Source organism: Dromaius novaehollandiae, chromosome 3, assembly GCF_036370855.1.
Source record: "Dromaius novaehollandiae isolate bDroNov1 chromosome 3, bDroNov1.hap1, whole genome shotgun sequence".
Lineage (NCBI taxonomy): Eukaryota > Metazoa > Chordata > Aves > Casuariiformes > Dromaiidae > Dromaius > Dromaius novaehollandiae.
This window is the reverse complement of record NC_088100.1, coordinates 49,677,516-49,965,873: the sequence shown is the minus strand read 5'-3', so window position 1 is coordinate 49,965,873 and position 288,358 is coordinate 49,677,516. Positions and strand designations below refer to the sequence as shown.

Below are 288,358 nucleotides of genomic sequence, written 5' to 3'. Positions count from 1 at the left end.
AAAGTTTTTAGTAGATAATCTGCATTCAAGAAACAGCAGCTACACACTTAAGCATGCGTTAAAGAACTGAACAATACCATCTTGTTCAGGCATTTAAATTACTGAATAACAAACCCATAAAACTGATAACAGTAATTTTTATTATATTGCAGTATATTAGTTAAGATAATGATTCATCTTAATTTGTACTTATAATACACTTCTGTTGTGAAAATAGAATTGTACTCTACATGCAGCATGTATGCACTTCTGTACTTTTAAAAGTATACAAATATATGTATACTTATATATAATAGTCATATATAAGTAGGTATATATGTATATAAATAGTCGTAACCTGAAAACGATCAATCGGACTTTCTTAAAGAATGATTGCGAGGGCAGAGAATTGCCTTGAGCACAAGATTATTATTATGTATCATCAGCAAGACGTTTCCTCTTTGTATTGTGTTTTTTGCAATGGTCACAATCATAAGACAGGTAGAAAAACATGCTGCTTTGAACAGCTCTAAGGTCAGTAAATGAGCAATTGTTAGGTAATAAATATGAGGAGATGCACATCATGGGATGATTTAAGTTAGGCTTATGATTTAATTCCTTTATATATATCAATTAACTAGATGCATTTTTGAATAGCTGCTTGTCTATTATTATAACATAGTTGATGGTATGAGACTGAAACACATTTAGAATATGCTTTGTAATTTGCTCCTTTATTCATAATATCTTTGCACCTAATTGTTTTAAATATTTAAGGTTTCTGTGCATATTTCAGGCACACTTTTGATAAATGGATTTTGCTTTACATTCAAAAGTAGCACCATATAGCACTAAATGCACAAAAGAACATAAGCATTCCACAGCTTCTCTTTTATTAAGGTATCTCTTTTTATAAGATATTCTTCCACAATGTGGAACCAGCAGGTTTGAGCTATGTGTCCAACTTCCTGCTTATTTAACTTATTTGAAATAGTTTAGCTTAAAATGGAATGACACAATGCCGTATTTCTGGTCAGTTGTCTGCAAATAAGCTGTCTGCAAATACGTTAGTTTGAAAAGAATCGTATCACCATTTACATGTCTCTGATTGCAAATCTAGGTAATTTCATTCACTTCTCTTAGATGAACAAAACTTTAATCATCTTAAGAAATCTGTTCTGTTTTTGTTCATCTTTTTTAACTCTTTCGAAAGTCTAAGGATATATGGTTGAGTCTAGAGGACTGAACCAAAAGGTATGTTTGAGTCTTTACAAGTGACGTGCTGGCATCACACCACCCTGTTTCATGACTCCTAGTAATTGCTCAGTACATGGATCTGTACAATACCAGTCTCAGCACTGGTAGCTATCAAGGCAGTTTAGATTTTTGAGACATTGATTACACTGAAGTTATGAACTACAAATTGTTTTCAAGAAGACAGTTCTCAGTAGATAAAAGTGGCAATAGAATTTAATGATTTATTGTTTCCATTCCACGGATAGGGCCCTTTTTCAAGTACAGAGGCTGCTTTACCTCTTTGATTGTTAGATTTGTCCAAGTGCTACACATCTTCCTGTTTGTCTTACGTTAGATAGGTTTAGCTAATGGCTGTACTAGAAACAAACTGCCTTTAATCAAAGTCACAGTCTCTTTTGAAGATGTGTGAGTATTAGACATTCAGTTCATTTTCAGCATTCAAAGCTGTAGGATCCATAATCAGGGTTATTTTTTCTGAATATTTTTCTCTATGCTAAAGCATGGGCAAGAATGTATTAGATTACCTATCGTAGGCCTGTTTTGTTAGACATTCCTAAACTGTTCACATATTCTTTGGAGTCAAGCTTTGTGCACAAGATAGAAACCAAAGAATTTAACCTAGAGAAAATGCTTCTAAAAGCACTTGCTTCACAAATTAAACTATTTACAAGCAAAGCACTAAAACTTGAAGTTTAAGGAAAACACCATTTTTTATGTTGATAATTTGTAAAACATGAAGTTGTTTTTAGTCAGTTGAGGTGGAAATACAAGACATTTCAGCTAAAATTTAGACTTACTGGTGTTTAGGCTACAGCTCCGATGGACTTCATTAGGTTCCCGATGTGGCTGTTAATGTAGCTGTTGTAGATATTTGGTACATCTGGGAATCCTCTTCCCAAGACCTGTTTTCATAAGCAACAACTATGTGCTGCAGCATGCACCTGTATCCCAGCCAGGTGAAGCAGCCAAGGATGGTTGTTCCCGAGTCCCTACGCTGGCACTCGGGGCGGCAGACCCAGGTTCCAGCTTCAGTATGAAATGTTCCAGGTTCCCAGCTTCAGTATGAAATGTTCACCCCCGCTAACTGATGTCATGCGGGTATCATTTAGTCAGCACCTGGCTGAGGGAGATAAATACGTTTATCTTCTATATTGGAAAAAGCCATGTAAGGTAATGGTGAAATATGTTTGCACACTCAAAATGACGAGAAACAACTATCAGGTGTTTGCTTTATCAGCTGGATTTCTTACTTGATTGCTTATTGTACTTTTTCCTCCCAAGTCTAGATTTTTTTTCTCCAACTTATTTATTTTCACTGTCTGGGCCAGAATGCTACCTTAAAAGAGGTTTTGATACTGCTGCCTCTTACTGAGGAAATAGATATTTTTCGCAAAGAATGATTCGCCCCAAACAGCATTTTAGATAATCTGAAATGTTTTGTCTTTAATATTTGTTGGTTATTTCAACTTTGCTAATGTTAACCTTACAGAGGCAGGCATACATACATGTATGCGCTCACATACACACACACTTTACCTGTTCTCATAGGCTCCTAATTTCTTATGGAAGTGATGGTACAATCACTCTGTTGGTATCCCTGAGTCGTCCTACTACTCACCTGTGAGCTAGTTGTAAGCCAAGTTTGAAGTGAGGTGGTGTTGTAAAGGAGATCATAGATAAAGTTTTATGCAATGGCACCAAGCCAGTGGCTTGCTAGTAACAAAAAGAGAGATTTTAACTCCTCCTTTTCATTCCCAACCTAGTGTATGTTCCTGGCACTTACTTGCCTTACTTTTTACCTCTCTGAACTAGAAGAAAACTAACCCAGCAACAAAGTAGTGAATTATTTTCTGCTGGCTTAGCAAGCTGAAACAGCTCACTGAAGAGTAAGGTGAGCACCAGTGCTTTCTGTAGGGAGCAGATGGGACTATGTGACAGGAAATTAGAGGGGCAGTGGACACTCCTGTGTCTGATCAGAAGCTGTTATATGTGCTTAATTTTCTCATAATACCTAAGTTCTTACAAATCTCACAAAGAATATAGGCAACCAGCTAAGGAGAAATATCACTAGGTACCCAAAGGGGGAAAGGCTGGAGCTTGTACTTTATTTGACACCAAATATAAAATCTGGTATTTCGAAGCTTCATTAGTTCTGATGCTCATTGAACTATTTGCTTTTGATTGCACTCAGGCAGTTTTCAAATCAGAAACATAATTTCAAAATAATAACTCTTTGTTTCAAAGGTGTGAAACAAAATGTTTTAATTTCATCTGTTTTGACCTGAGTTTGGGATAGCTTTGGTTTTCCTGGTATTACAGTACAGTAAAGTCTAAGATCCAAAAATTGACTATCAGTGTATGTGGGATATCAGGGCAAAATATGACATTTAGTGTTGCATACTTTTCTTAAAGTTTAACATAGCTTTCTGATGATGCAGTAGGAAATACGCTACCTTCTTGAGATTTTTCATAAAGAACTATAATGGCATAACCTAAATTCATAAATAGTACTGAGTTAGTAAGACTGGATGTTGGCCTTACCCAGTACTTATCAGGTGGTTTACAGGTTAGTGTGGGCCATTTATGTTTCGCACTGGTATGTCTTTACAGAGTTTGCGGAAGTTTAAGTGAAGTGATTTTAGAACTGTTAAGTTGCCATAATTTGTATGTGGATCAATTCATAAATGCAAATCCTGAAGGAAGGAGTTATGTTGGATAAAAGGAGTAGATATCTAAGGGGTTTATAGTGGCTCTACATCCAGCTGAAGGAGATTTTTCTGGTGGCAAAATGGTGAAGACAGTCTCATGTTGTCCTCTTAAGGATGCTGTTTACAAGGCTGTGTATTGGGACTGTATTGAAGATGAGCATGTCGGAGGATATTTTGGCTTCTCAAATGGTCCAGTATGAGCAGCTTTTATAACTCCATCCATGTTTTGTTTATATGTGTGTGCTACCCCTTGCAGTGCTATAGTACGAAATCTTATCCTGAATGTGAAAGAAAAAGTCACAGCTACTCAGTATTCAAGTGTTTGCAGAGGTTTTTTAACAATATTTTGAGATTATTTAAAATAATTTTCTATACAACACTATTAGAAAGTAAGGTTAAGACTCAATTTTTTTTTTCCAGTACAGATTCTCTCTCCCTCTTATTTCATTAGAATTCCCATGCATGTGCTGTAAGTACAGTTTTGATAGATTAGTTACTTTATTCTCTAGCTCCAGACAGAACCAGGTAGATTAGTTGCTTTATTCTCTATCTTCAGCCAGAAACAGGCCTGTCTTTTTTAGTAACATTGACAAATTTCAGACCTTGGCTAAAGGATAGGCATGAATAGTTGAACGAAAGCTATTTGGAAAAGGAATGTAACTGTGGAAAACGTAAAATATTCTGGGGCCAAGTAAGCATAATGCTATGTGTAGATGGACATAATCAATGTGTGACAGCTTACCAATTGTGAGTGTCAGCTTGCAGCTGTGTACTCACGATGGCCAGTGAGATCTGATTAGGATGTTTGCATTGTAGATCCCCAAAAGATTTGAAATAACTTTTTATGGACGTGTCCATAGAAGTTTATCCCAAGTAATTTGTAAAATCAGTTTTCAAGAAACAGAAATACAATTCATTCTTTTATATGAGAGGTAAGGTTAAAATCATGCTATAATAAAACAAATATTTGTTTTTCCTTACAAAAAGCGTATTTACATTGTTCAGAGGCTATTGGCTGCCAGTAAGAAAAAAATGAGTATTAATGCAAATCTACAGATTCTTCTGTTTTGAATTAATGCAATCCATATCAAAAGACAGAACTTTTAACTGAAAATTTATTCTGGCATGTATATTGCACTTTACATTGAGTTTTTCTTCTGTGATGACTTTAGATTATGACCCACAATGGCAATATAAAAGCATTTGACTGGAATAAGAAGTAGGCACTTAGTACAGGGTGGAGAATTTAATGCAGATAACTTTTATCTATATATTGCCAAGGTAGTTTTTTATTATAGAGAAGGTTAAAATGACTTTTATTTTTCTCCTTATCAGAAAAAGACATACGGTTTTAAACAAGTTCCTGGCTATCTTACATTGTTTGCAGTATACTTTACATGCTTGATAGGTCTATAGATGGCCAAGAAAGTCATTAAAATAGCTGGTTAGTACAGAAGTTCAGACTGGAAATTACCCATGGGCTGTTAATGGCCATGGCTGTAGATTAAAAATAGTTACAAAATATATGTCCTGATGCCAGAAAGTGCTGATACCACTGTATTTTTGTTTTGTTCTTTAGTGAGATAGAAGATGAACTCAGCTGAAGTCACTGATGATGATGAAGGTAAAGTGTTATATGTTGTGTAATTTATAATCAGGCAAAAATATATGTTGAATGAAAACTTTTGTAACCTGATGAAGAATGCAGCTGGATCAAAGAAAATTATATTAAAGATTTTGAAAAGATATCTAAAACATCCTACTATTTTTTTTGTTCATGGTGTTTTCTTCTCTATTTTCTTCCTCCCACTCCAGAAAACCCTTCTTCCTACTGTAACTTTTATTTGTTTATACTTTCAACTCCTCTTCGGAGAAGAAAATGGCATTTACTAGGTGTTTGTATGGTTCCTTGCATAATAAAAACTTGACTTTGGGGTGGCCTTAACATACACTTATTATCTAACTGATAAAAAATAGTTATGTTGTTCAAAATACATTTTCATAAAAAGAAACAAAACACAAAAGATTGTTTTAAGGGTATCATGGTTTTCTGGAGAGAGTGCTTTATCATTCTAAACCTTCTCTTTTTCCAGTAGAAATTCCTAAAAAAGATATTGTGAAAGTAGAAACAGAAAATGAAGAGGAAGCTCTAGACTGCTCGGTAACATCCAGATCTTCTGAGAAACACTCACTGGATGGCGCAGTTACTTGCCTACAGGAATCCAACAAATGGAAACAGACCTCACTTGGTTGTGATGGTTCAGGGAGCCAGCAAGATGTCTTACCCAGTGTGAAGAAAAGACGCTTTACACAAGAGGTGACTTCTCTATACACAGCTCTGATTTTTCTGTTCACATCTTCTAGGCTAAATTTATTGCTGTTATAGGCAAAACGCAAGTCACTTAACTAGATTTGCATTAGTAATGAGTTTGAGTCAAGTATGGCTAATCTTAACCCAATTTGCACACGTTACTTGCCTGGATATGTCTTTACATGATTTGGGAGCTATCATATTTATGAAACACATAGTTTAATTTACTCATTTGGAGGTTTTTTTTGTTGTTTTTCATAGAACATAGGAACAAGTAGTGGTTTGGATTAACTAAGTTTGACTCCGATTAAAGTCTCTTTCATGTCACACAGTCCTTGGATATTCAGTGGTAGAAATAGGGCTGTAACTTTGCTGTCTGTGAAACGGATTTTGATGTCAGTGAGACAGGTATAAATGTACACATTGATTGAAAGATAAAAATGCAGGGATGCAGAAGATTTCAACAGATCAAGAATGGAAGGTATTGCAGCTTCTGAACTGGTGCAGCATCCCAGTTGTGACAATCCAGACATTTGTCTGGCCAGTGAAGGAAATTCCATAATCTTTTTAGATATCCTGTTCTAGTGTTTCACCTCTCTAGCAATTGGAGATGATTTCATTGATCTTTGTTGAAACTGGGAAGATTTCTCTTTGTCCTGGTTCCTTTCAGTGGGGAAAGCAATGATCATCTTTTCCTGAGAAAAGTCTTCCGCACATGGGAAAATTGCTGTGATATCGTCCACCCTCAGGCCTCCCTTTTCTAGACTAAAATTCCATTTCTTCAGCTTTTCTTCAAAAATCATCATAAACCGTATATTTTGTTGTTCTCTTTGCAACTCCTGAAAGGGTAATGTCCAGTCTTCAACAGTGACATCTCTTCTAACACCCTGTAGAGCAGCATAATGACCTCCTGTTTTTCATGCTCAGCACTTTATTAAAATAACCTAGATTCAAATTCATCCTCTTTCGAATAACTTCAAGCCCTGGGTTATATTTAGTTTATGACCTACTCTAATGCACATATCCTTTTCTGCTGTTCTGCTGCCTAGCCTGTTATTCCGTGCTGTATTTGTGTATTTCATTTCTCCTTTCTAGCTGTAGCTCTTCATACTTGTTTTTCCTGACTTCTGTCTCTCTGACTTCTGGGGGCTCTGGTCTTTATCCCTGAATGCATGTGGTAGGTAGGCTTTAAACTTTTAAGCCTGTTTCTTTCTTCTTTCCTTTCTCTTTTTATAACTGTTTTACTTTAACTGTGATTCCTTTGGATTTTACTGTTTGCCTGTAATGCATTTTTAAATTTATTTGCAATGAATTGTAACCTTTGATATATAAGATCAGAAGGTGAACCAATAACAATGATGAAAATTCCTTCTTGACTGACCCCAGTGAATCAGCATCTTTAAATAACGTGTTTAAATAACCAACCAGAAACAGTCCTCCATAACTTTAAAAAAGTGAACTGTTTTTCTAGTAGCAGTATTTTATTTCAGTTGATGACTTCAAACTATTTCTGTTTGTAAACAAAGGACAAAATATTAATTAGTTTTGACAATATTGTGCTTGTAGTGTATTTTTACTTCATGTCACATAGGCATCCATGTATGCTACCATAAGCACAGCTGTAGTGTTTATTGTATGGTTGTAGCATTAAGCTGGTGATTATATTACTAAGTGATTTCCTATCAGAAAACATTTCACATTTTTTTGTCATTCTGACTGTCACTTAATAACCAGAAATCTGTTTTTCTCTAAATTTCTAAAAACAATGTACCATTTAGAAGATGGTAAGTTTTGAAAATTTCTATGCAAAAGTCACTTCTGAATTGTCATGTGTTTGATTGCAATCTTTTTTTATGTTTCTTGCTCATATAGTTATTCTGCTTTACTTGTATGCTAGGATATTATGTTCTGCATTCTTACAGATACTTCTGCTTTTTTTCTATAAAGTATTTAAAAAAATCTTAAAATACCTGGACTTTAATACTCAGCAGAGCAATGACTAAACAACTTTTTAAAACTTGGCTTAGAATCCTGAGAGATAATGTGAGACATTAGTTCAGAATGAATTCTATTGGTCAATGTTTACCAAATACTGCATTTTGTAAATGTTCAAAAACATTTATAATATAAAAGCTTGTTATGAAAATGTAATATAAAAAGCAGCACTATCTTATGTACATTGAGTCTTATACAACAATCTCTCTGCTAACTTTTGATAGTACATTAAGACTGATCATCTTAAATGAATATAATATTATTTGAAATACATCTTTGTTTAAAGACAATGCCTTTAAAAGTTATCGAAAATTAATGAAAAAAAATAAATATGGTTTCATCTTGGGATATATCAAAAGCCTTTTATGTATGCTTGTTCCCAGCCAGAAACTGTATAGAGACAAAATAATTAGAAGCAAAAGGGAAAGAAAAGGAGAGTGCATCTGAAATAGAAAATGCTTAAATATAGGCCCAGATGTGTTATCATCTGTTAGTCAACCATTGAATATGTATGTATTTCTGAAATGCAGATACCCAGGTCCCTCCCACAACCAGATCCAAACATCGTGAGCTGCATTAGTAAAAGGGCAGAAGTGTTGCTGCCCTTAAAGCAGAGATTTGTCATAATTCTTAGCTTAAGCACTTACTCTCTTTCAGAGAGCTATATCCAAACCTGAGAATAAAAACTTTCAGAATATTCACTTTAAGTGCAATAAGATACTTAAGATGATGAATTCGTGCTGTTTAATACACATTCTGATATTGCTTTGTCCTAGTTCCATGTCTGAGCTGTGCATTAATAGAAGTTACCCTCAGATTGCCATGTTTTATTATATAGTTAAATAGGAAAACATATGACAAAGCCTGAAGAGGACTAAGAGACTGTTGGTGACCTATAGCAAGCTGTTTAATAAGGAATGAACTAAAATCATACTTATATTGCTTTCTTTATTGGCAGTGGAGGTTGTCATGGTCTGCTGTCAGGCAATGACTGTTTAAGAATGCTAAATTTTCACCTGGATGTACCTCTCTTTCTCCACTGATGCATATAGATGGTCTGCAGCAACTACAGTTCCAGTGTAGGAGCCTACAATTAATTCCGAGAAATGTGGATCACAGTCTGTTTACAGCTCAGTAATTTGGTAATTTGTAAGTCACGAACAGCTGATTTAGTTAAGGTGTGTCATACCGCTTGCTGCAGTAAAAGTCACTCTATAATGGTGGTGTTCCAGAATTCAGGTTTCTCACTGTCGTCATATCAATTGTGCTTTAATCTGAGTGGGACTGGAGAGGCAGCTTCCTAAATAGGATCCAAACCTCACGCATCTTAAGCACCACTGTTAGTAAGGGTAGTAAGAATTCTGCAAGATATATTGTCTTTATGTTATGCTCTCATTTATCATCTGTCCATCCACACAGCTTTGAGTGTACACGCAAGTTTTCGTGTGTGGGGTTGTACTGATGTGAATGAGAGTAGAGCTCAGAAACACAGTTTCAATTTATTTGAGTGTGTTGGTCCCTAAACTTGGAGTAGAATCCCACTTGTTCTGTTTCAGCCCCTTTTGGGTCTGTTCTGCTTTGGAAATTTAAAAGTAATTAGATTTAGTTTGTCACTGGAGTAAGCAGGTGCCAAGTGTAGTGACTACGCATAGGGACCAGATTAATTTCATGTGTTACAGTTTTGTTTTTCAGAAAGGAACCTTCTGAAAGGAACCTTTCAGAAAGCTTCTCGTTGTAGGATGTCTTGGGGTCTTCACCGGAATTTCAAATTGCTTATGCCTCTTAGCTGAGACCTTCAGTCTGTGTTTCATTTATTTTAATACTTGAATGCAAATTCTGTTTTTTTTTTTTAATCTAATTAATGTTGTGTGGAACAAGCCAAGAGATATGTTTCAGTATGGTCTCAAAAATCTGTGAGTGTTTTCTCATGTTTGAATTCTGTATGTTGGATTTTGATTTTGTTGCATTTACTTAACTTCCTAGGAATTATTTGCAATATGTGTTTGCAAAAAAAAAAAAAAAAATCCCAAACCCTAAATATTTACTGTAAGTTGATAAAATACTTGCTTCAGATTTCAAACAATGAGGAGGAGTTAGAAAATGATTGGGAACATGAGTTTCTTAAGAACTTAGTACTCTTTTTTGTATAAACCATTTAGAAAATGAGAAATCCAGTGAATCTAAGCTTCTAGCCTTTGAGAAATAAAGAAATCTTAGGCTCCCCTTTTGAAAAAGACAATATCAAGATATATGTTTTTAGATTTTTATTGTTTGATTTGAATAATACATTAATTTTACTCATTCTCAGAAACCTGTTCAGGAGTCGTACAACATTGTAAAGATAAAAATAACTATATAAACCTTTCACATCAGAAAGAATAGAATAGCATAATTTTGGTGTCTGATAGCCTTGGTAGTGTTTTCAAAAGCTAACCTAAAGAGAATGTTGAAACATTAAATGCAGTTGGTGGAGGAGTGGCAAGGTCACAGGACTAGGAGTCAGAAAATCTAGATTCTATTCTTGGCTCTGTTGCTGACTTGTTGCCACCCAAGTTCTCTGCAGCTCAAGATCCTCATATACAAGGTGGAGGAGTAATGATACTTTGTTTGGGAGAGTATTTAGAGCTCTGTGGGGTTAAAGTGTTTAGGATTATAATTGCATTTCTATACTATGGGGAAAGCCATGAACCAAAACATAAAACAATGAAATGAAAGAAAACAAAAAAAAAACCCTGAGTAATACTTTACTGTATTTTAATTGATTTTTTTTTCTAATGCATTTTTTCTTAATGCATTTATTAATTTGATATATGTAACACAATTAAGTCCTCTGGAGAAAATTTGGCAGTGCGTATTTATGTAATGATACCTGCTTAAGAGGCACACATTTATAGCTAATATTTTTAAGGGAGTCTTACTAATACAATATTTATTCATTTGAAGGGCCCCCATTCAAACATGAGGAACAGAGACACTGGCTCACCCACTCAGGTAAATACAGAGCAGCCAAACAAGAACAAGAATCCTAATATAACATGGCTCTGTGAAGAAGAACACTTCAGTGATGTAACCACTCCATCTTATAAAAAACCTCTCTATGGCATCTCACACAAAATTACAGAGAAGAAGAACCCACCAGGAACAGACCAGTTTGCTTCTTACGATTTGTTCGAAAAAATCAGTCCCAGCAGTCCCTCACATGTTCGGACTTTGAATGATCAGCGCAAAAGGGACTCTGCTGCAACCGTTGCTGTAACAGCTGCCACTGCAGATTCTGATCCAAATATATATTCTTTGATACAGAAAATGTTTTACACGCTTAACACCCTCAATTCCAATATGACTCAGCTTCACAGCAAAGTTGACCTGTTGTCTCTGGAGGTTAGCCGAATTAAGAAGCAAGTCAGTCCAGCAGAGTCTGTCGCAGAGTTCAAGCCTCCTCCTGAGTACCAGCTGACTTCTGCAGAGCTCAAACAAATCATGGATCAAAGCACATCAGGTGGAGACTTAGCCTGCCGGTTACTAGTGCAGCTCTTCCCAGAGCTCTTCAACGATGATGAATTCAACAGAAACTGCAGTGCATGCGGCTTTCTCAACAAAAGGAAACTAGAGTCTCTTCATCTGCAGCTTATCCGTAACTATGTGGAAGTTTGTTATCCTTCTGTGAAGAATACAGCTGTGTGGCAGGTGGAGTGTTTGCCTCAAGTCAACGATTTTTTCAATAGATTTTGGGCCCAAAGGGAGATGGAAAATAGTCAACAGAATGTGCAATCATCCAGTTTTTATGAGACCGAACAGCTAGAATCCTCTCATTTTATTGAGGATAAAGAGCAGGAAGAAGCTCTGTCCTTGGACAGGAGTAGTGTCATTGCCTCAGATTATGTTCTGGATGCTCAGGATCTCAACGAATTTTTAGATGAAGCTTCTTCTCCTGGGGAATTTTCTGTTTTTTTGTTACACAGATTGTTTCCAGAGCTCTTTGACCACAGAAAATTAGCTGAAAGGTACAGCTGCTATGGAGACTCTGGGAAGCAACTGCTGGATCCTCATCGGCTTCAGATAATCCGTAGGTACACTGAAATTTACTTTCCAGATGTGCAAGAAGAAGAAGCCTGGTTGCAGCAATGTGTCCAGCGAATAAACGATGAGCTTGAAAATATGTGTATGGATGGAAGTGAATGTGATCAGATGAGAGATGACTGTTATGATTCCTCTAGTTTACCAGATGATGTATCCATCATAAAAGTGGAAGACAGTTTTGAATATGAAAAACCTGGTAGGCGCTCAAAAAAAATCTGGCTTGTACCCATAGACTTTGACAAACTTGACTTTCCCCCTCCAGATTTTGATGTTCCTGTCCCAGATTACCTGTTGAACAAAGAACAGATTAAAAACATATATGAAAGCAGTCTTTCCATAGGCAACTTTGCCTCTCGATTGCTTGTTCTCTTATTCCCTGAACTGTTTACTCATGAAAATTTACGGAAGCAATACAACTGTAGCGGATCTTTAGGCAAGAAGCAGCTAGATCCCACTAGAATTAAATTAATTCGACATTATGTGCAGATACTGTACCCGAGAGCAAAGAACGACAGAGTGTGGACATTGGAATTTGTTGGGAAGCTTGACGAGAGGTGTCGGCGAAGAGACACTGAACAAAGACGCACGTACCAACAGCAACGGAAAGTCCATATGCCAGGGCCCGAGCGGAGAGAATTTCTTAGCTATGCAATAAACCCAGAAAGATTCAGAGAAGAATTTGAAGGGCCGCCTCTACCGCCTGAAAGAAGCAGCAAGGATTTTTGCAAGATACCACTTGATGAACTCGTTGTTCCTAATCCAGACTTCCCTGTGCCTTCTCTGTATTTACTGTCTGATAAAGAGGTAAGAGAGATAGTGCAGCAGAGCCTTTCAGTTGGAAACTTTGCTGCCAGGCTTCTTGTAAGACTCTTTCCAGAACTCTTTACTCCAGAGAATCTCAGACTGCAATATAACCATTCAGGTGCTTGTAACAAAAAACAGCTCGATCCCATCAGACTGAGACTGATCCGTCATTATGTGGAAGCAGTTTACCCCGTGGAGAAAATGGAAGAAGTGTGGCATTATGAATGTATACCGAGCATTGATGAAAGATGCCGGCGTCCTAACAGGAAGAAGTGTGATATACTGAAAAAAGCAAAGAAAGCAAAAAAGTGACAGGCTCTTGAAATTCCTAAGACTTTGACCACTAAATTATTTGTCAGGATTACGCTTTGTTTTAGACTGAGGGGCCTGCCAGGAGCTGAGGGTGCTCAGCGTCTAGGACAGTTAGGCACTAAGATTGTTGCTTTTTAATGTGTGTGTTGCATATACATGGGCACTGCAGCAGTGGGAAGTGGCTTACTACATTTGTACATGAGTGAAGATCATAAGTCATCGGTGACAGAGCTATTAATGACTCATTAAGAACATGAATTTCACTGGTGCAAATACATGTATTAAAACTGTATTATTCCACTCCCCATTTCTGCATCTTCCTTTTTTATCACTTTCTAATAATAAAGATTTTTTTAAAATAAATCGTTGTGCTCTTCAGGGGCAGTTTTTCATTATACCCTTGTAAACAGTCATGTTAGTTAATTGAGAGTTTGAAGTTTAAACTTCATTTAAATTTACAAGTTTCATGGTTTTTGAAAGTGCCATGTTAATTGAAAATCATTGGAATATCAGACTTTGCTTCTACAGTAATTGCAGCTATACACTATTTTTGTTCTTGATGACACTGAGATACTGAAAATAATAATACTGTGTCAAAAATGGGTCAGAATGATATACTTTCCATTTTTAACTGTTACCCATGTTTTATTTCTATAAATAAGAAATGAATTGTAAGAACTGAGACTTGAGAATAGACACAATGTAAATGTTTTTCTACATTGGCACCACAAGCTTAATCCCGCCCCCATGACTTTTATTTTGCTGCGTTCAGCATCACTGCTGGCATGGTTAGGGATGGCTTGTCCGAGTAAAGCTAGCAGAGCCCACCCAAGCCTATAGCCGTGGAATGTAGTGCCATTGCCTGCTGGTCGCTCTATTTGTAGAATAACAGAGACAACAAAAAAAAAGACTTGAAACAAGAACTTAAACAAATATTAGACCTTACTCTCTATCAAAATCATGATTCTAAAGGTTTCCAGTATTAATTGATTATGTAAGAAGTACATGCAAAGATTGTTTTTGTGGTGGAATGAAGTGTTACAGGGTCCCCACTTACGAGCTGCGGTAATGTAATTCATTCTTTGCATAAATGCAGCACTATCTGGATTTTTCAGGTATAGGGATATGTGAACTCCCTCCTTTATCCAAATTGATTTAGTGAAATTAATAGGTATGCGAAGGCGTAATTGCATAACTTAGGTTCACATGATCAAGTTTGCATCATTAATATGTTTGCACGTAACCAAGACCACCAGGAACCCAGTGTGACTTTGCTGTATGGTTTATTCACTGGACAGTACTACTTAAAAATTAGTTTTCCTCTTCTTTTTATACTGATGTATATGGTGAGAGAGAGTCAGGCCTTCACTTTTAGGTCTGTAAAGACAGTGATTGCTTAACACTGTTTCTGGAAAGCCTTGGAGCAATTGTTGATGTTCTCTGTGGTCCTTTTTTTGTTGTTTACTTAGATGGGTCATAGTATGAAATTTTAAGTCAGCTCCAGTGTAATTTTCTATTTTAGCATTTGTAGGAAAGTACAAAATACTTCATATTTTTAATTCCGATTTTTAGAATTTATTGTTCTTAGAATCATATTGATCCCCCCTTTAAAAAAAACAAAAACAAAACATTTTTTCCTAATGACAAGAACTAGCAAAAGTATACTATGTTAAACCAGGAGTAAATCATAATAGTAGCATTTGCTCATTTTCCCCATATTCTAGCAACATTTTCAAAGAATGTATGAAGAAAGTCATGAATGTACTAAATAATATGCTGATACTGTTTAAATCCATTTAAATGTTTCCTGTTGGCTTAAATAATAGCAGACCATGCACAAAATGGATATGAGAGCAAATATGGCTATAGTAAAATGAAAACATGTTACCAAAGATAAAGAACTGATACCACGTCTGCATCTTATCTTTCATTTTAGTGCATAAATTTAGCAACTTGAATGTATCAGAAACACAGACTTTTTTTTGTAATTGTATGCTACCTAGCACCTCTATGAACTTTTCTACATGCACTTTTGTGGGAGATATAAAATGATAGAAAACGGTAACAGCCTCTTAATTTGGTGTTGCAAATGGCTGACCAGAAGGTAACAAATGTGAAGTGCAGGCTTTCTCTATAATTTACTTTTACTTATCTTAATGTCAAATGTGTTTTATGGCTAAGTGATGTTAAAGCTCCCTAATGAATTCAGTATGTATTAAATTTTTGTACAATTGACAGATGTTACTAGCTAGCATGCAAATTTGAGACATACTGGCTTTTACTGTAGATGTTGACATTTTGCAATATTTTGAATCACCCTCTCTTGACAGGTCAAAAAATCAGTCCCTTTGTATTATTAAGTAGTGAAAAAATGATTTTCACCTTTTAAAATGACATTTTCAAAACTGAGTATAGAAAGATCCTCATTGTTTTTTCTCTCTAACTTCTAATAACTATGTACATTCCTTTCATTTCACTCTCCACAATCCTTTCATGATTCTTTTTTGATTGTATGTTTTATAACTGATAGGAGGAAAATACAGACATATGAATAGCGACACAGTTCCTAAAGAAGACTCTTGCAGTGCATCTGAAGTACAGCCACTTCATCCAGTTTGTCAGTCTTGTAAATAAATTAAAGGTATATTATTTTCATACAAGAGGAATGTTGTCTGGTGATTGCTTGAGTAGAGTTACACAAGCAGTAATCTTTTTCCTATAAAGTCTGTTACTGAGATCTGAGATAACCTTAGCCAGGCAGACTGAATACATAAATGAAAATACCCTAGTTTGCTGCAACCATTTAGAAAAATTTTTCTGTCTTTCAGAATATTTTTTTTAAAAGAACAAACTTGCCATTTTGAAAGTGGGGCTAAAATACGAAGATTGCTAGGTACTAACTGAAAATGTCTGGAACATATGTAACCGTACACACACCAGCTCCCTATTAGATGAACGTTACTTTCTACTTACCAGGTCAACAAACCCTGTTAAGGTGAATAACAAGTGTCTATATCTGCTCATTATAATTTAATTATATCATCTTTTGATAAGCATTGAGTAACTCGCTTCTAACAGCATCCTAAAAGAAGCTGTGTAATATATCATAGCTCTGTATTTTTGTCTTGCCCATTTTACATGAACTAAAAGCTTTCTTAGAAGCTCTGTGAAAGATGTATAATTACGCTTCAAAAGGGAGATGAAGTGTGCATTAGAGGGTATTGCAATTGAATAGGAGGCCTGCTAGCTGTATTTAGCAGGCATGAATTCAATGACAAGTTTTCAAACAAGAGAAAAATCTGTATTTGAAGTCAACCACTTTGTTATGCTAACGCATTACAGCTACCAGAGTGTTTCATGTTCTCGGAAGTGTTTGTCGTTTTTTTCTCATCTTCAAAATGCATACAGTTTATTACAGGATACATATTTTTTGAATCTGTCATTTGTCTCTTTTCAATCATTGTTTTATATTTATATTATGTTATGGCAGTGAGAATCAGAGAATTGTGTGCTCAGCACTGTACAAAGGTACACCAGGTCTAATTTTGTACTGAAAGTGGCTAACATTAATTCTACAGTCACAAGCAGCATGGAATATAATACAAAGGTTTTATTGATAATATTTTTATTTAGTTTTTGTTTCACTGATTAAATAAATGTGAAACAGCTGAAAAATTCAGTATGCCTTAAGCTTGCCTGTAATGAGGATGTAGCATGAATTGACAGGTGCTTTTACTTACCATGCACATTTCAGGTGATTGCACTTAAAATCTATGGGAAAACAAGTGGGGCAGGTTCAAGCCTGTTATTTTTTCTTTTTTTTCTTTTTCCTCTTAGTAAATCAAAGAAACTCCATCACTGTTGTTGACACAGTTTCTTGGTTTGCGTTTCTGATTTTTTTCTGTTGTTACTGCTACTCAGGTGGAGTCAATGTAGTTACGCTTCTCCTCATGAAGATTCTGAAAAAAAGTTTTAAATTTTTTAAGTTGTTTGAGTTGTCAAATGCAAAGCTGAAATCATGTTTTTCTTCCCTTTCTTAATTCTCCCTGAGGATCATAGAAATCCTCATCTTTATGTCTTCATTCTTTCCTACCTAATTCCTTGTCATAGTAAATATGAAGATAAATTTCTAATTTTCACAGTGCTTTGGAATCCCTCATTTTTACCCACTCCATTATAAAAGCCATTCATATAAACTTTTTGCCAGTAGTGATAGTCCTAATTTCTTACAAAATAAATTATTTTAATAGTAAAGTACTTATAAGTATCTTTGTCACAACTCTCATAAATCTTATTTTGAGAAGTCAATGAGTAGAGAATTCATCTCTTCTCTCCTGCAGCAGTAAGCTGGCTTGGGATGGCTATCCTGAATTTGCCAGTTCCAGTGCTGGAAGCAAATAACAGCCAAAGTCCTACCGTATTTGGAACATTTTCTTTTCCACCTCATCTAATTGGCAGGAGATTAGCACCTGTGCTGTGGTGTTTTTATCCAGCAAGTTCCTTTTCATTTTTGTCATTTTCTAGATCGTGTCTTTTCTAATTAGTGGTTATAGGAAGAAAATCCTGCGACAGGACTGAAACCTACTTATTCTCTTTGCTGATCCGTTTCGAGATGCAGCTGTTGCCCCCACTGAGTCTTTTGCTTTCATTAACAACAGTTCTGAAGACAATGTTGGGTCTTACAGGGAGGGAAGAGGTGCAAGAGAAGTGAATACTACGTCTTCTTTTCCCATTCCTCTCCCTTGTCCCCCACACACAAAGACAAATGCGAATAAAACAAACCTGTTTGTTTTAACTAGGTTTTCGGGTTTTATTTTCTTTTAAAAAATTTAATGTGACTTCCCAGTTAAAAAATTGGCAAAATCCCCTTTTGTCCAGTCACCCCAAAACTGATATTAATAGATGAAAACAAAGTGTGATTGCCAAAAGCTGGGGAAAAAACAGTTGATTAATATCTTCCCCACACACACAAATGTCAAATAATCATTCCCTATTTATTTCAAAAATTTCATTGTGACGAAACAACTGTTTTTCCATTGTTTCCAGAGGCATTTTGTAGTACTGTATGTTACTGCATTGGTGACTAAACTCACTTCTCTGGAAGGCAAAATGCTCCTTTACTCCTTACACTTTCAGGAATGTATCACTTCAGTTAACTCATAAGGTAGTGTGTTCGCAAGCCCTACAAACATTTCCTAGGGAATGAAAATCCCAAGGTACCTGTCAGCAGCAGGAAAGAGTCCCTTGGTAAGGTCCCATCCTACATTTGAGATTTGAGCCCGTGTATGAAATCTAGGAGTATGTTTTTTATGCTGTGCAATGCTGTCCCTATTCTCTCTGGCTCCCTCTCTGGCTCTGTCTGCCTCTCTGTGTCCTTGTCCCAAAATTTTTAATACTCAGTTTCTCCTCAAAGTGCTTGTCTATATGTGCATTGAATGCACAAGCACTGAAAACTGAAGACTTTTTTAGCTTCAGCAGGACTTAGATTTGTATCTCTGTCCCTGCCACACACATGCACACAGATTTTTCCCACCCCTGTCCTGGTGCATGTCGTTGTAGGCTGTCCATTACAATTGGCCTGCACAGACTGTTGAGCGCTCTGTAATCTGGTAGGAGCTGAAGGTAAGCTGTCCTGCTGATGTTTCCACTATTATTAAAAAAAAAAAAAAAAAAAAAAAAAAACAGGAACACTTTAGTGCTATTCTTCTATGGAAAGGGGGTTGCATATTCTTCAAGAGGGGTGAGAGGTGGAGGAATAAAATCTCTCTCTGTATTGGTCTCTGGACAGCAGAACTCAGCACCTGTTTGGTGGTGTGGGCAAGTGTCTGCTTTAGGACAAACACAGAAACAGGCAGACAGTGTTCTTGGATTCATGAAGAGCATAGCTAGAGCATGCGTGCTGCTCGTCTGCAGCTGAGAAGAGCCCCAGCGTGATGTCAGTTCAGTTCAGTTAAAAAAGTCCTTCTGGACTTGGGAGGTCTGGGAGAATCTGGCTTTTTGTGAAAACTGGTGTCACAAGTGGACAGGAGTTACTAATAGGCCAAGGAAAGGCACTCCTTCTTTTTACGTGTGCTCCATCCTTCATTGCTAATGGTAGCATCAGCACCAGTGTGAATCAGCAAGCTATTCCAGTACTAGAAAAAGTCTGAGTGATTTGGGCAAAACTGTGGAGTTGTCTGGAGCAGTTCAGCTGGCAGGCAGGTATTTCTGAAACGATACAATCATTTTTAGTTGACCAGACTGCCTTTTCTGCCAGACCTTAGGCCTAGTCTTTTGTGAGGATTTCCCCGCTATTCATTTACAGGATCATCGTGTGTCCTGCTCTGTAACGCAGGTTGGCCTCGGTGCAGCAGGTACTGCAGCATGTAACATTGCCCATGCAGTGAGTTAAACATGCAGCGTACGGCTGGATTCACCTGGTTAATGCAGATTTGGCTTTGGGCAGTGCAGTCATCTGGGCATCAGCCAACGAACTTGTCAGTTATTTCTCAAGCAGCCCAAACTTCCTATATGACACCCTCAACAGTATCACCGAGAGGAAGCCCTTCTCTGCTGTCCAGGCCAGCAGATGTGTATGTCCTGGAGCAGGAACCCCACTCCAGCAGTCTCAGCACGCAGCAGCGCTGATCCCTTACGGAAACCCGCTTTGCCCTCCGTAGCCTGGAACTTGAAGCAGGGACAAAAGCACACCTTTGTCTCCCAGCGCTGTGTGCTTGGTGGCACTGGTGACTCCGTACTGGAGCAGTGATAGCCTCTCTAGGGTGGGAAGCGATCGATTATTAGCATTTTTGTTTCACTACTTCATATAATGCTGCCATGTTTTCTGACCAAATACGTGAACGTGGTAGCAGATGGGACTCCATCATCATTCATGGCTAATGAAGGGAAGATAAGCATTTGATTACCAGGTAAGTTCCTGTATGTTTTACCTGTGAGCTTAGCTCATATAAAAGCCCCCTCTGAAGGTCAAGCAAAAGTGTGGCTGTGACATGCTTGTTCCTGCACATCCCAGGACATGTGCACAGTTCTTGGAGCTGCTCAAGTGCACGCAGGTCTGTCATTACCCCAGCCTTGCCCTTCCTCAGCTCACAGGGCAAAATTTAAGGCTCTAGAAACCAGAGCCACCTGCTCAACAGTGCAAGGCCCTATTAGAGCAGCGTGATCAATAGTAGAGAGCCTTACCCGGGCCAGAGCCATGTGGCCGCATAGAAGAGTGGCTTGCCTTCCTGCTGCCAGTGTTTTCCTGAGAGCATCCTGCCTGTGCTTGTCGCTGTTCCTTTTCCTTCCCTGAGGTGAACTGGGGCAGGTCTCCCTTCAGCCATTTCAATCCTGAATCTGCAGTGGGTAGTCTCATCTACCATCATAAGATCCCTTAGGAAGTTTTCTTTTCACTTACTGTGCTGATCTCCCTGGTGGATCAAAACAAAACCTATGGCAGCCTGCTCCCACCTTTGCTTTTCAGTAAAGAGTTGTTTTTGGTGGCTGTTATCACTAGGAGAGAGCTAGGTCTTTATAGGAAGTGCTTGCCTACTTCACTTCCCAATAAGCTTTTCTCTGGCCAAGAATATCAAGAAAAGACCCTGCCTGTGCTCTTTCCTACATCAGCTGCTTTCAGGGATGAGATTCCCCCACCCTGTTCTTACCTTATCCAGAACAGACCCTTTCAGAAGCTTCATTTCTTCAAATCTGTACCTTGGTTGTCCCAAAGCATTCCTGAGGTTTACAAGTGTGGTGGCACTGTAAGCTGTAATGTGTACAGTTACTACTGCTGGAGCACACGTGCACTGTGACGGTACCTACTGATAAGCACTTGACAGGTAAGGAATGGTTATTTACCAGCAACTGGAGCTCACTGATACATTACTTGTGACACATCTTTCTACTTATTTCCCTCAGCATCCCTGGAGATTAATGGAGTAATTTAGAATAGCAAGAGTGAGCGGAATTGGGGAACACAGGCTGCACCTCATCTATTTATTTCCACAGCACTTGGCACATGCACCAACAACTAAAGCTGAGACAGACATGTTCTTCAGAGCCTGGGTGCCTATAGGCCTGCAATGAATGAACCAAGTTCCTCTGATGCCTCCTGGAGTGCTGAATAAGACCACTTCCTTTCACTTCTGCAATTTGAGGATCACCGAAATCCCCTAGGAAATGTTTCCAGGATCATGTCCTCTTAAGAACAAATGTTTTAAAAGGTCACCATGCCTCTAGAACATTACCTAGGTCTCTATCTGCATCTTTTAAACACCTTCATAATCTTACAAAAAAAGAAAACAAAAAAACCCCCACAAAATATAACAGCACAGATTTGTAGCTATGTCTGAAGAAAGTTAGAAATCATTTTAAATAACGTGGTCAGCAGCAGCAGCACTTCAGAGGCAATGGGCAGCAGCAGGTATAGCCTCGTTGAAGACAGTCATAGTGTAGCTATTGGTAGTTTAAAACGATGGTTCCCATAAACTCTTTGCTGAGTGAGTACCATTGCTTCCTCTCATGTCAGGGACATTTATAGAGTGAAAGCCCAGTCATTGTATGTCCAGAGCTTTTATGTACACCTGATAGCTCAATGCTTTACCAGTGTCAGCTTTACTTTATGAGCAATAATTTCTTGCCTAGTTCCCTGCTCACTTAGATTTGAGGAACATGCAAAAACAAGTGGTCTGGAATACGCTGCTGTTGCCTCTTCCAAGCTGTCTTCTTCCCTCTGGGCTCTTCGGGCCAGGTAGGGAACAGCCCATGGACTGGATAAACAGTAGCCATCTGCTCCTGCTGGCCAGCTTTCCTCTATACACACATCTCTCTGTGGCTTTTAAGCACACATGAACAGAATAAAAATGCTGTATAACCACAGTTCATCCCAGAATGTTTTTTGTGTTGGGAGAAGCGCATGTCCAACACTACAAGCATGGGTGATTAATCCCGAGGTGCCTATTCTAAGTGACAGTGTTTTCTTGTAGTAATACAGACAAGAGCTTTTTATGGCAGTATTGCCTGACCTTTGCTCAGATCTCTACAGCCACCAAATATAAATATTAAATATTCTCCTAAATGCCACACTGAAACGAGTATATGACAGAACCTGAGATGTGATTTTGTTCTGCACCCTTAAACAGTAAAAAACAGCAATACTACACACTTGTCCTCACTGATGTGCCTTCTCCACGACAGAAGAAAGTATCTCTGCCTTCATTCTCTGTCACGGTTTCCTACTTAGAAATGCACAGCTGCAACCAATATCTTTTTGTACTTTTGCTACAGCAGCAGTGTATATAAACACAAACTTGGTATTGTTAACCAAGATCAAATCAAAAATTAAAAAAAAGTAATTTTACATAATCATAATTTTACATGAGTCTAGAGATAAAGCTAAGAAATTTATCCTGCTTGTTATGATGTCAACTTTAATGTTAATTAACAAAATCAGACAGCAAATAAACAGTAATCAAATTCGTCTTTATTCATTCATTATATATAACTTCTGTATGGAGAAACTGCCTGAAAATGTAAGAGTTGGGTCTTGTCTCCTGCAATGCCACGAAACAGAACTAGCAGCAAAAAGTGACAGGCTTAGCACAGGAATATTGATGCACACAGCAGAGGGAGATACCATTCTAGCACAAGCCCTTAGAAAGGGTACTGTAATTTTGTTTAACCAAAATTCATATTTAACAACAAATGATATGGTTTTCTTAAAAAAGTCTCATGCTGCCACACGCAAACTCCTGTTACTTAAGTACATCCTGTTTGGGCACTTTTAAGTTTTTCCAACGCCTCAAAATTACTTTGTATTTTTCACTTTCAGTCTTGTTAGATACTTTTTTTAAGACAACACGCATAACTACAGCAGTTCCTGTTTCTTTGTCTTCACCTACTATAAGATCCAGCGTGTCACCAATTTTCACCTGGAAACAGAGAAAGAAGATGAACGATCATAAATATTTTCTGGGGAAAGCAAATTCCCACAGTTTACGTGCGATTTTAATTTTGTTCCTTTCTTTCCATCTATTATTCATATCTCACAGGAGAGGAGGAAGGAAGGCTATACTAGTCCTGTTATGGATCCTCCAGCTACGATCTTCTAAGAAAGCCCAGGCAATAAGCAATAAAATGTCTCATCGTGACCCTCTCTGCCAAGGTCTTTACCCTTCCTCTCTAACAACTGATACTGAGCTCTGCAAAAAAGGTATAATGTAGTATTTTTTAATTACGATAGATAGCACTGACTGATGTTTCCTACCAACCTTTTTGTATCAGCACAGACATAAAACAGCAAAATGCAAAATTCTCCCTCCTTCCTTAAAAACAGTTTAAAATATTTTGAAGAACAGAGTACTGATCAACTATTTATGCTCCTTTCCAAGTTCACAAAAATACCTCTCAAAAACTAGTCCTAACTTTAAGTGCTCAGGCATTAAAACTCCTCTTCCTGCTGCCACCTGATGACAGTAACTGCCACCGAGGATCATCCTCACGGAGGGTGCGTAGAACTGTGCCACCCCTCTGGGAAGCTCCGCTGTGAGAGTATCATCAGCTGGGTCTGTTACCCTCTGACTCCTCTTCTAAATACATTCTTTCCTGCTCTATTACAGATACGATAACCTTTCCTGAGCTAGCCCAGTTTCCCTTTCTATCATGAAACATTCTTTTTCTTCAATCATGTGCCTGCTCCACCAATTTTTTTAAAAGATTTAATGATTTCTGCTCCATCAATTGAAACTGTAACTTCCTTAAGCAACTAATAAAGTTCTGTCCTTGCTGCCATCTCCCTTCTCTCCACTTTCAGACTCATTTTTTACTCTCTAATACTCCATGTCTCCTATCTTAGGGACAGTGTCTTACCCAGGGAATTACTGTCACTCACACACACAGCTGGACACGGTCTTAGCAATGCTATTCACCTTTGAAGAGCGATTTAGTGGCTAGCTCTTCTGACCCAAGTAAAAGGAGCAAGAAGAGGTCATGCCTTAGCTATTTTCTTGCACTGTATTATAAATATTAAAATTTTAAAAAGTCTTACAGTTCTACTTTTCTTCCACAGTTTTTCTCCATTCAGCCTGAGTTCATTATTGTAGAATGCATCTTCTACTTTACTGAAGGAAAACAAGGTTTTATTGCATTTACAGTGTGCAGCAAAACAAGTGAGTTTGTTTCTTTACAGATACACAAGAACACTGTTCATGTGCAAGACACATTTCCCCAAGTCTGATTTGCGCATAAAGGACACATTTATTTTAGAACAGGACAGACCTGAACTGAAAGTAAAGTCTTTCACAGGTATCAAATGAAACAATTTACTATAGTCCCTCTATGCCACAGGTGCAAGCAATAAAAAGCTGTTTCTAAAGACTTGTTTCCTAAATATCTAACAGATAATGTCCCCTTTCCTGCACCAGTCAGTGTAATCATTTTTGATTGTTGATCAAACTTGAGGGATCAAGTTGTACTAATCTTCCGTTACTATGTTGTAATATAAAGTTTATGTAGGCTGCATTACATTATGCATTGTGATATATTTGTAGAGTGCACATATATCTGGTTGAGCTGGTATGTTAAGTTTATACTTACTTTAACCTATTTCTACAACCATTTAATAGCATATTATTTTATCCCTTCACTCTCAGATGAGGTTTTTTGGTACTACTTGCTACAGTAGTTTGTGTTTCTTCATTTTAAATAAATAGTAATTGATAGAAAATGTCTCTACAACAATCTTAGAAATGCTGTGGACAGTGATGATAGTTGAAAGACAGGAAACAGGAAGCTTCAGGTAGAGAAGGTGAAACAAACAAAAACATCCAACACATGCAACTCCTCAAACCATTTTTATGTAGTCAAAAAAGCTAACCCCAGAACACAAGTACTGAGTTATTCCAGCAATAAAAAGAGTATCAAAACTCAGCTTTTAGCTACATGACATTTTTCTCATCCGCAGGTTAACATGTTTCTTCCATACTTACTTTCTTGCAATGTCTAGACCAGCTTTCATGATTACATCGTATCGAAGAGACTGCACTACTTTTTCAAGATCCTTGTAGTCTTTTACTATGTTGGGATCATCGTCAAATTCATCTTCTAAATCACTTTCCTCTTCCCCTTCATCCTCCTCTTCTTCCTCTTCTTGTAATGTTTGTTTATTCCTTCTAGAGCTTTTGTTACTTTTGTTCCTCAGAGAAAGTACTGAGATATACTCTGGAGAAAGTCTTAATGCACAGAGTTTTACTGGGGAAATGTTGAAATACCTTAGGTAGTTTACTGTGCGTCCTTGACAGCTACAGTATATGCTTCTCCTCCAAGAAGGGTACAGTTTATAGGAGGGGAATTTCTCCCACAGTCCAAAACAGACATTTAGTTTTCTAAAAGCAATGATGGGGAGTCTGAAGCCACTCATAGCATACCCTGAAACAAACAAACACTCAGATGTAAAAAAGAGCAACTGCTTTGAGTATTGGTAGCATGTCTCAAGGTGCAGCATAATAGTGACTATAAAAGGGTGATTACTTAGTTCCCCAAACAGCAATACATTGTCTAAAAGCACATGGCTATACAGGCACTGTGATGTGCATTTCTCATACATTGTCCACCCTTACAAATAGCTAAAATATCAGATGGAAAACAAACACGAGAAACCTAAGTGGAATACTTCATTCATAATTCCTTTTCTGTTGTTTACTATTAATTGTCCAAACATATTTGTGGTATTTTCCTCCCTATGTTTGAAATATAGTGCGTAAAGGGAAGAGAAAGGGCTAACTATCGGAAGCCAACTCTTTCATAAAGCGCAAAAGCAGACCTACCTTTATTATGACTCATTCTCAGTAAAAGCAACTTGCTCAATACTGCAGGCAAGTAAAACCAGAAAAGTCAAAAGTTTCTGAACTCCTGTCTCTGTTCAGACCAGAACACGCCTGGATGGTGGAAAGCTGCAAAGCATTGGGAGAAATATCCCTGCTCTCTCTGTCCTGCAACAGGACTGACACCAGCAACAAGTCTCATGTGCAAGTTCCTCAGTAGTATATTCCTTTTTTAACAGTGGGAGTGCAACATGGGAGAAGTGGGTGGGAGCACAAAAAAGTCATCTTTCAAGCCTCTTAGAAACACAATTTGATTTACAATCCCTCCTAGACAGGATGAGGACTGACCTTTATTATGGCCCAGTATATGTGGAAACACCTGTTTATTTTGTGAGACCAAAGTCTGTTTCCCCTACACCCAAGTGAACTCTGCTTAAGTCTGAACAAGGGTGTGCACGTGTGTGCGTGTGCATGTGTATCTATGGCTCGGAAAAAGCCCTGATTAGTGAGGGCAATATTGGACAAGGAAAAACAATCACAGCCCCCCACAAATTTGCTTTTTTTTTTTAAACAGATGATCAACTATAATTTAAAACTTAGGAGGGTACAATCCTCACTGAATACTTATGCCTTTTCTCAGTTCGGGGACAAGTTTCTAAAACAGTTGAGTATGATTTTTTTCTTTTTTACTAGTGCTTTATCTTAACTTGTTCTCTGTTGGTCAGTGGGGTACTAATGGCTGTTGAAATGACCTCTGTGAGAAAGGTCTCAGGTTTCAATATGCCTGAAAAAAACAAGGCTGGTTTCTTCAAGGTCGAACAGAGATTTACTCACCACCCATACACTTTGGGCACAATGCTGAAAGGCAATGAATTACAAAGGCTGAAAGCGTATTACCAAGTAAAAGTGAACTTTACGTGACTTGAAAGTTTTCAAGGTAGCGTACAGCCACCCCCAACGCGCTAGGTGCAGCATGCACGCAGAGAAAGAGAAGGAGTTTTTTTGTGCTACAGAAAATAAGCTAAATTAGCTCAAAACCAGAAAAGTGGGGGAGCATATTATTTGTCCTAGCCAAAATAACTCAGCTGGCAGAGAGATGCTGGAAGATTCTTTTTATTACTTTGCTCTCCGCCCCCCGCCCCCGCCTGCAGACAGGCTCTGCAGCAAGCCCTGCCCGCGGGGCTCCGCGCCGGCCGTTACCGGCCGCCAGGCTCCCAGCGGCCGTTACGCCGCGGGCGAGGCAGCGTGCGCGGGCGCCAACGGCCGCCGCCTCACCGCGGGGGCCGGGCCGCCGCGGGGGCCAAACTTCCTCTCGCCGCGGCACGAGTTGGGAAACGCGACCGCCCCGCGGCCTCGCCGCCGGCCTCCAGGCCAGCCGGCTGGGCCGAAACCCGCCGCCGCGGGCGTCGCGCCGGCCCCCGCAGCGCCCCCGGCCCGGCGGCCCGGCGGCCCCCGCGACCTTGGAGCCGCGGCGCGGCCCGCCGCGCCGCCCGGCCCGGCCCGGCCCGGCCCGGCCCGCGCCCACCCGCCCGTCCGCCGCGCCGCGGGGTGGCTGCGGGGGCCGCCGGCCCGACCAAGCCGCGCTTACCTGCCGCCGCCAGACGCCTCAGGCCCCAGCCCGCCGCTCCCGCCGCCGCGCCGCTACTCGCAGGCCGGAGGCGGAGCCGCCTCAGCCGCGGCGCGGCGACCCCTGCCGGGCCCGGAGCGCGGCGGCCCGGGTGCCGCGGAGGGCGGGCGGGCTCCCTCGGATCCTCCCAAAGATCGAAGATGCTGGTCTTGCCTCCTCTCCCGTCATTTCCACAGCCGCTCCTTGGTGCTGTCAAGCCAAACCCTACAGACCTCAGCGGCCAGGGCACAGCTGTGTTTTCAGCCCCTCAGGCTCTACGCACATGCCTGAACCAGAAAACAGTGGAAATGGAAAGCTCTCACCGGGGCAACTGGTCTCCTCTTGGAAAATTGCCAGCAAATAGGGCAAATGACATATGGAGCCACTGCTGCACGGCAGCTATGCAATTAATATGGACATTATAATTGGTGGCTTAATTTTACATCTGTATAGATTTTGTCATAAAACATATGAATGAGAGGTTTTTATGTCAGGGATATTTTGTAAGAGAGGACTTCCTCTGGAACACTATTTTCTCTCCGTAGAAACCTCACTGGAAAGGAAGCTGTGGACATCTTTATGTCTTTACACATCTTGAATGTTCCAGTTCCCATTTCTGTTAGATTCTGACCAATTTCAGTACAGAATATAGTTGCTATTTTTTTTAGTACTTTTCCTCCATATGTCTTAAAATATACATACATCCCTAGCAGAGAAAAAGTTGGTAAAAGACACTTTCTTGCATTCATATAGGCACAAGACTCAGAAGAGTAAACCTAGATTTGTCAGCTTACTGTTAAGCTCTACTATGAAAGTATTAAATATTAGTGCCTTTCTAGACTAGTCTGGCAGTATTGCTTCTTCATATTGAAGGTGACAGAACCTGCCTAAAGTCTCTCTGTCTTTTATATTCTTAAGATATGCTGATATAATGACACCTCAAAAAATAGAAAATAATCAGTTCACCGTACAGTATCCTTTCCTGCAGGCCTTACAGTTTGCAGAAAGTTAACAGAGTCCAGTGCTGCAAACAGGTCCATCTCCAGTCATAGAGAAAATGTAACTTGGATGTCATGAAGAGGCATCATGCTGTACAACTCCAAACAGAGATATCACCTCTATGACAGTTGCTTCATTTCCTAATCTGTGAGCTACAGTTTTAAATGTACAAGTTAGAAGATACACCACATTACTCTCGTCTCTGTTACAATGCCAGATCCTCCTTTGGGTTTCCACCAGGATTCATTCAGCTTTGGACTGTGGAGGAACTTCAGTGCCACATGGGTCTCCCTGTCACCACGCCTTCCTTCCATGCCACACGGTAAGAATGGCCAGCAAAGCCCTCCTCTGAAAGATTTGTATTCCAGCTGTATGACCTTTTGGCAACTCCCAGCCAGTGCTTTTTTTTAATGACCAAAAAAGGCAAAAATTAAAATAATGTTAATTACTCTTACTTTAATTACAATCAAAATGTTCAGACTGTGTAAAGAGCAAACTCCATCTTAATTTCTCTCTTCTCCCACTTTACCATTAGATGGCAGTGAATAGCTCCCTCTCAAAGCTGCCACAAGCTCAGGCTGGGCTCTCAGAAGTTTTCTCCATAAACATACCAGTGGAGGAATGGGTGTACCTGACAACTACATTCTTTAGGATGCTTTCAGGTGATCTGAAGTTTTGGGGTTATTTTTCAAATCATCTGACACCACAGCAACATATAGCACAAATGTTAGCTTTGCCAACAAAGTAGTGCTCTTTGAATCCTTTTGAAGTTTGAGTGAGAAAGTAGTCTGACCAAGATGTACTCTCCTTCTCATAGTTATTGTCATACAGTTGCTTCATTTTTTTCAGTGGAGTCATCTCCTATCTAAAGAGTGTAATTCCTCTCCTGTTTATGATTTTCATTTTGCATATTTTAGTATACTCCCTATGACATTCACTCTCCTTGTGACTAGTCATAAGGAGACTAGACTTTTTGTTTTTATAGCTCAGAGAGAAAATTCTCAATAGCATTTGTATGTTGGACTCTTTAATCAAGAACTCCTTTCCCCCGCCTATGTTTTTTTGTTACCTCTATTTTTCTGTAAGGTCAGTCAAGTGACAGCAGCAGATCTGTGGCTGCTCACTGCATCTGAAAATCAAGCCACGAGCACCATATTGCCATTCTAGCCCTGTTAGTAGCTATAACTCTAACAATCTAAATTTCACATCTCACCTGTTGCTGGAGATTTAGCTTCAGCATTACCTTTTTAGAACCACTTGCCCTTTAAATTACGCTGCCCATTTCGAGGTGTGCTGATGAGGTGTTTCAACTATGTTCTATGCATGGTTTTACAATCTGGGGAAACAGTGTCCCTGTGTGAGCACCTTCTTTAAGGTTGCCCCTATTCATTCGAATAATGAGCTAAATCTCCCTGACTGCCAGTTCATCTCTTCCAGTATTACATGCCTATTTTTACCTCTTAGATGTTTTCTTTTCTTAGCCTTTAGTCTGAAGGCAATTTGTCTTATTTGTTGCTTACATCCAGTCTGTCCCCACATTTTACTATCTCCTTCTCTAAAGTATATCTCTAAAAACTAATCTTTCCTGCAGCTGAAACTCTTTTTTCTGGTCCTTCCACGGCTGCCTTTTCAGTTGCAAAACTGCTCTAAGCTGTTCTCCCTTTCTCACACACCTACCCATACCAGCTACTGCGCTGCTGTTGCTATAAAACATTGGATTTATTCCCGTTAGGATTCCACTCTCTTCAACTCCCATATATACTGAAACTTGGCTCTGTCTGTCTCTACTTAGCCTGTGGTGCCACTTCATTTCTCTTCCAAGAGCAATGGCATTCTGAACTTCTGTCTACTTTTTCCTGCAGGTAGTTTGGTGCCTTGCACACAGAATCCCTTTCCAGAAGTGAATGAGACCTCACAGAGCCTCTTGCCTACACATTCTGTAAAACCTCATCTTCGACATTACAGATAGATAATCAAGTAATACAAAGGTAAGGTTACAGGTATTGTTTTATATTTCTTGAAGTGATGCAGATACAGCCACTAAAATAACATTTTTTATTTGTACATCTTTTTCAGTATCTTACTAATTTGGCTTATGTCTATCTATCCTCTTTTATAGTAGGAAGCTACATTGAGCCATAACCAGAAAAAAGATGAGGATAGGCAGGGCAAACTGCTCTGACCAGCACTAAAGAAGCTGATAGAGGCCACCCTAATAAGTCAGAGCATAGCAACCCACCTAAACCAAAAATTAATACCTTTCTTGCTAGTGAAAATCAATGCGAGAGCAGATATTAAACAAAAGGTAGTGAAATTGAGAGTAACTTCCCTCGGTCGGCCTGGAGCATATGGAGTCCAGCTATCTAGAGATGAAAGGCTTCACACTTCCACTGCTAGTTCTTAAACTCCCCAATGTGGGGGAGGTTTTCAGTGAGATTTATTATTTTTTCATTCATTTTCTTGTTTGTAAAGTTTTACATAACTTGTCAGTTATGTAAAATACAATGACTTCTTTGTAGGAAAAAGTTAACGTGCTGTTTTCTAAGACAGACTAAAGACTTTCATTCATTCTGTAGTGAACATGCTTAAGTCCTGCTGGCTTTGGTTGCTGCTCTAGAATTTAGCTAGCTATTGCTAGCAGCGAGTGGCAAATACAATAAAAAGGAAAAGCAATCAATTAAGCATTTGTTATTTGAACTTTACTTATTAGCTGTAACAACTACACATTCCATGAACAAATGTTAATTAGTGTGAATTATTTGTTTACTTCTGTGTTTCCTCTGTGTTTATTTCAAATTAATTGCTTTGCTGCTTAGAATATAATGTCCTCTTCTCTAATTGATAGTAACTAATTCAGGATATATGCATGCAAGACTAACATAATTAATTTCCAGTGAAGAAATATAGATTGTTCCTCCATCTGTGTACAATTAAAGTTTTCTTAATACATTGTCTGTCTTCTCAACTGGAAATTTAAACTAATGATTTCTTACATCAGCATGGTGAAACCAAATAATAAATTTATTTGGTTTTTTTAGTTGCTGTGTTTTTAAGAGCAGAAAAGGCTGCTCAAAGCAGTGCAGGGACAAAGCTGTCTTCATAAGCATTTATAAACATTGCTCCATTAGGAAAGAGAAATGTATCTCTAGGCTTCTATACACCTTTGATATAATTAAAGGTGTAATTGGGATGGATGGAATATCAGAATAATCATATTGTTTGGTTTGAGGCCATCTCGTCCTTTCACAATGTCCAGAGGTATACAAGAAAGTGTATGAACACAAAGTAGGAAGGCCTGGATGATCTGTCTTCCATGACTGTGTGCCTTTGCAATACTTGCTATATAAACTCCGGATATTCTCACTGCTAAATGACCAATCCTTCTCTGCACGTTGCCTAATGATATCCTGTAGCAATGAGTTCAGCATCTAAAAGATACATGAAGTCTCAACAGTCTTAATGATACATGATACATGTATTTTAGCAGTCTATCTTTTCAAATGCTTGACTGTTCCTTTTTTCTGATGAATTTCATATGAAGTGGGGAGAAAAGAGCAGCTGACCTACCTTCTAGATCTTGTTCATCTATACATCGTTTAATCATATTTGTTCTTATTTTGTTTTCTCTAATAAAGAGCTCCAACTTTTTCAGTCCCTGTTTATCAGAATTCTCCATGCTTCATATCATTCTCATTATCTCATTATCTCTGCCTCTCCCATAACCAAAACAGAATTTACCCAGAAAAGGTTACGAAACAGTAAGTCTTTCAGGATGCCAAGCAACTAGAGTATTTCAATCAAGAGCAGCAATTAATTTTGAAACTGAGTATTCCTTGAGACAGCTCCCTTTTTATATAGAACACCTTTTTGGTAACTGTGGGTGAAAATCTGCCCTGCCCAGCAGCAAAGAGAAGGCAGTAATTAAAGATAAAAAATAAGCAAACAATAACAAACAAAAAGGCGGAACAGAAGAATATTAGATTCGAATTGCAAGTTACGATTTTCCGTACTGCTTACGAGAAGATAAAGACATCCACTGTTATCAGAAAAAATGCTTGGTAGGCATAGCTAAAGGAGAATAAAAACTTGAAATATGTCATGGATAAAATAAATCCTAAAAAGTCACAAACAAATGATGATGGGTAAAATGATTAATAAGGATGCAGAGATTTTCAGTGAACATTTTTTCATTTGTTTTGAAAGCAGAATGAAATACTAGCATAATATCAGGATAACTGACTACTTTTTCATCCACTGGTAAGTGAGCCAATGCAGAATATCATATCGAAGGCAGAAATCACAGGCTTTCAGAGCTCACGCTCAAGAGATGGTGAGAAGAATTTTGCTCCACTAATTATAATTAGTAATAAATCATATAATGGTAGAAAAATTCAAAGAGACTGTAGAAGTGCTAACATTGCACTCATGTTTAAGAAATGCATCAAGATAATCTCAAAATTGCATCAGACCACAAACATTATGAGGCTGCTGCTGCTAATACGACGAATTTATTTCCAGGCTGCATCAACAGAACTGTTGTAAGCTGAATTCTGAGCTTGAGTAGAGTGTGGACAAAATAGACTATGGACAAAATAATGTAATGAAGACAAAGACAGACTGGAGAGAGTACAAGGAAAAGGAATAAAAATGCAAAGAAGTTTAGAAATCCTACGAAGACAGGTTGAAAGAACTGGACCTGTTCCTCAAAATGAGAAAAAATGTAGTGGCAAATGTCTGAGCTAAGCATCTAGACTCTATTGATAGTCAGTGAAGAGATGTAGGCACCTCCCGGATGAGATTCATCTCTTTCAGATGTCTATGTTAGAGCGAGATGAATGACATCGTAGAAGCACTCATTTCTCTCCATGGTCTATTAAGGGACCCAAGAGAGACTAGTTTGAGTGTAGGTGGCTACTGCAAGGTGAACCTGCCTTCCTCCTCTCAATGCAATGGTTATGTTTTGATATGTTTTCAAAAGGTAAACAGTCTGTTACAAATATGACTGTGATTATTAGCCCTCTGTTTCACCATGCTGATGTAAGAAATCATTAGTTTAAATTTGCAGTTGAGAAGACAGATGATGTATTAAGAAATATATTCTGTAAAGATAGTTTAGCAAAGAAACAGGGGACCTTTGGACTGTGGAATACCCTTCACTGCACATTTCTAAAGAATTATGTTTAAACTTGCCTCAAACCAGAAGATAGAGAAAATGACTTCCTGATCCTTTTTACCCCTTCAAGTCTATAGACCTGTTATCTATCATTAAGCTTCATTAATTAAAGGAAAACCCTGGTGTGGTTTTCACCCATACCATGTTTATTTGGCCAATCCCAAACAATTCCTGGTCATGACTCAGGGGTTGGCCCAGGCCACGGACACTTACCAATAGGAAATTAGATTCAGCTGTCCTTTTCTGGAGGCTAAGAGAGTTTAATAGTATGGATGTGCCTAGACATACTAGTTGGCCTCCAGGCTAAAAACAGGCTCTGCTGCTGTTTATTTGCATTGATTTACCCCAAGAGTTTGTTTGACTTAGGGAGAAAGGTGTGCTTTCCAGCAGATCTGATGCCATACCAAATTGTGTACCCTGACACCATCCCTTAAAGTCTACCTGGAAGTCAGAAGATCTATTGATATTAGGGCGACAATTCTTAAACATTTCTACTTGAGTGTCTACTTCTGGAATCATAATCTCACTTCTGTTTAAACTTCCAGGCTCACAAGCCCAGGACTAGGAATCATGGCTTTGCTTACTTCCATAACTAGGTACCCCTAGTTAAGCAGCCTGATGCTTTTTGCATCAGATAGATAGGAAAGAAACCATTGTGGTGCTAGAATCCCAGTGTAATGTGTGTCTGGATCATGGCAGTAAGGTTCATGTCTGAAGACTTTTATAGCTGAATCCAGTCATTGTTTAATACCAAGTGGAGATTTACAGTTCTAACAATCCTCTCTGCCATTAAAAGCTCTGGTAACAAACATGTAGTATAAACCCTCCACTGAAAGAGGGACTGTAATCCTCAGTATATATTCCGAGTGTTTCCCCAAGACACATGCCAAACAGCATTGTCCAGATATCTAAAATCAATTTCAACCAGCCAGCTCCCATCAGTATTCCAGTTTTGGTCTGCAATGATAGCCAAGGTGCACATGTAAGCAAAGGAGCATTAAAAGAGCTGTGAAGTTTTTATCATATGGCTGGAGCTCTGATGCTCCTGCAGGATGGGTCCTTTTCCACCATGCAGATAGTCAGAAAAGTGCCAATGCAACTCACGAAAAGATAGTGTCCTATGTTTTAGACAACATTAATGTGTAAGTTTCTCAAGGCAAAATCCTCACAGCAGAAGTGGACACCAAAGAAACTTATCACAGATGATGTCAGCATAGGTCAGCATATACAGGCTAGTCAGTACACACTGGAAAACTGGATTTCTCTCTTCAGTCTTCCCCTTTGAAAAAAGATCAGGACCTAGCATTTAAATGCATAACATGATCATAGAGATTAATTAAAATAACTCATAATATGGTGGAATTTTCACAAACCTGTCTAAGAGACTTTAGGAACTTGTTTGCTAATGCATTAGACAAAGCAGCACATGTTTTGCTTCTGATCACTGGATTGAAGGTTACGTCTACTGCAAACTTGAATCAACTTAAAAGTTACCACTGGAATATACAGATAAGCCCATATTTCATCTACAAGACTTAAGTAGTTTCAGCCCTTTTTCCTAAGTTTTTTCATCAAATGTTACATACTTAACTGGGAAAATGGTGCTGAGTACTATTCTGACCTACAAACATAAAGGAAGCAGGACAATGGGGATTTAACAGTAACATTCAACAATTCACAGCATTATGAAAGCTCATATAGCAAGCTAACAGCAAAAGAATGTTTAGTTGTTTTGAGAGAGAATACTTCCCTTTTGATGGACAAAAAAATCAGAAATGCCTTTTGGCCACCAGATAGCAGTGCTTCACTATATACGTCTCTAAACTCAGTTACAGTAATTCTCACCTCTGTAGAAAAATTCACGTAGTGGGCCCTGGTCTCTTGCTCAGACATATCTTTTACAGTCTTCATTGTAGATTTTAGTTGAAAAAACTAAAGATTTTGGAATTAAGTGTATAGATGATTTATGTGTTCAGGAGGAATCAGGACTGTTGCAGCTTTCCTGAATGGGAAGAGTTGGTTGTAGAAATACAATAGAATGTAGGCATGATAATTGTCATTTCCAATGACAGAAATTTCAAAGAAAATCTTGGACTTGAGTATTTTTAGTGCTTCTCCCTTGCTGCCAATGGATGTCCTTATTAGTATTAGTATTTCAGAAATATTTCAGAAAGGCATATTTTTGGCCTAAAAACATAAATCTAACATAGTTATATTATTTCAATAATTTATAATTTCTGCCAGATATTTCAAAATCTCTGCATTTTTCTTCATTTAAAAAGCTGTTAATAGAACAGACTATATAATATTTTTAGTAAAAAAAAGATGTCCCCATTTTTCACTGTAATTAATTAAACTGCCAGTAGTGCAATATATGGTATAATAATGATGAGCAGTTGCTTAATTAAACTGCCAGTAGTGCAATATATGGTATAATAATGATGAGCAGTTGCTTAATGCTATGTAGATTTACATCACCTTACAAGGACCTGGTGTTATCCTCCTTTTTACAGATGTAGCTTCTGACCTCGGGTAAGATACACTGGGCAAAGAGAATGCGAAAAGACCATCTGATTATTATTCCATGATTCTCAACTATCCCAGCTTTGATATTAGAGTATCTCAGATGCTGCTCTAACTTAAAACAGCCAGCCATGATCCCTAGAGGATCATGCAATAGCTGTATCAGTTCCTTTTCTCCCATACAAGATGGGAGATTCTTTAAATCTTTATAACCATGAAAACCCAACTTCTTGTAATCAGCTTTCAGCAGACAAGTTGCAAATACTCAGAGACATATGATCCTCAATTTGATGACTATTCTCATAGTTACTCTATATACTAAATATGACTATGCATCTAATGGTTAGAAACTGGATTCTGCTGTGATCAGGGATTTTTGAAAAAAAAAACAACAGAGAAATGCTACTTCTGGAATGCTTCAGACTTAATGTAGCTCTCAGAAGATCTCTCTTTCATCTTGGTATAAAATAAAGGTTGATATCTTGGGTGATACAGCTTGCAAAAAAAGCCTTTATTCCCTGAAATACAAAACAGTTAGAGCTTTGTCAGGGATTTGGAAATGATAAAGGTGGGGCTGGGTTTAGAATGATATATTTTTGCCTAATATAAGTCCCAGTCTCTGGTTCTGCAGTGTGTCCTGTGCCTCAAGACCCAGCTTGAACAATGTCCACTGGAACTACTGAACAGCAGCCTGCAGTCCTGCTCCTGAAGGCGGTGAGTAAAGTCTGCAGTGCTGAACGTGGATATTTTCTTCTCAGGCTTTGCTCTGTGGGGAAAAAAAAAAAAAAAAAAAAAAAAGATATATCCAGTTTTTGAATCCATTGATTATTCTGAGCTAAAAATAACATGGCATCTGCTTCTTTTTAAATGGAAATAACCACTTTGCCTCAATACAATCAACACATCGGTGCCAGTTTATGTACTTTATAAAGTGGGCACAAACTTGCTGTTAACCTGTCTGTTTCCCGAAATCCTCTGGCTGATTTGGTGCGGCGCGGGCAGGATCTGTTCAGCCAGCTGAGTGACGCTATACAGTATAGCTGCCATATTGGCAGTACTATCAGCTAGAACCGAAATTCCTTCCCCATGCAGAGACCACAGATGTAAGAACCTTCTGTTCCTTCTGTTACACAGGTTTCCTAGCCTTTAAGACATAACGAAATAATAAAATATTTAGATGCCCAGAGCTGCTGGATTGCAACCTGTGGTTTGGCGCCCGAGCGCTAGGCAAGGGGCTCTGAACCAGACACAGATGAAAGAGGGGATCTTAGCGCCTCAGCCCTCGGCCCGTTGCTCCCGTCATTTAGAAATACTCACGGCTCTCTTTAGCCTTCCTTTCCTCCCCGGTGATTCTTTTTTTTTTTAAATAAAAGCCTGGTGTTTTCATAAACGTTTCCCCAGAGTAAGCTGCAACTCCACCTCCCCGGCGCTGCGCCGGTGCCCACTTGCCCGCGCGCGGAACGGGCGCTTGGCAGAGACGGAACCGCCCGCCCGAAGTGCAGTACCGGGGAAGGGTGAGCGCAACGTCCGTCGGCCCGCCGGCCTCGGCGGGGACCATCGCCCCCAGCCGCCGCCGAGAGCAGCGGGGCAGAGGCCCGCGGAGCGGGGGGCGGGCACGGAGTGGGGGCGGCGGGCAGCGGAGGAGGGGGCCGCGCCGGGGGGCGGAGGAGGAGGAGGAGGAGGGGAGGGGAAGGGAAGGCGGTGGCGGGGCGGCACGGCAGCCCGCGCTGCCATAAAAAGCCCGGGCGCGGCTGGGCGGTGTATCCCGCCCGCCCGCAGCCACAGCGGCAGCAGCAGCAGCAGCAGCAGCGGCAGCAGCGGGGGCGGCAGCGGACGGGCGATGGGGACGGCGCTGGCGGCGCGGCTCGGCCTGGGGCTCCTGCTCCTGGCGCTCCTCCTACCCACCCAGGTGAGTCGCGGCGCATCCCCACTGCCGGCCGGGGGGAGACGGAGAGGGGGCGGCCGCGCCGAGACCCTCCTCGGCCTCCCCGACACGGGACGGCGCCTCGCAGCCGCGGCCGTCGCCTCGGGGGAGGGGCGGGGTGCTCCTGAGGGGCCGGTGATCGTTGGGCCAGTGACCGTTGGAGGAGGGGGGTGCGACCGTCATCCCGCGGCGCGGAGCGGAGCCCGTCGGGCGGCCGTGGGTGGCGGGCAGCGCCCCTGCCGCCTCCCCGCCGCTTCCCCCCCTGCGGCGGTGGGGCGAGGGAGACGAGCCCGGGCAGCCCCGGCTGGGGAGGAGCGGCGCCGCCCGCGCGAGGAGCCGGCGGCGGCGGCGGGGGGTTCGGCCAGGAGCCCTGCGGGCGGCGAGGGAGCGCCGGGAGAGGGGAACAAGCCCCGGGGCTGGCGGTGTCCTGAGCTACCCCGATCAATAAAAACGTAAAGCTGGAGTTCGGCTTCTTTCTTTCGGTGGGATCCTCAGGGGCAGCTGCGGAGGAGCGGTGGGAGCGCTGCCGCTCGCCGCCGCAGCGTGTGGCAGAGGAGCGTTAATTCCCCCACTGAAGGGGAGCGGACCGGTTCTCTTAGTCAGCAGCACGAAGAAACAAGCTTTAGGGCAGCGAGACCCGGCCGTGAGGGGCTCGGGGCTTCCCGCCAGCTCCGAGGACCCGGGGTATGGCAGGAGGCTGACACTCGCCCCGGAGCACAGACGTCCGCCCGTGCCGCTGTGCGGGCCGTGTCACCCTGGCGCGGACGGAATGCGGTAGCGCTTGGCCTTTCTGCAAACAGCCCGGCCGCGCTGCACGCCCCATACCCGCCCGTGTGGTCCCGAGAGACCCCCTCTCGAAGAGCGTCGGTAACTCAGCGTCATAAAAATAATAAACGGCAAGGAGCTTTCCAGAAGTTGTTTTAAGCATTCTCCTTTTTTTTTTTTCCTCCTTGTGTATAACGAAAAGGCTGTTATGCCTTCTCCGTTGTATTCAGTGGAGTCTTGCCAGTGGCCGTGATGAGAGCGGGATCAGGCCCTATGAGCACACCAGTATTTGCAATATGTACATTAAGAACCTATGTGGAGTATCCTCTACCACCGAACTTGTCTTTAAGTCTTGCCACCCTCCCAAAAAAAACCCCAAGAATTTCCCCCCACCCCCCCCGAGTGTAGGGTTTGTGTTCAAAACTAAAAAAACTTTAAAAACAAACAACCAAGTCTGAAATACTGCTGGAGACTTGGTATAGAGACTGGCTGGAAAAATTATAGTGTGGGCTGGGACTTAGTCCCTATCCATCCCATAGGATATTAATTCTGCAGTCCGGCATTGGTTGTTTTCTTGCTGGTTTCCACAGAAACTTCCACACAGTGATTTTTATCCCGCAGTCCTTGATTGCTTCCAATATGTTTCCAGCTGCCAAAAACGCTAGCTACCAAAAGCTTTCTTCCTGATGTTTTTCTATTATATGCTTTTTGCAGTAGAAAATGCACAAAGAAAATGCTCATGCAATATTTGAATAAATTTAATGTTGACTTTAGGCTTCAGCATTGAGGGACTGTAATTTTTTCTGTTTTTTTTTCAAAAAAAGCATATTCTTGGTAACGCTGGAAAAATGAGGCAATAAGGACACTTTTTGTGGAGAGTATTATATATTAAATTAGTTGTTCTTTCTTTAAAATACGTCATTTTTATTTTAACTAGCTCTATCACAGTGTATTTAGTTTACCAGAGCTTGTATAATACCAGTTTGTGCCATGGAGTTGAAGTCAAGTTTGCTAAACTGTGCTGACTTCTGTGGAGCAGGTACACGATTCTTTTCTTCCTTTTCATCCTCCCTTTCATCACGTACTCTTTTTTACTGGAAGAAAAGAACACATTAGCTTAGCTTTGAAAGTTTTCCTGTGTGTGCGTAGGAGGTAACTTGATGCAGAAGTTGTGTAGGGATCAAATTGTTCTGTTCTGTCCCGGTTGCCAGAATTACAGGGAAAAATATATTTTTGATTTTTGCTTTCTGACAGCATCAGTCTTTTATTTGCTAATTCTGTATAGACTTTTCATTGCGCTTTTATATTTTTTCATGCTCCAGCAGGCCAAAAATAATAGGCTATGATTTAATCAGTATAGTTACATTGTTTTCTTCAGTTTTACAGTTGAGTTCCACCATAGCGAGATAAGAGACGAGAGAGGCTGAAATATTAAGTCCACTTACATACACCCAACCATAGCTTTAAAGGAATTCAAAACCCACCCAGGAGACAGTCCATCAAGAGATTCTTCCCTGCCGTTTTCTCGTATTTTTGTTTGTGGATTAATCTGCAAAGAGAATGAATTCATGCAGTTAGTTATCTAAAATTTTTTTGTGTTGAAAGGTTTGTAGCATTTATATTTTGCTTCTTTGTATGAGGTTTTGGACTGAAACCTATTTCTCTATTCTACCTTTCATTTTAGTGCAGAGTTTTCATAAAGTGATAGTTATGTAACACCAGTGATAGTTTAGAAATTTTAGATTTTTCTTAACAAGTTCCATCTATGGAACTCACACTGGCTTTAACTGCACACTGAAAGGCATCAGCAATTGCTCATGTGTGTTGTGTCTGAGTAGTGTGACTGAGTGGTGCTGCACATTGTTCATTACTATTAGGTTATTAGTTCTGATAATAATATAACTTTTTTTCCATAATTTTTTCACACATTCTAGATTGACTGTGACCCCAATGGAACAAGTCCAACACCTTCAAACAATTCTTCAGCAAGTTCCACTTCTCTGTCAGCTGTCATAAATTCACTGAACAATACCACCCTTCAGGGACATGGAAATTCCCTTCATTCAACCACAAGTCTCCTTTTCATTCTCTCAATTTCTCTCCTGTATCTTTGCTGTTAAGAGACTCTGGCAGGGAAACAGCTACCACTCCCCACCCAGATTCCTGAACCATCTGAGATGGCTAGCATGAAAATGAGTCAGTCCAAACTCCGCATCGAATCGTCTTGGTTCCACTCCATACTCTGATTAGTACCAGTCTGACCTAGAGAAGCACTCAGTATTCTGACTTTCCAAAGCTGACCAGTGAGAAAAGGATTTGGCCAACTTCAGCAAGGAGGTAAATGATGAGCTCTTTCAGTAAACCAGTTGGAATTTGAAATACAAGATGGAAGCAAAGAGAGACAGTATTGAAAACCCCTGAGTTAAAGCTGAGAAGAAATCCAGTAAGGATGGATGATAGAATTCCAGCAAAAAAGAAAAAGGCTAGAGGGTTTACCTACCATTTAGAATGAGGACTTGAACAGATTATATTTTCCATTTAAATTCATTAAAGTCAACAAGCTCATAGAACCACTAGGAAATACAGAAAAGCTCATAGATTTCTGTTTATCATACAGCCTATATGTTTATAACTTATGGGTAGTAGGAATGTATGCAAAAGAAACAAAGTAACAGTGAAAAGTGTTTCTTCTAGATTTCATTTGTATGACCTTGTTGCAACGATAAGACACCAAATTTTTGTAAGAATTCTCTCATTCAACTTTGAAGTCCTAACTGAATGCCTAGTCAAGCGAGTTTTGAAATGGTAAGAAATCACCGGTTTTCATAAGAGCTGAATTATTTACTGTGGGGATTTGGATTTGACATTTTATTTAAATTGTTTATACATTAAACCATACGTGCCAGAGGAATGAGGTGCGGAAACATTGGGAAAAGTACCAGGAGCTTTTTGTAAGTGAAGTTCAGACAAAATAGAGTCAAGGGATAAACATCTCCTCTCCCCGCTATTTCTCCTTCCAAATTCTACAAGTTGTATAAGTCCTTTTTTTTTGCTCCTGGAACTTTCCTTAATTATGAAGGATTTATGGAATCTCTTGAGTAATGTTCTAGTGCTGCTTTTTTGGCACAAAGTGAATAACTTACTGTTTGTTTTGAAGAGTTTTAATTGTGATGGTTTACTTTAAACACTGGTTAATATTTGCGGTAGGGAGGAGGAATGGGGAGAGGAGAGAAAAACGCCAAAATACAAGAAATTAAATGATCAAGTGTTTGGAATGTAAAGACTAGAATCTTAATTCAATCACTCAATTAAAAAATTACCTTTGTAAATACTACTTTTTAAAAATTTTCTGAATCAAAATTGCTACACTCACACAAATTGTTTTGGTATCATCCAAGAGTTTGGATAATAGCATCTGGTACTTGATCTAGGCAAGCTTTGTTGAGGAAGGTTCAACTACCTTGATGATAATACCTTGTCAGAAATAATAAAAAAAAAATGTTGATGTGATCAAATGTGAGTATATATGATCATATCACTCTCTGTATAGATATATATCTCAGTATAAAATAATGTCAAGCATAAGTGATTTCTCTAAATTTTTTTTTAAATACAAATCTGTCTTTCAGTGACCTTACCACCAACCCAGAGTATCATATATTAATAGCAAACTAACACAAATTCATGTCAGTGAGTATGTATGGACATTTCCTTATGCTTATCTTTTGTATCCAGTACAATGTTGATGATTGTATTTTTGTGTTTGTGTAATTATGCTTTGATTTATTAGCTACTGATTTTCTTTGGATAAAAACTGTAAATAAAACAGTGGACAGGCAATGCATTCTAGAGGCACTTCCAAAAAACTCCTACAAAAACTTGTAACTTGCCTGCATAAAGTGAATGAACTATTAAGCAAGACAGTATATGTGATTAAAAACCTCAAGGTCTAGAAATGCTGAAGTGTAATTAGTTTTATTTCTCTCTGTAAGGTTTAGTGACATTGCAAGTCGGGACTCTGTTCGGAAAGCAATTAATGAGTGAGACTGGATTAACATCTCTAGTAACTGTAACAAGTTTTCCATATTTATTACAGCCTCTTCCCTTTCTAAGTATTATGCTTTCACTTTAGACAAACAGTGTTTAAACAGAGTTTTCCTTTGTTTCTTACTGTGGCAATGAGTTATATCCCTTATAACAGCTAAAGTTGTTTTTCAGCTTCTGGTTATCAAGTAGGTGGATTAACTGCTTGAGGTTTCTGACTCCCACACACTATGTTAATATAATAAGAATATCTTAATAATACTAGTTTGATCATGCTTGCTGAAGGACACAGGCTCGAAGAAGCAGGAATGTGTGAAATATTTTGCCGCAAAGCAAAAACCAGTTGGTTCAAAATTCAAAACCAAATGTTTATAGCTCATGTCATTCCGAAGTTGTGTATTCATTGGTTTTCAGGTATGCTCCTTTTCTGTAACCCTTACAGGCTCAACAATGCTCTAAAGGAGTGATTATCTCTATTCCTTAAATGCAGAGAAATGCTACTAAAAATGCCCAGCTACTTAGACATGCTGTACCACAGTCTGCATTTTGCAGCTGGAGAGGGGCCCCTTGAGAGGCCTCCTGAGGCTCAGGGGGGAATGCAGATCGGCAAGGCCTTTGATTATGTTCCTCTGCTTTTCCAGGAGACTGAACAAACCCAAGCAGCAGAGTGAGTTTATCAAAGCTCACCATTTGCATATATCTTGGACTCTGCTGGGAACATCTGAGCGCATTGTTGCCTTATTTAGCTTCTCTCTGAATGCTCTAGATGAAAACATGAAGATAAAGTATTACATCGATTGCTACCTGGCCGTGTATTTTTTAAAAAAAAACCTCAAACTGAAAATGCAAGCATTCCAAAGAAAGAGAGAACAAGAAAGGCAGCAACAATGGGCCTTAGTTTTATGTTGCACCAGTAAAATAAATTAAGTTTAGGAATATGCTTTGAAGTTAAGCATTTGCTAAATACTTAACTGAATTGGGATGGTTGGCTTATTTGGTGGCATGCTTTTTTGAAGAAAAAAGACCAGATTGCTTTTTAATAGCCTCTAAGCATAATTAAACTCTCTTGAGTTTCTGTCAGCCCAAACAAGTGATTTAGAAAAATGATCTGGTAACCCTTATTCCATCTCGTTCCATCACAGAACAATGGGATCACTGATGAAGAAATCTGCCTGGAGAAAGAACACGATGGATTTATTTAATGAAAGGGGAAGGCGGGAGGGAAGGGAGGAGAACGGAGCCTACGCATTTCGTGACTATTTCATTTTTCAAAAAAGACACCTATAGTAGATGGAACCAGCTCTTACCTATGCCTCTCGCTTTCATGAATCTACCCAGCTGGAGTGTGTCTGGATAATGTATATCGCAATGACTCTGGAACAATTCTGCTTCTGTTTGATGCATGGCACTGCTTTCTTTGTAAACATATGCTAGCCACATACGTCCTGAATAAAGTATAGTGTTATTATTCAAATGAAATAACCTAAAATGAGCACTTACAATCCGTGTGCAGCCTACTGTTCCTTCCTTCACTATATCATAGTCTGAATAGCCACTTTTTTTAAAAAAATGACAGTTTTTAACTGGTTTAGAAATCTGCATTCACTTTGAATGAACATTTAACAAAAATCTCTGCAAGGTAAAGTACTCTGGGCCAGATCCAGTACTGTTACACCAGTAGGCTTTTGCTGGTGGCTTTGCCATCTTCGACAAGGTGAAATCATTTCCAACAAGCCTTGCTCCATGTGTGAAAAGGCAGTGTGTGTGGTGCTGTTGTATGACACCAAGGATACCCCACTTTGTCCACATGGAGACATGGTGTTGCTGTTGCCTGAAAAGACACTTCAAATGAGAATTCAGTGCTATTTTGACAAGCCATTCCCAGCTTTTAGCCTAATCCCTCAAACACTTAGGATATGCCTGTACAATACAAATGCTGTCAAGCTAGCTCAAGGTAGTAGCAAGCTGTCTAATTTCATTGGTACAGCATTTCACATGGAGTAATTTCTCCAGAGAGTAGTTCTTATGTAGCCTGCTGGCCTGTGGAAGGGCTCATGAGAAAAAGCCCGGCCCTGCAAGTATTCATTCTCATGCATTTTTCCAAGTCAGCCTTGTCAACCTGCACTCAGGTTACACCAGGCTCCACAGGAAAGCTTGCAATGACACCTTGTATCTGAAAGCAAGGACACGTATATAAACGTGACTATATTAGAGGCATTTTGGGGTGATTTGCGTTTTGTCTGCATTCAGGCTTCATAGGGATTTGATTACCCATACATGAAATGATTTTGGTAGCAGACGTTATCATTCAGCAACTTTATTGTAATAGATACAGTTGGAAGCGTTTCTTGTTTTTGCATTAAAGATAACTTTGAAATAGGATCTGTCAGCTCTGCCTGTTAGCAGCACAAAGCTCTGTGTTATATAGCCAACACTATATTTTATGCATTGTACGGGTCTCCTATTCCCCAGGAGATGAAGAGGCTGGTTATTTTAAATCCATCATTTTGTCTGCAGTAGTTTAAAGAGCAGCACTAGGCTTTTCACAATATGTGCTTTAAGATGCATTGTTTTCACCATTACGCTGTAGCCTTGGGAAAGACATATGATCCTTACTTTAGTTATCACCCTTCAGTTTTCCAAGTGAAGCCCTCAGCTTCCTGTTCATGAATGCATAATTGCTCTGGTTTTGTCTTCATCAAAATGCCCTTAATGAATGACCTGGAGCTGAAGAAAAAAACATGATTAATTTTATACAGTTCATCCAAAATTCTAGACTAACAAAATCTCCTCATCTAGGAAAGGCCATTCAAGTCTCCTTTGAATCTAGCAATACTCCCTGCAATATATATACTATAAATACATGAATAAAACATTTTCAAGCCTTTCAGAAGTGATCTGAGCCTCTTTCTTTATGCTTTCAGCTTAGCAGGAGCTGTGCTTTAACAACTGATGGGAGTACAATATAAAAATTGAGCAAGCAGCAGAATTAAATCCCGGTGGCTTGGTTTTGCTGCATAAACTGAATGATCGCATTCCACTAAAGTCTCTCTTGAATGACCTACTGTGAAAACTATTCTTTATGTGGCACAAATTATTAAAAGAAACAATGCCTTTGTAAAGCAATTGTTCTGCTTCCTTCTTTTCAATAACTGCCACTGAAAACATATTTTGGACTTTCATCAAATTGCTTATTTTGCGTAATTTGGACTTGAAGTCTGTGTTGATTATGCTGAAATATGTAAACTTGGCATGACAAAACTTGCCTATTTTTTCCACTGAATTATACAAAATGCAAATCTTTTTCGAGGGAGTAAGGTGAAACTTTGAGACTGGGAGGAATATGTATACCAGACTAAAATAAATGCAGGTTGTCTAATTGTTAGACAAGTAGGAATCAAAAATGATTGAATTTGTACAGATAATTATACATTTTGGAGTCACAATAGCAAGGATTAAAACCCAATTTTTAAATGGGTAGAAATATTCCTTTTCAGGACCCTCATAATTATAGGGAGTCAGGAGGAATTTCCTCTGCAAGCAGATTACCCAGTAGCTGTTTAGTGCATTTTCCCTGAAGCAGACAATTTGGGGCATGTTAATAACTTGAAAATGGACTTGATGGAATCACTGCTCTAACATGGCAGTCACAGTGTTTCAATCTGTAAGTGCAAAACAGTTTTTAAATAATCGGCAAGAAGAGAGCTCCAGCCTTTGGCAGGACTGTGAGAGCGGCACAGAGACACGTTAGCATAATTATCCTGAGACATGATGATGACTGCTGTCACGTATCTACTAGAGTAGAAAAGTTATTGATCTGTATTCCCAGACTTGCTGGGTTTTTCATTTAGTGTCTTTTGGTAGGTTTATAATAGAAGAATAACACCTTCAAATTCTTTTTTAGGGCTATTCCTACTACTCTAATTTAGTTTTCCTTTCTGTTGCAGAAAGCTAATAGAAAACTACATGCAAAACAGCAGATTTTTGCCAGTCGTAACTAGTCTTTGCCATCCATCCTGAAATTCTTTAGGCTCCCATAAGGTCTGCACATTTGTAAAGTACAAACAGTAAATCAGCCAGTGCAAAGTATTATTGGGATGGCAGACTTTTTTTTTTTCTGCCAGGCCGCGTTTGTACTGAAATCGAAAGATCAAAGCAACACGCAGTCATTTTCAGGATACATTAATCTAGCCCTATTAATCTAGCATTAATCTAAACCCTCTGCCAGGTTCACAGTAAAAAAAAGGGACCTTGCTAAGGTTGTGGCGGTGCTAAAGGGGAGGGAAAGCATCAACATGAGCTTCTGTGACCTGACCGTCAGGTTAGATCCCTAGAAGTGGGATCTAACATGCTAAGGATTTGTGGTTATTGCCAGGTAGCTGATACGGGTCCGTGACTTTCATTAGCACTCCAGTGAGTTTGTGTTCAGTGTGTTTGTTCTTACTCAGCAGTGCGGGCTGACACCGTTCAGCCTCTGCTTCACCCATTTCTCCCTCCAGTTTTACACCCTGTGTTTCTCAAAGCAGAGGCAGTCACTGATAAGTATCTGCAAAACTCCTACTGGGCATTATCTGTTTGTCAGGACGTTTTACGCTGCTGTCTGTAACAGCAGTAATTAAAGCCCAGGTCTTCAGAGGTAATTTGATGCTTGACTTAGAAATTCAGTAATTCCTACTGAAATCAGTATCCTTGTGTGTTGTAGTCTGAATGCCTTTATGTAAAATCAGCAGCAATACTGCAAGCTTTTACTGACCTTGTGGGAGTGTCAGCTCATCTTTCAGGGAAACAACAGGGAAACAACAACAGCTAGACCCCTTTTTCATTTTCTTACCTGCTTATTTGTTTTATTTTTATAGGACATGGTATTGTTTTGGCAGACAGCGTTTGGAAGCGTCTTTCTATCAAGGTGGCAACTTTTCTTCTTGCTACAGTGGGATGGAAAGTTTTTCCAGAGTTGAGCGCTGCCTGGCCTCCATACCCCGCCTGCAACCTTCAGCAGGGAAAGGTTTGGCCTGGCTCCTGCACGCTGCAACCTGGGCCCTGGGATCAATGCCTGTGCTTTGGTAGATCGGGCTGGGGTTTGGGCTTGACCCAGCTGTTGCACTGAAGACTTGAACCACAGCTTTGTGCCGATTCCCAAAAAAGCTGGGAGCCAAAGGAGGCAATTCAGTGCGGGTCTGATGGATTCATACTAGCCTCAGACATGGAATCTGGAAAGCTGTGCTCTCTTCCAGATGGACCCTTCACATTTGACTTCAGATACACTGAAATACTATATTTACTGCTACTTATCATTTATATTATTGCACCGCATTGGATCGCTTGCCAAGAGCAAGCACTTATAGCAAAGAGCTATAACATGGTCTTGGCCCTGAAAAGTTTGCAGTCTTTGAAAAAAAGACTCAACAGATGGATAGATGGGGAAACACAAGGAAAAATGTGATTCCCTATTATCTCAGCATACCTCCAGTGAATATAGATGCATATTTTGTACGCCTCCCAGCAAAGTTAGTTGCCTCACAGCAAAGTTAGTTTTAAAGTGGGGCTTGAAGGAGAGGAACAGCATGACTATGTGAATATCTATCAGACACTTTGGAAGGAAGCAGTGGTAGAGAGCACCCAGCTGCTTGGTGTATATTATATAACAGAAAACATAACAGTAACCCACCCTGGCAGGGCAAAAACACATAGATCTCTGAAACTGGGAGGGAGGGGCTGCATTCCCTAGCAGACACTGGCCCTGCATGAATGTAAGACAGCAGCAAGAAGAGGAAGTAATGACAGCCATATTCCACTGCAAACTGTTTCACCAGGAAAAACCTGTTCCCTGCTTTGCTGATTTTGGATTCCTGATGGTCCATATCTCAGAAATATTCAGTAAAAGTCATTTCATATCTTTCTGTTTTCCTCCAGGCGACTGCAGTAAGTGCACAGTAACTACGTGGCTGCGGGAGCAGTGCTGTACAGGGGGATGGCGAAGGCAGCTGCTTCATACAGATGCTACGAACCCCCAGCAGCACATTCCCCTGCTCCCCCATGGTGGGTTGGCCACGTCCCACCGCAGCATTGAGCTGGGGAAGGAGGTCCCATGCCGCCCATTGACTCAGTTGCTATAGCAGGACAGAGCTGGAGAAACCAAGAGTTGATAAAAGAGAAGAGCACCCAGTTTCTCAGGCCAGCAACAAACAGGAGGGGTGCCAGACAGAAAAGTAGCTCGCAGCAAAATATGTCGCTTTACCTGGGGCTTATCCCTCCCACAGGGATCCTTGAAGAAGATGGTTTTTAAAGGCTTCCCTTCCATGTCCCCTCCAGCTCCCTCAGGTGAAGGGTCCTGAGGGGCAGCAGGAGATGACTATTGCCTCTGCTGTTAAAAACACCTTGCCATAAATGCAAGTCTGCAAGTACTTGGTAAAGCATTGAGTTACTTGCTTAGGGGATTGAGGCAGTAAGGGGAGTTAGGGAGGCGAGAGATGGGAAAACAAGAAGATTGGAATTAGGATGACAAGGAGAAACAAACAATGACAAGGGCAAAGGAGGCCGCGACAGCACCTGAGGGGCTTTCCTGTCCTCCCCTTACCTACCTGCTGGTGCCTTTAATTGCACTGTTTTTCTCTAAGGGCAGGCGAGTGCAGTGCGGGCGAGAACGCCCACCTTTCCCCATGGAGCTGTGCCTGGTGTTTTTGGAGGAGCTGCTGCCAGGCTAGGTCCAATACGGCAGGACAAGCACAGACCTTGGGGGCGCAGGGGTGCCCCCTCCCCTGCACCTCCTGCTAGGAGCAGGTAAGGCTTCACCGCCCTGCAAACCAGCTCAACGTGAAGGGGAGCTGTTGGCAGCAGGCAACCCCTGGGCTGGGATCAGAGGAACAGGTTTCTCCCCAGGGTGGAAGCAGAAGCCACGGGCAAGGGAGGGCCCCGGCTGTGTGCCTGCAGGGAAGCTGGGCCGTGTGGTGCGGCTGCACTTCTGAGCTCAGCCCAAGAGCGTAGCCAGCAGGCCACGAGAAGGTCGAGGGAAGCAGTTACTCCCCTCAGTTCATCGCTCCTGTGACCACGTTTGCATTTTGGGGTCCCCCCAGTACAAGAGAGACTGGAGAGAGGCCAGAGGAAAGCCCCGGAGATGGTCAGGGCGCTGGAGCACATAACGTAAGAGTATGGCATGAAGCAGACATGTAGTGCGTGCTGGTATGGGGACAGGTCAGCCTTGTGGAGGGATTTAAAAAAGAAGAGAAATACCTCCATGACGCTGACCTTCTGCAGAAAAATGGTGATATCAAACCCTTCAGCAGAAGCCTTGTGAGCCCAAGGAGATGTTCTGTGTCCAGTTTTGGACATTAGTATTCAGAATAGAGCAGTGAAAATCATGAGACAAGTAGAAAGCAGGACCTGTGGAAACAAGTAGAAAGTGGAGCTTGTTTAGTTGTGAAAATAGCAAAACTTGCAGACGAAAGACACTTGCTAAGAAGTAGGGAATAGGCAATTCTTCCTGCATACTTTGACTACAACAAAAAGTCACACTTCAACTGCAGCAAGGAAGACTTCAGTTCAACAGCAAGGTTAAAAAAAAAAACTTCTGAAGAAAGTAGAAGAGATAACAAAGCATTTAGATAGACTGCTGAGAGAGCTTGTGGGTATTTCTGAAAGCAGGTTAGATTAAACATTATTCAGGAATAGTTTAGAGCTGGCTGATCCTAGCCTTGGGCAAGGGCAGGACTCAACGGCCTCTCACAGGCCTTTCTTTTCTCTAAATGTAGGATAATAGTGTTGATGCAATTCTACAACACAAAAAGTAGGTGTTAAGCATCCCTCCATTCCTCTCAACAGAACTTTTCTGCTGTGAAAAATGTCCCTTTAAACCAAAAAATTCTGAATGACTAATTCTGAGTCAGTCCAGTTTCATATTTTTGTGAGTGCTGCCTCCCTAAATCAGTTGCTTGGATATTGAAAGTTCAGATTGATCCTCTGAGGTTTATTAAGGCCTTTTCAGGTGGAGAAAACAAACCAGCTCATATTATGTGCTTGAGCAAGACCATAGCTTTCTGTGTGTTTGTTTAGTGCTCATCATAGACATAGGTTCTTTGTGTCAACTGTAATAACATACTAAATACAGCCACAAATTTCTGCAGGCTTGTTCATTTCTTATGCCATTTAACATAACCTTTGGGGGCTGGTTGTGAGCAATCAAGGGAGGTTTGGAAGTGTATTTCCCTGCCCCCAGTTAGTAAGACTTGTGGATATCTCCAGTTCATACCCATGCCTCCAGTTAGCAAATCCTAAGAGCTGGATTGTCCATGTAGGTTTTGGGGATACTGGTGTACTGGGCATGTTTGAAAAAGGGCTATCACAGCCCCAACCATGGAAAGTTGTGAGGCTGGTGGAAGGCGTGAATCTGTGCCCCAGTGTATCTCTTGGGCAAGTAGACATCAGTCTCCAGAGGCAGGAGGACAAACTTCAACTTGCACAGCTCTCCTTGGAGTGGGAGACCAGCAAAGCATATGCCAAAGACGCTAGTGCCTCAAAAGCACATGATGGTGGGTATTGTCCAGTGAACAGCCCCACAGGAACTGAAGCTAAGGGAATTCCTATGGATTTGTGTCTGGTGATTTCTGGTATCTAATGGACATCTTCCTTGCGAGCTGAACCTTTAGAAAGTCTGACTGTCTCTCTCATGAGACAAGTCTATGTTGTGCCCATTTTCTCAAACAGGGTTTTTAGAAGACGTCTCTTTTCCCCAGCTCTCAGTTTTCACGGGGTGAGTACGAACTTTGACCATCCTGTTAAATTTGGTTGAGATGGGCCAGCGAATTCCAATACATAAAAGAGAGAAATGTGGAGATGTACACAGACAGCATGATCACAAAAGCTAAAAATTCAGTTAGCCAGGCTCAAAATTCAGTGAATTTTAAGTGAGAAAAAAAACCTGTCACCCCCTTGATGGCGTAGGGAAGAGGATAAGAAAGAGAAAAATTAGCTCAAAGGAGATGGCCGTAGATACATGTTCCCTCAAAGTATGCTTCTGTATGTGCTAACACTTAAATAAAATGGTGATAAGACATTTGTTAAATAGCCCAGATTCACTGAGCTTGAAACAGAAAAAGGAGTTACTGAAGTTTCAGTAAACACACAGGAGACCTAGAGCTCATGATATACTATGAAAGGTTTGTTTGTTTGGTCTAACTTACATCTTCAAACCTTTCATTTTATGTAGAAGGAGATATAGCATGAATTACTTTTTTAACACAGCAAAGAGTCTTTAAAGGTTACTATTTCTCTGTAGTCCATTCAGCATATTCAGAATGCAAATTAGTTCTACATCAGAGCGCTTGTGTGAGGCTTTTCATTATAGGGGGACATGCAAAGCACTCAAAAAAACCTTAATTTTAGATAAAGGTGGATCAAAAAGTGGATAGATCTCTTTATTTGTATTTTTAAGAGTCTTTTAAAATACTTTTTCCTGTCAGGCATGAATAGGAAAATGGATCTATTTCTAGGTATTTGGAGACCCCTTTGAAGCAGCGAGCAAAGGAATGCTTAATCCTTTGAAAGTATCTATTATTGAAACTATCAATTATTTTAACATCTTTTCAAAGGCAAAAGAGGATCCTCACCAGACCTGCTTTGTGCCCTGTTTTTCTTGTTCTGACAGATTGTCTATCTGTACGGTAATGAGCAGACAGTCAGACTGGCTTAATACTTAGCACAGGACACTTTTCATCTTCCAAATGTCTTGTGAACATCAAGCGAGCATATAAGCTTATGTTTCTCTAGTGATTAAATGTGTAGTTGAATATGAGCAACAGCTCATGTCTCTCTGTAAAATCTTGTGGGGGTCATTATAAAGTGGTGTTAAGATTAAAACCTTCAAATATTAAGTAGGCCAAAATTAGACTTTTTAGATAAACAGAACTCACACCCATTGGACTCCTAGTGATTAGTAGCATTGTCTGCTGAAGGTTTAGTATTACTAAGGTCTGGTCTTGTAATTTTAACTCTGGTTTTTGTTGAAGTCCAAGACCGCAGCAGTGAATTCTGAACAAGTGATTGTTTTGTTATTTGCAATATACAGAGGTTGACTAGAGCTTTTGGGTCTCTTCTAGTTTTTCTTGTTTTCACTTCCATTTTCCTATCACTTTCAGTACGTCAACTGAGTTGAAAATCTACCTAGAGCATATGCTTGTCCATGACGAGTGGCATGGAATATACCATGAAAACTTTATATCTTATTGGTTTACTGTGAGGACAGTGTATTGGGCAGGCGCTTATTCTCTAAAAAGCTCCAATTTATCAGGGAATATGTAAAAGCTGTGGTGCCAGAAAGGGTGAAGAAGAAATGGAGCAGTTAATTGTTCAGGTCTTGATATCAGTCACTGCCAGATGCTTATTTAATAAGACTTGAACCATGATGTGTCCTGTGGTCAGAAAAATGAAATCGAATGAGGAAAATAACTTGGAAAAGTCAAGGAGCTGGAGGATTTCTAAGGATGAGTGACACTGCTACACATGTTCATACTGTAGATACATGTTCAATATTTACAAATATGCAATGAAGTGCAGAGGAATATAAAACTGAATATAAACTTCTCTAATTATCCGATATTTGGTTTATATACCCTTTTCTGTTGTCTTCTTATTTGCCATCTTGTTTTGCTTTTTCATCCACCTTCTCCTCCAGTGTTCCATTTCTAATGTTCCTGAGAACTTTTTTTAACATTCAGTGCATTAATCTGTGTCTGGTTTTGACTCTTTAGAGGTATTTATAATGCACACACCAAAAAAAAATCTTAAACTGTGACAACTCAGACTGTTTTTTTGGTAGGCATATTTTTAAAGACCTAGAAATTGGCAACATATTTTAAATACTGGTTCCCCTTCCTTTCTTTCCTACTCCCCAAATTTGTGGGATTTTTTTGTTTTTTTTCAGAAAAAAATCTTATTCTTTTAAATAATTGTGTAGAATTGATCCCTTTTATGGATTTCAGTAAAAATTCTGTTAGCTATCCTCTGTTTTAAAATCAGAAATAGATTATAAGATGGTGAAATATTCTGAAGTTGGTGAATCATTACAACAGCCCTGTAATTGCATTTATTATTAATGCTTTTCATTAGTAAATTCCTTGAGTTCACACTGGGCATTTCATCCACATGGCTTATGGTATCATATAATAAAATATCCATTACATCTTAAAATACAGAAAACAAATGAGTCCTCAGACTTGTCTAGAGGTGTGAAAGAGGAACTGAGGCAAGGGCTGCTTACAAAACAGGAGCAGCGAGCCAGCGGCAGGAGCAGTGGGAAGAATGATTCCGAGGCCTGGCTTCTCCCTTTGCGTTTCAGCCATCTGAATGTGTTGTGCAATTTTGAAAGAGCTCTATCTACATCTTGTTGAGCCATAAGCATTGTTTATTACAGCACAGCTATTTAATAGAGGGTTTTCTGGCATATTGTTGGCACCGTGTGAGCAATTTGCTCTTCTCAGATTAAGGGAGGAAGGAAAAGTGATTGAGCAAAACATGAAAGGAAGATTAGGAAAAGAGCAAAGCAAGAACTGCATGCAAAGTGTACTGAGACTGCAAGACTGAGAAGACCGAATAAGCTGATCACCAAACTGGTATAAAAGAAATAAGTGAAATACAACTCATCCATCATGTAACAAAACTGTACATGGCACAAAGGTGAGAGGTCTCCTGCTAAACTTTTTCTGTTCCTCAATCTGTATTTGCCCCTCAAGTTACATCCAGAAGCAATGTAAATTCACTGATCTTCTTTACTTCTACACCATACTCAAGGATTTCCTTCCCCAAAGCTAAGACAGTGAACAAGATGAAGTACCATTTATGTTACAGTTTATGAGCAGCGTTATCAGAGGTGTCCCCAGAGCCCAACACTTCTTCCGTGTGGGCTGTTAATTAGGGAGCAAAAGGCTCCATTTCCAAACACCTCTGAACGGACACGTGCCTGGTGACTGGGCTACTACTGACCTCCCTAGGAATCAGACCAGGCTTCTCCCCTCTCTCCTGCTTTTCCAGGGCCTCTAGGGTAAGCCTCTGACTCCAGCAAATGCAGGTGGTTCCCACAGCAGCTGGTGGCGGTGTGTGTACTGACAGCATGTCCGTCAGAGAGAGAGCAGCTCCCTCAGCCCCGGAGGGAACCCGAGACCACAGGAGAACAGAAAAACGGTGAATTTCTGTTTTCATCAGACCCATAATGATGGGGTTGGAGAGACTCGTGCCAACATGGTGCTGTGGTGTGAACTGTAAAACGCTTCTCCCTTTGCTCAGCTCCTAGCAGAGCTGATTGCCATAAGCTGGAGCGCTTCGTGCAGCTCTACATTTGGCAGCAGCACTTGAACATGCACCTGAACTCCTTTCTGAGTTCAAGCCTGGGATACAGCTCTGCTTTGGCACTACTCTCTCACCCCTTTGGGTAGAGAAACATCCACTGTGGTACTGACATCCAATACCACTAACCTATGACTAGACTAGACTAGACTAGCCAGAAATAAAGCCAGCAGAATGAATTGTGTCAGCTATACTGGATGTGTGGTTTTTTTCATTTAATAGCACAGAAAAAAAGTAGTTCACAAGACCTTATTATTTTTAACCCACCTTTTTACCCACCTTGGCACTGAAAATCTGAATGGCTTCCAGTTAGGCACTAATCTGCTGGAGCTGGAGCAAAAATCAACATCTACCATTTTGGTGAAGTAAAATACTGTTTGTAATGAATGGTTTCTGCTCAGGGCATGATCTATATTCTTACTAATAAACAGGAGTTTATTGATCCAAGTAAGTAAAAGAGAAGGACAAGCTACATATTAGATATTGCACCTCCTTGATGGCTGGCTTAAATTTCTGTCCACAGCGCTTCCTTGCAGTCTCAAGACTTTTTATGAGTAATAACCTGGATGATAGCAAGCAGCCAAGCATTAACACCTGAAGGCAGGATATATATGTAGTTGCTTTTTGTTTGTTCTAGGTTCGGGGCTTCTGTTTCTATTTTCAGTGCAGCATGTCGGAGTATCTTGCTTCTGATGCTGGAGTTTAAGCAGAGAAGATAACACAGCCTTTGACCTGCTTTCCTCTTTGGAATCTGGTTTTGCATCTATTCATGAGGGTGGAGAAATTTCACTGTAGCTAATGGCGTTACCCCACTGCAAGTGAGGGTAGAACTGTTTATCAGCTCCTTCTCCTTGGAAGCAAGGCCCTTTGGTCTGATGAAATAGTAACAACATTTCTCAAGCATGTGTTGGTTCCTCTCAAGGGCTTGGAAGAAATGTCCCTCAGGAACAGGGCCATCTTTTACTGAACCTGACAGTTTCTTTCACTTGCTGGACTTGCAAATATTAGGCTGCACCCTACTTATCCAGTCCAGTTACTTGCGGATAAGAGCACTGCACATGGAGCAGCACCCTGCTGTGCTATGCATTGCATGGACAGCAAACAAAAAGGCCGTGCTGCAAAGAGCTTACACTTGAAGGAGCTGCCAGTTGTTCTTGCTTTATTGGGACAGATACCTGCTCTTTTGGACCTTGCTGTCAGTTTTAGTTTCTTTATTTTTATTCTCAGTACCTCGTATTTGATAGATTTTTTTCTGTCAGAATTCTAAAGAAAATGAGTATTCTTGAATGAATGGTCAGCCCATTAGGCTGAGCGTATTCTACCAAAGAGGTGGTCATGGGAATGGGAAGGGGTTATCCCTTTGCTTTGGAAACTATGACATGTTCAGCTAGCCATCTCAGTTTTGGATAGCTTGAAAAATATAAAGTATTTTCATCACCTTTTTAGTTGCCACCTTCTTCCATGTCACGCCTGGAAACCGTGACATCCACCACCATTTATTTGATTTAATACTCTGCAAACTGAGGGTACTAGAAAGGATGAAGGCTTGATCTGAGAGCTATTCTCAGATGTTTTCTGAGCATCACTCACAGCAGCTCTCTTTGGCCATGTGCACATCCATAAATATGCATAAACAATGCTATTTAAACTGAAGAGGGGTGCAGCAATCATTCCAGCATACTGCTTATGCCCAGTTCTGGAAGCTTCAGGTGTGGGGCAGTAGCATCTACAAGCACCAGAGCTGCTCCTGCAGCTTAGTCGGTGCCTCTGGTGGGTAGACTCGGAGACCTGTCCCACCCATTGTAACAGCATCCAAACTGCGTGACTCCACTCTGTAGATGGACAGTCTTGGCCACAGCACTACTGAGTTACAAGCACTTCCTCTCCGTACATGCTAGAGTACTTATATGTGTCTGACCCTGGAATTGAAAAGCCAGTAAATCTGAACAGTGGCAGAACAAAGGAAAAACTTTATTTTCCCAGAAATCCTCTCCTACCTGCTCCCTGCCTGTCTGAGAGCTCAGAGGACTTCACAGACAAGATCTCAAGGGGAAGAAAAAGGCCATCAAATTGTGCTAATCCATTTAAATCTGACCTTCCTTTTTCCTCAATGAAAATTCTTTAGCATGAATTGTTTTAATAGAGCCATTTCTTATCACTTATTTCCGCTCAATTCCTTTCCCTATCCTCCACACAAAATACCACTAACCCCTTGCTTCAAGTGGAAAATCTTTTTACAATAAATCAACAATATATGAGGTACAAAGTAATCTATTTGGTCATCAACCTTGGCTCAAAATTGTAAATATTTTTCTCTTGGAATCTAGCTTCCTCCTTTTGGGTTGAAATAATCCAATATGTCATTCATTCCCATTGAAGGATCACTTGGATACAAGCAAGCATAAAGCTGTTGATGACTCAGTGGATGAATAAGTTCATGAGACTTGAAATGAAACACTTTCATTATACTGACAGTAATTTCATCTGACCATATGAACTGGCTGCAGTGTAATGAGGAATTGGGAGAGTAACACAAGATTCCACCTGACAGGAATGTAACATGAGATCTGTTTAAAACGAAAAATTGTGCCATCATCCCAAACTGTCTTGATTTCAAATGCAAATTAAACTCCAAAAACGCAAAAGGCCAAAGGGTAGACAGAAAAAGGAAATTCTTTCTGTGTTCTTCAGAGTGCACATCATCAAGGCAAATAATTTATTTTTCAGAAAAGTCTATAGTTCTTGTGACTTATAAACCAGACACCTAAAGGGGTGGAAATCACCATATAACAGAGGGACTGTGACATACTGTTGGTCTGAAAAGTTCCTGGCCTATAACAGATTACATTGTATGTGTTAGATTGACCACAGGGAAAACTGAGTCCTGACAGTAAATATCCTGAAAAGGCATATTAATGTACAGTAATGGAATTAGAAAATAGCCTCTTTTTTTCTTCTATTGCGTCTTGAATAATTATCTGCACAAAATATCTATTAAGTGTCTTTTTAGAAGGTATAAATGAAGGTAGATCATTCGATCATTCCTTATATAGCAGCTTAAACTAAACTGTCTGAAGGTTAATTAGGCACATGCCTGAAGAGAAAACGATACAAAAGGTTCCCAGACATGTTGCAATAGTGAAACATGTTTTAATACAGTGACTATTAATTTATTCTTTTGGCTTTTTAGGAGAACTAGAGGAGATGTTCAGTGAATTCTTACCTTCTTTTATTGCATTTTGTTGAAGGAAAACAAGGAAGAGAACCTGCATCGCGCTTCCAGCCACTCGTTCTTGGATCACCAGCAGGAGTGGCATGAAGGCACCTACCTGAACCCCTCTCCTGTGAAGTGCTAGAGCAGAAGTGAAGGAAGGACAGTCATTTCATCCCATGGCAAGTCCTTGAGGTTTCTGAAGTTTGTCTTTGTCTTTTGTGGGAACAAATTACAAAACAGCCCCTTTCAAATGCCTTTGTGAAAGAGAGCTGCGTTGAAATGCCTCGTTTGAGATGAAAGACCTCAGGGATGCAATTGAGGGGTTTCATTCTGGTCACAAGTGAAAAGGTTGAAGTGTTCATGTTCCTCTGAGATGTTTCAGCTTTGATGTAGGGGGATATTTGACTAAATATCACTCTGAAAATGTTCCAACCAGCTCTATTTGTTTTTGGTACCTTTGTGCTAGTAGGAGAGGAACTTAAGTAGAGAGAGCTGATAGATGAAGAGTTATGAAAGACCTGGAAAGGGAACTCAAACACCTAATGAGGTGTTAGCTCTGTACAGTATCCAGCCTAATTAAATTGAGACTTAGGTGTCTAAAGCCTAAGGCCCAGACAGTAATCCAGTCTGTCTGCTTACTGCACTGTAAGGTGCCTATACTGGGCTTGAAAGTCTCCTGGGCACTTTTTGTAGTCACCTCTTCATGCTTAGAAACACCTGTTAGACAAGAGACAGGTCTCTCTCCCTCCCCAAAGCTGTCACAGCTCAGGCAGGCAGGTATCTGAATTTCCTGACTGCTCTGAGGTGGCCTGAGGACCTGGACATGGTTGGGGCTGATTCCCTCCCTCTCACAGGCTAGTGTGGTGGAGGAACAGGACAACCCGCTCCCATGTACGTGCCAGACTTCTGGGTTCTGCTGCAGTCCTTGTACTGCATTCCTGTGTGCAGTGACCCATAGAAGGAAGTTTGAATGCTCTCCCCCCAATTCTCTCAGGCCCAGGGTTAGAGAGCTGTCTTTGGTGTAGGAAGCTTGAATGCAATCTTCTCTGGGCTAAGAAGGGGTTAGAAATCATGTTTCTTGCCTTTGTAAGTGTCCTAATCATGATGGAAACACCTAACACTTCCCAACAGTGTTGGTGAGTGGTGGAGAGATCCACTTGCAGTGAAAAGGAGCACTTGGGTGCATGAGATGCCTTCTTGCACATCTCTGGAGACCATATTGGGAATTTACGCAGTTAGGGCAGGTGGACTGAACAGTGCCCTGCCGAGGCATCTAAAGCACGTGGAATTTTGGCAAGGCAGTGTGTAAAATGAGTGCTGAAGACAGGTCAGTGTTACAGCTCTGTTTCTATATTCTCTGGCTTCTGGTGTTAGTGGTGGTAAGATCCGGTTTTTAGTACGCTGTTGCCTTGCAAATATGTTGATGCATTTTGGTAACTGTACAATTGTACATGATATGATGTGCAGTGCGAGTGACATCCCATCCTGCTGCAGGTGGTGAATGTGGAAAGCAGTGATTGTTTGAAAAGTTATCTGTATTTATATTGATTAAATCGTTTTTATATTATACAGATAAGTGGAATGGAGAAAGTAGAGTCTCACAGAAGTGGAGTTAAAAATCAAATGAAGTTCTGAGAATTTTCATCATCTGATCTAGTGCAATAATAATACCTGTTCAATGATAGTACACAAATAAGTGCCAAAGCTGGGAAAGTTTGGAAAGTCCTGGCTTTGTTCTCCCAGGTATAGCAACCTGGATCAAAAGTGTCTCTCTGAATCACCTTTGCAGGCACTGATAGGATCGGAAAAGTAGGAACCCAGAAATAAGCTTAAGTTGTTGCACCATACACACACAAAATGAGGCACATGGGTGCGTATGCCAGTGTCTATGGTGCATTCTCCTCCACAGAGTCCAGAAAAATCTTCCTTTTTCGTCACATGGACTAACACGTATAAAAGTTCAATTACTCTTGGAGATTCACATATAATAAACCGGGAAATGAGAAACTGTTCTTCAGAAAGAATTACACATAGAGATGGAATTTGTGGCTCTTGCAGAACATCACGAAATCATTCAATTTTGTCCTAGATCTTATCTTAGAAAGATGGCTTTGTGCCAAAGCTACTGAACAAATATTTATGATAACTCAGTTCCAGCTCTACCTCCCCCCCCCCCCAACACACTCTTTATTACATCTTTGGCTAAATTGCTTTCTTCTGTATCCCATTGCTCATCTGTAGAATAAGTGCTGTATGTCTTTTTCCTCCTAGAATGTGCCTCGGCTCTGGTACTGCCTCTTACGCTGGGTATGGAGGAAGCAATCTTGTTTAGTGCCTCTGAGCTTCCACAATATGCAATTACCAATGTTAATGTCTCCAAATTGAGGGAATGATTGGATCCAGCAGACTGCTTTGTTGTTTGCGTGTTGTATAATCACCAGCATTCATTACAAACAGGTATGTCTAATTTTTCCAGCTCTCAGCAAGCTGACTACAATGATGATATTATGGGTTGGGTTAAGCTTACTGGAACTGCCGAGTGAAATGGTTCACTTTCTGTTATGAGTAGATGCAGCAAACACAGAGCTAGGCAGATAAGAAAACAGCAAGGAAAAAGGACTCTCTCTTGAAAATGTGAACTGTGGGCTTGAACGGCTCACAGATGAGTTGAAAATATGGCACTTTAGAAGGATTTCCCAGCGTACTGGTTAGCTATGGGCATGCAATCTTGCCTCACTAAGCAAAAGGAAAACAGAAGCTGAGAGAGTGCAGAAAAGAGCAAAATCAGAACTGTACTGCAAATATGCTGTAAGAAAACATATGCAAGAGAGAAAGCTTTTAAGCAGAGTTTTTCCTGGAAACCAGCTTAGAGCAAGCAGCAAAGAAACATCTGCTGTACCCAGAAATATCGGTGTTCGCTAGCTGGTATGAACGTGCAGGACTGTATCAAAGACTCAGTCCTCAGTTGAAGTGCTCTAGCAGTTGTATTTCATGAGGAAAAGTGTTCCTGGTGCTCGCACACGCTGCTGTGTACTCTGCGGTGTACAGGAGGCTGATGCTACTCTGACAGTCTGCTGCTGAGATTGCTGCAAACAAGTTTACAATCAGTAAGAAAAAGTACCTAATAAGGAGACTTTTTAAGAAAACATACCCCCTCCCCCACACACCCAGGGGTGTATGTACAGATGCTAATATTTAGACGAGAGGAACCTCCCTGTTCAGTAGGATACCTGGCCTTTGCGTCTCCTTTCCCTTCCTTTTTATGCCCTGCCTTGGCCCAAATGTTATGAGCTGCACGATGTGCTTGCAAGGACAAAATCACAGGCTGCACTTTCGGGCACGCAGGCAAATTACCCAGCTCCAGAAGAGCCTGCCCACGGTCACAGCCTGCCGGGTCACAAAGAAGCCGCCGTTGCGGTGCAGTGGGGGCCCTGCAGGCGCAGGGAGGGAAGTCGCTGGCGGGCCTCTTGGGTGCGGCGTGCGGGACGGGGCCCGAGGCGGCTGGGAAAGGCGCCGGGCACAAGTGCGCCTTTGTCCGCCGCGGGGGCAGGAGGGCAGCTCGGTGCGCAGCGGGCCGCGGCCGGGGCTGCCGGGTGGCAGGCAGAGCCTCCGCAGCGCCTGCCCGGCACTGAGCTGCAGGCATTACCAAGCACAGGGAGAAAAAAAAAATTGAGAAGCTCTATTGAAACAAATTCCCCGGGAAAATGGGCAAAAACAGGAACTGTCACTTTTTTTTGGGGGGGGGGGGAAGCCAAGGAAATGTTTTCCTTGATCTCAAGAGGAACAGGAGAAAGCAGAAAGTGTTCATTCCTCATTCACACGTTGGGAGCGGTTCAGCTAGGGAGGAGGTAAATCTGTGCTCTGCGCAAGTTTTATATGGGTTAGTGTGCCAAGAGAAATTGCAAGGCGTCGCAGAAGGGTAGTTAGGAGAAATGTAATACTTCTGTTAATAAAGGCAGATGTTACTCTTGTGTTACTGTGGGGAATTCTTAGCCACTGCTAATTTTGCAGCTCAGAGAAAAATAACATTCAGCCAGCTAAAGTATACTGGCAATATGCAGAAAGGTAATCTTAGCTTCACAATTACTCATTTGAAATGTGCTTAAGCACTTCACAGAGTAGACACTAATCTTGACAGGTGAACATGTTAAATAAGCAGCTTCTTTTTCACACACTTCCTAAATTCGACATATGAAAGATGATACCACATACTAAGGACTGAGCTTTAGGAAATAGCATAAAACTTTTGGTCGCCCACTGGCGACATATAGCAGCCATCCGAAAGCAGTAGAGAGTACAAATTTCAAAGTTTCCTTGGCTACAAACAGAATAAATAGATGTGTGGAGTTTGAAGAGATATTCGGTGTGGGACTTAGTTTGCCTCACTAACGGGTTAGATCACTGCAGCCTGTTTTCAAGACGCTTGTCCAGGCATGGGGCAGGTTACGTGGAGAAAAACGACCCAGATTGCCCTACGTCAACACTACCAAGGCCATTACCAAGGCTGCTGAGACAGGTGTTTGACAGTGTCAGAACTGGTATTTCCCATGCGACTTTAATTCTGCCCTTTCTTTGTGTTTCTGCATGCCATTAGTGCTAAAAAGCCCTGGCCCCACCACCGTGTTATAAACTCTTTCCCCTTAAGCCCAGTGACTATCTTTAAATCTGAGCAAGACTGGCTGGTTTACACTCTGGAGCCAGCTCCTGGTCTCAGCTGCAATGAAGCAAGCCCAGGAAGCATTTACCAAACCGCCCTGGATTTGCTCCTACAGAAGTAAAAGGAGGGGTGGAAAGAAGAGGGGAGGTGGAAAGAGTCAAATAAACATATACCCGGGGGGGCGGGGGGGGGGGGGGGCGCGGGATTTAAAAAAAGGTATAAGAACATGCACAGACAAACCTTTTTTTAATACTTAGTGTTTTGTTTAAATTCCTTGATTTTTTTGTTGGTGCACTCTTTGCCTCTTATTTTTTAGTCTATTATAATCAGAGCTGGTTGTGTAAGGTTTTCAGGACTCTGTGACACAGGCTGTGCTTGAGAAGATGACCGAATATTTTACCCTGTGCTGCTGTATATTTTGCTTCTCTGCGTATACTTTGCTCTGTGGATAGTAGTTAAAATTCTAGTGGGCTGCCCTCCTATTAAAATACCTTTAATGTTTTATTGGGATACCTCCCACTTGAAAATGGTTCAGCGCATAAAGGTGCTTTGCTCATTTAAGAAAAAATTAAACTATATTTCTGATGCAGAGGCGAGACTGTTAAGGCGGCTTGCCCGTAGATTGCTCTTTATGCAAATAGTGCCTTGGGAACAGGCAGATGAAAGTATTTCAAGGCAGGATGGCAATGCAAATATTCATCTACCTGTCTGGGAGGGCTCTGCTGCAAAAGGGGAGAGGAGCTCTGTGGGGAAACAAGCTCTCCTGCACATCGCTGACTTATTTCTTTCTGTCTGAAAGTTCACTGTCTGCCCTAGAAAATAATTAGTCATTTAAAATAAGGAAGGAGAGGCAAGTTTGCTGCTTCTGAGCACTTCTGAGCTTAAAAAATTGATTCAAAACTTTGAGTTGCTGTCTCAGTAAAGAAAGAGAGAGGAAGAGAAGAAATAAAACTACAAAGGATGATGTGAACTAAAAAGCAGGAGAAATCTGAATGTCAAGAAAACACGTCTACATGGGCTGGTTGTCTTGGATGCCCAGAGCAGCGTTTTCTGTCACTAGAAAAACATATGGCAGAGCTGCTCAATGAGAAGAGTATTTTCCAAGCCAGCCTAAGTGAAAAGAAAGCTCCACTTTGGTGAAGAGAGAACAATTCATCCCAACTGGGAGCAGTGAGGAGGACAGAGCTCAATTCCAAAGTTTCTGATTAAACTTTTTTCTCCAAATCAGCCTGACCTGGGTTTGCTTGGCCCTCACCTTAACAGTTGTTGACTGTCTGCAAAAATCTTTCCTGAAGTTTTTCTGCTTGTTTTATTAAAGCATAACGCGAATAAATGCTTTGTGTCTCCAAAGTGCTGCACACGTGTAATGCTGATACCAGTGCGCAACTGCTGACAGAATTGGGCTACTCCTGCCATGGGCACCCCCAGTGCTGCGGCTCTCCCCCAGCTCCCCAGGCTCCTTCCAGGACTCAGGGCACGGAGCTGCTTTTCTTGGGAGGCAGCTTGGCGCCGGCACGTTTGTCCTCACCCGCTGTCCTCCTCAGAGGGAGATGGAGCCGGTTCCATTACTAGCAATTGCCAAAGAGTTCAGAGAAAAGACGAGCCATTTAAAACCAAAGACCACCTGAAAACTCTGAAGAAACTGAAAGATTTGTTGGGGGAAAAGCAGTTAGGTCCAGCTCTGCTTTCTGCATCACAGGACTCATTCAGCACCAGGTTTCATGACACAATTCAGTGTTTTCTGTTTATGCTCCATGGAGATGCCTGCAAGGGGATGACTGAGCAAGCTGGTGAACCAGGGCTGAATTCAGGCTGGCAAAGGAGGGGATGGCACCTCGTGAGATCTGTGGATAATTCCAATATGTGGATATGCAGGAAAACCTTGCTGTAGCCAGCAGTACCACGGTGTGAATTTTCTGTGTGCCGTCCTTATGCAGCGTTTTCTTTGCTGCTGAATTAGTCTTCACACAACTCCCTGCTGTCCTGATTACCAGCGTACCCCCAGAGTGCCCTGGGAGATTAAGGGAGGCACTGCAAAACGCCCACCACTTGAGACACAACAGGTATTACAAAGAGCTAATGAGATTTTTTTTCATTGGAAAGAAAATCCTTTCACTGCCCCATCGAAATGGCTAATACCTTTTATTCAACCTTTTTTTTGCAAGGAGTAGAATGTTGACAGCATCGCTTCAGAATATATTATCTCAAACGGTGTCTGTAAACCAGACCCCTGCCACTACTATTTCAAAATGTCTGCAGCAATAAATATCTTGCCAGCTAAATAATTAAAATATTATTGCTACTTCTCTCGAGAGCTTACTTAACAGCCTGCTGCAAAATGGAGTAAACTTGCAATCGCAGTGCTGTGGTACAGAACCTGCTATGTTTACCTAATTTAATCAAAATGTCTGGAGTGTCCAGACTGAAAACAGTCGGTGTCTGAAGGACAAAATGCCTTTTGCCATTGTGCAATGACTCTTACTGGAATCTCTTTAAGCACTGCTGAAAGAGAGCAGACATTCACCACTTCCAATCCCCCTCTCTCCCCTCCATCCAGTGAAGGAGAGTCCATTTCCTCCATTGATTCAATTAAGGATTGAAAATGCAATTTGAAAAGGAAGAGTGGAACTGAAGATTTATTTTCATATGCAAAAATCTGGGATTTCGTTTGTTGTTGTTTTTTTTTTTCTTGTGTCTGGATGAGGAGGGTCCTCTGAAGGGTAATGGCTACTTGGGGCAAAATTTGTCAGATGTGCACTGTCCATTTCCTCCCAAGCTAGAGAACTGATAAAGGCAGGCAGGGAGTATGATGCCCTCAGTGCTGTGAAAGAGTAAAAGTAATTATACCTAGAATGAAAACGATGGAAGTCCCAAACTGAAATAGGCCTCTGTATTTTCTTCAAAGCACTATTCAGAGAAGTCTGTGGAAAAAATAAGAGAGAAGGGACTACTGCTTATACTTACAATTGAACTCCACTCTTCAGTGCCCATCTTCTCCCCAAATTAAATTTTAAAGGAAGAAAAAGGGGGCAGGTGACAAAAATCATGGTATTATGGAAGTATGGCATACTGTATTAATTATATAATAAATAATGCATGGTCAGATCTGACCTGTTGAGAAAAGTGAAAGGAAGAAGTTATCAGCACAGCCCCAAAGGAAGCATCTTCAAACAAAAATTTTTAGGCCTTGCTGGAAGGTGTATTTTAGCCAAACAGAAGTTAATGCACTCAATAGGGAAGTCTCAGAATGTAAGTACTTGGGCTGGTAATACTCTGTAGGCCAAATAAGTGACTGCGTCATTCCTTCCCAGCCTTAACATGTCAAGAGGTCAGTTCTTTCATAATCAGAACCAAAGGCAACGAGATGGTGGTTGGTAACTCGCTGTAGTCACGAGGCGGGGAAATAATTCCAAGCCAGCACTAAGGAGGTAGAAAAGAGATCCAGGCGTCTGGCTGGGATGGGCAGACACACTGGTCAGCCTGCTGTTTTGGTGGCATATGAAGTTGCAGCTGTGACTTGCACACTACTTGTCAAAAGCTGTCAAAACTTCTGCAATCCTAGTTCAGCCTCGTATTAGCAGTGTTTCAGAGGGGCTTTCAGGTAGGAAAAAAATATCCCAAATAAATACAAATTCATTGGTGTAGCCAGCAGACACTGCATGCTTAACATGACCTTCTTTCCCTGTGTTGTGTTTGTTTTTTAAGTCCTAATAGCCCAGCAAATAAGCCATACTATTTTCTTACATGTTAGTGACTTCTCCAAATAAGAATAGGTGAAAAGATGAGGCAGTACCTACAGGTCCATCCTGCTAGATCTAGGGGTGCCAAACATCACCGTCAGCATAGATTAGGACAAGGGCTTCTGCACTGGGAATATACAAGCACTCTTGGCTGTCAATATAAAACTAAACACAGTTAAGTTTCTGCCTTTGAGAAGGGCAAGAAGCACATCCTGAAAGGCAGCGATAGAAACCTATTGTTAAAGTTTTGGGGGTTGGGGTTTTTTTTGCTAGTATTGCACAAGAAAATTACCAGAGCAAATTTCTTTCTGATCTCCTTCTTAAAACTCGTTGTGTTGACAACGCTTTTTTCTTTTTCTCAGTACCTACATGGGTAGCCAGAATGAGACTTCATGTGCAGGATGGTTACAAAAATGACTCCAAAGATGTCATACCAAGACACTCCAGAGGTGTCATACTCCAAAAGTATCCTGTAGGCCACAGGAAGAGAAGGTAATGCCTACACCTTCTTTGCGCCTGGCTCATATGTCAGTGATCAAGGAAGCCTGGGACAATGTTTCTTATCAGGTTTCTGTAATATGATGCACACCCAGATAAGCTGGTGACTCATTTTTGTGTCCACGTCTGTTGTGAGAAAGTAAGTGGGGAAGTCTGGGCGAGAACCAGTGGGGTTTCTATGCTCTTCTTTGCTAAGGCTAGAGGCTAACCAGAGAAGACCGTGATGGCTACAGGGAGGTAGTGATGCAAGACAGAGAGCAGTTAAAGGAATATCTGTAAGCAGTAGTTCCACAATGTGCATTATCCTAGAGCGGGTATCTGAGAAGGGCTACTTATTTACGAAGTGCAGCCTTCTAGGTGTCTTGAAAGAGAAGATCAGAGGATTAGGGATGTTGCTGAAGGCAAATGTGGAGTTCAGGTGGGGATGTGTAGATATTCTAAAGAAAAAGGAAGAGGCAGCTGCACAGACTGCTCAAAATTCGCCCAGTAAGAGTACCTAGAGCATAAAGTACTTAATAAGGAGGGTGACCACCTAAGAAAGAGGAAGATAGCACCTTGAGGAGTAGATTGAACTTGAAATGTAGACAGTCACAAAAACAAAGAAGAGGAGGTGGTGGAGGAGGAGGGAAGAGATGATGAAAAGATCTGGAGATCAAAGCTGGGGAGAGATCAAAGAAAACCTAGGGAGGCAGGGTGACCTCCATACAGGAGAAAGAAAAGAGGGCAGGAGACAGGGGTTTCACACCTCCATGAAGGAAAGGTGGGTCTGAACAACTAGTAACAAACTTGCTATGCTCCCTGTCTCAAGATGGGTGTAAAGCTTGCAGGACAAAGATGCATAACACCTAGCACAAAGCTGCAGACCTAAAAGAAAAGAGAGGGGAAGGAAATGGGGGAGCGAAGGAATGACACTATTAGATTCCTACAGCTCATGGATGGCTATGCCTTTTTGGAGAATGTGCTTAAAATAGCAGAGACTTGGAATTCCCATCAAAGGCCCAAAGCTACCTAGCGTTTATGAAGAGAAAAAAGCTAAGAAGGAAGGGTTCCAGATGGAGCTGAACATCTCTCAAAAAATACCCAAGCCCATAGGCAGAAGGTGGAGAGCTTTCACAGACACAGCAGTGTCTGCTCAGCAAAGAGAAGTTACATTTTGCAAGTTGAAAAGTGCAGTTATGAATTAAGACTTGCTGGACATCAAGCCAAAACTCGCAAAGGATATTAAAAATAAACTGTGGAGGATTCTACAGCTCATGCAAATAGAGAGAAAAGAAGAGGTAAAGCTTTCACCTTGGCATAAAATTAAGAATATACTAATGAAACTTTGTAATGTTGTCAAGTGTGGAAATTCTGATAATATGAAGGAGAATGAGAATATCATTCAGAAATTTTAATTTAAAAATAGAAATAGAAATGCAATGAAATTTAATTGAATGAAGTCAAATTCAAGAATGTTATGACCACTAACAACAATTTATATTATAGAGTAGGGCTGCACAAGATGAGAGGAAGAGCAAGATGCCTGTTGATTGCCTCTGTAGCACAGTCATGAGAGAAAGAAGACAGGCATCCCAAATTTGTCAGGGAAAGTTTTTCCCTTCCATGTTGAAAATAGGAGTATTGTTGTAGAAAGTACTTGCAAAGCCACTTTTGTATAGTTTCCGAAGTTCTGGCTGCTCAGAAGCATGAATTCAAGTGGAACAGTTGCCAAAAAGAGCTAAGAGATCAGCTAGAAGCTCTTGGCTAACATGAAAGGAGATCAGAAGAGCCTAATGAAACAGTGGTGGGGATGACTTTGAGTGCACACTCTAAATCTTAGTGGGAAGGAGACCGAGGGCAATGCTAAAATAGCAATTGGAGGAGTAAACAAATCACAAATAAATTTGTTTATTTATAATCAGTAAGTCATTTCTGATTATAAAAACAATAACATTTTTAACACTTATTCAGTGAACAGACGAAGAATGGGATTAAAAGTTCCCAACAATCTGAAGAGGGAAGTTCTGGGATGACTTTTCAATAGGAGCAGTGGGGACAAACTGGAATTAGTTCTGAAGTGGAGCTTAAACATCTTACGAAAGGATATTACATGGTCTCATTTCCTGTGGCAGTTGGGAACTGGATTTAATAGCGGTCTTCTGTTCCTAGGAAATAGATACAAGAGAGGCAGAGGGAAGCAGAATGCAGAGGTTGAAGCACATTCAGGAACTGGTAATCTTGAGGTTAGATATGGGACCAAGGTATAAAAGGTACTAGTCCTTTTCCTTTTCCCCAACTGAGGGTGTGGTCTAGGGCCCAGACTGAAGTGTATGTCTACAGACTGCAGAGAAAAATACAGAAAAGGAGTATTTGCTAGATGAGAATTTTTTTCTGTTTTAGTGCTCGGGAAGCAGTCTTGAATGTGCTGATGGAGGATTTTCTTGGTACCTGATTTTCCCCTTTCATTGCCCTGTGACTACAAAAAGGCTTTCAAGTTGATGACTAGTCCACGTTTTGGTAGCTTGTTATCTCTGCAGAACAACAAATATTGCATCTTGGAGCAGCCTCTGCAAGAGGCGGGCAAAAGACCCCAAGTGGTAATTCTCTTGAATTCCAAACAGCTGTCAGATTTGACCCTGTTTACTTATTAACCAGTTGTTTTATTCACTGCAGAGTGTGAAGAACGACTGTTCTTCACTTGACAGCATGTATTCCTGTGCAAACAAAATTTTTAACTTGTTTTATTTGCCCCAGAGAAATGAGAATGTTTGAGTTTACTCAAACAGGAAAAAAACCTAAACTCATCAGATACACTCTTTGCAGTGAATTGGTTAAAGCACATATGACACTTGTCTTTCTGCCTGTGGTCGTTCAGCCTATCTGCTTCACCAAGCTGAGCACATCCATGACAGTCTGAACTGATTTTATGTCAGATGTAAGTTGGGGTGATAAATTTTCTTTTGGCAATAGACAGAAGATAACTTGTGTTTTTGAGGTGTATCTGCCTTGAGGTGTTGTGTACTGGTGAATGGTATTAGGAAAGCAAAACTGCTGTTGCTGCCCCTCCATTTTATTTTATTCGCCTTTGGAAGTAGATTGAGTTGAAGAGCTGGTGCAATAGGGATTGAGGCGAGTGTTACCTTGGGTTTTCTGGGATTGCCTTCATGGGCCTCACACTTTTTCACGTGCACTTGAGAGAGAAGTTTGTCACCTGCTGTTTTTATTGCTACCATTGCTGGGGCAGTGAGACCTAACCCTGTCCCAGCACCCCTCAGTGCTGCCTGCTCCAAAACACAGGGCAGGAAGGTCTTAGATCTTTGGACTAGCAGGAATGGATGGGGGATTACCTGGGCACCAGTCAGTCAGCCTCATAGACGATGGTTTCAGCACGTCAGCAGTCAATGTGAGTGTTCAGCAGTCTCTGGGGGAAAGGAGGGCTTGACAAAGAAGGAAGGGCTTTATAAGGAGCTGCACCTAATATGAAAGCCAGCAGGATAGAAAAATCTAAGAAAGTCTTGGTTTGAAATTTTAAAGGTGGATAAGGGTGGTATTGGAAATGCAAGTCAAAGTCTCAGTAAGAGGAACAGGAGAGACTTCAGCTGGGCTACTGCACTGACTCAGATGTTCATGGCTGACCTGATAGAGAAAGGGGACCCTGTTGAGAAGTGGGGAGTGTGTGCATGTGCATGCAAGTGTGCGGAGGGGGTTGTTTAAAGGGAAGAAGCCACAAATTGCTCAAAGCAACACACAGGTCACATGATGTTTTCAGAAGCATCTTGAGTCCTTATGAACAGAGCAAAATTGCTTTGGTCAGGATGAGAGATAAAGTCTTCTAGTACCTGACATGCAAGCGTGAGGGCCTGGGTGGGAGTTCTGGTGCACAGAAAGGGGGCTGTACCTTGGGGACTCTGGGAGAGGCAGCATGGTTCGCAGATGGTGGGGTGATCTCTGCTGACTGGGAGATACAGCGACAAGGAGGGGCTGGAGGAGTTCAGGAGGTCTGTATTTTGCCATGTGCTGAGTTTCATCCCTGTGCTGTACGTGGCAGTGCTCTTGAAACTCTCTGTTTCCTGTAATTCTGTATCAGGAAAAGTCAGGAAGCACTCAGTTTTTTACTTTTGCATATGAAAGGTCCATTTGTTACTGCAATTATGAGATCACTGTCTCCTGCTTTATCATAATCCTATTGCCTCCTCAAAATGGTGTTTTGGTGCTGGCCAGAAAGGCTATTGCAGTGCTTGAAAACACCTAGTAGAACTGCAAGGTTTGCAAACTCATAAATAACAGGTTTGTTAGTGTAATTTCTTCCTTCTTTCACTTGAAACATGAACTTGAACTCTTCACTGTGTTCATAACAACACCGATATCAAATTCAGATATGTTAGATTACATGGGAGACACTGTTAACAACTGTGGCTCGTCTCAATTTATTTCAGTCTGTCCCTCTCTGTTATCCCAAGGAACAGGTGGATAAGGGAGAAGTGGAATAACTTGGGTAAAGCAAAATCAAGGATAATGCAAAACTTACATATATTAAGCTAGAAGAAAGTATTTGCTAGGCTCCTGCTGGCTAGGTTCCTGCTCCTTAGATTCATGTTTTGCTTACCTGAATTAGATGAAATTAGGTGCTAAAAATTGCTTCTACTCTGGAACAACTGTTTGGGGCATCCTAGGAATGCTGGATCCCACCTTATGTTTGTACTGCACTTTGCTGCAGCTCTGTCACCATCTGATTAAAGCCTCTAGAATATAGTGTGATAGAGCTGACCGCTGTGGTGTGAGACTCTTGCAGTATGCTTCTGTCCTAGAGAGGAGGCTGTACGGATATGAAAGAAACTCTCCCCTCCCATAACGTACCCTGTGTTCCTCAGGTGTAAAGGTAAAATATTTCCATTTAGAAAATGCAACTTTGCAATTCAAATGGATTTCTTGGATTTCTACAACCAAAGAACAACTTTCTGACAGTTCTGCAGGGATTTAATTTGATTTTGCTGTTGGCTTCACTGCAGTATTCCTATGGCATGCAGCTCTGATTGGCAAAAATGTAGAAACATCAAGAATGAAACCTCTTTTTCCCGAAACCCAACAGTCCAATGAGTGCCGTGTAATCAAATGATATTTAGAAAGACTTAGGTGGAAAGGACAGCCTAGCTGAATGCCTGCCACATTTGCAATCTATGTTTCAGGCCACGTGAAAAAAATTTGAAAAAAAATCAAGACTGCATATTTAGTTTCTTTCTTCTGGTAGAAAATTTGTAGGTGCCAGCTTTTAACATAGACAATGGGGACATTGTTGATACATGCTGAAAGACCAGAACTTTATTTATGCTGTTTCTTGTTTTCTTAATGCCTAGTATTTATGAGGATCAATTGCAACATGTTTTGGACAATTAACTCATAAATAATCAGAACTGTGCTTTCAGATATTACCAAGCATCTGCATACAAACATAATTTGCAGCTGACTGACTACTGCCACTTCCCAAACAATGGAACGGCTTCCTATAACAACAAAAAGAAAATAAATCTGCTGCCTAATAAAATGTTTTTTGTTAAAATTACAAGTGTGAAAATTAGAGATGTAGACATGGGCTCATTTAGGAACATATAGACATTTCCGGCAGTTTAGTAAGTGATGCAATGTTTACTCTTTCAATAAACTATTTTAAACTGGTTGTAAAACTATAGTTGTAATTCACATGAACTGCAGGAAAAATCAGAAAAACAGAGCAAAATTCAGATTAAACTTCAATGAGCACAGCCTCTTCCCAAAGATTTTTGATTCTGTTTTGCTCAGAGAAGGTAGAATTCTGGATTTACAGCAGAAAAAATGATCAGTGGGATGGTATGAAACTGACTTTCCTACTGTTTTTCTTACTCTTGCTGAAGCAATTTTCTTGGTCCCATTTTCTTGGGAGATATTTGTTGCCATGAGTAGCTGCTTTTTTTCCTCTGAATTTGGACTGTGATGTCAAAATGAGTCTTCTTGTCTTACCAAACATGGCTCCATTGGGAAGAGATTGCACCATCCAGTTGCATGGATTGCTCTGACTCTGCTAATTCCTGTGCTCAAAAATTTAAGTGTTTGTCTTTTAATAACTCACAGCTCCCTCAAATAGTTTCAGACACTCCATAAAGGTGTATATAAAAGGGCTAGATTCTTTGTGAAAATCAAAAACCACACAATTTTCCATTTCAGGTGGATGAAAGAGGTACTAATAATAGAGTAACTAGAGGTTCCCTGGTTAAAAAATGGTTAGAAGTGGCCTTCTGGCCATGTCTGCAGCTCACCACCTCAATGAGTGCCACAGCAATAAAAGTCTGTAATTCTGGAGTGCCTTATTTTTCCACAAAACCAAAAGAATAGGGCATCTCTTCCCATGTAACATCAGGAAAAGGAAGTGGCTCTGCCCCCTTTAAATGAGGCAAGCCAAGATACTTCAGGCCCTCTACCAAAAATATATTCCTTCTGCAGCGCTATTCCCTGGATGAACCTTCAGCAGGAGGAGTGTGAACCTTTGGAGTGGGGCTATCACAGGTTGACAGCCGCAGTAGCGCCGATGCGTGCTTGCTATGGGGCCGGCCACCCCACTGCTTCCATGCAGCTCTTGGAGCAGCAAAGAAGAGGGAACTCTATGAAGGGAATAGCCTGGGAAAGAAGTGGAATTGGGCAGCCTGGATCTCACCTTCTTGCTCTGATGTAAGCAATTCCATATTTCCAAAGAGATATGAGGAACTTCTCCAATTCCTTTACCTTGCAACTTATGAGATCTTCCAAAACAGAAAAAACTGTAAACGGGAAATTAAAATAGAAGACTAGGAGAACTATATGTTTTCATGCTGACTCCAAAGACAACCTATGGATAGGAGTTATACATACATACATATACCTATATACACACACACACAGGTGCGTGTGAAGGTATGTTTGTTTAAAACAAGATCCAGTCTTAGAATTCTATAATATTGAAATTCCATACTTGCAAATTTTAAATTAGTTTAGAAAAATAAAATAAAGCACTTTAATGCTTCTTACTGCTGCTCCCAGCTCTGTACTGTAAAGGCATTGTCTAATACATAAGCCAAATTACACACCCAAAAAACAGAGCAACACCACTGTGAGGGGTTGGCTGGTCCAGATGCAGCTATCTGCTCTAGAGTTTACAGGTTTTCTGTGAAATTAGCTTTGCAAAAAAGGTAAACATCCCACAAAAGATACAGAAGAGAGGAGGGTAACCTGGGAGTTTGTCTACTCCAGGGGAGTGGAGCAGAAAACATACAGGAGGGCCTGATTCTTCCCCTCACTAGTGGATGCAAACTAGACTTTTTTTCTTACTAGAGGGCTCAAATTGTACTTTTCAATAATTTGCAGCAGTTCATGAGGTTAGCTGAGGCAAAGCCATCCGAATTCCCAGGCTACACCACCTCTTTAATATGAGGGTTTTCAGTTGTGCCTACTGCATTTTGTGGCACGTACCTGACACGACTGCTTCATGCTGTGGTTGTACCTTGCACAACACAGGTAGGAGAAATGATATGACAGTTTTGAGATCACTGCAACACTTAACTTCAAGTGATTTGCAACTACACCTATTGAGGCCGGCAAATGCCACGTCCCTCTAAATGCTATGGGCCAAAAGCAGCAGATGTTATGTATGGCTAAATGATATTAGCATGATCTTCTTGGCTTGCCATGCTGATCACAGTGGTTCACTCTCACACGGTACCAAACGCAGAGCTGTTGTTGTCCCTTCTAAGGCCTCTTCATGACTTAGGCTGTTTCTAAACTGGGAAGCTGACTGGGACAGCTACTCCAGTCAAACTCTCAGCATGGCCTGCTAACCCCAAATAGAAGCAAATTTTTTTAATCATTAAAAAAGTTGCTTTTTAGAAAGGCACTAATTACAAAATAGCAAAATAGCTGAGGTTGGAAGGCGCCTCTGGAGATCATCTGGTCCAACCCCCTGCTCAAGCAGGGTCAGCTAGAGTAGGTTGCCCAAGACACTGTCTACTCAGGCTTGAATACCTCCAGGGATGGAGACTCCACCACCTCTCTGGGCATCCTGTTCCAGTGTTCAGTCACTCTCACAGTGAAAACGCATTTTTTGTGTTCAAGTGGAACATCCTGTGTTTCAGTTTGTGCCCATTGCCTCTCGTCCTGTCACTGGGTACCACCGAGAGGAGTCTGGCCCCCAAATATTTTGGAATAAAGTGGATGTTTTGTTCAAGAATCTTCTGTCCAGACAAATCCTTGTCACACAGCTTCAGCTAGTGCTCCCAGTTTTCCTCTGCTAATCCGTCTCTCCTCCGTGCTTTTGACTCCTGGGTATTCAAGGACCTGTTTACAACCCAGCGTTTCTAGGCAAGGGCAACGCTGGCCCATGCCCTGATCCAGCCTCCTCCAGGCATGGTCATGTTACCATGCCCCAGCTGCTCTGGGGTAGCAGGCTTTTTTGCTATGGTTTACTCTCTTGCGGAGGGGTAAGCTAGCTTTGCCCATGCAAAAGATAAGAGCCCGTGTGTGGGCAGCCACACAGCTATTGCGGGGCAGCCGTCAGGCAGTAACTTGCTTCTCCACCAGAAACAGGATGGTTGCTGAGCCTTCCCTGCACCTAGACTAGGGCTTGTGAGTGAAAATGGGGGCAGGAGTTAGAGATTTGGGAAATAGGGGGTGCTAGGTGAGAAGGGTAGAGCACACAAAGAAGGATCCGGATTTCGGTTGGGACTGTGGCACTAAGACTGTGCAGGACTGTGGGGATCTTGGGGGAGATCGAGAAAGGGGTGTGTGTGAAAAGATGGTGTGTTGGTTTGGATAAACCCACACAGTGCAGAGAGACTGCAAGAGAGCAGAGGGCAGGCAAACTTCTTATTCTTCAGAATAATTTACAGCCCTGTTCAGGCTCTCCTGCTGCCTAAGGCCAGCACTGCTCCTATAGCTCCTCCAGCCGTAACTGCCTCGTGCTCCCTTGCATCCATCCACCGGAGCTGCAGCAGTGGGGTTAATCACCCTCTCAAGGCAATTGATGGTCTGAAGAAGCCTTCCCCATCCTTTGGCAGCTCATGCTACCTGTTTCCCATCAAAAATGGGAAAACGTTAGAGCCTTCATGTGTTTGTAGGGACAGATGCATGTTTATACCCTTTCTACTGCTGGCCATTAGAGCGGGAGCTTCCCGGGGCTGAAATGGTCTGCCCTCTGCCCACCTGGACTGCACAGTGCCTGGGGAATAAGGTCCCAACTTTATTTTTGAGGCCTTTGTTAGAGTATAACTCTTTTTTTCAACTGCTTGTGGTTGCTGGGAAATCACAGTCCCTGTTATAATCAGCAGGAGCTGCAGATACTCGGTACTTGTCTGGGTTGCCTTGCGGGGTGAGGCGCCAAACTTGGGAACATCTAACGGAGCCAGGCTCCCTCGTCTCCCTTTATAGTCCATGGAGAGAAACGGGACATTCATCACACAGGTATCTGAGACAGCACAGTTCCTCTGACCTGTTTGTCTCCAGTGGCTTAGATTTAGATACATTTTGATATGCATCTTTTATCTCACACTTATTTATGCGTTAGATAAAACTTTAACTTCACACGTTCTGCTGTGGCAGAAATGGTCAGCGCGTTTCAGCTGCTAAGTGATTTAAAATACAGCCACTAATGATTCAAACTCCTCCAGAGTTCATGGATTTAGCAAAATCTATTTTTAATCTTTCATCAGTTTGATAAACTGCCTGTGTGAGGAAGGCCAGCCTTGTAGTCAGGTACCCAGCTGCATGTCGCATTAAGCTGGTTCTATTATTTACTCTACTGACCACAGAAAAGATGTGGTAACCTGTGCTTTGGCTTCCCCAGGTGCACGGCAATGTGCCAGTTCTTTTAGAGTGTAGGAGCTGACTTTTTTGATGATACTACTTGAGGGTTTTGTGGGTTTGGTTCGCCATACCTTTTTCTAACTGTTCTGAAAAGCTCCAGTGAATTTCCATGCAGAATACAAGAGCTGGGATCTCCTCAGCAAACTCCATCTCTCCCCAGGAAATACTCTCCATGGATCCTGCCTTCTTCAGGCAGGAGAGACAATAGATTGACTTGGAAGTGTCTGAATGTTGATCAGGTATTCTGAAATCATTAAATAAAATGGAATGGTGCTTTCAGTGGTATTATTAGCAAGATGAATATAATTTAAGGCTGTAGGAGAGTGCTTTGTTTCCTACCTTTAGCAATAAACTGAAAATAAAATGTAAATGTCAAGCGCTAATGTGGCAGTGTGCTTAGCAACCAGATTCTCAAATGTTATGAAAATGCCAACTGCAGTAAGTCAGAGCCGTGTGTTTGTGTTTGTGCGTTCGCATCTGTAAATAATCTTTCCCTTCCTAGGACCTAACTGTTGGCAAAGGTTATTTTGCTCCTTTTTACTTCTCCACTTGAGTGATAATTAGCTTAATGAAATTAAAAGATAGTGGAGAGCCAATATATCTTTGATAGAAAGAAAGGTCTGAAATCTCCAGGTACAATAATACCCCTTTATATTAGCCTGGCAATCAAAGAGGTATTAGACTGGATAGAAATGTAACACACTTTTCAGAAGCTTCACAATGCTTAATTTGGTATGAAGAGTAGGTGTCTGATAAGCATGACATTATAAGAGGTGCCCTCAGGCTTTGAGATAAAAGTCATCTATGTTTATGGGGATTTAGATAAAAAAGGTATGTAAAGGGACAACCTCCCACCTTAGGATGTGTATGAGCTCTTCATTTCCATTGGAAAGTCTTAAGCAACAAGGAGAAAGTATTCTCAGGCTTTGGAAAAAGCTTATTTGCCCTATTAGGAAGAAATAAAGAAATGATTTCACAGGCTATTCAAGGTATAGTATGGACTCACTGAAAAGAATTTCCCCGTCTTAGTTTTTTCCTGATTACACCATATTACATTTCTTTCTTTTCTCAAATATTTGTAGAATGTTACCAGTTCTTGCTCATATGCCCCTAAGGTTTTTTCTTGCCTTTTCAGTTCAATCAGTCCATCTAGGGCGTTATGCATTTTTGTTGCTTTTCCCTGAACTCGCTGTATTTTATCAATACCTTTTTGGCAATAAGTTACCAGATCTCACTGTGCTACCTGAGGAGTGATCTCATGAGAGCAGTAACCATTACTCCTAGCTCTGGAGCAGAAGTATCATTGCATTTTATAAAGCAAAGAGATGTTTTTTTCCCTTGAAGACATTTCTAGCAGCCTGCAAGCACTGAAGAACGGAGCTGCTCTGCAAAGCAGCTCTCCTTGTGGCATCAGTGGTGCATGGCTTTTATCCATGAGCATGCAGCTGTATGTGGTGTAGGAAACTGCAAACATCGCCGGGCATCGTTAGGAGAAATGGGCTCCGAGATCTTCCCAGATAGCATGTAGATTTTTGGAAAGTGCTTTATGCATGTAACACTGATGGAGCCCTTGCCACTGCACAGAGCTCCCCAGTACAGCCAGTCGCTGGTCTGAAGGGTTTTGCAGTCTTTAGGACCTTCTTTAGTGAAGCAGCTCTTTGTAACTGTTGGATTTACTAAATTTTCCTCAGCGTGCTGTCCCTCACCCTGCTACTTCTTCCACACTGATTTTTTCACATGCAGTAGGCTTTGCTCACCTGCCAGCTGTAATCCTGGCTCCTACTGTCCTGGCTGCCTTGGCTCTCAGTGGCAGTGCTGTTTGTCTCCTTCCTGTGTCTGTCCCCCTATCTGAAGAGAAAGGCTATGAGTCCAAGCAATATTTGGTGTTGTTATTTGTCTCTTTAATCATCAAAATAAAAGAAAAGAAAAGCTCTTGCTGACTTCACTGAAGACTGAATTTCATGATATTTTTGGGGTGGGATTCATGTTTTTTAATAGAAAATATATGATCAGAAACATTGCATCATCTGCATTTTCTGTACATTCAGTTGGATCCAAAGCAAGCTTGTCTTGAAAGTATATTTGTCATCAATTTACCTAAAAGGGAGGCTGAGACCATGAATATCTAATGTCTTTCTTAATCTTTCATTTGCACCGTGTCTGTGCTCAAGGGCTGTACTGTTTGGTAATTACTAGATCTAGGCAGGAGCTTCATTATGAAGTTGATTGGAATTTAAAAAAATCCCTTTTCTGTGGAAAAAAGATTCCGAGAGCAATCAACATAGAACAAAAATGAAGCTGTTCTGATTTTGATGGTTGTCTTAAAAATTTTGAACCTTTGAATTTTAAAAGCTTGAACAAGCTCTCCAAATCTTTTTGCAATGGAAAACGAGAGCTGTGTTCTAAAGGCGTAAACAGAGAACTGGATAAAAAAACCTGAACAGATGCTACTTCCAAAGACTGCATTTACATTCTAACATTTGCTCAAAAAGATTCTCCCTCTCCCTTTAAAAACATTTTCTGAAGGAAAGTCCCTTGCAAAGCAAGTGGCTGCTGTTGGGCCGCTCACTTTTTCCTCCTGTGTTTTGTTTGCTTAGGTCCTCTAAGACACCCTGGGCTGCAGAGTCCGCTAGAAATCTGATGTGCGTGGGCTGCTATATGACATATAGCAAACGTACTTTTTTGTGTTACTTTCATGGAACCACAGATGGGATTTTGTGGGCTGAAAACCAGTCGCACAGCTGGCTTCAGGCTATGTGAACGGCACACTCGGGGCTCGGGTAGCGGCAGGCGCTTTGGCATGCTCCTCACTGAAGAAGCAGTGTGTTGCCTTGCTTGCTAGAAACTAGAGAGGGATTGGTTTATGATCAATGCTACTACTAAAAATATCAGACCTTCAGAGAAAAAGTGGTTTTTGAAATCTAATAAATTTCTTCCACTGAGTTAATGAAGGGAAAGTAACTGTAGCCCTCCTCTTTCACTGTCATTGCTGTTTAATCACACACATTAATTGAAGACTATGACGAAATTCTGCTTTCCTGTGTTGTGACTTCCACTTGAGTTTTTCATATCAACATAATGACCTGAATCTGGATCAGTTTTAGTTACAGAGGTCTGAAAATAGCACATAGCTATATATATTATATATACATATATGAATATCCAAGCAAAAAGTGATCTGTCAGCAGAGCCTGAAAAACTCCTTTCATGCAAAGCTTTTGCAAAACACTAGTTCTGGTTCGGGCAACTGATGAGCTCTATGAACAAAGACACTACATGAACACAGCACCATATTGCATTTGTCAAATGCGTAGTTATGTTATTGTTCATTGTTCACGTGCATCATATCAAATGGATGTGTGCAGCAGCTGTTCTGGTTGAAGGCCTATGTTTTCCGATTTCTGGAGGTTTCATCTGCATAACTGTATACTGTTATTAGCATGCTTTTAGGGTCTCCTAAGAATTGGCACCTGGTCCAGGGTTCAGTTCTACACAGTGTAACAGTACTCCGCTGCCTTATGTTAACCAGATTTTTGGCCCTATTGATACTGACCCAAATCAGATTCTGGTCTGAGTCATGAAGATGCAATTCCATTATCTCCACAGAGTTATGTCGGGCACAGAACTGGATCCGTAGCCCATATAGTTTTATTCTGTGGAGTTGCTTAGTTAAATATCAGCAGGGCATAGATAACTGCATAGTCTCTAATTTGCTGAGAACTTGGATTTGAGGAAGAAAAGGAAGCTAAATATGGAGCCTGGAAAATTTTACACAGACATCAAGTTTGGGGAAGAAGTTAAAGCATCAGAAGATCTGGACAGCTTGTTAAGAGAAAATCCTCGGGGCCTGAACACTGCTGCTTCTTGCAACAATCTAAATTACTTTCGCTGTCATTTTTGCTGCTTTATGCCACTTGCATGCAACTGATAGCGCCTATGTGCATACTACAAGTATAAATGGAGTAGGCAAAAATGTGAGTCTGCTTGCTTTCTTCACTCCCTGCAAAGAGACAATCCAAGCCATCGCTTGCTTCCTGGTGATTTGAAAGCCCAAATAGCACATTTTTACACTATGTGTGTGTGTGTGTATTTGTTGGATGTTTATGAAACTATATTTTAAGGATTCCTGACTAACTGTCATTCTGTCAAAAATCTCTGTGGCTTTGGTTGTTTTCTCTCTGAATATAGGAAGACTTGTTTAGGGATTAGATTCAGCATCACAGCCTGGGGAATTTTTTTTTTAATGTACTTGTTGGCTCACATTTCAGAGCCTTGCTTTTTTGGGTTTTTTTTAAAGAATATTTGAAGCAAATTCAACAGATACCATACTTCTCAGTGGCAACAAATGAGTTCAGAGCAGTTGGTTCCTGTCATTAATTTTAGCTTGTAATACTTTTTCTAAAACCTTTTTTTTCTGCTCTGTAAATTGCAATTACTCTGCTGGTTGGGAACAAACATTGTCTACCCCAATTCTTTTGTATGGTTTTGCATAGACTTAATTTAACATATTGATCTCATCTGACTCCAGGCTAGAAGCAGAGCATCTCACATGTTCTCACATTTTAAAATTGGTTCTGCCAAATTCCTGTGATTAATTTGTCAAGAGAATTTAACTTTAAGAAATAGGGAAACTATGAGAGGGTTTGTCTTAATGAAGTTGTGCTCCATTCTCTCCATGGAGTACTCCTCCATGACTGATAGGTTGTATCTTAACTAGTTAAACAAAGCACTGTGATGGAAAAAGAGACTTTAGAGAGAAATAATCTCTTAAGGTATGCAGTGTAACAGAATTAGCTCTCTTCTCTAGAAGGCTGAGCATATGAATATACACATATACTGTTTTTTCATTTGTCTTATCACAATGTTTTGCACAGAACACTTCAACTGTCACTTAATCAGTTCCATGTAGAATCTTTTAGGAAGATTAATAGATTTACAAAGTTCCTAAGAGGTTGTAGATGCATTGCTAATCACAAAGCTTGGAGACTGGCAGCAGTTAGCCTTTAAAAACCCATTCTAACAATTTAATGAGATTGCAAACATAGTTCACAGGAGTTTTCTCTCTTTTGCATGGACGGGGGGAGGAGGGAATGAAAACGTTTTCCACCAAAAGCTCTGCGAACCACTGCTCACAGTGTGCATGGTATGTGGGCTGCATCTAGGATGTCAAATCCAGTGTCTGGCCTTTCAGTCTTTTTAATGGATTGGAGTATGTATAAGGGGTGCAGTGAACTCAGGACCGGTAATGGACAAGAACAAATGGTAAGTTACAGAATGTTTTCCAGCCTGTTTTGTGAACTCTTTGACAAAAAGCTATCAGCAATATGAAGTAAAAACCTGTTTGATTAAATGCTGAAAAATGTCACTTTCTTCTACTGGTCCTTTTGATAGCAGTCATATCTCTAGCCAGTTGTGTTAGTGGGCTCCTTTGCCGGTGGCCACCTCACAGGTAGGCAGGTAGGCTCCCAGGGAAGCAGGGAGAGAGGGAGTTTTTAGATTCCGGCTGGAGGTGCTCCTGAAGACAAAGACCAAGTTCTCTGACTTAAAAAGAGCTGGGATTTAGTATAGAAAGTCAAATATTTATCAAACACCAAAAAGCCTGTGCATTCGTCTACTCTGATCTTCCCGCTAGCATCAGCCCTGGACTTCTCCTAGTTCCCATTTGAAGTCAAGCATTTTTAGAGGAAAATAGTTGCATCTTGATTTAAAAAAAAAAACTTTGAGTGATAGACAGGCTACCAGAAAGCCTCTTCCAGTATCTAAGAGCATGAACAATTAAAGTCTTGCACCTTTTTATTTTTAGCCTACATTTGTTTACCCTAAGGTTCCTCCCACAATTATACCTCCTGTTACTTGGCTTTCTATCTAGACTCTTCTTCTGTATATAGATAAATGTATATTATATAGATAAGTAGCAAGGCGAGATTTGAGCAAGACACACAACTCCTGATACCTGTGTTTAAAGCTTATTTTCCAGTCTTTCAGTTGTTCTTATGACTCTCCTCTAAATGTTTTCTTGTCTATTAACCTCTATTAACCTCTTTCCACAATTGTGAGCATGAGAATTAGTCAAGGATAATAGGAGAATAGCAGTCCCATCCCACAGAAAATATGGAGGCAAAATAACCTCCTTGCTGCTGCCCTGTATTCCTCTGTTGCTCAGTGTGGGATTATGCTATCTGTTTCAGTTGGTTGCTCTGGAGATCCTGTACAGTTGATGATCCACAGCGATGCCCAGTTTCTCATCAAAGCAGCTCTTTCCTGGAAAACAGGCTCTCAGCCTGCGAGTCTGGTCTGCAGCCTTTCTTTCTAGATGACTGATTTCACATTTTTGCTTCTTTATGCTCAGTTTTGCAAGTATCTCTAGTGTTGTACCCTGGGGACCTCCCTTCTCAAATGCTTCCATTCCCTATTCTTTGGATCATTTGCGTATTTGGATCAGTATAAGTTTTTATACCTCAATTTCACAGATAAAAACATTGCAGAATGAATGTGAATGCCTGCGGGAATCTGTTAGAAACCCACCTGTTTGGTTATGATTTCCTGCTTATAGGACCTGTACTTGTCATTTTGAATCTGGTATTCAGTGTTGATTCTTCTTTCCTCTAATTTTTAACAGTCAAACTTGTAATATCACAAAAAGGTCATCAAATTTGCTGGACAAAATTCATTTTCTGTAACTGTGTTAACTGGCATTAGTTATCTGCTCTACTTTTTAATCCTATTAACTGTTTCCCCTATTACCTATTCAACTACTTTGACTGGGATTGCTGCCCAGATGATGGTTCAATATTTATTTATTTTAACTTTCTTTAAAAAGCATTGGCACAATATTAGGTTTCTTCTCACCCTTTGGAACTTCTCTAATATTCAATGAGTTATTGAAAATTGGCATATTGTCTGATCTGTAGAACTCCTTGACCAACTCTTTTTGATCTTTAGATGCAATTTTTCAGGATTAGATGATTTTAAAGTTTTTATTTTGTTTAGATTTAACTCTTCAACACCATTCTCAGTTATGTTTCAAATGAAAAGCTTCTTAGCAGCCTGTGATTTAACTATACCATCTGGGTTTTTTTGCTAATTGAAACTTAGCAAGGAGCTTTTGGACAGTAACTTAGTAAAGAAAAGATGCAGAAAGTTTCTAGAACCAAGTTAGAAAACTGAGTAGTAAGTCAAATAAAGTTATCTAATTGGAAGCCCTAAACAGAACATTTGGCTAATCCCACTGAGGAATAATCAATCTCCAGAAGCCCTGCACTGCCAGAGTCACCTGATAGAAATCTGCTCGTATGTCCTTGAAGAGACTTAAACATAGCCTCATATTTCAGAAATGCCTTCACCAGGCTTACTGGAAATACAAAATACCAAATTGGTTAATGACAAAGGTAATTTAAGGCAGACAGATGCTTTGCTGTAACATAGCATTTCCAATGTGAGAGAGACAGAAGTGCCAGCAGAAGGGAACAGTGCAGAAGGTTGCACTTGATTTAAAAAAGATCGTGCCCTGCCTTGGAGGGCAGCATGGTCCAGAGATTGCTCTCCAGGAGCGAATGGACAAGCAGAAGATTCAGGAGATACTCTGGCCTCACGGCTAGCTTCCCACAGAGAAGGAGGAGTCACAAATAACCAGGGTTGAAACAAAAGGTGAATGACTCTATTGTCAGCACTGGCAAGCCCTGAGGGTGCATCTGAGCCTGCATTTTTTTGGATTAGTAGGATAGGAACTGCTACAAAGCCACGGGGGCAAATGAGCGTATCTAAAAGTGAAATCATCTGGCAAAGGACTTACCTAGATGGGAAATTCACTCATTGTAACTTTGGTGAATAATTACCCCTCTCCACCAGAGCCAGACTAGCCCCCACATAGATGCTCTGCTCCAGGACAAAAGAGACTCTGTTTCGAGACCGTTTCTGCGTGGGGACAGTGTCGAAAGCTCTCCTGCTGCAGAAGCTCAGGTTGGCCTCACCTCTCAGGGTGCCTGCAGGAGCAGAGCTGGGCCTTCCCAGGACCACCCCACAGTGGTGCTGGCAGTGCTGAAGTCATCGGGGAACTGACACTGGAGGAGTGCTTGGGTTTATTTTGCTGGTGGCTTTCAAGGCTGGGAAAGCCTCTTAAGAGAGAATGTGAGAGCCTCATAAGCCGATTTCTCCCTCTGAAGAAATCTTAGTGGGTTTCCCCACCTTTCCCCCTCTACCAGAGTGTTCCCACTGATCCTCCATCTCTCTAAGCCAAGCAGCTGTACGGCTACCTACAGTAAATGAAAGCGGCTATTAAAAAGCCTGGCAGTGATATCTGTTTTTGTGTTTCGGTGAGAAACAGGTGGAGATAAAGCCTCCAACTCAGACAAGCCGGCCCGGATGAGCGCAGTGGGTTCCCGGGCTGGGTGGTTCCCCGGGCTGGGTGGGTCCCCTCCCGTCCACAACTGTGTGGAGAAGGAAAAGAAATAGAAATGTCCGCAAGCGCAGGAAAACGAGGGCAGGAGCCACTCCAGGGTGCTGCATGGGACCTGTCACCCCGGGGTGCTCTCAGGGGCCCCTCCGGAGAGTTTGCCTCCCTCTGCTGCGGTGACCGAAGGGGAAACACGTCACACCGCCAGGCTCTTTCCCGAGCCCTCTGACATGCTGCTCTTGCCACAGCAAGCGGCAGGCCAGGTGTGTGGTGCAGAGGGGTAAGGAGGTGGCGAGGCAGCAAGGCAGAGCATCCTTTATGGCCGTGCAGCATTACCTCAGCTTCCTCCCCCGGGTCAGACAATGAAGGAAAGGATTTGCTAAAGGCCTTGTTGGCCAGTGCTTCTGTGTTTTCTACCCAGTAACAACACATCAGTGGAATAAAACCCCTGCAGCCTGAGGTAAATTCATTGGTTTTATTTTTTTATATAAAAGGCCTGGTTTTACAGACAAATCAATCTTAGAAAATAAAGAAACTAGGCTCAGTCAGCCCTTTCCTCCTCTTGCCCAGATAACTTTTGCACAGGTTGACCAATCTCATCCATGTCTGACAGAGAGGCAGGAGGTATTAAGCTGACTGACTTTATCAAAAGAGACGTTGTGAAGAGGTGAGGCACCACCCCAGCCTTGGCAGAGACAGCAGCAGGTGCTCAACCCTTACTAGCCATCAGAGAACCCAGAGTGACTCTTTCCTTCAGGACACAAGCCATAGGAAATCCAATTTCAATGGCTCTGCCACACTTGTACAACTACTGCCTTTTTCTTTGTTTGTATGATTCACGTCGCTGCAATTCCTAATGAGAAACATGCGTAATGGAGTCATTTCCTGCTGGTCACCATTATTTTGTGCTATTACTTGGCCCCAAAAGAAATCTACGTTGACCCTTTTTTAATAAAGCAAGACTTTGATGTGATGTTCAATGGTGTTCACATAGACTATAAAACCTGGGCATGTACTGACTGGTAGATGGTAGAAATCCAATATTTAGATTTGCATCCCCCCAAAAAAGAAGGGAAGAGAAAGCTAGGTGCTCAGATCAAAGGTATCACAGTGCCCAACACCCTCATGAAGATCCCTCACCCTCAGGGTGATTCTTCAGGAAAAGGTTTATCCAGGTTTAATTTTCCCCTTCTATAGAAACTCTAATTTGTAAAACATCTCGACAGAGCTGTAAAAGTCCTGTGGACAAACACCAGCTACCCTTTGCCCAGGTGCCTTGTCAAAACACTGGAGGGCTCATGTAGGTGCCGTTTTAGAAAGGCGCTGTGTTGGTGTGAACAACCTACATTGCTCGCCTGCCATCTCCCTCCAGCTGAGGAGGAAAGGGGGGATGAGGCTCTCCGAAGGCACTGTGTGCTTCTCAGGATGGACCTGGCCTGGCTGCGGTCCTGCACCCACCCCACCAGCTGCAGATGCTGCTGTGCCAGAGGAGCATCGCTTCAGTTGCACTGCCTTCGTCTAACCTCCATCATGGCCAATGCTTGTATGCAAATGGCTAAGGTAGTTAAGCAAAAGCACCATTAAAAGTGTTTTCTTGCTCTTTCTATAACTTATTTAAAGGAAACTGACATTTCTTTTTATCTGGGTGTAGCAGATTCACTTTAACCCTGAGGTACATTGCTTCCAATTTACTAAAACTTCTGTGTATGCCTAATGCATTCTTTCAAGGGTAACTTTTTCAAAGTGTACATGTCAGTCCGGTTACCATCAAAGCAATAAAATCCAGTGTTTCAGTTTTCCTATTTAGGTTTTATTAAGTCATTAATTGTGCTGGTGCCAGCAGGGTATCCTTGCAGATTTAAAGAACAAAGGCAGTTATTTTGTAATATGCACATTCCAGGACATTTAAATTATTGACCAAGTATGTAAATAATTGATGGCTCACAAACGTATCAGTGTAAGAGCCCTGGAAAGCATTACATTCATTTGCCAGGGAGATGGTGGGGTCAGGACTTCTGTAAAGAATAATGATTCATTCTTTGCTTCCTGACTTGAATGTCATTATCCTGCTCAGCCGCACGAACAACACATTTAGACCTGAACCAAGGAATAAACCCTTGACACATGCACTAAGCATGAGGAACATTGTGTAAAGGTGCCTTCTAGTCATAACACATAAGTCTGTTTTCATCTACCATCCTGGCCCCAAACTAAACCGGCCATGGAAGTGAGGAAACCCTGTGGATTTCTCAAAGAAGAAAAGTAGGAGTTGGAAAAAAACCCCATTTGTATATAGCAAGGAAAACAGAGCACTACATGTGACCACCTTGCCGACACTGCTCCCATCCATCCCGCGGGCCCACACAGCTCTGCCCGGTGGCGCAGAAACCAGTGGCATTCACAAAATCCGAAAATAGCAGTGGTGGGAGCTGCGGCAGGGAGTTGGCTGCATGCCAGCAGCGTGCAGGGTGATCCTTCTTGAAGGTCTCAGGGGAGACTGTGAGCAAGGTAGCGTTAATGAACTATGAATCCACAGCACGGTAACTCAGCGAAAGTGTTTGTTGCACAGTTTAGCAACAAGCAAGTATTTATGAAGTGCGCTAGCAGGATGGAGTATCCAAAAACATACATGTCACTGGAGGGGTAAAAATCTGCTCTGCCTGGCTTCTGAAGTGGGAAATTCATCTGCTTTACTAATGACTCTTAGCTGCTGTTGTAGCTGTGATTCCAGTTTTGTCCACTTAAGTCATGAAACATATTTTAATTCGGTTTAGACCATCAAACTTTGAGGCTGGTGCTTTTCTTCACCTGGCTTTTGCCACAGGCTTGCTGGCTCTTTTTCCATAAACGAGGTTTAGCCCAATGCCTAAGACATGGGACACGTGAGAGGGAATAGGTGACCAAGAAGCAGAGGTGCTAGAGGATGACTAAAGGTGACCTGAACTCACATGGAAAGTGGAGTGCTCTAGTAAAGAGGCGAGGAAAGGCCAGTGGGAAGCCTGTAAGAGAGAACATCAAACTAGGCTAGAAAGCTTTCATTAGAAGGAAGATACATTTCCTTCCCTGTCAAATAGCCAAAAGGAGTGATTTAAAGGTCAGAAACAGCATGGGGAGGTGAATTCCAAAGAAAGAGCTTAAGGCTCTTGTGGAAGAAGACAGTATCTGCAGAGAACAATAACCAGGAGCTGCCTACGAGGAAGTGTGGTCTGGAGGCTGTTCAGTGCTTGCTCCCAGCAGAGGAGTATGGCCATCCCTCTCCCTCTTTGGTCGTATTTTCTGAGCAATAGTTGTTCTCTTAATTCTCTCCAAATTACCTCCCTCTTTTCTTTTAAGTGCAGCACCCCAAAATGGACATGATGTAGTACCTTGGGGCTGAAAAGAGTGGGATTGTTCCTCCAGTCTCTCACAAACAGTATCCCTCTGACTGTGACCCAGGCTTATACACCTTTATGCTACTGATGCATAAGTGAGTGTGGACCCATTTTAACCAGGTCTTTTGCCAGTCAGGTGCTCCTCATTTTGTACTGGATTTTTTTTTCCTTCTGCACCGTAGCACTAGCACTTGTCTTTACAGAATTTCTTCATAATAATTTTATACCCTCCCTCCAAATTATTACTGATCACTTTCAGTTCTGACCCTGTCTTCCAAAGCATTCACAACTTCTAGTTTGGTGTCATCCCCATCATTTCCCCATCTTTTAGTTGTTAATGAAAATATTCAGTGAAAGAGAACAGATACCACCAGGACTGCACTTGATAGTCTCCCAATCTGACAGTGACTCATCAGTAACTACTGTGCTAAAAGCAGTTTTTCAACTCCTTGTACCCATATACCCACATCTAATGCTAGACCGAGTTTCTAAAGCTTGTTTATGAGAACGTAATGTGAGATGGTTCTACAGTTTTAAGTCAGGTCTGTTGCTTCCCCTTAGTCCACAAGGACGTTAGACTAGTATGACAGAAATTCATTACAAAACCAGACCATTTGGGCTCTTTGTTTAATTCCTTTGTTATCTCCTAGGTACACACAGATCAATTGTTCTGCTCTCTTTCTGGGATCCAGGTCAGTCTGTTCTGTAATTCCCAAGTCCTCCTTTGAATTTGCCTTCTTCAGACCTCTTCCGTATTCAAAATACTTTGTAGTGGTTCAAAGCTTTCATTGACATGTCGTTGTATAATAAAACACACACACACGCACCCACCTGACTTGGGGCATGGTGTGACATCTCTGATTCTTGTGAAAGTCTCAACAATTGTCAAACCTTTCCCAACTTTGGGAAGGTCAGTGATTGCTTGGAGCAAGTAATCCAGTTATAGATGAGAAATAACCTCTGGCAGACAGATGTGAGAAAGAGGGAGAGGAGAACAAGGCCTCTTAATGACAGCAGTGTTTTTGATTAGCTTAGGTTATCATGCTATGTAGGAAAGCCATTAAAGAAAACCCAGCTTTTTTTGAGAAGGTGGGTCTTCTTTGCCAAGAACTGTTTGTACATACAAAATGAGAAGTATGATTTAAACCTTCCTTTCCAGAGATTTTCAGTTCTGGAGGATCTTGAATCTCTCTGTTCTTCAGTGGCTTATTTTCTCAGTCCTGGTTACGGATGATGTCTAGAAATCCTCAAAGTCAAGGAATGTAACTGTGTTTGGGTTCCCTCAGGGAGGCCAATTCCTCCTAGAAGTAGTGTTTCAGCTGGGAGCAGACATTACTGAAGAGAACTGCAAGTGTATCAGAGGTGAAGGTAATAACGTATTTAACCTCTTTAGAGAAACTGAAGTAATAAACAAATTTGCAGCCAGCTAGCTCTGCCATACTTCTGAAGAGCTTTTCTTAATCTGAAGTGCTCTAATACATATATAATAAATATTTTCAGAAAAAAGGAAAATAGATGTCACCAAATGTGTGTCTGAATGTTAACTTGTTAAGTCTAAGCTAGTTGCCCTAGGCTTTATATACATCAGTGGAGAGAAATAGGCCCCTCTAGAAGGTAATTCATCAGACCTACTTTAGTTACATCTCTAGATGAGTCATTTTCTTGAGGTACCTGTTGCTGTCTATTGAGCATAAGTGGAGCTCAGGATTTGGATTACTTTATGATGTTCTTGTTAGATGAGATGAATGCCAACCAGTGTAAGCTGTTCATCAAGAATGTCTCAACTTCTTTTAAGAAAATACTTAAGAGTTTTGGGGTTATTTCAGTCTTTGCTTGAAAAATTACAGTACCAGCATTAATAGAAGAGCCATAGAAAGCCAAGTTAGTACACTCTAGCTAGAGGCTGTTGAGCCTAGAAGGCCTCAGGAATATTCAAATTTCATTCTTCTGAAAGGCCAACTAATTACCATCATCAATTTTAATGCTACAAAGCGTTGAGCAAATGTAAAAGCATTCAAAGTTTAGCCATTTGTGCTTTGCATTCAGTGCAGAAGCAGCTGAACATTTGTTTGCCTAATCTTTTATGCCCATTTTATTGTCATATGTTGTTTGACATTCAGGAAATAACACACTGTTTTAATCAACAGTGCAGGATTGCATTAAAACTTGATGGCCCATGGCTTAATGGCAAAACTAAGCAATTAAAGCTGTGGCGTAAGTAATACTTGGAGGCAAGTTCTAGTAAGATCTGTTCTGCAAACAAGGGAACTTCCAGGACTTATCAACCCAAGCACAGAGGCAGAGGGGCTGGTTGCGTTGTTTTCTTTAGTCTTGAGCTGTGTAGTAAGCCCACCAGTAACTGGACCTCCAAATAGTCATGGATAACATCGCACAGTGCTGCAGGTACAGCCCATGGTGATGACAGCAGTGAGACCGTTGCCTAACTCACAAGACACAACACCTGTTTGGCCCATGGGCCTGTAATTGGAATAAACAACACTGAGGGGACCAATATTGCTAAATATCTAAGCTGCTTCCATTGCAAGCAGAAGAGGAAAACTCTGCTCTGAACAGCCTAACAACAGACTGATAGGTATCTTGTGTCTCTGAGGACTTAGTGGGAGGATTTTGATTACACCTGAGAAGAAAATCCGCATTGAAATAGCCTAGTGTGAGATAGGTTTCCTTTTGTGTTCTGAACCTCTTCTTCTCTCACTGTTATAGGTTATCTAATACATCGAGGTGAAAGCTGTCTTCAACTTTACCTTCACTGTCATGTCTGATATCAAGCATGTTTTAGACTACTTATATTTATATTTTATATTCTATATGCCAGCATATAGAATAAAGTGAAAAAAACATTCTGGTACCTTAAATGGACACTATCTTCCTGGAAATGTGTGTGATCCTCACACTCATACAGTACAGGTCTCTTGGGTTTGCCTGTTGATATGTAGTGGTTAGAAAAGGGATCCTCTTGAGAAGGAAAGCAGTTGTGCCGTTTTCACTCAGCTTTTCATAATTCTATCTTTCAGGTTTGGAAATGTTTGAAAAAACAAGCTTTGAAAAAAACAAAGTCCTTTGATGGAGTCTGGTTGTGAGATGACACAAAGATAGCTCTCTGAGGACAGTGCGTGATAGAGCTATGAAATTTGGCCGGCTCTTAAAAAGAGCAGGGAGAAGTGAGGCTAGATCAGCAATGTGCTGAACGATGCCTAGCACATCTCTGGGGCTACATTTCCACCAGCAAATTGAACAGCACACTTAGAGACCTTCCTTTGTGAAACATTATCATGTTACTTAACAGAAAAGCTCTCTATGTAATGTTTTTAATCCCTCTATAGAATTCCATATATATTCATATTGCTTCTGAAAAAAGGCTTTTAAAGACTGTAAAGATAAGGCATGCTACTGCTTTGTAGCACAGCGGCTGTAGCATGTTCTTGAACCCACTTGTTCTGCCCCTTCATAAGGCACTTCCTCAGGGCCGTCCCTGAAGGAGCTCACTCATTTCTCTTAGTTAGCAAAATGATTTGGACTGGGGAACAGATCACAGGGTATGAGAATTAAGAAAAAAAAATCCGAATTAAAGCGTGCTCTTGTTCATATCTTTCTTCCAGCCATATCTTCCTGACGTAGATGGAACTAAATTTTTGGTTTTCTAAAAGGAATACTGTGACGGCGTTTGCAGTACAAGTGCAAAAGGAAAGCTGTGATCCATACCCCTTTTGTTGTTCACTGTAGAATGACTAGGGGCAGAGGAGCAGATATTTATCACTGCACCCAGATCTGACCCTACTTATATTACTTATATTACTTATGACTCTACTTATATTGGGAATTAGAGAAACATCCTTAAAGTCTTCTTTGAGATATTGTTCTTAGTCTAGGGATAAATTAAGTGAATTTAGTTCTTACATGGTACTTCTCAGCCGTCTTGTGAAAAAAGCATTTTTCTATATTACACTATAATAAATATTACAAGTAGCAACAACAGTCTGGTCATTCTTCCCATTTCATCTCTTCGTGGGATTTTGTCCTCTGCCTGTCTGGCTATTTCTGCTGGCTAATAAATAGGGAAGGAAGAACCATGTCTCTGATGTTTATGGCCTCTCTCTTAGAGGCTCAGCCCTGATCAGCAGGTCCTAGTATATCTGAAGAAAGAAACTTTAATCATCATTTGCCTCCTATCTGAACTAGAGATACTCCATAGTCAGTCTTTAATTTCTGTATTTCATATCAGATGGACAGAAGAGAGACTAGCTGGTGTGATAAAGTAATTATATATTGAAATTTAAAGCACAAAGATTCTTCACGTTGTCACTCTGTAACAGCAGAGATGAGAAGATGGCCATGACAAAGCCAACATTCACCTGGATAGAAAGATTGCCTTGGCCACGGTAGTGTTCATGTGTTATATTGTTCCTTGTACAGAAAACTCATCCAGGAAAGAAACAAATGAATTAGAAAACAAAAATAAATGCATTTACCTAGCAACTAACTGGATGTATTCCAGTACTTGCTGAACCCCTGTGGAGCAATTCATATCGCTTTGTACGGGAATCTATCTAAAGACATTTTCAACGGTAGATGCGTTGTTTGTGAGACTCAAACTGGTGAACCATATCATGCTCTGTTCCTGGAGACCTTTCTGCTTCTGAGATCAAAAGAAAAATTAATGTGTTTTATTATTTTCCTGTCCCTTTTATACGCTGGTATGTCTTTGCTCAAATAATTTAGATGCTTCTCAGGTGAAGCTGGCAAATGCTTCAGAGTGGGAGAAACTATTTACTTGTGTGTGCAGGTTTGTTACCAGGATATATTCCAGAAAATAACCCTGCTAATTATCATCTGAGATAAGGTCCACATAGTCTGGCTTAAGTTAATCATAAGCTGGATTCTACTGAGTTGATTTCTGCATTTCACAATACCATCAAAAAAACAAAAAAAAAACCAAAAAAACCAAACCAACAGCCAAATAGAAAACACTTTTGTAGTTCAGACCAAAGTTTTGATGGGAAACAATTAAAGGTCTCTGTACTGAGAAGGGCTGTAGTGCCAACTGCTTCTGTGAATGTAGGACTGCAGTCAGGCTTTGCCCAATGATCTCAGAAGGCTGCTTTGTAACAGCCTGGTAGCATTGATTTTTGCTTTGAAACATTTTAGATGTCCATCCTGGTAAGTAAGTAGATTCCAAGAAAGGAAAAAAAAAAAAAACAAACCTCACAGTAGTAATTGTAGAGTTATTCAAGCAAAATGGGAAAAACACACTGAAAGCATAGCTAGAAAAATATTGAATGATCTAATTGAGAGAGCATGAGTGAGCAGTAAAGCTGATGTAACAAAAATGATGGGAATAGACATGTCTGAAAATACTTGAAATTTATGACATTCTCACCCTTTTTTTATACTCTAAAGCATCATAATTTACATTCCAAACAGTCTGGCAGGTTTAAATTTTAAATGGAGCTGGCTCAGAATTATGAATAAGGCCATTAAGTATTGCCTTAATAACCTTTTATTGCACAGAACAACTTTTATAATTGCAGAGGGGAAAAGAACCTCAAGCATTTGCATGTGAGCAATTGATGGGCAATTTACAATGTTTGTTTTCTATTTTCCAGGGAGAAATGAAAGGGCTCTAATTTTGCTGTTGACATTTGTTTCTCTAATGGGATTTTCTGAATCCAGTCCCATTGATCGAGAGTGTTGTACAGAGCTTAAAAAGTAGCCAGCCAGGTTGAACCTTGTAGGAAGAAGATCACAGAAATTCTGGGGCAAGAAGCATAGTTTTAGTTTGGGCAAAGGAGGCTGTGTGCACTTTTTGCTGCTCTGTAGGGCTGCCAGCTCCACTGGTCTTACTGGTATTGCATGTTGTGCTTCATTCTAACATTGCAATAACCCACCCACAAAGCCTGAATACCAGATATTTCTGGGCATTAGGAAATGAGAAATAGGCCTGAGAGAGAGTTCTGGAGAAAATATGGCTGCAATTTCTGACTTTTACATGGGGAAATAAAGAGTCCCACTGCCATCAGCCGCTGTTGAATCAGAGTCATCACTACGCAGAACGGGAGGTACTGTTTGATTGGCATCATCTTGGCATTGGAGAGAGGGAAGTTTAAAAGTGGCTGCAATGAGGATTAAAGGAAAAGATAAATTTTAGGGAGGAAGAAAGCACATTTTGTGTTCTTTATTATTATTCTAATTATTCTAATAATAATTATTATGATTACAGGATTACTGTGTAAGAGAATTACTTTAAAAATACATGCTTGTAATTAGTATTTCTTGCCAGTGTGAGATTTTCTTTCTTCCTTAAGGCCCTAAATCAGGAAACAAATAGCTAACTTTAATCACATGAACAGTTCTATAAAGACCCATCTTCCTTGATGGGGAGCAGTAACCCTGTCATTAAAAATCATCCAGATTATCAAAAACAAATGCATAATTCAAGGATTGATTGGAATGAATCAGGAATGCCTTTGACCTGAGTTGTGCTGGAAATCTGATTTGATCCTTATAATGGTCCCTACCGGCTTTAAAATCTCTTGATGGATTTCACTTTCCTCTCCAGGCTCCTTCGGGTTAAGGCTAAGTTGTGCTTTACTGGTGCTGCCCATGTGTCTTTGTGGATAAATATTATGGGTTTTATTAGCCTAGCGGCTTTCACAAGCACTAAATGGTTCTTAATGTTTTAATTGACTTTGGCCAACAAATAAGAAAGCAGAAAAGAAACTAGAAGCATCAGGCAAAGTAAGACAGAGGTACCAGTGTTCAGATTCCCCTAAGGCCGATGGATTTCTTAGAAACAATACTCGAATAGCTTGAAACAGTGCCGTTTGGAGGTGGCAAAAGGTGAAGAGCATCTAATGAAAAGCAGCTATGTTGATAGAAATGATATTTGGAAAGGCACAGAGCAGAAACTTCACATTCTTCTGAAATGTGCAAGTGTCAGGGACTCAGGAGTTTAGTCTGTCCACAGTGCTCTCCAAAGAAGCTCAGCAATGAAGTAAGTGTGATGTATGACCTATGGTTTATAGCCTCATCGGCATTTGGAGGAAGGTTATAAATATGACACCAATTTTTGAAGGCGTTTCAGAGGAGACCTGGTAAACTACAGATAAATAGACCTGCTGTGCCTGTAGCAAGCAAAACAGTAGAAACAGCATAAAAGAAAAGAATTAGTGTACACATGTGTAAATATGATGTATAGGGGAAGAGTAAACACTGCAAAAGCTGATTCCTCATAAACACAGAGCTTTTCTTCTGAAGAGGTCGACAAGCACACTGATATAGGAGATCCAGTTTAGATTGCCAAAGAGGCATGTAACAAGGATCTTAAAGAAACAAAGCTGCTATGGATATTAATTCTCATAGATCTATAACCAGCTAAATGAAGAGGGAAGAGAAATTAGGAGTCATGGCCTGTTTTCACAGTGGAGGAACACCAGCCAGCAGAGGCTTATGTGACTTAGTGCTGGCGAGGGGTGGGATTCAATAATGTCAGTAAAGGGGCTGAACAAGCAAAGTGACCAAACAAGCAGCCAGGTAAAGGTACGGCCTAAATACGAAGGATGTCCTAATACTGGGTGATAAAGCAGCAGGTGAAGTTCAACACAGGTAAACGTAAAGTGAGGGCAAAAAGCCAGTTTTAACTTTACAGTGATGGACTCCGAGCGGCCCTTTTCCATGGAGAAATGAGGCATTGGGGTAATCATAGCCAGTGCTAGGAAACCTGGGAGGGGGGCACTAAGCCCCTTATGCTGTGGTATAGCACTGTAGTGCTCCAGCATCATGAAAAGGTATAACAGAAGCAGAAAAAGCAGAGAAGAGGGAGTGAAGGTGTGAAACCAAAGGGGGAATAACCAAATAGATGAGGACTCTTCAGCCTGGAAACGAGGCAACTCAGGGAGGGTCTGACAGAGATCTATACTATCGCTAGTGGTTATAAAGAAGAGGGTAAAGGAAAAACTCTTTTCTGTAACTTGCAATGCAATAAATAGGAGTCCTCAAAGGATATTAGTGTGTGGCATATTCCAAACAAATGGAACAAGTCACTTTAAAGAAACATGCAGATATGCTGGGGAACCTCTGATACAGGACGCTGCGGAAGTTGGAAGTTTACATCTGCACTTTAGATACGTAAAAATAGTGAGCGTGGTTTGCCTCTGGTTCTCATCGGAGATTCGACCTGATGGGAAACAAACCTGGGACGAGAGTGAGCGCATCCAGACCATGTGACCTCTAGTTAGGACTTGCTGGGACTGGCGTCACCATAACAGACCTTATACCATATGCAGTTAAAAAGGTAATTCCTCTGTGATTGCTGTGGCATTCTATTTGACAGGTACTGCATAGCATGTCTCTAGCACTGATGTTTTAATATATTCACTTTGGTAAGTGAACTGTCCATCAGCTTTCACAGACTGAAGCAAAAAAAAAAAAAAATCTCACCTTTTTTTCTCCTTGCTAAAGCAAAGAGGTTATAGCATATAAATTCTGATGATAAACCACTTCTGGAAAAGTGTGCAAGAAGATAAGATGTGAAGCTGAGTAAAGAAACAGAATTTTAATGGCTTTTGTTTTGCCTCTTGCAAATCTGTGGTGAAATGCCTTTTAGTGTATAAAATAAAATAATAAGATACGGTAGTGCTTTAACAAGATAACCTCAGACATGCGTTCTACACTAAAGCAGTTCTGAGCTACAGCAACAAATACTTGAGCTAGCCTTGATATTTAAGTGCTGTCCCCTTACATTTCTGAATACTTCTGGTGGAGCAGCCTGCAGCAGCTGAAGGAAATTGTTTTGCAGTTTTCTAGCCTGAATATGAATTTCACCAAATGCTTTAATGGAAGTGTATTCTTTGATTCCTTGTCTTCAACTCTATAATCTGCATAGGCAATGGAAAACAGCACTGGAGAAACTCAGGTGCTTTTTTCCTTCCATTCTTTGTAACGTTTTCTGACTTTTGTTTGTCATTAGCTGCTATTATTATGAAGCATGCTTCCACCTAAAAAGGACGACAGATGATGAAGTGGTGACAGCTATAACTAAAAGTCAGATATCTTAGAGCATACACTTACGTTAGACCAGCTAAGTGAGATACCGATAACCATCTAAGTACAACTGCACGAAGTTCAGCCAGGACTGGTTTAGCCTGTGCTTGTAGGTGACTCCTGCACACATCAGCTACACCAAGCTGCACTCTACACCCATACTGCTTCTAGTACCTAAATCACCTCATTTAAAGCTTCCTTGGGTATCGCTGTTTCTTGGAAGACCAACTCATAGCTGTAATCTCAGCTGAAAATACATAACTGGAAGTAAAACCATGTCCCTGGGGAATTCTGTAGCCTTTCTCCTTCAGTGAACTCATATACAGCCAAACTTTGCTGCAGGAATAGCACCCTGGGATTAAAATCCTGGTTCACTGATAGGACCATAATTTCACTGGCTTTGGCAGACAGACCACATGTGTTATGTGAACAGCTGCTACAGAGAGAAAAAGGAGGACGCTTGGTGCTGTAAGGCATGACTGGGTATTGAGAAGGTGCTCATCTTTCTGCTGGAGCGATAACAGAGAAGCAGCCCTGGCTAGGCTTTGAGAACATTTTTTATTGTATAAACAAAATAGCTTTCCCTGTGAATGTTTGCACAACTTCCAGCAGTCCAGGAAGACTGCAGAAAACAACTAAGAATATGGGGTTTGAAGTTTAATACAGAGGTGTTAGCTGCAAATGATAGGCATAGTGCCTTCCCTCCCTTTATCCCCCTACCAGTCTTAGTAATAAATAAGTTCACAAACTGAGCCCTGAAATATTTTCCTGTTGTTCAGCTCCTCTTTGTTCACAGCAGTGCTACTCTGTACACCTCACTCCATGTTGTCCCATGAAAGCTGAAGACTTTTTTCAACAAAATATGCTAAAACAAATAGACAATACATCACGGGCCTTAAAAAATGTAATAGGAACATTAACGGAAGCAAATTGCTTCTCATCACTTACCATCACTTCCTTTGATCTAAATCACATCTTAAGAACACACCATTCATGTTGCTGTTTTTTCAGTGCAGCATTAGCAGATATCGCCAGAATAAATGTCTTGACAGGCAGTTTTCATAACTTTTTTTTCCTCCTGCTTCATGTGGTAACTCACTATAGAAATGTCAGTTTTCCCCACACATAGTGCCTTATATTTAGAATGCACTATGTGTTAACTGATTTTAAAATTGTTGGTGCAAACTATCTGGTATCTCTCTGATAACTCCTGCCAAATATCATATTAATGCACTTCTCAATTATCGACAAGCAGTTCTCTTCTATCCTCAAGAGTGACTGCTCAGCTGTATCACTTCCAATGTATTTTTGTTTGTTAAGGCTTGCACTTAAATGTGAATGCAGAAGTACATGAAAAAATATGAGGAAACTGATGTATAGTGTCAGAATTTCCACAAATTTAAATAGTTTCAGTTTTTATACTTCAGGTAAGAGAATGGAACATGGAGCTAATTAAAGTAATCACAAAAAAATTCTGAAGAATTTCAGAGAGGCATCTAAAGTTTTAAAACTATATTTTCTTGAAAGTCAATGTGAATTCTAACTTTTAATGACTTTGCATTTTGTGACTTTGCTTTTGAGCACTTCTGTTTCTCCATCAACACCCAGAAGTCTTTGTAAGAAAGGAGAAACAGAGAAACTGTCTCCGCAATCAGATCTCTGCTTTCTAATAATGAATTGCCTCTGGGTCCATGAATTGCATTAACAGAAGTTTGTAAGGCTTTCTTGAATCTGAAAATGACACTACTTACTAAATTATTTTCTTATTAAAATGAAACTTAAAAAAGATCTAGGTGAATATTTATGATGAAGCTCGCAGTGAAGTTGGGGAAATACTTTTGCATGAAAGGAAGTTCATAAGATGACCATGTAGGTCAAAGTAAAACTAACAAGGAACCTGAAGAATGGTCATGCAGCCACAGTCCCCACTGATGCGAGTGGACCAGCTGCTGTGCTCATCCAGACATCTGTCAATAGACACATTGCAGGGCAAGTGATTAGGAAACTATCCAAAAGTGATGTCCTCTGGTATGACTGCCACAATCTCCCTTAAAAAAAAGCACTTGAGGGCAGATTCTTTGATAATCATCAAGGCAACTATAGTAGATGCTATATTAATGGGTATTATTCTTTCTACAGAGGTGAAGGAGTCAGGGGTTTGGGAGACACATTGTCAAAGCTACCCCCTGAATAAACTGCAGATTAGCATGATTTAAGATCAAGGGGAAGACCTGAGAAAAGAATTTCATGGGAACTCCAAGAAAGAAGCTGACAATTGAAAAGAAAAGAAAACAGGCTCAAGAAGGACCTTGAAGGATGAAGGAAAACTGCAAATATTCATATTCAGCTCGTCAGATAGATACAGAGAGATTACTTAAGTGGATTAAACTTGGGTTTCTTTCATTTCTGTCTTTAAAAACCTTTTGAACTGCCTTATTATGTTTGGCCTCTGCAAATAAACATAAAAGCAAATGAAAGTATTTATCCTGGCTTGTGCTGAGTGATATTTGGGGTTTTAGTTAACATAAGGTTATTCTATGGATATGATGATCATCTCTGGGCCACACACAGGGACCCTGGCACTTCAGTGCTTTTCCTCAGAACATCCAAACTGGAATGAGGTGCATTCATTGAAGATGTGGCCAAGCCTGTGTGAAAGTTGGTTGCATGGGGTTTGGGTGAAAGATGTCTCTTCAGACAGCAATGTCAGCTTGGAAAGCTCTTTGCCTTGTGGTGAGACAAAGACAACCTGCTGAGCCTCAGGCAAATCCATAATCATGACTTGCAAATTATAACCAATGTGCTGTAAATAACAAGTTGGAAAGCCTGTCTTGGAGTAAGACATAACCTGGTATCTCAGTAGTTGCTCTAAATCAAAATGTTTGTTACCATGAATAGTCCTTATTATAATAACTGCATTTCCATCTAATAACTGCATTTCCATCATACGTAGAATAAAACAGAAAAGTGATTTGTTAATGGGTCTTGGGTACATGTAGAAAAATCCAAATCACTTTGAATAACTAATGTAACACCTTAACGTACATAGACCTAAATCTAAATATTTCTCAACTCTGTGATATGGTAGATGACCTGGTAGATGTTTCACAGCAACTCTGGCTGAGGACCAGGTCCCATAGAGTATTCAGGCTGTGTTTGCAGAAGGGAATCAGGAGCTCCCTCTGCACCCGGGACCTTTGTCAGTCATTTGTGTTCAAGGCTTTCTCCTCTCCTCGCTTCCCCTTCGCCTGTCACTGATCCATACAGGAACAGCTCTGGCTCTCTCCTCACCTGTTGGCGACTGCAACTGTACCACACTCGGGGACCTGGCCCCCTTCAGCATAACCTGTGCTCCAGGTAGAGACACACATTTTTATCCCCCTTTTGTTTCTGTTTATTTGCTTCTACAAAGTGTGCAACTCTGGATTTTGTAAACAGATGCTTTTATTTGCTTTCAGTTTAACCTTGCTTGTCTTAGAGTGGTTTTAAGGTAATTACTGAACTCTTATAATCCTTCTGGCTATTTTAAAAAACAAATACTGGCTGCTTTTCAGGTTGACTAGTCCTGTACTATGTTCCACAGGTTGCCTGAATTTAAGGAGATTGTGTCTCTACCCAGCTATGGAGGCTAGTGTGAGAGCTGGTCTTCCAGGTACTGGGAGGAAGAAATGTCCTCCACTTACCACTGTTAACCAGGAAAGCTCTCTCGCAGGTAGCAAACAAGGAGAAGCCCACCTCATCTCCAAAGTCACGTTAAACTTATTAGTAGGTTTATTTCTCTTCTCAAGTGAATGTCCTGTGTGTTTTGAATACAGGACAACAGTTCCCTCAATAGGAATGGGCTATTGCTGTGGTTTGTAAGAAGTATAGGCACAGTTTCATTCTTTCAGTTCATCATTTCTTCACTTAATCCATCTAAACTGGGAAAAAGAGAAGTGAAGGCTGTGGTAGGAAGGCAGAAATGAGACAAATACAGCTTTAAGCTAGCTGATGGTGTATATCTAGTAGTATAGCTGTGGCAGCATGGCATTGACAGGCATATATCCCTGGCCTGAGGAGGGTTTGCAGTCCAGGCTGTGCTCAGTATGACTGCAGGCATTCTTCATGTAGCACCAGAGCCTGGGCACATCTACTCCAGCTAACTGTCATGGCGTCTTAGCACTCATTTAATGGGTAGCGTTTTGAAATATTTGCATGGAGCTAATTCTGCTTCCTGGAAAGCAAATGGAGTGTGAATTTTGGCTCCAATGACAGGCAGCCACACACCCACCTTAAATATTCAGGATGGTGTTAGGGCTTGGATTATCATATATGACCATTTTAATGCTGTATTTGGTGTGGGGAGGATTTTTTATGATAGCTAAGTAAGCAAAAGGCTGTAGGTAGGGAATGGTAGGGCACTAAAGACTAAGTAAAAGCACAGCTGGTTAGCTTAATTTTTATTCACAGAAAGACTAAACGCATGTGATAGTATGATACAATTAAAATATCACAACATTACATAAATATATTGCAGTAAATCAATCTCCTGCTTAGTTCATAGCAGATGAATGGGCACCAGCTTTAGATGTAGAAACCATTCTCTATTGCAGTTGCACATCCCTTAATCAGATGCTGTGGAAGGAGGAGAGGTAAATGCTCCCTCCGTACACTATATTGAATCTCATTATTTAACCAGCCATGCCTGGGAAAGGATGAACATTTTAAAAAATGCTTCCCTCTTTCTAAGTATCAGCTGAGAAGCCCTAATCCTAGTGTTGCAGATAGCTCTTTCCAGCTAAGTAATTAAGGGTAGCATGTAAGAAGTATGAATTACTTGCAGCAGGTGACTAAACCCTAGTAAGGAGTAGATGAGCAATTTAGTTCCCAGAAGCCAGACTATTGCCTCTGGAGCACTCCACAAAGGCAACTTTATGAACCATAGCCACTCCTGGTAGCGTAGCGGTGGTCACCTGTTAGCGGTGATCTATGTTTTCTTCTTTTGGTTCTTATGGAATGGGAGGAAAGAAACCCTAAGCTGGGTGCACATATGATAGAAATTGTCACTGCTGTGTTGATTCTCAGCATAGCTAGGCCAGTCTTTGCTGCCTGACCAACAGACCTAAACTGCTTTTGGAATTATTACAAACATCTAATTAGAGTGGATTTTCCTGTACCATTGATAGATTTAATTCTGAAAAGAAGATAATAAAAAAAATTCCTTGGAATAGATAGAAAATATCCTGTGTTATGTCATACCCTTGAAAATCCTTTTCATGAAGCTATAAATCATGATGCCATAAAAGCAGTATGTGTATGGAAATTTGATGGTTACTCAAGATCTTGATATTGCAGGTTAAAAAGGAAGTGTAGAGGATTTACTAAATATGACTAAATGTAAATGTCTACATGTGAGCTACTCACCTTCAGCTCTTTTTATAGTTGACAGATACATTGTCAAAGATGAATAAGATGCATGTCATCTTAGAGTAAATTCCTAAATTTAACTCAGAGGAACTGCTCCTTGAAAGCACCTATTTCCCTCCATCAGATATAAAGCACTCCCAGTGTGTCTACACATCCACAGAATAATTAGCTAATGTAAAATGTAACCCATCGTGAGTAACACAACTGGCTGGGAGTCCATATGGCTGGAGACACTTGGTCACTGCCTAAAATGGTACTGCTACTGAGCTGACCTGTGATACTGTCTTGCACTGCAAAAGCAAGAGAAGCAAAATCAGCTTATAAAACCCTGCAACACTCCAGTTTCCTCAAATACTAAGTCAAAGTCAACTATGTGTAAGTGCGAAAGACTCTTCTAGCAGGAAGCTGTGTCAAGCTTTTTGGCTTGGACATGACTTCTGTTTCTTCATCATCCTCTCAAAAAGTCCAAGTTATTTTTTCACAAAATCTCATGTAGAACATGCCTTTTTCTAACCAAAGATACAGCTAGGTATTTCAAATCCTATATTAACCACCTCAGTTTTTGGTGTATGCATTGGTGAATGCTTTGTTTGACACAAGGCTTGTCCTGGAAATGAGGTAATGGTTCATATTTTGGTTTTGTTCTGGATATTTTGTTTGGCTATTGTTGAGCCCAGGTTTGGAGTCATGGTTGGATCTGAGACCAGAGGGGCTGAAGAATTTACTTGATCAGTGGATCCTGCAAGGGCTGAACTTCAAAGTTTTGGTTCCAATAGGCTAGAATGGCTAAGGCTACTTTTGCAGATGGTTGCTGAGATATGGTTTAATCTTAGTGTTTGGATTACAGAGAAGAGAATTTTAAGAGTTAGGTTTATTGATGGCATCAGAAAAGCTTGTGGTGTAAGTGAATACTAGTGGGAAGGCAATTAAGTAATTGCCTCTGGAGGGCAAAACTGTTGCTATGCGTATGGTTAGAGTAGCTGTTCAAGACAACAGCAACTAATGTAGTCAACTTTCTGCATGGTCCTGCAACAGCCATATGGTTGGAATGATGCCTGCAATCAGCACAGGCAAAAGGCATATGTTTGACTTGTTCTGCAATAAATAGCAATATCTGACTACGTTAGCGCTAGTATTGGGTTTGAGGCTTTTAAATATGAACTAGTGAACACTCAGCCTATTGCTCATCCTGCAAGACTCACTGGCTGATGGCTGAAGCTGATGCTGAGATAGAATCACAGATTTATGTTTTGCTTTGGTGCATGTGGGAATGTGTTGGCTACCATAATCTAGACCAATACACCTTCATAATCCAGGGTTACTTTCACTCCATGGCTCTGGGCATCTGGGACTAAATAGTTTGTTTCTATTGGTGGGCTTTACAGGCCTGCAGGGATGCCCCCAGGGTTGGTTCTAGGAGGCAACAAATGTTAAAATAATCTTCTGGAGATGTTAGCAGTCACTGAGCTGTATTTAATGCCAAAGGTGGACCTGAGTGCAGGATTCAGATTTGGGAAAATGAATGATGAAGAGCTAATTTTATTACTGGGTCTTGCCAGGTACTCATGTTTAGAAATGAGGAATGAAAAGACAGATTAATAATTTAGAGTGTGCTGTAGGGTAGGGTTTACTTGCAGCATAGTTAAGGCTGAGCTTTGGCTTCATTTACTGCTCAGATGAGTCAGAGCCAGATATTTCTGGATGGCAGAAATGGCTTAGCTTTTTTCTCAGGGAGGGGGAGCTCCAAGGGCAGTTTCAGTGGTTATAGCTCAATTTGGAGTCAAGAGCTGGGATGAACTGCTAGGCTTTTAGCTACAGCACAGGTGTTGCCCTTGCTCAGGGTACAGGCTGGTTTTGCAAGAGGGGATTATTTTGTACCTTTCTGTGGCCTGTAGGTAAGGCTGGGGTTATGGCTACAGGGCCTGATGGATTGTCGATGTCTACACAGTGGTCTGGGGTCAGGGTTGGTGGCCAGAGGGGAAATAGCTCACTCCTTTTTCTAGCTGTGATAGGTATCTTGGGACTACAACTATGCCTAGACATCAGGTTAGCACTACAGACAGCAGGGCCAGACAAGCAAGGTTTAATGGCGCAATACAGAAGGTGCTGTGGGCTAAGGGAAGGGCTTGGGCCAGGAGGCAAGAATATTTTGTACTTCTTTGCAGCCGGTTTAGGGGTTTCAAAGATACCATCAAACTTGAGGTTGGAAACAACAGAGCCTGAAATACTAGTTTTACCATTTGGTTTCTTAAAGGTGCTATGGTCTAGGAATCAGGCAGGTGTAGATTTTATAACTCATAATCTGGTCTATAACTATACCAGCTGGAGTTTTGGTGTTTTGAGCTCTGTGCCCTTAACGGCTCATTTTATTGCAACATCACAGAGACTCTGCCTAGGATGAAGGGCTTTGCAAGAAGTGGAGAATGCTCTCCATATTACTTCAGCCTTCTCCGTAAGTATTTTGGGGTTCTCTAATTAAACTTGGAATTAGAATAAGTGCTAAGATGGGGGAAATTGCGGGTGCGGGGATGACATTCATGCTCTTTTAAAGGCCTCAGGGTTGTAATTAAATCTAAGGTTAGAGTTTATTTTTTGGATAGTTGAGCTGTAAGACGCGACAGGCTTTTTATGTTGGGAAGAATAGAGTAGTAGAAAGGGAAAAGGATTTTTTTTTTCAGTTAGTTATTTTCCAGGTGAACACTGGAGAAGTATTCTGGCTTGACAGGGGACAGGGGCTAGGGCTGTTTACAGATGGTAGAGACTGAAGAGCTGTGTTTAGTGCTGGCCTGAGGAAAGCACTCTGTGCTAAGATGGGTGCTGGAGTGAGACCAAGAACTCATACATATGTTTTTCCAGCCTAAATGTATTGTCATGCCTAAAACTCAACAGGGTTTAGTGTTAAGACTACAGACTTCACAAGGTGAAAAATGTGGTGTAGTGCTAGATCCTGCCAGTCCCCCCAGGTTAGGAAGGGTGCTAGTGCTAGTGGGAGAACATGCATGTATATTATGTAGATAAATTACACACGTGTGCACACACATGCACACATATACACATTATGCACATATATATGTGTGTGCGTGTGTGTGTCTCATGTAATGTATTTACTTATTTTCTACGTAAGGGCTGATATTGTAGATTTATTAACAGCAGGACCTGAGGAGATATATTCATTGCTATGGCCTTGAAGACTTGATCACCTATAATGAAGACTATTGCCAGAAGGGAAGAATGGCTTACAGTTTGCTCTTGTCCAGCTAGGCCTCTCTGTGTTAAGACTAAAGCCCAATTCTATAGTTGGAGATAAGGTTAAAATTTTAGTGAATGGGACTACCCTAACCCAAAGTCTTGTCAGTGTGTCTTCTAAAACACTCTGATCTGGAATGAATAGTAGAGAAGAATTGCTTCCCAGCCACTGCTGTCTGTTAGCCACATGCTAACCACACTCCTAATGCCAGTCATACCAAGAGGCACCTACCAGTAGCAGAAATATTCATAAGAAATTTGCCTCCTTTTGGCACCAGTCCTCATCCTCATCTGTTAGGCTTGACAAGATCCAAATATAAACTAAGTCCTTCAGTCTCTGCGCTCTGCAACCCATCCCTAACCATCACCATAACCACAGACCTAGCCACAGGCTTAATAATAATAAAGAGCTTACCCAGACAAGGAGACAGAGCACGCCTCCCTATTTGTAGCAGTCCAGTCCACAGGCATGTCAGGATCTGGATAGCAAACTAGCTCTTCAGTTGAATCTTGGCTTGATTATAGCCCAGGGCTACCTCTTTCCTTTAGTTCTCCCTCTCCTCTTTTTTTTTGAAGTAAAAAAGAAATCATTCTCTCACACAGCCCCACAACTCATCCTTTGTCAGTGAACTTTGCATCAATAAATTGAGATCTTCAGCCCCTTTTCTGTAACCCTAACCCCTCTTCAGTCTTAATCTTAGGTGTAAACAGTTGTCCAAGAGACACCAGGGTTGCTGCCCAGCTTCGAGTTTGGTCTTTGGTCAAAGACACCATGGGGTAGAATGATGGGCTTAATCCTGCAAATATGGCAGCTACTCCAGGAAAACACCCCAAATGATCTGACTCCAGACCTCCTGGATTTCCTTCTGTTTCAAGAAGACAATGTGGACAGTGACCTCCTGAGAGTCTTTGGGACCGTGGCTGCCTTGCTGATGGCCAGCTGGAGAATCTGGGCCCATGAAAGGAGCCTGGGCAGGTGGGTGGGATCACATTTTCCTTGACACAGGGCTTGATCAGCAAAGTGTTCAAAACTTTTGCAAAGGGCACGAGCAAGGCTCCTGGCTGGTGTTACAGCTTCATCATTGCCTAATAGAAGTTTGAGACCTGTGTCTGTGCTATTGAGATTGGCTATTTCTCCACAAAACCTCCTAACACCTGGCTTACTGTCCGTCAAGCAGACAGGGTAGGCAAATCCACTCTCAGGAATGTTGCAATAAAGGTCTCTGAGGCTACAGCCCAAACTCTTCATTTTGGGTGGTGAGAGTAGGAAATGGATATGAAATCATCCAGGCCTTTGCTCTCTCCTTGGGAAGAATAGCTAAGTCCTTGGGAAGCCTAGGTGCTATTCGCAGGATGCAGTCTCACACAGCTCCTGGCGCCGGCAGGCACAGCTGCATGAGCCTCCGTGCCTGCTGCAATCTCATTGGCTCATGAGCTGGGTCAGCCAGCAGAGGGGAGAGCCGCCAGCTCTTCAAGCAGGGGGGCAAGCGATTCCCTACAGTGGCGGGATGGCTGTTGTGGTTTACCGTCATACTTCAAAGCGCAAATATGGGGACAGAGTCAGCAGTCAGCTAAGGTTTAACTTAACTATCAACAGCTATAGGATATATTTGATTAAGTCTGCATATATTATAAATAAGCAAAGATGTAGTTAAGTGGGAACTGATCAGACTTTACACATCACCAGAGGGGATCCCACATTCTTGTGTTGCTTCTCAGGTCCTGGCAATGCTCTTCGATGTTGTTGGGTCCTGACTCTCTCTTTTTTTTTTTTTTTTTTTTTCCCTTTTCTTTCTTCTGTCCCCCTTCCCCATCAATCACTCTTTACATGCTCCTATGTGCTATGCAAAACTGATCTTTTCCATCCAGTGACAGGTTTTAATCACATCTGCTATAGACAGCTCTCTCACTTTGCACTTATTTTTACTTGTTATGGTCTTCAAACTGCCTCAGTCCAGTTTATGTTCTTACAGAGCTAGGTTAAATACAAGCAAGGCATTTTCTGTTACAAGGTCAGCTTCTTCTCAGGTCCTTGCATACCAACTTATCTGGCCAGGTTGTTTGGGAACCGCAATGCTATCTGAATAACAATGCCTCCCATTGCAGCTTGTGATGTGCTGCACAAACCTTCTTAGGGATCTCTATGTACAGACTGTTCTGCAGATCTTGGTGCATTAACAGGACAGAGTTACAGACCCATATGTCCCCATGAAGGGTGGGAGGACACTTGGCACACACCTGGAAGGCACCTTTCAAGTTTGTTTTGTCTGAAAGGAGTCTATTTGCATGCACCAAAGCTGCTGTGCAGTACAGCATAGTGCATAGTAAGTAGGAATGATTAGAGGATTAACTTCAAAAGCACGTTAGAGCTCTAAATTAAAAAGCTATTGTAGATCTACTCAATAATATCCAACTCCAGTACCCCCACCTGGACCAATGGGAATATACACCAGTCTTCATGCTGATAATGCTGCTGTTTCAGGCCAGCAGGCAATAAACCTAGCTCCTTTGCTTTCCAGACTCCACATTTGAACCTTTTCTGACTCATTAGCAAGAGGGGAGCAGCAGGCCTCTCGCCCCTTTTGTGAACAGCAACTGTTTTTTTCTGCTTCTCATCCTAGCTGTCCCTTCCCCTTCTGTCCAAAACCCAATCCATTACCTAAACCCACAGGAAAATGAACCCTACTCACACCTGAAATAAGCTTTACCTCTCAGGCACCAGCTCTTACCTTGAGTTTTTCAGGATCTCACTGTAAACCAGAACTCAGGACCCTCCTGCTAGTAACCCTAATCCCAGCTCAACCAAGAAGCTAAACACGAGCCTTCTGCCCCACAGGCAATGCATATCACTCTCTCCTTACCATAAACCAGACTCTTCAGTCTATGCTTTCCTAAATACTAACTCTGATCCCAGCACAAGCAATAATCCTGTTAGCCCAACCTGACCTACTGCTGGCTTTGTGCTGCATAACAGTGAATCTTTTTGGAGCCTGGTCCCTAATTTATTTAAAAATGCACTGTAGCTCATTGTATTCAGTGACATTTCTTTTCTCATCTGTTGCCAATTTTCTTATTGATGCTAATGAGCAAATAAAAAGCACTTGTGGTCTGGGTAATGGTTATAACAGGGACTAAAGTGTTAGGGTGCTTTGTCATGCAAGGTCAATAAAGACAGTATGGGGGGGGGGGAAATTAGGTGTGAAAATAGGGCTGAATGGTTCACCTTTGATGCTGGGTTGCACATGTGTCTCTGGGCTGTGGATGGCATTAAGGGTATTGTGAGATTGGGGTTTGGAGTTAGGCCACCAGCTTGCAGAGAAATAATATGAATGTCTATGCCACGGTGGTGCCACAAGCAAAATGCAGGTTCTGATGGTCCTATTTCCATAAGGGCTGTAGAGAGTTAAGGTACAAATCCCTCCTTCATCGTTCCTGTTAATTTAACCGAGGGCCTGAAACACGCATACTATGCTAATGGACCTGAGCGAGCATAAGAGATTCTGCTTAGAGCTGCTGCAGCTTCTGGCTTACCCTAAAAAACAACAGCACCTGAATTTTTCTTGATCTGGCAAGGGACTGACTTCGCTGAGCCGAAAGGCCCGCGGATAAATGGGGGCCCCGTGGCAAAGATGAAGTGGCATTTGCAGTAGCGGAAGTCTTAAAAATGGTCCATGTCTCTGCTGGGATTATTTGTAAAAAAACCCAAATATATATATATACACATGAGCATATTAACAAGATACCCTTAAAAGCTGAATGTAAGACTGTTCAAACATGCCATACCGGCAAGCCTAGCAAATGAATTCACTGATTATATATGGTGAACAGCGATTTATTTGCTGCGGTTCACAATGTGGGCCTGTGTGATGGCTGAATTCAGTGGTGGGCCTGGAGGGAAACTCCCCCTTGCCGGCAGCGTTTGCTTTTGCTGCGTGATGACGAAATCAAGGGCTTAGAAGGCCTCTTCCGTTCACGTTTTTTATAAGCACGCTTTGGACGGCGTCAGCTGCCGAGGAGCGGGGCCGGGCTGTGTGGCCGTCCCGGCCGCGTGCAGGCGGTGCGGTTGCGCTTCAGCCCGAGACGTTACGTACAGCGTCTAATCCCGTAAGCCGTAAAATCTCACGTGAATGGGGCCATTGATGCAGCCCGCAGGTAAGGGCTGCTCGTGTGAATGCCCGCTTGAAGGACTGAGACCTCTAATTTCAGTCGGTAGGAAACATTTTCCAGTTGTGTTTTGTGTAAAAACACCTGAAAATCGGGTCCTAGTAACATTTCTGGCAGGCGCGTCGCTGTGGTGTAAAAGGTATTGCTGACATTTAGCGGGCTGCTGTGATGGTTAGAAACGATGGACTGATCGAGGAGCTGGCCAGGCTCCCATCCAAGCCAAGGGGTTGCCGTGGGAGCAGAAGTGTCTTCTAGAAATTGGAAATGCTGAACCCAGGGGTGGAAATAGAAGACAGAAACAATCCCTGTGCACCCTGTGAAGCAAAGTGAAGCCGACCTTCTCATTTTAGTTGTATACCCAAAGGGAAAGAAGGTGGGAGGCAGGAAAAAGGGGAAAGACTGTAGCTAATAAGGTTGTCTGTTAACGACGTGAGTCATTCCTCCAGCGTCTGCAAAGAAGCAGTTAATTTATCTGCCAAGAATAAATTAACACTGTAACTGCTTTGCCAGTCTAATTACCTTGCAGGCTAAAAGGAAATGAAGGTTTGTTGTTCCCTAATAGCTTTTTCTTCAATGAACTGTTGCAAACACTTAAACTAAAAATAATAGAGATGAGGGGGTGGGTGGAGTGAGGGCTGTATTTTTGTGTAAGTAGCAGTGTTCGTTCATTCTTCAGGGAAATCAGAGGGAGGAAAGTTTTATCCTCCAAGCTAAACAAATACATGAGATATATGTGGCGGACGACTGTCTCAAGATAAAACACTTGGAGAGGGAGTCTTTTTCCTTGCCAAGCCTGCTCCATTCTGTACAAGGAAGATTCTATTTTCCTGAACATTTTAAATGAATATGAACTATTGATCACTCAGGTCAACAGTCACAACTCTTTTTTTACCATTTAATATCCTTCTCTGTGCAAGGCATAAATGTAGCAGTAACTTACTTCATGGAATCATTTGAACTCATATTCCAAAATAGCACTAAATTTTTAGTCATTAAACACTTTTTTCTAGGGCAGCTAATGAAAAGGACATGAAAAATAATATAGTCTTGGGAAAGTGTGTTTGAAATATCCAGATATCCAGGAGTCAAATTCTTTGTCTATTTGCTTTTCTTGGAAAGTTTCAAATGATGCCTCAAGTGTGGTCATGGCCACTAGCTATGGAAATGTCACTGCCTCTAGAATATGCAACCTGGTTTGAGGAAAGTTCAGAGGTGGTTGGTTATCACACAGTATTTTACTATTGTAGGTTTCTGTAGGCAGAGTCAAACTCTTTACGTTCATTACAAACAGCTACAAACACTCTGCAGGCAAGTATCATGGGATTTCATGTTTTCTGCTGAACACCTCACAGAATTAAAACGTCACAGAATTAAAATGTTACAATGCACATAAAGGAGAGATAAGCTTATTTAGAGACAATAGTTGAAGAAGAAAGAGTTGAGAAATTCACACTGGGAATATTTGTACCTGCAACTCCCCACTCAGAGCTAGTATTTACTGTGAACAGGCTTTCAGAGACTGCCTAATGTGACAGTTGGTTGGATTAAGTGCCAATTACTCATTACTTAGTCACCGAAATGTCTGACAGTACATCAGTTTCTTAGTAATTGTGCAGCTGGTTGGAAAAAAAATCAATAGGACACCTACTCATCAGAATTTATTGATTTTTGTCAAAATGAAAATGTTGTGTGGCAATGGATCTGATTCAATGGAGGCCATAAGCAGACTTCTTCTCCCAGAACCGGCTGCGTTTGGTGAGGGAGGTGGTAGCAGCTCCTCTGCCATGGGCTGCCTCCCCAGCTGATCTCCTGGCCCAGCACTCTCCACTTTCCTTCCTGCATTGAAGGGGTGGCTGGGGACCATGGGCTTGATTGTTTGAATTTGGCTTAAATGACAGAGGGAGCACTCAGGTGAGTGAGCTCTGCGAGAGAGTAACCTCCTCCTCCTGTACATGCTGGCCTGCATGTGCGTGACATTTTGGACTCCCGTGAGCTGGGCTTCCTCTCCTCCCTCCCTTGTCTCAGATGACTTGTTTTCTGGGCTCCTCTGGCATGTGCCTGGTGGTAGGACTCAGAGGTCTGCAAGCTTTACAGCTCTGCCAGGCCAGGCAGATGGTTTTTGGTGGTATTTTGTGGAGATATTTACTATCTCTTTGATATTGGTGGAGACTTTTGAATTCTGATGAGAAACAAACCATTTTGAAAGGCTGAAGTTCTCTGAACAGTGGATTTTTCATCTCTTAGGATAGTACTAAGTGTTTCAGAATTTAGAAGTCATTATTTGGCTTTAAGTAAATGAAAAGATGATAGGCTTAAAAATGCCAAATACTGAGACAGAAAGGTGCAAAATGGGCAATTCTAATAACAGATGCCGGGCTTCTGAGACTGAAAGGGCTGTGAAATGAGTTTGGAAGCTCTCTTCAGGGAGAAATAACTTCAGCAGCCTTTTGAAAATCTCTGGCAGGCATTTAAAGTGGCCTCAGTTACCATCCTTCTTCCCTTGTTACATCTCTGATGTAGAAATAGTAGGGTAGAAGGAGGTCAAGTATGTAGTAGTCTTCACAAATCTTGGGTGAAGAACTTGCACTGAAGGGAAGGATTGGGTGGAAGTTACAGGAGACTAGTCTGCATTGAAATAGCTGGAAATATGTTATGGTGCTTCTCTGAATTGCTTTCTTACTGAAGAGCCTGTTTGAAACATGGAGTCTTCCTCTGTTACTGGAGTAAGGCAATGAGTTCCCCAACTAAGGGCATATAGGGTGGGGAGAAGTGGTTGCTTGGGAAAGCTGCCCAGCTTCTTGTCTGACTGGGAGGTATATGGTTTCTATGTGAAAACAGAAGTATATTAAATAAGGTATTAATACATATAAGGTATTTTATAGACCTTAAATGCTTGTCAGAAAAGGAATAAGGCCAACAGAAGATGAATTTATCCTCAAGTCTTTCATTGGTGGCGCTACTTCAGAAGGTTAGATATTCAGCTTTTGTAAATCAGATTTAACTGACTTGAAACTTTGAGTTTCAGGGTAAAAGTATCTGAATCCTGTTTACTTAAAAAAGGAAAAGCCTGCATAAATGAATCTTTATTTAAGACTGCGTGCTTTCAATCTGTGTTTAAAAACAACACTAAATGTTGAGATCTAGGGAAAAAAGTTAGTCCAGTTGTATATTTTGGCTAAATTAATGGTTTTAAGTATGTTTTGCTTTGATGAAATTATCTTTCCAATTCTTGATTTTATGTTTCTATTGAATATATTTCTATACACTTTCTAAAACAATGACTGTTAATTTTGAATCATCTTACCAGGACAGAGTAAAAAAACACAGGAAAAATAAGCTTTTCTTGATGAAGAATTTTTTTTGTTGGATTTTTTCTGTAAGAAAAGCAAAATTATCTAAGCAAAGAGGGGATAAAAACTTTGCTTTATAGTTAGAATTTCAGTGACAATGTTCTCGTGCATTGGTCTTGTTTCCTGACAAATCCTTGATTGGTTAGATATGACCCAAAGTATCTCCTGTTCATTCTGAGTATGCTAAAGATCTTTATAATCACTCCTAATACAGGAGGTGGGGGGGTGCAAGTGCTTGAGAATTAAATAGTAGCAGAGTATGATTGATTATATATTTATTTTTACTGTCTTTTTGCTTATAATGTCTTTTTCTTTTAGAATAGCTTTTCTTATGTGCCAAGATGCCAGGAAGATGATTGTATAGTAGTTATAAATCTTATTTGAAATCTAGAAAAGATGATGAACAGGTAACATCAAATATATCTCAACTTTCTGTGTACCCTCCCAGTTACTGAGGACTTCCGCACAAGGTTAGATTTCTTTATACTTCAAAGATATATTAGTGTTTTAACATTTTTAACCTTGTTATTTGTCTCTAGTATAGGAGCAGGTGTTCAGTAGCTCAGACAACACATGAACATTTTGAGGAAGCATTAGACCATTCTACCTATCTGTGGAGCTGCTTCTTGTGTGTCTTCAGGACCTTTTTTCTCAACAGATGGGAATATTCAGACACATGAGTGTAGCAGAAGAACCTCAGAACTGACTGCTTCGTAAACCTGAAAACCAGAGTTTCTTGGTCAAATGCTTTGCAGAATAGGCAGGCATGAAAAAACGTATATATATTTTCTAATTACTAGAGTCAGAAGAGCACTGGATACATATGCTGGGTTTATAAAGTAGTACACTTATGAGGGGAATCGTCGATGAAATTTTGGATGCTGGTACAAATACTTTTCTCAGCTGCAACTTCACATGGGGTAATATGAAGACACAGGCCTGCCTGAGGACAGTGACTGACATATTGGTCTCGTTAGACTTGATATAGAAGCAAAAAGCCTCAGGCAAATCATAACCTTGATGGCCATAAGAAGGTCTAGTGCTGAAACTAGAAAAACTATATCAGAAATAAAGTCCATACACCTTTTGGAAATGCTTGCATTGGCATGAGTGTTTATTCAGTTATAAAAAGTCTCTGACTTAGTAAAACATCCACTCTTTAGGCAGGGTTAGAACTCATATAAAGGTTGCTCTGGGACTTAAAATCTATTAAGAAGACTTGTGAATGATTACTTGCAGTAAATGATACTGACCTTCCCTTGTAAGGCCTGAAGTACATCCGTCTAATGTTTCTAATAACAAGTTGTATAAAATAAATCTGAATACTTCTTTTACATTCAAATGTCCATAAGGTTCTGAGAAATAAATTATTGGATCAAGACTTCATTGGATTAATATAATCCCATATATGCTTTAGAATCTGCATGGTTTATAATAAGATCTCCGTTGCTTTTGCAAAAAAGCACTACAGAAAAGAAAAAAAATGACAATAATGTCTTTTGGAAGACTTGAAATAATCTGAAGTCGTGATTTCTCGTGACCTCTAGAAATAGATTGATTCGTCTTCTCTTGGCTCCTTTCTTCTTGTAGCATTGTTGCCTTTGTAGCCCACAGAGCTGATGTCGCTGTGTGAAGATGGGTGTGGGGTGCCTGGTTAGTGCATGTGCATCTTGAGCCCAGGGCACAGCTGGCAGTTGTCCTGCTCTGCTCTGCTCTCTCCCTGCACTGCAACAGCTGGGCTGGAAAGGCTCAGAAATACTTGGGAGAGGGCACTGCCACAGCTAGCCAGACTTGGAGTATGTGGCACCTTCTCTGTAATACACACACGCGCACACACACACGCACACGCGCACACACACACACACACACACTGAAAGAAAACCTGGCAGAAAAACAGACTGTGGTGCTGACTTCTGATATTATTGAGCTGCACATAGAATGATACAAGACAGAGAGGTCCTCAATGCAGTGAGCAGGGGGAGGTCCCTTCACATGAGTGGTAGGTCACAGATCTACAGGCAGGGTATATGTACACCGCTGGTGGGCAAGAAGGCTGCCCAACCCCTGTTGCACATGGCTGAAAAGAGCTCGGTGAGGTGAGGGTTTGCAGAGTTCATTAGGACTAATCTGGGCTCAGTGGGAGAAGGTGCTTCCCTATGTAGTGAGAGCATGTGCCCAGACGCTCTTTATTTTCAGGGTCGTCCCTTATTCCATTTGTTTGTGGCATAAGTGAGAATAGGCCAAATCAGTCAGTTAAACTCCAGCTAAAGAATAATATAAATATGGGGTAAGCACCTGTCTTGAGAGTAACGGTCTTCACTGAAAGTGTTTGTCTTCAGAATGAGGAGCTCTAGTCCTTGGATATAAACAAGGAAACCTGTCTTCGAAAAAAAGGGTTATTAAAACTGTAGCTGAGGATGATGGACTTCACCGATGAAATTATTATATTACCTATGCATCAGGTGTTGTACCTGTACCATGGTTAAAGAAATGTCCTCTAAGAAAGAAAACTTCTGGAAAGTTACTCTAGTGACTTTGTAAACAGCAACTGTAATATGCTTTAGTGCAACAGTCAGCTAAGTATTTCATGAAACATGTTGTACCAGAGCATGATAGTGTGCCAATTCACTCTGGCAAGGCATGGAAACTTCTATGCCTTAGTCATAATAAGGCTCTCTGGAAATGTTCACCTTGCAGCCTATAAATAGAGGAAGCCTCCAGCCCGTAAAGAGTTACTATGTCACTGGCACTTTTCTGAGTTCCTAGGGAAGTTGTAAAACGAAGGTTTCAGAACTTCGTCATGGAACTGGAAAGAGAAATACGTTACTATAGCGCTCAGGACAAGAACTGAGTGAGAGTTTAGGAAAGGTCTGAAGGAATGGACACCTTCAGAAGAACTGGAGCAGAGGTGCTTGCATGTTGTCCGAAGACTCCTAATTGAAGACTGAAGAGCCTGGCTGGCCAAAGGTCTCAGAATGATAGGGAAGGGTTTCCCTTCTCCTGTGACTTTCCTTTCTGTGACTTTCTTTCACAGAAAGTCACAGAAAGCAGGCTGGGTTCCTCTCCTTGTTGCGACATTAAGTCCTTTGAATCTGAACAAACAACAGTATATGTTGCATAGGATTAGAAATTTCATTAATTTTGTACTGAAATATGTTTTAAATTGAGTTTTGTGTCCAAAATAGCTGTAGCCTATGTAAAAGACTAGATTCTGCTTAAATGCTCGAGCTTCCAGGATTTAAAGGTTATTTAACCCTATTTATCATGACTTGCATATCAGCTAAATGGAGTACATCTCTGGAGTGCAGGCTGATTGTGGAACAAGATTAGTTTGAAATATTAGTGATATGTCCTTGGTTTGACTCCATCTCTGTGGACCATGACCATGAGTATGACAGTAACATTCCCCCAAGAAGTCTATCATGTAGGGGAACATAGTCTGCATTGTCTTCATGGGTGGATAAATTGCTTTACATGTACCAGTTCAGATGCAGGGGTATAAGGCTTATCAGCTCATACAGAAAATACTTGTTTGTGCTGATGGGATGTTGCCAGATGTAAGAAAACAGGAAAATGGAGCAGATCAGAAAAAATAATACAGCTTCTCAAAGCAAAGCTCAATGGGTTTTTATAGAGAACAACAAAAATGTGCTCTGCAAAAGCAATGGATGCGATAGTACTCTCTGCAGCCGTTCATATAAATCTCTTGATTATGACAGCAAATGCAATAATGTTGTTTTCCACTCATTGCTGTAGCAACCCATCTTTTTAGAGCAAGAGCTTCATTTACTGCCAATAACATGATCTTCTTTCAATGTAGAAAACAATTAAAGATTGTGGCCACTGATGCTTCAAACCCTGGAAATATCCAGATGTTTCCAATGTTTATTGCTGTGTAGTTAAAGAATAATCTGTTCTCTCCTTGAATATTTTCAAGACCTGAATGAAACAGCATTATGAATATGTGAAATGTAAAAAAAAAAAAAAAAAAAAAAAAAAAGCACTGCAAACAGATGGCTTGGACTTCACTGACGTACCATTGCTTGCAGCTGCTACAGCTAAAGTTAATATTTAGAAAGCACCATTCCGTCTGCAAATTAAAAAAAAATCAGAGTGAATGCATGCTTCCAGCTACTTGCCTATATCATATACAGCTTAAGTCAGGGAGAAATTTACTCCTGAAGTTGTTATAGCAAAACCTTTTTGATTGCTTTTCTGCAGGTCCTAAGAAAAAATTTGAGAATCATTCTGTCAGCTCGTAGTGCATGGAAATGTTGATGTGCACCCTAGTAAGATATTTCTCTCCAACCTGCGGTGAAAAGAATCTTGAAATGTTTTACAGCTCCTAGAAGTTATTTTGTGTATTAGGTAAGGCTATGTAATTAAAGTTTGTTTATTAACAATGATGAGGAGACACTCTCAGTGATTACATAATGCTTCTCTTTAACAGCTTACTAAATGTTTTATGATAGCTTTAAAATTAAAATAATTACATCTTGAGTGTGATAAATTGTAAGAATTTCTTTAAGTACATTAGATCATAAAAAAACTCATAATAAGTATTTTGGTTATAAGTGTATCCATTCAAGAAACAATTCATTGGCCAGCAAGGTATAAACACATTTTAGGTAGTAGTCTCTGCTACCTCTGAAATGCCTGACTTCCCTCTGATTTCAGAAAATAACTGTCTTAGTTTGATTCAATCACTTTTTTGTGAAAACAGTGTAGACTGCAGGAAACTCTACTGCTTAATAATGCTTACAAACATGACAGGAGGTTGGACGTTGTTTGTGTGAGGACTGTTATGCACTGAGAGACTGAGGAGTGCGTGTTTACATGCTGCAGGAATATTGATTTAGGAAATAGGAAAATTAGACTATCTGTAAACCTCATTTTCTTGGTTATTTAATAAAGTCTATAAATCCTATGTTCGTATCTATCCTCATGTAGTAGCTGAAAGAATGTTTCCCTTGGGTAACCTAACTTGGACAGACCGCGGATAAATAACAACTCTGCCGAGGCTAACTTTGAACTAATTTCTTTTGTATGTGTAAGGAATGGATATTTTTTCTAAAGGCAAGAAAAAAAAAACATTAAAATGGATAAATATTACCTTAATACATGATTTTTTTTGCGAGCTTAAACTGTACACTTGCCAGAAAGCTATTCGATCTGTTGAGAAATGTTTTCCTAAAAACTCTCTTAAAAATGAAACTTTGTTCATGAAAGACTTTTGCAAAGAGGAATGAATGGTTTATTCTGTCTGGGGTGGATATGACAAGAAGTGTCTCGTGTTACAACAAGGTTAGGCAACGGGAGAGCTTTCCGGTGGTAAAGGTAGTGAAGTAGTGGAGCAGATTACCTGTGGAGTCTGTCACAGTTTCAGGACTTCCTGCTGTGTAGAGCAAATTAGACAAATATCAGGCAGGATTGAAATACATATGCTTGGTTTTACTCCGGAGGAGGTCTAGAAAGTTATTTCCTAGGATGCTTTTAGCTTTGTTTTTATAACTTCTTTTTTTTTTCCCCTCTCTCTCTCCTTCAGTGGTTACTCTTTAGTTCTTTTCAGAAAAGACCATCATCCTGTACTGTTGGCCTTTATAGAAATCCCTGAAAAGGCTGTGCCACTTTGGTGATAGCCTTGAGGTTTCTCTGTCTCTAGTGAGGAGGGCTGAACCACAAGCTGAAGCACCTCAGGGAGCCAGTGCTCGCTGTGGCCTTTGCATGTAGACCGGCTTTCCTCCGCCCCTTGGACCGAGCGTGGAAATCACAGGAGGTGGGCTTTCCTCCGCGGCCTCCTGCAGAGCACTACAGCAACCCGAAATGGGGCCTCTACCCTCTGGAAGGGAATTAGGCAACCACGAGTGGCTTATATGCAGGCAAAGCAGATGTAGGAAACAAACCAGCCTTTATTGGTCATCTGGATTACTGATGGGTCCAAATGGCCAGGACAAATTCAACCACCTCTTAAATATCAAGAGAAATATGTATGCCACAGAGGTAAGTGGAGTCTCACATGTCCTTCTTAAAGCAACCTGTCTTCATATGATTTTCATTTCAAGCAGGGTGGGGGGTTCATGGTTGAAAGTGAATGTCTCCTGTTGAGTTTTTCACTGTCTTTGGCGAGGTGCCTTTCTTAGGGTTGCTGCCTCTTGTCTCAGGATCCAATTTTAATGCATTTGCTCCTCCTTTTCAAGCGATGTGCAAAAAAGATGCGGTAACTGGGACAAGCACATTAATTAAAAACGCGTTCTGAAGCATTTTTGTGTTCTCCATCAAGAACTTCTGTGCTTAGCGCTTCACCAAGTACCATATAGCTTTAGTGAAGTGTCCTATCAGGTTCTCTTTAGCTTATCATTTGCTGGACACTTCAAATTGTTAGTCCCTATAAATGCATAAGAGAATGTGTCCTGCTCATTAGCTAAGGCCAAATTTTGGCAAAGAGGGTGCAGTTGGGTATCCAGGTTGGTCGCATTCATATAGCTTGCTGTACTTTTGAATCTCTATGCAGGCAGATACACTTGCTATCTGGCTGATAGATCTCCATTTTGAATTACTGCATTTGATAACTGCTTCCAAAGTATTCTGAATCCTTATTCATGTTCTCCTGATTGATTTCATACCATTTCCTCAAGAGACTAATATAACTCTGAATTCCACTAGGCCTTTCAATGCATTTGTGGCCCTTCGAAAACTGATTCATCCCCAAATTTTGTAAGCGTACTCACCCCTTCCACCATTTCAGTTGCTCATGTCTGTATTGGCCATGTCTTTCCATAAAATTATTCTCTATGGGCCTCCAAATTTATTTTTATATATTATATTGTATATTACATTGTATATTCCAGTATCTCTTCAGATTTTGGAATTGAGTGGCCTGTAACTCTCTCAGGTCACACCTGGTAGCTTTCTTGGCAATCCAGTAACTCACTTGCTCTCCATGGGTTTTCTAAAGGTTTTGAGATTGCTTCATGCTTATCTAAACATTGATATCTTGATGTTCCTCATACTTCGTTTTGCTGCTTGGTGCTATCTTGTTGCTTTTCATGTTGCTTTTAACAAGCGATAACTTCCCATGTAAAGTAAAAGACAATCTTGCAGTTCATTCCCAATGACACTACTAAACTTGCAAATACAGAAAAACAACAATCTCTTTGAAAAATGCCAGCATAAGTGAGAATGAATGAAAGTTTCCTAACTGATTTAAAAATGGTTAATTTAAAATTGATTTATAATGGTTTGCTTCATTTCTAACTGAATGTAGGCAGTACCTTTCTAATGAGACAAAATATGCATATTAGTATAAAAGTTAATAAATATATTAAAGGTGTTTAGGGATTTATTGGCCACCCAGTCTGACTTTTCATTGTAGGCTCAAAATGAATAATGAAATAAATATTTTAAACAGTGTTACAGCTATAGGACTATTGATGTTTTCAGTGGAGGGATGAAATGGATAAAGGGAGTACAAGTTGCTTATGCCTTCAGACTGGCTGCAGGCCTTGGCGTGGGTAATGCAAGGCCTTTGGCCACTGCTGCCAATGCAGTCTTAGTGGGAGATTCTACTGAAGCAGCAATTCAATTCAGTTTGGATGTATATTATATTTTCTCTCCCTCCTGAACATCCCCACTGGAATCTGGCACTGCATCTGCGAGAGGACAGACTCCATCCGAAGGACTCAAGATGCATATGGGGATGAATCAGATAAAATATAGAAAGCAGAAACAATTCAATGAAAATTACTTATTTGAACCACAGCCACATCAAGCCTTTCCCCTTCTTACAGGCAGCTGTAAATCTCTAAAACTTAAACTATCCATCCTGAGTTTTGCCAAGAAGTTACAGAAAACTTCCTAATCAGCATTTTTCCCAGTGCTTTTTGCAAGGCCTGGTATTATAAGTCATCTTTATTTAAATCTGGAATACTGCCAAAAATGGGACTGAAGGATTGGACCTCAGTCATTTCAGGAGGCGAGGTCTGATTCTTGCCCAATGGCAAGGAAAGACTTCAAAAAGCAAAAATTGCTTGCAATGACTAGGTAATTCCTTTTGATTGCAGACCTCACATTTGAGGATATGGAGGCTGCTTGCTTTTAGTGCCTCCAGGAGTACGAACTATCCCAGTGGTGCAGAGACTAGATGAAGATGGGGCTGCACTTGCCTCCTCAGCATTAATCCAAAGCATTGGCTGCCCTTTAAGTGAGGGGATAAAGCCTGACTGAAGCAGACAGCAGAGCCCGGCCGCTCCTGCTCCTCTGCTCTACCATCTCCTGCAGGTGCACCGGGATCCTTTGGTCGCCTTGACATCAAAGGGAGCTTTGGAAAAGTCTGTCTAGGACTTTCTAAAGTCCTGACCGGTGGTCTTTGCAGGTCATAGTAGCTAAGATGGATAACCGAGGATTATTCTGGTTTATCTTCTTTGATCGATACATTTGCATCAAAGAGATTTCTGGTGTCAGAAAGTAGGAACCTGGGCACAGTAAAGCACCATGTTCATTAATCTAAATGAGCCGTGTAACCAGAATACAACAGCACGGTGTGTTTGGGATATGTGAGACCTCAGAAACAAAGATGAACGGTGTTGAAAAAGGACCTAATTGTTGTGCAGTACGAGTCCAACAGCTCTGCAGCTTTTTGAAGGTTATATTTTTAAGCCCTGCTATTTTACGAGTGATGCTCAGGCACGGCGAAAGGGGCCAGGATGTGAAAAGAACAAACAGTTCAATGTCAGAGGAAAATCATGTGGCTGCAAGTCAGCCTGCTTGCTGGCTGAACTGAAAGTGCAACCAGGTTACAGCTGGAAATTCCCAATCGGGACATTACCTTGGAAGCTGTTTTGTGCAGAAAATAGGAGGGGGGGGGGAACAGAGCCACCCATTAAAGCAGGGAGGCTCCTGTTTTCTCAAGAGGATTTCGAGATGAGCTTTTGGAGTCCAGGTGAAGCAGCAAAGGCTACCTTGAGATTTTGCTGTAGTCCTCTGAAAAACTTGATTTCTAGCCAGCAATTGACCACTTTGCGCTCTGGCACGCTCCTCAAGCCAGGCTCTTGGTTTCATCTCGGAGCAGCTTCTCCCTCGTTCGGCCCCACAGTCTCCCTGGCCGTGTCCTCACCCTGCAGCAGCCTCCTGGGCCACCACCAGCCCTTGGGGACACGTGCAGCAGGGCCCTGTCTCCTGGGCTCAGCGGTGGTCGAGCTTGCTGCAGGAGTCTGGTTCATATGGGCAAAAGCAGGTAGAAGGCGGCCAAAAAAGACTAGGGCTTTTTTTGTTTTGTTTTTAATAGTATTAGTTCCACTCTTCTTGCTTATTTCTGGCAAAGATACCCCCTGCGCTCTCTTTAGCGGAGGATTGATGATATGTAGCAGTCCCTGTTTGACTTTACACCCGCTGCTCTGGAGGCGGCAGGATTCACTCCTGCTTTCGCTCCCTCTTTAACAGTTAATGATCTGGAAAAAGAAATGAGGGGTAAGGTGACATTGCGGAGCACTGCAGCTCCTGGCGGAGACAGGGTCCCTGCAGGAGCTCGTGCCCCAGCGAGCAGCCCCACGAGCCGGGGGAGGCTTCTCTCGCCCTGGGGCTGCCTTGCGAGGGGTTTGCGCTGCCCCTCAGGCCTTGGCAAGATGAATCATCTCTAAGGAGACCTCGGAGGGACCGAACAAGCCAGCGAGGCACGTCGGGAATGGAGTTCAGATGTGTCAAATGTGGGGAGAGAGGCAAAGGGTAGTTGAACCACGGGTATTGCAAACATAAGACTGCAAGAACAGCTATGCCAAAGTCCATGTAGCCCAACATCCTGCTGCTGGCAGGTGGCAGTGGAGAGCGAGTCACTGGGAAAGGCAAAATTGACATTGCTGTACGCTAGCCCTCCTTCTCATACAAATTCCAGAATATCCACCCAGAAGGTCCTGAGCGAGGGCTGATATCTTTGGTTTAGTTCTGGACAAACTTTTCTTCTGGGAACTTGTCCCACTGCAGTAATGGGTTGGTAAAACCACAGTGCACCATTAGGAGCGCTCTTCCATCTGCCACTGCATGTTCAGAAAAGAAAGTAAAGGCCATTAAATACCATAACTGCCCTCTGAGGAGGCACCAAGAACACTCATACTAGCAAGATGTTGTCTGCTTGGCAGCACTGCTTGAGTTTGCTCTAGCCTGGCCTTTCAACACATTTAGTAGCAGTGGCCAGAGCATCAGTATATACATTCCTCTGTAAGCAGGGTTCACAATTCCTCTTTTTGCTGTAACAAATAATTAAAACCAAAATAAAAATGTTTTCAGTCCTCTTGGCATGCTGAATATTTTTGCGCTCATACATCCGTATGTGGCACAATGCGTGTGCATACACATACGTGTGCATGGGGTGTGCCCTCACCTTGCCGGGAAGAGCTTGGTGGCCCTCCAGAGCAGCAGAGAGGTTGCTTTTCAGCAGGATTTTGGGCGCAGGGTGGTCTGGGAGCCACTCTCCTGGCAGCCCATGGCATGCTGGAGAGTGGGGACTGCCACATGTCCTGGCTGGCACAAGGTGCAGGCTTTAAACCCTGCACTCAGGAGGCGCCATGCAGCAAGCCAGTGACTGCATGGAGGTTTGCAGCAGTTCAACTAAGGCCTAAGCTGTGGAGTGGATTTTACTGTTCTAGTAATGCCATTTACAGCATGATCTATTTTCACGTTGCTATTCCTTTGGCAAAATCCCTAATGTAAATACAGCTGCACTGGCAAAATTTTTTGTATTAGTAGGACTTGATCTGATGAGAGACTTGATAGCAACCTGTTGGTAAGCTGCGCCGTGCCCCTGTAAGCTGTTTTTTCACAGGAAGACGCTTTTGGTATGGCTCCCTCTGGAAGGAATTCCCCTGAAGAGGATTCAAAGTCTTAGACATTTTTTGCAGTCATAAGAAACAACAGTAACGGCAGCAAAGACGAGCAGGGGCTGCCCAGCCTGCTTTCACTGGTGGATGCCTCTGCAGGTCTCTGCAGTCCTTCCTGCATATGCTTTAGCATTTCTTGCCTCGCAGAACTGTCTCTTTGTTCGCTCCTAAAGTAAGGCTTCCCATGAGCAGTGTCTTTGCATGTGCTGGCCTGGTCTCAAGGGTGCAAGAATGTCAGAGGGGACAAAGATTTTGAAGAGGAAAAGAGCAGAGGCTGATGACTGAGGAGCAGCCCCTGTGTGGGAGGCCACAGAGGTGATGCTTCCAGGGAACGGCCTCCTTCTACAGGTGGCACGAGCAAAGTGGGGCATTAAATATTTGTAGGATAAAAAGAAAGCAGCAAATGGTGATTGCTGAACTTGCCACAGTATCTAACAGTCATCAGTAATGTGTTAATTCAAACAAAATTAAGGTTTGCTTGACGTAGTTGCTTGATGATCTTGCTACATACGGAGAGTCAAAGCTACTACAGCACTTGTAGGAAGTGCTGTCATAAACAGACTGGTCAGTTGAAGTTAGGTCAAGTTGTTCAAACTCAGGAGCCTAAAACTGAGTTCCTAACTGCAAGATTTAGCATGTAATAAGGGATCTGAATTCTAAAATAATGTTGAGTAGCTAGTAACTCCTAATGAATCTATTTAATTACTTCTTTTTCACTTTTATACATCTATATTGTCAACTTTCTGGAAGGTTAAAGGCTTTATTTCTTCTTCAATCCAACTAAATGCGCAGTATTGATTTAAAATTAAATAAGCATTAATCCCTTTGGTCATTGTCGCTTCAAAACTCAGAGTGGCAGTGTTACTAGGAGAAGATGAACAACCCATTTTGCTGGCTTTTAAGCTGTACAGCAGCAAAGCTCAAATTCTTGATGCTGCACTGCAAAAGGATATGCTAATTCAAGTGCATCAGGTGCAGGGTCACAGTCAGCAGAAATTTGCAGTGTGCTGTGGGCAGTCAGGGTGCTTGTCCATTTGCCAAGGGGATATGATATTTTGCAAAGCAGTGGGGCTTTGGGACTTTAATCTGGAGATAACCAGAAGATATCTGCAGGGTATTTTCCATTAGACCTTCTCTGTCTGCTCCTGCAGCCAAACCATACAAATATGCCGTCTATGCAAATACTTCTGTTTTGGTCTCAATCCCATTTTTGTTCTCAGTTTCTTTTTGCAAAAAAGCAGTTCTACTGCATTTTTTCAGCAGGATGATCAAAATGCTGGTCCGTCAGCTTGGGATGTGTAAAACTGTAGATGGCTCAGGTGCTTCACTTTAGAAAGGTGAAACCATAGCAATTCAGGCTTCTCAGTTTTCCTGCGCCCCATCATGTGAGACACTTAGGTCAGGTTATTTGAGCTCGAAGGGCGAAACACTAGCACAACCGATGGCATGAGGGAGAGCGAGGTGAGGACTGCCCAGGTGCAAGGACGCACGCTGGTATGTCTGTCCCCCCGCACCCCAGCGAGGGACCTGTGCCTCAGCAAGTAGCAAAGCTGCAGTGAGGCTGGAGTCTGCATCCAGCCCCTGCAGCCATGAAGCAAAAAGAGGCTGTAGCATAGCCCTGCTAATGGGAGTGGTATACATAGATATATGTATATATGTATGCACTGGAAAGCGAATATAAATCTCAAGCCATTGAGCAAGTCTGATGCACTGAACATGAAGCCTGACGGGCCTGAGAGATGCAGTAAAAGCTGTCATGTCAGACTTGGGAAAGAAACTTCCTTACGGCATGTGTGGTACTTGCTAAGCTACAGGCTCTTTGCTTGCCAAGCAGAGTAATTCAAGCCAAATAAACATGATCCCAACTCTGGGACAGCATCCATGGAGGCTACTGTTGACTAGCTTATTCCTCCTGAGCTGTGCTAGCCGCTTTCCTCATGTGAGCATTACCCGGTAACTTTGGCAAAGGATGCGGGAAAGGCAGCCTGATCAGAGCAGCTCTCTCAAAGCCAGTAAAGCTTTAGGAAAGAAATCACCCTGCTTGTGGGCTGGCCCGAAATGTGTTGATGTATTTAAAAAAATAAAAATAAACCACACCAAATAAATTGATAAAACCATTCCCAGCTCAGCTTGGCTTTAAATCAGGTTTTAAAATCTTTTAAGTTTATCCTGTCGCATATTACTAGCCTGTGACTTTCCAAACAAGTCCAGGTTCTCTGTCTCAGTTCCTGCACTGCATGCAAAAGCATAGGCTTTTCCATTTAAATGTGAAGTTGACCATTTCTTTCGCTGATAGACCACTTTACATACGACAAGTACGCGCAGGTCCTTGGGGACAAGCGGGCTCTGCATGTTGCCCGAGGCTCCTGGTTGCTGTGACATGAGGCCAGGGCAGGCTGGAAAGTCCAGGCAGCCTCTTTGAAAATTGATGAGTTTCTGCATGGTTGCGAACAATACGTTTGTATGCTGGCTTTTCCGATGCTTCCGCTATATTCAGTATTTTATGCTGTGTCTGGGTTTCATGCTACACAAGAGGTCCATGTCCCAATTCATCACTGTGCCATAGGAATTGTCAGGGAGGGAGCTGGAGGGTTTTGACCACTGACTAGGAAGGAACTGGCATATAGAGAACAGTAAATTATCTTAATGGTTTTGGCAAAATGATGAGTGATAAAACAGCTAACAACATCATTATTCAAATGAGTATCTGCAGTTACAAGACCGAGCAACCCTTTGAAATGCATGAGGCAGTTCACACTCGAACACCATTGATTTAGTCTGGCTGCCAACCTGTGGAATTAATGCTGTAGCAATTTGCATTTGTTTTATGTTTTCAGAAGGGTTTTCATAGCTGTAGATCTGGAGACATAGATCTGAAAAACAAAAACCAAGCCCTTAAATTCTGGAGCGGCAGCCTCTCCCGAGGCATAGGCTGAATGAGGATTTGGGGATCCCAAGCTCCATGGGGTATCGCTCAAAGAGTACAAAGTCCTAAATGTCATTCAGACATGCTTGTTAAGGCAGCCTGTACTTTTGTTCTGGGTGGCTATTTTCTAGTTCGGGGTTTTTCTTTTTCTTTCTTCCAACTGACTTGTGGAGAAGAAGTATTTCAGAGGACCCTCTTTGCAGTGCTCCCGACTTTGAACTCAATAAACTTTCTCCAGGCTTTTGAAAGAATAAGGAGGCCATTAACTGTGAGTTTTGTATTGGGCTAAACAAACTGAGTAACAAGTGGTTACAGAGAATGCAAAAAACATCTCCTAAGCATGAAAATGCTTCAGATGTGGGGGGGGAAAAGCCTCTACTTTTAAAGTGGCTGTGTAGACAATAGTCCCTTTATGACACTCCATTGAAAAGCTGCTCATTTGGTCTCCCAAGATGATGTAAAATCTCTCAGCGCAAAATGATGAGCCATTAAGAAATTTGGATTAGGAAGAAATAATTTCTCTTCTGAGAGTAAGGGAATACTGCAGCTGAGATTTTTATTCTATGAAGATGTATAAAGGGCTAGAACCAGAATGTTGTGCTGCTCTATGGGCAAGATGACAATATCTGCAAGTGGCAAATACATTAAATAAATAGGTAGAAGTGCAATTACTTTGAATAAATTACTTTTTTTCCTTTCTTTCTCTCTTTTTCTCACTTTCTTTCATTATTGCTGTAAAGTACTAATTACGCTGCAATTTGTGTTACAATCTGTAAGAATAATTGGTCCTGCTTTAGAGCACATCCTTTAAAAGAATCGTTTTGTGAGACATTGACAAAAGATTGCAAAAGTTGTTCAATGTCCAATGCATCTCTGGTAAGACGATTCAAGAGATTTCGCTGATTTCAAGAGATATGCGCCACGTGGAAGTCGACCAGACCTCTGGGGTTTTGATTATCAGTGCAGGATGACCATCCCGAGGAAATTTGTGTAATACTAAAAATCAAAGGGCAGAACTGCAGACATTAATGCCTGAATTTATGCACAGTTGAACTTTATTTAACCCTTTGCTGACTTCTGTTATATTTTTAATGTCACGTGTTTAATGTCACATAAACCAATGAAAGATGATAGCAACAGCAGGGCTGCAGAAACATAAAGAATGATTTTTTGCTTTAGAGGTTCACTCCTGTCTCTATCTCCTGTGAGATGGAAAATTATTCATGTGGCAAAGCTCTTGTTTTTCTTAAGAGAGGGAGAGGCAAAGGAGCATAGCTCTAACCAGAGTCACTACAAAAACCACTTTTGCACACCAAAGGAAGTTTGCCCTTATGAATTCATGTAGGGAAGGGGAAGCATCTATAAAACGGCTTCAAACCGAGATATTTCAACCAGTGTCAGCTGTGTCTTGGATGTAATATTAGGATGGGGTTTTTAACGTATCTCCTGACTTTTCCCGAGTGCGAGAAAGGAGGTGCGTGTTCCCTGAGGGTTTCTAGAAAAGCTGGCAGATCCCGAGCAGACTGGGGGAAATATTCTGCTGCTTTTTCTCTTTGCGGTGAGGGGGTCTACAGCTGTGGCCACAGGGCCTCTGACAGCTCTGGCATTTGAAAAAATTGAAAGGGGAAACAAAATCAGGGCCCTGTTAGCCCAAGCCCATGCAATGGTGAATAAAAATAATCCAAATGCCCAAGGACATGAAGAGGAGAAATTATTTAGCTGCCTAAACCAATGCAAGGATCCTAGATAATAAACAGAAGAATGGGAATTGCTCATTTATGAGCATAAATTCAATAGAGATGGCATTGCTGAAACTCAATGGGAAATTTCTTGTGACTGAAATCTTTAAATCACTGGTTATAACCCATTTAGAAAGGTTTAGTGGGCAGAAGGAGATGAGAAATGGCACCCTGTGACAAGGGAAAGGTATGATTTATTTGCTAGGGAGAAATGACAAAGAAATGATCTCAAGGATTGATTTCCTACCACAAAAAGCACAAAATGGAGTATCAGTTGCTGTCTGTGACAGAGCAGTAGCTTATATGGAGGAACAGATGATTGGCTCCTTGAGCTACTATCTATAATGTATAGGAGGAAAAGAAAGCTGCCTTTTCATGGGAGACTTTAATCCAAATGACATATGCTGGAAGTCTCATGCTGCCAGGACTGAAGCATCTTTAGAATCACGAAATAACATTCTTAATTTTCTTACTCAAAAAGTATTGCACCAGACACCAGGGAAACTCTCGGCTGACTTTTGCCTCAACAGAGGGAGGAATTGCAATACTAAAAATCAGTGGTATAATAAATAAAAATGTCTGTAACTTGATTCCATTTGTTGAAGACAAACAGCATGCAAAGCAGTAGCATATATATCAGTGCTTTAACTGATGTAATTGCACAAAGCTGAAAACAGTTCTGCACTAAGTCAGTTGGGGGAAAGAAAAATGTAAATGATAATTGAAAAATGTCTAAGAATATCTTACAGGGTGCTTAATAAGCCATAACTGGGGGGGAAAAAAAAGACTACAGTAGCTTTAACAAAAGTAACAACATCCTGGCTGAGAGGGAAATGAAACTAACTATTAAAACTCCTCTCTGTGAATATATAATAAATAGAAGAATGGGGAAGGTGGTAGTAAAAGCTATAAATCAGAAACTGTTAACTGGAAAAGCTGATATGGATATTTCCGTAATATAAGATATTAAACACTTGAGATAAGGAAAGATATTAAACACTCGAGCCCTGGACTTTCTTATGAATCAAACTCAACCTTCCCTTCCCAGCCTAACCATGCTCTTTGTTCCCTGTCTGTGCCACTGGTGCAATGCAAGCATCGTCAGTAATAGCGGAGAAAGGATTCAAAAGCACTTACAAATACAAGGCAGAAATGTTATAGCCCTGTGATATGACTATAAACTATCTTCCATTCCAATAATAATTTGGGAGAATGCTAAATAGCAGTGCAACATTTGAAAATGTGTAACTGCTACCCAGAAAACTGAACAGGGCTGAGAGGCTTTTGTGACCCTTAGTGTGTTCAGTGGAGAAGTACCAAGGAAGGAAAGAAGGAAGCTAATGTGTTCATGTTTAAATGGACACACCTAATTATAAACCTGTTGGGCCTTGGTGCCAGGAAAAATGTTGGAAACTGTGATGTGGGGACTGAACTGATAACGACTTAAAGATAATATAATTAGTGCCAACAAAGCCATAGAAAAATGCTTACTGCCAAACTAACTGGAGGGCTTTGTAATCTCATTATAAAAGGTGGCTGATAAAAATAATGTTGCTATAATATAATCAGACTTGTTGAGGGATTTTTTTTTTCTTGGATGCTACTTGACTTTGGACTGGAAATGAGAGTGATATGAAATCAGCACAACACACTCAACTGAGTATGACTGGCTGGTGTGCTTCAGCGGAATAGGCAGCAAGAATTATTTATCAGCGGGTGATGCTAATGCAGTCCCTAAGCACTGGCCTTATCCTTCTGAACATCTTCATCAGGCTCCTGGAAGGCAGCTTCAAGTCTGGTGGCTGATTAGGCTTTTATGGGGTTCAGCTAGGAGGACTGGTTGCTGTTACAAAGGGATTTGGATCACTTGGCAAGGAGGGGTGCAAAAAACCAGTTGTTTTTGTCTGTTTCCTTTTTAATCCAAATAAACATAGGTAGAAATTCATCCTGGGGAACTTTGGTGTCTACAGGTTATGGGGCTACACATGGGCTGGTCACCCCGGACTGCCTTCACAGCAAATAGAGAGGCATCTCTTGCACACCTTCATCACATCTGAAATAGGTGGAAGTCCACTCTCATTGGTTGTTCTTGCTTTCCATTTACTGTAAAGGGGAGTTCTAGCTTAGACTTAGCTTAGATGTAAATGACTTGCCTTTAAGTATCTAAACATAGGTGACATGAATCCCACTCTTGCAGTCATTACAGCTGAACATCAAAGCCTGTCCCTAGGTACAGTAATTTGACCATTTTCTATCATTTTCTATCTCATTGCAAGGGACAGGAATAGAGGGCTTTGGCTGAACAAACTCAGGCATCACAGAGAGAGGTGTAAAGGTGAGGCAGATTTAGGGTAGAAATGAAGCCAGATCTGTAACAGAAAGGCAATAACCATGGGAATAGGAAATCGGGTTTCAGGGAGGGTCTCATTTGCCATTTTTAAACTCAGGAGGGAACTATTGTATCTCTTTTGGCAAAGCATTCAGATAGGTGTCATACTGAGAAGTGCCATGGTCTTTATTATTACGGATGAGACAACACTGGCTGGTCATATAAAGCTTTCTGCCCTTCTAACCCAAGAATCACTGAGAAAACAAAGATATTAAGATCCTTACGTGCTTGCAGTTGGTGCTGTTTATAGTGCATGTATGTAAGTGAATCGACACTTTATTAAATACCTGGAAGGAGACAGAATTGTCCTTGTAGGGTAAAAAATGATCAGATATGCCAGTAAGCTCTGCTTCCTCCTCGTAGGAGAGGATGGGGAACTCATGAATAGAGATGAGCTCCCGAATCAGGGTACCAGATTCAGTCTTTGGTTCCGACACAGACTTTGTAGTTAACCTGGAGTAAATCGCGTATCTACTCTTAAAAATTCTGCCATGAGTACAGAGCTAAGTCCTTCTGAAAAAGGACACTTTGAAAATGATATCTTTGATTTCTGTTCTTCCTCTGTAGAGAAAAACAGTATCCTCTACCTATCGGTAAAGATTAATGTATGGAAAACTGGAGATAGCCAGATGTTGTAAAAGTGATATACAGGTGCACCTGACAGTGTTAGCTAGACATATCCAAAGGCTATTCACAAATGATGAAACTCATTTTCAAATTTCATGCTCTTGTCCTGAGAATTCTAAGTTATGCAATATTATTTCTTGCCAATGCTCCTTAATGGTAATCACAGACAAAGGTTAGTGCTTGCAGGAGGTCTTAGAAAAGGACTTAAAAATAGAATAGATCAACACAATAATTAAATTGTATTGTCCTCCCATCTCCCACTGATTCACTGTGCTAACTGATATTTAAGGCTATGACAGCAGTCTCCGAGACTGTGAGAACCGGAGTTTGAGATGAGTTAGATTCTCATAGCTTAAATAAGATTGAACTGTGTTCTACAATGGCTTCAAACTGTTCTGAACTCATTAGCACACTTGCTCTAATAATACTAGACAACATGGAAATGTGACTTTTTTTTAATGAGTTTGCTCATGAAAGCCACAGGTGATGGTTTAGTGACTGCCTGCGCTTTCAGACACAGGAGGAGGAGAGGAGAATTTTGTTAGGCAAACAGGTAACTTACTAGGGCCTACTGACTGTGAGACATTGCTTTTTGCCAGCAGGACAACCATTCTATTTACAGAAAGTAGAACCAGTTTTCTTCTCACCTTTGAAAGATTTCCTCCATCATCTTCCTCTGTCAATAAATTCTATGTTTATTAGCACAGTTCATTAGGAAATCTTATTTTTAAATGACGTGAATTTAGTGGGAGGGAAGAGTGTCAGACTGGCAGAGCAGGAGTCAGAAGTGGTCTATTTGTAAAGAGCAAATGTTGCACAGACCTGAGCAATCTTTCCATGAAATTCCTTTACGCTATAACTCAGGGTCCTAGGGTCTCACTTTTAAGGAAGAAAAGGAAATAATTTTATCCTTGATATCTTCATTGTTTTTCATTCAGGTGCTGGTTCAGTTCAGATTCAGCTGAACTCTGTAGCCTTTTCACCAATTTTAACGCATGTTAAATCAGGCTTTCACTGGGATGATAGAACGGGGCAACACGACCCGCTTTCATCAAGCTGTTTGCAAGCATAGCTGTGCTTGAAGAATAAATTCATTTGAATTTGAGGCTGTCTTGCCTACAAAAATAATTTTCTCCTTTGGTGTTCTGTTTGGTTTGCCATCATTTTCCAGTGTGCTACAGGTACAAAAAATACTCTTGGGTGCCTACAATGCCTTACTATATATTTTAGGGGCAAAACAAAAGGAAATTTTTTGTCCCAGAGTAGTGGGTTCACTTCATTCCTCCTTCTAGGCGAGATGCTAGGAGGAGTAATCTGCTCCCGCTTCAGCTGCAGACCACTGCAGCCCCTGCCCTGGCTGTGTCAGGAGACCCCAGAACTGCTGCCGGGCTGCCTTCAAGGAACAAAGTCTAATTGCAATCATGTGTGGCAGAACTGGCTACAACATAAAGTGCGTGTTCCTTGGCTTTTTTTCTGGTTGCAGAAATGTCATTTGACACAGTCTTGAAGAGCATCGAGGAAGATCTCTGCTTACCTCTTTTCCTCCTGGCATTACTTTCCGGTGGCTATTTAGCATGTGTAGTTTTCCACAGCAGCCACTTTGGGTATTTGCTCTTGTCGCAGCCTGGACACTTCTGTGGGCAGTTACCAGGCTTTTGTGAGTGATTCTGTCAACTGAATGCCGTAAACCAAACAGACTTGCACAGAACTGGTCGTTTTTTCCTCCCTGAGGATGCATAGGCACATTTCCCGGGGCAGACCTAATGTGTTGGCATGTGTTATATCCTTGATTGCAGAGCCAGTGTTTCACACTAAATAGAAAAGCCCTAGTGGTTTTTATATGTTCCTCACACTCAGTGTATGCGTGCTGGTGTGGGTGCTTTGAATCTTGTGATCAATTCAAGATTCAAGATTACGATGGGAAACAAAGAAATCCAAATTCAGCTCTGAGTCCTTGGAAGCTAGGAAGTCTATTAACTCTAATCATCATTACGCTCAAAAACAGCAAGTACAGATCTACAAAAGCAGTCTGAGAGATGCCCCCCTCCTAAACTTGGTATTAGCCCTGTTACTGGTCAGCACTCCTGGAGAAGCAGCCCACTTGCCTTTGTTTCTGCCCCGAGCCAGCCTTTGCCCTGGTGAGGTGCACAGCCTGCTCAGAGATAGCTTTTCCTCTTAAATGTCTTCTCTGATCTACTGTTGTGTGGACAAGCTGATGAAGTCCAGCACCTTCTCAGGCTTACTCTTTAGCACAGGCAGGCAAATTAGTGTCCTTGGGAACGGGTGGATCGAAGCAGAGCTGGTGTCTCTCTCAGAGTCTTTTTGAGGTACTTCATGCTCCCTCCGAGGCAGGCAGTATCTGCAGTGTGCATAGTCAGCACAGGGCACAGATCCAAAGAAGAACCAAAACGGAAGACCCAAAATGAAGTGTAGTTCACCACTCAGTGCAACACCACAGACATATCCCTCTGTCACATTCCTGATTGGGGTTGTAATAGAAGATTTGCTGCTTGTCTGTTTAAATATCGTGAAATTAAATGTTTTCTTCTATAAAACAAATTACATCATTTTACATGATGTAAAAAAGACCACAGCACAAACTTTTTGCAACACAACTGTGCTTTTCCCCTCTTTTTTTTTGAGTTAATAACTGCCAAAGTGCTATGACTATAGTATCTTTTTGAAGTAGTAACATCTTCTGTATTTAAGTGATGCCATTTTCATTGTGACTCTTCCTCTGTGGTAGACCTGAATTTAAGCATTAAACAACATACTACACTTTCTGTATAAAGTGAGAAGGTAGCATAATGGTCCCTCCTTGTAGCCCTAGTTGCAGTGATCACCTGAAGATTTCCCTGTGCAATTTTGGATGAACATTAGCTGAAGTACAAGACCTGGTTTAGCCTCAATATAAGCTGCTCCAATCCTCTATTGCTATTAGCAGTTGGTCTTAGTGACAAGGCTGGATTTTGCCTATTGAAGGTCTGGTTTTAGAGATTCAGTGCGTTCCCATTGTTAGCAATTGAGAATAGATCATTCCAGCTCTTATGTTGCCAGTGCTGTATATACAAAAGCAAAAAAGCAGTTCTTTTTCACAAAAGCTTATTATCTTGGGGTTTGGAGTTTTGTTGTTGTTATGGGGGTTGGAACACAACAGATGCAAGCTCTTTCCAGGGGCAGGTTCTCTTCTTGATATTCTTGAACAGTGTTGATCACAACGGGGCTCTGTTTGGTTTTAGCCTTCAAAAAACAAGCCATAATTTTATAGAGTATGGACAAAAACTTTTTTTTTAAAGCAAGGGGTTGCAGCTGCTCAGGCTATATCTAGCTGTCATTAGGTGGTGCATTGTCAGGATTCATCAGGGCACAGGGACACCTACAGAGGGCACACAGAAGAAGCTGTTTTTTATTGTCTTCTAAGTCCATTGGCAACAATGGCTTGGAAAATTATTGCAATGAAGTTACAGTGATAAGTAAAAGTTATTTGAAGGACACATTCTTTGTTTCTGATTACATGAACCAGGGAGGTACTGTCAAAACAGTGGAGAATTGGACTCTACAGGAAAAACTGGAAAACACTGATAATTTGAATAGCAGCAAGGAGATGAAGTTTGTACTTCTATACAGTGCAGGGTCACTAACCCAGAGGCTTAATAATGAGCTTTCAGCTCATACCACAAATGCTTATCTATTGACACCAGTGGAGACAGAGAAAGCCCTGAGTGTACTGGTTAACCATAAATTGGCTTTGAGCTACTGGTGTGGTATAATGTGGCTATGTGCAATTCCAGAGGGTTCTGGGGAGGACTTTTTCAAGAGAGATGGGGAAATACTAATGTGGTCACACCTGTAAGACTGCACCTGGAATTGTCTTCACAGTACTAGTAACCCACGTCAGAAGACAGATGAATTCAGCTGGAGCGGGTGCAGAAGATGGCTATCGAGATTAGCAGTGGGCAGTCTATTATATGGGAGTAAACTGGAAGAATTTAACTTACTCATCCTAGTACAGTAAAGGTTAAGAAAGAATGTGACTGTGCTCTAAAAATACAATAGTGAATTAAACACATGGAGTGAGAAGGCATAGCTAAACAAAAGAAAAATATTGCCTGGAGCAATTACGTGTACTTAGCTTGGCTGTGATCAAAATTTCTAACGAAAGGTTCTGGAATACTAACAGGAGAAAGAAATCAAAATACTCTTTAGACCTATCTTGATAAACTTATGAAGCTGATTGCGTGGAATAGTTACCTATAAAGAGAACTGTGGACCACGAGGTCCCTTTCGCAGTGTGGTCCTAGGCTTCCTGAAGTGTATTGTTAATAGTGTGTTTTCATTCTCATTTTTGTTAAGCAGATAGTATGTATCTCTGTCCCAGGTAGTAGCACTTTGGACTAAAAGCTTGCAAGTTCAAGCCTTAAACACTCTGGTGTTGGACTAAATTGAGCAGACTATAGGTACTCTAGGCAGGGATATACAATTCAAAAAGGTAAGTGAGCCTTTGAGGATTTCAACAGCATAAAGTTGGGGCACCTCCTTCACCTTTGCCTCTGCTTCCTCATCCCCCTGTCTTTCATCTCTTCAGTCTTCCTACCCTAGATCTTCAGCTTCTTGAATGAGTTACCAGCTTCTATGACACTTAATACTTCCCCTCTTCCATGTGTTTTCCAACTCCTAGTGTTTCAGAGTCTGCCTAAACAACCTTTCTGTGCTTCTCTGTTCTCTTCTCAAGCTGAAAAGTCTCATCTTGGGTGGCATGATAAACTGCCTAGCGCCTATCATGAATATACTGCAGTGTAGGCGCTTGTCTCCCCATTGGGATGAGTGTTGGCAGACAGCACTTGTAACAGCAACCTGTCAATCATATGCCAAGATCAGTGTGGCAAGGCAGGCCAAATAAATTCTTTCACCAGCCAACAAACTGACGTACTAGTACAGGCCCTTCAGCTAAAACAAATTTCAGTTCCCAGTGCTTTGAAGTGCATTTGTGATTGGGCCACAACATTTCCTTCCAACTCTTGACAGTACTTCCACCATTATTGTAAGGGCATCATACCACAGGCTAAGCTATAAAACTGCACACAGGAATAGGCAAAGCCCCCTGGCAGGGTTCATGCTTGTTTCTCTGAATGCCCTATGCTTCTGAGTTAAAGAATCCTTTTATCAGTGTTCAACAATAAGCATGAGAAGATGCCCATGCTGGCTGGGAGAAAAGCTTCTTCTTTTAAAAAGAAAAAACAAGGTAATAGAAAAGGTTAGCTTGGAATCCTTTAATTGCATCTGGGCATCAATCAACGAACAGTGTAGTAAACTAATTAAGATAATTGTGAGTGTTTCTTGTTTCCTGTCTTTTTCTAACATTTATGAAATTGGATACCTTCCTCTTTATTTTTTATACTGAAAACAACAAACGTACTTAAGCTGCTTTTTTTTTTTTTTTTTTTGCATTTTTTCTGCCCTCTCTTGTGGCATTATGGTTATAATATATTATATATTGTATAACACTACCAGTCTCTTACATTTGTAGACACGCAGTGCACACCTTTTCATTTTCTCGTTGCCCATATCCTGTAAGTACATGAGTCCGAAGTTACTGTTCGTACAGGGAATAGCAGTGTGAGAGGCAGAGTCCAAGGGGAAGCCCTTGGGACAGCCCCGGCAGGGTATGCTGCAAAGCACATTCCCATTGCAACTTTCCAGAACAGATTAGTTCCTAGGTGAACTATAAAAGCAATGGAAAAGTGACTAGCACTAAGTCAAGGGAAAAAAAACAATGAAGTCACAGTAACTATTGAGTGCGTGCACCTGAGAAAATGAGAAACATGTGAATAGCAAAATATCTGCAGTTATGTTAAAACAAGTTTGCTTTGAATTTGTCCTTACTGTGAAAGTTCATTAAGGGTGAGGGGAAAACACATGAATGGAAACTGCAGGAACATACACATCAGATCGTCGTTGTATTTTAAGATGTCTCACAGTGTAAGTTCTTAACAATTTTCTTCTCAAGACAACTTCTCTGCTATGTAATATCCTTACTATTTCCGAGTCCCTGGAGAAAAACATCTCCCACTCCCAAACGTTTAAGCAGATTGCTCATTTGTTAAAGCTCTAGCTTTTGTTTCCTTCAGGAAGCACTGGAATTATCCTTTGGCTGCAAATCTTTTGCAGGGCTCACTGTGTGGTAAGGTTACGCCTAGCCACCTGCTGTGGCTGTGCTACAATGCCATAAAGGTTTCAACTCTATTATATCAGTGAATTGTTTTTTCAAGACAGCTGTACAAAATGTTTGTATAGGCAGATTTCTTTTCCCCAGACCTTCCTGTGTTCTGAAATTCCTCTACTCCTGTAACAAGCGATTTTGAGTTTTTCACTGAACTATAATAAAAATGTTACTGTTTGCAACTCCAGAGCCATGGTTAGGTGCTGGCAGCAGCTGCATAAAGCTCTGCTCAGCAGCACTGCTCACAACCATTATAGCATCTAGCACTAAGCCTGGGTATTAAGCTACTTCAGACCCTGTTAAAATGCAAGCTCAACTACTTTGCGATGGTTTTCTAATAAGTCACCAAGTATCTTAGATAGCACCTAAAACAAACCTGAGGCATTGTTACTTCTATCCTGAGGCTGCCAAACTATGCTGTTTCCTAAGCTCTCACTTCCAGTTTGGTGGAATTTCAGTATTAGATAGGGGACTGCAGCAAGAGCATCTGGTATGGGGTCCCCCAAAAGGCAAGGGGGCAGAAGGCTTGTTGGGGCTGCCTGGAATCTAGTAGCCCAGAAATTTAAGCATCCACTGGAGTTCTGTTTTTCAAGTCCTTACAGCTCTAATTTTAAGACAGGTCTCAATCATTAACAAAGTTTTAAATGACACACTATTCAGAGTTGTAGGACAGACATCTGTCTCGTTTGTACCTTCTCTACTGCATACCTCATTGTGTAAATAATTATTCAGGTGTCTTCACTTTGAAAGCTACCAACAGAAGAAACATCTCAGAACACCAAGAAGATACTGGAGACTGGATTCAGATCCCTGCTTTAAAACAAAGGAAGTGCAGGTGGGGAAACAGTTTCCCTTTTTCTGATATAAACTTCAATCTTTTGCACTTCTGCAATTGTGGAAAATGGAAACAACAACATTCACAGCAGCTTGCTAGTTGTTCAGTAGGTCTTCCAGTCCATTAACACTATAGTCTGAAAATTGGTTTCAAGTTACTATTGTACTGAATAACTGTCCATCAAAGAGTAGTTGGTATAACTCTTCTGGAGAGCTAAACTGCAGAAAATAATTTATTTAGTAAGTATTCATTTTAAGTGCCGATTACAGAGAGCAGCGATGAAGGAAGAAAAAAACACACAGATACACACACACAGACTACTCGAGGACTAGAGGACATCTTCCTCCAGAAGAAATCTGGAATTAATCCTTCTTGCAATGGACGTAATCTGCAAGATTTGTACACCCGGGAGTCATTTCACCTCCTGCATAGTTTTGCTTGAGGAAAGCACTTTTAATGAACTTCCATATGTTATTTTCTCATTTCCTTTTGCATTTACCTGTTGGTGAATGGCTCCTTGATACCTTTGTTCCTTTACAGCTTGGCAGGTTGTTTTGATTACAAAAGTCTATGTTCCAGAAGGAAACCAAGCCCATTGGCAACCATGCAGTTTTCACACAAAAGTTCAGGTTAGTTCTTTAATGGGCCAGATACCTTAGACGCCCTCTAAAGATAGAAAAAGCAGCAGCGCCACAGGCACAAGATGTGTAATTTGAATCTAAGGAAAACAGTGTCAGTTATAAATGGTTCTTAATAACACAAACATGTTTGCTCAGTGATTCACTTCAGCTTAATTACACAGTAACAAGCTGTTATGATTCCATCCTACGTTACTGCATATGGTCTTCTTAAGCTACATTATTATTTCTGCGGAACAGAATTAACTGCAAAACTACATTTTTAGACAATCCCCTCAGCTTTCTTGCTTTAGTTGACTAGCAAGATTTGTGTTACAAAAAAGAAACAGATTTCTGATGCTGAAAGACACTGCAGTCATGCCTCTTCACTTCTTCTAACTGGATCATTGGAAATTTTACTTGTTTTTCAAACCATTTGGCTACAGTGAGAAGCTGCTTCTCCTGGAATGAACGTCCAATGAACTGAAGCCCAACTGGCAAGCCTCTCTTTGAAAGAGCTGTAGGAATACTTATGGCCGGCAGTCCTGAAAGAAAAGAAGTTACATATGCAAAGGTTTACTATTAAACAAATTCCATCGAAATCATTTTTGTAACAATCCTAAGAGAACCAGAACAGAAATTATGTAGAGAAAAAAGACCAGTTAAAACCATGTAAGCCAATGAACTGAAGATACTATCAGGTAATCACAAGGAAATGAATTAGAGAGATTTAAGGAGACAGCATCTTCTCAAATGGGAATTGATCTTCCTCAGAAAGAGATTTCAGCTTCCCAAACCTGAAAGGATTCATCTTATCTGCAGCACCAACTCAGCTCCAAGGAGCCCTATTTTAAATCTGACTTTACATTTTAAAGCATTTTATAAATGAACTACCCTTCCAGCCTCACCTGCTTATCACTGTATGGTTTACAACATAGAGTTGATATATCTTGATACAAAAAGAGGTTAAATGACTGAAGGGAAGAGACATTTAAACTGACTAGTTAGGGAAAAAGTACATGAATTCCTGTCCCTACTCACCAGCCATGTTTGCAGCCTGTGTTAGGATATCATCTTGTGCACTGCGGGTCCTGTTGTCTTCTTTGATGAATTCCACATATGGTACTGCATCGCTCAGAGTGGTAGGAGTGAGCAAAATATCAACACCACTTCCAAAAACCTTCACAAAGTCATCAGCAATGAGGCGTCTGACTTTCTGTGCCTTGATAAAGTAATTCTCATAGTTTCTAGAAAGAAATACGGAGCAGAGGGTTGAATGCTGTAATTCTGAAAATACAGAGCTTAACTTCTTAGTGACCTTAGAAAAGATAAGCTCATTATTCCTCCCGGTTAAAAGATTAATACATGCATTTGAGTTTTTGATATACCACAAGTTTAGTCATCAAATGTGATGCTTATGCTCTCATAGCCATTAAGTGGTCAAAGACAGACGATTGCCAAATTTTTCTTCCTCATGTAAATAAGTAAGCTTAGTCCATCGAGTTCTAAGCTCTATACAATTCTGAAGCAGAAACAAATTGGTTGGCTTTGTGTTAATCATTCCTTTCAATTTCACATGCAAAACATCTCTGAATTTAGGGATTTCACTGTACATTTAAAAGTTCAGTTTCAAGAACAATGGCCAGCTAAAACAATAACTACTCTAAAAATAGGGGTATTAACAACTGTATCCTAAGATAGTAGGAAAGTCTGCCAGAGTGTGTGTAGATAAAACATCTGGAATTGCTCCAGATCCAATCCCTCACCAGAATAATTTAAAAATTTAAGTTTCTAGAAAACAAATGAAAATGTCTGTAAAAAATAAGAGACAGCAGATTCTAGTTATCGAGTTATATTATGGAAATCAGCCATCTTTGAGTCATTTCTGAAATCATGCTAGCTGTTAATCTAAGGAAACAATAAAAGGAATAAAAAAGACCTCAAATAAAATATTAAGCTGGAAAGACTATTTTGGGTTAAAAAAATGAGAAATATTGTTAAACACATACTCTCCATTAATTGCAACATGCTGTCATTTCATGAATCAAACACCTAGTTATTTTACACATTTCAAAAGCTAGATAAAAATACTCTGTAAAATGCAATGTTTGCAAGAGAGACAGACATTTGCCTCTGCTATTTATTCTAAGAATGCTTTCTGAATCCTCCTTTCTGTTCTTCAGAAACAATTTACTGTTGACAGGAATAGGACTCCTTCTGTTCAATCTTCATGGAAGCCAATTTTGCATTCCTTCACTGAAAAGTAAGCTACATGAATTTTAAAGCATTCACTCCAGGCTTAGGAAAACTGATCTGGACAGTTGTAACCAGAAGGAGCACACTTAGCAGGAATGCCAGCATTCCATAAAAGCTGGTTGTTACATACTGACTGACAACATTCCTGTCTCTGAGAGCAACTAAAAGTCACATCTCATGAATATTCTTGCTGACAGAGCTCTTTCTGCGGTGCATTTGCTTTGAGACTGATTATACAATTAATTTTTCCGTTTTATAAAGAAATTAAGGCAGAGAAAATAAGAGTTCCTATGAACATAATTTTAAATTAGGACTGCTAGATAAGGAATGAATTAAAAAAAAAAAAAAAAATCAAACTCTGAACCATGCACCAGTTTCCCTGCATGAGTTTAATAAACACCTGGCTTCTATAAAATGTTAGTTCAGTACCTTTGGCAGTGCCTGCCCTTCCCTGCATACTGAGACAGAGAGTTACAGTTAATTGTCACATCTTCTCACTTTCTCCAGAAGACCTCAGTAGAATGTACCAGAAGCTTTTCTGTGCAACTTTAATGAGATTAATAGCTACAGAACTTTTAACACTACAACAGTGACAGCTTCAGGATGACTTCAATGACATACTCTAGGATAGATTTTTCCATAATTTAACAGGTGCCAATACTATTCCGATGGGGGCGGTAAAATTACTACATTGTTTTACTTAATTAGTTCAAAATGCTTGCTGGTAGGACTAAAAGATAATATTTTTCACTCATTATTAACAGTTAGCTAGGTATTATATAGCTAAAGCAATAATAATGATACAGATAGCTACTAGCGTAGGAACAGATTTTTCTTTTCAAGTCATGATAGCCAATTTCATTACAATTTATGTAACAAATTGTTACTGTGGTAAATTTGAACTTTAAGATGTGTTCTGCTTACTGTTTCAACAAAAAGTAGTTTCCTGATAGAATTCTTCCTCTTACAACATCATTAAAACCTTCTCGTCGTGTTGCAGCATACATACTTTCTGTGGACTTGTTCATGTCAGCACGATGGCCTGAAAAGAAAGAAAAAGCCAATCTGGAAATTAATGTTTTTTGTGATCTTTAAGATTTATCAACATAAAATAATGGTACATATAGTAACATCATTTACTGCAGTCTGACATGCTACTATTTTCGAAAAACAACAAAGCATTTTCACATTTTATTATAGTGATATTAAACAGTTTTTAACCCCAGACACTCGTGTGTCCACAAGTGAAATACTTCTATTCACCCTTACTGATAACTGCAGCTGAGAAAGCTACTATATTTAATCTCTGTTTTTCAATAAAATGTGCCTTCCCTCTCCCAAAATGAACACATGTAAATACTTCAATAACTGTGGTGACTTAGCATTGAGTTTATCTTGAGCAAAGATAAACAACAGAATTGCATAATGTAGGTCTGTACTCTTTAAAGGAGGTACTTAACCAGTATTTTTCCCTCAGGCTTAAAAGCAGATTTGTGAAAATAAATAACTAATTCATATGAAGCCTGATACTAAGCCTGTTAACATCTCTGAAGTATATGAATGGGTTTTCTATGATACCTTAAATCTTTTCAATAACTTTAAGCACACCAAAAGACATAGGACTGAAAAAAGTACTGCTGTATTGATGCAATTCCACTTGCTGCAGTAAAGCAGTGCTGTAATGCAGATTTTGGACGATCATTTTATTCTGTGCTTCAGATGTATGAAAAGACTTGGAACGTCATTTAAAACCTTGGTTTTGCTTATTGGCTTTTTGGGATTGCTGCAGTATCAAATTTGCAGTATCAGATTAGGACAGAACAGACTCCAAAGGGGTAGGAGTATGCTACAAATATCATAAAAGCCCAAGTTCAAAATGAGTGCAATATCATCTGTCAAAGCTTTTAAATGACATGCATCTCTTCTATATCAAACTACTAAAGGAAAAAAACAAAGACAAGTTGCCAACTCTTTATAATGCTGTTTTATTTAATGTTCTCTGGAATATTAGTACTTTCTTTAACTTCAGAAATAGGATTTTGTTTACCACTATTACCACCACATATATGTGAACAAATAATAGACATGCATTTGACAAAGTAAAGCAGTAATCCATTAAACCCTATCTTTCTTGAGCTAGTCATACGATGCAAGCACAAATAAGTTATTTTAAGGTTAGCTCATTCCTTTGCCCATGGATTATGAATTGTTCTTTAGTTCATATTTGTATATTACACATTTGTTAAAAATAATATAGGGTGGAAAAAAAAATCATACACAAGATATGCTTTACCCAAAAAAGGCACTGAATCCACCATTTACACTGGTTGAAGTGTTTCAGTTCACAACACAGACCCAATAAGAAGGTTAGCTTGGTTAGGCTGGTTTTTTTTTTCTGACTAGCCCTGATAAAGCACAATAAGGCACTAGCTATACAGTAATTTAGCAGCTAAAAAGAAAAAACAACAAAGAAAAAAACTATGCAACACTATGGGCAGTACCATCACATATCTGAATTCAATACCATTTGCTATTCTATCAAATATATTCCAAATACTCCATAAAAACTAAAGAATACTAAAGAATATACAGTACTTCATAGTTTTACTAATTCATAATTACAAAAAAAATAGAAAATGTATTCATTCCCTTAGCCTAAAAGGTATCTGGGTTTCACAACAGCGAGAATACCTTTAGGTCAACTCAGTCGAAAGATTTACTCCAGCTTTATTTGAACAAGGTTTTTACTCTACTGCAACTTAGAGAAACATCACCAAAGATTCAACTATGAAATGCATACACATTGCAACCGATATTTTTAATGCACTCAGCAATGTTTCTATTGTTTGAGAACAAAAAAAAATTTCAAAGGCCTTACCATATTCCAGTCCATCAAACCTGGCCATATTTGATGCTACTTCTGCTGTGCACAGCACGTGATAGCAGACAATTGAGTAACGTGTATGTGGTAAACTCACTTCAATTACTTTAGCACCTGCATCCTTAAAAAGGTCAGCAGCCTTTGACCACAGTGCCAGAATTTCACTAGAAAGCCCTGGTGCATGGTATTCCTTAAAGAAAAACAAGGAGAATGATTTTATACACTGGTTTACTTTCAACGGCAGTCAACAAGCAAATGCTATGTGCTAAAAATACTTCAAAACTATCCCCTCGCCACTGAATGATTTTAAGAAATTATAGCCTTCTGTATCTACTATACGTTATAGAATCAAGTGGTATAAATTAACAGGATTCAGTCTTTCAAAGAGTATTATGTTCATTTCAATAGGATCAACCTCTGTAATGGAAGCAAGGGAATTTCACCAGTGATTTCTGGATGAGAAGTTCCTCTGTTACCCACTTGTTCATCCATTTATGGAGACTGTACTGCACTGTTCTGTAGTTCATGGGCAGCATCTCTTCACATTTAAACCCTAATATTAGGGCTAATGTAAATATGGGAGGTAGAAAGAAATTATGCCTACAACACATCAGTGGCAACTGGCATGCATTAGTCAAAAAACAAAACAACCCACCAAAGAATTATAATAAGGGGGCTGGGATATGACTTAGACTAAATTAGCTACGCTCCTGTTTAAGAGCTAAGTTATTCTATTAAATTCACTACTCTTGAAGATGCTTGCTTCATTTCTAAAACCCACAAGGTCAAAATACTGTCTGATTTCTGAATAGCAACTACCCATGCTTAAGATTATACATGTACCTGTTTAGGATAACATGTAACAGCAGAAAACAACTGTTCAAGGAATATGGATAATTAACCAAAACCACTACATTAGATTTACCAAAATCTAAACAGTAGGCAGCTAACTAATTTTCCAGTCATATGATTTTGACAAGAATGACAAAGCATTTTGGATGAAGCACTGGTACATGCTCCCTCTGGATCACCTGTGGAGGCAACAAAGCACATACTTCTCTTTTCCAGCAGCTGCTCATACTGCCTTCCCTAATTTAAATCACGAGAGACTGGGAGGTGACGGACAGGATATAAAAATATTTTTTATTTAGGTAGGAGTCTTATTTGTTGTTCCTGCCCATCCAATCAAATATTGACAGAATTAAAATGTTACCTTAGGAATTCCTATACAGAGCTTTCTGACATCTATCAAGTTGGGTAGTTCAAACGGCTTAAAGGTGTCCTGAATCGTGGTAGAGTCTTTAGGATCATGTCCAGCAAGTGAACCTGAAATATGAAATGACATGTGAATAGGAAAAAAAAAAATGTACAGTGAATAATCTAAATTCAATTTGTTTCGAGACATGCTGTAAACAAAGACATGTAGTATACAAAGACATATATAACAGAAATACCTAACACAACTGCTGCATCATCCACACATCTGGTTAAGATTCCTGGCACATCCATGGAATTCACTAAAGGAATGAGACCATGGCGAGAAATCAGTCCGTATGTTGGCTTTAAACCTACTACTCCACAATGAGCAGCAGGGTTTCTGGTAGATCCTCCTGTGTCTGACCCTAAAGCTCTATGGTTTCAAAAGAATTACCATTAGTAAAATAATTCAGAACACTTTCAAAGAATAAAAATGCATGGCTTTATGATATATAGTTTTAAAAACATGTGAATTCTTCCAGATTAGAAGTCATAATCACACAGCCTGAATTTCAGTTTGCTCTCTACATCCACTAGTTTTTATCCATTCTCAGTATCCGTTCTTAGGGCCTCTGAATTAGTCATCAGAAGAGCCCAGTTCTCTCCACCAAGCAGGGACACACAGGTAGAATACAGGCCCTCTGAATATGGTCCTAAATATCTACTTCTGGCATCTCTGCTGGTCCGCTCCATTTCTGTGTTCTCTGAAAGACATGCCTCATGTGACTTAGTGTATGATTTTCAGACATTCAGATCTCATTTATTCTGTCAGCAATAGACTATGAAGCAGCACTTCCCAGTATACAAAGAAATAATGATAAAGTATGCATTTTTCCCCCAGAAAAAGGGAGCACATCCCATCAAAGCAAAGGATGTTTTTCCTGTTTTCCAAGCCTACAAAGCACAGCATCAGAATTTGCACTTTATGGTAGCATAAGTGGGATTTTAGAACACAATTTATTATTATTATTTTTACAAGTTGACTCATTTTATTGTTCTTTTGTAAGTGAAGCCTTGTTCCTTTTAAATTGAAATTTTTATTTCAGGAATTGTAATGGAACAGGCAAGTCGCACTGAAGTGACACCTGTTGTTCTTTTCTTGTTTTTAATTATTTTAGCTCAAAAAATTTTTTTTAAATAAAACTGTTTTCATCAAAATCTTGAACAAATACAAAATAAACTTAGGAAAGAGGCATATTTTTTATTGACATGGGCATGTGACTTTTCCCATAGGCACTCATTTGTGAAATGGCTGAACCAATTCAACTGACTTTGCTGAAATGGAATTTTCTCAAAGCTTTTACGTTGATGCAAAACATCTTCATTTTTGTAACACTTCTGTACATCCAAATCTCAAATTGAAAAAAGAAAGATTGGCAGCATTCCTGATGCTTGAAAGAAACTAATAGTGAATACGTGATGGATTATAGGCAATAAAATAGCTGGAAGAAAAATCTCCCTGATCTGACAAAGTGCTAAGCAGTGCAGGTTGGAAGGTAAGCACGCCCAGAAACATCAGAGATGGTGCCAGACCATCTCAGGATTAGGCCATTCTGGCTCAGGACAAGGACCAGCAGTCCTTGGGAGAGGCTGCACTGCGTTCAGTAAACAGTAACAAACAATTAAAAGCACAATTGAAATAATCTTATATATACTGAGCTCCACTACGTAGCTCTAAAAACCACAAAAATAGAAAAGTGTAAAGTTTTAAGGGTCAGATTTTTCTTAATATATTTGAATGGGAAGACAGTATAAGCAACTGATTTCTTAAATAAAGGATTGCTATTCCATGCAAATAATAATTATTAAAAAAAAATGCCAGCTTGTTCTTTTTTTTTTTTTTAAACTCTCTTTGATTTCTTTTTTTTTTTTTTTAAAGATAGTTATCTAGGGTATCTGTGTAGCTGGCTTCCTTTGGGTAAGTCAGGGATCTGAAAGCTTTCAGTTCCCAAATCTCACGCATCTGTATTATTACACAACCCTGCTATAAAAACAAAGAATGGGAGGAGAGCTTACTACACAGTTATCAGTTCAGGGATCTTGTCATTTTCTGAATTATATTTTAGTGTGTGCACCTGTAATACACTTATCTGGGTGGAGAATGTGTCACAAATCCCATGCTGTTTTTAACATAGTATGTGAGAATAACAATAAAATGTCATTTCTTTACTGCCATTAGTATTTTATTGCATGCAGTACAAAGTGGTCGCATCAGCATGCTGTATAACACTTAAAATTAATAAGCTTAAATTTACCTGCATGGAATCATTTTGGCTACATGTTATGCTGGGAATAAATTAGAGATGCTAAAACAAATTCTTGTGTACCAGTGCAAATAATCCTCACATTTCAAACAAGATAAACATTGAAACTACCTTATTAAAAGATTATAAAATTAAAGCCTTGCAACATATTTTGAGAAATTTAATTAAAAACAATTCTAAAAAGCCTCTTACGCAAAACACGTGAAAGATGATACAGCAGCAGCACTGCCTCCTGAACTTCCTCCTGTTATTACCCAGTCAGACTCTTCATTCTCAGAACTGGATTTTGGCGGAGCTTTTTCTTTGTACTGTCTTGAATAACTCCAGGGGTTTCTGACTGGTCCAAATATCCCATCCGTACTCCCAGATCTAAGATATTCAGATAGGATAAATACAAACAAAAGTGACAGATGACACACTCCATTGAAAGAGTTTATCCATTTCTTCATCCTTCACCTTAGCAAATTCAATTTCAACATGGAAAGACAGGGGTATGTATATCCTTGCACAATCAACTCCAACAACATTACACAGAATTGCAAAGTTTTAGATCTTCACCCCTGACACAGTACTTTGACAGAAACATGAACTCATACCTCACTCTGACATGTGCCAATGCCACTAAAACTAACGTAACAACACAACATAAAACTGATTATGAGCCACATAACAGTAAAGCTGCACATCTGCTACAAAACAAAGGTCTTCTAGTTTCCTAACCCTGCGTTTGGAAAAGACAAAAAAATATGACCACAGCTGTGGAAAACTGTGCTGGTAGAGGTAAGAAAAAGCCCTGCAATAGCAGGAACGAGCACTGCTCTGCAAATAAAATGCTATTACTCCCTCCGTAGCCTTCTCCCAAGGCCAGAGTTTCTTGATTTAGATTGCTAGACTGGCTTCTCAGGGTTCAGTTGCAGTTAGCCTACACCAGTCTAAGTGTGGGCTGCTAACAGAAGCAGGAGTGGGGGTTTCCACCTTTCTCCCAACCTCTGCTTCATGTTCTTCCTGATTTTAGGGTACTCGCGTTACTAGCCAAACCATCTGACACAACAGGCGGTTGACACAGCAGGTAACTAACCTTACCAAGACCTGACTTTTGAGCTGGATCAGCTCCCTGATCAAGCTCGTGGGGAGGCCATGCTGGTTCTAGCACAAGTGAGACCATGCAAACACACAGTCCAGCGATGAGGCCGGGGTGGGACAATCCTTTTCAGCAGAACCTTGAGCTTCGATGAGCTCAGACCAGCTATATCACTGTGTAATCAGTTGGTTTTTTTCTGTGCTTTTTCCCTGCCCTTCTTTTGTGGAGTTTATTTTTGACAAAGAGATGACTTTATCCAAAACAATGCAGCCAGATTACATCCATGCAAATTGTCTGAATTTCCAATCAGTTCTGTCTTTAGTTTAGATAAAACAAAATACAACACTTATTACTTCTCATGGGTAACTAAATTCCCAGGCAATTCTTTCCAGATCCAGCAGTGTCCCATCCCTAACTGTCCATCACTGCTCCCTGCCATAACTTGCTGCCCTCACCGATTTGCTGGAGAATCAATTTGTGAAAACATTTCCCAACTTGGTCCTGACAAAAGCCAACAACATCAGCTTAGGCAATTTAAACTGTTACTGTGGATTAGCCTGCTGCAGCAATTCAGGGAGAACTTGTACAAATAACGGCAGCGGATGACTGGCAGAGGCAGTAACTATCATCAGGGGCATGATAAGGTCAGAAATCACTAGCGAGCAGAGAGAAGGCAACAAACAACTGGGGTAGTAACCAATTCTACTAACACAGCTGGACTTAAAAAAGCCTTCTTGCCCTCTGCAAGGGCTGTGCTGCTTCCTCCCCCTCAAGCACAGCTCTGGTCAAACACTATTTTCATAAAAATCAGCATTTATATGATTTACACAACCATATAAATGTTCAGGGAAAAATTCATGCAACTTTGGATGCTCCTTGAGGATAAGTATTCACTTTTCTAAACTCACACAAAGAGGATTTAAGGATTACAGATAGATCAGAACTGGTGGTTTATATTCTATTTAAACTGCAATCACATTTTAAAAATAAGAAACATCACTCACCCCATTGCAAATTCATCTAGGTTTGTTTTTCCTAAAAGGACAGCTCCCTGATCCAATAATTTCTGAACTACTGTAGCATTGTAAGGAGAAATATAACCTGAAAACAATCAGAACAGTTAAGAGACTGGTTGGTGAGATATGGATGATTTTCAGAATCCTTGCAACCTCCTCCGAACACTCCAAACTTGTCATTATTTTTGCCTAAGAATTGTCACTTCGTGGTGCTAAAATTTTGCTTCATGATAACACTATTAATTATCAAAATTTACCAAAAGTAAAACAAATATTGTTCTATTCACGATGTTTTTCTTCTTCCACAATTTATAATCCAGTAATTCTGAACTGTACAATTCTGAACTGTAGAACTAAGACTTCACACAAACAACTTACCATAAGAGTACCAAATTACTGGAATCAGCCAATTTGCAGTAACTGTCTCAAATATATACTCTTACCCCACAGGAAGTGAGAAGAAATGAGAAATAGCTCTTTACAGAAAATTGCTAAGCTGTGTTGAACTATATGCCGTTATCATGAGATAAAGGAGCATACAGCTAGCCACAAGCTGAAATACTAAGCGGCTATCCTGCAATCAAGCGTGTGATCCCTTAGACCTTATATAAACTAGGATGAGAAACATATCACTTGCAAGAGGTGCTGGGTGGCAACCAACTCCTTTTGTGAATACTGACAGGGATTTCTCTACTCACACCCTCAATTGGAACTGGCAAAAAACAAAACGCCACTCCTAATACTGTCAGCCACACTACTACAATCAGTCACAATGGGTCTGAAAATATGCGCAAGGAAAAGCATCTGAGGTAATATGATGCGTTTTTAAAGGAAGAAGTCTTTTTTTGCTGTTGTTTCTTCTGTTATAAAAACACAGTCATCAGATTAACTCAATAAATTAGCAGAATCCTATCCTTCCTCTAAGTTTTACAGCTTTACTTTGTACATATGGCAGAATAAAACTGATACAAGAAATGCTTTCTCCTTAAGGGAAAATTAAGGAGTCTATTTGTGTCTTTTTTTTTCTTCAAATGCTTCTACTAAGAAAACATTCTAATTTCTTGAAAATCTTCGTGGACTGTTAACTGAAACAACGAGCTTATGAAATTTGAACAAATTTAAAAAAAAAAAAGCCTTCCAGATTATGTTTGTATATCACGGAAGGTATAGAAAACTTGTAATGACTACTCTCTTACAGCGATACGAATAAACTATTTAAGTTAGAATTATCAACAGAACAAAAAAAGGCTATCTTTGCATTTGGCTAGACAAGACAACAGCAAAAAGTGCTGACAGCTCTCCTATAAATCTAAAAGTAACATGAAGCGAAATGTGAACTAGAGAGCTGTTACCTTTCAGTAGATTGGCTACAATAAACATTGCATTGTTAACAGCAATGTAACTGTGTAAATAAACAAGAAAACGTGTTTACATAAGAAAAAGATGCACCAGTAACACCAAAAGAGCTTGGCAGAGGAAAGCAGAAAAAGACTGAAATGACTTCAGTTCATTTTTTGAAGATACTTGGATTTCTGGAAGACTCTGCTCCATAATTCCTTTAAAGAAGGGAGTTAGGGCTTTGAAATGAGATCTGACTTTACTTAAAAAGCTCTACTGTACCTTTTAGCATGTTTGATGCACATGTTGTCTCAATGCCAGCTGTATTAAAGTTGTCTTTTACTGCAAAAGGAATTCCGTCTAGAACACCCAGCGGTTGACCTGGATGAGGTATTATTACAAAGACAACAGGGATTAAATCAAAGTGTACTGTCTTTTTATCAATTACATCTTATTTTATAAGTCACTTCATTTTTTTCTGGAAGCAAGAATTCTATCCACATCACATGGGATGGCCATCTGCTACATTTTCAAGAACTGTCTTCTGTTTTAACTCTAGCATTATGTCTGCCCAGACCAGATTTATCTCTGCAGAGCCCAGTTCTGCAAATGCTCCTAAGCCTGCAATACAGGCAGCTGCTTTCAGACAGGTTAGCAATCCCAAAGGAGTGCTTACTTCTTCAAATGTGGCCACATAATGCTTATTTCAGCCTTAGGTACTGCCTAAATCTACTCCATCCCTAAGCTGGCAGTCATAAATTCTGCCTATCTGACATATACAGTAGATATAATCTTAAAAAATGACAGTAACAGAGAAAGTCTTCCATACGTGACTGATTATTCACCATCCCCCATCCCCCCCCAAAAAAGTACCTATGTCAGGAAGCAAAACACTCCGTTTGGCAATTTTCTTAATCTGTCAGAGGTTAGCAAGCATCACCCAGAAAGGAAAAAAAAGTACCCCATCAGGCGAAAATTTCCCTTCTCTGTCATTTAGGAAATGCAAAGGAAAAGGAAGAAGGAAAGTTCGTCAGTGAGGACACAGCAACCTCTACCTGCTGTAGACAACACGATTTAATGCTGTTCTGTTCACCAGCAAATAACTGAAGATTATCAGAGTTGCTCTATTTTTTTTTTTTTAATTTAAAACTTGACATGCACAGGAGCAAATCTGACTGTGTTGCCTGATGGGCCAGCAAAGACCACCACATCTGCTTGCTTGTGGCAATCGCTACTAACTCAAACCCAACTTGTGAGGGGAAAGCAGAGGCAGCCAAGTTGCAGCAGCATTCAGTGGGTATGGAGCTTATTTAATCTGTAGTCTGCTGCTGAAATATGCTAACTGGCTTTGACCCAGTCCTGCCCTCGACCACCGAACTGCATGTGCTCCGGCTAACGCACATAAACCCATGGGGCTCGTACCTACAACCCCATCCGCCGACTGCCAAAGGAGTAACGCGTGCACCTGCTGTAAAAATAAGAGGTACTTCACTGAACAAACAGAGCTCCTCCACAGCAGGTTTTGAAGGGCTGATACCAACACAAGTAAGCTAACGTACCTCTCCTGTATCTTTTCTCTGACTCTTCAGCCTGCTTTAAGGCGGTCCCTTCCGCGACGGTAATGTAAGCGTTAAGGAAGCCGGTGCTTTTGATGAGCGAGAGGCACCGCTGGCACAGCTCCGTCGCGCTCACGCGTCCTTCCTTCAGCGCCGCCGACACCTGCAACCGTGCGTCCCGCCGTCAGCGCCCCGCGGCTGAGGCGCCATCTTGGGGCACGGCCCCCCTCCCCGCACGGAGCCGGGCCCCGCGCCGGTCAGCCCGGTCACCGGCCGCGGCTCCGCCTCTCCGCGCGCCGGCGGCTACCAGGGCGGGCTCGGTGCCGCTACTCACCTCTCGGAGGGAGGCGCGCAACATGACGGCCTGCTCCCCGCCGCCTCACGACTCCTCCACCGGCGCGGCGCGACAGCGAGCGCCTGGGCGCCGCCATCTTGCCGCAACATCGAGCGGCGCCATTGGCCCGGCGGCGTAGAAGCCGGCCGCCCATTGGCCGCGGGGGTCGCCCTGCGGAGGGGCCGGCGTACGGCAGAGCGGGGCTGAGCCCGCGCCCGCCCGGGGCAGCTGCCCGCGGCGGTGCGTGAGGGGAGCGGCGGGAAGGCGGTGAGGCCGCGCCGGGCCGCCGCGGCCATGCTGGCGCGGGGGGCCGCGGTGAGGGGAGGCGGCCTGCTGCGGCGGGCAGGGGCGCCGGGCCGCGGGCTGCGCACCTCGCCGGCGGCGCGGGGCGGCATGCCGTCCTGGGTCATTGACCGGTACGGGCGCAACGAGGTGCTGCGCTTCGCCAGGAACATGGCGCTGCCTGCCATCCGCTTCCCCAACGAGGTGGTGATTAAAGTGCACGCCGCCAGCCTGAACCCCATAGACCTTAGCATGAGAAGTAAGTGCCGCTGCCCGGCTATCCGTCGCCTTTGAGGGAGTACCAAAAAGGGCCGGGGCGATCGCACCGCCGCTTTGCCCTGCCCGTGCGGTTTTAAAATCCCGAGTGCGGACTTCAGCCCGCTACGCGCTGCGCCAGTCCCCAGCCAGCCTTGCCGCCCTGGGACGTGCTTCGCCGTGGGAAGCCTTCTTGGTGGAAAACCCCCCTTTAAATCCTTAGGGAAGAACTGTAATTCAGGCCTAAGAAAGCCGTTGCCTTTCTGAAGGCAAAAGGGTGGGTGTGGGGGGCAAGCTGTTAACCCAGGTAACTGGTTGGTGTCCTCTACAGGCTTGAGACAAGTCAGTTTCCTTTATGTGTTAGCAGTGCAGTCATAGTGGGATTTATTTCTTGGCCTTCTCCCCCTTCCCTGCCATCTGGGTGCTAGCAGTCAGTATCCTCTTCAGCAAGAGACTAGTGCTTCAAAGGAGAAAGGTTTCCCCTGAGAGATACTGAATTTTCCCATCTCTTGAAAATCGGTGGGGCTGAAGCTCAAGGTCACCTCAAACTCGGCCTGTACAAGCCAATCCAAACTGCAGTGTTCATTGTCATGTCCCATCCCTTGCCTCTTCCTGAGATGGCAACTGAGTAGCTGTTGTCACCTGGCCCTGCAAATACCGTAACTTTGATTGACTCTTTGTATTTCACATATTTAATCAAGATTTGTTCCCAGTTTCAAGTTTTGAAATATAAGAAGGCAGTTGTGGTGGTTGAAGATCTTGCATTTCATGTTGAGAAGTGACCTGGCTTATCAAATTATATTCATTAGCCCATGTGGAGATACCTGCATGAAGCCTACTGTCAAAGCTGTAGTTTGTATTTTGGGTCTCTAATAAATTAATTTTAAAAAAGCCTTTTTAATTATATACAATTGTGGGTTTGTTTATGCAGGGTTTCCTTATATGAGGATTCTGGTTGAATGACCCACTTGAGCTACCGGTCACAAATTGTGTTTTGTCTCAGTGAAAGATTATTTGGAAGAAACTGTCTTTTCATCCAGCTTTCAAGGTGTCTCCCTTTGTGTCTTTACATACCTTTTAGCATAATGAGGCAAGTAGACTCCCTCAAACATTTGAAAAGCCATACATGTCTGAATACAGGTTTGTAAGGCTGAGCAGAATTGCTATGTGCATAATCCTAGGAGTTCACAGCATTTAGGTATTGCTTCTTAAATAGAAGTTAAGGTTTCTCATCTTAGAAAATGTTCTGTAATTTTTACCATGATATTTATGTTACTGTGCTTATGGTATCTTATATGAAAAGGGGAAAGGAAAACTCGGAGTTCTTTTGGAATTCTGCAGTGTTGGACAATGCAGCATTTCCCGCAGGCTTCTTAAAATAACAGTGTTACTGCATATTAGATGTTTTTATAACAAAAAGCCATTTCATATAGACGCTAATAAGATCATGGTATAATCTGCTAAATTGTTTTAGAGTGATTTGTATTCTTACACATACTGTATGTTATATAAGGGAGGAAAGAAGAAATAGGCTAGAGTTAAAATTTGCTTTTTATTTGTAAAATCTGTAAAAATACAAAACATTCCACATTTTTGGCATGTTTAAGTTACTGTAGAAATGAAGAATATTTTGAAAACGATACATTAGGTACGGACAAGGCTTTCTAATTGGAATTGTCCAGTTAATAAATGAAAACTCAATAAGACATGTTATGATTAATTTCATGTTTTGTAGGTGGTTATGGTGCCACTGCATTAAATATGAAGCGAGATCCCCTGAAACTGAATAGCGAGGAGAATGAATTTCCACTAACGCTTGGTCGAGATGTCTCCGGTGTAGTTATGGAATGCGGACTAAGTGTGTCTTATTTCAAACCTGGAGATGAGGTGATATAAATAATTTCTTTTTTTCTAAAAGAGCATAGTTAAAATATAACATGAACTGTTCAGGTTTCGTTTGCCTCTTAAGATTTTTTTTTCCCCATGATTCTCCATACACTTTTGAGTATCATGCAGAGACTCTGTGGGATGCTTTCTTCCCTATCTTCTTTCTCTAAAAAAAAATCACCTTTTCCCAAACTTTCTTCTACAATTTGCTTCATTTTTTATTTTTTGGTCCATTTCAGTGGCAGAAAGAGAGGAATTTATTTATTTGTAACTATGCGAACTCAAGATGCTGCTTCATTTTGACTGAAGATAAAATTCTAAGAAGAAGAAGAAGGATTGCTTCCCCCCCCTTTGAGTGAGTTAGTTAGTAATAGTAAGAACTCTAGCATAGCCAGAGAATGACTTCTCAACTCCTACATAAATCCTGGTATGGTTTGCTTTCAACTTCTTAGTGTCAGTATAGCAAATTTTGTTTCTGTCTCCTGCCCCCCCCTTCCCCCCCCCCCCCCAATCTGGGCTTTACCTCTGTGAAAGTAATTTGATTTTTTAAGGAATATATATATACTATGCACAGTGTGGTACGGCTTACTTACGCAGCTCAGCACTCCTTCATTTAGTTACTCTTCTCATGCTTTTTGTTTGAAGACTAAGGTAAACTGGTATCTGATAAGCAATAGTGAAGGCATTTTGCAAACTGGGAGAAGATTTCTTTCGTAAGGAAAGCTTCTTTCTGTAGATACAATATTATGTAAAGTAGCAAAAATTAATAGTTGTTTTCCCTTTGTTTTTAGGTATGGGCAGCAATTCCTCCATGGAAACAAGGCACTTTGTCTGAGTTTGTTGTAGCTAGTGGAAATGAGGTAAACCTTCAAAAATGTGGCCAAGAGACAAAGCTTAGACTTCTTCATGCTGGCATTATTTTTTTCTTCAGTGTCTAAATAGCTGACTGTTTCTTAATGCTTAAACTGATTTACAGTCTTTTGCTAATTATGGATAATCAAGATAGTTGAAAATGTGGAATACATGATCTGCCATTTGGTAAAGCTTGTTTAAGTATTTCAGTGGTACATAGGATCTGCTCTGTGACTTGGATACAATTGGTCTTATTTCAGGTGTCTTTTAAGCCCAAGTGTCTCAGTCATACAGAAGCAGCCTCCTTACCGTATGTAGGTCTCACCGCATGGTCTGCAATTAACAAAGTTGGAGGACTGAACCAGAAAAATTGTGGTGGGAAAAGGTAAGTAACTAGTTCTGGAGCTAAAGCTTAGTGTTTCATTTTTATATGAATTAGCAACTTACAAGACACATTTTAACAGTGATGAAGACTGAAATACCTTAACATTCACAAAGGTCAGGTGGCCTGAAGGTGCTAGGTTCAGTCTACACAACTACCGAGAGAGGCTCCTTCAGAGGGAGATTCAGACCAGGAGCCTGACTGAAGTGTTCCTGATAACTTGCTGATGAGCAAGCTTCCTCTGCTGATTATATAGAGAATTTAAGGATGGTGTTTCTAGGAATTTATAGGGACTTTACCTTGCTGTGAGCTAGGCCAGTTGTCCACATATATCCTCTCTGAGTTATCTTGGCAACTCACAAAAGTTCTCTCATCCGCAGAAATGTGGTTCACTCGGTTGCTCCGTTCCTGCATACTCTGGGCCATTTGGATCAGACCCATCCTGCACACTTTTAAGAAAAAGAAGGTGACTGGGTCTCATTTGGCCTGTGTGCCAGAACTTTGATGGGGTCAGAAAGGCAAAAGAGAAGGGGAGAACATTCAAGGCTAGCAGCAAAAGCAAATAGAAAAAGTGGCTTTATTATCAGCCTGTTAATCTGATAGTGGGGGCGGGGGGGACAGAAGAGGAAAAAAATGTATTGAAAGATTGGAGCGGATACCATTTTTCACCCGATAATTGAAATTTGCAGTTATTATGGCCTTTAGATGTTTGTGTAAATATATAGCAAAGTGCTCAGAATGGAAAGAATGGCAAAGGTAAAAATACTGGAATTGAAAAATAATCATTAAAACTACTATGCTGCACCAGAAGTTTAGATCATAAAATAAGGTTGGGCACTAGGAATCCTCCTGTCTGACTTTTTATCTTGGGGCTGGTGTTGTAATGCAACACATTGCAAAGGACACTAGATTTATTGAAAGTCTTCATCCACATCTTTAAAAGATACTTAAGTGGATGGTTGTTGGTATGTCACAGTAAATTTCATCATGAAAATATAAAGCAAATGTTTGTTCTAAAGATGTTTTGAGAAAATGAATTGCAAGGTGTCTTTGAAGTTAATATGCATCTAGTGATAAAATGCTAGATTTACCATCTCTTTTTTTATTTCTTCAGTATTCAGACTGTGTTTTGCTATCTTAACTTGCCCATATAAATATAGTTAACCTAAAGATATATTGATAGGCTAACATTTTTTTGAAGTGAAAACCTTTACAATGTTCACATAAGTGTTTAGATTTTTAAAAGTGAAATGTAAACTGCATTTGCATTTAACATTTACTTTTATGTTCCCAACAGATATTTAGTTACTCTAGCAACAAAAAAATTTTCACATATTTAAAAAGTTATGATGCTTACTTTCTTGAAGGTTTAGGTTTCAAAACCAATAGAGAATGGCTTAGGTGGAGGTGCTTTTTTCAAGAAAAAAAGATCTTGTAGAAAATGGGGAAAAAAATATATATATTAATGCTTTAGATATATATATATATGTAATGTACTAAAGCAACCCTGCAAAAGTATATTTTATGAACCTTACATTACTCCTTCAAGACAGTAATTCATAGGACAAGAATGTACATAGTATTTTTTAAATTTCTTGAAATAATTTAACGTGTGATTGGTAAGAAGGTACCCACATATGTGATTTAAGTTGGTCTTTTTGTCTCTTGTAGGTGTATGTATATAGCTATGTAGAAGGGTGTATATACACACATGAGTGTGTCTTATTTTGAAAGAGCATCTGTATTCCTTGATGAAAACTACTTCACTGATACTTTATTGCAGTGTTAAGACATCTTAGAAACAGCAAGATTTTTCATTGGTGTGTATTGTTTTCTTTGCCTCTTTAAGGTGGAAGGGTGGGCTAGCCAGAAATATTCTCCATTAGTCCAACTTCTAACTGTATTATGATCTGACGAGAGTGTCTACTGCATTTGCACATACTTTCACAAATACTGTTTTAACAAGTTTCATGACCCCCTAGTTACCTGAAGCGTGCTCATATTGTTCATGATGTCTCCTACTTCACTACAGCTCTAGTAATTTCTTAACTTTTATCCTATATTACTGTAATTTATGTCAATATTCTTGCACAAGCTAAAAGTGAATGTGCTTGTTCTTCAAAATGTTCATAATGATCCTATTGTTCAGAAGTTCTCTGTAGAGAACACTTGGAGGACTTCTAATACTTGTGAGGGTCCTCTTTCAGTAGAAGGATATACTCCTTCAATGATAGCTGTGTTAAACGTCAGGTTTTCTGCGGTCATAAAAAGCATGATTAAAAAATCTGACAATTTGTAAAGTTCTTGAAAACTTTTACATTAACACTAAGTAAAAAACTTTATTTTTTATATAAAAATATTGAGTCAATATTTCATACATCTAAGAATACCAGGAGGAAATATAGTTGGATTCTGTTACTGTAAGCTATTAAACTTCTCCTCTTGGTTTATGTTGTTAAAATGAAAATTTGAATGATACAATACCCCAAGAAAATATTTTCAAAAAGTCTATGCTTTATTTCATTATTTTATCTGTCGAGAAGTAAAAAGTGAGTGTAGGGTATAGCACTTCTATGATAGGGTAAACACTTCTTGATAAAACAAGAATAAATCCCAAGAAGACATTGTAATGTAATCAAGTGGGATTTGGCAAGTACATCTCTTGCTGTGAAACATTTGCTTTATTTATACACATGTAGCTACACCACTGAAAATTCTATGTTGTGTATAGACTATAGAAAATTCTAGCCTTCATTCCTGTGCTCCCACGTTCTTGTGTCTTGCTTGTTGGGCACAGCTGAAACAGGCCCTGGTTTTCTGGTGCTAGTTTCTGGCCATGCCATAGTTCAGAGCAGGGTACGGGGAGAAGTGCTAAGCTCTCAGATCCCATGGTATACTCATCAGAAGAGATCTGCTGATCTTGTGGTCATTTGAACCGCTATAGCATCATATGGGATTTAGTGAATGCTGAGGATGGAAAGGTTCAGTTAAATATTGGTAGATACTTACTTGAATTATGTGCCTCCATCAGAAGGGAGCAAAGTTTAGGGTAAGTGAGATGAACGTGTTTTTGTTCTTCTGGTAGAATTTTTTCTCTTGGATCTCTGGCCAGGTGAAATACCTCGTTAGTTTGTTCCTGGGTCCTGGTCCCCTTGTGCACTTTTGTGTTAGTTTACTCCTGAGTTCACCTTTGCAGTGACGCGGGTAGTTCCTCTGAGATCATTTTCTCCTGCCTATGTTCTCCCTAGGCAGTGCAAACAAAACTGTGCCTGATTTGGCACTTTGCACCCTCTATGTTCCTTCAATACCATTCTAACAGGTCCTGCACCTTCAAACACTTCCCGGCTTCCTTATGTTATGCCAAACAGCGTGCGTGCATTGTGCCCCCAGTGTTATAAAAACACTGGTCTGTGGAGCTGTGGCCCACAAACCTCCTGTAATTACAAGGACTTTGAGCTGAAAAAAACAGGAGCAGCCAAGCAAATGTGTAACAGCCAAGTAAATGTGTAGCAGCCGCAGCAGCACTGGAGGCAGCCCAGGGCAGGTGCTGTGCAGCGTGGATGAGGGCAGTCTCTTACGGATGAGCTGGAAGCATTGTGGGCATGAGTCGAGTCATGGGTCACTTGGCCTGGAAGGTGGCAGATTGCTCCGTGGCGTAGCTGCCTTTAGAGTGTAAACATAGCTTGTGTCTGAAGCAAAGAGCTTTTCTCAACTCACATTATATGGAGAAAGTTTTAATAAGAAGTAGTTTTGGTAGAAAATAGCCCACATAGCATAGGAACAAAAGGAACCCAGAGCATATTTCTCCCTCAGGAATCTCAAGGGCTTTTATTGAGGAAGGGGCAATAAAAAGCAGCCCTAACGAAGCAGCTCCATGAAACCAAAAATGTTACATAAATTGTTGAGCAAAATGCACATTTTCAAATTACAGCTTTCTCCAAAATTTAAGCAAGGAGGAAAATTGGAAAGACTTTTACAAGGAATTTGTCTTTTTTGTACTAATGAAATGTAATGGAATTTGTCATTTTGAAAGGATTTAGTTGTGACTGTCCTTTGTAAGGATAAAGATGGGCTCAACCCAGTATTGTGAGCGTAGGATACTGCTTTTTGTAGGATAATAAAATTAAATAAACATGTTGCTTTGGGCATCTTTTGTTAGAAGCATAGTTCTGAGCATAAGTACATTTTGGCAGACTGAACAGTGGCAGGCATTGGAATTTCAAATCCTTAATCTGAATTTTGCTGTTTAAATCAGTGAAATAGGAGGGAACAGAATCTGATCAGTTACAAAAGAGGAAACATTTTAAAATGGGTACTGTGACCAAAGCCAAGTCTCTTAAGTTACTTCAAAGAGTTTTTGTAAACTGAGACACAAGGCGGTACAGTACAGTTTTGCGTTCTAAAAGCAATTTCCTTCAACATCCCTCACAGTGAGACTTAAAACAGGAACACCGCCTGGTTTTGAAGATACTGAAGATTCTGAGAAACATGATGCCCCACAGTCCTATGCCAAGACTTCATCTTGGATGTTCCTTTTTGACCTGGAATTAGCAAATGGGTCCAAACTTGTCAGATTGTTTGTAGCTTCAGTTGGAAGGCTTTCTTACTACTTTCGTTCTTGATGTTTAGCTATTTAATAAAAATACCGGGATGAAATTTTTGAACAGTAGTTGGACTGCTGGAGGTAAAGTTCTCACACCACTGAAGTTGTATTTGTTTTTGTGAAATTAGGATAGTGTGTTTGGTAAGTCACTGTGAGTTGTTTATTTCACACAATTAGAAGGAACTCACTAATGGTTTGGTAATGGACTGCTTTATTTTCTTGCTTGTTTACTGATTCACACAACCTGGCATTTTACAGGGTCTTTTTGAAATCTGTGAAACGAGCAAAATTCTACTGGCTTTCTTCTAAAGAAAGGGACAGTTATACCTTATTTTAATAAAACTTAAACTTATTTATGGTGAGGCTTCTTCCTTATGTTTTTGTCTTTCTTTTAGATAAATATAGCATGATATGGGAAAATTATTTGTTCAATGTATTCTGAAGTTCCTGGTCTCTATAAATACGGTGATACTAAACCACTTTTTCTGTTAGATAACACCAGTTTATGTAAAACATTGGTGAACCTGATTTTTCCTCTAGGAAATATGACAGGGCAATGCCAGTGGAATCTGGTGGGCAGAGACACTCTTACCTGATTTTGTCCCAACCTAAGCAATTCTGCTTGGGAAGGTATGGACTCCTGACAGGGCTTTTTGGTGATAAATGTTACTGCCTGACAGCTCCACGGGCTGGATTTAGTGGAAAGCACGTAGGAGGAAGTCTCTTTGGTTGGGCTGAGATAATGGCCTTGGCACAGGAAACGGGTTGAGCAATGTTACGTTGTGTTACCAAGTATGTGAAGAGTTCACCACTAAGTCATTTTGAATGACAAGTACAATCTCTTGCTTAAAGTAATTTGATGTCTGAGATTTATAAAAAGCATTAGAATATATAATGGAATTGTTTTACTATTCAGTTTATTTAAAGAACTATTTAATACATTTTAATTTTCTCTTACAGACTATTAATATTAGGAGCTTCAGGAGGAGTTGGTACGTTTGCTGTACAGGTAATATACTGCAGAATGCCCAGGATGTGCCTTCAAATTATTCAGCATGAACAAAATTTGACAGACAGGAACGAAGGGAAAGGATACTTAAATAGCAAGCTAATGAATAATCTGCCAGAGCTCCAAAAGTAAAATATTTTGAGTTTGTTCCTTTCCATCTTTACGTTTTACTAGCTTAAGGTAGGAAGCAGGGAATTTCAAAGAAGGGTGTTGTAAGCATAGGTAGCAAAAGATCACATTTCAGTGTTTGGGTGCAGGAAATTTGTAACTTGTGTATCTTGAAATATGCAGCCTGTTTTCGTTATCTTTCAGTCCCCTTTCAGCTCAGCTCCATAAATCTGGAAGGAACTTGGTGTGCAAGTAGAAAATTTGATGGAAAAAAATAGATGATTGCAGTTGCAATTTTCTTTCATATGTGAATATTCCTAGCTGTTGGTGGTGCTCAAAGGATATAAGATGCACAAGTGTAGTGTGTATAATCTGTAGATTAATTTTCCTTGGCTGTCCTTCCCCCCACTGCCCTTTTGTCTTCCTTCATTCTAGTAGCTCTAAACTTTGGAGAGTCAACATGTTCTTTTGTTAATCCATTAATTGTGGAACATCCTCTTTTCCTGTCTTCATTTAATTTGAGGATTTGGATGTTCATGTCATCTCATGCTACAACATCTTTCTCTTCAGAATATGAAAAAATGTACAAGTCAGATGATTGCATCACTGTTTTCCATCTTACTGGACTATAGACATAATGATTTTAAGAGGGCCACAGGAGAATTTTTAGTGATATGCAGTTTGCCTGAGCAATGATAAAGCAGGTGGCTAAATGAGATCAATAAAAAGGCTGAGCCAGCTACTGACTAATTGTGATTTCTACCTGCAGTTAACCTGAGCAAGCCAAATTAATCTAGAGTAAATGTCAAAAAAGATTATTGTGAAGGAAACATGAGATTACAGAAGAGAAAAACAGTTAGCAAGAATCCTTTACTTTGCTGTAGCTTTGTGTACTAGAAGATAACCTGACATCCTCCCTATGGTGAATCAGAGATGATTTTCTTCTTTTTCTTATTCCTTTTATTAATAATTAAGTTATTTACAGTGAAATACTTAATGAGCTGATAGGAATTAAAAATGTTTTAATGTGTAGAATGGTTAAATCTGGTGACTGTTTTGTAGATTGTCAGCTAACCAAGAATTACTGTCCAAGCTACCAAATTCAGAAAGCAAACTGAGACTTTTATTTGAAATTCTATTTATCCTGAGAACTGGTATCTATAAGTGTCATTTAAAAAAGCATTACACACACCAACTTCTCCTCTCCCCTCCGCCCAAACCCCACCCCTTAAATACTGATAGGCTAGCCATGGTTTGTTTGTGGGATGTGTGACATCTTGTATTGGAACACAGTTTTCCCACTCCCTACTAAAGGTGCTTATTTATTATATAAATATAATGAGATTTTGGCTTTTTAAGGTGTTCAGTTTTACTAACTTTTAAACCTTGGGCTTGTTTTGCTTTTTGTGCTTCTATTTAGCTAGGGAAGGCCTGGGGTGCTCATGTGACAGCAGTTTGTTCTAGTGATGCCAGCACTCTGATGAAAGAGCTTGGAGCAGATGATGTGATTGATTACAAATCTGGAAATTTGGAAGAACAGCTTAAAATATTACCCTTGTAAGTGTTTGTGTTGCTCAGTACTGAGATGAAGGAGTTGGCAGTCAGTCCTTTTGGCTTTTGATTATCTGACTCCAGTCAGACTCTCTGTTTTCTGTTTTTCCCCATTTTAAAGCCTTACTTTCTAAAGCAAGTTCATCCAATACTTTTTGAATGTAATTTGCCAAGTGAGTATCCCAAGCAGAGATTTCATTGAAAGGTTGTCAGTTAATTAGGTTTGTGGAAGCAAGCTCACACTTTTACATGCGGTTCTTCAATGACTGTGGTTTGAACAGTTCTGTCAGCTTCCGTCCAAGGATCTTAGAGTACTTGTAAAGCATGAATTAATTAAAATAAATCTCAGGAATCCTATGTGAGGTTAGTAAAATTGATCTCTTAGCTGCTTCAGGACACAATTCTTCCTTCTAAGTGGCTTGCCCAAGATCCTTTAGCTAGCGTGCAACACAGCTGGGAGTAGATTTCTCCTCAGTGACACTGAGTACAGCTGCCTCAGATAAATAATCATATTTATCTTGTCATAGCAGTTAGGTTAAAAGTAGCTTGAGGAGTCTCTCTGGAACTGAAATTCTTTTTACTTCTGTGATCTTTCCGTATGTTTAGACTTGGTCTACTGTGACTTACATTTGCATATAATATTTAGGGTTTTTTTAGCTAGCTTGAGTTAGCTTTTCGAGAGACAAAAAAAGACACTGTCCAATTTAATAAAAGAATCTTACTGATGCTGTGCTAAGCAGGCATGCCCTTTAACTACAGTGTGATTGTTAGCTGACCTGAGATCAATTGTGAGGGTATTGGCTGTGTCTGTAAGGGCAGGCTATGCAGCAATTAACTTACCAATTTGCGAGCAGTGCTAAACTTGCCTTTGTGCTAGTCAACATCTTAAATGATAAACACCCATTTTAGCAAGTGCTAGTTTGTAGGAGCTATCACAGCACTGTCTTAGGGTGCAGTTTTATGATATAGCTAATCAGTCTGTCAGGTAGCTGCTACTGAGAAGAATGGACCTACTTCCCTCTCCTTCTCAGTTGTGCTGACTCTCTTCAGACCCCATGCAGAGCTAGCTTTTTCTGGACCATTAGTTTTCACTATTTTAACTTCTCTTTTGGTGGCAGCTAGCTGTTAGGTTGACTGAACTGTAACAGGAAATCACACCCTTGGAAGAGCGACAGGGAAACTATCTTCCGAGAGATAAGAACTCTTTGACATAATTTGCATTATTTTCCCTGTTATTTGTAGGTTATTTAGATGAGACATATGTATATATTGCTGTCTGGAGCTTGCCGGCAATTTACAGATGTTTGAGAATGAACTGTGCATCTAACAATAGATGCATAGCTCTCAGTTGCCCTGTTCAGCCTGGGCAGATTCACATGCTGGGACAATGAAAATGAATGCTAAAGCTGCTGCTTATTGCCAGAGGCTGTACAGATCCAGTCCGTGGAGAGAAGGTTTTGAACCCTTTGCATTATTAGGTTCTACTTTGCATAGGTAGATGAGGAGAAAAGAGCTGTCAGAACAGGTAAAAGACCCCCCCCAAAAATAGATCAAAAAAGACCTTTGAAAGTGAAAGTGGAAGCTTAGGTTATGGAAAAGTTGGGATAGGTAGGGGTTGGTAGGATAGTTTGGTAAGTTTGAGCTCTGGGACTGACTTTCATGTGAACAAAACATGAATAGGAGATGTTCCTAATCAGAGCATGAGTCCTGAGTACTTTTTACATGCATATAGTGTATTGTTAAAATGTCTAGGACTGGATCTCAAGACAGTCCCACTAGCCTCAGTGGGAGCGATGAGGAGATGGAGCTCTGGAAGTCATTAAACAAATCAGAGAATGTACTTGTGCATCTAAGAGTCTGCTTTTTGGAGTTTAAGAGCAGCTTAAGTGACTTAAGTAGCCTGTGTTTGCCATGCAGTGGATGAGCAATAACCTGTTAATTTAACTGCTTTTGTACAGTGAGGCTGGGGTTTAGTTGAAGGTCTTCAGACTTTCTTTCTACTTTCTTGCAGGCAGATTATTTTAATGCATTGCAGTGACAAGTAGAAATGTAAACTACAGCCAGTTTCTAAAATAGATTAGCTTAATGATGATCTGTTTTTCCCATATAAGTGATTTTAAGCCTGTTCTTTACATGTCTGCAGATTTGATTTCATCCTAGATAATGTTGGTGGAGCCACTGAGAAGTGGGCTCTAGATCTCCTGAAGAAATGGTCAGGAGCAACATATGTTACATTAGTAACACCTTTCTTAATCAACATGGACAGACTTGGAGTGGCTGATGGCATGCTACAAACAGGAGTCACTATTGGTTCCAAAACTTTAAAGGTATTTGACAAAATCCTGTATACTTTACTTTTATGCAGTACCCTTGTGGCTTCCTTTGTGGCTTGGATGCTGGTCATGTGTTTCGTCTAGAGGCTTCTGTCTTACTTTCCTCCTATGTCATTAAGCATACTTCAGATGCATTTTTATTCTTTCCTTCTTTCTTGCACAGAGAAAGGTATTTTGGGGTGGTGGTGATTAGTATATGTGATGGTTTGGGGTGCTTTGAAGTTTTGATTCCTCATTGTGCTTTTCATTGTGGCCTTTTCCATATGGCATCCTTGTGAGTCTTGCTGACAGCTAGTGTTTTATAGTAAACAGAGCAAATCCCTGCCTCATTGAAGTCAGCGTAATTTCTCTACTTGCTTCAGGCTGGTCAGGGTTTCTTTCAAAACACTGTTCCATGACTGATTCTCTTCATCTTATTCCAGCACCAGAGAGTAATAAAAGTGGCTGAGGGTGGCTAAAAAGCCTTTCATCTCTTTTGTGTTCATGTGTCTGGATGGTGATACTGATTTTTCTAGTTCTCCTAAGTGGATTTTTGAACCATTCTCCCAGTGGCTAGAGCAGTGAGGCTTTTTAGAACTTTTCTCTGTCATCTTTCAACATGTGTACTTGCTCTCCAAGAGCGGTTGCTAGGATATTCCTGTGATGGCATGGTGGAGTGAGATTTGAGTCCCACACTAATATTTTCAAACGAAAGCTCAGAAAGAAAAGCCTGGAAATAAATAATGTAATTGTATTTCTCAGTGCAATGGTTTGCATGTTTCCATGATGAGAAGCATTGTATGCCATGTATTAAATGTCAGTTGTGTTTGAAAAATCAAGGCTCTTATTGCTATAATGACTTTCTCAGAGGAGGTGCTCTTGACTTGTCCTTGTGAGATCTTCCTAAAATGCTTTTCACATGACCTTACAACTGTCATCAGATGGTGATGACTGGCAGATGTGATGGTGGAAAATGTAATCACTGACACTCAGGTGTAAAATTCTAAATGTCACATTGCTGGGTTTATTCAGCCCTCTCTGTGAATGTGTATAAACATGTGGCTTTGCACCATTTCTCTCTTATGTAAGAAATAACGCTATTTCTAGCTGCAGAGACAAGGTTGTTGTTTTTCTCAAATAGCTGACTTGTGCAATTAGGCACAAAATTCACCCTGATCCTATTGTGGTAATACAGCACCCCTGTCTGTACATTTAATCCACATGCTTAGGTGACATTTTTTTTGGACACTAGCGAATAATTTCCATGTTTTTTGTTTAAATACTTCTCTGGTGTTTCTGTCATTACTTTTAGTTCCCATTTCAGTTTCCTCTCGTAACTTTTTAAAATATTTGTGATCTCTTTCTTGCAGCATCTATGTAAAGGAGTCCATTATCGGTGGGCATTTTTTATGCCCAGTGGCCCATGTTTGGATGAAATAGCAGAACTGGTTAATTCTGGAAAGGTATGTCAGTAACAGTTACTTGAGGTTTTTGTGCTCGAAGATGTGCTGCTTTGACTTAAAAATGTTATAATTCACAATTAAGGAATAAAGTGTTACGAGATTCACAATGAGGAAAAAGAGTTAGGAATTGTCTTGCTCCAGTTTTGTCATTTCACTCTAGAAGTTTTGGCCTTTTACATGGAAAATAGGTGTTGGTAGTCCATAAAACCATTCTGCCTTCTCCCTCTCTGCCTCTCTACTTCTTTTTAAAAACCAAGCTGACTAAGTTATGAAGAAAAAATGGCCAGTGCTTGTTTTTTGTACCAATGAGAATCATTTGGCATCAGTTCTGATGTTGAAAATGATGTGTTTTTAGAGGCTTTGTATGGTTCATTTGGTCAGAGTGAACATGACCGTGTATTTTTCCTGCATATGCAAAATTCCCTAGTTTGGATGATCAAGAGGCCTGTGCATAATGTACACAGAAGTAGGATATTCAGGTTATTGCAGGTCACAGATGATCTGCATTGGCAGAGTGGTGAAGGGAATCTTGCATTTCATTATTTCACTGCTTGGGAGTATAAAGTTTGTGCTAATTTAGCACATATAGGTGACTTGAAATATTATGAGCATTTGTAAGCTTTTGGGAAGCTCTGAGTAGTGGACTTTGGGGGAAAGTCATGGAGTGGCAAGTGTATTACTGCTTTTCTGAACTCTTCAGGTTTGAGCTTGTTATAAAATGACTGTGAGAGTGTGCAATTGGTTGCTGCTTTAGTGGAGTATGTGGTGCTGTAGGTCCTGGCAATGTTCTCTTTTGGAAGATTTCATATTGGCAAAATCCCCAGAGTAGAGAATATGGACAATTGCTGTTAATCTTTCTTTGTTCTGCCTAAGTAGAGGAGGAAGCAGAGTTTGCCCTGACTGCTGCTAATTCTAGCATGTGAGTTGTCAGGCCTTCTTGTGCTCAATATCTCTATGTGCTTAGAAAAGTGTAGATTACTCAAAGACAGTTTGAGTGTTCATCTCCTTTTTCTCTGTGCACCATGTTCCACAGTTTGGAGAAAAGTAAATAAATTTCTGTCATGCTTAAGGCCTGATTACTTGTATTTGTCTCCTCAGTGCTGCTGACCAGAGTAAATTTCTTTCCAAATTCAGCCATTCCTACCCCGCCTTGTCACCTTGGTGCTGCTCACACAACCAATGGAAAGTCTGTGTTACCCCCAAAGTTACCTGCTCATAAACAGAGATTGTAGCAGCAAATAAGCTGTGGTGAAGTGTTCCTGGCTACAGCTTTACACCACTCTGCTTGGCATTATCTGTGGTCTAGAAAGAAACCCTAGAAAATGTTTCTTGTCCTGTGATCTCATCCAGTCACACCTTACTAAATTACAACTGACTAAGAAACAGAAATGTCCTTGTCTCCGTGCTTACCATTTGTCCTGATTCTTAGTCAGTCACAACTTGTTTTGTGTTCTGCTCCTACTTTGTATGCAAAACAGAAATGCAAAATATGCCCATGAAAGCTTCTTGGGAAACAGCTGTTTATGCAATAGAGATAGAGCCTAACTGGTATTCATCTGCCCAGTAATCTGGACAGGTGAATTCTAATGCCATTTAAAATGTACATCATTCATATATGTATGTCCTGATCTACCTTTTGTTGTAAGATGATCGTGAGGATAAAGATGTTTGCTTAGTCTTTTATTCCATGTCTGCAAAAACAGGTCATAATGCCAGACTGTTTATCTGCATAGTCATTATTCTAGCAGTATTTTATGCTATTCTGTAAAATGCTGTAAACACCTATGCTATCAAAGGTATCATAGAAAGACCCAGATGTGACCCATTCATTTAGATGAATGTTAACAGAGTAAGACTTTTATTGTCTAGACACAGGCGTTCTCTTAAATGGACAGATCATACATTCAGGACAGTGGGTATTTGGAAAAAGGACAGGGGAGAACTACTGGAGGAGGTCCATCATTATTTTCCATGAGTGATGAATAATTATTGATGTTTGAATTAGAGTGAAGCTAGAAGACTTGGGGAAGCTAGCAAAGTGTGCTTATGTGGTTGAACTTCTTAGTTTTCAGTGAATACAGTTTTGAGTAATTCAGATTTAGTTATTTTAAAATTTCAATGAATTGTCTGTTCTTCTGTTACATCTTAATTTGTGTGAGATGTGAATATGAGAGCAATTGAGGAGCTCCTGAAAAAGAGAGAGAGGCTTTTTTCAGGAAAGTCATGAGGGGAGATTCTCAGCTGTGATCAGTGGAACTTACTTTAAATGAGGGCAATTTAAAAGAGCTAATGGTTTAAAGAGATGCTGTTACATAAAGTGAAGCTTTGAAGAGCATACTTGTGAAGCAGATACAGATTATATTGATTTGTCAGTGTTTTTTTTTTTTCTTCTAGTCCTTTTTTATAAACACAGATCTTTCATTCTGGTGTGTTCCAAAATCTTCCTTTGCGAAAGCAATAATGGTGGATGATGAATAAGCAAAAAGAGCATTTTGTTTAAAGATGCTTGGTTTTCACACAGATGAGCTTTGCAGCAAGGAAATTTGTTTTTTAAACAGATTCCTTTTTATGAAGGACAGTCCTTTTTAATGGGTAGGAGAAGGAAGGGATTTGAGGAGCTGGTATGGCAAGGAAGGAGAATCATTTTCCTTTTGTAACTTCCTGCACATTAATGCAATTCTGGGGATTGTAAAAATAATGCTGTTCCCACCCCCGCCCCCTGCTGTGAGTGGTTTTCTCTGTCTTGCTGTTGAGCATCTTGCTAAGAGATTACTGTGAGACTGAAGGGCTTAGAGTCTGCTGGAACAGCAGTGGGCAGGGAGAAAAACAAATATTTCCTTGTCACATCTTAGAGATACTGGTTGTTTTCTAATAACCATGTCCCTGCTGCAGGTTGCACTCTACCAGTTAATTATTAGCCTATAAGATTCAGCTTAGCTTGGGCTCCATCAAATCGGCTGATGAAGCATGTGTCAGAAGCCAGGGACCTCTTTCCATGGCAGATATGCCTTATGAATTATAAGATTCTGATCTAAAGACAACTAAAATCATTAGAGCCCTTGGTTCAGGACATAAATTTGTGGGCAAACTGTTGGCTGAAGCATCATCACTGGTCTCTGCTGCCAGGTTAAGCCAAAAGGCTCGTCAGAGACTAGGTTGATGTATTTGTGATTAGTGTTGTGGACCTAACACTGACAGTCTTAGTTTTTTTTGCTGCTTGCTTACTGCTTAACTTTTTGTTTCTTACTAATGATATGCTGTTTGGTCCTTGGTGGAAAATATATCAAGTTCATATATACTGTGTAGGTTTGTAGAAAACCTGTGACTTGTAATTGAGCGCTTTGCCTATTATGAAGCTTAGTGGAGGAAGGCAGGCTGAAGAAACTCATTCGGGTAGTAAAGGGGAGCACTAAGTCCGTCCTTTGTTCCTGCTGGACTGTGTTAGGGTGTGGGTTAATGTGCAGCCCAACAGAAGTTTGAAATTCTCATTTTAATTCAGTGCCTTATTCGCTCTCCTTCGGGGCAAAGTTGCATCGGATGGAGTGCCGGGTGAAAGCTGATTTCACAGAAGGAGGGCTAAGGCAAGGACTGGAGTCTGTGATCATGAAATGAATACATCATTCTCTCTATTGTGTTTCCTTTCTAGGTAAATGTTACAGCACATATATACGAGAAACAATTGCATGCCTTTATTAGTGTAATTTTTTTTTTTTTAGTACCAATTTTACTTTTTGCTGAGGACACTAGATGCTTTGCACTTAGAGGCCTACTTTTGTGGATAGGAAGACAGGGCATGCTTACTTTCTTTGGCTCTGTTGCTGTCTTTCTGTACGAGCATAACTTTTTTGTGCTCTGATTTCTCTATCTGTTAATGAAGGCTAATGCCATTTATCCATCTTTGGATGATGTTCTCTGAGATTTCCTGTTAAAATACAGAATGTAACTGTTTTTTATGGCTAGTCTTTACTATTCAGAAAGCAAGTAACACAAATTAATATGGTCATCCATTTTGACATTGCTTGGGATTTGAGTTGTTTGGATGGCCATGATTTAAAATGACTTACCTTTGTTTTGCTAGCATAGGTTATGACAGCTTCTTGACTGTATGTTTGGACCTGTGTGTACTGATTTGCTTTCCCCTTATCTTGTTACAGTTCTGCAAGTAACATTTTCCTTGGCCTTTGGTGCCCAATTGTTGCACATTTCTCTGATCTGTGTAGTATGAATGTCAAACAGCTAATGTAACATAGTGAGCCCTTGAATATTCTGCAAATCTGGCATCTGTGGATGTGGCCCTCCCTGCAGAAATTGCAGTCGTTGTCCCTATGGCTGTGCCTTTGCTAGTTCTTAAAAATCTAAGGTGCCTGTTTTAATCTCCCTGCCTATAAAAGGAATAAGGATTCCAGACTTAGATGCCTGTCTAAGATCAGTCACGCTCCCCGCTCCCCTTAGTCCCTTGCCCTGGTTTAGATGGCTGTACTTCTCATACGAAATTGAAAAGCTTGCACCTCCTTGATTCCCCGCCCCTCCCCCTTTTTTTTCCTCTTTCAGTTTTGTGCTTTCTTGTTGCAGTGCTTTTGCTTGCCAGGTTGGTTGGCTAAAGCCCAGAGATGTTGATCAAAGAGAGGTTGCCAAAGAGACTGTTCAGCCCTATGTCTTCTAAAAGGAGCCTCTATCTGCATCTCATTATGGCCACCAAAAACATACTGTGATTTTTATTAAAACACATCTGCTCCACTTCTTTCAAATGGTGTAGCTTGCTCATGATCTTAATGAAAGTGCTGTGTGATTACATTATAAAATGCCTGTGAAGAAGATTCATGGAAATCTTGCATACTGCGGAGAGGTAGGGTTTTGTTTGAATATGCAAGTTCCCATAAACCACGATGAGGTCTGGAAAAATTTCAGCAGATATCAGGTATTTAATCAAATGTATTGCCTCAGCTTGATGTTACTGCATATTCTGTGGAAAGTCAGTACTAGTGTTCTGAGCTCTAGTCTCCTAGCATAAGTGAGAACTACATCCAAACAGTTACAACACAACAGTGAAGTGTGGGGTCAAAATGAAACAGCTCATCGGAGTTTAAGTTGCTGAGACCTGGGGTGGGAGATATGGGTCACACAGGAAATTTTTTTTATTGGGGGGAAAATATCAGTAAACTTAGGAAGAAGGAAAGCATATTTATGGAGTATAACTATCCTAAAGACCATTCTTTCTTGTTTATATGGTGGTGTTGCCCCAGTTAGGTTTAACTACCAGCTCCAGCATAAGTAGCAGGACAGCTGCCATGAACACGACTGCTGGAGGATTCCAGAAGAGGTGGTTGCTCTTTCCTCTGGTTAATAGTCTTTTAGCATGGTTCAGCAGGTTAACTAAATCCAGAACTTTCTTCCCCACTTCAATGGATTTAAGCTTGACTAGCCTGGTACATACTACACTTCTGGGCTGGTTCCAGTTTCTTGCTACTCTTCGCTGTGCTGTCAGTGCTGTTGTGCCAGGGACAATTAATGAAGTAGAAATTTTTAAGCCCCCTATGCCCTCTGAACCATAGCCTGCCTAACTGGGATTTGCCTTTTGAAGTTTTAATAATTGTGGATGATACCCATATGTTACTGTGGACTGTTGTTGCATGCTTGATATTAAAGAATGCATCATGGCTTAAAAAAAATGAACAAACAAACAAAACCTGGTAATACAGTTGTTTGTAGGAGGACTGGGGGAACAGATCCTAGGACTCTTGCCTTCCATTCTGGTGTCTTAACCACTGCATCATTCCCCTTACCTGTGTATTTGATTGCTTTTACTTATTAGGCACTTCTAGAATAATAGTTACTTGAGTTCTGGACCAGAAATACCAAGTACCTGAACTCCTTGATGTGTTTTTGGAAAAATGTGCATATTCTCTGAAATATAAATTCATCTAAAAATAGTACCCTGCAGTTGCAAAACTACGCATAGACCATGTGACCAGAGCCAGCCATTCCAGAGGACAGGAACTTTAATCTTTGTCTTCCACGAGTGTCGACTCTAAAATCTATTGATGGCAATATGAAGCACACCACACGTTGTTGCATATTATTTTATGGGAAAAGAAGGATGAAGAAAGGGGTGGGATTAAGACCTGAGGAATATGGGACTTGAATGCAGCAGGAAGGGAGATGCTCAGCTAAAGGAGAGAAATGATGGGAACAGCAGTGTCCCAAAGGTGAGCATTTTTTCCATGAGATGACTATAAAGTGCTGTACAAATAACTAAATGTTTAGTTACAGGAAAGAGGCTGTTCTTTGTAACAGTTGCTGTGCAAACCTCTCATTGTTATCAAAGGGAGACTCATTGAAGGTCAGAGTTTCAAGTTCTGCATTTGTACCGTGGCTCATACAGCACAGTTGGGCATGGTGCTTGGTCACTTCTGGAGGAGGAGAGCCTTTATCTTCTACTTGGCTAGTCAAAATGGCAGGCTAGTCTTTTCCATTAAATAAAGGCCTCAAAAGGATTTTGAGATCTGTCAGAGCACATTTCAGCTCTCACTGTGTGAACACGCCAGTATCCTTTTCCAAAGCGTGCATGCGAGTGATGACCAGACTTATGGCCAAGACATAACTAGCACATGTACTGGGAGGCAGCAGCTAGGAGGGAGGCACTCTGCAAAGCATGGCTGCCCTGCAGTTTTGACACAGCTATCCTTTACAAACACAGAGAAGAGCCAATGCACTGTCATTGCCCTTGGAGCAAGGGGACTTGTTTCTAGTCTTTCTTGAGTTAAGCTTTCTGTGACTTGTGAATTTGGGTCTTCTCTCTTCTCACAAGAATGTTGAGGCTCTAGCTCTCCCTACAGTGGCCAGAAACAGCTCTGAACTAACTGGAACAACTTGCTAATATGAGGGTTGTCATCATTCCCTTCATGTTTTTTCTCTCCCTTCCCCTCCTAATAAATTCAAACCAGGACCTTGCTGGCACAGAAATGGAAGCCTCCAAGGGAGGGTTTGAATTTGCCAGGTAGTGGGAGAAGTGCGTTCCTGCTGACCAGCCTACTCCTGCCTGCTTCCGTTCACAGCCTGCTGCATTCAGAGCAGGACTGGCTGTGGATATCACTTCAGTGCTTTCTGTAGTATAGCCTTAATCAGCATCAGCAATTACTCTTTTTATTTTTCCAAACACATGAGTTCATTTTGAGAGACCTGAGATTCATTTCTATAGTATGTTCTACGTTGGAGAGAATGAAGAGGAAGAAACTATCTTTCGGCCCCAGTCTGTTTTCAGATAAACATTTCAATGCGGGTGTGTATAATCCTTTCTCTCCCAGACTTTAGTTTAATCCCTTTTCCCTGAACAAATAGGTGTCCTCTGGCAAGGAACTGATGTGTGGCTGTAAATAGGCAGTGTTTTTATTATCCAGTTAATCTCCATTTATTATCACACATTCAACAAACAGCAGACGCTCCCCTACTTGTTTGTCTGTTCACAGGAAGAAATTTTACCTTAGTCAGTGGATTATGGCAAAGGCTGAGTGAATCACTGTGCTTCAACATGGTCAGCCCTTTCAGGGTTATTCAAACAATGGGACTGATCAGCCAGCTAGATAAAATGTTTAATGCTCTAGATTGTCAGGATCATCAATTCAGTATTCATGTCTCTATAGTATTGCCTAAAGCCAGTGTTAAAATGGAACTAGAGGTTACATCAATGTAGCAGATGAGCTTTGAGTGTTTGGTGGTTGCAATACACATGGTGTTTTGAACTGTTAGACTGAATTCAGGCTTCATCTGAATCCCTGTGTCACCGCTTTTCAAATGTGATGCTTTGAACTTTACGTAATAGGCTGAGGACGTAATATGTGTAGTTCTGTCAGTGTTATACGCTGCAGCCTGCGATAAATGACTGAAGGTAGCAGGATATTGAAGTGTAATAGTCTTCTTGTTCACCTTTTCTCAATTACTGCACATCTGAAATTACCTTCTGCCTTTGCCTGGAATCCCTTGTGCTTCCCAATCCCAGGCTGCTGAACTGCTTTCTTCCCCTAACACTTCCCCTCCCCTCCCAGCCTCTTACCCTGCTAGGGTCATCTGTGTCCATGTTCCAGCAGGCTGAGTTTCTGTATTCCTGTTTTCCCAACTGAAGCAAAGATTTGTATGCAACTGCCATTAACAATAACTACTTGCACAAGTACTACACATGTGCTTGGTTCAACAAGGTTACTGAATTTTCTTGTTTTTCCCAAGCTTCTGCTATTAAAGCAGTGGATGATCTTCCTGAAAAGTCACTGCTGATCAGCAGCACGTTCCATGTGCTGTTAGTCACAGCAGCTGCAGTTTACTCAAATGCTCAGTTTACCCAAAGACATTACCTCATTCAGTGCTTTTGTTGCCCTGGGTGCTGGCCAGACATGATTATTTTCCTTGAACTTGGCCATTTCTGCCCCATGTTTCTTCCCAATTGAGCAGCAGAAGTGTTACACAGCATCTTTCTGATACTTGTTACTCGCTTTGCTAGAGGTCTATCTGTATAGATTGTCCTGGCTGAACAAGGGGGAGAAAATACCCAGCCTAATGCCCTGAAGCATGGCATCTTTGAGGTACTTGGTGAATATTTATTTGCACAATTGCTTTTGTAGTGAATCAGATGCTAATACTTACTTTTTCTTTGAAGGGGTTCACTCAGGTCTGCTTTTGTGTAATGTAAAACTTCATACTACTGCTAGGCTTGCCTTGACAGAATAAAAAGCAAAATCCTAGTGACAAGATTAGGAGATTCTGCAGTGTAATAGTCTGATTATTGATGATGTCTTGTATTATCACATAACCAAAAATAGCAATTATTCTAGTGCAATGACTGGGCTTTAAGATAGGGTACTGCATATGAACAACAGGAAAATGAACAAAGATGAGAAAATGAACAAAGATGAGAAAATGTGTCCACATGAGCATTGGTGGTCATTAGATTGCATTTGTTGAGCTGCTGTGGCAGGTGTTAGGTTGTCACAGTCCTGACTGGAGAATGTACGTATATGAAAAACCTTTCCTTGGTAGTGCTGCGCATTCACCTTCTAAGCAGCATGTCTGAAAACATAGCCCTGTCTTCTGGTAAAAGTAAAGCTTTTAAAAGATGACACTGTCACTGAAGTTGGCAAATTAGTCAACTCCTTACTGTTATTTTATTCCTTTTCTATTTAAAGCAATGCATGTCCTAGCAGGAGAGGGCAGTTACCAATTCTGAAGTATTCCTCAAGATAGTGTGTGCTAGCGTTGGGGAGAGGCAGATGGACAGACCCTGAAGATATTTTCAGTAACACAATTAACATGGACTTTTTCCAGCAGAATAAATAGGGTGTTTGGGTCTTTGTTATTTAAATTCTGATCACTGTAGGAGCTAGCTGCAAACTCATCTAGTGTTAATGTTTTTCACTGATAAGAGCATTAGGATCAGTCCAGTGATGCAAGAGCATGCATCAAACTGATGTTAGGGGCTCTATGGTAGAAGACCCACCTCAGGGTAGGGCTTTTGGAGGAGCTGAGCATACAGATCTTTTGGCCTCCAGAAGGATGTCTCAACACTTCGTGCTAGAGAAGGTGACTTCTCTTGGACTAGCAGTGACAAGTATTTTTCAGAGGCAGATGGGTTGTTTTTTTCTGTCTCCATAGGTGTACTATGTTGTCTAACAGAAAATGCTGGTAGGGTTTTCTGGCTCCTGAGTTAGCGATGGGAACAGTGAATATGGTAAATATTCACAGTGAATATCACCTTCATTATTAGAGATGACACTGAAGCAATCCAGAAGGCCACTCTACAAAATTAATGTCAAAATACCAATTGATGCAAGCTGGGCTTAATGATCTGTGTATATTGGAATACACTGTGGCTGAGTTTTCAAGTGTGTCTGAATGATTCAGCAACAAATGCTAGTGGCTTTTTGTACTTCTGTTGTAGCCAAGTCTTCTAAAGGCACTGAGACACATACTGATGCAGAGGGACCCTAGATTCATAGGTATCTTTAAAATATCTGACCCTTTGAAAATTCTTGTGTAACGTGAAAACCAGTTTGGAAATACGACAAAAAAATGCTCACCTTTTTTCTTCAGGACATCATTTTGGATACCATCAAGTTGAACCACAGAGTCTGTCAGCTTTTAACAGACTTGCAGGTTTACAACCTTGCATGGTGACTATGTTGTTAGGGTTCCAGGTTAGGGCTCTTAACTGTGCTAGAAGAGATTTTTCAAAACTTGGGCAGACAGCAGCAGAAAGCTTTCTCCTGCATTGCATGCAGAGCTGTCCTAGGAAAAAGTTAAAAGCTAAGACTACATCAAGTTTGGCAACCCCTGCCTTAAAGGCTATAAAACCCTCTCCCTTTCTTTATGCAGTTTTGAAGTGTGAAGGTGATATGAGTGCTCATGGTCTGCTAGATCATTTTATTCCTAATGTAGTGACACTTCTTCTTTATTCTGTAGATCCAACCAGTTATCGATCAAGTATTCTCTTTTTCTGAAGTTCCAAAGGCCTTTCTGAAATTGGAAGGAGGACATGCACGTGGAAAAACAGTGATCAATGTCATTAATAAAAAATAAAGGTAGCTCTAATCATTGTTCTGCCTGCAGTCTGTCCTTAACTAGTAAATGACATTTGAACATGAATTGGTATATAGAAAGTATTATTTCTTAAAGAGCTCAGAAAAAGGATGCATCATTAAAAAAAAAATCTGTTTTAGAAAAGCCTCTTTGATTCCTTCCTACTTCACTTGTAAATAAGTCTGTGGAACACACAAACAGTACTGTCCTTTCAGGGATTTCTAAATAAAAAAAGATGTTCAAAATGAAAATTGAAGTCTTGCAGGACACACTTGCTCTTGGGGGTAAAAGGAACAGTTGGCAGCACTTTTAGTTTGTAGAGCTGTGGAGACTTTCTAGATATGGTTTGGCTAAGAACCAGAATGGTGTGTAGATAACCACCAAGTACAGTATTGCTAGTACTGAATAATAAATAGTAGTCAACAATTTTTAAATGAGATTCACAGTAGTGGTTAAATGTTACAGCTGAGAGCTCTTTACCTTTAAGTGTGTGTACAGTGCCTGACATAGTAATGTAATAAATCCTTATTGATACAATCATATGAAGGTGAGCAAGCTGTATCAGTAGGTATGTTTTTTAATCATTTTGAGTTTCCTTAAAAAGGAGCTGTTTTCATTCCTTCAGGTTATTTGAGAGAAAGCTATTGGAGTGAGGAGGAAAAAAAGTGAACTCTCTGCAGAAGTACACTTGTATCTAATTGTCCATGTGAAACTTGTGCTGTCCTTTCTTCCTTGGCCTTCCATATTGTTTACCTTTATTAATGTATAGTGTTTGACTCAGCCTACTTTATCTTCAGAACCTGTACACTTCACCTGTATTAGGTACAGTTGGATTGCTGTCTCAAGACCGTAATTTAAGCTTGATACGCTTTCACCAAATCTCTCTTAGCGTAACTGATCCAAGTAGACATATGAAACAACATCAGTCTGTAACGGATAATTATTCTAGTGGCCAAACTCATGGTACAGATCCAGCTGACTAGAGGGTTCATGTAGGTGGGTCAGAGGTGCTTTTGTCAGTGATCAGGAGCCCCTGCTCCTTCCATGCCCCCCATCACTGCTGGTGTTACCATGCTGGAGGGGTGTTTGTTTTTTAACTATTCATTTTGCCAGAGATAGGATACAGAATGACTTCGCCTGCAGTTATGCAAGTAGGTGAAAGGAGAGTGGTAACCTAGTAATCCAGAACTGCGCATTTTACTTTGGTGCAGCTATGGTGGTGGAAAAAAACACCATGTAGTGCTCCTGTGGCCACAGCCATGCGACCTGGTGGCCCCATGAACGCAGTATATATTCCTCAGAGGCTGCAGGTACTCCACACTTGTTCATCCCTTATTAACATTATGGACAGAATAGGGCACAAGGGAAGTAACTGAAATGTCAGTTTTCTACCTTTAAAAATAATCAAAAGTTACCTACCCTAAATTTATTTGTGAAATGCCATATTATATTTAGCAAGAGCACATCAATATGACAAAGTACCACAGTTTGGAACCAATAACAGCACATTTTCCATAAAGAACTAAAAGCAGCACCTTTCAGAGCAACAAAACTTGAGTACTTCTGTACAAAAGGAGGAATGTTAGTAAGGCACTTCCTCTCAGGTGGTAACAATAAAAGCACCAGTATCCTTTGAGGCAACATAATAGTAATGCAAATGTTACTTTTAAACAGATCACTATGCAAGACAAAGGATGCTCCTAGGAGCAAGTTGTAGTAACACTGGTCTAAGCCAGAACAAAACACAGCAGCATAGTACAAGAGTTGTTCATATTTTACTTTTCTGTCAACATTATTAAAGAAAACTAACAAATACAGTTTCAACACAGGGCAACAGAAGAACCTCCTACACTCATTTAATAGGTCTGACTTGTCACAAGCTCTTTCCTAAACTGGTACCACTTACTTCGAACAGGCACTGCCCTTGTGACTGGGTACGTATCCAAGCTTGGCTATGCCACTAACTACAGCAGTCTGACATTTTCTTCCCAACAGCAACTGGGAGGCAGCAGCCCACCACAGACGCTGCTCTCCAACACCACCTGAAATACTTGGAGTAGGGCATGCTCCACAGTAAGCTAGAGCATAAATAAGCCAGCAGAGGCCAAACAGCAGCATCTGAAAAGTCTAGTAACCACTGCACTTTTTCTATCATTTACAGTGATACTTTCCTTAAGAATTCTTGTTTTCTGTATGGTAAATGATTTTTAAGCTTAGGAAGACTGTACTTAAATTGTTTTAAAGGGTAAAAATCTGTCTTGGCAAACGAGTGAAATACTTGTAATTCAAAAAATTAGGCAGCCTAGAAAATGGGCAAGTTCTTCATATTCTGATGCATCCTTTAGCCAGCCCTCTCTTTTTGTTGACAAACTTCCTCTCTCTACATGACAAAAATCTAGATTTTTTTCTTAATTTAGGACTACTACTGTAGCATACTAACTATATTTGAAACCACATATTAAACATTCTCTGGATATGCTCTGTGCTAGCAGTCTTTAAACTTTCAGTAAACATAACTTTGTTCCAGTGAAACAAATATATTAATTTTCAGTAGTGACTATTCCTCTATACTACAGCCCATAGATTCATGTTGCTATACCCCCATACACACTGCACTCCTGTCCTTTATAAAATAAGCTTTAACTACTTTTTAGCCCTTTTCTCAGTTAAAAAAAATTTAAAATAATTTAAAATTATGGTTACGAACTGTTCTGGATTAAGTGCTCACTGACATGATTATAACTCCATGTGGTCTCTCCCACCTTTAGTTCTTTCATGTAGCCTGAGGGACACTGCCATTCTTTATATCACAGTGGTTTGTGAAGATAAAAAAAAAAGATTGAGAGATACTCAAGTTTTTATAGGGATAATAATCTTAACTGGAGAGACATAAAATCATTCTGTTGCTTGTTCTTCTTAATATTGCAAAGAAAAGACAAAAGTCTCATTGTTGATCTCGTATCCTTCAATGATGGCAGTGCCAATTCTAGCATCCAGCATAGTGGCCAATTCAAACGTTGTCTTGGCTTGTTTGGATTTATGCAACCAGTGGTTCCCAACACTGCGTTAACCTTTCTTCACTGACTGTGTTGACAACAACATGGTCGTGATCATACTGCATGCCCCCTGGAAAGAAAAATTCAAAGAGCATTCATAATCTTTGAAATGAGAGACAGACTGGACTCTAGGCTTCAGGCCCATCCTAAGTGCTGATGTAGACAGTTCCTCCTCTTCCCGACAAACTCGTTTTCATCACTGCCTGCTTTTGGAGTTTGTTTTGGAACAGAGAGCCTTGTCTGTTCCCTTCCACCCCCTTCAGTAGTTCAGCACCTCACCCTTTCCAGCCTGGAGGGGAAGGGGAGGAAATCCTCTAACATAGTCACGTCTAGCTCCTGTTAAGACTGTCAACTCCCAAAGTCAAATTTAGCTCCTCAATTTCTCCTCAGTGGTTATCAGTTAAGTCACTTTGCTCTAAAGATGTTTACACTATGAAGTAAGTCTTGCTGTTAACAGACAATACTACCGTGACAACACCAAAGAAAAATTAAAACAAGGCAAGGGATGAGGTCTGGTACTCATTTAGTCTAAATCATCATAATCCTGTATCCACCAGCTGCATCACTATTTGCTGTACACAGAATATCAGCCAGCGTTCAGTAGCTTTAACTGGTAGCTGAACATACCCCTATATCCCTTTCTTTGGATGGGCTTAATTTACTCATGTTACTCAGAATGCCAAATATATTCTCACAGAAGAACACCATTAGAGTTCTGAATTGAATCACCCACAGGCAAAGAAACATTGAGCCAGAACTGAGAGCCAAACCTGATGCTTTCTTCTCAGATCTAATACCTGTGGCAGAAACACAACATGCACATCTTTCATCTCGTACACCGGGTCTGCAACAGCAGGCAGTATTCCCACTGCAAGTACCTGCCTGAGCCAACCATTTGTCCACAGCCCTGGGATACTTCTGCAGACCCTCTCCAAATGAGCGATAACAGCAGGCCTGGCAGTTGAAAGCCATGCATCAAGCTATCAGCATAACCAATACAGACTCCAGCAGATCCAAGAAAGAAATATGCTGGGTACTTGCTAGCAGCTCCTTTACTTTTGTATTAAGGGAACGCCAGCTCAGGCATCGTCCCACTGATCTCCACTTCAGAAATTTGGGACAGGCTTTCTGGTGCCACAGTCCCAAATCTGAGAGGTCTTTAAGAAGGTTAACATCACCACAATTTCTCTCCTCTCCATCACCAGGCAATTTTTAAAAAGCAGTACAGATACATAGCAGAAATATTTGCAAAATTCTCCACAAAGAACAAAAAGGGAAAAACTAATCGAATATTCCCAGAAGAAAAAACCTTTTTACCAGCAGCTACAGGGCGTAACATTAGATACATAGCTCAGTTATCACCGCTATGGCAAAAATATTTTGTAAGCAGTATCTAATAGAATGTAAACATGTAAAAACAGGAAAAAAAATTCCTTTCAGTGGAACAAGAGACTAAATTTACATCCATAAATAAAGAGTGGTACAAGGGACAAGCCACTGTACTAGGCCAGTATATCCACAAGATGGAACTGTCAGCGCACAGTTGAGTAACTGCATTCGCTTGCTGAAGAACTCACTAAGGCTGAGTTTGTGGTCAAGAATGGATTGACAGAATTGACTGGAGCAGAAAATGTTCCTATTAGACTTTCTCAAATAAAAGCTAAATGTATGTACTCTTTCAGATTTACAGCACAGAATTTTTTTTTAAACAAAGAATGCATAATCATTTCAGTTTGTATTTGTAACTGAATCTATACTTTCCTCGCCAGACCTACTGATTGTGAAGTTTTTCAAATATAAATGCAGAATACATAATGTGCTTTTAACATGATTAACTGAAGACAAGCCAGCATATTTCTGCCTTTTCTGTGCAACTCGGAACTCGGTTTAGAAAAAAGTATGCGCAGAGTCACTGTGCAACGACCTTGTGTAAAGACGCTCCTTTGAACTGCACTCTTTTTGATAAGTTTAAATTAATTACTACATGCTTTATATGGCAGTGAAGAGAATTTATGAGTATTTACACCAGTGTTATATCACAGTCAGACATTATATAACCCTTTTCTCACAATTCTGCTAGTCCTGTCCTTTTAATTACAAAGTGCTGACTGTTGACTCTGAGAATTCTGTATTTTTAGTAATTGCTGTGATTAATGTCACAGTATGAATTCAAAATTAATTTTAAAATCACTAAAAATGTAACAGCTATGGGAAATGATTACTTCTCTCCCCCAATACAAACATAATGTAAAAACATCTAATCATGTTAATTCTGCTGACCATTCCATTTGATGCTTTATTGGCCCTATGAAACTATAAAAGCAAAGATAGTTCAAGAACAGTATCATATGAAGCAAACTGCTGTGACAAAAGCTACTGTAAGATGTGCATCAAGTACACACAGATCTCAGGCTGCTATAACAGAATCTCACATTCAGAATACAAACAAAATACCCCTTGCATCTAATCACATCAGCGTACCTGATGTGAAAGTAAAGCCTGCCCTTGCTTTCCTAATATCCTTTGGCTATTACATCTAAAACTATCATATAAGAAAATGTGCACTATACAAATTAAAGCTAATGAGAAGCTATGTTTTTTTCTTGCTTCAGCATTTTAAAATAATTATATTCACATCACCCCATGCCAAGTAAAATTGACAGCTGAGGGTATCTACACTGAGCAGACACTGGGAATACAAGATAAGCAAGTACTGTGAGTTACTAACCTCTACGTAGGAAAAAATGAAATGAAGTCCTAAGGCCTGTATATTTCAAAAGGTCAGGCTAGATAATCTTTTTTGAGTCTAGATTAAAGTAACTATAACATCATGCTTATCTTACAAGCATGCTTAGTACCTATCCCACCATATACACCATGTAATTAAGACAGTGTAATAAGATAATACATTTGCTTACCTTTGATATCCAAAACCAGTTTTGGTTTCATCTTGCTGTAGATCCTGCCATCAGGACTAATGCGCCAATATTGTTTGTCTTCATTCCGCTCAAATGAAAGACCCAGTTTAGAGCCAGGAGTTATAAGATTTCCAACAATTGTCAAGCAGCAATCCTCTGCCATCTATATCATCAGAAAGGCAACAGCAGTTATTCAAAAGGCCTTATTTCTAATATCTCCTTGTTTTTATCTCGAGAGATGTAAGTTGATGAGAACTGGACCTAGGAACTACTTCTTTCCCCTTAAGGAATGTATTTTTCCTCTCTAAACTCGATTTATTTTTCTTTTGTTCCTGTTTCTGCTGACACTCTCCACTACATAAGAACATTAAAACAACCACGCTATATCCGTATAGCAGTATGTTCCTGGTATACTCTCTCAGCCTACAGCAGTTTCCAGCCCAGGGACTTTTCCATGCACAGCTGCTATCTTAGAGTTTAACAGCTTGATGGATACTATCCCATATGTGAAATTGTTAGTCACTCACCCACTAAGACCAGTGTAACCTTTCCACACATGCACCAGACTGTGGAAAGTAGTTCCACATCTTAACTACACATCGTACAAAGAAATACCATTTATTTGATATACAACTACTAGCTTTATTTGAGGCTCTCCTTCCTCCTCAACCTTCCCCCCTTTAAGGGGACAATCTTCTCCATACTAAATATGTGTTTATTCCCTGCTATCTTATCATCCCTCAAACTGCCCCTTGCAAGCTAAAGAGAACTTGCTATATATAGTTGCTCCTTGCATGGAGGCCTGTCACCTCCTCCAGTCATCCTTTTTTGTCCTTTAATTTTTTCTAGTTCTGCAATAACCCTTTTCAGATAGATAAAGGACATAACTGCATACTGTATAATATATAAATTCCACAGTGACACATAACAACATTTTCTTCTTTGTTCTATATTCTTTTCCTAGTCATGTGTATTACTTGAATTCAAACTCTGCAAACATCTTTATGGTTAAAAAAGAGGACTCAAAATCAGACTTATTTGAAAAGAATATTAAAGCTGTATTACTTGCAAATTACATAGAATTATTTTGTATTAACAGTGATTTTTCAGTATTAAAGATCACCATAAGCTTCTTGTAGCTACTGAATTGACTTTAGTGGCTGTTTAAATACCAATCCACCACTGTTGATATGGCCCTAAATTATTAAATACAATTTTGAAAAAGTAGTACTTCTTGCTGTCATAACCTAGAACTGAAATACAAGCCGTGAAATAAGCCAATTTAGTTCTGTAGTTCTGAAATTCTCATCGTACCTAATTTTTTCTCTACTGGGACTTGAAAGCTCACACATTAGGTCCACTAGGTCACTACTGCCCCCATCTCTGAGAAATTCATCAAGACAGAGGTTACCCAAGTTCCTATCTGCTGTTCGTGTCTGCCATTCACGCCTGCTTCTGACAAGTGATAGGAATGACTTTCATATCCTGCTCACTGGCCATCCCAGCTACCAAAAAAAGTCCTTCCTGAAAATCTCAGGCACACCTACACATACAGTGACTAAGAGCCGATAAGATGACCTAAATTGACAGGGACAAAGGCACAAGTTCTTCCAGTGAAGTTTTTCTGCCTGTGTGCATGCATACACCCACTCATGAGCTTAATTTTTTTTCTAAAATGTGGTGTAAGCATTTATGTCAGAGGTCCGTAAGAGTTCAGTCATCTGTGACCAACGTTGCTGTCCTGCACTCAGTACTAAGCTACCTGGCTGCTATACAGCACAAGCTATGCATTTTTCTGTTTGCAAAGAAAAATTATATTTCATAAAATACATGGAAGGTAAAAAAAAAAAAAAAACGAAGAGCATTTACCCAAAGCCATATAATACCACACCGTCCTAATATGAATCCTTCAGTGAAAAGTTTGAGAGGCACTGTCATGAGAAAAGTCTTTTGTATGTGATATTAAAGCTGTTTGCTTAGCTGGCATCATTTTACTGTCCACATAAATCCCCTTTACTACCGCATCTGTCCCGTAAACATGTCCAAACAATGCCTTAGCTTATTAACAGGGAGATTCTTCCCTTCAGGACAGATGACATGGTTACAAATGGCTCCTTTGAAGTTAAACAATCCTATAGAAAGAGTTCACATGATTCTTTGCACTCAAGCTGTTTAACTGTATTAAAGTTAACTTCATTTTCTTTGGCCTGCATCCCTACCTAAGACTGATGTACATGCTTAAACATTATGAACTGTGCATACCTGTGCACACCTCGATGACACTTTGCACATGACTAGTTTTATAGACTGTGAGAAACGTAGAACCTCATTTAGAAACATGCAAGCGGGTGTAGAAAAGGGATGAATTTGACCAATATAGGGATAACCAGCACAAAATTTTTTAGAATTACATCTTTCAGCTTGCCTGACTGCAGGTGAGGGTATCACCTGCACCATGCAATCATCTAACTGCCCCAAATAATACAGGTATGGGTAGCTCAAAAGATTATCAGGAAGGTCTGCATTTTAAAAGGTTTCCCCTGCTGTAACACTTTAGTGGTATTTTCGCTATGGAGACAAGGGGCATGGAAGTGGAGGGAGCACATGAAAAGCAAGATTATGATCTTCTGGTACTTACGGTATTTATTCTTTAGGAAAAAGTAAATTATAACTAAAATCTCTGAGAAATTCAATGACATCAGAAAGGGATATGATACAAATAGTTTATACCAGCCAAAAAACAAAGAGTTCAATGCAAAAAAAAAAAATCTACAAAAAATCATATTTTAGCTGAAATGGACTAAATCTAGAAAATAAAGTAAGATGATATAGTAGAAATTAAATTCAGACAGCCTGAGCATTAAAGGGAAAAGAGAAAATTCACACTGAATTTGAGCCTCACCCGGCATCTTATGAATCCATCCTGATAAACCCAGATTTGATCATCTGAGTCAGTATCTTCTGCAATTTGTATTCTCAGAAGATTTAAGTTGTCTAGATTTCCATCAGCTGACATGAATTTTCCAGTTTCCTTGTTTCGAAGCCTGAAGTACACACGTTTCTACAAAAACAACAGAACTCTTTAACACCAGTCTCTTTAGTGCAGAACACATCCTGCTGTGGTTAACTTCAGGGCAATCACTGCTCAGTACTGAATTTGGTGCCTGCCTCTTTCTTTCAAATGGCTTAAATTTTCTGTTTGGGAATTTAATTCTGAAGTCTATAAACACCTAGAAGAGCCAAGCTTTGAGAATCCTCCATTCTGCATGGAGAGTTCTAGGCCTGTCTATGCACAGAAATCAGTGCACAGTCAAAAAAAAAAAAAAAAAAAAAAAAAAAAAAAAAAAAAAAAGCTATGAATTTTGAATTTATAGCATCACTAACTGTGCTCTGTGTTAACTCGCCATATAAAGGCTCCTAGCCTTCATTAAGGGTGTATTTGTGCAGTGCTGCTTATTTCAGTAACACAAAGTATTTCACTGCACATTCATGTGCATTAACATTTCTATTTAGGCAAGATCTCAGCCAGGACAGTCAAAATGTGTTATTTTTAATTCTCCTTGAGGCTATACAAAGGCAACTCTATGACAGCAAAGAAATGAATTTCTTACAGGTACAAGGAATCTGTGAATTACAAGAAGTTGTTTCCTCAATAAAATATGGCTCAACAAGAACCTCAAGTGTTAGAGCATAGAGAATGGCTGCAGCACATGGACCAAATCAGATGGTCCCCATTTAGAGAAGAAAATGGAAAACATCATGAGAATAATTTTTACACTAGATTTGCAAATTATTTGTTATGTAATAAAAAGGGAAGGATTTTTTTTTCAAAACAAAACACAAAAACACTACTAATTGAAGTATCTAATTTTGTTGGTGAATTTTCTTGTTGTTCCAAAAATAACTTAAGATAGTACAGACAGCATGCCAGTGACCAGTTTGGTAGCTAATTATAAAACAGCTTAAAATATTTTCCATATAATAGTTATAGCCATTAAAATAATTTAGCCAATCCTTATATGGCATCTTCTATACTTTAAAGTGTACTCAATGGACAGTTTAAGCTGAATTACGTAGCCACGTAGCACAATCAATTAGTTTTTATTGAAAACAGAACTGTAGAGCAGTTTCTTTACAAAAGTGCCATTTCTGAAGCCTGTATATGCAACAGATCATACGCTGTTTTTGACTGTATGATAACATTCCCTCATCCCATTACTGAATACAAATTAGGATCTGACAATCTTATAGCAGAGCCTGCTCACCTGAAGCAATGGTCGCAGAGAACCTATCAGACAGTAGCCACTCAGTTTATACCAATCTGGAATTTCGTTTGGTGATAACATCATCTGACGCCCCCTGTAATTACTATGTTCATATATTATCCATCTGGGGAAAAACAACGGCAACAAAAAAGCTTTTGCCATCAAATCCTGCTTCTGAATCAATAAACAGGAAATAATAACAGGAATTTGGGTTTTTTTAATATATATATACACACACACACAATATATATAATGTATAAATCCATATAATATATAAATATTATATATAAAATATATAAACATACATAATATAAACAAGAATCAGTAACAGAATTTGTTACACAAAAAAAGTAGTGTTTACTGTAGGAAAGTCAATGTCCCATAGGACTGGGATTTTTTTTTTAACAGGTCTTCAAAGTAATAAAATCATCTGATTTAGAGCAACTGCATTAAGAAGAGAACCCCGGAGTTCACATTTTGACATCCTGTTATTTAAAAATTACAAGCTGAATGAAACAAAGCATTTTTTTCTCTTAAAGGGGTACCTAACTTTTAAATATCACCTGGTTTCAGGACGTACAGTGACTCCTCAAGGAACGTATATGTACATGCTTTATATATACAGTATATGCTACATTGCTGTATATGCAAAACCAGTAGTTCTGTAGACCTTAATTTGGATGAGCCCAGTCTGCATGGGAAAGAAGCACTAAGGAAGCAGAGTGCTTGTGACAAGCACATACTGGAACTGCAACAGGGTGAAATGCTCTGGGATCTTTTGCTACAGGTTTTAATCTCAGAACACCTCTCTTCTTTCCAAATACTTGAAAATCAGGGGAAGGGGAGAGAAATAGGATAGGGACAGAAAATTTCTGTTTGGCTTTCCCTCATACGTGTGTCCAAGCATCCTAAGAATCACATATTGAGAGCAACCTGTCAGAACCTGTCTCCTGCATCTCTACTAATACCACAGACAGTGAAATACAACTGGACTTTGAAATAGGCTGCTATCCAGAGTTGTCTAGTTTACTCACACTTACAGAAATTATGGCACACTGATTTACTGGGACTATCCAGTAGCCCTAAGTTTTCAGTACATGAACATTGCATATGCACATTTAGCTGTCACCTTATTTCCTCTGACAGATTCTTCAGTAGACTTGTATGTTATATCCAGAAGAAGCACACTCACCTTAATTTTGGAGCTCCTTCATGGCCCGTCCCCATCTATACCCAAATAGGGGCTTAAGAGAATTATGTATGATTATCTTTTAGTAAGGGAGGACAGAAGACCAAAACCCTTTCAAAAAGGAAAACAGTAGGGGTAACAGACGCTGTGAAGCTTGCGGTCTGCGAGAGAACTAGTTCAGCATCTGATACTGCAATAATGAAAACAGAATTTCCATATCATACTCTGCATGTTGCCAGTGACCAACCAGAAAATACATATACATTCACTGGGCAGGAAACGCACACAATTCACAGTTCCATTACCTGAATGGTAACCATGTCCTTGGCAAAGAAACAACCTGATCTTTGACTTCACGTTTTTTCTCCTTATGGAAAGTAAGAATCAATTATACTGCAGTTATGTTGAAAGATACCAAAATCTCAAGAATACACAGCATGCATCTTCTGCACAGCTCTTCTCATGACGTTTATGTTTCAAACTTCAACACAATGCACTAAGGAAACTCCTTCACCAATTTTTCCAGATAGAGAAAATGGTATGTCCTTAGGATTTGGTATTAGCTATCCACTTGAGGGCAGTAGTAAGCAACCCAACAGCATCTCACACACGCTTTGGAAATTTACCTTGCCAAAAAAAAATTCTTAAATGCAGAACAATTACATGGATCTATCATTAAAAAAAAGAAAAAGACTCTTCAAGTTTAAAAATCTGAATGTGTACTTGAGGGAAGCAGCTTAGAGGCAGAGGTTAACACCAGCAAAAACGCAATAAAACAAATTTAACAGATCTGCTGAAATACTGGAAGAGGCTAACACAGTTGTTTTCAAATTGCTTCAGACAGTTTTTAAACTTCATCATGAGCTATTTTTCACATCATCTTTCACATCATCTTTACATGAGTAAAACTGGAGATACAGCTTCTTAAAATAGCTTAAGAATTAGCTGATAACCAAATATATATCAAGAGTCTGACTTGATTCCTGAAATGAAAAGGGAGTACTACTACCAAAGCTAAAAAGGTCCAAATGACTTGGTTGTACCACTGTGTTCAAAACATGCAGCTGAAGTAATAACTATGAAGGCTTATTAAAATGTTTTGAACTCATGACACAAGATATGGATCATACATTGCATGATTTGTTATGATTGAAACCTCAAACAAGAGCATGAAAGTTGGTTTTAAGGATGCTGTGCAAGCTGGCTTTTATGATGCTACGGAATGAGGGAAGGGGTCAGTCCCCTTAACCAGTTTCATATAAATTAATTTCAACTTCCTAGTCAGTGGTGACATGCTGTAGAAACAGAATCTGTGAAAGTGCATTAATGCACTGCACACATTGCAGTATTACAGTTTTATGCTCCTTGTTTTCTGATATCTGTCATTTTTCTGTTGAATAACTATACAACTCCAAAGAATCAAAAAATTATTTTCAACTTACATGCCACCAAGGACTTGGACTGAAGCTATTCGAGGGTTGTATCCCAGGAACTGGAGATTTAAGATTTCTGTACTGAATTCAATTTTCTTTCCGTGGAAACCCACCTTTTCAAAAAGAGCTATACGTGGCTCAGACAGCTCCTGCAAAAGGAAAGTAAGCGCTTTTACAGGACATTAAAACTCCAGATGTGACTGTGAACATCGTTACTCCACACAGCCCTTTTATTTCACACAGTTTGCTGCTTGATTGTTTAAGATCAAAGACCCTGAATAAAGTTTTTCCTCTGCAACAAGTTATTACTAAAGAAAGACAAGTTAAAAAGTTATAATATAAAACCTTATATAAAACACACAGTGGGTCTTTTTGCATGCAACATAAACCCTTATCGTAAAGTGCACACAAATGTCTCTGTGGTTGATTTTCACATAATCACTTAATTATACTTTAAAGCACATTTTAATTAATGCCATATCCCCCTTCCATTGCATTAAACCCCATTTCACTATAGGAATTCTTCTCCTCAGAGCTGAACATGCTGTAATGTAATACTGATTTCTACAGCCTCAAATGATGACATACTTGTCTCATTTTTAACTCTTCCAGTGGGTTATGAAAGTACCAATCTCTCACTAGATCAAAAGCCACAAGATTTGGTTTTTTGAGGTCAAATTCATGACTGGAGCAAAAACTGTAGCACCACAGTCCTCCAAATTGCTCTGGGGAGATGATTCATCTGTCCCTCTGTCAAAACACTTATGCTTTCAAAGGGGTTCTGCCCACATGAAACTCGCTGCATCACTGAATACACTTTAAATGCCTTCTGGATAATGAACCTTGGGTTCTTTTCTGTGTGGCAGGGTATCTGTAGTGGATCAGGAACAACTCGCAATTAAGGTCCTCATTTGGAAGTTGGGAGGTAAGAGTTTGAAATCCCTCAGGATAAGATAATTAAATTTGAGTTCCCTGGTGTCATAATTTATACTCATAGACAGAAATGACCCTGCCACTCTCCTTCTCATAAGCCTTCCCGTCATGACTAAAGCTGATGCTATGGCCAGAAGAGCTGCTTCCTGCTGGCATATGCTAGGGCATACTCCAAACACACCAGACTGGATCGGGAACTCTGGACACGAAAGGAAGTCTAGACAGACTCATAGCTGGCCTCAGGCACGAATCAGGCCACACCAAGGCACAGGTGGTTCACTACACATGTAGCAGCAGATATATATATTTCAATGTGCATTTATTTAAAAAATCTAGATGCTTACCAATTCTAGACAGTGCTTAAATTGCTCTTTAATCTTCCTTTAGATGTTTAAGACCCCAGATGAACATTACATTAGCATCACCATTATCTCAACAGCCATCCAGGTTATCACATGGCAACTGAGCTATGCTTCCTGTTTGCCTGCACACTGTTAGGCTGTGGAAAATGCAGGGCTAGTCCTTTTACCTTACCCAAAAATCAGAGTAGACTAATGCCCACAACAAAAGGTTAACACCAAGTCAGTCTGCCAGGCCTCATCATGGGTTAGGAGCCCAACATGAAGAGTTACACTGTGATTATGTTCTGGTGTCTCTGAACTCTGAGCCCTTTTACAGATCTGCACCTGTGTTCTGTGATAGAGAGCTGGTCAGAGAGCAACCCTCGAGCCACATGCAATGTTTCAGAAATAATCTATTTAGAAAGAAAACAGAGCAACAGAAAAGAAAATCCTCCAGCTTTCAACCACGCCTTCTACTCTGGGCGTTTTCAGATTCAGCAGCAACACTGTTACATAAAACATTCCCCACAGCAAGAAGCACAAGGTCAACTAAAAGTTCTATAACTTGCGTTCTTCCCATGTACTGCACTGCACGAAGCTGGTTGCCATGTATATCTACGTTTAGCTATTTCACAGAGTTACTTGCTAAAAAAATTATTTTCAGCATGACTGTTTAAGTATAAACCACACACAGAGCTGTCTTTATAATACATTCAGAGAAGAGAACATGTAGCAAGTCTAAGATGGAAAATGGTATTTTCTGTCTGCAACATAATTATTTGGAACGTGCAGAACAAGCACCATCCAGCAAAGATATGGTGATATAAATAAATAAAAACCTTGAGCTTAGGAACAAAAGTCCTTTTAACTTCCAAGCATCTGGTGTCCCCTTTTCTTTGTGTGTGTATTTCCTTAGAAATGAATCTCTGAAAAGGAGTTAAACTAGGTAAGTATAGTAGCTTGAAATATTAAAATAGAAAAGGTGCTTTGTGTATAGAAACACCGTGGAAAATCATGGGGAGGTGTTGAGACTGGCACTGCCAAAAAACAAAAATAAATTTGTGAGGTGAAACTGGTATCTGGAATAATAAACTCAAGCTTTTGTAAAATTAGGAAAAATGAACTGTATAACATGATCTAACTTCTTATTCTCTGCACAGCTGTCTGCTAATAAACAAACCTGTATACAGAGTGACCCACTTTCCTCTTTCCTTCAAGTAGAAAGCCTCTGAAGAAGAAAGCAGCAGTATATGATTTGTAGATAGACACAGCCCTCCTCTACTATCTAACTGTGATAAATCATACGGCTAGGATAAGTTTCGTAAGCTTTAAGAACTTCAAGAAGCAAAGAATTGCCATTTGGCAATTTTAACATGACATGTTTTAACATGACATCCTCTTTCATGAAGAAATTTTCCAAGAGTAAGTTGATCCTTCCAGAATGAAACAAGCATTTTAAACCCTTGAACTTGAGATTTAAAACGTACAAAAAGCCTATTTTACTTCATGTATGCGATCATCCATTAAGCTTGGCTAGAACCACTTCCAGTGTTTTTAATAGGACCTGTCTACCAGACAGCATAGCAGTTCCAAAGACAGACATACTGCAGATGTTTGTTTACATCATACATCAAAATGCTCCAGAGACATGAAAGACGATGACACATTTTATTTCTCCTTAGTCAACGGCTACATCGCTGATGAGCTACCCAAATTACAGCGGAGCACAATAAAATTGCTAAATACAAAGACAGTCAACAGTTTACTCTTCCATTTTTAAAATAAATACCATCTCTTCATTTTAGTTGCAGTAGATTCCTAAATACTTGACTACATTTTGTTAATAATTACTTTGATCTTAAAAGGTACTTGCAGATTTCACAACTGATCTATCATAATGATTGATTATAGGCTTGAACAAACTCATTCTTGACTGCTGATGAGTTACAACATATGTAAATGTTGTTTGGGTTTGTATCTGCCACACATAATAACAGCCAAATTTTTCCAAATGGCATTAGGTGTTGTTTTACTTTATCTAGAAGGGTGCATGATTCTGTGATGAACACAAATTACATTTCCCTGATGATAGCAATAGTATTCTATAATTACATGTATTTCATGCAAGGCTGCATAGTCGTAGTCTGCTTTTTTAGCATGCATAAAGAGCAAAGACAGCAGTACAAATGTTTCTTCACATGGTCCTACTGATATTTCTCAACCTACTCTAACTGATCTCTATGGGGAAATAACAAGTCTGACACATACTTGACTCCTTTTACAGAAGTCCTTTTGCAGGTTGTCATTATAAACAGTGATGCCACGCAGCTGCTTCTGTGAAGTCCTCTCCTTTGCAAGAACAGCAGAGGCCAAAAACACTGACTGTGGACAGGACATTTGATTGCTACTGAATTGAAAACAAGTGTTGCTTTATTGTTTGTGCCTCCCTATCATTTTTATTGTTGCAAAAATGGGGAGATCAGAGACATCGGTGTACTTATCTGCTTTACTTACAATATTTACAATCCGTAAAGATTTTAGAACTGCTTGGGGTGAACATCCCATTGCTGTCAGATCAGGATAGATTCCTTCTTCTAACACATACTGGTTACCAGAGAATTCTTCCTGGTCATACACTATGCAGCTGCAGGAAGAAAAACAAGTTGCTTCTTAAGAATTCTGTGCAACTACAGTGATACTAGTGTTTCTTAGTCTTTAGCTAATGACAAAAACATTATCTACAATTTTTTTTGTCCTGACAAGCTAAAATGATGTGTAAACTGCAAAGCATTATCATTTTTCTTTTCTCTAAGTCCCCGCCTGTGAAACCATTTCAAATGTTAGAAAGGTGGTTGCTTTTTAAATAACAAGTTCAGTAAAAGTCTTTTTATGTCGTATGAATACTGCAAAATCACTTACCTGCCATCTAAAATTTTTGAAGACTTCGCAGCAAATGAATCAATACATTTTGTATTTTTTTCAAATATTTGGCAGTTACCCTTGAAATCAGGCTCTGAAAATAACTGGACCTTTAGAAAGTTATAAACATATCATTTAAAAACAATTAATTCCTCAACCTTCAGCAACATGACTCTATCATCACTTCTGTTACTAAATTAAAATCTACTTAAAATCTAGACTCCCTCAGCTGCATATAATTTTAAATACCTCATCAATGTTGTAATCCCTTTTCAAGACAGCAACGTATCAATACCAAAAATTACTTTTAACTATAAATCATTCAATAACATACAAAATAGTTAAAAATCACTGACAAACAAGAATAGCTCCTTGGACTGTCAGAAAAGATTTTTAAATCCCCACAGAATGGCCAGAATTGGCACGTCATTAATAAAAGGGCCATAAACTGTGCATTTAATTTCCAAAATACGTTCTCTTTCCACTAAATGAAAACCACTTATTTCTCAGAACCTAAGTGGTACACAATCTTGGCAAAGGACTCGGACAGCATGCTAACAGGCGTGGTATAGGGCCCATCTACCCTGGGAATATATGTGTCCCGTTTAAACTACAGTTACAGCCATGTCAGTTCGTTCTTTACTCTGAGGATGCGACAGGATAAGTCATTTGGTGTTTTTTGTCCTTGTTTTAAAAAGAAAACATTCTAAACAGCAAACTTGCTAATTTGGTTAGAGGATAATTAACCCTGATCACATGGAAGTCATTCACATTATCGCATGCCTACCAGCTTTATTCACTCTTAACAGAGACACGAGTGCAGGCATGTACAGCGTTCTCCAAAGAGAACATGCTGATGGGGGATGCATTTTGTTGACTGCGAGACATTTACTTCTTTGTTTCCTTAGGATAAGCTCTTAATAGGCAACATAATATATAGATGTAAATAATTTTTCATGCATATAGCAGAAAATAAGCAGCCTTGAGATTTTTATTCCCCATAGTTTATACATATCCCTGTACAGTAGATTTCAGTGAGGCATGCTACTAATTAAGAATGCAAATTAAGACAGCCAAGACTTTTCTCCCAGGTTCTTAGTTCCATGACATAGTCACCATTTTGACTGAAACGAAAATAAAATGTCGTAGAGACACAAACATGAAAAGGCTCAGAATTACAAAAGGATGAAAAAAGCCCCCACATCAATCTTATTGTCAAAACTACGTATTTGTACTTGTACATAAACATGGTCCAACATAAAAACACACTAACTCAGTGGACAGACAAGTTGTCTCTGCCATTTCCTTCTCTAGTGGCAAAGGTGTCATTAACTTTTAAGCATGACAACTCAGAAAACAGTATTTATGAGTGAACTAGATTCTTTTCGAGTGCAACCATCACTAGCAGCGCTGTTAACCAAAAAACTAGGTTCAAAAAGGGCTGTCACAATTGCACCATGTACAACAACACCTAACTTGCAGGGCCCTTGCCTCTGGGGAGACTCCAGATGCCTGTGCCTTGTACCTTAAGTCTGGCATAGATGGGAGCGGGCTCCACAGAGCTGCACAAGCAGCTCACTTGCCAAGCCAAAGCACTGCCTGGGCATACAGGACATTCTGAAAACAGCTCTACATTAAATCCCACCTTTCCTGGACCTTAATGTGCCTTACCTATAAGATTCAGAAAGCAGCCTTCCTTCACTTACGGTTCTCACGCTTTATCTGACTGGTCAATCATCTGTGCAAATACCTGGGTGTTTCAGTGGACAAAAAGCTGATCCCATTTCTTTATTTACACATGTTAAACAGACACCATACAGTACATTTCATACATTTAGAGAAGTGTCTTACCTTAACTTTACCCCTTTCGCTTCCAACAATATCCTACAAAAGTTTGGAGAATGAAAAGAATGATGTTAAGAAGTGCTAAAATAACAAAGAAGCATACAAAAGCTTACCGTCTGAAGAGTGTGTGTACAATGAATTTAAGAAAAAAAAATGGCCACAAATACTTCAGAGAAATGTGCAAAACAAGTGTAAAATAAACTCCTTACCACAACAATAGGTTGAACTGAAGATATTTTACAATTCTTGCCCCCCCATGCCTCAATGCTGGGATATAGCCCTTTATCCAGTATGTACTGCTCCCCTGTAAACTCAGGATTCTCATAAGCCACCCACCTAAGAGAGAGAGAGAGAAAGGGGTCACAATACTTCTTCCAGAACAAAAGTATATGCTCATTATTGCCTTAATGCTAACAACAGATCACATAGTTTTATTTTTTTTCCTCTCTAGTACCATCACTCAAACTGTGATGCTATTAAAACTCTAAGCAAACAAAACTATGCATCTCTCTATACACTATAACTATATATTCCAAAACCTACTATAACTTTAAAACAAAATATTACATTCAGCCTACTATTATGTCAGTATGAATGCGAGTGAACTAGCTAAAGCAGACCAGAAGTTCTGAACTACTAGGTATTTAAAAAGCCCTCTCCCATCAGAAAACTTGAGACTCTTCACAATTCTATTATTTTATCTAGATCAAGTTATTTTCTAGAAAAACAAAGATATCAGAATATCACTGGTTTGGATGCAATTAACTGTCAGTCATCTGCATCATAAAGATAGCTACAAGCAACATTAAAAATCAGTATTACCAAAGCTCTGTTGTGTTTAAGCAAACATATATTCCATAAAAGTTTGTAACAAAAGGCCTTTATGCTAATGAAAGCACAGACTGTTCCCTGCTAGGAATCACAGACATCAGCAACAGGAACTTCCTTAGAAGTTAAACATTAAAACCATCACAAAATCTGACCAGATTAACGTATTTAAGTTCAAAGCAATTATTATGACTACTCAGCCTGACCTCATGCCTGACAGAGGCACAGATTCTCAGATTTCTTCATCAAACCCCTAACTTTTCACTCAGTCAGAATACATTTTTCTGCAAAGACACTGAACTTCAAGATAAAACAGTTCAAACATTAGAAAAGCTACCAAATACGACATATATCTCTCCAGTGTTTAATTACCCTTGCAGCACTTCATTTCTAGTCGGAGGTTACGGAAGCGTATCTGCCACCAGCCAGTCTTGCTAGGCACAGCCTACTACATTTAAGAAACCTTCTATCATGTGGCTCTTCTAATCCAGTCTCCACACCGTAAGTCTGGATAAAGCATTCCCGCATCAGTGTTAACTTTGTTTTTGTTATAAGCTCCCTAAATCCTTTAGTCTTGCAGTGCTAGGCTTTCCTGACTTTCTGATAATTAAATTCTGTCTCTTTTTAAACTCTTTCCTCTCCTCCATTCCCCCCTCCCCCTTTTTTTTTTTTTTTGAGTGCTGGCATTAGAACTGGCACACTATCGACGGCATTTCATTCGTTATATTTATGCAGAGATCAGAATATCTTCCTGGTTCTGCAAGATAATCTACTCATAGTCAACCAGCTTTAATTTTACCCAGTACACTACACATAATGAGTGTACGCTATGTTATGCCAAAACCCACTTACTGCCAAGTCTCCTCACAGAATTTCAACACTAACGAAGAAACTCGCACCATAATGCAGTGAAATTATATTGAATTTTTAAATTCACAGCAGCGGCTAACGCTCACCATCTGACTTCACTATAAAATGATATTTCTGTGTTGAGCAATTAGATTCTATTAAGCTGCAGTTTTAGTCGAAGTACAAATGCCAGAGTTTCTGCGAATGTAAAAAGTGGATAACTTCAAACTGAAATGAAGTTACATCAGCATGTGTGTGCTGGGAGTGTGAGCTTCATATTATTTGTCCATGGCAAGCACTCACATAGTGATTCACGTTCATCACTGTTCTCTTGGTTTGCCTCAGATATAATCAATTATTCTAGATAGTTATGCACTAATTACTCAAGGTATATTTCAAGACACACTCCTAAATCATCTCATACTGATTTATCAAAGAGACATTGGTATGTACAATAAATTAGGCAGAAAGTTCAAATGTCTCAGGTGTGTTTATACCTGTATGCCACTTGCATCAAAAGCTGTGAAAATGAGGTTTCCTTAACCAGTTTCTGAGGCGGATGTTCATTAACTTTTTCCCTGCACAAATACTAGGATATGACTATCACACATACTTGGAGCTTGACTGACATCTATGAAAACAGATGTTTCTGATATTAAGCAAATGATAAAACGCACCAGATACCTCCTAAGCATCTCTTGATAGCATTTATTACTTTTCCTCCCCTCTAACAAGCCCAAATACAGAAGTAGTTAATGTATCTCACTTTTGACACACACATACGTTGAAATCAATGGCATCTACAGTACCACTCTCCCATGCAAGTCAGCCCATGTGGTTAGAGGTTTGCTAGCGCCAGGGCTCACTGGTGAAATACCCACGCTTTTTCACTACATCTGAAAAGACGCACAAGCTGCTGAGAGCAGTAATAACAACGACAGGAACAGGCAGCCTAATTCAGGAGCAGCTGAAGCTCAGTCAGACCTCAGGAACACCCTCAATAATCCAATTTTGAACCAGCAGAAAGGCCAGAAGAGCAAGGCAAAGCCTCTGTCTAAAAGAAAGTGCCACATTCTTGCTTGCCAAGCACCGGAAGAAGAGCAGTATGCCCCTGCAGCATGGCAACAACCACTCTGCTTCAGAGGTAGCGAGTTTGCTTAATGCCATAGTTTTGTAAACCCTAGCTAAGAAACTGCCTTAGCTAGGCTGAGCAACAGCTTCACCCCAGGTCGCTGCCAGAAGGCAATGGAGACCTCGCTCCACGGCACCATCCAGGCTACTGGAAGCAGAGATGTGGCCAGGAGCGTCATCTACAAACTAGAAGTACTGTTGCACTCACAGTATCTTTCCTAAAAGCCTTGCATATGCAGTATCTAGGAAGGCAACCCAAAATAAGGTCTGGAAGAATAGCCATGAAAAAATCAGTGACTCATGACTTGCTGAAAAACAGCTTTGTCCCTGGTTAGCTCAGGATTCACCTTACTTTAGCTTTCAAAATGCTGGCCTTTCTCATCATGTAGGTGCTTTCTAACATCAGCTGAGAGGAGTAATCCCCCCCTTTTAGTGCTGCTGAGATGCTGATCTTATGGCAGGACAGATTAACCTCCTAGAAGGGCCTACTTTGCGCTCTCAAGGTATAGAAGATACGGTAACACCTTCGTTAAACCAAATGGCATAGCTGTAAGAAGTAGGTTTTCAGGCACAGAAGTGCTCTTTTAGCTCTGAAATAGAATCCACGATCTTCAAAGCTTAAATACTACTCCGAGACAACAGGTTTCAATTGGACTATATACGCTAATCAGCTAGACCGTGTGGGGCCAGGGAGGGAAGCAGGGAGATAACCGGCACTTGCAGATTTGTAGCATGATGAACAGGGAGGAAGAAGTGATCAAATTCTGTTCATGGGAAAGAGAGAAAACAGGTTCTCTATCACACGAAGGTTTACAGGAATGGCAACAAGATGATAACGTAGCATAAAGATCCTTTTGTGCCCATGATCCCATGCACCTCTGAATTTTAATTTTCTGATTCTTTTAAAGGTTCTCTTGAACATTAGTGCTGACATCAGAGATGGAGGAAAGAGGAGGCTTTGTCTGCAATGTTCTCCCACCTGTTCCTAAGGGCTCCTACCCTTTCCAGCTCCCAGCGGAGGTTTGTTCTTGTATGTAGCATCTCTTCAGTTTCACCCATATTACCTTCCCGAATGCATCTGGTACACTAGAATACATTACATTCTGGCTCCTGTATAAGAACTGCTCATCACCTATTGATCTTCTCACAATATCACTATATATACACACTAGAGGCAGCCAAATCTGCACTGTAGGCTAATTATTTGAAAATTCAAGGAAAAACAGTATGAATTACAGGGCTACAGTAAAACAAACAGCTATGTAGAAAATAAATCTGGAGAAGTTCTTTCACCAAGCTGAAAAAGGATTGACAAAAAGACGTTCAGTATTATTGGCACAAGTTTAGCACAACTGAAATGTTGAAACTGAAAATACAGATAAAGAAAAGACATTTCAAAACATGCAATGCCTATGATTTTGATCACTATTAAATATAAGCATGAAGAGCTACTAAGCAAACAGGAAATGATAAATTGTACAACACAGTTGCTTTCAGTACTTGCTTAAACTTGTAAAGGGTGTTACCTGTTGCTACTTAATACTTCCATTTTCTGCCATTTACAATACTGCCAATTTGGAAGTAAAGATGAAAATTATATTTAAGAAAGGCAGGCCTCTCATTTTCAAAGAGTCTGCATTGCTTTCCTCCCCCCTACTCCCCCCGCAATATGGTAGAAAAATAATTATAGCCTGGATTTTGGGCTTGGCTATTTCTGAAGAATGCGAAGAGCAAAGCATTTACCCATTTTTTGTAAAAGAAGGCAACCCTCGCCACCTTTAGCTATATTTTTCAAGATCTATTTACACTGGATTTAGCAAAGGCATTAAAGTATTGCTTGGAAACGTTCCTCAGAAGAATAATAACTGAAAATTTTATGCAGCTAGCTCTCAATTACCCACAAATGGACTACTCATTCCCCAAATGCAGAGCTGGGCTGTCTTCAGCACAGAATTTAAGAGACACAGTTTAGCTCAGAACTTGTTCAGGGATATCTGTGGTCTAGAATAGCAGCCTTTCTTTTGATACATCCTTTATATTGCACAGAAGCAAATTAATTACATGAGAAATACAGCTCATATGTTACCAGTTATTTCTACAACTGCTTACCCCAGACGCCAGTACTTAAAGAAATGTTATGAAAGGTTCAGGGATTCTTCACATTTTAATTTTTTTTAAATTAAGTATTTTCAGTATGATACGAGGAATTAACATCTTTAAAAAACTAGAAGGCAAAGTTAAAGGGGCAGTGGCAGAGCCTGTGGGACAAGGGCTTTGTTTTTAATAATTTCTACCCACCTTTACCGTAAGAGTGTTAGAGAAAAGTCACTCAATTATTAAAACACACAGACTAGAGCAGGATTCCTATCTCAGCTGCAACAGTCACATTTACTGGAACAGCTACACAGTGGGTGTGATAGGTAGCCCACAATCTGCTTCCCAACCTTAGGATGCGACTCTTTCCCATGCACCTCCCTTGTGCATCGGAGAAGACTAAGAGGGCACAGCAGCTACAAAGGGCACCAGGCTGGTAGGGACGGGGGAGAAGAGCTGTCACAGCACATTCAAATACAATTAAAGGCACTCCTTAGGAATGCACTGTGAGCTTGATTCTGCAGTCTTTATCCAGACAAAACTTGCACAGATATCACACAGATAACACACAGGAAAGATTTTGGGTGTGGTTAGGTAGGGCAGCACTTTCAGCGAGTTACCTGCCTACCAGGTAGTGAGAGAAACTACGTCTTGCACTTTCAATTCTACTACTTCAAGTAATTTTGTATACTTGGGGCCATGATAGCCAATATTTCCAAAATATTTTGATACAGGCCACAATGCCATGAAACTTGATCTGTAACCGATGTGCAGAACAAATCGAACATCTAAATCTACCAGCTTACCAACTGCATGTGACAACACACGTGACAAAACTTTGATTGACCACTCTCATTTATGGGATTTTTTTTTTTACAATGGGAACCCCATTGGAAAAAAAAAAAAAAAGTATTACTATTAAACTATTAACCTATGGAATTCACTGTAAAAGTAATGTTACCTTTTGGAACAATTCAATTAAGGACATGAATAGTGAAAAAACACTGTGAAAAAACACTGTCCAAAAGGTGAGCTAAGAACACATGCCGATTTACTGCCTTAAATTCTGTTTAGCATCAGAATTTACTAGTAAGCATAAGAAGCATTATCGCCATTTTACAGGCACACAACTGAGCAAAAGGGCTAACGATTTTGTCTCTGATCAAACACAAGACGCCTCAGTCAAAACTGGAAACTAGTTCCATAACAATTTTGCTGTTAAGATGTTTAAAAAAAGAGAGAGAGAAAAGAAAAGAAAACTGAGCAATAAAAGCATGCCATTTTTACCTCTCTGATGACATGTCAACTCATATACTTTCATACTTTGTAAATCAATTAGCCAGCACTTCCTGGGAACATCTGATCTCATTATGAGAAGAAAACCGATTTACTGCACATATTCACAAAAACAATGAGCTGTACTTTGCACACTGTGCAGTCAAGGGCGGAAAATTTTATCTGAAGACTTTCCACATAGATATTAGAAGTCAGAGAGCAGGAAAAATTGCAAGGAAAAAAAGAGCAGGAAAACATTTGCAAAAACTACTATATTCTAAAAATCATAACAGCAAGTTTAAAATTAAATAGCAGTTAAAAATATCACTTACACTCCACTTAGCACATTTATAGACTGTGTCCTCAGCCCGTATCCAGTGTCTTTCAAATTGGAAATAATTCCTAACACATTAATATTGGAACCCTTTGATCCAAAGTCTTTTTCACTGTACATTATCATATGGGAATTTGTGAAGTCCTGTTAAAACAAAGAGAAGCAACATAAGGAAAATGTAACATGATGTCTCAGTGTGCTCAGAAGATACCTACTACATGTTCTTGGAACTTACACCAGTAACAGGCCGCAGTGATTGCAGTTCTTCATCATAACCACCCCAGTCCATCCAATCCTGATAAGATCCCTCTTCCAGCAAGTACTGATGGCCTTCAAACCTGGGCTTCTCATAAGCAACCCACCTAAACAACAACAACAGAGCCTCTGTGTGAAAATGGACACCTGCTGATATGGAGCATACACAGATGGGTCAAATTTGTTCTTTCTTCACACCACTTTTTTTCTAAATACAGGAATCTCCTAAAGACTTTTCCCATTGATGTTAAATTAACTACATATATTTTCAAGTCTAATAAAATCTTTGCTAATTTTACCAGAAGTAAGCAAAGTAAAGACAGCTGCATTGTGATGACTACTCTGGTTTGACACAGTGTGGTGAGGTGGAGAGAGGGCATGAAAAACAGAAAACCTTTCCTAGTTTGTTATGTATGGATGCAAGACTTCAAGTGAATTTGAGAAGCCTTCTGTACTTCTCTAACCAAAGCCAGATGAAATTCGGTGACCATTCTATGCCTTGCGTTTAAAAGAACTACGTTAACTAGGGAACCAGCACTAAGCCAAGCGAGAGGGGCGTTAGCCAAGTTAGGTAGCTGTAGAGGCTTGGCAGCCTTTCTATCCCTCCATCCAGTATTGTGAAACCACGATGATACTGAGTATTGTCCAGAATGCAGCCTTTGCTGTGAATATGTGTTGATTTAACCCAGACATGTATCTAAAATCAAAAACTAGGAAGATGTGGATAATAACTGGGCACTGAAATTTATTCACTACAATTTCCAACCTGCAGAGTTACTGTATCTACTGAAGGACAAATATTACTGATGTTTTCCCATACTTACACTCCTCCCAAGACTTTCATGGATCCCACTGATGCAAGCGGAAGCACTGTCTTCTCTTTCAATTCTTTGTCATTGAGCATAAATATTTCTGATTCTATCTCCACATGCCTCCCTTCAAAGAAAGGCTTCTCATAAATGATTACCTGTGGCAGAAATGAAGTAAAATAAAAGGTTGTAGATGGCATGATAAACACACCCTGACAGCAGCCAGTTTCTTTTGCATGGGCACATAAAGAAGCCAAGATTATGAAACTAACTAGTGAGATCTCTCTACTTTCTTCAAGAGGTTACAGATACAACATGAGGACTTGAATATCACTACCCATCTGCACTACCCAGACGGCTGTTAATACTGTCATATGCACATGTGATTGATGCACAGGTATGCCAGAAATTGCAGTCGCATGGTGCAATCACATACTGGAGGATCGGGCACTAAATTATCAGTAGGCTGGATACCACCATGATAAATATGTCTACCCACGTGTAGTTCATGTGTCATAAAGTGGACAATCAAATAAACAGATTTTTACCTTTGGCTCTCTAGTGAATTCGACTTTGCGACCACCCTATTAAGAAAAAAAAAAAAAAAAAAAAAAAGAGAGAGAGAGAGAGAGAGATAAAAAGTAAGTTGTCTGTACTAACTGTAGGTAGTTATAAACTCTTTACAACAGCCAGAATTCTTTAAGATGAAGCATTCTTCAAAGAGTGCAAGAGAAAAATAAGATTAAAAACAGAAATGGATATAATCAAATTTAGGAAGTCAAAGAGTTTTTAAAAAAAAAACAAATTTTGGAGTTTATAAAGACTTACACTTTTGTGAGCCTGGAAAAATCTAGCAAACTTATTTTTAATGCATAAATGCAAGTCAGGTAACTGTAAGTAATAACAGTATTTTACCATTTTCAAGGGCCTCATAGACCTAATGTAGGCTTCCTTCTTCTCCCAGAAGGCTAAATTAGGATATTCACCAGGCTCCAACATTAAAGGGATTCCCTGGAAACCAGGTTCTTCATAAATTAGCCATCTAAAGCGGAGAGGAGTGGAAAGTAAAGAGTTAAAAAGAAAAAAAAAAGAATAAAGAACATGACAATATGCTTACTTTAGGAAGGACATCACTGCACCCTTAAGAAAATTGTTTGTCCTTATCCGAATTCCCAGCTATAAGCTGGTATTCCGATATACTTCCGTGCTTGTGCACAAAGCACCAACAATGCATGTATTTTGCTTCAACGGCGCTAGAAAGATTTCAGTGCAGTGAATCAGGCAGTTAAGGATTTGACCATGTCTTATCTGGGGCAACAGACATTTTAGATTGATGATTCAAGACTTAAGATTATTACATACTATTTTTAGAATAGCTTTAAAATGCACAGAACCAATTTTCTAGAAGTTGAACGATCTCTTCTAACCTAGACTTGGATTTGTTCCAAACTGTGTTCACTACAGAATTATAAACTTGCATTAAGTAACATGTAAAAACTCCACCAGCTCCTTGGAAATCTGCTTCCTTATGGCTTGCACCTGCTAACAGTCTGCTTTGAAAGTCATCATTTTCAAAATTCCTGATTGGGAGAGCAACAGCAGATTTTCAAAGCTTTTTCAAAAAAATCGTAAGCAGTAATCACTTATTAGAAACAAAGAAACATACTGCTGATCTCTGCATAGAAGGTGGCAACTGATTTCTTCCAGTTAAATTTAAAATTCAGACTAAGCAGGAACACTTTGTGCAGCCAACCCTTTGATTATGTAAAGACCATAATGTACAAATCGGGTGATATTAAAAAGATGTTAAAATAATCCACCACTTTAACATGCTTAAAAGGCAGATTCTTAGCTGATGGAAACTGGTACAAGTTGACATAGCTTTGTTGACAACATAAAACTTCAGGAAACAAATAAAGAGCTCTTCTTTTATTGCTATCTAAAGCCAACCATTCCATATACTGCTATACTGCTGATTCCATGTAGTTACACTGCTAAACACGCTATGAGGGACTCCAGGCTTGGTGAGATTAAAGCAGTGACCCCACATAGTAAGCCCTCAACTTCTCTGCCAGAATTTAAACACATGGGAGACCCAGGAGAGAGCACAATCAGACGATAATGGTGCACTGCCTCATGCTTGTTGGTAGCTTTTAATAAACAAGAATTAAGCGCACACACTGGGAAACCTTAAGAAGATACTGCTACACCCACATAGCAGAGTGACTCAGAATCAAAGCCAACCATCAGCTGCCAGTAATGTGAACTATGCAGTACTTGTAAATTAAAGAAGGAAAGAAAAAAACCCGCAACATAGAAAAAACACAGCAGCAACTCTTACTTAACTTCTCGTGCATGCAGTTGGCAGAAACTGCTTCTTTCTACACAGGACTCATGAACTGATATCTGAAAAAGATTATTTTCCAGCCATCTATTTTGCTTCCTGATGCAAACAACACAGTCTGCCTTCCATTAAGGGATCCACATGCAACATTGAATAAATTTGGACTGCAAGAATTTTCTCAGATTTAGTGCAAAAAATACTCTCACACTGATGCAAAATAAGGACCAGTCTGAAGTCTGATGGATGTGCAAAGGCCCTGACTCCTTTCCCAAAGATCTGTTATTTCACTATTCACAAGAATGCTTCTAAGTGAGGAACAGAAATAAAGTTTATTAATTGACTTCATCCAGATTTACTCAGCATCCAAATAACATCTCTGATTTCGTTATTGCTAGCAAACACAAGTTATGTTGAACACACAGTTCCACAGAAAAAAGCTTCTGTCAGAGAAATAACTACTTGGGCAACATCTTAAAGTTTTCCTATATACCTGAATGCTGCTTTTTTTTTTTCCCCTTCAAATCAAGGCATAAAGATTTAATTAGATAAAATATCCTTTATCTAGGAACTAAAATGCCCCCTTCATCAGTTTATCTGAATGTATCTTTGCAGTGGTTTACAATACTTATTGACAGATTGACAGAAGTGTTAGAACACTCGATATGAGCAGTATCACACATGCAAAAGATGTGAGCAACAGCACACATTAATCAGAACCAAATGGTAGACAGGCATACAGTACTAGTGTCCAACACGACACAGGCAGCAGGTAACAACCAATATCTGTAAGCCTTGAAAATGTTCTGCAGAATCTAAGATCATTGCAGGTGGCTTCACTTTCGTACCTTCTCTGGAAGCAGTCACCCTCTTCTGCACACTTTTCCCAGTGCCACTTTGAGGCATATTTTCAGTATTGATCTACAGGTTGGCTTATTAAGTCATTGAAATTATTATTTGTGTAATATCTGTGTTGCTCCTTTGAGGTCTCCTTTTTCACTAAAGCTTGCTTAATTCATGACATACAGTAAGTCCCTAATTTATAGGGCTTGATATTTTCAGGTAACATAACATACATGTCCTAAACATCACCATTAAAAAAACACCAATTAAAATTGATTTTCCAAGTCCACACATAACAGTAAATTGTATACAATAATACAAGATCTTTAAAATTTTCTTCTTTAACTATGGTGATTTCAGGTTTACAGAAGAAAGCAAGTAGAAAATGTAGTCTTATCACTATGTTTCACCACCCCACTCTCACTTTTGATGATAAGTTTGCCTGAATGAGAAAGAGCAGCAGAGAAAAATTCATTCCTTTACTACAAAAGCACCAGGGTTACTCTGGCTTTCCCCCTTACAAACAGAAGAAAAACTGCTTCCAACACAAAACATTTTAGGAGATCAGCCTCTCTAAGGATGGAGCATTGCAATGATGTCCTAATGCTACCATCAACAAACACTACCAAAATATATGACTAGAGTAAACATACTCTTCCTGCTTGCATGTCTGATAGGTGTAACCAGTGGTTTAAAACAAATTCCTTTCATAGCAGCACACGTTCGCACAGAACTATGCACTTACATGCCCCAGTGCACTTTCATAGAACAGGTCTTCTGAGTAGTGCCAAACACGCCTGTTTCCTCGGTGTCGTCAAAAAAGGAAGTCACGATTCCCAGCCCTTCAGGTTCTGTATACAAATCAATTCGGCAAACCCTGTAATCCTGAAAAATGAGGATGGCCATAATCACTTCATCCATGCTGTGAGTTCTGTAACGACTGTGGTTAACTAAATCAGTTTTGAAACTTCTATTTATTTGAAATCATCTCCCCTGTTGTCAATTACTGCTATATTAGATACCTTTAATGAAAACATAACTAAGCCAGCTGTTTGCCTGTCTCTGTATAGACAGAGACAGCAGTCAGTCAATCTCTAACCGACATTTACATCATTTACTTTCTGCCATGTAGGCAGGAATGCATCTTCTTTCACCACTTAACATCAAGCAGGCCATTCTTGAAAAGAACTGTAATTTAAACAACAATTGTAGTTACAAGCAATATATTCCTCCTTTTCCTTTCCCAGTCCAGTATCTTTATAGCTCACGCTTATTTTGACAACCTGCAAAGCTAACTACTTAAAAGTAGGTTAAAAGTACATATAGAAAAACATATGTGCAAGCACACTGTTCCACAGTGTGTGCTAAATCCCCATTTTGCGCATACAGGGGTATTTTCTGAGTATCAAACAAGGTTTGTTTGTTATGCTGAAGTTTGCACAGGTGTAAATTGTGTATATACAAAAAGCACATCTGTTTTTGAAAATACGACCCTATGGACTTACTGATGGCTTTCTGGGATTTTGAGAGATTTACCAAGTTACAAAACATCCACTGTATATTAAATTTCAATAGCATTTTGAAGGTTATTCTGATGAAAAACACTAAGTTTTCTTTCTGTCCTCGCTTTCCAGTGGATGTTACTGGAATTCCTATTGTGATCAAGTATCATCCATTTTGTTATTAAATCAGAAATTCAACCTGGAAGACTGTTTCATTCATTTGTATCTCATGTTATACTTGTGCCTTAGTACACCAACAACTACTTCTGTCAATACAAAACATCACCAAACAGTAAGACCTACACCAGATTTTCTTTTATTATATTACTTGCCTTAACAACATGTCTTATTGAACCAATCACTGCAGGCTTTAGAGATCTGCATTCATATTGCTCTTCAGAAGTACCTGCACCCCATATATCAGTGAGTTGCAGCTCTCCTTCTTCCAGAGGAATAGAGGGGCCTTCAAAATTTGGTTTCTCGTAAAGTATCCAGCTTAAAATAAGAGAGTCTTGTTTTTAATGGTACTTTATCAGATATGATTTGTAAAAACCATGCTCCCCTTTAAGAAATCTTTTCACAAGAAGTATTATTTCAGAATTCCCTCCCCCCAGTACAGCTTATTCACCCAACACTGCTGATGCAAGTCATTTCTGACGCATGTGATATTTTCTGGAGTGATAAAAGCAAAGATGCCTGCCGCTGACTTTCTGATTTCATCAAAAAGTCCTCCACCCATTTAAACTGATGGTTTGGGACAGGAGAAATAGTATTTATAAATACTATACTTTTGCATGAGATAGTAATCAGAACCAATTAATCAGTCAGAATATGTTGACACTGCAGACTGCTGCACTGTGTATAAACACAAGCTACTTGGGTCCTGGGAACAGCAGCAGGAAGTCCCACAGGGCCTGGTATGGATGTAAGGCTGCTCAAAAGACAAGCACAACTTTATTGCTACCTGCAGGTGTGATAGTATAACTAGATGAAAACTATATCCATCTGCAAATACAAAACCCTCCCCTGGAGCTCTCAGTGGAAGGGAAACAGTCCCCCAGTGCAACTGAAAACCACACTGGAAAAGAAAGAAGAAAGACCTGGCTCGCAGGGATCAAAAGATCTTCATTCCAGTTTTCTGAAGCTAAACAGTTATCAATGTGTTTCCCAGTATCTCCTGCTACAGCTAGTCCTTGCGTCTCCAGCTTGCTATCAGATTTTTTGAGAACCTGCTATTTGCCTGTATTAGAGCCTGATACTTGGCCACAACTTGACTTGCCATGCTAACCACAGTAATAATGGCTGTTCTGTTCATGCTACAAAGAAGGCACAAGAAAAAATTGTTCAGACAATCTAGCTTTTGGAGAAAAATCGAAAATTCCTTCTGGATTCACCAGAGAAACACTCAGTTATCCTTATGGCACCATTTCATACCTTTGGACACAGAATACACGGAATTCACCTTCTGCACCCAGATTAAAAGAGCCAAACCCCTGTCACTCCTGGCTTCAAAATCCCTCACTAGCCCCCTCTTAGTCCAATTACAACACTACCCAAAAACCCATAAAGAGGAGAGGAGTCAAAGGGCAGCACACGTGGAGAGAATCTGTCATCTCTCCCCTGTGCCTGCTGAAGTGTTGCACCACTGGATACCAGACTGCCACATTCACTCCAATTTTGCAGCAAAGTAGGTTAGCTAGTACAAGACTTCCTACTACGGGAGGTAAAATGCCGCATTTCTAGCTCAAAGGTATCTACATTACATTGCCTTTTGCAAAGCAGACCTACATGTCGATTCTGTTCCAAGGGATTTTTAGTCTTGCTAGGACAGGCCTAACAATACAGAGTAAAAATGTATCTCTTACCATCCTCTGATGACTTTAACTAGAATTGCTGGTGACAGAACCCAAGAACTGCAATCCAGTACATCATGGAAAACTTCAATACCATTCTCTTGATTGTCAGATTCACTGTATATCACCAGCTGTATTAGAAATAAATAAATAGTGTGTATGTATGTATATATATACACACACAAACACACATACACATATTTATGTAGATAGAAAGATATAAATTCTATCTTGCTATGCTTCTCAATATAATGAGAAACAGTAAAAATCAGAAAACTCATCTTACCTTGCCAGGTCTGGGATTGATTTTATTTTTTCCATTTCTTGAAAATGCCTAATAGACAGTGGGGAGAGAAAAGTCACAAATACAAAACAAACCAAAAACCCACTCAATTAAGATGCTCAGTTATAAAGTAAGTTAGTGAAAGAAAATTAAAATTAGTTTGAATAGCAAAAACTTGAGAACACTTCATCTATATCTACTTCCCGCTTCTGTTCTGTTTTCCTTCTGAAGAGCAGTATTTTCTCATGAATATACAAATTTACACTTTTTTAAAATAAACACGTGATTATTGTCTCACTAAAGCCAAGTGGTCTCAGACTTGGAATGCTTTAGAATCCTTTTGATCAGCTTCCCAGATATTCCAGGAATTTCAGACATCCTTGGAGAAAGCTTAGAAAATTGATATTATGAAGGCACATGCTCTACAGTCTTAAAGATATTAAAGAAAGTTTAAGTGTCTGGTATCCATAAAGCACAAAATTATTTTTCAAGGAATATATGAAAAGAGTGGAGGAGATATGATGGCATATGAACTAACTAGCATAATCAATTCTCTTTTGAACACCTTGTAACAAGGTATGCATTCTTCAGAAAGTATGAGGCTCTGTGCAATAAATGAAAGACTGAAGATGGCAAGAACAAAAAAAAAAAAATTTCAGGTATACAAAATCAAATGCAATAGTTTTAAGTCAGTGGTGAATTTTATGATATAGAATACGCAGGAAAAGTTGTGGTTGTATCCTGTAATCTTAAAACAGATTTTAAAAGGGTTGCAATTATGTGTTTGGTTTCCTAGCAAGGCCAAAAGCCCTCATTCTGGAGCAGGGTCCCATTACACTAAGTACTATGCAAGTGCAAAACACAAAACAGATCCTGCCCCAAACATCTCACAGTCCAAGATAGCCAGCAACATGTGCAAGGAACTGATGAGAATATATTACTCAGCAGCCAGGACAGCCAGTGGTCTCAGGACAGAGTTCTTAACCACCATGAGGTTTTTGCAGGCATCATCAAAACAAGTTGAGCCTTGACTGGTTTTTTGGCCTCTGCTTCAATTCCAGTCAGAACCTGCTCCGTGTTTGAAGGAACGTCACAGCCATTGTTTTAGGCTGCCTTTATTCTTTTCCTTTGCATGGCCTATTAAGTTTTTCATCATCACCATCTTAGTCAGCAGAGGATGCACAGCAGGTACATATCACACAAACATTTTCAGGTCCTCTCTAACTTGAGCAAGACACTTCAAGGTCAGCAACAGTGCTGCAAAAGTCCTGGACCCTATGGAACCTAACTGGGCTTTCCATGAGAGCAAACGCTTATGTGCCTGTATATCCCCTACCACCTTAGCCCCCCATAATCTACTGAAATATAGAAACCCACTCAGGGGCAACAGCATAAGTGGCAAAAAAATCAGCATGGGTATTAGTCATTTAGCTTCAAACCCAGGTTTTGAAATCCAAGCTGGACCTTCCAGAGTAAGAACTCATTTTTAACTGGCAGCGTAAGTGTGCACCGCTGCAAAATAAAAACTAATTTTCACTCCCACGCTAATTAAAAAACTTCTCATGAGAGAAAAATCTCCATCCTCAAAACTGCAAGGTAGCATGGATGACTCCTTTCTGTAAGGTGAAGGAGAAAGCAGTTATTTCTACTACTTCCTTCTGCCCCACCGTTTAGTACAACAGGAACAGCAGATAATCATTTACTTTTGAAAAGTACTTCAAGCTTCTCATATCCTCCTCCAATTCCACAGATCACATTAACAGCTATTAAATTTTTGATATTACAGTTCTTCCTGTGGTTCAGAGATCTTCTGATGATACTTTGCCTCTTGGGTAACAGTACAGACCCTCATCCACAGAAATAACTGATACTACAAAGTATTTGTTCTTGATTCTGAAAATAGAACATATGAAGCTCTCCTGCATTAGTGCACAGTCGCCTCTGAGGGAGCAAGTAGGTGTGCCTTCAGTCACAATGAACAGATGCTCAAAAATAGATAAAGGGACATCCCGCCAAGGTGGCGGCACTTTCAGCCATTACTATTACCCAATTTTTAAAGCATTCTTAAAGATATGTATTTTCTATCAAATGCATGGAAATACTGGGAGCAGAATTGCAAGGCTGAACAAGTTTTCCCCCTTACCCATTTAACAGTGCAGTGTGTTCTGGAAAAGCAGAGGCATTAATATCAAGAAAAAAAGCAGGCGCAAGTTTCCTGAAGTTCACAGAAAGTATTTTCCTGATTTACAGTAAATACGGCAGTAGTATGAGCTTTGTTTCAAAACAGAAAAATTCAAGCCTGAAGACATATTCAAAAATACAGTCTATCAATTCATATTTATGAAGAGGCTCAGAATAAGAGCACCATACAGAAACATAATCATGTTAATAGATGCCAGACATGCATCTCATTTCCATGTGTAGCCAACATCAGACAAAACTTATACTCACTATTTGTAATCTGTGCATGTCCCACTATGACGGGAAACAAAGCAAAACAATATATACATATTGTCTATAGTGAAAGTAAAAGCTGAATAAATTTCCAGACTTTAAACAACAAAATACTTACATCCACATCTAATAAGCCAGTGGGGACATTTGAGTCATATCTGCCTGTCCCTAACCAGTTGGAGAAACTTTTCTCAGGGTTTCCATAGTTACACATTTGTAAACTTAGATCTTTTTTTGCACTATCTGCTTGCATGTACTTCTCCACATGACTTGGAAACTTCATATCTGAAAGAGACTGAATTGCAAAAATCACAGTTAACAGTCATTCAGCAGCTAAACAAAATTTTACACTGTTACATTTCTTGAATGGTCTTTATTACCTCAGATTTTTGAGACATATTGAATGGTCCAGAAGCATCCTGCTGTAGAGGCATCCCTGCAGAATCGGCTGTCGTGTTATTTACTGATGTCACAGAAGGAATAAAACACTTTTCTTTAGATGTAGATGACAACAAGCTTGAGAAAAGTGAGCTTTTTTCAAGCCGGGATCTCTTAACTTCACCATCTGTACTATCATTACTCTCTTTTCCATTTAGTTCCTGAGCAAAGGCAGTTTCCTCTCTACTACATGATTGCAGGGACTTGAATATTATGCTTTGCTCTGTTGATGCACGCTTGGGTCTGACTCTGGCTATCGTTTCCAAGCTTTGCATTTTAAATTGCTGGGCTGGTAAAAGATCCTGTGCTTTCTCCCTCTTCAGTCCCAAACCAAAAGTAAATACACTAGGATCAAATACTTTCTCTAAATTGTCTTCATGAATTGGAGGCATTGCAAAGTGGGGTACTGGTGATTTGGGAAGCTTTGACCTTTTCTTCTTTTGTGGTAAACACACTGAGCTGTCCAAGTTTTTTATTGTTTCAGCAAACTTCTTCATGTCAGATGGGGAATCAAAAATGCTATCATCTTCAGCAGAACCATTACAAGTTTTGCTTGGACTCTTTTGTGCGTTGATATCGTGCTCTGGCACCAATATATTATCTGAACTATTTTCATGATACTGCAGGGCTGGCAAGCTTGAATCTCCCGGCTTTGCCTTTTTATCTCCGTTTTCCATCTTCTGAAATTCTGACTCTCTAGAAAAGTGATTAGCTTGTACAGGATATTTGTCATCACTGCAAGGTGATAAAACCTCTGTGTTTGAGAGCACCTCTTCTTCATTTCTGGAAAATTCTGAGCTTGTGTTGTTACTTTGGTGGCAAGTATCTTGAGTATTTTCACTCTTATTGGGTGAGTGCAAAGACAGTTTAAGGGGTAAACTTTCTTTTTTAGCTGTGGCTAATTCTGGATCAGGTTGCTTCAGAGAGATACCACTACCATCAATTCTGCTATTTTGATTAAAAAGGGATATTGCAGCTTTTACTTTAAGTTCTGTTGCCTTCCCAATATCCTCATAAGATGTGGACCCTTCTTCATTTTTGCTTTTTAATTCTGCAGTGCTATCTTTGTCTGTCGTGCCATTTTCAAATAACCTCTGACGACTGCTTTGCTTATTTAACGTTTTATCAGGCTGTTCAGTTTCCTTAGGTTGTTTTCCAAATTTCAGCTTTGCTCTGCCAACAAATGTGCTTGGTACAGTACTATTTTTTGAAGCAGGGATTTCAGCAGGCCTCTGGCTCTGGTTGCCACATTTACTTTCAAACAAGGAAATTTTGTTGGCAATGCTGCTGTTAGTTTTATTAACTGGTTTTTCAAGAGAATCCTGCTCACTTTCTAAACTGTCTTGATTTGTAGGTGCTTTAAAATTCAGCTCCACATTCTTCGGTTTGGCTGGACTACAGGAGGCAAAGTGATAAAGAGTTACAGCTTTTATTAATCTTGAAAATACTTGCAACATCTTTTAAACAATAAAATGTAGTATTATAATGAAAAATTTCCAGAATTATATTCAGTTTAAATTTCAGTATTTTGAGAAGAATTAAAAAAGGCTTAGCTGTATGACTGAGAAAAAAATTAGACACTAAATAAGAATACACTTCACAAACACATATGTAATTCTGTAACGCTCAGTAAAACAAAAAACACAGCAGCCTACAGCATCTACAAATGAGGCAGAGAACTTAACTACTTATGACTGACAGACATTAAAATTTAATAGTAAATAGACAGAATGAATTATATACATGCAATTCCCCACAGAGTTTAGGAAACAAATCCCAATTCATTAAGGTGATAATGACTGGGTTAACATTTGAATATACCTTTGCAACAAGTTTTGAAGACATCTGCCCTAATTCTTTGTAGCTCTTATACTGCAGAAGCAGCCTGAAATCAAGTGAAAGACCTCTCTGGATTCATTAGTGCTGGTGGAGAATGTTACTGCCCCCAGTCCACTGCAGCTGCTCAACACCATTTGACTAAGAGAACGCTGCATGTGAGGACTCTTCTACTTCCTTCAGGCAAAATCACTTAGTTTAAATTGTGTAAACTAACCCTGCTGATTTTACAAGAATTGAATTGAGGAATATTTACAGCAACTTCTCCATCAGATTGGAGAGAGTGTGTACTATAGGCAGAAGGGTGATGCTGTGCAGCTATGTTTTAAACCTCTTTCATCTGAATAGCTAGACCCAGGAAAAAAATAAATAAATCTGTCCATGTCACTTAATACTACAGGAACAGTATGAACAGCTATGAAAAAGCAGGGCAGGTGTCTTCAAAATTTGTTAGTCAGCTATAAGGAGTGTTAAGCAGCCCACTAGCACTGAGTCAGACTTGGTCTCCAAAGAGGAATCTGGATGCATTCAATAGTGAGAAACTGCATTGTGTAAAATCTATGATGGTGGAAGATAAAAAGAAACCAACTTGTGGCAGTCTCCAAAGTTTCATATGCCCTATCAATCAATGGTTGTCAAGTGCTTTATTCTTTGTTACTTACACATATCGTGTTCGCTGAGCAGCCACACAGCTCTTTAGTCCAAGAAGTGTGAGGTACAAGTGAGTTAACATGAACAATCTAAAAGGAGAGACCACTCCTTTCCCCTCTTCCTCCCAAAACCCAGCCCAAGTAAGAAAGTAAACCCTAACAAGACAAGACTTTCCACCGCACAAGCTTCTTTTCTTGAGAAAAGCATGAGGAACAAACCTACTGAAACAGTAGAAGGAACCCCAAATCAGTTATCTAAGAACCAGTACAGAAAATAACAGTGCTGCAATCATCACATCTTTTAGGAGAAGACCATCTGACTGCTCACTTTAACGACTCGCCTACTCAAATACGTATAAACAACTCTGGCCACACTTCAAATAGGGACTAATGAAAACTTGGGAAATTTAAGTCTAAAATTAGGAAAAAAGTCTCCTTAATATACAGTGCCAGTATGTGCAAGAGGGGAGAGGTGAGGAGGGAACTATCACACAGCAGAAGATTCATGATATTTAGACACTACTTTTCATTTGCAGTATGCCTGTTTGTCCTAAATTTTTTAAAGTTAAATTATTCTAGGATTTTCTCTTTCTTGAAGATGAATTTAAGTCAGAAGGGACCTCTGAAGGTTATCTAGTTCAACTCCCTGCTCAAAGCCGGGCTAGATGCAAAGTTAGATAAAGTTGCCGAAGGCCTTGTCCAACTAAGTTCTGAATATCTCTGAAGATGGAGATTTCACAGCCTTACTGAGAAAGCACTGGAACAGGTTAACTACTCTTTGTGAATTATTTTTTCCTTGAAACTTCACTGTTGCAATCTGCAAGCCCCTGTCCCTTCACTGCTCACTTTGGAGAATAATCTGGCCGTTATAATTTCTCTTTAGGTAGTAGATGATTATTAGATCTACCCATATCCTTCTCTTCTCCCAGCTGAACAAATCAGCTCCCTCAGCTGCACCTCATACATCATATGCTCCAGCTCCACTACCCATCTTAACAGCCCACTGCTGAACTCATTCCAGTTTGCGAACATCTCTCTTGTACCAAGAGAGGAGAGCTGGAAAGGGACAGAGAGGCACAACCAGACACAGTACCCAAATATAGTCTCACCAGCACCAAATACTGAGGCACAATCACCTCCTTTGACCTGCTGGCTGTGCTCCTGCTAATGTAGCCCAGTACAGACTTAAGCTTCATTTGCTGCAAAGATGCACTACTAACACATGTTCAACTTGCTGTCCACCAGGACTCTTCATGTCTTTCTCTGCAGAGGAAAAAAGCACTTATCCTTTCCTTCTACCAGGATTTTCTAGAGGTATCACTAAAGGCCTAGTCATCATTACTGACTCATTTCCATACCTTCATTTTGTCAGTCTGTAACTTGCACTACTATGGGCATTTCAAAGTAACAGAACAGATCTTCTAATAAAATCCTCCCATTCCTGTAAGCCTTGACACACAAGCAGGTTAACGATGAACACTGATGTTTATCAGCCACACCTAAAACCTGTTTAAATGAACAGTTAACACCTGAAAGGTATAGTTTCAGGCTTTGGAAATTTAGCCCTCCTCTACCTATATTTTACACTCTGTAGTATTTCTGTGCAACAGTGGCAGCAACAGCAGAGACAAGCAGCTGAGACTGAAGAGCAATAGAAATCTTTGTTTTGGAGCTCCATCCCCTACAGCTGGCCTCCTGTAACTAATCCTTTCATTACATTTTTTTTCCTCCACACTGAGAGACATCAATTTTAAATGCAGCTAAAAGATATGTCTTATTAGAAGTACTGTGTTTTCATACTTGTTAAGGGGAGAAGAGAGGGAGGAAAGGTGCTGTTTTAGGATCCTTTAAGTCTCCCCCCCGTTGTATGGGAGAAAACACTGGAAGATGGATTCACCTAAGAGTATAGACACTTTCCCACAGTCTAGTATGGCTGATCACTACCATCCACTGCTGACCTGCAAACTAGTTGCTAGCAGGAAGAAGCAGGCACAAGAGAGATACTGATATCCTTCTCTTCAGACTACACCAGACAACTAATTGGCAGAAGGAAGCAGTTAAATCTCTCCCACTATAGCTGTAAATGGATGGTGACTCACATAGTTGAAGTGTACTGTCCAAATGGCCATGTCAAGCATGTAAGATTGATGGCAAAGCACCAGACTGAGGCAAGCAAAGCAAAATGACTTGTTAACAGGGCAGGATAATTAAACAAGTGGCATAAATGCAAAGGCAACTACAAAACCACGTCTGAACATCAAATACGACAACTGAAGCCAAGATTTCCGCTAAGAACATCAAAGCAACTACTGCCTGAGGTTTTGTGTGCTGATTAAGATGTACCATCAGCCTAAGTTGTTTCAAGCCTGATAAATTCCCCTTTGAAAAGTTACAAGTATCCTGTGACTCCCAAGTTCTGCAGCGCACTAACATAAAAGGGAGAAAAGACAGCAAATGCTATTCATTCCTTGAAAAGAACAGCCAAAAACGACTTCTTTTGAAAATGTTTCTAAAGAAACTTGATTCACAGAATTAGTAAAATATCATTATAACAGACATTACATTTTTAAAAAAAAAATAAAAACTACTTTGATTATTTCAAATCCATTTCATAGTAGGCAAGGGGGGGGGTCAGTGAGTAAATCAGTATTTTTCAAACTTGAAGCATCTTAAAAAAAAACTTTTTAACTCTTAAAAATGAAAACATTATGTGTTCCGTAGTTCAAAACAGCACGAAGAGAACAAAAACTCACTTTCTTCTAGCAATGGCGTTGTCAAATTTTTCTTTTCCCATTTCACAGCAGTTTAATCCACATCCAGGTTTACAGTCCACATGTTCTCACAAGCAACCACAAATTATACCTGGTAGTCTGACTATATGAGTTTGCCTGGCTAAAGAAACCGTGTGCCGCTGTCCAATGATATCTAATAGATGGATCAGTAATCTTGTACGCAACACAGCAGTCCCCACCCAGGGCTAAAGTTCCTACTTTACGGATAAGGTCAAGACACAGTGTCACACACCCCACAAAACGAGGTGAAAATGCACAGACTGTTTATTCACCAAAGTGGAATCTGTTAGAAAGTACCTGTCTGTCAAGAGTACATCAGAAGATAATTTACCCTATAACAAGCCAAGTAGGTGCCTACAAAAACTAAACCCGGATACATCAGCATTTACAACTTCGTCGTCACCAGTGATAGCAGCATAAAGACAAAAACGTGAACACAACTTTTTTGTAAAGATACCAAACTTCAGAGTTTAAGATTTGTGATCTATATTGCCTAATAACAAAACATCATCATGTACAAAAAAATTCATGATTTAACTTTCCAAACTGGGCATTCTTATTTCAATTAAAAAGGGACAAATCAGATGCAGTTTATCACAAATGGTGCAAATGCCTGACGTTATTCACATGCATAAGAATCTACTTGCCGGATCCTGCGCATACTTATGAAACCAACTATATGTATTCAAATTTCTCAAGTGAGATTTACCATATCATTTGAAGTATCGAATAAATTCTACATTGAATCCCAAGTTTCTTCATAAAATAATAGCTGAGCAGAGCTTCTGTTTCTTAAAAGAGTAACTTGAGCACATTCCTTATTCAAGGATTTTAACATACAGAATCTTCGACCAGATCCTCAGTCGGCAACAGCCAACAAAACTACATTAAGGTCAATGAGAGCCATGCTAACCAGAGCAGTAGTTGGAAACAGTGACTATAGAGCAATTTTTATGCAATTACATTATTCCATATAATGGAACTGACATATAAAGAAACTGTCTATCCATAAAAAAATTGTAAAAAAGATTCATTTTATAAAACATTTATATTATAACAGTTCTTAAGTGGTAACTGTTTCTATGATCCAAAAAAAAAAGAAAAAAATGCAGTTTTTAATTGAAAATAATCCATATAGATACATACCTAGTGCTCCTATATGATACTAAACACAGATGCAGGCAAAATTACAGCTACAGGGACAAAGTAAAGCATTGTTTATGTTACTTACAGGCTAATCTTTGTTGTGACTGTTCTGGAAGCATCCAAACTTTTCAGCTTTGAGCTGTCGAAATCAGAATTTGTCAGTCTTTCAGCTGACAGAGACATGTCTCCATTTTTAATCCCATCAGTACGCACGAAAGCTCTTACATCAGAGCCATTGCTATGTTTTATTGTCTTGGACTCGCTTCTTCCATCAACAAATACCAAGGCAGTGTTTTCTGTCTTATCAGCCAAGGAAGCTTTGGGAGACTCCAAACCATCTTCCCCAAAAGCCACCGGTATAGTTCCCTTTTCCACTGAAGTTCTTTTTGTCATTGGGTTACTCTCTGTTGGTGCTAAAAGTTGCCTTTTTGAGGAGTAATCTTTTATCTGACTCTTCAAACCAGTAGGTGAAACGGGGACAGCATCCAACTGATTCTTTTTATACGATCTTCTCCTTGCTGGGGTCGTGTTTGATGTCTGCTGCTTGCCTTTGTCAGCTTCATTTTTAGATGCCCCTTTTTGAGCAGATCCAGCTTTTAGGTCCTGATTATTACCTGAGGAAGAGGGATTCCTTTCAGAAGCCTGTTGAGGAGACTTCATTTTTCTTTCCGAGTTCATTATCTTGTCTGAAAACACATCAGAATGGACATCGTCCTCAAAAACTGCATCTTCTTTTGCAGCATTCTCAGTCTGATTTCTCTCTCCATTTGGGATGTCACTAGATGACTGAGATTTTCTTCTTTTTCCAGACCTTTTATTGGCAGATTTTTTATCCATTGTGTCTGAGTCACCACAATTTTCTTCCGATAAAACAGTCACAGGTTCATTAAGAAGTTCATCTGTTTTTCTAAGATAGATATCAACTGTTAACACTCTAGCAGAAGGTGTGTGCTCACTTGCTGTGAATTCCAGACTGTATGGCAAATGCTTTGGCTTTGCATGCCCAGGCTCCTCAGGGACCCATGTATTCACTAGCTGCTTGTGATTTAAGATACTCTTTTCTAAGTCTTCACTAGGTAAGTTCCTCAAGCTCTTTATGAAGTTTGGAGTTGTGGAATTATTTATATCTGTGACCAGCTCTTCTTCCAGTTCCACTGTTTCCACATTCAGGCTACTCTCAAAGAATGTGTTTTTAATGGCTTCACTGCTGCTGCTCCAGTCTGGTGACCACTCACTGTCAGACGAGACTCCTTTACCACTCCATTCTGAAACAGTGTCGTGATACACAGGCGCTATTTCCCCACTGAAATTATATTCCTGCGTTTCGGAAGCAGCATTCAGGCTTCTCCCTCGCTGTACTTGAGGAGCTTCGGGTCCTTCTTTTATATGCTTACAGTATATCGCTTGTGCTTTGTGAGGAGAAACTGACCTCTCCCTTTTCCAATTCGAGGTGTGTTCTAGTGAGCTTTTGACATTTTTCCTTTTCCCAGTGCTAAACAAATTTCCGAGCCTTTCCAAAACTGGTTTCTTTTTATTCTCTTCTCTGGAAGACTCCGGAAATTGTGAGGTGGACTACAAAAACAAACAAATAGTTGATTAACATCAAAAGTGTTTCTTCGATAGGTATGTTTGTATTAATACTACCTATAAACTAAAAGGACGTGGAAAAGAAGAACAAGGCAGCTTACTGAAAAAAACTAGTTTTAAAAAAGAACAAGGAAAACAAAGCAATCCTGCAAAACAAGGAAAACCCCAAGATTCTTCTGGGTGGGTTTGCCTATATTCATTCACAAAACGCTCATTTTGCCTTACAGTATTGGTATGATATGTCCCGATCTCAAACTTTTGCACAAATATTTAAAGTTCTCCAAAATAAGAGGTGGGAGCATTCCAAAATTTACAGGATTAGAGACATATACTGCCAGATCGAAACTTTCTGTGCCAAAAATGAATGGGGGTGGAAAGGGGCTAACTGTTCATTTCCATGTTGGCTTAGTTTTGACACTTGCGCTGAGAGAGAGTAGTTTCATAAGAGTAAGTTGTATACAATTTATACACTTTTTCTATTAACCAAGTCCAATAGCTATTTGTTTTTGTGCTGGAAAGCCTGAAACTATAGAAGCCAGCACATCATTCAGTGACCATTACTGGGTCAAATGCTGCCCTGGATTACACTTTGTGAAGTTTTGCCTTACAACTTCTAATTAACATGGTAAACAGGAAACACGCAACAGCATCACCAGGCTCACATGCATATTTACAATTTAATGTATTAGCACTTTTTAAATACTGGCACAATGAATACATGTTTTGGAGAAGTCTGTTTCAAAACACCCCCTGCAAGTATTTCCTACTCCAGCAAATTATCCCTCCTCAAGTTGATGCTGTTCTCCAAGCTAGGGCGAAAACAGCCCATTTTGTTGCGCTTTCCGAAATTCCCCCTCGCAGCGCCCGAGCGCTCGCCGGGCCGCGCCGAGCCGCCCGCGGGGCCCCGCGCACCCGCCGCGGCCAGGGCCGGGCAGAGCCCCCCGGCGCTCCGTCGGCCGCGGCTCCTCCACGCGGGAACGGTGCCGAGCGGGGGCCGTCAGGCACCGGGTGCCCCGCGGACCCCGGCTGCTGTCCCGCCGCCCTCTCGCTCCCTCCCCCCCCCGCGCGTTACCGGCCCCGGAGGACGATGCCCCGCGAAGCCGCCGCCGCCGCCCTTCCCTTTCCCGGAGAGAAGGCGCGACGGACTTTACCCCGCCGCCCAGCTCTGCCCCGGCCGCGCCGCGCCGCATCCTCGCCCGGCTCCGCAGGTGCGGGCGCAGCGCGCACGGCCTCCCCCCCTCCTGCCCCCTGCGCCGAGCCGCTCCCAGCGCAGCCCGCGGGCAGCCGCCCTCGCCCGGCGCGGGCACCCCGACACTCACCGCCCGGCGCGGCGGCCCCTGCGCGGAGCTGCCCCGCGCACCGCGCCGCGCGGCTCCCTCGGCGCCAGCTGTCTGCGCGCTCCGCCTCAGCTCGCCCGCGCGCCGCGGCCCGCCCCGAGCCGCCGCCCCCGCCGCGGGCAGCGGCTCTACCTGGCGCAGGGGACGGCGCTGAGGGAGGGGAGGCGCAGGCGGCCCCCAGCGGGGGCGAGCGGGCAGAAAGCGCGGGCAAGGCGGGCGCCTTCGGCCCGGGGGGCGCGGGCCGGGCGAGGCCTCCGCGGAGGCGGCGGAAGGGGGTGGGTGCCCCGTCCCGTACGTGCCCGAGCAGCCTGCACCGCGGCGGCAGCGTACCTTCCTCGTTATTGAGGGCAAAACGCCGCCCCGAGCAAAACCGACAAACTTTTGATGCTGAGGGAAAAATGCCAAGGGTTTAGCACAGGCAGTCACGCCGCTTCGCCTCCGCGGCAGAGGGGCTGAGCTGCTCCAGCTACCGAGCCGCGCTTCCCAGGCAGCCCTGCATGAATCAGGCGCCCGGGATTAGAGCAGAGCCCGCGCTTGCTTCTCCCCACAACCGGGGAAGCGCTTTCCCAGTTATTCCCAACGGCCGTGCGAGGATCAGCCCTCATTAACCACCGCGCCGCCGGCGGGCTCGGTCCTGCCGCCCGCTGGGGCTGCGGAGCAAAGGGGCGACGGCCCAGCGACGTCGCCGCCGGCCCCGGCTCCCTGCGGCCCCAGGCCCGGCCCCGCCGCCGGCCCCGGGAGGAGGCGTCGCTCTGCCTAGCTCGCTTGCAGCACCTGCCCGGGCAGGCGTGCCGGGGCCGGCAGCGCCTAGTGGCGACAGCTCTTGTGAGAGATCTACGTCAAAGGCCCGCGGGGCGATGAACCGGCGTTTTCCACCTCGCAACCGCCCGCCACCTGAGCGTGCCCCTGCGCGGCGCCGGCCCCGGGGCGCCCGCCGCCGCCATGTCAGGGTTGGCGGCCCAGACAGCACAAGACCCGCTCCACTGCCTAATGGTGCCAGTGCTCTCTGCTGGTGCTCAATTAGTATTTAATGTTTAATGACTGCTAAAGTAGCCCTCTTCTAATTAACGCTTAATTACTTATATGGGGTGGAACAGCTTCAACAGGAAGGACCAAGGCAGTTGCTTTGTGGTGCTTCTGAGGGCCTGGTGTGGGGGTAGGAGACATGTCAGGTCAAGTGCCCTGTGGCTGGTAGCACAGCATGGCCTAGTGCCTGCCTGGCCCACTGGCTGTTGTAGGGAACAGGGGCACCTTCTTATACGGTCACCTCCACCTCCAGGTGAAAAAGTAGTGAGTTAGTGGCTTCAATGACAGACCAGCATGCAGCCTCTGACTGAAATTCCCCAAATGTGAGTTGTGAAATGTGGCTTTGGTACCAGGAGAGACCCGCAGAGCCTGTTTACTGCTAGCAAAACAGTGCATAACATCGAGGCTTGCCCAAGCACACGAAAAGCATGATGAATCAGAAATAAGGAAATCTGTGTGCATAGTTAGCATTATCACACCGCAACCAAACAAAAATCTACTGGTACCTTAGTTTTTGCCTAGCTGCATTGAATGTGCCATTTATACAACTAGTAAGCAAATGTACCACTAAATAAATCCAGTCTCTGCAGCTGCAGTGATCTCCCCCGGTAGCTCTCGGGCAAGTTGATGATCCCAACCCTGAGTCTCAGGATGTTTGTTTGTTTGTTTTTACAGATAGTGAAATAATCTGCAAATGAGAATTTTTAATGTCTGTGGTTTCCCTCACTTCACTGTCTTCTTTCAACCAGTAGAACCAAAACATTCAATTAAAAAACAGTGAGGTCTATATAGAGTTCATACAGCTCAGACAGTTAAAGTGCTTTTATGAAAACAAAAACAACTATGAATTTCCTTATCTGATACAGAAATCATGAGTAATGTGGCCCAATTACTGTCTAACTTCTTGATTCTATGTATGTATTACCCATATTAACTAACTATAGCGAAAGTGTAAGGAGCTAGTAATGAACATTGTTAGCTAGAAAAAAGCAAAAATACAAAATGTTCAGAAAATTTAAATGTTCAGAAACATTTAAAGCAGGCCAATAAGTAATGAGTAAAACTAATTTCTCTGGTAAGTCACAATAACTGCAAATGTGAGGAGAATGTTCTATATTTGTCATGCTAAAAACTGGTAAAATACCAAAATAGGAGAAATTTAACATAATTATGGTGTCAATCTGCATATTAATATTTGGATGAATAACAGCTGTCACTCCTCTAAATTACTTGGTATTGCATTATCAACCTGGCAGTCATTATTACACTTGCAATCAAGCTTTGGGGTTATGCTTGCAAAAAATACTTGATAATGTGGATCTGGATTTTTCTCTTCCCAGCCACTAATTTTCATAAAGTCCATGGGAACTTAATTATCTTTGAGATATCTCCCCCTTTTAAACTGTCCAACAAGTTCAAAAGGTGTTAGATGGAAGGGAGGAGGGACAGCCAGCCAGGCCAGTTATAAGCCTTATTTCCTCAGGGAACCAGGCTAAAAATTTTTGCTTGATCTTGAAATAGGTGCCCTGTGTAATCTATTTTGAAGTAATTTCTTCATACAAAGTGGCTTAATTATATGCAGCTCTTTCAGAACACATAAAAGGCCTGGTACTTGCCCTGAAGAGCCTGTATTTTAACTGAGATAAATGTAGATGAGCCAGTATTGCAAGTGCAAGAGGGAAGAAACCAGGGTTCTTAAAAGACTAGAACATGGGCTCCGCCTGACAGACCACAGCATAAAAATGTTTGATTTTCAGAGGGCAAGAAGTGCAGACCAGGCTTCTTCAACAGGTTTCAGCTCGAGCGTTCTTAACACTGTGGCATTAGCCATTTCAGAAATCCCTGATCAAAGGCTTTGGCAGTGTCAACAAAAAACAGGACTTGTCTATCCATTCCTTGGATATAATAGAGGAAGCTGTTTCAAGTACACTGAGTCTTTAAAGTGGCGTTCTAATCTGAAAACAAAACACAATCTTTTTAACCAAGAAATGTAAATCTCATTTGTATTTATATTCATACCTGTTTGTGCTAGCATCAAAATATTTCCTGTTTTTGGCTTTTTTTTCATTAGCTAATATAAATGGTTATAGCCAAACCCCTAATTTTACAAAGTAATTAAATATGTGCTTTGCTGGTCTCCAGCAATTTGTTGAATCAGAACTTAAGGCTGTGTCTTGAGGGATCAGCTGGATGTTATTTTGTTAGAATAGTTCATCTGAGTCAATTGAACATGATTGAAGACACTTCTTTGGGCACACACCATGGAAAAAAATAGTATTTTTACTAGTCTTCTATTAGTTACTCTGTGGTAACTAATATATGACAATATCTAGTATGGACAGTTGTACAGTAATTTAAATATTTACCTGCTAGCCCATGTTCACTTCAGGGGAAAAAGAGCTACAACCAATATTTAGTGAAGCTTAAGTCTGACATTTATTGTTCACTAAAATGCTATACATAACTGGATTTCAAGTTACATGGAAATGTATGAAACCCCTGTATGTTGAGCAATCTAATAGTGTAGGAGCCCTTTAAATTCATACCAAAATGCCAGGAACTTATGATATCTTTAAATCACAGTATCGTAATTCTAACAGTTGTGAGAAATAGAAAGCCTCAGAGTTCTTGCAGTCATGTGATATCCCCAAAAGTGCATTAGCCAAAAACATTTAAATGAATAAAATGCTACTCTTTAGGCTCTAGCATTCTGCACAGTGAGACTCATATATTCAATGCTAGCAATGCCAGGTTTTGTTAAGCTGAAAATTTTGCTGGAGTACTGCTGGCATAGTGTGCTGTAAAAATATTAGTAAGAAAACTAAAAGAAAGGATGTACAAATAAAAGAGAGAAGTCTGAATGGTAGAAGACTTACTCAAGTCCCTGCTTCCAGTCAAGCAGAGAGAAGATTTCATACGGCTCTCCCACTTCCCAGGTGAGTGCCCTAACTACCAGCAAAGAGAGAGATGGAGTTGTAGGTGGAAATGAGCACCATGTTCTAGTTTGGTGATCAGTTTTCTACATATCTTAGTACTGCTCTTGCTTGTGTTCCTTTTTAAAAAGCCCAGGGGAAAAAATTACACTAAACACAACATTTGACCTGAAACATTTCCTGGGTTTTTTTGTGATTCACTGAGGAAAGAAATCCATTGCATATCAATTTAACCTAAATGATTCCTGCTCCCACCATTTACCTTACCAGCAGATTATTTGAATTACTTCAGTTCACTATAGTAATTTCTCTTTGTATATGCTGACCCTCATACAACCACAGAAGAGGGGTTAGTGTTACAAAAAATAAGAATACATTATTCTAACCCACCCACTGCCTTCCTCTAAATAGCCAAAGTTTGGTACATGCACATTAAATGTTTTTAGCATTTTTTTTAAACGGACTAGATTCAGGTTAACAGTCTCGTTTTCAGAGGCAGAGAAAGAAATACGCTTTAACGGTTCCACCTTCATATGGCATTTACTCCCTCTTCTGACCGTTTGACTAATACTCTTACATAGGATATAAACAGCAATTCATGGATTTTAAACGACTTCACCTGTACTTGAGCTCTGTATACAGGGAATGTAGTTAAACAGATTGGGAAACTTACTTATAACCAAGGAGCTATAAATATGAGACTCTATTGAGTGAAGTGAAATGAACATAAGTTTTCCAAGTAGACATATTTTTTTCACAAACCATTTAGATTTTCTATTTTCCACTAAGTTAAGATGTTTTAGCAAAGCAGTTTATGTCTTCAAAAGAACAGGACCTTTCTGCTTCCCACCTAATTTTTTTAGTGTAACACTGAATTTTTACTTCAAATGTAAGCATTGAAAGCCGACCATTTGCAACAGCATATAGAATAGTGAGAATACTGAAGCTACACGCTTAACTAATCTTTTGGAAGAAAATATTCAGCTCAACAAGCATAGATGTAAGTATAAATCCCTTATCATTTCCTAAGTGCCAAGCAGAGAGAGTTAGATCATTGGATGTATCCAAAAAACTCACAAGCTTGAAAGAAGCAAATCATGCAAAATCAAATAAATAGAAATATTTCTAAAAAGCTCAGGACAGGCAAAGAAGCGTAAATAAAAACTGAACAGAGCTTTACATGAATATTTAGGAAAGGAGGTTGATAAAAAAGAACAGGCATGGCAGAAAAGACATGCCTACTTCCATCTCCTCTTCCCCAGAGCTAGTTATTTCCATATACTAAAATCTTTACCCCCCCCTTCTGTCAACAACAGCATCCATCATTTAAAGAGACATTCTGTAAAACTAACGAAGATCAAAATGACTTAATGATCTTAAAAAACATAATCATGTATTAACCCAAAGATTTCTGGTGGGGTTTTAAGGAAGAAAAGAGTACTGTTTGTCTTACCATGATGAGGATAATTCTTTTTGCTGTTTACAGAAGAATAAACAAACTATAGTGTGTGAGATGCAGTCTTGTGTGTCATTAACCAAACCCCTTTTCTTAGCAATCCTCCCACGCTTTAACCCCTTCTTTCTTCTTGCACTTGCAATACTCAGTTAGAAACAGGCAAAAAAGGAAGTAGTATCTGAAAGGAGGCTTTCCGACTGATAAGTCATTTGGCAGACAAATTTTAATTCTGGAAGGGACTCAATTAGAGGATAGGGGAAGGAGCTGCAGGGGGGTGGCAGCAAGTCCTTCAGTATGCTTCTCACCAGAAAGGACAGAACCTGTTGTAAAGAACTAAGAAGTTAGTGTTGGGCAAATGCCTTACATGCATTAGTTAACATGCAATACTGGAACATAGATATGCAACAGTAGGAAAAAAATACCACACACGTTGGTTCTCAGAAACTTGATTAATGTTTTCTGATCTGCATTTAAGATGGCTAAAGAAAAAAAAAATCACTTGTCTCTTTACTCAACAGGAGATTGATTTATACATACATCCTTGATTATCCAGCTTCCTGAGTTGGTATATTAAATCTGTATTTTTCCAGGGTCTCATGGAAAAGTGATACGAAAAAGGAATTAAAAAAAGCAAACACAAGCAGCACCAAAATTAGGAGAAAGAATCATTCAACATTAAAGTACTGAGAGAATGTTTAAACTCTCCTGAACTTGGATGACTTCCAGAAATAAAATTATTTGAGAAAAATAGCATTAACATAAATTATTGTACTAGTAACTCTGTGTTTCAATGTAAGAGAATGTGAGAAAGTTTGGTATTAGTTAACCTCACATCTTCATTTTCAGATTTTCTAGCCTTGTTTCTAGTCAGAGCCATTACCATTAGGTAATCAGTGCAAATATTCAGAGAGACATCACCTCTTTAGAGCTAAACAGTGAAAATAAACATTTATTATCTGTGTTTTATCCTGAGAGACAGGAACGTGAAAGTACTTGTTCTGTTGAGCAATAGAGGATAAATGGCACAAACATTGTGGAGGGGAAAAGAGAGGGGCTTGGAAATCTCTTAGGTCTCCCTAACCAGAAGACATAACTAATAAATAGAAGCCATTTCTTTTTCAATTGTGACTGCAACTCAGAGTAATAAAGAATCTGGTACACAAATGTGTTTACATTTACTATTTGTTTTGTGAGAGGGTACAGTATCCTGTCACAAACTCGAAAAAGGGTATGTTGGTACATACAGATTTAATAGAATTTGTCTGATTTAGACCTACAGCTCACCATGACACTTCCAAATTCCTTTTAGATTAAGTATTCTTTTATAATTACTGAAGATAGAAAATAGTTGTCTTTTGCTGCAAATCTAAATGTGTCTGTACCACAGAGTAAGCTATAAATCTGTGAAAATCATCTCATTCTTAGGCACCATCAACGCTGCTCCTGATCTGTCAGCTTGCTTTCACAGAAAATGATTACGGTCAGTAGGAACTCTGTAGCCCTGAAACTGTACGACATTTGAACAAGTCTTGCAACATTTCAGAGCATGTGCAAGAAATCGCATAAGAGCATCAGTTTATTACCAAAGCAACTCCAAATCAATTTACTAAGACAAAAACTGCAGAGTTGTCACTAATACTACTGGCTTACACTCAACAAAAACAAAAACCACTGGATAGGTCAGCTAAAAATGCACAAGTGACAATTTATTATGTTTTCCATTCTGCATGGTTCCAATCTAAGAAAAAACATTTTTAGAAGCAATTTGGATTTACTTCTTTATGAAGCACTCAGATAAAGCAAAACTGATATATATTCCCTTAACAGAAGTTATGCACACTGAGAACTCTTGAAATCAGACTGTGGAAATTGTATCCATTTTCTCAGGACTGTTTATGCATTTTTACATTATATGATTATTGGACAAAGAGGAAATAATCCTAAGGAGCCACATATGTTAGCCTTTGCCAAACATTGCACTGATGTGGCTACACTGTGTTGGCTAACTTAACTGAGTTAGCTGCTCCTTGGGCTAGCTTGTGTCTCTCTGCATGATACCGCATGTAGCTTGAGAGCAAGGCAGGATTTCACTCCTGCGCTCAATTCTTACTAGCTAGCTCTAAGTGCTCAAGAGATGAAGGATTGAAATTGTCTCACTCTTTCCTTACACTTTACAGGAAACCTAGGTCCTTAACTGGAGTTTTAAGTCAGTTTAGGGAAAATATGCCTAGGAGTAAGTCTAACTAGCTAAAGCATTTAAGTGCTTTAGTCCTTCACTGGCTCTAGCTCTAGGTACCTCAAGTTAACTTATGATGTCATTTGAAATTTAGAAAATAGGATTTTCACTGGGTGAAACAGATCATCTGAAGCAAGGAAAACTGAAAGTCCTCTTTCTAGCAAAACAAGGATTTTCCCCAGCTCAGGCACAGTGGAAGATAAACCTATCATAGGCATACAGGGCAAGAGACAGAAAGCCATCCTTCTAAGCACTACTTTGTTACTGCAAGAAAATGCAGTAAAACTGCAAAAGAATAAAGACATTAAACAAGCTGCAAATTGGATTGCTGATCTGACCAAACCCAAATTTCATAAACCTAAGAACACAGTGAGCTGCATATATGACATATTTGCTTTGGAATGTAGATGCCATGGTCCCAAAATGGGGAAGAAAATGAATAGATCTTTATGAGTTTGAAAACCTTTCAGTAGAATAAAAAATGACTTTAATCAAAATGTATTTACATATGAAATTAACAGAATCTCTCTTCTCCACAGAAGTTATCATTAAATAGATAAAATCCACACAATTTAGCTTTTATTACAAATTATCTTAGAATAACGTTTGCTATCTTTAAACACACGGAACTCCTTTCAGTTGAGGTATGTCTCAAGTCAATCCCCCCAATATTAAGGCGGCCAACATAGCTGCTTTGGAAAATTTGGTCTTGATAGTCTCTGTGCTTAAAGAGCCCTTCTGTGTGTATAATAAGTGTTTACACCCCTTGATAACTTCTTTGATGTACAGATTTTTCATCATGTACAGATGAAGAGTATTAAGTACAAGGAACCATTATTACTAAAATACCTTATCCTGACTTTCTAAAAATGGCTGGACATCTCATCTTATATTTGAATTACAATGTTATAATTTAGTATTTACTCTAAATAACAGTGTTCACCTGAGGCTCCCAGAGTTCCCTCAAACTAATTATTACAATAATTGTTACAGAGAATTGCCTTATTATTAATTAGAATAAACTTTATATTTATAAAACCAGTACAGAGAAGATAGAAGTGACTCAGGACCCAGTGGTTCCCTGCAGTACAGTGGGCAAAAATTAAATCAAGTGGAATACTCCTGCAGACTCTTTGCTCTTAATCCCATGATTACATCAGTATTGCCTACTATTCACCATTAAGCAAAAGAAACTTCTAAGAGAAACTGTTTTAATGAAATGCCTTTATATTCTTAGGTGTGTTTATTTTAGGCTCTAAACAGACGTAATTAGTATATAAAACATTAGAATAAATAATACATGCCTGTCCAAAAAACAGATATGTTATTACTTCTGATGCAAAATGAAGATACATGTTTTCCTGCTATTACAGCTATATTATTACAGACACGTTACATTTTCCTACTGTGCACACAAACTACTGAATATTTTCTGCTACAGAAATATAATTACAAAGCATTTAAATCTCACTAGTATTACTGGTGGGTAATTGAATGAAAGTTTGAATTCCTAGCTGGTATTCTAAAAAAATTTCTTTTAAGTATCACCTGTAAAATTATATATTTTGTTGATGAAGAATAATGTAACAGGGAATTGGATGAAGCTGTTCACAAATGCCAGCATTTCCAGGAAATGCCAAGAAATACACAGGATTATTGGTTCCACACTTGAATTTCTGAACAAGACATTAGTTTGGGCATAGGCCAATCCTACGTACTCTAGGGCTGGAACTGGTGTCTGTGGTTTAGAGCAAGAGACATTACAAAGGTAATTTTAAAATTAACCCTTAAAAGCAGCACGATGAAGCAAATACTGTTTTAACTACCACAGTTCTAGTGCTTGGCTCAAACTACTTCTTAGATCTTTTCTAAATAAAATCTGGTAAACACACTGCTCCTCTGGCAACTCTTGGGGACCCCGTTGTACAAGCCCGCTCTGTTGTTTCTCAGCATTTGGGAAAGTAGGAGGGTCCTGGTACAGCCCCAGTGGAAGCTGGTAGACTTGAGGGCTTCCTGTGCGTGGATGGAAGGTGTCCCCTCCCCGGTTTCTGCCCTACCACTGTCTTCCTCCACCTTCTCGGCACCTGGTGGGCAGGCAGTGGGAAGGCAAATCTGTGCTACTCTGTTTCCCTTTAGCTGCTTCACCTCTTCCTCTGCAAGTGGCACCAGCGTTTGTCTCTGCTGCGATTCAGGCTTTCCCAGCTGGCCACATGATGAACCTGACAAGTCTCCTTGGTTCCTCAGCTGTCCACAACGCTCTGAACAGCAGTCAGCAACAAGCTGGATGAGCTTCTGTTTTGCTGGGCAGCTGCTTAGAAAAAAAACAGGAATGCTCCAGGCACTCAAACTGTCTATGCTTTTCTGCTGTTTGGAAAGTAATTTTTTTAGTTCCAAGAGTGAGAAATTTATGTGCTAAAAATTAAAGTTTGTATGCCAAAGAAAAAACATACCTTCAGCATTCCCAGAAGCAAAACAAACAATCAGAACTCTTTTGGAGAAGAGGGGAGGGGAATGTTCAGAATTACCAGATAAGCCTTCAGAAATCACTAGTTTCTCTAGAACAAATGCAAAAAGTAAACAGACTTTGATGTTCTTTTTATCTTATTTCTGGTTTCTAAACATTTACAGTTTAGTTTGTTCAGATTTTTCAGACTTCTCAACAGCTAGATTTTTCAATTTTTTTATCCCATTCTATCCCTATTTTCCTCCCAGACAGTGATTCACTATATTCTAGTAAATATAGCTTAAAACCACCCTAAAAATCAAACTGTAAAATGGCAAGAAGAAAAATGAGGGGGATTGTAAAAATGAGAGGGGAAAAGAGGTTATATTTTTATTTGTATGTCCTAAGGTATAATGTAGAGGAAAGTATGATGCCATGTTCCGTTATAAAAAGAAATATATGTAGACCAAAACATACTCTATTTAAATCTTTGGATATTGTTTGAAACCACAACTAACTCAAAATTTATCTGTTGAAATGGTACTTCATGCGATTTTGAAAATTACTGAACAGAACTAGTTTGTAAGATTGGAGGAAAAAAGTCCTTTCTTTTAGAATCTCTAAATCTTACTCAAATAATAGTTCAGGCAATTCTTTAATAAAAGTGGGTCGTGCTCTGCTTATCTTGAGCTATGGCAGATTGAGTGCTTTTTTGAAGGGATAAGAGAAGGAGTGTTCCACTTTATTAATTGTAGTTCAGTTCTCAAGAGAATAAAAACATAAAGATGAAATTTTTCAGGACTGCCCTTTGGAAACCCAGTATTATACGGTAGCTGGAACTACAGAGTGGTAAGTTACACATACATGTGTACACACACACACATTCCTTATTGTCATATACATTATTTAGTGTATAAAGTAACAAAAGCCTGGTCAGGAGGAGTAAACTATTACTAAAAGCTTCATGTTGCAATTTTCTCAGATCTGAGGGTGCACAGGTGTACTGTGTGTATGCTGAGCCACCTGGTCACATAGCCTGGCAAAACAGAAATATGGTTACACCCAAAGAGAGAGCACAGCTAGCTGCCAAAGTCCTGAAAACCATTCCAACACACTGCCAAAGTGTGGAAGCGGTACAAGAAAAGCATGATGTAAAGCAGCCTTCAGCTCTCCACAGATCACTGCACAGTATCCTAGCATGGAGGCAGAAGAAAACCCCTAGTGATTCAAACAGTCACTTCACAGGATGGTACCTATCAAGGGGAAGAACAGGGAGGAGTATGCCCTTTGGGAAGAAAGCAGAAAAGTTCCTGGTGTCATCCTAAGAAAGAGTCACACAGCAGCATGAGCAACACACTAGTGAAATGTTGCAATGTTATATGGCTAGGTGTTAGGCATGATGATACACAAAGGTGGGACAGATAAAGGATGGCCACTGATAACACTGGGCTGCCTGGTGCACGCTCCCATGTCACCATTGCCAGACTCTTTATGTATTGTCCATGTTTGATCATTGACAACAGACTTCCTTAATGCTTTGCAATGCATCTATGGTCCATTGCGTTGCCCAGGCTGCTTGGTTCTGATGGAGTTCCATGCTGAGTACGTGGCTGTCTGCATCAGCTCACACTTCCGTGGCACGATATTTTATTTTGTCATTGCTTAGGGCATAGACTGCAGATTATTCAGTAATCCAAGCCTGGAGACCCAAGCACCACCACACACCAAGGACAATTGCTCGTGCGAGTGCCTTCTAAGCAGTCGCTAGTCATCTCAAACAGAAACATGCTTTCTCCCATCGCATCTTCTAAATTTGTTCAGAGACTTACATAAAAATGTAAATTACTAGGAAACTTTTGGAGCATGCAGTAACAGATGAAATTCAACTCCAAACATAGCTCAGCACAAAGATTATGCAGGATGCAAGTCTAATATAAAGTAGGATGTAAGCTTTTTATAATTATCCTGCACCAAGGTAGGTATATTGAACTGTTTGGAAGGAGAGCATTCATAGTGACCTCCGTCTTAAGTTGCCAGCCAAGAGTAAATAAATGTAAGCTGTCTGATAAATGGTACTTTTTTTAAAAAAAAGCCTACCTGTAAAAAAACCCAGTCTCCATAATAAAGTTTGTGAGTACCTGAAAGATGTCAGTCAGAATAAGAATTTACTGACATTCCTATTTTGCTTTCAAATTTATTTATGTACAAAAAGGGGGGGGGGTGAATCTTTTTAACTCATTTAGTGCATCCATTCCCATCTCAAATGCCAAAGTCTCAGAATACAGGACTGACTTCTCTCATACCCATATCCCAGAAACCATGTTCCTTCTATAAAAATGCTACGTAACTCCATGACTGTCTTTCCTCCTGTCTTTTACACTACTACTTTTCCTCCAAGGCCCATGTTAGCTGTCAGCTGCAGTCTTGTACACGTGCAATCAACCACAGCTTAAATACTCTTGTGCTACAGCTCAGAAGTAAACTCCTCACCAGACGGCAGCAGAAATACAAGAGAGGAAGGTGTTTTCAAGGTCTCTGTGAATCAGCCGCAGGAACTGGACACGACCTAAACACGTTATTTTTAGGAAATAAAAGAATTGGTGTCTCCAACCAGGTTGGAAGTAACAAAACAAAAAAACTTTTTAAATTAACACAGAAATAAATTTGTGGTTCAAATGGGGATAAGAGGAGTAATGAGCTGGGAATATGGAAAAAAGTGGGACGACAAGGAAATTGCAATGATGCCATCAGCCTAGTCAGCAGAACAGTATTTTATTAAGCAGAGAAGTAATTTTGTTGAGCAATACTTGGAGAGGTTCTGTTGCGGAGAGCTGAGAACCTTCTCTTGTGCTGTAATTAGCCATAAATTTCATGACTTGTGGAAGACAAAACGATGAACAAGTCTTTAGTGAGCAGTGTTACAAAGCCAAATCATAATAAACAGATAATTTCCCGGTGCACCTGGTATCCAAGCTTTGTGACATTTGGAATTCTCAGAATTTTGGTCTCTGCCCACACAGGAAGTGAAACTGTGCATTTCTAACTGGCTGCACGATTTTCTGACTTCATTATTAACAAATGTGGTTGAATTGCGGGCACATAGCATTTTCTTCCACAAAAGAATCATAGTTTTGTATCCATAGCACCTCTGCTGCAGTGTGTGTCCTGGGACATCTAGGCAGAGCGACACTTAACTAAAGGCGTATAGCACTATGGTTACTCTTAACTCAGTAATTCTTAACTGTGGTGGGCCTCAAACAGATCACTACTCTGTTAGAAAGAAAATTCTAGCATGCATGGCTTAAATTTCTGGGGATGCCATTACCAGAATCGTAGCTTCATTTAACCAGAGACATAAAATAAATTAAACTTACAGTAAAACCCAGAGGAAGCATAAGCCTATGGCAATGGCTTTCTTGACATCAGGTAACTGAGAACACTTAAATGACAGAAACAGCTTATTTTCTCTTCTGAATACTCCTGCTTTAATTTTGGTTTTGGTAGCTTTCCTATCTGCTATGAATTTAATCTGCAAAAAAGTAATTGTGCTTTCTTTGTTTTTTTGGCTTGCTTTGGTACCCATGTCCCTTCTCCCTCCTCATATAATTTCTCTTATCTAGGTCTTGACAAAGCTCAGAGAAGATAAAGCAATGGAAGTGCAGTTAAGGCAGCCAAAAACCAAAAGTGCTTGATGTACACAATTCGTATCATGTTTATCTTTTTTTTTTTCCTTTAAAGCAGACATGATATCTGAGTTCTGTCAGCTGGAGTAGCATTGCCCATGTTAACTTACAACGGCTGGCTCTCCCACTGCCCCATGCAGCATCCCAACAGGGCCCACTGGTACCCATGCACTATTAAAAGTCAGTTGCTTCAGTAGGGGTTTTGCAACTTCTGTAGTTTTCAGTGTCAAAGCTAAGAAATATTTATATTAAAAGACAGCATCCTAAGTTATTCAAACTGAAAGAATTAACAAATATGTGCTTTAATCTTTGACTGTTCATACTGTTCCTTAGAAAGAACGGGCCTCCATGTGGATTCTTTATAGCAGGTGGCTTTACATAATGACTGCAGATATTTGGGCCAGTTTTGCTTTGTCTGAGAAATACCTGTTATCTCCATCATTCTGAAGCATCCCTTTCTGGCAAATATACTTACGGCATTCAACATGGCTATGATTTCTCTGTAGACTGTGCTCTTTATTTGCTGAAGGAAAGCACCTCAACAGAAGGTATCTTTGAGTTATTCCCCCTGCAATCCTCATTTACTTTGCGGGGCTTAGCATTTTACCAGATTATTTCAGTTTACTGATTTATGACACTACTTACTTACCAACCACTGTGTTTAAAAGTAATTTAAAATACAGAGGCTTCTTAGAGCAGATGTGTTTGTGATAGACATAACTGTGACCTAATTGGTCAGCTTTTAACTGTTCTGTATTTTCTGGCTTACATGATGATTTCAGTACTATTTTCATTCTGTTTGCTCCTTATTGGTGCCATGGCTTTTATTTTTTTTTTTAATATGAATTGTATGTTTATCAGGTAAATCATTCTGAAAGAGTATTTCAGGATTAATCATCTCCAACTATTGCAAAACATAGCATGACTCAGAGTTAAGCATCCTATAAAAACTTCAGAAGTTTAAAGAACAGACAGAGCAAATTAAATATTTGCTAAGTGTAGTATAAATCCTTTGTCCATGTAAGAAATGCTGGCATAGCTAAGACAAAATGAGACATTCTATTTCCCTTCCCACATCTCTCCACCCTACTCAGCTGGTTTGGTTTGAAAATTTGATTACTTTTATTTTTATTTTTCATGAATTTCAAAGTAAACACTTTAGTGTTCTTCTCCTATTAATATCACTTTCTTGCTCAAACCACAGTGTGGTTGCAGCCTAAAAATAGAAACAAATTGCTTAGAGAGAATGAAAGAAAAAACCCAACTCACATAAAGTATTATAACTTTCTCATGTTTTCTTAGACATTTTTAACCACAATAAGGAATTACTGTGTTGGCCAGCCAGCAAAATAACATCCTCTTAAAATCCATATTAGAAATTGCACAGATGATAAATAATGTAGAATTCTCATGTGATCCATGCTTCATCACATTTGATCTTTTTCCATTCTCTCCATATACCCTTCTCCTCAATTCATACCAATACATCAGGATAGCAGTCCCAAACCTACGGCTTATGGAAAACATCCCCCATATTTTCTTAAAGCCATATATATATATAAAAATATATACATACCTGTGTGTGTGTATATATACACACATACATATATATAAAATTCCTATATATATCCTATATATAAGAATCTCTCTCTCACTTTTCCTATATTTTTGGTCAACCTAAACCAAAGAAATATATTTCTCCAAGTTTCCCCTAAATTAATGCGTTAGAGACACACGAACATAGAGAAGACTGTCATAGGCAGATCTGGCTATTTAATTTGAAGAGGTTAAAAGTTAAGCTTTAAAATTTAAGGCATGGGTGGCTACTCTTTCCTCTGCAGGGATGACAGCACTGGAGCCATGTGATTAGAAAGTAGGCCTGTCAGAGTGAACATAAGCATGACTAATCAAAGAGGGAGTAAATAAATTCCAGCTCTCTGTTGAGGAATATTTTGGGGGAATTACCAAGAGATTTTGAACCTATCTGCCCAGTAACACAGGGGAATTCATAACAGAATAAAAGGAAAATGATTCAGCCTGTTAGACCCAAGAAGGCAGTAGAAAGCATTATTATTATTTCAGGGGGACCAGACACACCTGGGGGAAGAGGGTGATGGGGTGATGAACAGGATATGTGGAAGCCCCATATGGTAGTGCTGGCTTGTCTGCACTGGAGGTGAGAACTAGTGAGGCTTACAGCCCAAATTTGGTGACCCTTGCTGTCTTTTCCACACTATGAATGACAATAATTTTAGCAGGTAAGGATGCAGGTAAAATGTCATATAATTTCCCCTTCCCTTTTCCCCTTCAGTCTTTGCACAAAGCAGGTTAGCGCTTTCCTGATTTTTTTTTTTTCAATTTACACCTGAGAAAAAATATACCAGTGTATATTCTTGGCCCCTGCATGACTTACTTTGTAGCACTTTGGCTATTTTTGGTTTTGTTTGGCTTTTTGATTACAAGCAGAAGGATGCCTTTTCTTCTCTTGGATTCAAGTTTTGGGAGGAGATGGGTTAACCACTGCAAGGTCTTGTCTATTGAAAATTATGGTGAACCTGAAGGCAAAGGCTTGTTCTCCTCAGGGCAGGCTCCTCTCACCTATCCACAACTGATAATTTTATTGTCTGTCACTCTGGAAAAGGGCTTACCTGCTGTCTCAGTTACTGGAAGTTTACTAAATGAGAGTATAAAATACTTAGTCTCCACAGTTTAAAACATCAGTCTAGAAGGTACCTCTGAAACCTTGTGGGATCACAGACAGACTTTGGGGTTTGTTATTTCTTGAGAAAATAAAGCACTGTAAGGAGAAACAGTGTGAGGAGCTGGGCTAGATGTCTTGCTACACATTTGTCTGAGCAAGGCAGAGATGAAATTAAAGAAGCAGATGAGGAATCTTAAACTGAAAAAAACCCTGGACTTTGACCAGCTGTCATCTTGAAAGATGAGTTAAAGAGCAGGAGGCATTTGCAATCTGCATATCTGCTGCCTCAGGAATATGGCAAAGGCAGTGATAGAATAAAGTCATTTAATCCAGTAATTTGACACAGAATCAAAATGGGCTTCCACAGCCACACCTGATGTTAGAAGTGCTCCACCCTGTTTCCGTAGGCAAATATTCATGTCATAGGGCTGAATCGCTGTGTGAAAGGCAGTGGCTCTGTTCAGGTAGCAAGTAGGTGTGAGAACGCTTATCTAGGTGGAGAATCCTGAGAAACCTTTAGACAGATACCTGGTTATAGGTCTGAAAAAATGACTAATCAACACCTGAATATAAAGAGAAGAGGAAAGATTAGCAATAGAGCAAATAAATGTGACTGTTAAAAAAATATTTAGACCCAAGTTCTTTGCTGGAATTCTAAAGTTTAGAGGTTTTGTGTTTATTATTCATAGTGAACAGGAAGTGTATAAATAATGAAGGATTAAGAAAACTCTTTTCATGTCTAATTCACTCCATTCACTATCAGCTGAAGTCAGTGTAAACTTAAAACTGTTCTCTACAGCAATAAATGCTTATCAGTTAAACTACCTGTACTGAAACATACCATCTTAAGGCCCAGTTGTCTGTAGCTACACAGTACCTAAGGCCATATGAGTTAGTCATGTTACAGGCAGGACTTCTTCTCAATTGGTATTGGCATCCATTTTGTCCCTATTGAAATTGTATGACTGCAAAATACACATTTATCTGTGATTTGGTCCTCAAATGGATTTGGTTTTTTTATTTGAAGCGAACTGAATGAATCCAACGGTCAGGAAGATGTTTCCTCATTCATAGTACGAACGCTGGCCATATCAGTTTTGAAGAAAGATGGCCATAGATATCTACCTCATGTAGCCTAGGCTATGTGACAGCTCAAATAATCTTAAATGTGGATCTGCATACACATTCTAGGTATAAATAGGAATCTATTCAAGTTAATTTTGCCTTGATTTGTGGACAAACTCAAAGACAACAAATACTCTTCTGATGTAGCTCCCCTGAGCAAAAGCAGGTTGTGCAAATGTTACCAAAGGCAGAATGCATTACTTGTTACTCAGGAAAAGGCGTATTTAGGAATCTAAAAATAGAGTATTTTGCAGAACTGACATCTAGGAATGATTCTGCTTGGTTAGTATTAAACAGTGTGTTACCAAACTTCTATTTGCCAAAATAACAAAAGGTAAACTCCTAAATTTCATTTCTATTAAAAAAATGTTTTGCATATTGAATAGAAAAAGACCATACAAGTCAAGAAAATGAAAGCATCTGTTACATATTTGTAATTTCTGTGATTTATTAATTTGTGATAGATCTAGTTACCTGCATGATTTAATAAGTATATGTTATTTATGTATTTGAAAAGAGCATTTAAAAAGCTCATCTTGTTCATTGTTATATAGCTGACATTTTCAGCTGTTCAAGTCAGAAGTTGCAAATAAATCAAAGTGATACTTTGCAAACTGTCTTCCACAGGGAAAAAAATGGAAATCTTTGTATACAATTTGAAATACATCTGAATCAGCATCACAGGTACTTGATGAGAGCACAATACTGGTATAGAAAGATGTAGCTTATTTCTAAAGCATTGATGTAGTGAGAGGAGATGTTTTACCCCTACAATTTGGGCAATGCAGCATTTAATCATAGATCAACACTGTCAAATGAGGGATTTTTAACATTTTTTTATTTCCTCCTGTTTTACCACCACTATTTTTGAAAGCCAAGGCCCCCCCCCCCCCCCCCAAATGAAACAAAGTTGTATTGTATATCAAGAATAGTTGCTCTGAAGTACAGGAATAGGCAAGATGAAGATTTTTTAAACATCCCTGGAAGAAGATGAAAGGGGAAAACAGAGAGTATATTATGATAGAAGTTTATTATACACTAGTTAATTGGATGGGGAGAAGACTGTTTTTTGATCAAGCAAGAGAAGCATCCAGAAGGACAGAACCCAACAGCTTTAATTACTTCTTGGAATTATTTTTTTTTCTGTTGGAAAAGAAATGCAGGACAGAGACAGTCCAACAAGTTCTTGGAATATGCTGGGGACAGCTTTTTCTTCAGAAGGTGAAGAAAACTATTAAGGGAGTGGCTATTTTAAATCTCCTGCTGACTAGTAGGCATGAACTGGCTGAGAGTGGAAGGGAATTTAGGTGAAAGTGAACTCTGTCACTGATCACTATTACAAAAAAAGGAAAGGGAAAGCAGCAAAATAAAAATGCTGGGTTTTTTTAGAAAACCAAACCAAATGCTAACAAGCTCCAGGGACTGATAAGCGAGGTTTCTGAAGAAGACTGTTTAATTAATAAAAGAAAGCAGGAGGGGTTGTCTCTTTTAGGCATTGCTACAGTCAGCTCTTAATTATCTGAGGTAAAGAGAATAAACTAAATTAGGCAAAAACAGAGGATAAAACAAATTAGGCTGTGTAAATTAGGCTGCAAGACTCTAGTTAGTACATTCACCTTTGAACAGCTTATGAACAGATTTCCGTAGAGAGGACAGACAGGAGCCTGGAGGAAACAGTGTATGTTCTGTGTCATGCACAGTTTGCTACTCCTTTCCCACAAGAAATGCTGAGGGAAGTCAGAGCTTCGTTAAATCTCAATCCCCATAATCCATCCATCAGCAGCAGGTGACTCTTCACAGTAGCAAATTATCCCAATACGTAAGAATCTGCTTAATTCTCTCTCTCTCTCTCTCTCTCTCTCACACACACACATGCTCATTCGTATGAAAAATTATTTTCCTTGATTTTTATGATTTATCTCACAATTAGACCTTTGAGTTACGCAGCAAAGTATGAAATGATGCGACCTGCTCTGATACTCCTTTAGACACTTCAGTTGAAGTATTTTTAATGTTTTTAGTAAAACTTGATTGGTTCCACGTTACAGGAATGACATGATGGTTTAAATTAGATAAAACTATGAACAACTTATTCCAAAAGAGGAACAAAATGTCAAGATGGAGCTTATTACATAACCAATGAATTCTGCCATTTTTAATATTCCCCAGCAAAGCATTTGGATGTTTGAGTTTTCGATAAGATGTCCTTGCAAGGAGGACCAGGTCCCTCAAAGACAGTGACAGAGTGAACAGCAATTTGATCTACTGCAAAGCTAAGTCCCCAGCTGGCTTCAAAAGCACTAAAAATTTTATCCCATGACAGTACTGCATCACTTTGGTGTTTCGTAACTGTGAAGAACTGAGCTTTGTTCATAGGCATGTTTCTACAATATCGACTGAGCTAAGAAGCTGAATGGGATCACAAGGGATGTTTGGGGTTTATATTACTTATGTTTTCAGCTAAAGACTGAAGGCTTTAGATCCAAAGACTTCATATAGAAATTAGTAGGTGCGATTTGCTGGCTAGACCAGACTAGACAATGGATACATTTGTTTTACAGCCCTCATCAAATATATTCAGATGAATATTAGTTCCACAACCAAGAAGAAAAGCAGCTTTTTCAATTACTGGCCTACTGTGTACTTCTGTTAATGTAAAAAAAAATGTATTTCTCCATGGAAAAAGAAAGATTAAAATAAATTAAGACGTGAATGGCATTGCACAACCTTGTCTGCAATCTGAAACAAAGTTCTCACATTAGAACAGAAGTAATTAGCATTTTCCCTAGCTTGCTTCCATGCAATAATGCTGCTGCCAAGCAAATGAGTAACACTATATGAGGTAAATGAACATTAGAAAACAAATGCATAGCCACTTCTCCTCTGGAATAAAACTTAACATAGAAAACAGTACGGGGTAAGTGAGAAGCTTGTAGAAGTGTAAATACTGTTTATTTTATTTTTTTGGCTTATATATATTTTATGAACAAAAGGAAAAAGCCATATGGTTTGTGAATGCAAGTGGAAGATCTCTTTGAGCCATTTCCTTTGTTGGCAGCTCATGCCATATTCATTATGTACCTTCTTTACTTCCGTATATGACAATCACTTGAAAATTTTCCAATACTTCAAACACAGGTCTTTTAAAATAAGATTACGATTATACCTAGTGTTAAATTCTGTTTTTAGAAGTCATCGTCTTTATGATATACATATATATGTGTACATGCATATATATAATGTATACATGCATATTTAATTTTCTCTTACCTTTCTCAGTGCTGCTGGTAATGAGGCAGTAGACATTGATATTGCTGGAAGAACATAAGAGTCTGCACAGATTACTGATGGTATTTGGCTATCTTGAACAGCATAGCGTCTGCCTGATATATCGTAGTACCTGAAAGGAGAATAAACATTGTTCAGTTAATACATCCTAGTGAAATAAACTCTGAGCTAATACCCACCATATTTCCTGAGAAAATACACACACCAAGCCATTTACTCCTGTCGTAGTGGTTCCAGGCCTCCAATACTTCTGAAGTTTATAGGTTTTTTTAGCTAATCTATTCCCTGCTCTTATTTAGACAATAACTCTTCCCAGCTTCTTTAGCTATCTGAAATTCTAACTTGCCAGCTTTTTCCTGATAACAAAACATCTGAAACCGAATACAATATTCAGCAGGATAACCACATCAGAGCCAGAAGGCAGAAAAATTACTCTTAGTATCTTACGACACTCCACCTTTACCGACACAGCAGATTGCAACATAGGGGATTTACAATTCCATGTTACATCACACGTTCTGCTCACCTTCCTCCTGGAAGCTGTCACAAAAAAGAATCAGTGGAATTAACATGACAAAAATTCATTTCTTGGGGAATATATTGTCACGATGACAATGTATACAATCTTTAACGCAACACATTGATTTTTAGCAAGTCACAGTAAAGCTCAGTGGACCTAATTTTGCTTAGTCAATTTCAAAGAATCCAAAGAATTTGGAAAATGTCATTTAGTCCCTCCTAGGAGAGAAATAAAATACTAAAAATCAACATCAACCATCCTATTCCTTAGAATCCTTCATGAGATACAATAGTATAAAACGGATTTCATTTCACTGTCTGAAAAATCAAAAGAGCAAGAATACAGAATTCTCTAAAGATGAAGTTTCATGAAGAAGGTTGATAAAAAATGACATTTTTTATATTTAGTCCTTCGGATATTCAACAATTTGTTTAAATCCAGCTTTTTTTAATTCAAGTATTTTAATGTTTTTATTTCAAAACTGAACTATATTTTTCATAGAATTATAGGGCAATTCAGTTTGGAAGGAACCCCAGGAGGTCTCTAATCTAATCCTCTGCCCAAAACAGGGTGAGCTATGGGATCAGACCAGGTTGCTGATATATTTGTCCAGTCAGGTCTTGAAAACCTCTAAGGACAGAGACCGCACAACCTCTCTGGGCAATGGCGAAAAAGTTTCTCCTTATGTCCAGTCCGAGGTTTCAATTTTTGCCTGTTGCCTCTTGTCCTCCCGCCATGCAGCACTGAAAAGCCTGGGCTCCATCTTCTTGGTGACCCCCCTGTAGGTGCTGGGGGAACCTGCCTCTTCCCCAGGCTGGCCAAGCGCTGTTCCCTTGGCCTCTCCTCACAGGGCACGTGCTCCAGCCCCTGACTGACTGTCCTGGTGGCCCTACACTGAACTCAATCCAGTTTGAAAGACAGAGATTTTTAGGGATAAAATGCACTGCTCTCAGTGGCCAATTATCTTCTCTAAGCCATAGATGACTTAAAGTTGTCCATCCTGATTTTCATTTTCTGCCTGTTGTCTATAAGGCCTCTGCCAATGGAGATTGCTTTGGGGTGGTTCCACATTGTGTGGGAAAGAACCCAAAAGCCGCATCAAGCAATTAGTCATCTCATGCTGAAGGATTCTGTCATATCCTGCTCTGTCTGACGTATACACTGGAGGCCTCTGTAAGACTCCTCAAGAGAGCAACAATATATGGAGGACAATCAACTCCGTGACCAAGTGATTTTATCAGTGCAGTGGGACAAGTGACATAGGATCAGCAGGAGGCTGGGAAGGCTTGCTGCAAAAGTCCCGGGAAGAAGGAGACAATCATGGCACACTGCAGGAAGCAGATGAAAGAGCGGCCAAGGGTTGAGGTGCCACTAACAGTCTGAGAGGCCCGTGTTTGCAATGGCACTATTCGTCTGGTGCCAAGCTTCTTCTGCACTGCCAGATCGGCGGCACTATAGCCAGGAAGCAGTTCTGAGTATGGTGAAGCACCACTGTTTCCCTTGACACCTTTTTTTTAAAATGATGCAATTTCAAGCCAAAAACTGGAGCTGACAAAAGAAGCATGAAAAGTTTCAAGCCAAAGATGACGCGCTGGTGAACACCCAGCAGCGCACTCCAGATTTCCAAGTGGGAAAGAAGATGCCCTCTTTCTGACATGATTTAAAATTATATGAGAAAGGGTCTCTCCTCGCAACAAGCTACCAATCGTTGAGATCACCAGTCTCCCAAAAGCTTTCAATTATGATCCCAGGCAGTTTTCCAGGAAAACGCTGCAGTACATGTCCTGCCTCAAGGCACGGGCATGCAAGCAGCTACCACAGGGCAAGCCAGGGTGTGAACTCCTGGCGTGGCAGTGACTTTGCGGCAACTGCCCGAGTCCAGCCTCCCATTGCCGTGTAGCTGCAAAGCAGCTCTCCCCGAATCGCAGCGGAGCAATTCACCGTGGGGCAAGGGCACGCGGATGGACAGTTAGCGCAGAGCGGCTGACGCACTGCAAACCCACACCCTCGCTTTCCTCACCTGAACCTGTTTGTGTAAGCACAGCCACTCTTTCCCAGCCCCAAAGGCCCCGGGGAAGACGGTGTTTGCAACAAGTCGGGAAAGTGATGAAACCCTCCCAGATATTTTGCAAGGCTCCTCTCCTGTCTGAGGCACTTGGAGAGGATGGAGGTAAGAATTTTTAAATCAGGAAAAACAGCGGGTTGAATATTTAGGATAGACTGAGTAGTTAGTTTATTGTTTGTTGCATGTTTGGCTAGTACATAGTATGACCAATTATGCCAAAAACACTCAGAATGTATTTCCTGGTCTACAGCAGTGAGTGTCTGGCATGTTTTCATATAACTAATGAAGATAATAACTAATTCTACAGTGAAGCAAAGGAAGAGCAGGCAGAAGGCCTGAAAATTACCAAGCTTTAGAATAGAGTGAAGCACTAAAAAGAGGGAGGAGAAGCTTTGCAGGTAAATAGTCTGCTGTTTGCCAGTACAGAGACAGTAAAACTACTGACTGGAAAAGTAATCGTAAACCTTTAGATAGAAATTAAAATGAGAAATGATCTCTTCATGGTGCAGACCACACACCATAGCCCCACCACTCTTTTCCATCTATGCATAACTCCCTAGTAGTGTACCAAATGCTATTTTATTAAAAAAAAGCAACAACGAAATATTAAGACAATTACAAATCATTTTGAAGGGAATTAATCTGAAGACAAAAATACATGAAGACACTAAAGTAGGACCAAAAACCTAGCAATTCACAAAAAAAATGAAAAAGAAGGAAAGCGGATATTGCCATGTATCTAAAATTAATAGTGCTTACTAAACTGGCAGTGTTACAATTTGACAGCCATGGCTTTCCTCATAATCCATCTTATTCAGCCCTCAAATCCATCTACACTCTGCTATTTTTTAAAGCAGTCTTCAAGCTGTGCCCACTAGATCATTCTTGCATATTAATTCCTGGTTTTAGTCAACACTTTCATGGGGGATGAGATCATGTCTCAAAAAAAGAGCAAGCATGTGTGAACAAGAGCAACTTGATTAAAACAGAAAGATATTTTGTCTCTTCAGATCCTCTGCCCACCTTGCCCCCTTCCCCCCCAGTGCCGTATCAGCATTTAAATTTTTCTCTGGGACCAATAAGTATTCAGCAAAGTGTCTGTGCTGAAGACTTACTGCAAAACCCAGAACGACATTAGGAGCAATGAGGTGGCTTTCCCCCTGGTCACCCACCATCCAGGTGCTGTTGACTATGATGGGTGCATCTACACTGCCACATAATTTAGTTCTTGCTCCATTCCCCAGTCCTGGTGCCCCTGTCACCTGTGGTGCACATGGATCACTTTGCTCCTGGAACCTCCTCTGGAGGAAACCAGCCTGCCAAAACCCAGGCGTGACTTTGTGGATGGACCATTCTGTGGATGGACCATTCTGTGGATGGCTCCATTTGGATAGCAAGGACGAGGCAACGCCAGTGTGGCTCCTCCTGCCCGGCACCCATCCAGATGGCCGTTGCCCTCGGACACTCCCCATTCGCCCCACGCTGCACCCCACAGCATGCAGCGTACCTTTGGCATCATGCTGCAAAAACAACCGTCTTGCAGGCAGCAAATCAGCCCTCGCATTACTTCAGACACTTTGAACCGAAGCCACGCAAATATAATTATGGTCTTAGAGCCACAGGGACATCAGACCCAGGTCAAGTGCTGTGCAGAGCAAACATAGCCAGTTCACTCTAGAGGCAGGTAATCGTGGGACGTGTGCATGCATATATAAGGATCGCTCCCTGGGGCAGATCCTTTAGCAGTGTAGACTCCATTTTAAAGGAGTCTTTTTATTGCACGTTATTTGGGTTGCTGTAGTTGTAGTTTTAATATAGTCTGAGCATTTCAAACAGCTTGCTCTGGGCTGAAGTTTTCCATATGAAGCTGCTGCTTGTTATTCCTTCTGCCATCTTTTCCACAAAACCAGTATGTGGACTTCCTGAACCGTCTGCAGCAAGTTCCTGGATTTACATCGTCTCCTTCCAGTCCCTCGCCATTACTGAATCCCTGGTTATGGCTTTTCCTTTTCCCTCCATTACAGCGTTGTTCATACTGCAGCCGACTTTGGCTCCTGTACGAAGTGGCTTGTTACCCTGAGATAACTTAACACCTCTTGTACCTACCTACCTATGCAGCGTCTGAAGTAGCTAAAAGTTGGAGCATGCCCGTGGGCTGAAAGGATGTGCGCTTGAGACACAGCTGCTGTATGACTTTATGCCAGGCTGCACGGAGGTAATTTCTAAAGGAAAACTGAGCAGCTCAAATTATCCCGTCCCCTGAAGCATGACCTGACCAAGCCACGGGAAGGCATGCACACTCTCGTATCAGAGCCCTGCCATCTAATGGCCACATTTCAGATTCACAAGCGAATCACCTTTTATTTATTCTCTGTCTCCACCTTTCTTGATCCTAGAGATAGAAAAGTTTTACTGTTTAAACTACCTTAGGTCACATCTCCTTGCCATGGCAGATTTATTCCTGCTGGATTATTTAGGAATGTTTTGTCATCCATCTTAATAACAGGGTTAACACCTGACCTAAAAGTACCCTTTGTTATAGTTACTCCATTCTGTCTTACTGTGACAGCCTAAATAATTCCTTTCTTTGTTCAGCAAATTCACACAATTTAAATATTTGCAGACTTTAGCTATATCTCTCACTTGGTCATTATTTAGCATAATCTTTCCTTTCATAAACTTAATTCCCATGTTCTCCTCTGCAACTGCTTCCTTCTGACAACATCTCTCTAGCGAAGCTGGGTCCAGAATTGGATGCAATGTTCCGGTCCTAACGATAACAAAAATCACAAAGAAGAGGTATACTGCCTCTTTGCTTTCCTCCACGATACATTTACACATGCAGACTAAGACCGCACAGAGCTTTTTCTGAAGCACTGTAACTCCACAAACTTGTCATACTTGTTGTCCACTGCCATACCTACAGGTATTTGTTTTTTCAGTCTTACTGCTTTCCCAGTACAATATATTAATTTCAGGTTATTAAATATATTTGTTTGTATTTGGCAGTTTGCTGAAGCTCTGAGCAACTGCTCAGGAGTTGGAATGGTTTCAAGCTTCTGGCTTTCTTGTGCTTCAAACAGCATGCAGTTGGAAATAGTACACTCATTAGTCCTTCAAAACATGTTTTCCCGAATTCTAACACGGATACGCAGTGTTGCTGTGTGACTCATTTTTTAGTACAGTGATTTCAAGCAGCTTCTGGTTTCTAATTCCAAGCAACCCCTTTCTGTTTTACAAAATCAAAAAAGACCACTTGTCACAGAAATTTTTGCACCACCTTTACCACCACCTTTGACTGGAGATAAACCCAATACAGGCACTTCAAACTGAGAATAGGTGCATTCAAATCTGGAAACTTTGTGTATACAGCTTTTAGGTGCAACAGAAATGCAGCCATTATATAGATAGTTAAAATCTTCACAAACAGTAGTGTAGAGCTTGATCTTCTTCAGGCCTATGCCAGGTGCTCATCACTGTTTCACTCTTTTGTCTCCTAACGATCTAACCTGAGGAACTTAGTCACTATAATAGATGTAATGTTGTAGCTTGCTGGCATCATAAATGTCTTCCCACCAACTCCACTTTCTTCCCTTTTCATGTCTACTACACAGATTATCATTCTATATTCATATTACAATTAGGAGATTTATGACAAATGTCAGTTTACACCGACCAGAGAAAATCGCCTTTCTTTAGTTGCACTTCTAGCTCTTGTCTGCACAGAAAGAAAAAAACCCACAATCTAAAAACAACAGCAAAAAATAACACTGGTTTTGGTAAAAAAACACTTGAACACACTAATACACTTTCTAAAACCTGATGTCAAAGGAGGACCGTATTTTATAATTTTATTACTTGGAAATGGTTTGAATTAACTTAAGTTCTTTATCCTTTAATTGGAAGACCACTTAGCAAACTTTGTCGGCTACTACATTTCAAGAGGCTGCCACCCCCTTTAGTTACGTGGTGATTGCGACCTCTGCAAAAAAAAAAAAAAAAAAAAAAAAAATCATTTCCAAGAAATTACTAAAATATTAAGCGCCAGACACCCTGCTTGAGCTCTCACTTCCCTTTTCCATCAAGTGAAGAGCCAGAAAGACTCGCTATAGCCGTGCGGCCACTGGGTGGCACCTGCAGACACCTCGCCCTGCGCTGACCTCTCCGCGACGCTGTGTGCAGTGTATCGCGCTGGGCACACAGCTACACAGGGGTATGTTCTTACTAAATACTGGCTTTGCAAAACATCCCGGAAATCTTCCAATGTAATTTTGCTGCTGTAATTTGGGGGAGAAATGAAGTTAAATTAAATGCGTATAAAATGAAATGTGTATAAAAGAGCCTCAGGGTGGCAACCTGATTCTTTGAGCAGTCGATAGGTACAAGTACAGAGAATTTTTGAGAGCATCTCACATGTAAGTGACAGACCTGACAGAGAAGATATACAATGAACTTTTATACTGTGCATTAATTAAACAGAGCAGTCATGCTGGACATTACGGTAGCATCCAAAGACCGCCAAGCAAGGTCAGATTCCAGTTTTGCTGGGCAATGAACAAATACACACTACTACCATCCTCACCCCCGAGATCATTTGTAACTATGCTCCACTAATGTATCTCACTTTATTCTTACTAGTGTAAAGCTAATCTTGATATTTATACCCTGGCCTAGCTTTAAAGCACTGTATAAACAATAATCATCACATTCACTTGTCTAACAAAGTTAGTATCTCATTTTATATAGTAAGAAGCTCAAAGAACAAGGTGAAGCAGTTTGACTAAGGAGACAGAAAGCCAGCATCACTCATTTCTTTAAACACATGATGCCTTTCTTCTTTTGTTCGTATTGACTCACCAGGAGAACAGAAATATCACCTTATCGCATAATTTTGCTGCTTTCTGTGACTCCATCAAGAGATACAGAAAGCTATTTACAAATTCAGGGATATGAAAATGCTTCTGAACATACAGACTCACTACTGCACCATTTTTTCCCCTGGTCTTTTATGTGCATATTAGCATTTTGTTCAAACTGATAGTTGGAAAAATTCAGCAGAAGTTTGTACTCTTTGCTCTTTAAAGTTTGCTGTGTGCAATAATCTACCTTAGACTAAAGTCCCCCTTTGAAGAAGTCCAATTTAGCTAGGCATCGCCAAATACAGGGCAATTCCAGCAGCAAAGAGAAAAAGCCTTTAATCCTTAACAACAAGGCTCGCACCACTGCGCGGAGGAGGGAGGAAGGGGCCGAACGACTTAGGTGCGTGCAGATGTGCGAGAGTCGGCTGGTGCTGCGTAAAGCCTTCTCCTCGATTTATCTGTTTATCACAATCTTCCTAAACCGCACCCTGCAATTACAGTAGAGGCACTCTCCTAAACGGAGTTGGTTTCTTGAGCCAAATCAGCACACAATCGAGAACAAAGACAACCAGCCAGCGGGGTACCAGCCGTTTTACATTCGCATCTGTTATGCTAAGGCTCACTGAAATGAGGGCTTTTGGCAAGAAAGTACTGAGCTGCCTTCTTCTCAGAAAATAACAGTGGCTTATATTTAATGGGGATTTGTGATTGCGTTAATATAATCTATTCTTTTCTGAATATCAGCAGTCTAAACATTTAGGAAATCGAAAAAATAATTCCAAGCATGCCACAGAAAAACAATTTTTTTTTTTAAGAAGTGGCACCATAAATAGAGGCACCAGTTGTTAATGTAGCCATGGAAATTTAGCTTTGAAAAGCGGCCATTACGCTTTTACTGAGCTTTAAGTAGAAAAAAAGAACAATTCATTGCAATGGTTGAGCAACTGTTTTTTGATGCCGGGAATGGAAAGTTGAATTAAAATGATGTATTCAGTTAGAAGTAATAGGCAAACATTAAAATAGATAAGTATGCTCATGTAATGTGAGATGTCTTGTTGTTTTCAGACTTAATAATGGACTGTGTAATTTTAGGTTTCAAATAATGATAATTTTGTTGCAAAATATACTAATATGGACTGTCTTATTCACCTAAAAACATGTTTCTGCAGAGATTTTCATAAAAATCCTAGTATTTTACAATTTTGGTTTGCGAAACCACTAATTACTCTCATTCAAATTGTCTGCACATTTCTATACTGAACAACTGAGTGAAGTTCGAATTGTGTCTTAAAGTAATAGGACGACAATACTCAATAACAATTTATGAATGTGTTCAAGGGGCTAGATTTGTGACTTCCATGTCTTTGAGCAAACAATCTTAATATTATATGTGTATTTAGAGTTATGTCTATAAAAATAATTGTAAAATGCCTTAACAAAGAAATATTTTAAGTCACAACTTTTAAAAATCTATTTTCATACTTCCCATAGTTTTTCAAGTCATGAGTCCAGCAGAAAAATTAGTTTGGGGAAACTATTAAGCCTTTAAACAGGAGAACAATGGAGAAGGTGACAAGGCTGTTCACAAGCAATAAATAACCAGTTGTGGTCATAGGCGAGGCATAAGGAGTGGTTTTGTCCCAGACTCCAGCACAGCACCGAAACGAGATGCCATCCATTTCACAGTACATCCTCTAGCCCTACAGATTATCATCAGCGCTCTTCGTTCTTGAATTCTTCTGAGAGCAATGAATACTGATATTTAAATTTACACATCAAAATAAATACATGGATGTGGATGGGCTTTCTTTATACTTCCACACCAGACAGGCTTTCTGCCAACCCAGACGGACATCATAGCATCGATTCACATTCAAAAGTGTTTCTTTGAAGCCATCCTGGCTTTTTAGCAAAGACAAACTTACAGAGCAAGTAACAGCAGATGTCAGGATTCCTCCTGGGTATGAGCTTGCTGCAAGGCAGCCTACCCAGATCTCTGCGTCTACTGCTACAGAGCCAGAAGGTCACAGACTTTCACAGCCTCTTCCGCTTCATCTTTCGAGGAACGGGAAGTTGTCTTCTGAAAGCATTTTTGCAACTTGTCAAATCCATTTACCACCCCCCCTCTTTCACCTCTTTCTCTTCTCCACAGTAATCAAAAGTGATCTTTCAGGCAATGAGGGAAGGTAAAAGAAAGAATATGAAAAACAGAAGAAAGTGGAAAATGAGAAATGAGAATGAGAGGATCCTGGGAAAGAAGATGTAGACAAACTAGAGAGAAATATTTATTTAAACAGCACACTGATGGCCCATTTTATGTTGTGTAACATTTTGTTATTTAAAATAATTAACATTTTGCTACAATTTTTTTACACTTACTTCCACATTGCTTATTAACAGCTCTCTTCTGGATTACTACACTACAAGGCCTTCAACTATTGGTTATGAACAGCTCATCTTCCAGCCCCAACGCTTGTTCATCCTAGGATGCTTAAATACCTCCTGAGCAGGAAACACCTTCAAGTTAATTATATTAAATGTCTGGGATGGAGCCTGCCAAGCGGTTCTGAACACAAGAAAGCAGGCAGAGACTCCTTGTAATGAATAAAAACAATGTGCTCTTATAATGAGCTCTTATAATTATCTCAGGAAAAAAATCTGAAGAAAAAACTAAGACAGTAAGCTTTTAACTTTGAGGAAGCTGATTAAGACAACCTTTTTATTCCTGCCTCTTATACTGACCTCTAACCATGCTTATGAAAGAAATATCTGTATCTTGTCTCTTCGATTTAACAAACAGGCAGAGCAGAGGTAGCTATCTCAATGCACTTCCAGTTTTGAGTGAAAACATGTTTGATTTTTCCACCAAAATGTTAACTTTCAACCACACCTACTCTTCTGATTGGGTCAAATCCATCATTACTGGAAGCTCCCTCTCTACATGACAAGCAAATGTAGATATCGCCCTGCTTAACTTTGATTAGAGTTCAGCTACAAAATTACAAGATTACTACAGTTGTGTTTGAAGCTGCATTAAGAAGAAAAACTTAAGGGAGTGAACTTGCTCTTACTAGCCTGTAGCTATATCATTGCGTAGCTCTAAGCTGTCTACATGCCTTGGTCTGTACCTAGCAGGAGTAAACTCTATGGCGTTTGCTGAAGGAAGTCATTTGCATGTCTCAGTAAGTGACGTGCTTCGGTTCTCTGTCATCAAGAAATGAATTATTCTGGCATGGGCCGAAGTGACAATCAATGATTGTGACACTCCATGTACTTTCGGTATGCAAGTTCCTGAAAGCCTCTAGTCATAAAAAGATCATGTGGCCATTTAAAAGCAAATAAAGGCACTGCATGGCAAGATTTTGGGTGTTCCTTTGGAAATAAAGTATTTTCTACCATCCTATTAGCTCAGTAAGTTAGGTAGCTCAGTTTGGACCTAGGTCGTAGGCAGCACAAGATGTCTAGTTGACAGCTGAGTACAGACAGTAATTAAGTAAACATCTCAAATCACACAAAATAATTTTACGACAATTTCAATCACATTTTAATTTTAAAATAGTGCATACATTAAACTTTATCTTAAAGCATCATTTGGAACAGATACATTATGAGTCTTAGACTTTATACATGAAATATAAGTCGCCCTGGAGCCAGTTCAAAGACTGACTTAAGTCATCTAGAATGTCCTATTTACAATAGCTTCCTACAGAGTCATCTGCCACCAGCTCTGTAGTTACCTGCTAAAACCTTCCACTCTAATTTCTGTATTTGCCTACTTTCAACCCTGTAAGAGCTAGAACCAGTTTAACAAGGCATTTATCTTGTCATTTGTGACCCAGGTGGGGCAGCTCAGAAAGTCCTCAGCTTAGTCCTCAGAAAGGACTAAGAAATTAGAATCTCCCACAGATAAGTCCTCAGGATTTTGAGGCAAAACATTTTTGGTGCTGGGTTTTAGACTGAAGAGTACTTTGTCTTAATGATTTTTTCAAAGTGTAACATAACCCCTCCTTCCTGGAAAAACCTTCTCCCAAAAGAAGAAGCTATAGATCCTTTTTTAAAACCCTAAGCAATCAATCTCCAAAAGACAGCAAGAACAAGTACTAAACTAATCAATATTCTGTTAATTGGTTATGCAAGGGGGAAAAAAGTGGACATGTTTTTATTTTATTACATACACAAAGAAACAAATGACAATTTCAAAATCTTTGGAATCAGTCTCCAAACTCAGACCTTCAAGTGTTCTGAATGTCTGTTCTAGGCATTATATCTAAGCTGCTATGTATAGGAGAATATACATTTTAAAAGAGAGTTATCCTGGCAGCAGAACTTTAGGGCTGCACAGTTTCTCCCTGAAAAGACAGAGACTTTGAAATCTCTGTCAAGAGATACTTTATTATCTATCATACAGAACTTCATTTTTGTCTTTCTTCATATGAGATAATACTTATTATTTCACAATAAGTGGAGAGGAGGAGACATCTAAAGATGACAATTAATTGCTACATATTTAAAGTTTATTTTCAAAGTAGATCATTTTGTCTAAATTTTGTAAGCTGATAAATTATAGATTTCAAAATAAAATTATATGATTTTGCTGAAGCATCATAAACAGATAATCCTTCTAAAAGACTTGATTTGAGCTATGTTTCCATCAAAAAGTAGCACTGTAGCCTGGTCTGTGTGTCTCCTATTATAGATCTTACACGTAAAGAAGTAAAAGAAACATATCATTTTCTATTATTGTTTCCATTAATTAATAGGAAAAACCAGTAGCTATAGAAACAAGACAGTGAAGTCTTGGTTTCACTAATTAAAGCTAGTCCAACATCATCTTAGTAACTCAGTCTCACTAACAAGTGCAATAGACATTTTTAGGAACTTAAGAACAACAATAGCTGGCCCTGTAAGTAGGACCCTATTGTTCCCAGTGCACGATCTCTGGGCTAAGCTCTAGTTGTACAAACTGTACTTACACAAGCATGCCTAATACTCTCCACCGTGACAGATGTGCCACACGAGCTAATGACAATGGAGGTAATAAACATTTTTACTTATCAAGCTTTACAAATTTCAGCACAAAAATCTAGAATTAACAGCTTTCATTTTACAACTCTTTCAAGAAAAGTTTACTTATCACATAGGCCTGAATAATTTAAGCATTACCCCAAATACCTTTTATTTTCCCAGTATCAATGTTCAATCAGAAGTCACATAATATGCTAACATGCAGTATCAGTCTCCTAATATAAAAGGTGAAAAAGTAGCATAGGCAAACACCTGTACATGTCAACTGGCATAATACAAGTTAATAAAAGCACTTAGCGTCAGTGATGCAGAAGAAAAGATGGGAGCCCTCAACTAAAGATAAATACAGGAAGAAAAACAAATTGATTTTATTTTACCCTTTGTGTTGTTTTTAGTCTAATGCTATGTCTTCAGTCATTTTCTTTCAATGCTTTACTACATAAATATTCAAGAGTTGGCTCAAAAAGTGGTTTTGCTACAGAAACCTGGGCAGACACTTCGAAAAATACTTTTGTTAAAAAGGCTCTGCCAGTGCCTAGTAAAAAGGCATCCAGTTTTTATCAAAGAAAAGCTTCAGTTCACCTTTGTTTTTATAAGCTGTGTATAGTGGTATTTCTGTGCCTCAGTCTGTACACAAGTATAAGAAAACAAACAAGCATGAGAAGACCTGACCCATAGACCTGACCCATAGACCACAATAACAGAAGGTGCAGGATGACTGAATAGTTGTGTTTGACAGCTAACTTTTGAAACGAGAACTGCCTCTCCTCCTCAAACCTCACCTTCATTATTAAACTGTAATTTGGTCTAGATTAAAGGACAGTGGAGCAGCATAAAAGCAGGGGTGGAGAGCTAACCAAAATTAGCGCATTTGTGAAGGGACTGAGAAAGACAAGATTTTGCTGGCAGATGAAAATAGAGTGTTCAGATATATGAAATACATGGAAATCATTGTGGAAGAAGTGAAACACTTCTGCAAGTATGAAAGATGAGAAAGGTACTTTAAGAAAGGAAAAATAAAAAAAGGCGAGAATGAAGAATGAATAGAAGAGGTCTCTTCGAATCATTTTTTTAACTGTGTATTTCTTAGTCTTGGAGGAATTGGAGAATAGTTTTAGGAAAAATGAATTTCTTTAAACTTTAAAAAAACTGCCTGTACTGATTCCAGCTTTTGCAATTTGTTATTTTCAGTTGCATATATGCTAAGTAGGCTCCAAATAAAAACTCAGACCCAAATATTAAGCAATGAAGTCTAATCAGTAGGTAAACAGTAGTAAAAACAAGAAAAAGAGGGTATAACAGGTAAAATCTAGTACTGTTTGCACTGTAATTGCACTGAGAATCTCCAGAGTCTCGCTGTGGCAGGTCATGTCCCAAAAAGCGGGTATGTCCAATAAGTGGGAAGGGAGGAGACAATTATGGTGAAACATTTGCAATTATCATAACAGTTTCAGACCAGGAGGTGCTTTATCAGATATTTCAGCACAAAGACCCAACGTATGATGGGAAGATCTGTGGTGGGAGGTGTTGACAGTAGGTGTGAACATCAAAGCCAACTAATAGCATGGGAGCAAGCTCTAAGGAATTATATGGAATCGCAGAATCACAAAATGGCTGAGGTTGGAAGGGACCTCTGGAGATCATGTAGTCTAACCCCCATGCTCAAGCAGAGTCACCTAGAGGACATTGCCCAGGATTGTGTCCAGTCAGGTTTGAATATCAACAAGGATGGAGACCCATAACCTCTCTGGGCAACCTGTTCCAGTGTTTAACCCCCCCTCACAGTGAAGAAGTGTGTTCTTGTGTTCAAGTGGAACTGCCTGTGTTTCCGCTTGTGCCCGTTGCCTTTCATCCTGTCACTGGGCACCACTAAGAGTCTGGCCCTGTCCTCTTTACACCCTCCCTTCAGATACTTACACACATTGATAAGATCCTCTCTCAGTCTTCTCTTCTTCAGGCTGAACAGGCCCAGCTCTCTTGGTCTTTCCTCATATGAGAGATGCTCCAGTCCATTAATCATCTTAGTAGCCCTTTGCTGGACTTTCTCCAGTAGCTCCACACCAGCTCACGTCTTGGGGAGCCCAGCACTGGACACAGTACTCCAGATGCAGCCTCACCAGGGCTGAGCAGAGGGGGAGGATCACCTACCTCGACCTGCTGGCAACACTCTTCTCAATGCACCCCAGGCTACCATTGACTTTTTTGGCCACAAGGGCACATTGCTGGCTAATGGTCAACTTACTGTCCACCAGCACTCCCAGATCCTTCTCCAGAGAGCTGCTTTCAGGTCAGCCCGTAGCCTGTACTGGTGCCTGGGGTTATTCCTCCCTAAGTGCAGGACTCTGCACTTCCCTTTATTGAACTTCATGAAGTTCCTCTCTGCCCATCTCTCCAGCCCGTCAAGGCCCCTCTGAATGGTAGCGCAGCCCCTTGGTTTATTAGCCATTCCTCCCAGTTTTGTATCATCAGCAGACTCGCTGAGGAGGTACTCTGTCCCTTCATCCAGGTCATTGATGAATAAGTTGAACACATATACAACATTCTGTGGTCTTGCAAATCAAGATCACAGGATGTCCGTAACACTCACCCAAACTTGATGGCATTTCTAGTAACCTCCAGGAAAACAGATGTATCAATCACAGCACTTCATTACTAGCTAAGTAATGACGCAGGACAACAGGGAATGTTACTTCATGGTAAAGCATGTCCAGTTCTTTGTTTGAACACAGTTATGTGGATTAACAAACAAGAACAGATTAAGTTCACCATGCAGTTTTCAGAAATTTGAGTTTACAGATACAAGGAACAAAGGAAAATTACACAAGAAAAAGTCACAGGGAGTGAATAATTAATATCAGATGAGCAAAACTGTATTTCATTAAAATATTTAAAAGACTATATTCAATTTACTTCATAAATAAGAAGCAGGGGGAGGGTGGCAGAAATTTCCTCTGGACAGTTATGAAACAAAATAAGTACTGGGCAATAATACTTACTATGCAAGTAAGCCTGTCTCTGCTATGCAAGTAAGCCCTTATTATGCACAGTAAGCTCCGAAGTCCACAATTTATTTTTCCTTATTATAAGCTTACTAACTACAAATGTTCTAATTTGTAAAAATTACCCAGGATTTTTCTAAGCCTAACCTGCAGCATTTGACTCCAGGTTCACCCCAGGCAGTTTATTTGAAGAGTTGTCAAAATGCAATGTCATGTCTTCTTCCCTGTTTTTTTAAAAATCAACCCTAAATTTCCTTGAGTAATTTGGTGATTCTGTCATTAATGATTCTGTATGGGTTTTAAACATATATAAAACAACACAGTCTGTCACAGTTAAAAAGGAGAGGTTAATATGTCTTCAGCTTTTATTTGATAACTTGGGCTGTTTCATAGAGACTTTTCTGATCTCCACTCACAGAAATTCTATTTTTATCAGTCTTCCAGACTATGTATGCATGTAAATCTCATCACGTCTGACTATCGTGATTCTTTCACTGACCTTTCAGTAAGACAGCCCACAAACTGACATAATACTTCACATGACAACAAATCACTAACTGTGGATGAGCACCTAAAAGTGCAATCCCTTCTGTGGGGCTAGGATGCCATCACAGCAACTCCTCAGAAGACTCCTTACATTCAGAGGCCTATTTGTGAAATGTATACTTTTTGGTTAACATGCATAAAATTACATCGATCTGTTTTCAATTTATTGCCCCATCATGTTGCACTATTTCTTTCACGTAAAGCAAAAAGGATGTTTAAATTCAATCCTGTGTGATTCTTCCATACAGAAAAAAAAGAAGATACCATAGTTAAACCAGTATGAGCTATATTCATGCTCCAATACAAGTGCACACACCACATGTACTTGAACTTGATGTCCTTTTTTGCAGTAGTACCTATTCATTTGACATTCTTTCTATCTACCTTAATATTCTTTGCACCAAGGTCATAAAGCGCAGAGCATGCAGCCAAATTTCAGTTTCCTCAAAAGTATGAAATTCCATATCACTTTATCTGTAGAAGGAGAGGCTGCAGAAGGTGCTTATGGATAATGTATCTTCAAGGAAGCTAAATAATATATGCTTAAAAAATTCCTTTCCTCTATTAGTGATTGTCCATAGGCACACTCCAACATGAATAATTCAGTCAGCTCACAGGTAGGAACTAGGAGAAGAGAGACTTGAAGAACAGTTTTGCTGAATATACCATCAAATCTGGAGGCTCTGAGAAACCACATAATATTTTATGAATGTGCGATTGTAAAACTCACTTTGGAACTCTAAAAATCTAAGCTAAATACATTTTTTGACTGGACGTCATGCTGCAGGTGCTACTTCAGGAATCCTGGCAGCCTCTGTCATTTTGGCAAATCCAGAATTTGTTGGTTTATAGGCAAAGAGACTTTTCCCAAGGCTGTTTGTTGAACTTCCAACAATATTGGCTGGCTTTTTGATGTGGTGATATGTTGCCACCTCTACCACGTCTTAGACCTTGGCTCTCTGAAATCTACTCACTTTTAGGGCACTCATCTATAGACAGTCACTTCACCTTGAGAGGAGGAGCCGGGAACAGGATCTGTGAACTGTATAATTAATTGTCTTAGGAACATCTTCTTTTCCTGGGGACCGCTTCTGGGTGGATTCAGGGCATTTGTGGGGGGGACAGTGTTGCCCAGTCACAGAATAGTTGGGGTTGGAGATCATCTGGTCCAACCCCCCTGCTCAAGCAGGGTCATCTAGAGCAGTTTGCCCAGGACTGTGTCCAGTCAGGTTTTGTGTATCTCTGGACAAGCTATTCCAGTGTTCGACCACTCTCACAGTGAAGAAGTATTTTCTTGTGTTTAAGTGGAATTTCCTGTGTTTCTCCTTGTGCCCATTGCTTCTCATCCTGTCACCACGCACCATAGAGAGGAGTCTGGCCCTCTTGACACCTTCCCTCAGGTATTTATACACATTGATAAGATCCCCCCTGAGCCTTCTCTTCTCCAGGCTGAACAGTCCCAGCTCTCTCAGTCTCCCCTCATACGAGAGATGGTCCAGTCCCTGCATCATCTTTGTGGCCCTTTGCTGCACTCATTCCAGTAAATCCATGTCTTTCTTGTACTGGGAGCCCAGGATTGGACACAGTATTCCAGATGTGGCAGAATGAGGGACCCTTCAGCCATCAGTCTGTCTCAAGAATTACCTTTTCTTTCCAGGACCCACTGACATCGGCAAAGACAGAGAATATTTACAGCCAGAGAATTGGAAACCAGGGGTCATATGGCAGCCTTCATCATCTGTCCAAAAATGAAGCTCTGACCTTCCTGTGGGAACACACAGAAGATAGATTCCCATCTGGGTAAATCCTGTTCTCCAGTATTGACAGGAAGGATCTGACTGGACATTGCAAGGTCTATCTGGACTACATCAGAGACAAAGTCCCAGGCTAATTATATATGCTTGGGAAAACAGGATAAGAAACAGGATTGTTGCAGAACAATCCTTACCCAACACATCCTCCTAGAACCCAGCAAATGATGAGGAGTCATAGAGAAAGGGAACACCCTTCCTCCAGAGTGCCTTGAGCCTCGGTGCCAACGGCAGCAGGGACATCATGGGAACCGTATACCCTCAGCAAGCCAATTTTAAGTTCCTGGAGCATTAGTCAGTGTTACCTGCTGCTCAGATGCCTTGAAATATCCTGGGTTCTTTGTCAGACTCTACCCTGGCATCTGGTATGTGCTAACACTGGTGCTGAATTTCAAGCTGCTAAGAAGTATCCGATAACACGGTACCATGCTGAGGAGCAGTGTCAGAACCATTTCTTCATTATCATTTGCCTGTGATCAGCCCTGGGAGAGAAGCAGAAGTCACCAGCAGTACCACAGCACCAGTTTCTCACCCAGTGCCTTAGAGGCAGGTCACTGACATCAGAAGTTGCATGAGCATTGCTGGAAAATATTCACACTTCCAGTTGGGGGAGATGCTTGCTACTCCTCCAGATGCCCCTGATCACTGCTGTATTTGTTCATGCTTCCATCTTCAGCTCTGAAATCTATGACAAAGGACCTAAACCAATGTGCCTAGGCTGATAAAAACTACCGAAATTTAAAGATAAAAGCTTCCTAACAAGAAGCTTGCACTAAGGCTGAGAAGTGGCTGACACATATGAAGACATCTAACCCTTTTATTCCCCTCTGATACGAAGCACAAGTTGCAGCAGCAGAACCTGAGCCCCCTTCAGATACCACTAAATCCAAAAATCTCTATGTTTGGGCATGCTCACATTCTCTCTCATTCACACCTGAACACCTGTGAGGGCAACTGCTCAGAAGAGAATGCCCCTGCAGACAAAAATGGCCAATTTAGAATACATATGCAGAGAAATAGAAATTTCTACCAGACCCTTTTTCTGAGGAGCTGCTCATGGTGATTGTTTACTTCTTTTAGGCTGATGTCTAACGTCTCCTGTAAAAACCGGACCCTAAAGTTCAGCAGACAGAATAATCAAAATATTCTCCAAAGTTTCAGTGTTCACAGGCTAAAGTTACAAGGAAAGCAGAGGCAAGCAGGGGCAATCCAGGGAAGATGTAAGAATTGCTAAATCAAATAAGTCCGTTGACATTCCAATATCCACTTAGCTAGTCTTTAAGTTCCTGACAGTCAACATCCTTTATTTCACAGCTGCTTTCCCTGACACTCTTTACATTAAAAAATAAAGTTTAGGATTAAGAAATAATTCAGTGTGGTTTATAAGTGGTTCAGTTTATGAGTGGGCATTCAGACCATCAAAAAGTGAAGGCTCTATTAAAGCCAAGTGATACACTAACACAATACTACAATTTAATAAGAGACATGAACATGTCCACAGAGTTCAAATGGAGGGCTGGAAGCTGTGCTGCATCAGAAATGTGAAAAACATATGACTGAAGAGATAAAGCAATTGCAGGTGTTCTTCCTACAGACTAAGATGCTCTATGGAGAAGGTTTCAAAACTTTCTCCAAAGGTAGAAGTGACTCAATCACCAGAAATGACAAATCCTTCCCCCACCCCCCAAAAAACCTAAACAACAAAATCTACCCTTGAAGAATCACACTGTGATTACTTTTGAAAGTAAAAAAGTAAGCACGTGAATTTCAAATAGACCACGACCTGCTAATTGCCAGCACATGGCCGGTCACACCTGCTTCATTAGATGACGTGGACATCTAATTTGTAATAAACAGCAAAATTTATTTATAAACATCTGCAAGTGTCATGGACATCCTGCTAGTAAGAAAACACAGCAAACCAAAATGAACACATTAGAATGAAAACAGGTATTAAGCTGTAGAGAAAAGAAACAAGTCTACCCTAGGCACCTAGACTGCAATATAGGCTGTAAAATGGAAAGTAGCCTGGAAGCGGACAAAAACATTTTCAAAATTACAAGAGAAACAGATTATCTGGTGAACAGCCTGGGAATTACATCAAGAAGAAGAAGTGTTAAAAAACAAGCAGTATTACTAATGAAAGAAAAATCTGTCTTAGTTACAGAGAGGCACAACTGAAAAAACTATGCTAAACTTGAACAACTCTTCTATGAAACAAAGTCAGAACTGATAATTTTGACTGTGCAAAGAAATGAATACCTGGTCGTAATTCATTGTTTTGGCAATTGTCCCAGGATAATGATGGGAGGGTTCAACTTCAACTTAAAAAGCATATTCAACCCATGATTGAAAGAAAAGAAATTCCATGGACTATAATAAAGAACAGCAGGAACATCTTATGAACCACAAACGAATTATCAAAATATGGAGTCTTTAGAGCACAAAGGACTTGCTTGAAGATGGATGCAAGAAAAGCACTACTTTTGCAGACAACAGCATGGGGGGGAAAAAATCACTGTTGAGCAGAAGTACGCCAAGGAAATACACCAAAGTTTGACAAATAACTCTGATCATAGAAGAGATTAGGCATGTCCAAACAGGTATACAGAGGTTTACCATATTTTTTTAAAAAAAGAACTGTGGAGTTAGGCAAGTTAGTCTCTTACAACTGCAGTGATAGTAAGGAATCACCCTGATCATGTTTAGTAAAATCACAAAAAATGAAAACAATTGCAAAGCAAATAACTGATAAAGAAACTTAGGAAGACAAAGTGGACAAAGAAAAGAGATGGCTAGCAGCAAGAAGTGATTTAGAAACTTTTCCAACAAAGCAGTGGAAAAAAACCCTCATGGACTAATTGTATTTCATACTGTATAAAAGAAACTCACAAGAATATTAAAATATTAATTCCCATCACAAAAATCTGATTAAAACAGATGATACTGTAATATCATCAAAAATACTCTTCTATGCAATAATTCAGATTGCTAGAGCTTATTTAGACACAGAATGTGATAGTTAAAAGCTGCCAGACTTGCGCCAGGCGCATCTGGTTCAACTCCTTCCCAACAGTTGCACCAAGCAGCTGTGAAGCAGGCAGTCATCACTTGAATACCTCAGTGTAGGCACTGAGCTATGATTATTCCCTCTAATGCTGCCCCACAGGTTTAACAGCTAATGGGACATTCTTCCAGCGCGAGCAGCCTGCCTGGCTTCTGACAGCCTCACACACTGCTTCCCAGCAGAGTGTTGCACAGTGGAAACAAAAATATACGTTCAGTTTAAAGGGGAGTCATTTAGGATGCAGATCACTTATTCAGGGCTAAATTACTACTCGTTTCACATATTAGTAAACATTTATAATTGAGGACACTTTTTGCTTTGTTTCAAATCTTAAGTATTACTCTCACATTGTATTTAGCATTACAGAAAAACAGGACATTTTGCATAACAAAAAGACAGTGTTTGTCATCTGACGAGATTTATTTCAACCAAAGCAGTTACATTATGAAGGAAGTGCTGTTTTTTCACTTTTTTATGATTTATCAGACATCCTTAGCACCACAGGCACACATGTAAAAGTTGCTCAGGATAAGACTTCTATTGTCTTGAGCTTGAGTTATAAATGTTCGATATTCTCTAAACTATGCTTTGATCCAAACATAGTATGTTTGCACTAATAAATACTACTTGAAAGTCAAGATGAGAAGTCAGATGTCTTGCCAGAAAATCCTGCATTTAATCTACAGATTTTTTTTCCCAGTATATTACTTGTAAGGATCTAGTAGAGAGTACTGCCTTCTCTCTATCATTTTTTTTCCATTCTTAGTGAACTATAGTGAAAACATGACTTCTCCCCCACATAATTTGGCTTACTCATACATTTAGCTAGTATAAAATACTAAAAATCCTGTGTTAAAACTACCATCTCTACCTTACTTCGAAGGATGTATAAGGTGCAGATTTCTACCTGTCCCAGGTAAGGAAGATACCATCTAGGTCTTGTTAAAGAACTGGTTAGTTCAATTAGCAGTCGCTCCAAGCCACAGATGCATGGCAGAAGATAGTGCAAACAACAAGACAGACTCACATGAATAATAGTACTATTAAGACTGCCTTTGGATTTCTACTCTGCCAACACATGGAGGAGCAGAGAGGAATGACACCTACATAATTCAGATTTATCAGAATTTCAGAGGCAAAAATTTTCCTGAAGACATCAGCAGGTTTGATCCCAAATACAGGAGATAAGAGCCTCACTGAAGTATTGACTATTCTCAGCTTCTGTCAAATGTGTGACAAGAATAGCTATCAAGCTGTTCATCGGAAACCATGCAGGCAATTTCATGTGAAAAGACTTCTCATTTGAAGGATTATCATCTGTATTGTGTTTAAAGTACGGCCCTGTGGACCTTCTATAGGCCTCTCAGCCTCTTTTCTTTTTTTTTTCTTCCTCATCTCATACACACCCTTAAATTATACAAGGTTTATGAACCCTGATGAATTCCATGCTCAAGTTTCAAATAATATGTGTTCATTTAGACCCTTTGAAAGGTGCCAACCTTTTTTGTCTTTTGTGCTGTTATTCACTATTCGCATATAGAAGCCGTGGTCCGAATCAGACTCCATTATTCTAGACACCTGATAAAACACACAACCTGAACAACCGCAGCTTGGGAGAGGTTACTACATAAACTAACAAGACAGACAAAAGGCGTGAGAAAAACATTTATTATCTGAACTGAAGTCAAACAGGCTTGCCTCCCATTGAGTAAGTTAAAGAATCCAGCCTCAAATCATAAGAGTCTCATGAAGTTAACTCAGGATATGCCTATATAGTGGGGTCAGACAGATTTGCAATCTGCCCAAGGATATGACAGCCAGGTAAAAAGCAGCTCTGGTTTGCGAGTCATATAATGAATGACATTTGCATGGTGCCATGTCCAGACAGTTGTCCGTTCAGTCTGAATATACGAGCTTATTCTCAGTGCTGTAAAAATCAGTCAATCAATTAATCAATCACTAACCTGCCTCTCAACAGAAGGTACCAGTGCAAGCACAGAGCTATACTAACACATCTGCATCGCTTCCGAACAGAAGGTATCTTGCCCTTAGACAACTTCTAATGCAGGAAGACTGAACATGCTTAAACCAGGACCTGTACCTCTTCTCACGGCCCAGTCTGTACAGGTAGGAATACTGAGCTAGCACCAAAGGTAACATGATGGCTGCTGGTTCAGCGGTTCCACTGAATAATTTACAGCATTACTCTTAAACGTATTTAGAGAAAAAAAGCTCCATAATTTCTTGCTCTCCATCAAGTACTCCAATATTTTTCAAACAGAAAAAGCTTAACACTGATAGGTAGGTTTCCTTTCATTTCCATTCCTGTTTTCTCCCCTATTGCTTCAGCTATTGCATATAGCTATGGAAGGCCACAAAGATGCTTCAACAGTGGATAACAGATAAATTCCAACAAGTACTGAGTGGCATCCTATCACACACCATGCACTATGAATTATTTGTACTTTACCTTCAACAAGTAGTCAGGGTGAATCATCAAAACATCCTACTTCATAGGTAGAGATGACTCTACAACACACACTCCTCTTTACTAGTAATCATATAGCTTTGGTTTTATGCCAAATGTGCTTATACTGTTCCAAAATTCTAAATATACATCTTGTCACAGAAATTACATGTTACTCATTAAATGATTCATGAATGGCATAGTATTCCCAGCCAAGTGTAGGAAAACACTTCTGCATTGCTATTCACAGAGTACCTCATTGGCTGCTGTGGAATGTCCACCATGAAGTCCCAAATGACAGTCTCAAGGAATTAAAATGATGGAAACCAAAACAAACGAACAACTCCGTAAATCCTTCTGGAAGACAAAGAGGAAAAAAATAGACCCTTCCCCCAAAATCCACATGTTCATGATGTCACTTAGAATGAGCTTGTACACCTCGATGCCGAGTCTCTGCAAGTTCACAGTTTTTATATTGTTCTGCTCCCAGACATTACCAGCAATGTGCCCTTGCAGTAACGAAGGCTAACCACATACTGTGTTGCATCTGTAAGAGCATGGCCAGTACACTGGAAAAAGTGATTCCTCCTCTCTGCTTGGCACATGCAAGACCACATCTAGGGTGCTGTGTCCACTTTCAGACCTCCAGTAAAAGAGAAATGTAGATAAAATGGAGTGAGTACAGGGGATGGCCACCAAGATGCTTAGGGGCTGGGGCATGAGGTACAAGGAGCCCCTGAAAGAGCAGGGTTTGTTCGGCCCCGAGAAGAAAAGGTGAAGGGGACATCTTATTGCTGTCTACAGCTACATAATGGGAGCCAAACTCTCCCTTGAGGTACACAGGGATAGAGCAAGAGGTAATGGACACAAGCTGCAGCCCAAGAAGTTCTGTTCAGACACAAGGAAAAATTTTCACAATCTGCACAGAGAGGTTATGGAGTCTCCAATTTTGCAGATATTCAAAACGTGACTAGACAAAGCCCTAAGCAACCTGCTGTAACTTCACAGCTGGATCTAACTTTGAAGCTGGCTCTGCTTTGAGTGGAGAGTTGGACAAGACGACCTCCAGAGGCTCCTTCCAACCTAAATTATTCTGAATCTGTTGTGTATTTATCATATAATGAGGAAAGTGTTCTGCTAGTTTCCTGCCAGGAAACAACCATATGACCACCTCACTTCCTCTGGAGCACCCTCTCCTCACAGGTAACACAAAAGCTTCCACTGATATTACAGGTTCTCACCTGCTTTCATCATCGTTAATCAGAAGTCATCTCTGACTTTGCATGAGAGCTGAGAGCAGAAGACTGTGTTGTGGCACCTGCTCCAGACCACAGAAGAAGGGACAGATGGAAAATAATGGTTTCCACTGGGCGGTGAATCTTAAACCTTTTCTGCTCAGCTATCTATAACCTGATCAAGGTCTATTGGCTTATGCAGAGATCCTCATTGGTTCAAATGGAACTGGATATCATTCCTAACATGCAACCTTGACTCCACCACAGTACTACAGCTGTGACAACAGCAACAGTCCAAAATACTCAAGAGAGAAAACATAACAGTAGCTTAGAAAGATGAAACAGCAACTATAGAGAAGTTGCTTGAAGGATACACTAAGGCCTCTCTGCTTTGAGCTCTCTAAGTACTCGCTAAGTTAGTTTAACGGTAGGAGGAACACTATCAATCTGCAGAAATAGACCCAGGAGAGGAAACCCTGTAAATATATGAACACAGACCGTATACAAAAGCCACGTTACTTGAAGGAAGCATTTTTTTTTTTTTTAATAGAGGGGGCACAGTTTTAAACCACACACTTACCAGAGGATACTACTGTAATTAATGTAAGGGAACCCTATGGAAGAAAAAAAGAATTCTTTTGTCAAAATAGCAATTGTGCTGATGGTGTTGGGCCTCAGCTGAAACAGAGGATTTGGGGAATTCATCAGACATGTCTGTTTTACATTTTTTTATAGTTCAGAACATTCTTTTAAAATTTAGCTTGGTTAATTTTATAACTGTAAATTCTAGATGAAGAAAGGATTCACTTACCAAAACAAGTACTATGTTATCTAACTTCACTTTCATTTCAGAATTTCCAAGTACAGTCCCAAATGAGGATAAAGAAAAATAATAGGACTTTTGCACACTTGGGAAAGACATGGATAAGACAATAATTTCTTTTCTTTAAATGAATTAATAATATTTTTTGCAGAGAGCACTAAAGGAAAGGAATAATTCCATATTGATCAATCTTTGCTGATTTTTCCCTTCTTATCTTGAAGGAGCATTGAATGATGAAATATTTGATGATAGATTGTTAGCTCACAGTATGTGGCTGCATGAACAAACATGCAGGAGAAAGAAAATTGTACAGTAGAAAGTTTGCTAGGTGTAAGAAGTCACTAATATAAAAATACTGTACACAAAGATACTAGCTACTTTATTTGCATGCAAACCATTGATTTCCGAAATGTCTGTTTTGAAAACTGAAGATGAGAAGGAATTCTTTCCTTGCACAGGAACCTCCAATTATAGAACAGCTCCTCATGTTTTTATTGTATTTTAAAATACAAGCTGTTAAAGGAAGAACTGCCTACTTTTAACAGTTTCCCATATTTCCTATTATAAGATTCCCTTTTTGGCAGCTTTTAACTTTACTAAACATTGTCATTTTGGCTAAAATTCTGCAAATCAGACCCTAGGTCAGGTAGTCTCCTTTTTCCTCTGTCCTGCTTCTCCTGTTCTCTCTTAACTTCTTGTTCCCGCAGTGAAAAAGAAAAATGAGTAATCACCCAAGAAAGCTTTGTTTTCCTGTGACTTGTCCAGCTTTACTTAGCAAGCTCAGCAGAAGTAGGGATCAACCCCAACTCCCTAAACATGAGAACTCCTAACCACAATCAACTGAACAAGACTGAAATGCTGTGGAAAAAAAGTCTTTAAGAGTAGATTGCTTGTGAACAAAGAAGGTGCCTTAAAGTTGCACAGGAAAAATCAGAACAGAGATTTTCAAATTCAGACTGTTTGACTCGGCACTAATCTCCATGTGGAGATACCACTCTGTGGACTCCCTGTATAAGGCAACATGGGGGCAACTCAGCTGTCCACATTCAGATGCTGGAGCTGTCACCTTCAGGAGCCTTTCACGGTCAATGAGGAAAACCAGGCACTTCTAAGGTGCAATTCATTTAGCCTGTTTTAGACGCTCACCTTAGGATGAGATGAATGGCATGCCAGACATGCCTATTTGCCCTCCTTGATTACAAGGGGAGGAGCTAGTTCAGACGTAGATATCTGAAATTAGAGGATGTGGACCCGCCTTATATTTGTATGTGAAGCAGTCAAAATAATTATATTCACCATTCCAATAACAGGTACTATTTCTGTTTACCCATGGTATTTAAGATCACCAAAAATGAGGCAAAGTGTCATTTTAAGAAAATCACAGGGGTTCCATACAGAACTATTTATTCTGTCTAAATAAACTATTTTATATTTTATTCATATTCATATTTATTTCATAATGATTTCTATTTTATTTATATTATATAATTTTCTTTGTGCAAAGGCACCGTTTACCACCATGTGGAAATATCTACAACAGTCTTACTGTTTTTCCTCTTAATTTACTATCTCCGCAGCCTTAATTAAGAGCGGACGTGAAGAAAACAAAGTAATCACCTTCTTCAGGTCTTCTCTTGTGTGCCAAAAAGCTTGTTTAATTTTTCCAATTATGCCAACTGATCTACAGATATTACTGCTATATACAAACATCATCCTGCTTACATCTTCAGGCCATCACAAGTACAATAAAGTATCACTCTTCTGTATTCTTGATGCAAGCAGGAAACCACTAGAAAATGAAGATTAAATTGCTTGATGGAAATCTCAACAAGGTGAATAGGGAGGGACAGAGAGACAGCACTGTGACAAATAGAAAAGGGACCGTGACAAATAGAAAAAGAGGAGAGGAGATAGCAGTGTTGAGAAAGAATAAAGTGAAATCTACTTCTCTCACTTTTAGATAGATGGTACTCACTGAATAGGTATGCATTCAATATTTAATATTGGTTTAATGCTTAATGCATTATTAAGTGCCAGCTGTATGTATCTGCATTCAACACAGGCATTTGCTCTGTGAACTTTCCTGGGTAGTTTTCACAATGGTATTTTTGCTCTTATTACAATTAGAGCACCTTCGTATTTTTATTTATCTCAGCGTTCAAGGTTTGGACCTGGAATACACATGAAAACCAGAGGTATCAAAACTGGCACCTAGTTTGAGATATCTAGAACCTGATTTCTCAGAATACGCTTTATCTATTCAGGACAGTGCTCCTACCACCTCTGTGGTACTCAGCACTCCTATGAATCTGATTCACCTGAATGAGGTAGGGTACACCCTCCCCCCAAAATAAACACAAAGCAAAGGCAGAAGCACCCCAAAACTACGGATAATTCTTCGATTTGTGAATGGCGTGAGTCTGTTGACTCATTTTATTTTCTGATTTTAAGATCAGTTTTTCTATATTTAAGGAAAAACACAAGAAAAAGCAAAGTCAGCAACTCTTTTGAAACACAGAAGTTAGGAATGAGATCCCACTCTTCTCTACCAGGATCTAATCTTTCACTGACATCTAAGCAAGCCAGTCAAGAAAGCACTATCGGTCTTACTGGTTCAGATTTATTTATTTTTTTTAATGACAAACTGAAAAGGACAGCATTTCTCTTTACACTGGTGTTTTTGGAGCCACCAAAACTGCTAAATCTGAAGCACAGAAACAGAGGCCTATATCAAACTTATTCAAGAACGACTTATTACTACTCTCATGGCACAGATGTCATTACATAGGTTTTCAGAAGATGGTATTTTTCACTTCTTATGAATGCAAACAAACAAATGAATGTTTAAGCATTCCACCCTTCTTATCTTAGTCTCTTTCTAAAAATCGATTTGTTTAATAAGCCCTGATTTCTTTATTAGGTAACAATATTGATAAAAAAATTGAACAAAAATGCTTTGCATGTAATTATTTGATCATGATAGTTTAACAGAACTTCATTCTTTTATAAAATAAAATTAAACTGATAAATCTTTATTCCTAAGGCATTCTGCTTACAAAGAACCCAGAATTATTCTGCACTTTTTTTCATTTCCACCTCCCACAAAGTAAATGCAAGCAGCTACACTTCTAGACATCTGTATTCAATCCTGCAAAGAACGCAGGTGAACAATTCAATTTCTTCTTTCAACCAGACAATGCACAAATGTAAATTTACCCACATCCTGAAAGTACAGAATCCCAAAACAGCTGGGGTTAGAAGGTACCTTTGGAGAGCTTCTGGTCCAACCCCCTGCTCAGGGCATGGTCACCTAGAGCAGGTTGCCCAGGACCATGTCCAGTCAGATTTTGAGTATCTCTGAGGACGGAGACTCCACCACCTCTCTGGACAACTTGCTACAGTATTTAACCACCCTCACAGTGAAGAAGTGTTTTCTTGTGTTCAAGTGGAACTGCCTGTGTTTCTGCTTGGGCCCCGTTGCCTCTTGTCCTGTCACTGGGCACTGCTGAGAAGAGTCTGGCCTTGTCCTCTTTACACCTTCCCTTCAGATATTTATAAACATTGATAAGATCGCCCAATTCAGTGTACTGATTCAGTATGCTGAATTGAGGATTCCAATTTTACTATTTAATGCATCTGCATGTATGACAGTTTTGTACCTCTTCTTCTTCTCGTTAAACAATCAGGCTACTAATGCTCTGTTACTTTTTTAGGTTTTTTTAATGTGGTGAAATGTTTGTTCTTAATCTTTCATCAAAACATAATGGCTGTGAAGCATGATTCCCACACCTCTTCTGATAGAGAAGTCAGAGTAACTCAGAAAACATGGAAGTAGGGAAGAGGCATCAGATTTTGTCTCACCACTCCTTCTCCTTTCAAAACACAAAATTTCTTCATATATCTCCTGAATGTGTGTGTTCCTCTCTGAGATAAGGTCTAACTACAGTCTACCTATCCTTGGATGTAGGCTAATATCAAGTTTCCCTTTGCTCATTTTTATGGTATTACTGAACCCTAATTAATTTTTGTCTCCATGCCAGATTGCTGTAGAGTAACAGTCACATAGGTTTCTTTGTCTTTAAGAATTCAGTATGTCGACAAAGATGAATTCAGCTAAACTTAATCAGGGAGAGGAAAGTAATACAAACAAGGCGGTGTATTGCTGGTAGTAGCAGTCCTAGCACTCTCAATACCAAGAGTGATGCTTATCAGTGAAATGAGGAAGTAATAAGCAGCAAAAATGTCTCTTTTTTTTTTTTTGATGCTGATTACATTGACACATTCTGGGCAACAATCTAGCCAACTCATTTGTGCCTTAGCCAACTCATAACTGGACTGTAGTAACTTGCCCGGTCCTGAGCATTAAGTACCCAAAGCTCCCAATTCATAGTGCAGCATGGTGTGGGAAAAACTGCTAAATGCTCACACCCCAAAGATATACAATTTCCTTTGTTGCCCTGCAGTCAGCTTCCTGCTTCAAAGTTGAAATCAAAGTCATCATCTTCATTTTTAAAGCTGCCAATGGGTGGAGATTACTCAATGTCCATGACCTGACAACTCTGTAGGGCTGGAACTTCCAGGGGACCATTTAAAATTTGGTATCTTAGTATGGTGCAATTTTCTAAGAAACTTTTTTGCATTTTTTTCTTTCACTGCAGCTTCTTCTGTTTAAATTCTCCAGTTTGTCTCTCTTATCTCTGGGAAAGAGACTCTAGGAGCTTTTGCTGGAGAAAGAGTCCAGCGGAGTTCATCTGGCTTTCCTGATTTAATTTCGGACACTCAAGAGCAAAGGGAGTACAACACAAACACTTCGCTGAGGGACAAGAGTGCACACCTGCAGCCTCAAGTTTAAAGGAGTTGTATTGCTTGTTTGGTATTTTAGACAAAAATGGTGAGACTTTTTTTATGCTGTGTTTGCCACTGCTCTTCAAGATAAATAATCTAACAGTGATGAAAAGTATTGCCTACCTGAAAAAAAAATAGCATAAGAACAGCAAAACAGCTCCTGAGATACTTTGTTTTTAAACTGGACTGTCGTTTAAACAGGTGTCTTCAAGAAGCCAACGTTCATACAAGCTGCGTGCCAAACTATGTCTCTCTCATAGCAAAATGTGGCTATTTGTTAAGCACCTCAAATTTTGAAAATCATTACTGTTTAAAGTATACTTTTTTTTGGTCTATGCAGCATTCTTCTATTCATGCCTAATGGTCCATTATTTAGCCTACTAAAAATAAAATACTTCAAACAATGTATTTTGAGAAACAATACCATAACCTTCAACATATAAAAATTGCACTGATTTTTTTAGGCTGTGCACTAAAGGCTTTGTTCATTCCATTAAAAAAAAACAAACAAGGATGGTAGGAAGCTACACAAACAAGAACATTCGTGCTGTCTTAAGATGACCAATTGCAGTTAATGATGTTAACATAAATGCGTATTTCTAGTGCTGAAGGCAAAAGCTCTGTATCAGTATTAGAAAGTTTAGTTTCCTGAACAGAAAGCAAAAAACCCTGGATTTTCAAACAATAGTTACAAACCTATCATTTCAGAAGCCTTGCAGTTACTAGATTTCACTTATATTTTATGTACAGAACTTGGTAACATTGTGCAGCAAAAACATCCTCCAATTATTTTAACACCAAGACCCAAATCCCATTCCGTGTTTCTGCTTTGGTTTGGCACAGGAGACATAGCAAGGTATCTGGAAGAAAAAGGAACTAGCAAGTAGAGGAAGAACTTATCCCCCTTTTCTCAGCATTCGTTGAGCCCATTGAGAATACTCCTTTCAGTTTTAGGTCTCCTCAATAGAAAACAGATGTTGATAAACTGGGGTGACCAAGCTGGTCAGGGGCAGAGGCTCAGTCAGTCTGGGGGAGAGATGCTTGAGGGGGGCTCACAGCAGCCCCCCGGCACCTATGGGAGGGTGACCAAGAAGAGCCGAGAGGTTCTCAGCAGTGCATGGCAGGAGGAGAAGACTGCATAAACTGAAACAAGAGGTGGTCTGACTTCATACAAGGAGAAACTTTCTCACAAGGGGATGGTCAGGCAGGGAGCAAGTTGCTCAGTGCAGTCTCCATTCCTGGAAGTTTTTAAAACCCAACTCAATAAAGCCTGAGCGACCTGGTGAGATCTCAGAGCTGACCCTGCTTTGAGCATGAAGTTGGACTAGAGCCCAGCTGGGGTCCCTTCCAGCCTGAATTACACTATGATCCTATGATGATTACAGAGCACTGTGCTTTTTGTTTTATCTGTTTTCTGGAAGGCAGAAAAGGGGAAGCAGTTTCTGTTCCTGGTGGAGGTCACCTGCAGCACTACCCTGAGCTTGCCTACTCAGTAGTATTTGCCTACTCATACACCATTTCCTGGTTCAATAGTTCTGAAAAGTAGATTTCATATTACTTTTCCTACTCCTGTGTAAACATGAACTAACATGGGTTTCTATATGAGATGTTGCTGTTAAAAGTTTTCAATAATGTATTTCGGTACCAAACACAAGCTTCATTAGACTGTAGTTTAGTAAAGTATGCCCTGTATAACTGTCATACAGGTGCACCCCTACCAAACACACAGATTTCTCAATCTGAACCAAACAACGAAGAGATCCATGATGCACAACAGGTGTTTTTAAATCTGGATAGCACTGACACCTTCTCATTGCCTGGGTCTCAGACCTGAGCAGTGTTATGTGAACCAATCCTTGCTGTAGCCTCACGTTTGCCATGCCCTGCCGTGAACTACCTGGATGTGGAAGGGCTCTGCCACCCAGACACCTGCAGCCAGCCTCCCCGAGCCTCCCCATGCTGGAAGCAGCGCTGAGGCAGTACCTGCGTCCTGGAGAAGAGTATTACAGGCCAGCGTGCATTAGATGGGCATTACTCACGGGGAACTTTGCCTCACACTGGGGAGCAACAGATGGGGAAGGCGCTGCAGCAAAGTGACACTGAGACCTCTGCCCTTCTTTCCCACACCCCGAAAAGCGAGCGCAGAGCAAGTCCGCTGCCGCGGAAGAGCAAAGGCTATTTATTAACAGACGCCAGCGACACTTTGGGAGCGCGTCTGGGGCCGGGAAGCCCCCCTGCTCGGGGCGCGGGGTCCCTGCTGCTCGTGCCCTTCGCACCGCCGCCGCGGAGCCCCGCCGGCAGCCCCGCCGGGCCCCCCGGGCCCTGCGCCGCCGGCACCGGCCGCGGCCCCGCTCCCTCCCGCCGTCGGGGCTGGTCTTACCGCAGCGCGGGGCCGACCGAAGCGGCGGGCGGCGGGGGCCAGGCGGCGCCGCCCCCCCGAGGCTGCTGCTCCTTCTTGCCGGGGCGCCAGCGGGGCCGCTTGGGCGCGGCGCCGGGCGGCGGGCGGCGGCGGGCGGCGGCGGCGCCCTCTGGCTCCGAGCCGTCCGACTCGCTGCGGCCGAAGAGCCGCTCGAAGCGGCCGCGCCGCGCCCGGGCCATGCCGGGCTGGGCGCCGCGGCGATGGGCGGCGGGCGGCGGCGGCGGCGGGGCCCGGCAGCAGCGCGGGCAGCGCGGCAGGAGCTGCTCGCAGCGCGGCGCGGGCGGCGGCCTCCGAGGCTCCGCGGGCGCGGAGGGTGCGGGCGCCTCCCGCCCCGGTGTGTACGCGCGTAGCGAGGCGATGCTCTCCCTGCCCATCGCCGCCGCGTCGGTCCCTCCCCGCGCGGGGAGCAGCGCCGGGGCAGGCTCCCCCGCCGCGCACGGGAAGGGAGCGGCTCGCGTGCTCGCCGTGCCCAGGGTGCAAATTAGGGGCCCATTAGCCTGTTGTTGTTCTGTGACAACCCGCGGGTTGTGCAAGCCGCGGGGAGGGCCGGCGTGCCCGCCCGCGCCGGGCGCCGGGCGGCCGTCGGGGGGCTCCCGGGGCGCGCGGAGACGCGGCAGCGCTGCTTTCCGCCGCGGTTCCGTCGTCGGCTGGTCGCCCCCCTCCTGCAGGTGGCTTGGCCGTGCTGGTGGCGCCGGGTTTCTGACCTAACGGGAACGGGAACGGGAACGGTCACGTCAGGCCTTGCAGCGACAGCCCCGACCTGATGTTCCCGCACCCCGCAGCGCCGGGAGCGATCTGCCCTCGCATGACCCCAAATGCGAGGTCTCTCCACGCCTGTATGGAGGAGACTGGGGGTTTTGTGGTCGGGGATGCCATCCATCCTGCGCTGTGATCCAACAGGCATGCGTTTGTCTGGCGTAACCAGGGCACTCTAAAAATTTTTGTTTTTTTTTTTTTTTCATTTGTTCTGATCTTGCGTGCTACTGGTGGGACACGGAGGGCATAACTCTCTGCTAAAACCTCTAAAGCGAGATAATAACGATGTTAAAAGTCTGCGTGCTGGAAAAAACTTGAAATTCACTGTTAAGAAATGGCCATAATCAGCCTATAATCGATAAATACACTACGTAAACTGAGATGGACATAAATTAATGCTGAGGTTTTTACAGCAGAGGGACAAGGATGTGAAAACAAGGCATGGGAAGACAAAATACAGAAGAGGTTTGGCTCAGCAGCTCAACCCTACCTGTACTACTGTTTTACCGAAAGCAATTTGTAGGTCTGTTTTGGGTCTACAAATTCAGATTCAGTTATTTTCCTGAGTTGTATTGAATTTATTTGGCTAGTGATTAACTAAACAGACTAACCTACAAATAAAGTGATTTTTCCCAAAATTAAAATAGACGATGTGTGCTATATAATACATGTCATATGACAAAATTGGACAGAACAGAAAAGGTAGATGGTTGTGCCCTCAGGAAACCCACAAAGGATGAACTATCCATTCCAATGGAGCAATTTATATAGGCATGAAGATCACAGATCACAGTTGAGGTAGGAAGGGACCTCTGGGATTGTCAAGTCCAACCCCCATGCTCAAAGCAGGGTCAGCGAGAGCAGCATGCTTAGGACAGTGTCCAGCTGGGTTTTGAATATCTCCTAGGATGGAGACAGACCTGATGACAGGTAACATACTGTCCTTGGTGGATGGCTGGGAACACAGCGGGAGATCTTGTTTCTTATACCCAGACAGGACTTTTGGACACTGACTCAACACTAAAAGATCCTAAAAGCTATGTCCCTGCTCTTAAAATAATCCTTCTTTCCGTTTCCTTGACTAGAGATCCACACCTGGCATAACCATGGCATTTTATGACATTCTCCTGTGCACCATTCGAGGAGCCAGATAAAAATATTGCTAAATATTCATACCATATTTCCATTTAGGCTCCAGTTACAATCAGAGTCTTATTGTGCCAGAGCAAAGGGGTACAAATTAAATGTGTTGATGGGCCATTTAAGCTAAAAAGCACCAGGGAGAAAAAAGTCTGGACCACTGTAATCTCAGTTTGTCCTCTGTTGCAGGACCCCAACCTGCTCCACTAGGAGAGGGAAGACTTACCATGACCTGCTCTGGTAGCCAGCCTGCAGATGTGTATGTGCTGATCACCCTGCTAGCCAGGGAGCCCAGCTGGTTGGCCCCCAGGACAGGCAGTGTCCACCTAATGGTGGGCCGCAGTCGTTGACCACTCAGACCTTGGCAGGTTGAACACCAAGCGTATGCGTTGCAGTCCTGCGCTACTTCATCCCACAACAGACAAAAAGATCTATATGGCCTGAAAACCTACAGTGTAAATCACAGAGCAGGAAAAAAGAGGAATACAAAGCATGCATTTCTTTAAAATTTTTCAGATATCTCAGAGTGGTCTGCAGCAACATTAGCCTCATGTTGTTCCCACCCTAGAAAATTCTCAGAGCTAAATATCTCTCTGGAGTGACAATTAAAAATAACAAATAAGCCTGCAACATTAACTTTGAGGTATCCAGCATTTGTGCTTCAGTGCTAACATAAACTATAGTATCCTAATACATGAAAATAGGTGAAGGGGATTTGACTGATAATATTTGTTCAAACTTTAGCCAAAAGTAAAGTCTGGGTGTTAAATAAGGCGTTATCAAAACAACATGTGATCTCAATCCAAACAGATCTGCGGAGGCTCAGTACTTGTAGTTGTACTTGTTCCTAGGCTTATTTTGAAGATGTGGACCTTGTCTTTTGAGGAGGGCACTTTTAAGACCATTAGATAACACAGAAATTCATTAGCATTAGCCAGTCATTTAGGAAACTTTAAATGATGGTCATGTTTATGTCAGCAGTCCTGACACATGTGACAGAACAAGTCAGTCTAGCTTTTATCTGAACCAAATTAGTTTTGCAACAGTTCATAGTAATTCATATCATAGAAAAATATTATGCAACAAGTGATCCTTCTCCTGTTTGGTTTCATTCCAGCATGATGAAAAAGAAGATGATTGGATGTTCCCAAATTTCTAGATTTAACTCAGTCATTTTCAATATTATCCAACTAACTTGTCTGCACATTATGTGTGAGATTTAACACCAAAAAAAGCATAATTATTTTAGAGTTATGATGAGATTCAGACAAATACAGGCTCAAAAGCTCCAAAATTGTCACAGAAACTAAATAACACCACGGTGAGCATTTTTTATTCAAATTGTTCTTCCTCCCTTTTTAATATTTCAAAACAGAAACACTCTTCTAACACAAAACTGTTCCAATATAACACTAACTTGAGGAAAAACATTCTAGAGTTCATAAGCAATTTATTAAAAGAGCACCAGTTTGTTTGTAAAATGTACATTTAAGATACTAATAGGAATGGGTTATCACCAACTTTGTCACCAGGTATTTTATTCTCTTCCAGTACAATCGAAGTTTGAAAATTTTTCCAAAATCAGTACATGAAAGCTTGCATTTAAGATTCAGATAATCCACTGCCAGAATATATGAAGAATGCCTTTGAATTTCCACACTTTGAAGCCAGTGATGAAAGAACAATAAAGTACACAGGGGCCAGAATCCTGCCTGTGTCCCACATTAAACACGTAAGCCCCAAACTGTGGTCCTGAAATCCCACATTCATTTGACACCTAGCCCTAAGGGCACCTAAATTCCAGAGGTGCCTCCCTGTTTGTCTTGAAAGTGCCCCAGGTACTTAGGGATTCACCTCTTCACATGCCCAGAACTGCCTCAGTCTTGTCAGGACCGAGAGTTTGGTGCCTGGTTCTTGCCTAAGCCTGACAAGGAGCTGAAAACAAGGTATTCCTTGACCTCAATCTCCATAGGGCTCCCTGTGGTCGGCATCGTGAGGTCTTGTTTAACAGACATCGTAAAATCAGGGTTGGTGCAAAATGCAATGATGGCCACTATTCTTTTCCAAGACTTCACTGGCTATTTAGCATCTGATGAAGAAACAGTCACCTTAATTCAGGAATATCCTACTTTAGAAGGGAACATTCAGCCTCACAGTCCTGTTACCACAAGTGTTTTCTTTCTGACCCAATGTGGTTAGAGATTTAAATGGCTACACTGAAAAAGAGAAAGAGTGAGTCCTGCTCCATGCCCTGGAAGAAAAGGCATAGTTACATATCATTAGTATTCTCAGATATGGCAGGATGTGGATGATCATTTCTGGTGATTAAAGAAAGCCTGGAATCAAAAATGGAAAATGCAACTGAATATTGTGACCAGGGAAAGCCAAGGCTAGGAACTAGAATAGCTCAGCAACAAACCAAGCCAGAACTGCAGAAGCCAACAGACCTGTAAAACAAACAACAGGACAGAACCCATAAATGTCAGCAAGTCCACATCACAGGGAAGGGCTTTGGGAAAATTGCTAGCAGGGATTGAATGAGACAAGGACTAGGGAATCTGGAAGCAAAACCCAGGAATTACAGCTTCAACTAAGAAGTAAATTTGAGAGCTGAGAAGAATTTGTGGGATCGCCTTACATGCCTGGTAGGTGGGGCAAAACAGCAATCAAGCTCCAAGGGCAATCCTCAGTTAGTCAACGCTATTACGTGCCAGTTCCCATGACTTTTCATGGTCTGTCTGATGGCCACACAGCTGGGTGGCCTAGGTGGGCATGCTGGTGAGCACTCCAAACTCCAGGCCTGATGCAGACAGAGCTACCTCCATCTCTGAGGGAAGTTCTGGAGTGGGGATGGATTCACATAACCTCATGCCCTAATTTTCTTGTTACTTGTACACACCACATGATGATATTAGGCAGTCCTTCAGCTTCCTGTGCTGGTTGTTTCATATCTCATTTTGAGGCATCCAGTACCTTTCATGGTCCCACTTGGGACCTTTGGCATTTAATTACATCTGGGAGCTGGTATCAGTTGTAAGCATACAATGTCCATCTCTTAGGTGCCAATTATTAATTAGATCTACCCCAAAACTCCTGTCACCCTCAACAGGGTCAAGTTCTCACCCATTTTATTCATCAATTCTTCAGACGGTTTGGCTTCATTTATAATCTAGTTATTTATGGATAGTTCTACTGAACCCATTGATGCTCAAAGAAAGAACTTTGTTCCTTGAAATGTGTGGTTGATAGCAGACAGCAGTGGATAGAATTTGCAAGGCAAAATCAGCATATTCAAATGGTTTGTTATTCCACTTTGGTGCTGTAAAATGCACGTGGTTTATCTGAGCCTTTTAGTTACATACATATTCACATGGATGGAAAGCATCATATAGCCCCTTTGTACCCACACACCTCTCACCAGCTACTCAAACAAAAGACCTACAACCCATCTTTGGCCCTCTAAAGAGACTTTTATATTCAAATCCTACCACCCAAGGGAAGAAAACTAAATAAGTCATCATGTAGTTCATGGAGTTGCATAGCTTCGGTGCTTACCCTTAAAAATGCCCTACAAGGTGGGCAAGGTGTAGCACGAGATCTTTAAGTATAACATGGAGTTTCACAGTGCCATTCACAGCCATGCTGATTTTTTAATGTAGAAGTTAGCGACTTCTCCATTAATTACTACCACTGCATAACACTGCATCATGATCCTAACAGTGAGTACTCTATTTGATTTTAATGCAAACGAGGTGCAGCCCATGGGTCCAGGCAGGCTGCCAAATAGGTTTCAGTTATGCAATGTCTGTACAGTACATTACTTTTATTCTTGCTTATACAACCCAGGTATTAGTTTTTATTCCTTCTCCAATCAGTTCACAGAAAAAAATGTCCCACAAAAAGTTTCTTTCGGCAGTTTCCTTCTATGCCACCTGCTAGGTATTTCTCTCTTTCTGCTAATGATGAGCCAGTGTTATTTTTCTCTTACTGATAACTACATTTCATTGAAGTGCAGAGTGTCAGTAAAAAGCCAAGAGGACACACATATCCCACTTCAGTCTTACCCTAAGTATTCAAGTAGTGTGTTCTTCTGTCCCCCTTCCCCACCAGTAAAGGATTAATTTGTCCTCTGTACGTTTTTCAACCCCCACTTTCTTCAAAGCTTTCAATCTTTTGATTGCCGGTTTGCATAAAGAGTTTACATAAAGATTCTGTGCCTGGTCTCAGGCTGCACACTAAAATCTGTGAAAGCCTATCTAATCATATGCTGTGTTTTTCAGACTAGCCCCCTTAATGTCAGCATTGATTCACTATGGTGTTTTTTTGGTATCTTTCTTTTTTTTCCTCCCAGAAACTATAATGGGGAAAGATTAAATAGCTGTAAGAAAATAAACTCTATAACTAGACTGAAACAACTGCTGTGGATGTTATTCAGAGGAAAGAACATTTCACATTGTGTTAAATTGTATATTTATTTCTCACCTCAGTGATTCTATAAACTGCTAGAGACAAAACGGGAGCTGGGAGATGCTGCTCCTCAAGGGAGCAGGATGCTATTGATCGGCAGTGTCTTGTCACTCCCGGCTCCTCTCAAATTTGATTAAAAAAGAAAAAGTTAACTCTACCGTTCTGTTTTTCTTTCTAAGTATTGGTGCTGTAGTCATGTAATTTAAAGATACGCTACTAAGACTGTAAATCAATTCAATTAGAAAATACCAAAATTAACATAATAATGAGAAATTAAGAGTATAATATTGGCAAATTGTTAATTTAGTGCATAATATCAAGATGTGCTCATGTTTTCCTGAGTAGGTATAGCTTTGCTGAAATGTATCCATTTTCAGGTTATTATTTTATGTTTTTGTTTCTCATTTTCCATTCTCTTTTCTCACTCATTAGTTTTTATACTACTGCTACAGTATTATGGTTGCCCAAAAGCTAGGCTATAACCTGTATTCTTATTTTGCATCCTGATCCAAATATTTTAAAAGACTTTCTGGGTTGGCAAGTTTCCAAATTCATTTCAACCTAGAAAATAATTTTTAATTTAAGTTTGAGTAAACCAACAATGCTGTTTCATCAAATTCTTACAGAAATCTACCAACCAGCATGACTTGAGTTAGAATATGATATTTCTCTTTTATTTCTTTTTTAAGAAGTGAGGCAGAAGCTACCATGAAATTAAAAATAGATTATTTCTATATAGATTCCAAGTATATTACTTTACTAGTAGCCTTGGAAATTATATACATAACTATTGGTTATTTATTATTATTTATTATGACTGATAGATGAGCTGGGAAATGTACAAGCATGCAGGAAGGTAGGTCTCTATCTTCAGCAATTTACAGTCTAAAAACAAAGTGCTAAAGACTGAAGCATAAGCACAGCTGATTAAATAGTTAAGGGATATGAGTGTTCTATGACAAATCCAAGAGCTATCCAGTCTTCTGTAACCTAATTAGGTGCTGCAGAATCTGCAATTAATTATTAAGCAGACCAGAAGGTAATTTAAAGTGTAACTGTTCCTATTACCTGCAGATAATACAGGAAAATTAGTATGAAATTGAAACTGTCTTTCTGTTCATAGCTATGTTTACCAGTCACTTCTTCCTCCTATTTCTTGTGTATTGAAAAGCTCTTTCATCTGCATAGAAGACCCCATGAAATCAATCAGCCATCAGCTCTGTACTCTTCTCAGATCAATCTAAAGCTTGCATTTTCCCATTAAAAGTTTTCAAAAAGAGAATGTGTTGAAACAGCCTGATGAAGCAAACCTGCTACTGTCAATAAACAATAATTAGGGAGTTATCTACTACCTGGTCTACAAAAAAGTAGATGAAGGAGAATGAGTAAGCTGAGATTTATTCAGACTTTATAACCATGCTCTTCCAGTAGCTTAGCAAGGAAACTAGCTAGTAATGGGTTGAGAAAAAAAAGTTCTGAGACAGAACAACAGAAAGAGTAAGAACAATTGCTCAATAATCAATGTGAAGTCAAACAAAAAATGGAGTTCCTCAAACATCTCTAATAAGATTTCTCTTATTTAAAATAATGAGCTGCAATAAGTAGCAAGACTGTAAAATTTATAGAGGACAGAAAATTATGGAGGATAGTTAAAATAAGAGAAGAGCATGGGGAATTCCGCCAGAAATACCAACTGGGCTGGAACCAGCACCGTAAAGAGGAAGTAATGGGTAACAGAGATTTGGGCTCCCTTCTCTAGGGGTCAGAGCACCTACCTGCAGGTCAGTCCTGCTGTCTCAGGAAGCCAGCTGCCTGGCCTTTGCCCAGGTGTGGGATCCTGCAGAAGGACTGATGAGGTCCTTGGACTACTACCTATTACTGCTCACCCCTGTGGGCATACGTGTTGCTGCCAAAAGAGACCTTGAGCATGTAGAAGATGACTGCTGTGCTCTAGGGGCTGTGGTGAAGGGGCCAAGGTGGTGTTTGTTCTTTTCAATCCTACCAGTCAAGAAGACAGGCTCAGCAGAAGAGGGTACATCCCACAGATCAAAACCTGGCTGTGTGACTGGTGTTACAGATCCGGCGTTTGGCTTCTAGGACTGTGGACCACCTTCTGGAAACAAGGACTGCTGGGGAGTGACAGCATCCACTTAACAAAGAGAGGCAAGAGCGTCTTTTCAACAGGCTTGCTAATCTATTGAAAAGGGCTTTAAAGCAGATTCTTTGGGAATGAAGATCAAAGCCTAAAGAGAAGTGAAGTAACAGGTTGAGTTTAAGATCCTAAAGAAGTGAGGACAGTACAATGCAGATTAAAGACCCTAGACTTCAGGAGAGTAGACTTCAGCTTGGTCAGGGAATTGGTAGGCAAGAATTCCTGGGGCGGCTGCCTTGAAAGGAAAAGAAGCCCATTAGACCTAATCTTCAAAGACAATGTCTTTGAAGCACAAGAATGGTCCATCCTGATGTAGAATGGTCCATCCTGATGTACGGGCAGATATGGCAGCAGGACAGGTTGGCTGTAAAGGGAACTTCAAGCTGAGTTCAAGCACAAAAAGGAAGTATACCCAAGGAAGAATATAGCAGCATCACCCAGGCATGCAAGGGTGGAATTAGCAAAGCCATGCTTGGCTGGAGTCAGAACCACTAGGAACGTGAAGGGCAACAAGAAGGGCTTCTTCAAGTACAGCAGCCTCAAAAGATGATGGAAAAGGTAAGCTCACAGCTAAATAGGGCAGGCAACGTAGTCAGAAAGGACCTAGTGACAAACTACATGGAAAAAGCTGAGGTAATTAATGCCTTCTTTGCTTTATTCCTTACTGGCATGGCCAGGTGTCTATGCCTAGTCTCAGATTTGGGGGAGAGAAGTAC

At 40.3% G+C, this 288,358-nt stretch overlaps 5 protein-coding genes and 1 long non-coding RNA gene across 14 annotated transcripts in view; 2 read left to right on the top strand and 4 right to left on the bottom strand.

Moving 5' to 3' along the window:
- Positions 1-16,108, top strand: part of BEND3 (BEN domain containing 3) — a 20,896-nt gene extending 4,788 nt beyond the window's left edge. The window contains exons 2-4 of one of the 3 annotated variants that reach the window (XM_064508850.1): positions 5,524-5,568; positions 6,041-6,261; positions 11,194-16,108. In XM_064508850.1, coding sequence (XP_064364920.1) covers positions 5,535-5,568; positions 6,041-6,261; positions 11,194-13,446 — 2,508 coding nt within the window. In that variant the 5' untranslated portion in view covers positions 5,524-5,534 and the 3' untranslated portion in view covers positions 13,447-16,108. Of the gene's footprint in view, positions 1-5,523; positions 5,569-6,037; positions 6,262-11,193 lie in introns of all 3 variants that reach the window. The other 2 variants (XM_064508849.1, XM_064508851.1) reach the window with 2 other exon arrangements.
- A 6,776-nt stretch (positions 16,109-22,884) lies between these two features.
- MTRES1 (mitochondrial transcription rescue factor 1) lies at positions 22,885-27,988 on the bottom strand. The gene is made up of 4 exons (XM_064508852.1): positions 27,832-27,988; positions 25,410-25,848; positions 24,470-24,542; positions 22,885-23,354 (listed from the first exon to the last, which is right to left on the bottom strand). The coding sequence occupies exons 2-4, from the start codon at positions 25,838-25,840 to the stop codon at positions 23,178-23,180; spliced, it is 681 nt and encodes a 226-aa protein (XP_064364922.1). The 5' UTR covers positions 25,841-25,848; positions 27,832-27,988; the 3' UTR covers positions 22,885-23,177.
- Positions 27,989-37,034: 9,046 nt separating this feature from the next.
- On the bottom strand, positions 37,035-38,786 carry LOC135327852 (uncharacterized). The gene is made up of 2 exons (XR_010388315.1): positions 37,862-38,786; positions 37,035-37,310 (listed from the first exon to the last, which is right to left on the bottom strand). It is a non-coding gene; the product is annotated as an uncharacterized LOC135327852 (long non-coding RNA).
- A 101,585-nt stretch (positions 38,787-140,371) lies between these two features.
- On the bottom strand, positions 140,372-154,900 carry QRSL1 (glutaminyl-tRNA amidotransferase subunit QRSL1). Its single transcript, XM_026119975.2, has 11 exons — positions 154,753-154,900; positions 154,422-154,581; positions 153,145-153,243; positions 151,513-151,609; positions 149,620-149,796; positions 147,361-147,536; positions 147,120-147,232; positions 145,904-146,096; positions 143,950-144,067; positions 141,811-142,016; positions 140,372-141,314 (listed from the first exon to the last, which is right to left on the bottom strand). The coding sequence occupies exons 1-11, from the start codon at positions 154,774-154,776 to the stop codon at positions 141,103-141,105; spliced, it is 1,575 nt and encodes a 524-aa protein (XP_025975760.1). The 5' UTR covers positions 154,777-154,900; the 3' UTR covers positions 140,372-141,102.
- A 21-nt stretch (positions 154,901-154,921) lies between these two features.
- RTN4IP1 (reticulon 4 interacting protein 1) lies at positions 154,922-207,046 on the top strand. Of its 3 annotated transcripts, none has more exons than XM_026119903.2 (9): positions 154,922-155,293; positions 157,025-157,176; positions 157,968-158,036; positions 158,289-158,413; positions 163,974-164,022; positions 165,551-165,687; positions 167,825-168,008; positions 169,364-169,456; positions 202,635-207,046. In XM_026119903.2, the coding sequence occupies exons 1-9, from the start codon at positions 155,047-155,049 to the stop codon at positions 202,713-202,715; spliced, it is 1,137 nt and encodes a 378-aa protein (XP_025975688.2). In that variant the 5' UTR covers positions 154,922-155,046; the 3' UTR covers positions 202,716-207,046. The 3 variants fall into 3 exon arrangements, with proteins under 3 accessions (XP_025975688.2, XP_025975687.2, XP_025975689.2); XM_026119902.2 differs by lacking the exon at positions 202,635-207,046 and adding an exon at positions 179,903-180,036; XM_026119904.2 differs by lacking the exons at positions 157,968-158,036; positions 202,635-207,046 and adding an exon at positions 179,903-180,036.
- CRYBG1 (crystallin beta-gamma domain containing 1) lies at positions 181,431-279,201 on the bottom strand. Of its 5 annotated transcripts, none has more exons than XM_064508846.1 (23): positions 279,089-279,201; positions 246,429-246,558; positions 222,717-224,203; positions 216,150-217,602; positions 215,888-216,064; positions 213,319-213,366; positions 213,045-213,163; positions 211,512-211,674; positions 210,423-210,562; positions 207,409-207,535; positions 207,042-207,077; positions 206,509-206,651; positions 205,665-205,791; positions 205,428-205,573; positions 199,128-199,254; positions 198,925-198,957; positions 197,074-197,183; positions 196,669-196,798; positions 192,890-193,029; positions 190,259-190,382; positions 188,896-189,054; positions 185,994-186,156; positions 181,431-183,145 (listed from the first exon to the last, which is right to left on the bottom strand). In XM_064508846.1, the coding sequence occupies exons 2-23, from the start codon at positions 246,462-246,464 to the stop codon at positions 183,057-183,059; spliced, it is 5,277 nt and encodes a 1,758-aa protein (XP_064364916.1). In that variant the 5' UTR covers positions 246,465-246,558; positions 279,089-279,201; the 3' UTR covers positions 181,431-183,056. The 5 variants fall into 5 exon arrangements, with proteins under 5 accessions (XP_064364916.1, XP_064364915.1, XP_064364917.1 ...); XM_064508845.1 differs by lacking the exon at positions 279,089-279,201 and adding an exon at positions 246,652-246,674; XM_064508847.1 differs by lacking the exons at positions 246,429-246,558; positions 279,089-279,201 and adding an exon at positions 230,968-230,996.
- Between the last annotated feature and the right edge of the window lie 9,157 nt (positions 279,202-288,358).

Coding starts and splice junctions, on each gene's coding strand:
- MTRES1 (XM_064508852.1), bottom strand. CDS start 25,840: ATGAGTGGCTTCAGACTCCCCATCATTGCTTTTAGAAAACTAAATGTC. Junction 24,543..25,409: donor GGTCTAGACATTGCAAGAAA/GTAAGTATGGAA, acceptor GTTTTCCTTCAG/TAAAGTAGAAGATGCATTCT. Junction 23,355..24,469: donor TGTGGAAGAAAAGTAGAACT/GTAAGACTTTTT, acceptor CTCTGTTTCCAG/GTGAAAATTGGTGACACGCT.
- QRSL1 (XM_026119975.2), bottom strand. CDS start 154,776: ATGTTGCGCGCCTCCCTCCGAGAG. Junction 149,797..151,512: donor CTAGATGAATTTGCAATGGG/GTGAGTGATGTT, acceptor TGAATATCTTAG/ATCTGGGAGTACGGATGGGA. Junction 144,068..145,903: donor GTTTGATGGACTGGAATATG/GTAAGGCCTTTG, acceptor CTTTCTTTTCAG/GCCATCGTGCTGACATGAAC.
- RTN4IP1 (XM_026119902.2), top strand. CDS start 155,047: ATGCTGGCGCGGGGGGCCGCGGTGAGGGGAGGCGGCCTGCTGCGGCGG. Junction 164,023..165,550: donor TTGGTACGTTTGCTGTACAG/GTAATATACTGC, acceptor GCTTCTATTTAG/CTAGGGAAGGCCTGGGGTGC. Junction 165,688..167,824: donor CAGCTTAAAATATTACCCTT/GTAAGTGTTTGT, acceptor ACATGTCTGCAG/ATTTGATTTCATCCTAGATA.
- CRYBG1 (XM_064508845.1), bottom strand. Junction 190,383..192,889: donor GTCCAAGTCCTTGGTGGCAT/GTAAGTTGAAAA, acceptor GTTTTTCCCCAG/ATGGATAATATATGAACATA. Junction 186,157..188,895: donor ATGGATTCATAAGATGCCGG/GTGAGGCTCAAA, acceptor CTGATGATATAG/ATGGCAGAGGATTGCTGCTT.